Source organism: Monodelphis domestica, chromosome 4, assembly GCF_027887165.1.
Source record: "Monodelphis domestica isolate mMonDom1 chromosome 4, mMonDom1.pri, whole genome shotgun sequence".
Classification (NCBI taxonomy): domain Eukaryota; kingdom Metazoa; phylum Chordata; class Mammalia; order Didelphimorphia; family Didelphidae; genus Monodelphis; species Monodelphis domestica.
In genome coordinates this window covers 418506117-418784317 of record NC_077230.1, presented here as the reverse complement: position 1 = coordinate 418784317, position 278201 = coordinate 418506117, and the positions used below count along the sequence as shown (strand labels likewise).

The window sequence follows — 278201 nt, the reverse complement described above, 5'->3', positions numbered from 1 at the left end:
CAGACCTAGAGATGGGAGATCCTATGTTCATATCCAGCCTCAGATACTTCCCAGCTATGTGACCCTGGGCAAGCCACTTAACCCCCATTGTCTAGCCCTTACCTCTCTTCTGCCTTACACAATACACAGTATTGATTCCAAGATGGAAGGTAAGGGTTTAAAAAAAACTATGACATGGGGTGAGTGAAAAAGGCTGTCTCCTTTCCTGGATTTTCTGAAGGGACTAGCATCAGAAGAGACCTACCCTATTAAAAGAGGCTTCCTGCATCCCCAGGTCCATGGCTCAAGGCTGAGGCCCCTCCAGCTAAGGGCTAATTAGTCCTGAAAGAGTAGGCTGATTTTCTTACTTTCTTGGCTTTTCTTACTTTCACTCTTTCTATATTTTATAAATAAATTGTTAAAATAAATCTCTTTGGAATTTGACTAAATTCTTGGCAACCCTACTCCTAAATAATCTAGTCCAACCTTTTATATTAACCCCTTACATTTCTACTCTTTACAATTCTTTTTTTTTTTAAACCTTCCGTCTTGGAGTCAATACTGTGTATTGGTATCAAGGCAGAGAAGAGTGGTAAGGGCTAGGCAATGGGGATCAAGTGACTTGCCCAGGGTCACACAGCTGGGAAGTGTCTGAGGCCAGATTTGAACCTAGGACCTCCTGTCTCTAGGTTTGGCTCTCAATCCACTGAGCTACCCAGCTGACCCCCTCCTTATAATTCTAACAGTTTTCATAAATTCTTTTATCATCTTATTTGGTTCATTGAAAAATCTAGGTGTCCTACACTTGATTGCATACAATTCTGCAGGAGAAAATTGTGAGATTTTAGATGTAAAATCCAGTAAGACGAAATAAATGGCATATCCCTTAATGGAAACAAGGTAGCAAGATTTTTATCTAATGCCTCTGTTTCCCTTTCCAGCCTATTTGGAACTTTAGCTTTTACATCACTTCCCTCTCCATTTGCACCACCAAGCATATTCACATTCTTGAAATCAACACCATTATTTTTATCATTCATAAGATTTTCATTAAAACACTTTTCCATGAGATATAGTTTTGTCAGCATCAACACCATCATTTGCTTTAGCTCTAAATCTCTAAATATCCACTTAACAACACCTTTGACTTTATACAGTCACACTAACCGACCATCTATATTTGTACACAATAGCAAAACCCATACACATAATCGGTAAATTTCATGAACAGTTTTTAAAAGTCACAATAACCAAGCATTGCATAACAATACTCCAGAATCACATTAAATATCAGACATGGCATGCGCGTTAACCCATTATATAACATCTCCATTATTCCCTGTATCCTGTTGTCAATCATACAGGAATAACGCGTAAATAGTATAATATATAAAATTGGTTGAGTGAAATTAGCTGCTACTTTGAAAAACAAGCTTCAATCAAAGATTTTCACTTAGTTCAGGACTAGGTAATGGACAGAAGTGCTACCCTTTAACAGCCAGGTGTCAATCAGACTCACAGGTAGAGTTTCAGCACTTGGACAGATCCACTCTCCAGCAGATGAGTGCTCACTTGACTGACAGTTCTCCAAAATTCTATCAGACTGTCAGTTCCTCCTCCCAACTGTCTATAAAACCCACTGACACCTAAGCTTGAAAGTCAAGGAATCAGCCTCATCCCAAAACTAATTAAGGTTCAAACCCACTCGCTAAACCAACTGAAATAATGATAGGGTTTTGGGGATGGGATAGCATGTTACAATGTAGGGCCAATATCAGAAGAATAAACTTTGGGAAGCTATCTGTGGCTGACAGGCCCAGTCCAGGATGATCCTGTCCTGAGATAATAAACACAGACCTCTATATAACAGGGACAGTTTGTTGTATTTAATAAACAAGGGAAGGTGAAAAGGGGATTCGGGATAATCTAAACTAAGGTCAATCTACTTAAACCCACCAGATCTAAATATCTCTCCACAGAGATTTCTTCTGAGTGAACTTCCTACTCTAATTCTCCCTAACTCCCTAAATCTCCAGTCCCTGATCTTAATTAAAAACTTCAACTAACCCCCCACCCCTTAGTTGGATTTAAGGAAAGGGTCTGTGTTAGGTTTTTCTGGGGCCAGGGAAGGTCTTAGATCTAAAAAGGATCCAGACTCAATCTCACAATCACTGCAGATGAATCAGGTTCACCAGAAACTGCCTTGATGAAATACAGCAAGCAAAACAGCAAGCAGGAAAGGACAGGATTAGCCACCAAGGAAATTTGCAGCCAACACCTCCAGAAATTCTCCAGAGAGCCCACTAAGTGCCTTGGTCCTAGCCTAACCCTCCTTCAAAATTCAAGAATTTTCCTGCTGGTCTCATGCCACTTTTCTCTGCAGACTTCCACACTTTCCTTATAGTTCCCCCCTTTGCACAAAGTCAAAATAGTGTTGAAAGCAGTATTTTGGCATTTGTGCACTAACAAACATATCCTATCTAAACTAAAATTCTTACCCAAAACAATAAACAGTCTATACTCACTAATCTTATCCTATCTAATCCTACCTTACTCTAGGGATTTAAATCACTTTCCTTATAACACCCTTTAACTCCAGTGGCTCCCTAGTGTTCCTAGGAACAAATACAAAATGCTATTTCTTTCTTCTTGTCCAAATCCTCCACATATGCTCTTTCATCCAGTGACGAACAAGACCCTTTGCCTCTGGACTTTGGCCCTTCTCTCTGGCTGTCCCTGTGCTTGGAAGGCTCTCCCTCCTTTGCTCCAACTGCTGGCGTCTGAGAAGTCCCAACTAAAAACCCATCTGCTACAGGAGTTCTTCTCCAGCCTCTCTTCATTCCAAGGGGCCTCCCTCTGCCAGTCAATTCCTATTTATCCTAGCTTTGAATGTATTTGTTTCCTTGCTGTGTCCTCCTTTAGATGGTGAACTACTGGAGAGTCTTTTGTTTTTCTTCATATCTTCACTGCTTCGTAGAATGCCTGGCATAGGGAAGTGCTTACCTCCTGCCTTAGAATCAGTGCTGTGTATTGGTTCTGGGGTGGAACAAGAGGGGGTAAGGGCTGGATAGTGGGGGTTAAGTAACTTATCTAGGGTCACCCAGGTAGGAAGTTTCTGAGACCAGATTCGAATCCAAGACTTCTCGTCTCTAAGGACTAAGTCTCTAGTTCTCAAGCCACTGAGCCACCTAAATGTTTCTTGACTGACTATCCTAGCTGCTTCTAAACAGGATTTCCTTCTGTGAGAAGAAATTGGTGGCAGGGACAGCAGCTCTCCTACTCCCCCCAACTTCTTCCCCAATAATCTAAGTATCCCTCACCCAGGAAGCAAGGAATCAAATAGCACTCGGGTGTCATTTGCTGTTCTCTAAGCTTTTTTGCCTCTCCTCCTGTGAGAAATGGACTGAGGAAGCTGGGTGGCTCAGTGGATAAAAAGCCAGGCCTGTAGACTGGAGTAGCAGTTGTGGGGTTAAGACGCTTGGTTTTTGTGTGATTTTGTTGGACTAGCAAGCCCATTTCCCCTCCGGCCCATGGAGACCTACCCTTTCTCTGTGACTTAGTGTGTAAGAGTTGCACGCCCAGTAGATGTCTGAATCAGAACTTGAACTCAGGTCTTCCAGAGGCCAGCCATGGATTCTCTACTCCAAGTTGCCTTTTGCTAAACAACCCAATGCTATCTTTCTGGGAACTTCTGGGTTCCAGTTGTGCTTGAAGAGTAGATATGGGAATGAGGCCGAGGGTAGCTTGGGTGGGAGAAGCTCTAGCATGGGCACATTTGGGAGCTGGCCCATTGGGGGGACTTGATTTGTGATTTTGTTGGCCCAAGAGGCTCAGTGAAGAAACCCTCTACCCGGGGAGGTCGGCTTGTGCCCTGCTGCTTCGTGTTGTCTCGGAGAGTTTGTTTGGACACTGAGAAATTATGGGAACTCGTGTGGGGTCACTCACACACGAGTGCCTGGCATTGGGTGCTTAGACCCTGCCGGCAGCCTCCTGCGTATTCTGAACGATCCGGAGATGGCCTCTCCCTCCACAAAAAGGAGAATGTAATCATGTAGGCAGCTATTCTGGTAGGTGTGCAGGGGGCCTTCGTGTAGTAGCGTGGTCTTAGGGGGAATGGAGGAGAAAGGAGGCCGAGGAGACACACCGCTGTCCTCATCAGGAATGAGATGGGCTTTATTGGGGACCAGAGAGGGGACAGGGAGGGCTGGGGAAGTGGGGGGCTCAGGACCCAGCACTAGGCCGCCTCTCCCCCCAGGCAGCACCCAGAGGCTTGAAGCCAGTGTCCACAGTGGGTACTGGGGGGGAGAGGCGGATGTAGGGGTGACCCTGCCGTGCTGGCACCCCAGAGTCTGAGTCAACGCTTAGTCTTGGGGTCCTGGGAGGGGGTAAAGATAGGGGGCAGCCCGGTAGAATGACAAGAGGGGTCAGAAAGAATTGCGCTCTTCCAGGCCAGCTCCAAGTTCCCATAGTGAGTACTGCCTGCTGGAAGAACTGTGTGGACTTGGTTCTGCCCAGGCAGGGGCAGGACCATCTGGAAATTGCTTGGTTGGGCTGGGGCTCGGTGAGCCCCGCAGTACACATGGTAAAGGAGGCGCTCCCCAAGCACCTCGTCATGGGCCTCGAGGGCCTGCTCGTATACCACGTCCAGCGGCAAGTGTTTCTTTTCCTGCAGGAGTTTCTCCAACAGCTCGTGGACCCGAGTGGACCTGAGATGGTACAAGTCCAGAATCTGGTGGAACTGGGCCCTCCAGGAGGGCTTGTCATACCGCTCCCGTAGGACCACGAGGACGTGGTACAGGGCAACAAAGGTCTCCCAGGGCAGCATCTTCTCTGGTGGCATCGGTGGGGCTTCCTTCGCTGGCTTCGCCCGAAGTTTCTTCATCTTCTTCTCCCAAGCTCTGAGATCCCTTTTCAGCTGCCAGATCATGGATGACGTTTCTAGATATTCAGAGGCATCATGGGATGTTTTTTTCAAGGATAACAGGGGTCCAAGCTCCTTGTCCCTGAGCACCACAGCAAACTGCTCTGCCCAGTCCCTGGCATCCACAGCGGCTGGGCCTTTCTTAGCGGGGACCCCAGGAACGGAAGTGGCAGCCGGGAGGACAGTTGATGGCTCTGCTGTGGTTGCGAGCGGAGGCTTGTCCCCCTCTCTCTTGATGGGAGGGATGACCTTCAGGCGGCCGGGCCCTAGGGTGATCGTCTTCCTTTCGGCCTTTGAGAGCTTGGGAATCACGGCCACCATCTCCCTCCGGGGCAGGGTGATGGCCTGAAGCCCCGCCACGTGCAGCCACTCCTTTTGTTTCTCTGATTGGACCTTGGCTAGCAGCTGGCACAGGTGCTCGTAGTTATCCTGGGAGATCTTCTTCTTGCTCTGGAGCTCCTTCATGATGTCTTTCAGCCAGTCCTGATCCACCTGGCTGAGCTCCAACATGCTGTCAGAGATGCCCAGCTCAGCCATCCCCACCGGGGTTTCCCCCAGCATGAGCTGTTGCAGTAGCCTAAACCACTTCCACTCCTCTTCTGCTGACTTGATCTTCTGTTGCTTGAGCCTCTGAATGGGAATCCTGAGCTTCTTGGGCTTGAGGAATTTCAGGGGAAGCTTTTCTCTGACTTTGGCCATAGCTTCCGGGGCTTCTGGGGCCTCTGGTTTCCCAGGTTGCCTGGGTTCCCCAAGTTCTCCAAGTTCCCCAAGTTCCCCAAATCCCCCAAGTTCCCCAGGTTTTTGAAGTTTATGTTTAGATCGGGCTAGAAAGAGTTCCCTTTGAATCTCTTCCCATGAAATGGTGGCCATTTGTTCCTTTTGCCATGGAGTTATGACTTCCAGTTTCTCTAAAGTCTTCCGGTACTCCTCTTCCTTCTCCTTCATGAGCTCCTGTGAGGCTGGTTCTAGGACTTCTAGCTTCCTGACTTCCTTGGGACGCTTCTCAACTGCCCTGTCTTTAATGGTCTCTTCTGTGGTGAATAGACTCTTTCCTGCAGGCATTTGAATGATTTTTTCCCTCCTCCCCCTCTTCCTCCTCTTTTTCCCCTCCTCCCCCTCTTCCTCCTCCTCCTCCTCCTCTTCCTCCTCCTCTTCTTCCTCTTCTTCCTCCTCCTCTTCTTCCTCCTCCTCTTCTTCCTCCTCTTCCTCCTCCTCTTCTTCCTCTTTTCCTTTTATTTCCTCCTCTTCTACTTTCCTTTTTCCTTTTACTTCCTCTTCTTTCTTTTTTGCTCCTACTTTCTTCCCTTTTTTCTTTTTTTCTTCTATGACTTCCTCCTCCTCCTCTTCTTTTTTTGCTCTTATTTTCTTCCCTCCCTTTTTCTTTTTTTCTTCTATGACTTCCTCCTCCTCCTCTTCTTTTTTTGCTCTTATTTTCTTCCCTCCCTTTTTCTTTTTTTCTTCTATGACTTCCTCTTTTTCTTTTTCTTTTTTCTTTTTTGTTCCTATTTTCTCTTTCCCCTTTTTCTTTTTTTCTTTTATGATTTCCTCTTCCTCTTCCTCCTCTTCTTTCTTTTTTGCTCCTACTTTCTCCTTCTCTTTTTTCTTTTTTTCTTCTATGACTTCCTCCTCTTCCTCCTCCTCCTCTTTCTTTTTTGTTCCTATTTTCTCTTTCCATTTTTTCTTTTTTTCTTCTTTTTCTCCCTCCTCCTCTTCTTTCTTTTTTGCTCTTACTTTCTCCTTCCCTTTTTTCTTTTTTGCTTCTATGACTTCTTCCTCCTCCTCCTCCTCTTCCTCCTCCTCTTTCTTTTTTGTTCCTATTTTCTCTTTCCATTTTTTCTTTTTTTCTTCTATTTCTCCCTCCTCCTCTTCTTTCTTTTTTGCTCTTACTTTCTCCTTCCCTTTTTTCTTTTTTGCTTCTATTACTTCCTCCTCCTCCTCCTCCTCCTCCTCCTCTTTCTTTTTTGTTCCTATTTTCTCTTTCCATTTTTTCTTTTTTTCTTCTATTTCTCCCTCCTCCTCTTTCTTTTTTGCTCTTATTTTCTCCTTCCCTTTTTTCTTTTTTGCTTCTATGATTTCTTCCTCTTCCTCCTCCTCCTCCTCCTCCTCCTCCTCCTCTTTCTTTTTTGTTCCTATTTTCTCTTTCCATTTTTTCTTTTTTTCTTCTTTTTCTCCCTCCTCCTCTTCTTTCTTTTTTGCTCTTACTTTCTCCTTCCCTTTTTTCTTTTTTTCTTCTATGACTTCTTCCTCCTCCTCCTCCTCTTCTTCCTCCTCCTCTTCCTCCTCCTCCTCCTCTTTCTTTTTTGTTCCTATTTTCTCTTTCCTTTTTTTCTTTTTTTCTTCTATTTCTCCCTCCTCCTCTTCTTTCTTTTTTGCTCTTACTTTCTCCTTCCCTTTTTTCTTTTTTGCTTCTATGACTTCTTCCTCTTCCTCCTCCTCCTCCTCCTCCTCCTCCTCCTCCTCTTTCTTTTTTGTTCCTATTTTCTCTTTCCATTTTTTCTTTTTTTCTTCTATTTCTCCCTCCTCCTCTTCTTTCTTTTTTGCTCTTACTTTCTCCTTCCCTTTTTTCTTTTTTGCTTCTATGACTTCTTCCTCTTCCTCCTCCTCCTCCTCCTCCTCTTCCTCCTCCTCCTCCTCTTTCTTTTTTGTTCCTATTTTCTCTTTCCATTTTTTCTTTTTTTCTTCTATTTCTCCCTCCTCCTCTTCTTTCTTTTTTGCTCTTACTTTCTCCTTCCCTTTTTTCTTTTTTGCTTCTATGACTTCTTCCTCTTCCTCCTCCTCCTCCTCCTCCTCTTCCTCCTCCTCCTCCTCTTTCTTTTTTGTTCCTATTTTCTCTTTCCTTTTTTTCTTTTTTTCTTCTATTTCTCCCTCCTCCTCTTCTTTCTTTTTTGCTCTTACTTTCTCCTTCCCTTTTTTCTTTTTTGCTTCTATGACTTCTTCCTCTTCCTCCTCCTCCTCCTCCTCCTCCTCCTCTTTCTTTTTTGTTCCTATTTTCTCTTTCCATTTTTTCTTTTTTTCTTCTATTTCTCCCTCCTCCTCTTCTTTCTTTTTTGCTCTTACTTTCTCCTTCCCTTTTTTCTTTTTTGCTTCTATGACTTCTTCCTCTTCCTCCTCCTCCTCCTCCTCCTCTTCTTCCTCTTCCTCCTCCTCCTCCTCTTCTTCCTCCTCCTCTTCCTCCTCCTCCTCCTCCTCCTCTTCTTCCTCTTCCTCCTCCTCCTCCTCTTCTTCCTCCTCCTCTTCCTCCTCTTCCTCCTCCTCCTCCTCTTCTTCCTCCTCCTCTTCTTCCTCCTCTTCTTTCTTTTTTGCTCCTTTCTCTTTTTTCTTTTTTTCTTCTATGACTTCCTCCTCTTCTTTCTTTTTTGCTCCTACTTTCTTCCTTTTTTTCTTTTCTTCTATGACTTCCTCTTCCTCCTCTTCTTCCTTCTTTCTTACTCCAACTTTCTTCTTCCTTTTTTTCTTTTTTCCTTCCATGACTTCTTCCTCCTCCTCTTCTTTCTTTTTTGCTCCTACTTTTTCATCCTTTTTCTTTTTTTCTTTTATGACTTCCTCCACTTCTTTTTTCTTTTTTGCTCCTACTTTCTCTTTCCCTTTTTTCTTTTTTTCTTCTATGACTTCCTCTTCCTCCTCCTCCTCTTCCTCCTCTTCTTCTCTTTCTTTCTTTTTTTCTCCTACTTTCTCCTTCCTTTTTCTCTTTTTTTCTTCTATGACTTCCTCTTCCTCCTCTTCTCCTTTTTTCTTTTTTGCTTCTACTTTCTCCTTCCATTTTTTCTTTTTTTCTTCTATGACTTCCTCCTCTTCTTCCTTCTTTTTTGCTCTTCCTTTCTTCTCTTCCTTTTTCTTTTTTTCTTCTATGACTTCCTTTTCTTCCTCTTCTTTTTTCTTTTTTGCTTCTACTTTCTCCTTCCCTTTTTTCTTTTTTTCTTCTATGACTTCCTCCTCCTCCTCTTCCTTCTTTTTTGCTCTTACTTCCTTCTCTTTTTTCTTTTTTTCTTCTATGACTTCCTCCTCCTCCTCCTCCTCTTCCTTCTTTATTGCTCCTGCTTTCTCTTTTTCTCTTTTCTTTTTTTCTTCTATGACTTCCTCTTCCTCCTCCTCTTCTCCTTTTTTCTTTTTAACTCCTACTTTCTCCTTCCTTTTTTTCTTTTTTTCTTCTATGACTTCCTCCTCTTCTTCCTTCTTTTTTGCTCTTACTTTCTTCTCTTCCTTTTTCTTTTTTTCTTCTATGACTTCCTTTTCTTCCTCTTCTCCTTTTTTCTTTTTTGCTTCTACTTTCTCCTTCCCTTTTTTCTTTTTTTCTTCTATGACTTCCTCCTCCTCCTCCTCTTCCTTCTTTTTTGCTCTTACTTCCTTCTCCTTTTTCTTTTTTTCTTCTATGACTTCCTCTTCTTCCTCCTCTTCTTTTTTCTTTTTCACTCCTACTTTCTCCTTCCTTTTTTTCTTTTTTTCTTCTATGACTTCCTCCTCCTCCTCCTCCTCTTCCTTCTTTATTGCTCCTACTTTCTCTTTTTCTCTTTTCTTTTTTTCTTCTATGACTTCCTCTTCCTCCTCCTCTTCTCCTTTTTTCTTTTTAACTCCTACTTTCTCCTTCCCTTTTTTCTTTTTTTCTTCTATGACTTCCTCCTCCTCCTCCTCTTCCTTCTTTTTTGCTCTTACTTCCTTCTCCTTTTTCTTTTTTTCTTCTATGACTTCCTCCTCTTCCTCCTCTTCTTTTTTCTTTTTTGCTCCTACTTTCTCTTTTTCTCTTTTCTTTTTTTCTTCTATGACTTCCTCTTCCTCCTCCTCTTCTCCTTTTTTCTTTTTAACTCCTACTTTCTCCTTCCCTTTTTTCTTTTTTTCTTCTATGACTTCCTCCTCCTCCTCTTCCTTCTTTTTTGCTCTTACTTCCTTCTCCTTTTTCTTTTTTTCTTCTATGACTTCCTCTTCTTCCTCCTCTTCTTTTTTCTTTTTTGCTTCTACTTTCTCCTTCCTTTTTTTCTTTTTTTCTTCTATGACTTCCTCCTCCTCCTCCTCTTCCTTCTTTATTGCTCCTACTTTCTTCTCCCCCTTTTTCCTTTTTTCTTCTATGATTTCCTCTTCTTCCTCCTCTTCTTCTTTTTTCTTTTTGACTCCTACTTTCTCCTTCCCTTTTTTCTTTTTTTCTTCTATGACTTCCTCCTCCTCCTTTTCCTCTTCTTTCTTTTTCACTCCTACTTTCTTCTCCCCCTTTTTCTTTTTTTCTTCTATGACTTCCTCTTCCTCCTCCTTTTCCTCCTCTTCTTTCTTTTTTGCTCCTACTTTCTTCTCCCCCTTTTTCCTTTTTTCTTCTATGATTTCCTCTTCTTCCTCCTCTTCTTCTTCTTTTTTCTTTTTGACTCCTACTTTCTCCTTCCCTTTTTTCTTTTTTTCTTTTATGAATTCCTCCTCCTCCTCCTTTTCCTCTTCTTCTTTCTTTTTTGCTCCTACTTTTTCCTTTCCTTTTTTCTTTTTTTCTTCTATGAATTCCTCCTCTTCCTCCTTTTCCTCTTCTTTCTTTTTTGCTCCTACTTTCTTTCTTTTTTCTTCTATGACTTCCTCTTCCTCTTTTTCTCCTTTTTTCTTTTTGACTCCTACTTTCTCCTTCCCTTTTTTCTTTTTTTCTTCTATGAATTCCTCCTCCTCTTTTTCCTCTTCTTCTTTCATTTTTGCTCCTACTTTCTCCTTCCCTTTTTTCTTTTTTTCTTCTATGAATTCCTCCTCCTCCTTTTCCTCTTCTTCTTTCATTTTTGCTCCTACTTTCTCCTTCCCTTTTTTCTTTTTTTCTTCTATGACTTCCTCCTCCTCCTCTTCTCCTTTTTTCTTTTTAACTCCTACTTTCTCCTTCCCTTTTTTCTTTTTTTCTTCTATGAATTCCTCCTCCTCCTCCATTTCCTCTTCTTTCTTTTTTGCTCCTACTTTCTTCTCCCCCTTTTTCTTTTTTTCTTCTATGAATTCCTCCTCCTCCTTTTCCTCTTCTTCTTTCATTTTTGCTCCTACTTTCTCCTTCCCTTTTTTCTTTTTTTCTTCTATGACTTCCTCCTCCTCCTCTTCTTCTCCTTTTTTCTTTTTAACTCCTACTTTCTCCTTCCCTTTTTTCTTTTTTTCTTCTATGACTTCCTCCTCCTCCATTTCCTCTTCTTTCTTTTTTGCTAGTACTTTCTTCTCCCCCTTTTTCTTTTTTTCTTCTATGACTTCCTCTTCCTCCTCCTTTTCCTCCTCTTCTTTCTTTTTTGCTCCTACTTTCTTCTCCCCCTTTTTCCTTTTTTCTTCTATGATTTCCTCTTCTTCCTCCTCTTCTTCTTCTTTTTTCTTTTTGACTCCTACTTTCTCCTTCCCTTTTTTCTTTTTTTCTTTTATGAATTCCTCCTCCTCCTCCATTTCCTCTTCTTTCTTTTTTGCTAGTACTTTCTTCTCCCCCTTTTTCTTTTTTTCTTCTATGACTTCCTCTTCCTCCCCCTTTTCCTCTTCTTTCTTTTTTGCTCCTACTTTTTCCTTTCCTTTTTTCTTTTTTTCTTCTATGAATTCCTCCTCTTCCTCCTTTTCCTCTTCTTTCTTTTTTGCTCCTACTTTCTTCCTTTTTTCTTCTATGACTTCCTCCTCCTCCTTTTCCTCTTCTTTCATTTTTGCTCCTACTTTCTCCTTCCCTTTTTTCTTTTTTTCTTCTATGACTTCCTCCTCCTCCTCCTTTTCCTCTTCTTTCTTTTTCACTCCTACTTTCTTCTCCCCCTTTTTCTTTTTTTCTTCTATGACTTCCTCTTCCTCCTCCTTTTCCTCCTCTTCTTTCTTTTTTGCTCCTACTTTCTTCTCCCCCTTTTTCCTTTTTTCTTCTATGATTTCCTCTTCTTCCTCCTCTTCTTCTTCTTTTTTCTTTTTGACTCCTACTTTCTCCTTCCCTTTTTTCTTTTTTTCTTTTATGAATTCCTCCTCCTCCTCCATTTCCTCTTCTTTCTTTTTTGCTAGTACTTTCTTCTCCCCCTTTTTCTTTTTTTCTTCTATGACTTCCTCTTCCTCCCCCTTTTCCTCTTCTTTCTTTTTTGCTCCTACTTTTTCCTTTCCTTTTTTCTTTTTTTCTTCTATGAATTCCTCCTCTTCCTCCTTTTCCTCTTCTTTCTTTTTTGCTCCTACTTTCTTCCTTTTTTCTTCTATGACTTCCTCCTCCTCCTTTTCCTCTTCTTTCATTTTTGCTCCTACTTTCTCCTTCCCTTTTTTCTTTTTTTCTTCTATGACTTCCTCCTCCTCCTCCTTTTCCTCTTCTTTCTTTTTCACTCCTACTTTCTTCTCCCCCTTTTTCTTTTTTTCTTCTATGACTTCCTCTTCCTCCTCCTTTTCCTCCTCTTCTTTCTTTTTTGCTCCTACTTTCTTCTCCCCCTTTTTCCTTTTTTCTTCTATGAATTCCTCTTCTTCCTCCTCTTCTTCTTCTTTTTTCTTTTTGACTCCTACTTTCTCCTTCCCTTTTTTCTTTTTTTCTTCTATGACTTCCTCCTCCTCCTTTTCCTCTTCTTTCTTTTTTGCTCCTACTTTCTTCCTTTTTTCTTCTATGACTTCCTCCTCCTCCTTTTCCTCTTCTTCTTTCATTTTTGCTCCTACTTTCTCCTTCCCTTTTTTCTTTTTTTCTTCTATGACTTCCTCCTCCTCCTCCTTTTCCTCTTCTTTCTTTTTCACTCCTACTTTCTTCTCCCCCTTTTTCTTTTTTTCTTCTATGACTTCCTCTTCCTCCTCTTCTTCTCCTTTTTTCTTTTTAACTTCTACTTTCTCCTTCCCTTTTTTCTTTTTTTCTTCTATGACTTCCTCCTCCTCCTTTTCCTCTTCTTCTTTCATTTTTGCTCCTACTTTCTCCTTCCCTTTTTTCTTTTTTTCTTCTATGACTTCCTCCTCCTCCTCCTTTTCCTCTTCTTTCTTTTTCACTCCTACTTTCTTCTCCCCCTTTTTCTCTTTTTCTTCTATGACTTCCTCTTCCTCCTCTTCTTCTCCTTTTTTCTTTTTAACTTCTACTTTCTCCTTCCCTTTTTTCTTTTTTTCTTCTATGACTTCCTCCTCCTCCTTTTCCTCTTCTTCTTTCATTTTTGCTCCTACTTTCTCCTTCCCCTTTTTCTTTTTTTCTTCTATGAATTCCTCCTCCTCCTTTTCCTCTTCTCCTTTCATTTTTGCTCCTACTTTCTCCTTCCCCTTTTTCTTTTTTTCTTCTATGAATTCCTCCTCCTCCTTTTCCTCTTCTTCTTTCATTTTTGCTCCTACTTTCTCCTTCCCCTTTTTCTTTTTTTCTTCTATGAATTCCTCCTCCTCCTTTTCCTCTTCTTCTTTCATTTTTGCTCCTACTTTCTCCTTCCCCTTTTTCTTTTTTTCTTCTATGAATTCCTCCTCCTCCTTTTCCTCTTCTTCTTTCATTTTTGCTCCTACTTTCTTCTCCTCCTTTTTCTTTTTTTCTTCTATGAATTCCTCCTCCTCTTCCTCCTCCTTTTCTTCTTCTTCTTTCTTTTTTGCTCCTACTTTCTCCTCCCCCTTTTTCTTTTTTTCTTCTATGAATTCCTCCTCCTCCTCCTTTTCCTCTTCTTTCTTTTTTGCTCCTACTTTCTTCTCCCCCCTTTTCTTTTTTTCTTCTATGACTTCCTCTTCCTCCTCTTCCTCTTCTCCTTTTTTCTTTTTGACTCCTACTTTCTCTTTCCCTTTTTTCTTTTTTTCTTCTATGACTTCCTCCTCCTCCTCCCCCTTCTCCTCTTCCTCCTCCTCCTCCTTTTCCTCTTCTTTCTTTTTTGCTCCTACTTTCTTCTCCCTCTTTTTCTTTTTTTCTTCTATGACTTCCTCCTCCTCCTCCTCCTCTTCTCCTTTTTTCTTTTTGACTCCTACTTTCTCTTTCCCTTTTTTCTTTTTTTCTTCTATGACTTCCTCCTCCTCTTCCTCCTCTTCCTCTTCCTCCTCCTTCTCCTCCTCCTTCTTCTTTTTCTCTTTCTTTTTTGCTCCTACTTCCTCCTCTGACAGTGATGCCTCTGAAGATGTCTTCTCTGATACCTTCTCCTCTAATATCTCCTCTGAGGTGAGATCCTCTGGTTTTCTGGTCCTCTTTGCCCTCTCTTCAGGCTCAATGTTGTCAAGCTTCAAGTGAAGCCACTTCAGCCATTCCCCCAGTTCCTGAATCTCCTCTATCTCCTCCTGGGTCAAGGTGGGTGCCACCATTTCCTGGGCCTGTTGTAATCTCTTTGCCAGCTCCCATCGCTTCTTGGCCAGTTTCTTCTCCTTCCTGTAGATTTTCTTTTCTGCACGGGCTAGCATTTTCTCCTCCTTGGCTAGCTTCTTCTCCTCCTCAACCAGTTTTCCCCTTTCATAATTCATCATTTCTTCTTTCTGGACCAATATGCTCATCTTCTCAGTGAATTTATTCAACTCCTCAGAGAGGGCCTCCATCTTTTTCTTTATCTCTGATAGCTTTTCCTTATTTCTATCATCCTCTTTCTTCTTCCACTCTTTCTTTTCCTTGCCCAAGCCTTTCTTTAGCTTGGCCAGCTCTTTCTTGTACTCAATCAGCTCTCTTTTTTTCCGGAGATATCTCCTCATTACCCGTATCTCTCGCCTTACTGATGCCCTCTTCTCTTCAGACCTCTCTAGTTTCTTCTTTGCCCTTTTCATTGCTCTGATCAATTTCTTCTTATCCCAAGGTAGTTTCTGCTGTTCAATGCCCAGCTCATCCCCAGTCTCCAGTTCTTCCCTTTCTGTTTTCTTTTTCTTCTCTTTCTCTTTCTTCTCTTCCCCCGAGACTTTACGCTGCTCTCTCTCCTCTCCATCATGCTTTCTCTTCTTCCATACCCATTTTCTCTCATCAGCACTCAGCTTACCCTTTATCCTTAGTTCTTCCCTTTTCTTTTCTTTCTCTTCCTTCTCTGCAACTTCCTCCTCCTCCTCCTCCTCCTCCTCCTCCTCCTCCCAATATTCACTTTTCTTCTTTTGAGACTTTCTCTTCTCCCATGACCATCTCCCCTTTTCAGCAACCAGCTCACCCTTTATCTTTAGTTCCCCCTTTTCCCCCTTCTCTTCCTTCTTCTCTTGAGGAGACTTTTTCTTCCCAAATAGCCATTTCCTTATTTCATCACCCCGCTCAGCCCTTTTTTTCTCTAGTTCTTTCCTTTTCTTGTCCTTCTCTTCATCCCCCTGCTCCTCCTCTCGACTCTGCTGTCTCTTCTCCCAGCGCTGTCTCTCTTGTTCGGTGCCTAGCTTATCCTCTGTCTCTAGTTCTTCCCTTTTCTTTTCCTTCTCTTCATCCTCCTCCTTCTCCTCCAGATGCTGCCATTTCTTCTCCTCAAACCATGTCCTCTTTTCAACACCCAGTCCCTCCTTTATCCCCAGTTCTTCCCCTTTCTTTTCCTTCTCTTCTTCCTCTTCTTCTTTACTCTCTTCTTCCTCTTCCTCCTTTCCCTCCTTTTCCTCCTCCCCCTCATCTTCCTCCTCCTCTTCCTCTTCCTCCTCCTCTTCTTCCTCTTCTTCTTCCTTCTCTTCCTCACTCAATTCTTCACTTTCTTCTAAGTGTTTCATTTCCTTCTCCAAGCCTTTCTTTATTTCCTCTTCAGAGGATCCCCTCTCTTCCTCCTCTCTGTGAGAATATATCACTTCTTTAGGCTTCTCCAGTACCTTCTTTTCTTCATATATCCTCTTCTTCTGTTGTTCAATCTCTTTCTTCCTTTTATCCAGCAACCTTTCCTCTTCAATGAGCTCCATTTTTTCCAAGGCTGCTTCTTTCTCTTCCTTAGCTAGCTTCTCCTTCCTTTCTTGGAGAATCCTTCTCTTCTCTCTTTTGGCCTCAAGTTTCTCTTTTTCCATGGACTCCTCATCAGAGCTCAGCTCCATCTCCTCTTTCAACAACTCCCACTTCTTTTGAACCCTCTCCCTCTCTTCCTGAATCATTGATGCCTTCTCCTGGACAATCTCCTTCTCTTCTTCCAACAGCCTTTTCTCTTTGAGAGGTAGCATAATTTCCTCCTGTATTAGTTCAATCTTTTTCTGAACTACTTTCCTTGCCTCCTCCATTAATCTGATCTCCTCAATAGTCTGCTCTTGAAGGCTTTCCTTTTCCTCCTGCGAGGGCCCCTGTTGTTCCCTAAGCAGTTCCTCAGGCAGCTTCTCTGCCTCACTTGTTTCCAGGACCTTGGCTAACATGCTCTCCTCAGTCAGCCGTCTTGGCTTCTGAAGCAAATCCAGTTTTTCCTCTAAGAGCATCCTGTCCTCCACCCAGAGCACCTCATCAGGCAGCTCCTTGGACAGATCTGCTTCCAATTCTTCAGAGCCTCTGCCCTCCTCTACACGTCTCCTTTCTTCCTGTAGGAGACGATCCTCTTCTTCCTCTTTTTGTAACCTTCTTATTCCCTCTAGAAGCCGTTCCCTTTCTTCCAGTAGAAACTGTCTCCTTTCTTCCTCTAGAAGCCGTTTGTTCTTTTCCTCTAGAAGCCGCATCCTATCTTCTAGACGCTCTTTGCTTTCCTCCCTTTCTTCCTTCCCTGGAAGCTGTTTTCCTCTTTCCAGAGGCTTTGGTTTCAGCCCCCGGAGCCCTAATGCTTCCTCCACACTCTTTTTCATCTTCTCCGCCCTCTTTTTCCTGCTCAGTTTTTTGTCCAGTTCCTCCTCCTGGGAGAAGGCATCTCTGAGACCTTTCTCCTTTGCTGTGTCAAGGGCGGTCTTCCTTTGTGCCCTAGGCTTTGGTTTCTCTATCCCGACCACTTCCTCCCTGAACATCTTAAAACTTTTGGGGGGCTTTAACATTTGTTCTAATTCCTCCATCTCTACAGGCTCCTCCAAGTGCTTAGTGTAGTCCTCTATGATTTTTTCCGCTTCCTTGCGCAGATCTTCCTGTAAATGGACCAGCTCTTTCTCTTTCCTGATCAGCTCTTCTTCTCTCTGGACCAGCTCTTCCTTTGTTTTAGTCAGATCATTTTCTTCCTTGGCAAGTTTCTTCTCCATGATGGCCAGTTTCTTCTCCAACTGCACCAGTTTTTCCCTCTTACGCCTGAGTTTATCTTCTTGCATGGTAAGACCTCCAGCGTGGGAGGTAAAGACTTTCCTTTTCCTTTTCTGGCCCTTCTCAGTTTGTAAATCCTCTGCCTCCTCCTTGACCAACTTTTGCTCCTCTTCCCCTTCTGACTCTTCTTCTAAGGCCACACCCAACTCCACTTCCTCCTTGGCTTCAATGGCCTTCCCTTCACTCTTTTTCTTCACTTCCTCATATTGCCTTGACTTCCTTTTCTTCCCCTTTCTCTCTTCTTTCCCTTCCCTCACTTCTCGCGATTCCTTCCTTTCCCTCACTTTTCTCTCTTCTTTCCGTTCCCTCACTTCTTCTGCTTCCTTCCCTTCCCCTACTTCTGCTTCCTTCTCTTCCCCTACTTCTGCTTCCTTCTCTTCCCCCACTTCTTCCGCTTCCTTCCCTTCTTCCGCTTCCTTCCCTTCTTCCGCTTCCTTCCCTTCTCCCGCTTGCCTGGCTGCCTTCACTTTCCCAGCTTCCATCTCCTTTCTGCCTTCCCTGTCTTCCTCAGCTGCCTCCCATTCCTCTAACTCTTCCAAAGACTCGAGTGATGAGGGAGGGCTGATGACTTGGAAGATGTCCCAGCTAGGGGACTCTGTCGCCAACGCCTGCTGGGCCAAGGCCACTATCTCTTGGCCCAGACACTTAGTCAAGGTGGCTTGTGAGGTTGAAATTCGCATGTTCATAAGGCGGCAGATGCTCTCCCTCCAGGCGTCACCCTGATCAAGTTGCTCAGCCATCTTCTGCCTCTCTTCCTCAGGCTCCACAGTGATAGCTTCACCTTCACTCATCCTGTCTCTGGCCTGCTCTGACACGCTTTCCCTTGCTTTGAATCCTTCCTCTTCCTCTCCTTCCTTTCCCCACCTCACCTTTGTAGCTTTAAGCTTCCTTTTCGGGCCCTTGACTTGCTTCCCCTTGGCCCCCTTCCTGTGCTTCTTCATATGGACTTGCCTCACAACCTTCAGTCTCATATCTCCATATTCCTGTGGGGTTACTTGGAGTGGTAATTCGGGTGGTGACAACTTCTGGACTCCCCGACTCTCCTCCATGCCTTCTTCTAGTGCCTCCTCATGGATAGAGGTAGCAGCTTCCAACTCTTCTAGGGAACTAACCTCGAAGCCTTCGGCTGGAGTCTTGGAGACATCTACCTTACTAGATGAGCTTTCCCGTCCTTCTTCCTGCAGTTCTTGTATGGTCTGGAGGGCCTCTGAAAACTTGGGGATGAGTTTCACTGAAGGAAACACACACACACACACACACACACACACACGATGTGAGGAAGGAAAGAAAGGGCAGTCTAGAACCCGTTCCAGAGTCTAGGGTAGGCTGGGCAAAGCTGCTAAAAGGACAAAGAGGGTCAAAGGCACAGCCCATCTCCAGGGTTTATTCCAAGCCCCAAGCCAGGGAAACAGAGGCATCTTCCCTTGTTCCTCCATTCAACACTTATCAATAAGCCCCTATTGCACTGGAAAGTACGGAAGCAAACTATTTAAGAGTGTTGGAACCCATGCCATCCTGAACTCTCCCCTTTCCATTATACTCCAGTCTATCATTTGTCCAGGCTAATCAGTTCTGTCAGCCAAATAGCCCGGTGGATAGAATGTTGGACCTGGAGTTTAGGAGATCTGAATTCAGATCCGAACTCAGATACTTACTGGCTGTGTGGCCCTGGGCAAGTCACTTCACCCTATTTGCCTCAGTTTCCTCATCTGTCAAATGAGCTGGAGAAGGAAATGGCAAACCACTCGAGGATCTTTGCCAAGAAAACCTCAAGAGGGATTATGAAGAGTTGGATGAGACTGAAAAATGACTGAACAGAAATGACATGTCACAACTCCTGCCTCTTTGTCTCTTCTGTGGTCACCCCCTGGTGAATGTCTCCTCTAGCTTGGCTTCCCATTCTCCTTACCAGCATCTAGACCAGAGGCCACGGCCCAGTGAACTTAACTCTTTCAGTTCTGGGACACTTACCCTGGGAGTGTCCTTCTCCTGAGTGGTACCCATGGTGATTTCCCAGTCTCAATATCTATCCTCCATCCTCCATCCTCTGACCTTTTGTGCAGGCCATCCTCCATGTCTGGATTGCAGACCTTCTTAAATCCTTAGAGGCTCATCTCAAACTCTCTCAGCTACAAGTGCTTCCTTTCCCACCATTCCCAATCCCTCCCAGTTACCTGCTATTTTCTTATCTATATTCTTTCTGTTGGGAGGACTATTTCTTTGGATAAGCTAAATCTAGCCCAGTATCTAGCCCAGTGTGGTGAGGGCTTAATAAATAAATAATAAAGAAATAAATACTACTCCAGCTCTAGAAAAGGTTTGATTAACTAACCTTTTGCAATAAAAATTTCTAGTGGGGGCAGCTGGGTGGCTCAGTGGATGGAGAGCCAGGCCTAGAGACGGGAGGTCCTGGGTTCAAATCTGACCTCAGATACTTCCTAACTGTGTGACCCTGGGCAAGTCACTTGACCCCCATTGTCCAGCCCTTAGCGCTCTTCTGCCTTGTAGCCAATACACAGACTCCAAGACAAAAAGTAAGGGTTTATTTTTAAAAAGCTAAAAAAAATAATTAGTGTCTGGATTATTATTTGGTTTGGTTTAGTTTAAAAAAATATTCTGAAGAGTCTACTGTACATTTTCCCAGAGTGTGACTAGGTTTCTGTAAGACAAAAAAAGCGAAGAAGAGCTGATTTAAACTAAGCGTGAAAAGTAACTAGAGAGAAGAAAATAATGACAGCTTTCAAGTATGTTCTGATACATTGGAACCCGTAGATATGTCTAAGGATTTTCTTTCCAAAGATGAGGAACAGAGGTTAGATTGAACTGTGGCAAAGAAGGGAAACTTCAAGGAGGAACAATGATGCTCCCTCGTTCTACTAGCATACTGACTCCAGTTTTATTTTGTTATCTTCCCAGTTGTTCGTTCGTTCATTCGTTCGTTCGTTCGTTCGTTCGTTCGTTCGTTCCTTCCTTCCTTCCTTCCTTCCTTCCTTCCTTCCTTCCTTCCTTCTCTCTTGTTGTTCCAGAATGAGTACTTTTTTTAAAAAAACCCTTACCCTCCATCTTGGAATTAATACTCTGTATTGGTTCTAAGACAGAAGAGTGGGAAGGGGTATTCAATGGGGGTTAAGGTACTTGTCCAGGGTTACACAGCTAGGAAGTGTCTGAGGTCAGATTTGAACCCAGGACCTCCCATTTCCATGCCTGAATCTCTATCCACTGAGCCAACCAGCTACCCCTCGTGCACTTCTTTCTCTTGTCCACTCTGCCCTTGGTTTACTCTTTAGTGGATAGCATCCAATAGAAGATGCTGGTACTTCTTTCCCTTGAACATTCTTACCATTTCCACCCCATTAAACAGTTCTCCCCTGTTGGTGTTAATAATCAGAGCTAAAATAGAATTTCTCCTTCCCTCATTCTTCTGTCCTTTGAAGGATGAAGTTATCATCAAGGCAGACCAAAAATATATAAGCTGCTTTGCTTCTGGGCTGAAAGAGTTCCAGCTGAGGGCACCTGGATAACTGAAGACCCTCATTATTGTTCTCTTAACTCTTGGCAAGGCTTGTGATGCTTTCTTGAACTTTATATCAATTTCTTCTTTCTGGCCAGGTGGTCTGTAGTATAGCTTGATGAAAATATTGATTGTTTCTATTAATCATCATCCCAATTCTCACTTCTATGCTTCTTACATTTGGTTCCTGGATTTCCTCTCATGAGTATGTCTTCTTAATATACAATCATGTTATTCTTTTGAATAAGATATAGCCTTCCAAAGTGGTAAGTCTTAAATCCCCTCAATTTTAAATGATATCTATATAACAGGGCCCCCAAACTTCTACCTCAAGAATCTTTCTGGCTTCAGGTTCAAAACCACTCAGGATCATGCTTTTGAGTTCGCATCCACTGACTGCATTTCCCCTTTTAGAAAAGGTGGAATCTGTCAGATAACTTCATATTGGTATGAGAACAAAAGTATATTTGAAATAGAAAGCCTTGTGAAGTCAAGGAGACAGCAAATAGCCTCTAATTTAGAAAACACAGCCACCATTCTCAAGCACTTCCTTCAGCACTCCCAAAGCCCAGGTCTTGGTTTAGCTAACAAGATGAACCCTGAATCTTTCCTCAAGTGGTTACACTAGAATTACTCTTGACCAATGTCCCATTGAATGAATTCAAAAGGAGTGACATCTCAATGCCTTTGTTGGGTTGCTGGTATCTCTTGTTACTGGGCAGTTGAGCATCCGTGGGTGTTGCTACTCTAAAATCCCAGTGCTAGGGGACTGCATCAAATCTCTTGTGTTTGGAGAATTTTTGTCACTTTTATTTTGTTTTGTTCAGCCTTTTTAAAAAAAACCCTTACCTTCCTTCTTAGAATCCATACTAAGTATCGGTTCCAAGCAGAAGAGTGGTAAGGGCTAGGCAATGATAGTTAAGTGTCTTGCCTGGGGGTCACAGAACCAGGAAGTATCTGAGATCAGATTTGAACCCAAGACCTCTTGTCTCTAGGTCTGGTTCTCAGCTGTATTCTAGATGGATGAGGTTGTCAGGTAACTGAATTTCTGTTACTACATAGGAAAAAATGTCTTCCATGGGATCACGAGAAATCGGTCACTACTGAACAAATGAACATCAACAACATCCCTTTTATTCTGTTAGCCTTCTGTGGGGATTTCTTGTGATTAAAACTAGACCATTCAGGGGCAGCTAGGTGACTCAGTGAATTTTTGTGGCCCATTTTTGTGGCAGGTGGAATGAGCAGGAGACAGTGGTTCCGAAGTGGGCGTACTTACCTTAGCCCTCTGGGCTTGACCTTAGCAGCTGCCGCTCTTGGTGGTTATTCATCCCCTGGACATTTCTGTCCCCAACACTGTAGGTTTTCTTATTGGCTCCTTCCTTGGGGTCTCTCTCCTGCGACCCTCCAAATGTCTCTGTCACTCATCTTCTTGCACTGTCCTTAGAGGGGCTCGCTCCTAGCTTGGGACTTTTCTTCCCCCTGCTGCCTTCTTTTTTTAAAAAGCAACTTACAGTCCTTTCGGTCAGATTGGCAGGTTGTCAAGCCGATAGCTACAGTACGTTTGTTATCAAGAAAAACCACCCAAATTCACAAGAATAGTGTGGTAGGAGAAGTCAGGCTAGGGGGTCCTCGGTTCTTCATTTCCTGATCTCTAAAATGAAGGGCTTGGACATGATGGCCTCTGCCCTGGCAGAAATAATGAAGTCAAAGGGAAAAGTAGGCTTAGAGAGAAAGATAAGAAGTTTAGTTTAAGGGTCTAGTTGGAAAAGACTTGACCGGAAATCCACTCTAAACCCCTCATTTTACAGAAGAGAAAAACAAGCTTCAAAAAAAGAGAAATGATTTGGCTGAAACCAAAGAGATGTGGGAGAAGGGAATACGCATTTATATAGTACCTACTGTGTGCCACATACTGCACTAAACACTTTCCAAATATTAGCTCATTTAATCATTAATTCATAACAACCCTGGGAGGGAGCTGTGTCCCCCCTGGCTACCTGGCAGAGCTAGGATCAAACTTGGGTTATAAAATCCTGGATCTACAGCTAGAAGGGCTCTTAGAGGATATCTGCCCAGTCCTTCCTTCCCCCCATTTTATAGATGAGGAATGTTGAGGTTCAAATAATTGACTTATCTAAGGACACAGAGGTGGTGAGTGGCATAGCTGAGATCTGAGTCCCAGTCTCTGGCTCCAAACCTAGCTCTTTCCATGGCCCTATGTTGCTTACAAGACCCTTCAAGGTCCCTGATAGCTCTAATCTGTGGTCAAATAAATGACAACCTTCCATTCCACAGATGAGGAAACTGAGGGGATTTGTCCAAAGTCAGAAACAGAGTAAGAGGCAAGGCTAGAATTTGAACCCACTTCCTCTAGCTTCCCATGGAGACCTGACTCTGAGTTTGGGGTGCTGGCAGGACATCCAGGCCAAAGTGTCCTCTAGGCTGATGGGAATGGAGCAGGCCTAGAATTCAGGGGAGAAGCTAGATCTGAAGACATAAACTTGGGAATCTTCCCTTATCTATGTGAAAGTGGAGTCTACAGAGGGAAAAAATGAGTCAAGTCCAGAGCCCTCTGGAGAAAGCAATGGCCAACTACTCCATTATCCCTGCCAAGGAAACCCCAACAGGGTCATGACAACACAACTGCACACTGAGTTTTGGGGGACCCTGAGAAGAGGGTGAAGTACCAAGCAGGGAGAGGAGGGGAGCAGGGAGGGGCAAGAGAACTGGGAAGACCTCTGAGGCTGAGGGAGTTCAGGATTTGTTAATAATAATAACAAGAATCATAATAGGAGCTAACATGTGTAAAGCATGGGCTCTTGTTTGATCCTCACAATGCCCTTGGGAAGTAGGTGCCCATTTTACTGATGAGAAAACTGATTTCACAGTAGGAGGAGTTAGTGAACAGAGTCTAAAGCTTTTGTTGTAGAGATGACCCATTCTTGAATGTTTCTTTCTCTCCTCTTACCTTCTCTCTTAGGATCAATTCTAAGACAGAAGAAAGGCAAAGACTAGGCAGTGAGAGTTAAATAACTTGCTTGGTGTCACACAGCTAGGAAGCATCTGAGGCTAGATTTGAACCCTGGACCTCCCAGGTTCTCCAGGCTTGGTACCTAGCTGCCCCAGATCCTCCCCTTTCCATAGGAAGTTCCTTCCCCTTCTCTCTGTTCTCATAGGCAATCCCTCCTTCCATTTCAGCTCCAGAGAATGCCCTGGACGTTCCCCAGATGCTTACCTGACTTTTGGCTGAGCCCAGGCTTGGAAAGCTTCCCTTCTGGGCCTCGTTCTTTCTTAACAGCCTCGGATTTGCTGGGGATTCTCCTGAAGGCTGGGTGCTGCTGCTGAGTGGCATGATGGGATAACCAATCTACGGAGAAGACTTTGGTTTCGATAATGCTTAGGTTGTCATTGAGTTTGTGTTCCACTGTATCTAGTAGGTTCTGAAGGTCTTGCATCCGCATCCCCAGCAGCTGGTCTAAGGACTCATCCCCTATCCTTTCCTTCCTAGGGAGAGCAAAGTGAAGGAAGTGGCGCCTCGGGGCCAAGAGCTGTGCAGAGTGTTCTGGGCCTGGAGCAAGCACCAGTGGATAAGGAGAGGGGACCAGAAAAGGAGAGAGGATGGGGGAGAGCCCCAGGAAGGGTCACTCACAGCAGAGAAGGGGACTATGGAGAGGGCAGATGGGCCAGGGAAGGAAAGAACATGAGGGAAGGACTGAAGGAGGGATAGAACACTCAGAAGCTTGAGGAAAAGGAGACATGCCAGGCAGGGGACCAGTTTGGAATTGATTGGGAATCTAGGGGGCAAATGAGGAGAGGATAGATACTTCCTCATTGGGAATGTTGATTGGAGACTATCCCAGAATCATTAATCATCAATTAGAAGGGTTCTCAGAAGACCTGCTAGTCCAACTCCATTAGTTTGTTGTTTTTTTTTTAACCCTTATCTTCTGTCTTGGACTCAATACTGTGTATTGGGTCCAAGGCAGAAGAGTGGTAAGGACCAGGCAATGGGGATTAAGTGACTTGCCCAGGGTCACACAGCTGGGAAGTGTCTGAGGCCATATTTGAACCCAAGTATTCCCATCTCTAGACCTGGTTCTCAATCCACTGAGCCACCCAGCTGTCCCCATCCATTAGTTTTAATTATTAAAGAAACTGCGGCCAGTGAAATGAACTGACTTGGCCAAAGTCTTATGGGTAGTGTCGCAGGTAGGACAGGTTTAATGTTCTTTCTCCCCTATTCTATTGTCTCTCACAGAGGATGGACTTAAGTTACCAGGTCTCTTCCTCGGGAAAGAGGTAAACAAATCAGATGAAAGAAAGCCAGTCGTTGGACCTGGGCCATCACTTACTGTAGCCCTCGAAACGTCTCCTGATTCTGGAGCAGATCAATCAAGTCGGCCTTGCTGTGGATGCCGGTGAAGGTCCCCATGAGCTCCATGGCCTTGGTCTGCACACCCTTATCACTATCCAACAACCCATGGACCAAGGGGATGGCGAAAAGATGACTGATGAGGCCGAGCCGCTCCAGGCCCCCCCAGGCAAATAACCGGATTTCAGAACTATGGTGGGTGGTATCACTCAGCAGTTGCCTTGCTGTTTCGGTGCGCAGCCCTGGTGCCACCTGGTAGCCAGCAAAAATATGTGACAGTATGTTGGTGCACTCCCTGTATTTCCACGAATCAGCGCTGGACATCATTTGGAGCACCGTAGTGATGGCTTTGTTGACCGTTATGTCATTCATCTTCTGTTGCATATATTGAAGGTTCATGAAGATTTCCTGTTGGCCCAATATTCCAGGCGCAGCTTTTTCCTTGACATCCCACAATTTCACTTTTTCTTCCTCCTCGTCGCTTAAGTGTTTTAAACCGGTGAACCTCAGATTGGTCCCGTCCCAATGGAGGTCTTGCCAAACGTCCTGTAGACCGCACTGCAGGAAGACTGGTGTTCCCTCGGGCCACAGGAGGGCCCTCACCACTGAGTTAGGGATATAGCCATCCGGGGCGATGATCCACTTCCGTCCTTGGCCAAAGAAACGCTGCAGCAACTGGAAAGGTTGCAGCCCGTTCCAGAGTGCGAACTCTTTCTGGCTGAGGATGAATTGGGATTCTTTTTGACCAATTAACATTTTGTCCTTTGCAGAGAAAATCTTTTTCTTCTTCTTCTTCTTCAGATCCATGTTCTTAAAGACCTCTTGGCGGTCAATCTCTTCTACCACGTGGGGGACTGTGTGGTCGAAGGCAATGGTCCGCAGGTTGGGCAGGGCTTGGAATCCCTGAAGCTTCCATTTCCCTTGTTCTGTGTATTGGTAGTCAGGAATAAATATGGTCGTAAGGGACGAGAAGAAGCTGGGCATGAATGGTATGGGCGTTGACTTCTCCTCATCCTGAAGGCTGGGGCCACTCAAGCGGGCAAGTCGGGAGAAAGAGAACATATGCGTGCAGTTCACCACATAGATACAACTGTTGAAGCTGAGGAGTAGATCTCCTCGATCGTTGGCAAAGCAAATTGGGCCAAATTGTATGGTGGAGTTGAATCTAACCAAGGATTTGCCTTGCATGTCCCAGATAACCACGGTGCAATCACTGGCACCCGTGACAAAGATCTCCAAGCTCATGCAGATATCAAAGAAGACAATAGGGAAGTCATGCAGGGGTTTGGTCTCTTGGAAAGATAGTCCTTTGCCCAGGTCGGGGGACTTCAGGAAGTCCTGGTACTTCCAGAGCAGAAAGCACTGGTCACTGGTGATGGTGGCCAAAAACTTGGGGGTCAGAATCATATGATAGAGGATATGGTTGCTTCGAACCATGGCGATTGTAGTCAGTTTCACGCTCTTGCTCTTGAGGTTAGCCTCTGACAAACATATATATTCGTCAGAGCCATAAGAACATAACAAGGTTTTCTCCCAGGAGTTGGTGGATGAGCCAGGCAGGGTGGAGAGAGCCAGGACAGCTCCAAAATGCAAATATTTCCTGACACGGGAACAGTTGCGTTGGAACAACACGCTCACATAGCCACTGCTGTGGCCGCAGTATATCAGCCCGTCAATGCCTGAGCCTAGCTGAGGATGCCCGTAGGCCAGACAGAGCACTTTATCTTCAGGATCAGTAGAGATCTCCAGGATATATTTGGGCAAAGATGGGCACTTGGTGGCATCAAAGATGATCACATCGGTGTTGCCCAATGCCACAACCAGCTCCTGTTGTTCCTGGTCATAGACCCAGGCAATAGATGAGTCCAGGGCCTGAAAGGGCCATGTGAGGAGCAGCATCTTTCCAGTTATGGGGCACAGGAAGCGTAGGATGCCGTCGTCCGTGTAGCAGAGGATGTGGGACTGGTTTTCCCCATAGTGGACCCGTTTCAGGAAGCAAGGGTTGGACCCACAGTTGTTAAAGAGAGTATAGAAATGGAAAATTTGGTGCAAGGAGAAGTCATATTCAGTCTGGCAGAAGAAGGTGGTGTCATTGATGAACTCTAGGTGAAGGAGCTTGTCCTGAGAGATCCGGATTATGCGTAAGAGCTTAGCTGAGGTGAGGTGCCACTCCTTGATCATGCCCTCACTCCCTGCGGTCAGCAGGGTGTGCATTTTGAACTGACTACGGATCAGCACCACAGAGCCTTTGTGGGCCTGGAAGCTGATGAAGGAATGCTTCACAGAAGGGTTGGCCAGATTCCAGATCAGAATATGCCCCTCCGTATTGCCCCCGAAGAGGTAGTTCTCTGAGGGACACACAGAGCAGCAGGTCAAGGGCTGCCCAAGGGTTGGGGAGAAGAAGGTCCTGGTCTCTTCCAGTTCATTCTTCTTCTTCCAGACGAAGAGGCGCAGGAAGTTTTCGCACAGGACCATTAGGGAATTCCAGGGCCCATCCAGGAGGATGCTCTGTACCATCTCATTGCCGGACGTGGGGGTGACATGCAGGATGTGCAGACCCTTCCCTCCTGGCTCGATGGTCCAGGTGACCACAGCCCCACTAATGCCTGAGAGCAGCAGCTCCATCTTGGGATCAAAGGTGAGGCAGTTGATGGAGAAGCGACAAGGAATCATGTGGTAAGGCTTGAAGTGGGTAGAGTGGTCCCCAAAGATCCGCAGAAACAAGTCACCGCAGTAAGCAATCAGTACACCGTAGGTTTTCACGTGGACCAGATTCTGGACTGGGGGCAGCCGATTCTTCATAGGTACCAGTTTCTTCTCCACTGGCCTGTTGCCTTCTTTTGCATACTTCCACACCACTGCCTGGGAGGGAACAAAGGAAGGAGAGGAAGGAAGGAAATAAGCCTTTATTACAATAATATATCACGTGTTCCTTATGACAACCTGGGGACATCGATGCTCTTATTAGTCCAGTTTATTTGATTGGTCAATTTTTTTAATTCAAAGAGATTTTATTATCCCAATTATATGTCATACTAGTTTTCAACATACATTTTCCCAAATTATAAGGTCCAAACTATCTCCCTCCCCACCCCCTACTCAGAGATGGTAAGCAATGTGATCTGGGTAATATGTGTGTTCTATTAGCCCCATTTTACAGATAAAGAAACTACTGAGGCAAACAGAAGTGAAGTGACTTGATGGGGTAAATTCCCACATTTGAAAAAGAGGAAAATGACATGCCTAGAAGGGAAGTAGTAGATATAATGCTGAACGTAGGAGTCAGGAAGACCTCAGTTCAAATTCCACTTGTGGAACCAATGAAGCTCTTAGCAGCCCTGTAGTCTAGTTTTCTTATTTTATAGATTGGGAAACTGAGGCTCACACAGAGATTAAATGATTTCCTCAAGGTCACACATGGAGCCAACCAGTCAGTCAATAAGAATTTCTTAAGGATCTACCCTGTGTCAGATACCTTGCTAAATGCTGGGGATTGTAGATTTTAAAATTAATATCCATACTCCAAGTATTATATTTAATAAGATTTATTAATAATACCTTGAAGCAAAAAGGAAAACAAAGGCTAGAGAAATGGGGAGAGCTCACCCAGCCTTGTACATGGAGAAAAAAGAGAGAGTGAGAGGGAGGAATTACAAAAATTTATATACAACAAGGCAAGAACACACGTAAACAGAAAGGGAAAAGGATTCTTGGGATGAGGAGAGAATTCTGGGAGATGGGAGTCCAAATTTTCTAATTCTACAGGATACAAAGAAAAAGCAAAAGATAGTCCCTGCCCTCAAGGAGCTCACAATCTAACAGGGAGATGAGAAACAAAGAAAAATGTACAAATGAGCTATAGGCTGGATCCCACTGGATACTGACACTACAATTAAGGGGCATTGAGAAAGGCTTTCTGTAGAAGGTAGGATTTTCACTGGGACTAGAAGAAAGCCAAGAGTCAGAGATGAGAAGGGAGAGAATTTCAAGGCAGAATTTGACCATAAGAAAATAGTGGGATTTCCTTGGTCCTCGGTTTTCCTCTCTGTAACCTGAGGGTCTCTGAAGTACCTTCCCAGGTCTTGATCTATGATTGTCAGAGGTAGAATTTGAACTCAAGTCCTTCATGAAAGGTTACAAATATGTTATGGTAAATAGTTGGACCTGAACTTGAACCCACGTATTCTTGATCCCAGCCCAGAGTTCTCTCTGCAAATCCTCCTCCCTCCCCATGCCTAGGGCTACCTCAACAATCTACTGATTGGTCCTCCCACCTTCTGTCTTTCCCCATTTCCAATTCATCTTTCATAGGCTGCTGGCTCAACCTTTCAAGGCTCAGCATGGCTCATGTCTGGGTCAGTGGGTCATGGACAAGGCCAGGGTGGTATCGAATATAGCCCTGAATTGGGAGATAGAGAGGGGAACAGTCTTTCTTGGTGGGTGCCTGAGGACAGAAAGTCTGGTGAATGTGGTACAGGAGAAAAGGAATAGACTGAGAAGCAGGTCATAGAACGTGTAACTAGAACCATTGGTGCCCCGTGCAAGTAGCAATGGTGGGACTGTGCATGTGTGTGTGCCCATGTGATGACCCCAGTGAGGAAGAAGTATACCCCAAGACACAAGGTTTCTAAGCAGCTGAAGGGAGAAAGAGCTCTCAGAATGAAGCCACCTTGGGTTGGAGCCAACAGGGGAGGAAGTTCTTGTCCAGGGAATAATGATGTGAATGCCCTCTAAATTTTCCACCCTGGATCAAAGCCCTATTGTCCCACCCTTACCCAGGAGTCTAGTGGGCAGAAAATCAGAGTAGACTTACATTCACCTCCTTCTTGCCCATCCGCACCCAGGAGAGGGAGACGAAGTAGAAAGCTTCGGTGCTATAAAAGCAGATGGTTGGCATATCTTGGGGATAGAAGCTCTCTTCATATACAACCTGGGGGGAGTCATTTAGGATAACCTCGGGCTCTTTTACTCTTATATCTTTCTTCTGGAAGATCTGGGGAGAGGAGAGAGAAGGAGATGACAACCTGGGCCAACATGTCCCCACTTTCCATGCTAGACTCATGAAAATATGGCACCTAGACTTCATTCCTCTCAAGATGTGCTCTACCATGCCATGGAAGCCTCCACACCCTGGAAACTCACTCTACTACCCCTGAACTCCTTCTCACACTGGAAGTACCTCCTGCCTTTGTTGTCTTTCTCTCTGATTGGCTAGCTCCTCCCAGAAACCTCATTTGAAGGAGGATACCCAGGCCAGCCATGTCTTCATTCCTCTCCAGGCTGCTTTTCCAATTCTCGACTTTCTCTGCTAGCTCCTTGTGGGCAGGGACAGTCTTTCTTGTATTTGTATTCTTGATTCTTAGCTCAGTGCTTGCTACCCAGAAAGTGTTTAAATAAATGCTCATTGAATTGACTTGATACAGATCATAAAACTTGATGTGGAAGAGAGCTTGAAAATCATCATCCAACCTTTTTATTTTCTAGAGGAGGAAACTGGCTCAAAAGATCAAGTGTGTAGCTCAAGGTTACAGCTACGTAGTAAGGGATGGAGCCAGGATCGAAAACCCAGATCATCTCACCCCAAATCCAACCCTAATAGTACTCGTGCTTCAAAATGGAATGACAGCCCAGTCATGACAATGGAAAATGATTTCCTCATGCTCATGCGCAAATGTGTTAGGTGGCCGCAAGCACACACACAGAGTTGGATAAATGATGGGGTATAAAGAAAGGCTACTGAGCTTGTGTTCTATACCACTCTGGTAATGGGATTGTCTAACATCATATTATTGGTCAATGAGTGGAAGAGGCAGGAATTGATCTTGGGTCCTCCAGCTTCTAATCAGTCTTTCTTGGGAAGATGATGTAGTCATCTCCATCTGTGTACCTCCTGTCTCTGAACCCCAGTTTCCTGCTCTATGAAAATGGGAGAACTGAGCTTCCCACATTACACAGGAGACATCTAGGTGGTTCGGTGGATTAAGAGCCAGTCCCAGAAATGGGAAGTACTGGGTTCATATCTGGCCTCAGATATTTCCTAGCTATGTGATCCTGGGCAAGTCACGTAACCCCCATTGCTTAGCCCTTACTGCTATTCTGCCTTGGGATTGAAACTTAGTATTGATTTTTAGGCAGAGGGTGAGAGAAGAAAGAAAGAAAGGAAGGAGGAAGGGAGGGGGGGAGGAAGGAAGGAAGGAAAGAAAGAAAGACAGAAAAAAGAAAGAGAGAGAAGGAAAGGAAGGAAGGAAGGAAGGAAGGAAGAAAGAAAGAAAGAAAGAAAGAAAGAAAGAAAGAAAGAAAGAAAGAAAGAAAGAAAGAAAGAAAGAAAGAAAGAAAGAAAGAAAGAAAGAAAGAAAGAAAGAAAGAAAGAAAGAAAGAAAGAAAGAGAGAGAGAGAGGGAGAGAGAGAGAGGGAGGGAGGGAAGGAGGGAGAGAGGGAGGGAAGAAGGAAGGAAGGAAGGAAGGAAGGAAGGAAGGAAGGAAGGAAGGAAGGAAAGCAAGACATTTTATAATTGGCTGTAGTAAGAAAAGTGAACTAGAATTCAGGTGAGGCTAATCACTGCCCTTTCTGACAGTTATGGAATCTGAACTGTCCGTGGGACCCATCTATATCTTGTAATTTCTGTTAGGGGATCAAAACTACCAGATTTGCTATCTTCTTGGAAGAGATAAAAATCTCCTCTAATTGCATAAGGACAGACAAGAGATCTTTTAGAAATGGTGCCGAGTTAATTTGTGGGGCTTAAAGGTCAACAGATGTCCTGGAAGTATTCCAGGGGCTAATGGTATGAAAGATAACAAATTTTCTTTTCGTTATAACTGTAACCCAGAGGGAAATCTGAATTCCTGAGCTTACCTCAAGGACCTCAAAAGTGGCTTTAGGCAGATGCAAGCTCAGTTATAAAAATCAATACAGCATAAAAATCTATTACATTGTAGAATCAATGTAGTAGAAACTTGAGGTAATATTAATTTTGATCTCATCTTGTATAAATTGTTGTTCTTGTGCAGTTCATTTTACTCTGCTTCAGTTCGTATGACCTAGGATACTCTGAAATAATCTCTCTCATAATTTCTTATGTTGCAATAATATTCCATTGTATTCATGCACCCTAATTTGTTAAGACAGTCCCTAGGTGTTTAAGAGATAATCTAAGGCACCCTCTTAGCATTATAGCCTTTTCTCCTCCTCTTTTTTAGTTACCCTGAGAAGTTTTGGAAGATTGTTTTTGCTTGTGACTTATTTTTCTCCTTTACGTTCAGCCCCTAGTATGGTTTATTTTCCCGTTGAATTTTATGTATAGTGTATATGTTTTCAACTCTCCTTTGTCCATTTTGTCTTGGAGTGAGACCCATCTGATGCCCAAGTGGTGGTGGGAACTGAGTGAACCACTCTGACTTCATCTTGTGACTCAGTTCCCTTTATTCAATTATAGCTCTAGTGCAACTTCTGTCTTATGAGAAAACTTTTTTCAATTGTGGGGAACAGGGAGAAAACTTTACTGCATTGTTTGAACCCAGGCCTGGGTGGTTGGGAAGCTAGACCCTCTCTGCTTGATGCTTAGAGACCCTCAACTAAGGACCTAGGTTATGCTGACCAGAAATCCAGTCAGATTTGAAGACTGATGCAAGTTTTCTAACAATTCTACATCTCAAGTGCCCCTTGTATCTTATCTGAAAACTGGCCTAATACCACGTAATCAGCTATGCTTTCCAGGTTCTTGTGATTGTTTCTAGCCACTTGTGGGGAGTAGGTACCCCTTTTCTGATGTTAGGAAATTGCACCTGTTTGCTTTCATTCTCTTACTTTGGAAAGTTCCTAATCTTTTCTCAAAGTAGAAATCAGATTACTTAAGTTTGTATTCTACTTAATGGTTTTCTTTTAAATAGTTGGTCTTATTTGATTGTTTTTAATGTATAAAAGTCTGTCTTCCTTTGTATTTGTGGTCAAGTGCCAAAACTGAGGAAGGCACCATTCCTGTTTTATTGGGCAATTGCTATGCATTACTTAATAAATCAATATGCTCAGAAACTCAAAACTTTGTTTACTTAGTCATTTTATCCACTACAACCTCTTATTTAGAATATTAGTATTATATTATTACACAATTCCTTCTAGTTACTCAAATACATTTATCTTTCCAGATTCCTCTGGATAATTGTATTTGTATTTCAAAGTCCCTCGTTAGTATTGGTCTTTTTGTCAGGGATACTCAAAAGATTCTATTCCATTAAAAATTTATTTTCCCTCTTCTAGGATAATACTCAACTTTTCAGGACATATTATTCTTCATTACAAGCCTATATCTTTTGCCTTTTGGAATATTGTATTCCAAAATCTCCTCTTATAAAATCATCACTGTGGCTCTTTGGTACTTGAACTACTTCTTTTTGGACACCAACTATATTTTTTAATTTGGATATTGTATTGCTGAGACTGGTTAAGTCTTTCACATTTGATCGTTTCACAATATTGCCTTTACTGTGTTTTCCTGGTTCTGCTCATTTCACTCTGCATCAGTTCATGTAGGTTTTTCCAGCTTTTTCTGAAATCATCTTGTTCACTTCTTATAGCACAATAGTATTCCATCACTATCATATACCACAATTTGTTCAGCCATTCCCAAATTTTTTGGCATCTCTTTGGTTTCTAATTCTTTGCCACCATAAAAAAGAGCAGCTATAAATATTTTTGTACAAGTAAGTTCTTTCCCATTTAAAAAAAAAATTTCTTTGGGATACAGACCTAGTACTGGTATTACTGGATCAGAAGGTATGCATTGTTTTATAGTCTTCCAGAATGGTTGGATCAGTTTACAACTCCACCAACAATGCATTAGTGTCCCAATTTTGCCACATCCCCTCCAACATTTATCATTTTTCCTTTACTGTCATAATTGGTCAATCTGATAGGTATGAGGTGGTACCTCAGAGTTGTCTTAATTTGCATTTCTCCAAACAAGAGGGGCTTAGAACATATTTTATATGATTATTAATAGCTTTGATTTCTTCTTCAGAAAATGACATTCATATTCTTTGACCATTTAACAATTGGGGAATGACTTTTATTGCTATAAATTTGACTTAGTTCTTTTTATATTTGAGAAATGAGATCTTTATTAGAGAAATTTGTTATGAATCTCCCTCCCCCCCCATCCCATTTGTTGTTTCTCTCCTTATCTTGGTCACATTGGTTTTGTTTGTATCAAAACTTTTTAATATGATCAAAATTATTCATTTTACATCTTGTAATGTTCTCTATCTTCTGTTTGGTCATAAATTCTTCCCTTCTTCATAGATGTGATAGATAAACTATTCCATGTTCCCCTAATTTGCTTATAATACCACCCTTTATGTCTAAATCATAGACCCATTTTGACCTTATCTTGATATAGTGTGTGAGAAACTGATCTAAACCTAATTTCTGCCATACTGTTTTCCAATTTTCCCAGTAATTTTTTGTCAAATAGTGAGTTCTTATCCCCAAAGTTGGGATCTTTGGGTTTTTCAAACACTAAATTGCTGAAGTCTTTTACCTCTACCATATTCCATGGATCTACCTTTCTATTTCTTAATCAGTACCAGATTGTTTAAATAACTGCTTTAAAATACAGTTGAAGATCTGGCACTGCTAGGTCACCATCCCTCACATATTTCTTCACTAATTTCCTTGGTATTCTTGACATTTTGTCCTTCCAGATGAATTTTGTAGTAATTTCTTTCTAGTTCCATAAAATAGTTTTTTGGTAATTTGATTGGTATGGCACTGAATAGGTTAATTCATTTGGGTAGGATGGTCATTTTTATTATATTAGCTCAGCCTACCCATGAGCAATTAATGTTTTTACAATTGTTTAGCTCTAATTTTACTTGTTTGAAGTGCTTTTTAATTGTAATCATATAATTCCCATGTTTGTCTTGGCAACTAGATTCCCATGTATTTTATATGATCTAGAGTGATTTTAAATGGAATTTTTTTTTCTAACTCTTGTTGCTGGACTTTTTTTTTTAATATATAGAAATGCTGATGATTCATGTGGTTTTATTTTGTGTCCTGACCTTCGCTAAAGTTATTTATTATTTCAACTAGTTTTTTAGTTGATTCTCTAGGATTCTCTATCATCTGCAAAGAGTGGTAGTTTTGTTTCCTCATTGCCTATTTTAATTACTTCAATTTTTTTTCTTCTCTTCTTGCTAAAGCTAACATTTCTAGTACAATATTAAATAAAAATGGTGGAAATGGGCGTCCTTGCTTTACCCCTGATCTTGTTCAGAACACTTCTAACTTATCCCCATTGCAGATGATGCTTGCTGATGGTTTTAGATACATGTTACTTATTATTTTAAGGAAATACCCTTTTGTTCCTGTGCTTTCTGGTGTTTTTCCTCAACACATTTTGCTTGCCTGACTTATCAGACAAGTGATGTATAAAATTGACCTCAGGCAATTAGTTTCCCCTCTTTGGCTTACTTTTCCTCCTTTGTCAAAGGAAGCCTTGGAACCAGTATATAGTTGTGATTCTAAGACAGAAGGTAAGTGTTTAAAAAGAAATGCTACATTTTAATGGTAGGGTTACTAGACCCAGGTTTGAATCCTTTCTCTGACACTTAGTAGCTGGGTGACTTGAACAAGCCCAAGCCTCTCTGAGGCTTGGTTTCTGAAAACTAGAGTAAAACAGAGAGTAATAACAAGAGCACTTTTTATCACAGACTTTTTGTCTGCAAACCTTTAGGTGCTATGGGAATTCCATTTCTTATTTGGGCCTCTACTTCCCCAATGCTGCCCCTGCCCAGAATTCCCTTATCATATGGCAACCCAGGCCACACCTTAGGGATATGGACTTTTGAAAGGCTGTTTCTTTCTCACTGACTTGATATTTTAGGTTCAGTGCTCAAAGTGACTTCAGAGGCCAACTAGTCTAAACTCCTCATTTTATAGATGGGGAAACCAAGGCCAAGAAAAGTTAAATGACTTTCCCAAGCTCACCTCAGTGATCTAAAGTGGTAGAGCTGGGATTCAAACCCATCTTCAGACTCCTCATCCCTTCCTTCCAAGGCTGTAAGGGCTGCTGAGTGCCTGCCCTAAAGCTATTCTCCAATAACGTTGTCATCTGAACTGTTTCCTAACCACTACTCTTCCATCTTTAAGTGCACAGTTCATGTTTTTGACAGCAAATTGATTTATCCTTATTAGATTTAATTATGTTGGATTTTCTGTTACCTCTTCTGTGTTCCGTCTTGCAATGATAAGGCTTTTCAGAGTTTTCACATCGGTTACGACTCTTTCGGGATCCATGGTATCTTCTTTGTCTTCTCTGGATGCCTCTGCCTACAGCACCTACAGGAGATTTAGGGGAATCTCAGAAGGAAAGAGTAAACCACTCCAGCTTCTCTCTTTGTCAAGAAAACCCCATGGACAGTATTAAAGTGATAAAGTCTAGGCCACCGGAAGATGAGCCCCCCTGGTCAGGAGGTGTCCAATATGCTACTGGGGAAGAGTGAAGGATAACTATGCGTAGTGCCAGTAGTAATGAAGAAGCTGGGCCAACGCCAAAAAGGAGCTCCTCTGAAGAAGTGTCTGCTGATGAAAACAGAGTCTAATGGTGTAGGGACCAATATGGCACAAGAACTTGGGACGTTAAATCTATGAACCACGGCAAGCCAGAGGGAGACAGACAGGAGATGGGAATATTGACCATGGGCATCTTGGGTGTCATTGAATTTAAATGGATGGGAATGGGTGGATTTCATTGAGGTGATCTCTTAGAAGAAGAGGAGAAGCCTCAGACTCAATAAAAGGGTGACTCGGGCTATGATCTAAAAAGTGACACACAGAACGCTACTTGTTCAAATCCAAGGCAAACCATTCGACGTCACAACAATACAAGTCTCTGCTCCAACCAGGGTGACTGAGCTCTAGGAAGATCTACAACATCTTCTACAAATAACACCAAAAAAAAGACATCTGCAATGCTGAAGTCGGAAATCAAAAGATAATTGAAATAACAGGAAAGTGCGACCTTGGAGCACAAAGTGAAGACGAATGGCGTTCTGTCAAAGTAAGTTGATGATCATTGCAAATATTCTTTTTCAGCAACTCAAAAAGTCACTCAACAGTGGAGGGGCAACTAGGTGGCACAGTAGATAGAGAACCAGGCTTGCAAACAGGGTTCAAATCTGGCCTCAGACACTTGCTAGCTGTGTGACCCTGGGCAGGTAACTTAACTTTCATTACTTATCTCTTTCTGCTCTTCCACCTTGGAACCAATACTTAGTATTGATTCTAAGATAGAAGGTAAGAATTTTTTAAAAATTGGAAAAGGGATACGAGAAGGCTGAGTATTGTGGCCCTACTTATTTAGTGTATTGCAGAGTGTATTATGTAAAATGCCAGGTTGGATGAATCAAAAGCTGGAATTACAGAGATTGTCAGGAGAAATATCAACCATCTCAGATATGCAGAAGGTGAAAGAGAATTAAGATGAGGTGAAAGAGAAGAGTGTAAAAGCTGGCTTGAAGCACGACATCAAAAAGTACTAAGATCCCAGCAATTGGTTCCATCACTTCCTGGCAAATAGAGGGAGAAAAAATGAAGCGGTGTGTAGGTGACACCATGGATGACGTACCCATGAGTAAGCTAAAATTGTGGCCCTGAGACTATTGCAAAAAGCAAGGATCCAGGAAAAAAATGAGATATTCTTTTAAAAGCATTTTCTTGTTGCAACAATTTCAGGAAAAAACAAACCCTCATATGAATGAACGATTCCATTAATCAATTCCTAGAGAAACCACAGGTCAAAGATTTTATGAGGATCTTTGCCATGCGGGCAACCCAATAAACAAAAAGATGTCCTGCCTCTAAGCTTTGGAAGTGTTTAACGTTAGTTTTAAGATAAAGTTCTTAGCACAAGAGGAAACCTCCCATTTTGCATCCCAACCATCCATAGATCCCTCTTATTTGCATCTCCAACATCATTAGGCTTCACAAGATAGATAACTTGCCCACCTTTATGATCAGGATGTCATAAACGAGCCTCAAAGGCACCTCACTCTGTCCCCTGGATTTTGCCTCTGTTTGTCTTTATTGGTCATCCCCCTCCGTATCTAATCTTTCCTCAGTCACGGAGCCATGAATTTATTCGTAAGCTTTACCTGGAAGGAGAATTTGGCCGACCCTTGTTTAATCTGGACTTTGTTGCTATCCCACAGGAACCCCCTTGAAGTAGCCATCTGTATTACTTCCCCTTGTCTGGCTTCCTGTATCTATGTGTCCTGATTTTCCTAATAAATGCTTCAGCTAGAGCAGCAGCCTGCTCAAACCATCAATCTGCTCTCTGCCTCATCTTTGCATTATTTGTTGCGCCTTCCTTGCCGAGCTGTTCCTCTCCGGTACCCTGTCCTGTTTCCTTCCATCTGCACTGGACGCAATAGCACTGCTAGAGTTTATATTCCTGGGCTCAAACATCACTGCGGTCTGCGATCGCCGCCATGAAATTAAGAGATGCTCCTTGGAAGGAGAGCTGCGGCACATCTGGACAGCGTTTGCTAGACAGCAGAGACGTCACCCTGCGGACAGAGTAGTCAAAGCAAGGGTTTTCCAGGAGTAATGAATGGCTGGCTGTGAGAGCTGGACTATAAGAAAGCTGAGTGCCCACAGAATGGACGCTTTCCAACTATGATGCTGGAGAAGACTTTGGAGAGTCCCTTGGTCATCAAGGAGAATAATTCAGTCGGTACCTGCAAAATTAATTCAGACTATTCCCTAGAAGGTCAGATAGTGAAGCTGAAGTTTGACCACTTTGGCCACCTCAATGGAAAAGATACTGATATTGGGAAAGACTCAAGCCAGAAGGAGAAGGGGATGGCAGAGAATGGGATAGACAGATAGTGCCATGGAAGCAATAAACATGATCATGGCCAGACTTCGAGAGATAGTGCAGAATGGAAGGGCCTGGAGGACTAGGGTTCTTGGGGTCACAAAGAGTTGGACAAGACTCAACAACAACTGAGTTCCCTGAGTCTGATCCTCTTGTTGGACAGGCAGGGAAACTGAGAAGAAAGAAATGAAGTGACTCTCCCAGGGCCACACAAAAGTAAAGTCTAAAGGGTAGATTTGAACTCAGGTCTTTCAGACTCCAAGTTTCGGGCTCTAGGGTACTACATAGCTGCCTTGAGATAGAGTTGAGCTTCAAATCCAGGTCCTCTGACCTCCAAGTCCAATGCTTTCCCCTCTGTGCCACCTTGCTTCTCTCAAAGGGAACTCAAAGTTTGCTCTATAGTAAAAATGAATATCGAAATAGGTATCAAGTGACAACAAGTGGAATTGCCCGTTGGCTCTGGGAAAGGGGAGGGAAGAGGGTAGGGAAAGAAAATGAATCATGTGAACATGGAAAATATTTTTAAAATTAAAAAATCAAAGGGATATGATGGAGGGAATTTGGGGAAGTACCAGGAATGGACCATCCCTCAGGGCCATGTTAGGAGGTTGGTTCTCTATGGGATGCAGGAAAGAAAGGGGATCTTGGATGAACAGAGTGGGGTTTTGTTGGTCCAGGACTCACAGTGAACAGCCAAGAACTCTTGTGATGGAAGGCGATGGGGCCGTAACCAATGGTCTTTAGGATGATCCACAGTTTTAAAAGGCTGTGATTCTACATTAACAGCTTTGTGACCCAGACATCTGGGTTCCCAGCCTTTGTTAGCCCCTGGTCTTTGATCTCTGTGAGCTCACAGGCCTAGAACCACTCTAGGTCACAGATGAGACCTTGTGACCTCCAGCTTCTAGCCAGACTGTGCAGAGGTTGGCACCTCCAGGCCAGTCCAGGAAGCTATCCTTGTCTCAATTACAGGATGGCATCATAGAGTCATAGAAAGCTCTGGCCTCCCAGTTCTTTTTGCTTTCTAACCCCAGTGACTCCTCTACAAATTGTCCTATTCCTTTCCCCTAGTTTCATAGCCTTGATTTCCTTCTCTGTAAGATGGGAATAATGATCCCTGGGACTACCTCCTAGGATTGATGTCTGAAAGACCTGAGTTCAAATCTACCCTTTAGACATTACTACTTGTGTGACCCTGGGAGAGTCACTTCATTTCTTTCATTTCTCTGGCAGTAGTTGTGGCTGGTGATGTTCATGGTATCCCCGCTGGAAGTTCATTCATGAGCAAATCAAATGGAAATAAAGTTTCAGGCAGTTGTATACTGATCCCCAGAATATCCACCTTTTTCTTTTTTTTGAACCCTTACCTTCTGTCTTAGAATTCATATTAAGTTACAGTTCCATGGCAGAAGAATGGTATGGACTAGGTAATTGGGTTAAATGTCTTCTCTGGGGTCACACAACTAAGAAGTATCCTTCCAACTACACATCTTGGCTCTCTATCCACCTAGCTGCCCCTTTTATTTTATTTTATTTTTTTAAGTTTATGTATTTAATTACTTAATATTTTTCCATGGTTACAAGAATCATATTCTTTCCCTCTTCTTTTCCAACCCCCCTCCCATTGTTGATGCACAATTCCACTGGGTTTTACATGTGTCATTGACCAAGACCTAGTTCCATATTATTAATATTTGTACCAGGGTGACTGTCTAGAGTCTTTATCCCTAATCCTATCCCATTGACCCATGTGATCCAGCAGTTGTTTTTCTTCTGTGTTTCTACTCCCACAGTTCTTCCTCTGAATGTGGATAGTGTTCTTTCTCGTAAATTGCTCCAAGTTGTTCAGATTACTGCATTGCCTCTAATGTAATGGAGAAGTCCATTACATTGGATTGTACCACAGTGTATCAGTCTCTGTGTACAGTGTTTTCCTGGTTCTGCTCCTCTCACTCTGCATCAATTCCTGGAGGTTGTTCCAGTCCCCATGGAATCCCTCCAAATCATTAATCCTTTTTGCACAATAGTATTCCATCACCAACATATACCACAATGTGTTCAGCCATTCCCCAATTGAAGGGCATCCCCTCATTTTCCAATTATTTTTGCCACCACAAAGAGTGCAGCTATGAATATTCTTGTACAGGTATTTTTCCTTATTATCTTTTTGGGGTACAAACCCAGCAGTGCAATGGCTGGATCAAAGGGCAGACAGTCTTTTAGTGTCCTTTGGGCATAGTTCCAAATTGCCATCCAGAATGGTTGGATCAATTCACAACTCCACCAGCTATGCATTCATGTCCCAATTTTGCCACATCCCCTCCAGCATTCATTACTTTCCTTTGTTGTCATATTAGCCAATCTCTAGCTGCCCCTTTTAAAAAACACTTAGCTTCTGTCTTAAACAAAAGGGCAAAGTCTAGGTAATCAGAGTTAAATGACTTACCCAGGGTCACACAGCTGGGAAGTATCTGGGTTAAGATTTGAACCCAAAGGGGGCAGATGGGTAGCTCAGTGGATTGAGAGCCAGGCCTAGAGACTGGGAGGTCCTAGGTTCAAATCCGGCCTCAGCCACTTCCTAGCTGTGTGACCCTGGGCAAGTCACTTGACTCCCATTGCCTGGCCCTTATCACTCTTCTGCCTTGGAGCCAATATACAGTATTGACTCCAAGATGGAAGGTAAGTGTTTAAAAAAAAAAAGATTTGAACCCAAGTCCTCCAGACTCCAGGCCTGGCGCCTTATCCAATGAACCACCTAGCCACCCTGCTCACCTTCCTTCTTCACCGAGTTCAATGTCTGGCTCATGCCTTTTCTTTCCCTTCATCTTTAGTCCTCAGACTAGAGGATTTCAATGTAGATATTGGGATGCCCTAACTTCTCAATTCTTCCCTTACTCACAATGATCCACTCCTCCATTCTACTTGAGCTTCACACATCAATTGTCCCACCCCCGACCTTGCTGTGAGGGTTTTTTGTTCATTAACTCAAGTTCCTTTTTCTCATCATGATCTTTTCTTATTCCATCTCTCCTTCTGCTTGATGACCCCTAACCCTTGCCATGACCTCCAATCCTTTGCCCATCAGCTCTTCCCCAGGTTGCCATCCATGCACTAGCTACCATGTCCTGCCTTCTCCATCATGATTCCCCCAGTGGACCAATTCAACTCTACATTATCTTCTACTCTCAAGTTCTTTGTGACTATCCTATTGGAAGTTCTCAGGGGCAGACCCAACATCAGAATCCTGGCTTGCCCACCCATTCATCCATCCACCTCTCAAGATTTTTCCATGTAGGGTCATGCCACCCAAGACACTCTGGCCCATCTCTTTTACTCAAGGTAGTTTAGGAAGGAGAGAGGATTCCTGTTGTTGACAAGGGTCTGTCTCATCTGATTCTATGCCTATCCTCATCTCTACCCGGTTGGTGTTCAGTCATTTCAGTCATGTCCGTCTCTTCATGACTCCTTTTGGGTTTTTGGGGGGGACAGAGATACTGGAGTGGTTGGCCATTTCCTTCTCCAGCTCATTTGACAGAAGAGGAAATGGAGGCAAACCAGTTGTGTCTGACTCTCCATGACTCCATTTGGAGTTTGCTTGGCAGAGATACTGTAGCAGCCCAGGGGCAAGGGGAACAGTCAGTCTTGGGCATGCTCAGTAGTGCTCATGGCTGGGAAGGCCCCTGACCCTTGACCCCAGCTTCTCCCAGGTTAGGCGGGAAAACAAGTTTCTTTGTTCTCACTTGGTCAAGAGAAACCACACCTATGCCTTGTCATTGACCAATGAGGGTCATCCCTATGTACTACGTAGCAAATGGTATTTATGGCCCAGCAAGCTCCGCCTCGCTCTCTCTCCTCTCTCTCCCTTTCAGGCTAGCTGATGGCTGTCCTTGCAGGAGCTTGGCCTCTGGCCAAGCTCCATCTTTAATCTCTCTCTCTCCCCCTTTCCTTTATATACCATGCTTTTGCCTCAATAAACGACTCCTCTTTGCATACTATGTGAAAGCTGTCCGTACCTTCTTTGTCGCTTCCCCTTTCCTTCTCTCTCTCCCCCTCCCCTCTCAGGGGTCGTAAGGGGCTGGTCCCCGACAAGATACTGGAGTGGTTGGCCATTTCCTTCTCTAGCTCATTTGACAGAAGAGGAAATGGAGGCAAACCAGTTGTGTCTGACTCTCCATGACTCCATTTGGGGTTTGCTTGGCAGAGATACTGGAGTGGTTGGCCATTTCCTTCTCCAGCTCATTTGACAGAAGAGGAAATGGAGGCAAACCAGTTGTGTCTGACTCTCCATGACTCCATTTGGAGTTTGCTTGGCAGAGATACTGGAGTGGTTGGCCATTTCCTTCTCCAGCTCATTTGACAGAAGAGGAAATGGAGGCAAACCAGTTGTGTCTGACTCTCCATGACTCCATTTGGGGTTTGCTTGGCAGAGATACTGGAGTGGTTGGCCATTTCCTTCTCCAGCTCATTCAATAGTGAGGAAACGGAGGCCAACAGTAACCTAGTTATGTGTCTGAGACTGTATTTGAACTCAGATCTTCTTGCCTCCATGCCCAGCATCCTGTCCACTGTGCCACCTAGGTGTAACTCTAGTTCTCATCAAAATTTTGCCTCTCCCCAGTCCCCATAAGCACAGGACATTCATTTCACCAATGTCCATTGAGACGACGAAGGAAGGTTTTCCATGGCTGTCTTAGCCCCACTCCTTAGGCAAGGGAAACTCCCATGTTCAGCCTGTCATAGCTGGCCCTCCAAATCTAAGGAGCTGTCCCTCTAAGCTCTGGATGACCGGTAGCTGGCTTGGTCCATTCTCCTTCCCAAGGAGGTTTATAGTTTAAAAGTTTGGTGACTTTTAATTAAAAATCTCAAGGAATGACTCTACTAGAAGAACTGAGGCCGGGGGGGAGACAAGGGCTTCCTAGTGTTCTTTAGTCTACACCAAAGGGAAGAGAGAATTCCTGGCTTCTTCATGCCCTGCGCCTTCCATCTCAGTGGTAGAGGGTGGAGTTGGAGCTCTGCCCCATAGTTTTCTCAATGACACCAGCATAAGAGCATAGATTCAAAGCTAGAAGGAACCTCGGAGGTCAACAAGTTCAACAGCCTTATTTTACAGGTGAGAAAAATGGAATCACAAAGAGGTAGTAAACCTCTGAAGCAGGACTCAAACCCAGATCTTCCTGCCCCCCAATCCCCAGTACCCTTCCTATTTGTTGTAGTCTGTGTTTGTTGTGGGAAAAACCCACTCAAGTTTGTAGCAAGGTCTCACCCCAAGATGGGAGGCTCAAACTCCATTCAATCCAGAAGTCAGAACGAATTTTATTTGAAGAGGTTTTTAAGATAGTCTAATAATAGTCAGACAGCTGATGGAATGGCTGAGGGCCAGTTGGATAGCCTGGGGGCTAATAGTGTAGCCTAAGGGCTGATGGCAGAACTCTGGAGCTGCTGGAGTAGCCCAGGGGGTGATGGAGCAGTTCTCCAGGTGTGGAGTGGCAACTCCCTAGGTGGAATGAGGTTTGCCTATTTATTGAGGGTCTGGGCTTGTGGCCTCCCATTCTAGGAATAGTTCTCCCCTGGGCATTAGTGGGTGTTATAGGCTGAGGAGCCTGGAAGACAAGCCTAGAGGAGGAAGGTGCAAATTCAGGTGGAGCTTGGATTTGACTGGTCCTGGATGAACCTAGGGATACCAGAAAGGGGCTAAGGAGCATGTGCACGTTTGGGGGATTCCCCTGGACTGCCAGAGCCCTTGGCGTGCATCCCATGCTCCCCCCAGTGTCCCCTTGTCGGCTTTTGACAGTGTAGGGGAGGTCTCACTGCTCTTCCGGAATGCTTTCATCAAAGATGGGAACATGGGGGGAGATACCGTACAGCAGGCGACCACTGAAGGTAATTAATAATGCCCGACAGTTCAGAACTAAGGCTACAATAGGAGCAGTTAATAATACCAAAGAGCATGAAGCTGGTGACGGTCCAGAACAAGTCCAGGTGATCAACATTACAGACTGCCTCACTCATTGATCATAGGGATTCTGCAATTTTTGCTTGACTAATGCTGAAACCACAGTTTTTGCCATTTATGCTTAACTTGTGTTAATGGGTAATACAAGATTTCAGAACATGAGGGTCCTGCCCATCGCCCACCTCTATCATTCCAGGACCTTAGAATGGAAGGGCTGAAAGGAGCCTCAGAGGCCACGGAATCAAAACCTCTCATTTCATTTGTTTTTAACCTTTACCTTCTATCTTAGAATAAATGCTAAGTACCAGTTCCAAGGCAGAAAAGCATAAAGACTAGCCAATGGGGGTCAAGTGACTTGCCCAAGGTCATGCAAGTAGGAAGTATCTGATGCTGAATTTGAACCTGGTGTGCTATCTGCTGAGCCACTTAGCTGCCCCATTTCATTAAAAAAAAAAAACTTTCAAATCTGGCCTCAGACACTTCCCAACTGGGCAAGTCATTTGACCCCCATTACTCAGCCCTTACCACTCTTCTGCCTTGAAGTCAATACACAGTATTGACTCCAAGATGAAGGTAAGGGTCTAAAAAACAACAACTAAACAAAGGGGGTGGCAGCTGGGTAGCTCAGTGGATTGAGAACAAGACCCAGAGATGGGAGGTCCTTGGTTCAAATCTGGCCTCAGATATTTCCTAGCTAAGTGACCCTGGGCAAGTCACTTAACCCCCATTGCCTAGCCCTTACCACTCTTCTGCCTTGGAACCAAAACACAGTATGGATTCTAAGGTAAGAGTTTTGTTTTGTTTTAAATATGGACCCTTATTGCTTAGCCTTACCACTCTTCTGCCTTAGAAACAATACACAGTATTGAGTCTAGGATGGAAGGGTTTGAAAAAAACACTTTAAACTCATTTCTTAAATTAATAAAAATCTGGATTAAATTTTGTGGCGAGGGCTATCTCCTCAGTGTAGTGTGGGGGTGTCATTGTGTGACTTGAAGAGAGACAGAATAGACATCTAGTTTCTTCTCCCTCCACCCTTCTTCAAGGGAGCTTTTAATTACTACTAGGAGCGGAAGCAAGAGGTTGGGGGTGGAAGTAACTTTGCTCTCCCCAGATAGAGGAGGGAAACCAGACATCTCTCTGCTCCCTTAAGTATTACTTATCTAGGGGATGTGGTTTTCAGATTCAAGCTAACTTCTGATCTCAGGATTCCAAGACTTAAACTAGAGCCCAAAGGAGCAGGAGGAGCCTTCATCTCTCTGTTTCCTGCTCTCTTAAACCCTGCGCCGAGATGCTGATGTCCATCAGTGAGGAGAGAGCTCCCTGCTAATGGACTTTGGGGACCACAAACCCCTCTACAGAAATCAAGGAAGATAAAAAGCAGAAGAGCTGTGTCTCCTGGTTCAGCTGGTTAAAAATGATGCTATTGCCTAAATTAATATGGTTTTAGAGCCCGTCTCATCAAATGGCCAAGAATTTGCTCTTTGGATCTAGACAATAATAACAAAATTTGTCTGGAAGAACAAAAGATCTTGTGAGAACATAATGATGCTAAGTACAAAAGTAAATATTTTAAAAATTAAAAAAGAAACAAATATTCTCTATTAGATCAAAACTGCTGGGGAAACTGGAAAGACAGATAACAGAAGTTAGATTTAGATCAACCTCTTATAAGAAGCTTCAAAAGAACTAAATATGAAAGGAAGCATCATTGAAATAAAATGAGAGGTTAAGAAGAGGAGATGCCTTTTACAACTATGGCAAAGGGGACATTTTTTTTTCTAAACAGGGAGCAGAAAGGATCACAGGATGCGGTTTTGATTACATCAAATTAAAAAACTTTTGCAAGATAATTATTTGAAGGGAAGCAATTGAGAAAAGCTTCTTTTTCTGATAAGGGTCTACTACCTGGATCTATCTGCCCCTTTCCATTGTATCCTCTGGAATTTCTGCTCCATATTTAAAACAAAACAAAACTCTTACCTTAGAATCCATACTGTGTTTTGGTTCCAAGGCAGAAGAGTGGTAAGGCTAAGCAATAAGGGTGCTCCTCCTTTCTCCTTGTAGATGCTGCTCCTGTGTCCTTCAAGGCTTCCCCCAGGTGCCACCACCTCCAGGAAGCCTTTCCTCACTCCCCTCCCTAGTGAAAGTGCTTCTCCCCTTTCTCAAATTCTCAAAAACCATTTAAGATTTCTCCTTTGCCAAAGTCCCGCTCTCAGTTGTGTCCCTGTACATTCCAACCCAGTCCCCAATCTTGGTAGCCCTAGAAATCTTTATTTTTTTTAAAAATCCTGACCTTCTGTCTTAGAATCAATACTGTGTATTGGTTCCAAGGCAGAAGAGTGGTCAGGGCTAGGCAATGGGGGTGAAGTGACTTGATCAGGGTCTCACAAGATCTCGAAGTGTCTGAGGTCAAATTTGAACCCAGGACCTCCTGTCTCTAGGCTTGGCTCTCCATCCATTGAGCCACCCAGCTGCCCCGACTAGAAATCTTTATTGCCAAATTTTCTGGAGCTGGAGTAGTACAAGGAGCCGACTCTAGAGGGCACCATGTCTCTGGGTTCCAGGAGCTGTTGGCTCATCGGTCTCCCATTTGGCTTTCTGCTCCAGAGAAGGATGAAGGGAGGGAGCGGGGAGGAAGGGCAGTCAGTGCATTCTGACGGTTTTCTGGGGTGCTTCCTCTCTCTCCTTCTGGATTTTGAGAAGCAACATTCTGGATCTGAAGGCTCTAGAGCGTATGCTCATAGGCTGAAGGGTCTTTGCAAACCATCGGACGCAATCTCCTCAGTTTAAAGATGAGAAATCTGATGCTCAGTCCAGTGACTTGCCCACAGTCACATAGCTAGTGTGACCCAGAGGCAGGATTGGAACCCAGGTCTTCCTGGGAATCCAAGTCCAGCGTTCTGCACTGTATTATCTATTTGAACTCTATGGGCAGTTAAGGGCAGGGAGGAACGATCATAGGGTCATAGGCTGAGGGCTGGAGGACTTGTCTCCATTCCCCCATGGTTAGCATGCCACTTCATCACTGTTGTTTGTTTTGTGAGGGATACATCCAGTGTCTAAAAGTCAGTGCATTTTAAATTGTTGTTGCTCCGTTGTTTTGGGTTGTGTCTGTCTCTTGGTGACCCCTTTTGGGGGGTTTTCCTGCATTTCCTTCTCTGGCTCATTTTACAGATAAGGAAACTGAGGCAAACCAGGTCAAGTGACATGTCTAGAGTCACACAGCTAATAAGTGTCTGAGGCCAGATTTGAACTCATAAAGTTGAGTTCCTGACCCCATTCTAATGCACCACCAAGCTGCCCCCAGTGCATTTTAAAGACTAAGATGTTTGGAACATCCTGTATTTATCTATGAATACATTGTATTTGCTTCCCCCACCTTACACCTACGCATACCATAATGAAAGCTTTTCAAAGGCAGGGACTAGCTCACTTTCAGCTTTGTATTCCCAAAACCAGGCACAGTGCTTGTCACACAGTAGGTGCTTAATAAATCTTTCTTGATGGATCGACCTCAGAGATTATTTTGGGGATGAAGACCTGAGACCCAGGAAAGGGAGGTGACTTGTCTAAGGTCACTCACACAGTAAATGACAGAGCTTAGAGGGAAGAATCTGGCTGCCAAATGGTGCGGGGGAAGAGTTTCTGAGATTTTGTGCCCTGATCCCAGTCCCTCCCCAGAAGACTCCAGGATGACAAGAGAGTATTCCCAGATTCTAGATGGTCCTGAGGAGATCTGAGCATGCCTGGACTCAGATCAGGAGTACATTAAACAATCAGATATTCGCAGAGCTAGAAGGGACCTTAGAGGTCACTGTGACCAGCTCAGACCAGAGTAATCCAGCCTCTGTCCAGAGTAGGAGGGAATTTGCTGCTTCAGAGAAAGCAGCCCCTTCCGCTGTTGGACAGCTATTCCTGACTTTCCACCTAAGGCTGCCTTGCTATCTCCTCACATGCCTCAGTTCCCCTCTGGGGCCAAGCAAAAGAAATCTTATTTTCTCCAATTCAAGCAGTTCTTCAAATACTTGAAAACAGTGATTGTATGGAAGAGGGAATGTGGAGTAGAGCGCTGCTGAGTTTGAATCCACTGGCTGTTTGGTGTCTCTCTTTTTTCCTTCCTTCATTTCTTATTTCTTTCTTGATTGCTTTCTCTCTCTATCTTGTTTCTTTCTCCTTTCTTTTTCTCTTTCTTTCTTTCTGTTTTCTTCTTTCCTTTTTCTCCGCTCACTATCTTTTTTATTTCTCCTTTCCTTCCTTCCTTCCCTTTTTTCCCTTTTTCTCTTTCTCTTTTTCTCCTTCTTTCTTTCTTTCCCCCTTTCTTTCTTCTTTCCTTTTTCTCTCTCTTGCTATTTTTCTTTCTCCTTTCCTCTTTTTTCCTTTTTCTCTTTCTTGCTCTATCTTTTTTCTTCCTTTCATTCATTCATTCTTTCTCTCTATCTTTTTTCTCCTTTCTCCTTTCTTTTTTCTTCTTTCCTTTTTCTCTTTCTCTCACTATCTTTTTTCTTTCTCCTTTCCCCTTCCTTCCTTTCTTTTTCTTCCTTCCTTCCTTTTTTTCTTTCTTTCTTCCTTCCCTCCTTCCTTCCTTCCCTCCCTCCCTCCCTCCCTCTCTCCCTCCCTTCCTCCTTCCTTCCTTCCTTCCTTCCTTCCTTCCTTCCTTCCTTCCTTCCTTCCTTCCTTCCTTCCTTCCTTCCTTCTCTCTCTCTCTCTCTCTCTCTCTCTCTCTCCTTCCTTCCTTCCTTCCTTCCTTCTTTCTTTTCTTTCTTTCTTTCTTTATCTTTCTTTCTTTCTTTCTTTCTTTCTTTCTTTCTTTCTTTCTTTCTTTTCCTTCTTTCTTTCCTTCTTTCTTTCTTTCCTTCTTTCTTTCCTTTCTTTCTTTCTTTCTTTCTTTCTTTCTTTCTTTCTTTCTTTCTTTCTTTCTTTCTTTCTTTCTTTCTTTCTTTCTTTCTTTCTTTCTTTCTTTCCTTCTTTCTTTCTTTCGTTCTTTCTTTCTTTCTTTCTTTTCTTTCTTTCTTTCTTTCTTTCTTTCTTTCTTTTCCTTCTTTCTTTCTTTCTTTCTTTCTTTCTTTCTTTCTTTCTTTCTTTCTTTCTTTCTTTCTTTCTTTCTTTCTTTCTTTCTTTCTTTCTTTCTTTCTTTCTTTCTTTCTTTCTTTCTTTCTTTCTTTCTTTCTTTCTTTCTTTCTTTCTTTCTTTCCTTCTTTCTTTCTTTCCTTCTTTCTTTCTTTCCTTCTCTCCCTTCTTCCCTCCCCCATCTGTCTTTGTATCAGTTCTAAGACAGAAGAGTAGTAAGGGCTGGACAATGGGGTTAAGTGACTTGTCCAGGGTCACATAGATAAAATGAGTGTCCAAGGCCAGATTTGAGCCCAGGTCCTCCCATCTTTAGGCCTGTGTTGTACATATACATTCCTTTGCAACCTGGACCCAACTCATCTTTCTAGCCTAGATGGACTCCCCCTGTGGAACTCTTCCATTTGACAATGTGGTCTCCCTCCCAATCCTCCCATGGTCCTGTTTCTGCCCTGTGTCCCTCGTGCATGAAATGCTGGCCCTCCTCACTGCCTTCTATCTGAAGTCTTTAATGACCCCTCCAGATGCCAGCGCTCTCCCTAATCCAGGCTGCCTTGCATTGAACCGTCCTGTGCAAACACATTTGTGTTTATTTTCCGTAAATATTTATATGTGAGCTTCCCCCATAGAAAGGTAAACTTACCAGTCGGGGATGGCTTCATTCAGTGTCTTTGCACCAGCAGTCCCTCCCATAGTAAGCACTTCAGAAACATTTGCTTATTGATAGATTGGTTGATTAGTCCAGCTGTTGACATGCTCTCCCCAGCCCTCAGCTGCCTTGTCATCTTGCTCTAGCCTCCTTCTAGGCTTTGTTACTTGCTGTTTGGTTGTTTTTCAGTCATATCCAACTCTTTGTGGTGCCATTTGGGGGAGGGGGCAAAGATACTTGAATGGATTGCCATTTCCTTCTTCTTTTGCAGATGAGGAAACTGAGGCCCCAAACAGGGTGAAGTGACTTGTCCAGGGTCACACAGAGAGGAAATGTATAAGGCTGGATTTGAACTTGGATCTTCCTGATTCCAGGCTGATGCTCTACACATTGTGTCACTAAAACATGGCTGCTGGAAATAAAAACAATATTACATAAGTAGTTTCACTAGAAGAAAAGACATAATGCTGGACAATTCACTCTGTCTGGACTCCTGCTCTCACATGTCTAAAATGAGGATGATAATAATAATAGTATTGGAGCAGTAGGTGGTGCAGTGGATAGAGCACCAGGCCTAGAGATAGGAGGTACTGAGTTCAAATCTAGCTGTGTAACCCTGAGCAAGTCACTTAACCCTAATTACCTAGCCCTTACTGCTCTTCTGTCTTAGAATTGATAATAAGGGGGGCAGCTGGGTGGCTCAGTGCATTAAGAGCCAGGTCTAGAGACGGGAGGTCCTGGGTTCAAATCTGGCCTCAGCCACTTCCTAGCTGTGTGACCCTGGGCAAGTCACTTGACCCCCATTGCCTAGCCCTTACCACTCTTCTGCCTTGGAGCCAATACACAGTATTGACTCCAAGATGGAAGGTGAGGGTTTAAAAAAAAAAAAGAATTGATAATAAGACAGAAAGTAAGAGTTAAAAAAGAAAAAAAAAGACATGAATTGAGTGGCTGAGGGTCATGGGCAGTGTGTGTTAGCCATAAAACTTGAACTCAGACAATGGAATGCTGGGAAATATTTGCCAACCGTCTCTCTGTGGGGGAATGTACCTACGATATGCTTTTAAGTTTAATTTGCATTCTTTCCATTTTCTCCATTATTTTCTAAAGTCTAAACATCAAGAAAATTGTAAATCAAGCCCCAGTTCTTAGCTAGATCCAGTTCCCAAGGTGTTCACACTCACCCTGAAAATGCAACAATCCCCTCCGTGACACCCCCAGCCCAGACCTTTCCTCCTCACAGTGACCAGATGGCTGCCTCTTAATATGTGAGCATCTGCTTGCCATCTTCTTAATCCTTAGCCTCTCTGTACCTCTGTCCAGCATTTAAAGCCCCTGACTGCCTGGATTGTCAGCCTTTCCAGTCTTGCTCAGCTTTATTCACCTTCATGCACTCATTCCATGATCAGCCAGACCAGCCTTCTCTCTGTCTCTTGTAGAGGACAAGTCAATTTCTTCCTCCAATTTTAACCCTTACCTTCAAATAAGCAATGGAGGTAAAGTGACTTGTCTAAGGTCATAGTGTTTGAAGTCACGTTTGAACCCAAGACCTCCTGTCTCTACCCAACTGCCCCATCACACTTTTCTACGCGTCTGAATGCATGTCTTCTCCACCTCCTCTTGTTTTCTTTAAGGTTCAGAAGTAGAAAGCCTGATGGGTAGAGCCTTAGCTGACTGAGCAATCCTGATAAGCTACTCAGAAAAGGCTGGCCAGGAGAATGGATGCTGCCTCCCCCCCTTAACCCACACCAAGGGAAGAGAGCCAGAGATGACCCAGCCAGATCTCACCTTTGCTGCCAAGGTAAATGCCCAGCACACAACAGAAGCTTAATCTAGGCCAGTGGGGCTGCCCTCAGGTAAATTTGGGGTGTATTTTTCATAGTTAGTTATGTGTTAAATCCTTCCATAGAATGTAAATTCGTCGAGGGTAGAGATTGCATTCCCCCAGCATCAGGACTGGCAGTTATTCAGTATTTTTAAAAAATTTAGTCTATTTTACTTTTCTTTTTTTTAAACCCTTTCATTTTATTTATTATTAATTTATTTATTTGAGACTATTTTTCCATGGTTACGTGATTTGTGATCTTTCCACCCCTCTTCTCTCCCTCCTCCTAGAGATGACAAGTAATTCCACTGGGTTAACCATGTATCATTGTTCAAAACTTATTACCATGTTATTCATATTTGCAGTAGAAGAATCCCTTAAAAGCAAAACCCCAATTATATCCCCCTTGACCCATGTATTCAAGCATTTGTTTTTCTTCTGTGTTTCCGATCCCACAGTTCCTTCTCTGGATGTGGATAGCTTCTTTCTCATAAGTCCCTCAGAATTGTCCTGGATCACTGCATTGCTGCTAGTAGAGAAGTCTATTACGTTCAATTGTACCACAGTGTGTCAGTCTCTGTGTATAATGTTCTCCTGGTTCTGCTCCTCTCACTCTGCGTCAATTCCTGGAGGTTCTTCCAGTTCACATGGAATCCCTCCAGTTCATCATTCCTTTGAGCACAATAGTATTCCATCACCATCAGATGCCACAATTTGTTCAGTCATTCCCCAATCAAAGGGCATCTCCTTGTTTCCAATTTTTTTGCTACCATATAAAGTGTGGCTATGAATATTTTTGTACAAGTCTTTTTCCTTATTATCTCTTTGGGGTATAAACCCAGCCAGTGGTATGGCTGGGCCAAAGGGCAGACAGTCTTTTAGTGCCCTTTGGGCATAGTTCCAAATTGCTTTCTAAAATGGTTAGATCAATCTGCAATTCCACCAGCTGTGTATTAGTGTCCCAATTTTGCCACATCCCCTCCAACTTTGATGATTTTCCTTTGCTGCCATATTGGCCAATCTGCTAGGTGTGAGGTGGTACCTCAGAGTTGTTTTTATTTGCATTTCTTTAATCAAGAAGGATCTAGAACACTTTTTCTTTAATCTATTTTAAAATTAAATTTTATTTAAAATTAATTTTATTTTTTTACTTCTCTTTATTAATTAAGCATTTGCTGTGTGCCAGACACTGGGGATCTGTTGAGGGCAAACACATGATTTCTATTCTCAAAGGGCTGGCATTTCAATGCATGAGACAACAAACAGGTGAATCACTTGGTACTTTGACAACAGAGAGCTGGTAGGTGCAAGGTCATCTTAGAGGGGAAGGCACACATTAGGTGCTTCATCAATGGATCATTGATTGATATAGACCTGGCTTTGAATCCTGCCTCTGGACAATAAGAAGCCTTTCTTGAAATCTCTTAATATTATTGCCTTCGATACATAAATCTTTAGGCTACTAAGAAGAGGCAGGGGTTAAAAGGGAGGTCTGAGCCCAAAGGCTCAGAGAAATCTGAAGCATCTTCTTTACCCACTGGGTTCTGGGTTCACATCCTCTGTCTCAGGGACCTCCCACTGGTTCTCTGCCCAGCTACAAAAGGTCTCCTAAGCAGGAAGAGGACCAAGCTATCTATGCCAGGCCTGGAGACAGGAGATGCGGGGTCAAATTTGCCTTCAAACACTACCTACCTAGGTAACCCTGGGCAAGTCCCTTAACCCCCATTGCCTAGTCCTTACTGCTCGTATTGATTCTAAGATGGAAGGTATGGGTTTAAAAAGAAATCAGTGCCTTCCCTTTGGTATTTTTCTTTCTTTCTTTTAAACCTTTACCTTCTTTCTGTCTTAGTAGGTATTGATTGGTTCCAAGGCAGAAGAGTGAGAACTGCTAGGCAAGTGATATTATGTTTCCGGCCTGGCTGTCTATTCCCTGAGCCACTTAGCCCCCCCTCTTTGGCATTAATTTCCAATTTATTCTGTCTATAGCTCTTTTGTACAGTTATTTGGATGTGATCTCCCCCACTTGATTGTGAGCTCCTTGACAGCTAGAGCCGCCTTTTGCCTTTCTTAGAATTCCTAGAGCTTAGCCCAGTGCCTGGCACACAGTAGGGGCTTAATCACTGCTTATGAACTGCCTGATTTTACCTGTGTGGGCAGGTTACCCCAGGGAACCTGTTTTATCAGAATCTTCACTGTGATGGATGAATGTGAGCTCTTATTATTATAGGTGTGTGGGGGAGAGCAGGGAGGAGACCAGAATCCAATCTCACTAGTGCTTAGAATGGCCTTGTGGGCTGGGCTTCACTGGGGGGGTGGTCCATTGGTGAGAAGGGGCTCCGGGGCTTCTGGCCTTTCCTGCTGACCGCTCCCTTTCTCCCCAGCCCTGCACCGGACTGCTTGGCCCTCCTACTGTCTAAGAGACCTTGCACAGCTGTCCAGAAAGCCAGTGGGAGGCCCCTGGGGCAGAGGATGTGAACCCAGAACCCAGTGGGTAGAGAGGCGATGCTTTGGATTTCTCTGAGCCTCTCCCTAGTCACCTACAGATTTAGGTAAGGAGAAGCCTTTGCTTCTCTCTTCCCACAACCAGAGGGCAGGGGCTAGGTGGCATTTGTCTCTGCATTTCTTGCTTCCAGCTGGAGTCTCCATAAATATTGGTTCAGGTAAAGGCTTGGACGTGCCCTCTGAGGGGGCTTTGACTCAACTCAACAACAAATATTTGGCTATTAACATTTTAATAGATTTGTTTTTTTTTTAATATATTTCCAGTTACATCCCTTTTCCCTCTCCTCTACCCAGATAGCCATCCCTTTAGCAAAGACTAAAATAGAGAGAAAACCAGTTCACCGCCTGAGCCTGATGCATGGAACAGTGTTCCCTACACATAGTCCCATGCCATGCCAAGGGAGAGGAGGAGGTGTTTTCTTCTCTCTACTTGGGGTCGAAACCTAAATACTTCTTATGCTTTTACTTTGCATGAGGCACTGGGGAGCCGAAGATGAAAATAAAGTCCAGTTCCTGTTCGTGGGGAGTTTAGGCTCGTCTGGGTGGGTGGGTGGGTGGGGGATGTGCAAGGCCATCACTGAGGGGGAAACCTTGACAAAGATTTTTTTTAGGCAATTGTTAAGAGACTAGCCCAGCAAGGAAGTTTTGTAGGTCTGATTTGAACCCAGGGCTTCCTGACTACCAGCCAGGAGCTCTATCCACTTAATTGCTTGGCTGCCCCAAAGGAAAGACTTTAAATGTTTTTTGAGAATTTGAGGAAGGGGAGAATACTTTCAGAGGGGGAGGAGGGGAGGTAAGACTTTTTGGGAGAGGTGGCCCTGGGGTAATCCTGGAAGGAAGATTTCATCTGTCAGCAGGAGATAGGAAGAGGCAGGAAAAAAGAAGTCCAGGGCTGTCAGTGGTCTGACTTGGCTGGGAGTTCAGGCTGGAAACACTGGGTTTAGGACTGGGTAGTTTATCCTAGAGGTAATGGTGAGCCATGGAAGGCTTCAAAGCTGGGGGAGTAACCAGAGACTGGGAGGTGATCTAGTGTCTTCTTTCCCCGGGGGAAGGATTCCCAGGTTCACAGTGTTCTTGACTTGTCCTCCCTGGCCAAGAACACGTGCTGGGAAGTGGGTTCCTATCTCAGCTTTGTTACTAAAGAGCTGTGACCTTGGGTAAATTCCGGTTTCCTCTCTTGTCTGAGGAGGGGAGGAGAAGTCATATTTCAGTCAGGGCAGGTCACTGGACTTCTCTGGGCCTCAGTTTCCTCCTCTGTTAATGGGTTGCTAAAGCTGGGATCCCGTGGGCTGGCTGTTCTCCAGCAGCTCTTTGCAGAGATGGCATCCCAGGGCTTGCCTTGCTGGGCCGGTCTCTGGAGCCAGCTGTGGGACCCGTGGGACCCAAGCCACCCCCAGAAAACATCTTCCTGCCTGGCCTGTTATTATCATCAACAATAACAAGGCTAATGACCCCCCTGCAGGGCTTCCCTGGCCCCTCCTAGCCTGGTGCATCACTGAGGCCAAACTCTCCCACCAGGTGCTCGGGCTGAGAACTGAGCCCAGCCAGCGGACCGGCACCTTCTCCCAGGAGAGCCAGGTGGGTCGTGTTCTCCTTCCCAAAGCCCAGGGCTCAGTGGCACTGGCTTCGACTCCCTCAGGGTAGGGAGAGGCTGGGTCACCCTGATCCCCTAGGCTGAGGACAAAGGACCCTCGAAGCCAGGGGATTGGTGGCCTTGAATGGAGCTGGGGGGAGGGGGCCTTCTCCGGAGGTGGTAGGCTCCTCTTCTTTTAAGGGGGAGGGTCTCTGAGTGGCGTCCTGGGACAGGAGGGTGGGTCCTGGACCCGGGGTGGTGGTGGGTGAGCGTTGGTACCGGGGTGGGGTGGGGGGAGGGGAAGGGCCAGAAGGCGTGAGAAGATTGCTGGGCTAGATCTTGTAAAATGGCAGCATGGCCATTGGCAGTTTGTGTGTGTGTGTGTGTGGGGGGGGCTCTGCAGAACCTGGAGCCTTGCCTGATCGATTAGCGTTTAAGTGCCTCCTGTTCCTGAAAGTGGCACATTCCTGGCATTGTTGAGGGGATGCTGGGGGGCCACTAGCTTCCTCCCTCTCACGGACTCAGCATCCCCGGCCCTGGCACACAGGGGCTCCCTAGGTTAGAGTGTAAGCTGCAAGAAGGCAGGGCCAGCTGGGTACAGCGTCTATGCGCCATAGGGGCAGATCGAGGGGGCTGCGTGCGCCCAGGGAGCGAGGCTAACAATCCTTCCCACCCCAGAATCGGGTTCTAGAAACGTATTCGCGCCCTGGGGTTCGTGGCTGGGTAAGGGTCTCCCCACCGCGGACCCCGGGACTGGCCCTTTAAGGCTGGAGCCTCGCCTCGCCCGCGGTTGCCGGTTCCCCGGAGTAGCCACCACGAGGGAGCGCGCGCACTCGCCCCCGCTGCCGCGCCGCAAGCAAGTCGCCCAGCCCCGCCCCGTTCCAAGCACGCGCCCGCCGCTACTGGGGACTTGGCCAGTCTGCTCGCGCTCGCGCGTGCGTGAACGTGCGTCCGGGGGCGCGCACTACCGCCCCCGCCCCCTCCCGCCAGCGGCGCGTCCCGTCCCGGCGCGCGCGCGTTCGAAAGTCCTCGCGGGCGGCCCCGCCGCCCCAAGTTAGCCGGAGTTGCTCGTGGCTGCGCGGTGCACTCGGCTGGGCTCGGCTCGACTCGGCTCGGCTCCGTTCGGTTCCAGGTAAGTGCCTTGCTCTCCGAGCCCCGCACCCGGAGCCCGCGCGCCCCCTCGCGCTCCGGAGGTGGGCGGCCAGCGCAGCGGCCCTCGACGGCCCAGGGAGTCTCTCCGCATCCCTGGGGGATGGCGGTGCCGGCCAACCGGCCGGCTAGCCGTACTCCCGGAGCGCCTCTTCCTTCTCTCCCCTCCCTGGCCCGCGGCGGGCGGCGGTGGCGCCTGCTGGGACTTGTAGTGTCCCGGGGCTCCGTCCCACTCCCCGGGTGGGCGGTCGCCGGACTACAGCTCCCGGCAGACCCCGCGGCGCAGGCGGGGGCGGGGGGCCGAGGGGGCTAGCGAGCCCTCCCTACCGCGCATGCGCGGGGGAATTTTGCTGCCGCTTTTCTTCCCTGGGATTTTGGAGTCGTAGGTTCGGCGCACTGGCTCCCGGAATCCCCCTCGGTGAGGGGCAGATCCAAGGGAAAGCGCGAAACGAGCTCCGGCACGGGAAGGGACCTTATTCAGCGCCACCCAGGAAATCCGTGGCAGAGACTGGGTTTGAACCCAGGGCTCCCTACTTCAAATTCAATTTCCGCTTTATACTGCGTCCGTTTTGTTTGTCCGGAGTTGTTTGCGTGTCCCCATTAGACCACCCTGGAAAGCAGGGCTTGCCTTAAGCTTTTCCTAGCACAGGACTCGACGTTGAGTCAATGCTCACTGATGGACAAAACCTCAGTGGCCTAAGAGTGCATAGATCTTGGCTATGCAAAAGTTAATGTATGGAGGCAGCTAGGTGGTATAGAGCAACAGGCCAGGAGTCCGGAGGTCCTGGCTCAAATCGGACACCACCTAGTTGGGTGACCCTGGACAAGTCACTTCACCCCCATTGCCTGGCCCTTAACACTCTTCTGTTTTAGGATTGTGACCAGCACAGAAAGGAGTTTTTAAATAAAAAAAGCAAAACTTAATGCTTGTGTACTGAGGCACCAGAGACTCCCCCCACTATGGAAGGGAGGATTCCATTGAGTACCGGCCCCTCATTGTTCCCTTTTCTCTTTGTTTACATCACTATCCCGTCTCTGTGATTACTTCCCGGTCCTGGTACAAACAGAAAATCAACACATTGGCCACACCTGAACACTGTCTGCCTAAAGAGGGAGGGGGGCTTCTCCGGGCTCTGAAGGCAGTCCAGGTTGAAGCCTTGCGGTGGTCCTGGCTCTTCTGACTTGGCTAGACCAATTCCTAGAAGCCCTCCCAAATTTCTCCGAATTCTGAATTTCCCATTAGGGGTGGGATGTTACTGTTTGTGGGGCTTCTAGGAAGTCACTTCCTCCTTCCCAGGCTTAGTTTTCCTCATCTGTAAAATGAGAGAGTTGACTGGGTCGGTCAGAGGTGTCAAAACTAATGTTGGGGGATCCAGATTAAAATGGAATTGGGAAATGTGTTACAAAATAGAAACAAATACAGTGAAACATAATGTGAATTTGTGGTTTTTATAAATCAGTGGGCCACCAGCTGAGCTGTATCTATGTGAGAAAGAAAAAAAATTGGGTTTAGATGGTCATTGGTTGCCATCCCTTGGAGTTGTAATACTATGCATTGTGTGTGTGTGTATTGGCCATTTTCTTTTTTTCTAGCTCAAACCTTTACATTCCTGTGTAATCCTTTGTTTGACCATCCCCCTCATCATTGGGGACCCTCCATTTCCTTTTGGGTTTTTGCTGCTGCCAAAAGTGCTGCTATAGACATTTATACATTGGACTGTTCTTTCTCCCTCACCTCCTCTCCTTGGTGTATTCACAATACTGAGTAATAAACTACTGGATCCAAGAATATGTGAGGCCTAATGATTCTTGGTATGATTCCAGAACACTTGGACCAGTTCTCACTTGGAGGGCATTAGTGTGCAATCAGGGGCTACAGCTTCTCTAACAGGAATCATTTTTCTCTGCTGTCATTTTTGCCCATTTGGGGCCTTTTGAATTATTTAAATGTTCATTTCTCTTATTATTAGTGATTAGGAACCTTTCAATTGGTTCTTGATAAATTGCATTTCTTTTGAAAATTGAGAGTTCATTTATCTATTGGGGAATGACTCTTGATATCTTTGTATTGAATCCTTCTATAGTTTGGATAGGAGGCTTAGTTTTTTTTTTTTGGAATGACTTTTTCAGTTTTTTATAATGAAACTTGTCCACTCAATCTTCTCCTTTTTGAAATGAATTCTCTCCTTAGCTATAATTACGCAAAGTTACCATCCTACTTTATAACATTTTTTTACGATGTGATTTTTAATTTTTAAGTCATGTATACATTTGGTCTTTATTGTGAAATATGGCATCCTATGTTGGCATGAACCCAATTTCTGCCGAATTGCTTTCCAGTTTTCCTAGGAATTTTACTAAAATATAGATAGGCTTCACCTCAGGAATTGGGAGCCTTGGATTCATTGAAGCAGCCCAGGATGTGTGTGTGTGTGTGTGTGTGTGTGTGTAGAGGGAGGAGAGAGAAGAAAGAGAAAGGGAGGGAGGGGAGGGAGATAGTTCCTGCTGGCCTTCCCACTTAAGTTCTTGAGGGCTACAGAGAAGCCACTGGGAATGGGGGCTCATGAATTGACAGAATTTGACAATTGGAAAGAATCTCTGTGAATGAATGTCAAGCCCAAGGGGTCTTAATCTGGGGAGAGTGGAGATGAGAGTCTGTAAACTTGTTTATTAAAAAAGTGTGGATATTTGTACTTTAGTGGAATTGGTTCTTTTGGAAATCCTCTATTTTATGCTTTTAATGATATTCTTTTGAAAAGGGATCACTGGGCTTCCCTAGGTGGTCCAAGAGGTCCAGAAAACACAAAAGTAAAGAACCCTTGCTTTTGCCCAGTCCATCCCTGGAGAAGTATCCCCACTCCTGACCACCTCTCCAGAGGGGGGCCATCTGTCCTTCAGATGCCCCATCCTGCTCCCCTCCCTGCCCCTTCTTCACGATCTTTTCTTTCCCAGAATAGGCGTCTTCCTCAGCCCTCTTTGAGCTCCGTCCTCATGGGATGTGGGCTCCAGGCCCTTCCCTCTCCTGGTGGCTGGTCTCTGGATGCTCTCCAGCTGTGCTGACCAGGGCAGATGCTCTTCCCCCTTCTCCTCTCTGGCCGGATCCCAGTCGCTTTCTTGGGCTGTGTTCCACCTTGCTGGCTCCTGTGGCCCTGGGGTCACAGACAGGCTGCTGCTGGACCAGCTCACCCCTGTGCGTCCCCCCAGAGCCCTGGATGTTTTGGACCCAAGCGTGAGATGTCCCTCTGATGCAGACTCGGCGCTGGCTCGTCAAGCCCTCTCTGCGTTTTTCCTCTCCCTACCCCGTCTCGTGAGCCTCTCACCCGCTGGGTTCATGTGTGGCCCCCTCCAGGTCGCCGAGGCAGCTCCGGGCCAAACACTATGAACTTTTCTTCTGCCCAATCAGCTGGCTCCAGGCTCATCTCCTGGGAGCATTGTTGAGGCCTTGCTCTTCCCAGGGCCTCTGACGTGCGTACTTGATCAGAGACTTGGCCAAAACAGAGATGGGCGGCTCAGTGGATGGAGAGCCAGGCCTAGAGACAGGCCCTGGGTTCAAAGGTGGCCTCAGACACCTCCCAGCTGGGTGACCCTGGGCCAGTCACTTCACCCCGTGGCCTCGCCCTGACCGCTCTTCTGCCTGGGAACCTGTCCACAGGATTGGTCCAAGATGGAAGGCGAGCGTTATCTATAAAATGGAGATGAATCCTATCCAGAGCCTTCCCCGACTGACCAGTTTAGTAACTGTCAGCAGAGGAAACGAGGTTCGTCTGGAAAGACCTGTTCTCTGTGCCGTGCTCAGTCAGGCAGCCGGCACTTATCGGGGCCCCTGGTGCCAGCCTGGGTCCTGGGGATTGGGAGGCTCTGAGGACGCAGAAGCCCTCGCCTGCTTTCTTGGAGCCGGGGCCGCGCTCATGTCTGACCTGGCCAGTCGGCACCCCCTTGGGCGGGCAGCCCGCCGGGCCCTTGGCCCCGCTCACCTCGGGGAGGCCTGAGCCCGCTGCAGCTGGCCGCCCGCCGGCCTCTGCCTCCTGGGCGCCCCCATGGCGGGGGAGCGGACGTGCTGGCCGTCCTGTTTGCCCACCAGGGCTTTGACGTTCCGTCCTAGCGGCCTGCTCCGTGGCACGATTGGTTTCCTTCCTTTTGTCTCGACCTGGCCGGCGGCCCTCCTCCTGCACGGGGGCCCTCGCCTTCCTCCTGGCCTGCGGGTCCTTCATTCCCTGCCGACTCCACATGCAAGGACGGCAGAGCGGGCCAGGCCTAGGCAGGAAGGAGGTCCCTGGGCCGCTGCAGACGGCACGGAGCTGCCATGGTTAGACCTGCACTTTAGGGGAACTGGAGGCCGGGCCGGCCGGGGAGAGCCTGGAAGTGGCCGGAACGAGCGGGCACTTGTGACGCCCACCACGTCCTGGGCCACCCGTGGATAGGACCGGCCTGGCACCTCATGGGCACAGTGGAGGGAGGCTGACACGTGCCCGCTGCGTGACCCTGGGGAAGTCACTTCCCTCCTGCCTGCCTCCGCTTCTTCAGCTGTAAAATGGGGATAACAAGGGCACCTTCTTGCCATGGTGGTTGTGAGAATCCAACGAAAGCCAATCCACAAGGTCCTCACGTAGCGCAGCGCCTGGCACGTGGTGCTCTGCGGCGCCTTAGTCCCCCTCCTCCGGGTCTGGGCCTCAGGCGGCCAGGAGGGGCCACAGCGTGGCGCGGCTCCGTGCAGGCTGGCTGCAGAGGTGTTGTGCCCGCAAAGCCCCTTTGACGCCATTTCTGATTTGGGAAGGAGCCGGAGCCGGAATCCCGCTGCCCCGTGCATGACCCCGTCGGCCAAGCCCTCGCTTTCTTCCGGACGGACCAGGCCCCGGAGACCTCGAGGATCCCCGCAGAGGAGTCAGTTGGGAGAAGCCCCTGAAGCGCCTGCTGCGTGCAGGCCCTGGAGAGTCCAGGAAGAGCTACGGGGACGTCGTATTGGGGCAAACAACAGGTGCGGCATAAGTCAATGGAAAGGAATGAACGGGTGGGAGGGCAGAAGCCAGGGCAGCCAGCTGGCAGGGCGGCGCGCGCACCGGGTCTGGAGTCAGGAGTGCATGGTGCTGCCGCCGCCTCCTGTACACACTGTGAGCCTCTCCCGTCGGGCTTCAGGCACTCTAACCTGCCGACCTCCTCCACTTCCGGGCTGGTGGGGCCCCTGCTCTCTTCAGTCAAGTCTGGATCTGCGCCACAGTCGTCTCCGGCTCTCGTTTGGCCACCCCAATCATCCTGGTGTGTCGAGCCCCCGACAAGGCCGTGCGCCGCTTCCTCGGGCTCCGTGCTCTCCCTCCCCCTGCTCCACTCACCTTTTGATTTCCTGCTCCAGCATCGCGGGCGCCTTTTGTTTGGCGTTATTCCTGGAAGCTGTTGCAGGCTCTTCGCGGTCACCCTGCCCACAGTGGAATAGATGACGATCCCCTCAGTGAAACCCACCCGTTCCCGTCCACTGAAATTCAGTGACAGCCGCCATGGCCAGGGTCACCATTCCCATCTGGCTTGCCTTGGGAGCAGGTTTTTAAAGAATGTTTTGATAATTGTATTTCAGTCTCTTTGTCATTCTCTGGATTTAATTTTATTTAGTTAGACCGTGGTTCTGATTGGGGTCCCTGCCTCCCGAAGGGGCCCAGCAGCCAAAGAAGGTGGCGCTCCCCTTCTCTCCCTCTGTCTCTAACCCTGGGACCTGGATTCATTGAGTTGGAGACACTGGACTCGGTGAGAGCCAGTGGGCCAAGGAGGGGCAGCCCAGAACGCCCAGGAACTCGAGTGGGAGTCCAGAGACCTTCCCTGGAAGGCTCAGCTTCCCCCTGTGCCCTTTAGGGCTTCCCAGGGCCCGGGGGCCGGCCTCCCTTCTTGGTTGGCAGGCCCAAGAGCCCGCGTCCAGTTCCCGTGGAGTGCTTAGATGGAGGATGATGGCAGGCCCTGCCTTTGGGGAGGAGGAAGTGCCATTTCTGAGGCTGACACGCTGTTTGGCCTGTCCCCTGGCTAAGGGCCCCAGCCCGGATGGGAGTCACTCCCGACACTGCCCCTGCCCCAGCACAGACGGGCATTAGAAGGGCAGGCGGCCCCATCCTGTCAGCAGGCTTCAGGCCTGCGTTCCCGTGCGGGTTCCCCTGGCTCGGCTCACACGGCTTCGCGAGAACTCGGGGGCTCCGTAACATCCGGTTTCCTGGGAACCGTGTTAAGGCGTTCAGGTAGGCCGGGCCTCGGGCTGGAGGAGGGTTAGAAAGCGGCCAGGCCGTGACCCTGTGCAGCGAGAGGCGGCCCCGCGCCCGAGAAGATGGGGGAGCCTGGCGGCCGGTGCTGACCCCTCGCCCTCTCCTACGGGGCTGACACGTGCCTCCTTTAAGCCGGCGCCTTCGGCCTTCGGCCCCGGTCTAAGTCAAGAGAGCAGGAAGCGCGAGGCGTTGGGGTTCAGTGGCTTGCTCGGGGCACTCCGCCAGGGCCCCATGGGAAGCCAGGTCCTCCGCTGGGGTGCCCGGCCGCCCTGGCTTGTCGAGCTGAGAAGGGAGAGCCACGACTCGTTTAGGAGCGTGAGAGGCGGGAGCCCGAGCCAGGCCGCAGCGCGGCGCACCACTCCCTCTGCCCGTGAAGGGACTGACGCGTGGCGCGACCCGGGAGACATGGGTGGCCGCTAGGGAGGGGCCTGTGCCTTGGGCAGCACGGTGCCCGCCGCCTGTGGTCAGGCTCCCTCCTGCTGTGCCAGCGAGGCGGCTTCCAGCAGCCCTGTGCTTGGCCCCCCAGGAGCACAGCAGAAAGCCGGGCTCTCCCTCTTGGGCCCTCTCCCTCCGTGGCATCGGCAGGAGCAGACTCCCGGGCTTCGTGCCATGCGTAGAAGCCCCATTTTCGGGACAGAAGAAGAGCGTCAGCGCCTCATTGAACGGGCTGCCTGGGCCCCGGGCATCCAGGCGGGGGCCTGGGCTGTGCGAAGAACCGGAGCAGACTCGGAAGGAGAGCTCTCGAGGAGCGCTCCCTGGCCTGTGGCCGTTTGCCGTTTTCCTGGGCCGCAGACTGGAGCGTGCCGAGTTAGGCACGTGGCCCACGCCGGGCTCCGCGGTCCCCAGAGCTGCTTCTTTAGCCCTCCCTTCCGTCAGAGACGCAGGACAGGTTCCAAGGCAGACGAGAGCCCGGCAGTGAGTGACTTGCCCAGGATCACCCAGCGAGGGAGCGTCTGAGGCCGGATTAGAACCCAGGACCTCCGGGCCTGGCTCTCCATCCACTGGGCCACCCAGCTGCCCCCGATGGTCCCCGGAGATCTTGGCAGGCTCCAATGGAGACTGAGTAAAAGGAGAGGAAACGGAGGAGGCCCGACTTTGGACTCAGCTTTTCAGTGACTTCCCCGATCCATCCGCGTGGGCGGTGGGTCGGCCTGGCTGCCGGCCTCAGTGCTCCTTGTGCAGGGAGGATGACCAGGATGAGGAAGGACTGGACGCTTCTCTGAAGACCGTTGAAGGAAATGGGAGTGTTTGGAAGGAAGTGGGAATGTTTAGCTTACAGAAGAGGCTTGGGGAGGGCAGAATCTCTGTCCTGCCGTGGACGGCGGATCAGCCTGGTCTGTTCAGGGGGGCAGCTGTGGGGGGGGGCCCTCGCCTGTGCCCAGGGAGCCGCTCTGCTCAGCTGCTGCTTGGGGCAGACGACCCGAGGCATCTCCTGCCGCCCGCTCAGAGCGTGAAATCAGGGCGGTGCATCCCAGGTCAGCAGGGCCAGCATTTCCCCCAAGCAGCACCTTTTGTTGGCTGGGGGGGTGCCTGTGTGGGTGCCTGAGTGTCTGGGCAGGGGGGTCTGGGAAGGTTGTTGAGCCTAAAGGAGCTGCTGAAGCCCAGGCTGCAGCTCAGAGCTGGGGGGGGGGCCGCTCGGGGAGCTGAGGGGCAGCTCAGAGTGCCGAGGGGCAGCTCAGAGAGCCGGGGAGTTGGGGGGTGCTACGAGGGGTGGCTCTACTTTTTTTTTTAAATATATTTTATTTGATCATTTCCAAGCATTATTCGTTAAAGACATAGATCATTTTCTTTTCCTCCTCCCCACCCCCATAGCCGACATGTGATTCCACTGGGCATTAGATGTTTTCTTGATTTGAACCCATTGCCTTGTTGATAGTATTTGCACTAGAGTGTTCATTTAGAGTCTCTCCTCTGTCATGTCCCCTCAACCTCTGTATTCAGGCAGTTGCTTTTTCTCGGTGTTTCCACTCCCATAGTTTATCCTTTGCTTATGAATGGTGCTTTTTTCTCCCTGAACAACTCCTGCAAGTGGTTCAGGGACATTACACCGCCACTAATGGAGAAGTCCATTACGTTCGATTATACCACAGTGTATTAGTCTCTGTGTACAATGTTCTCCTGGTTCTGCTCCTCTCGCTCTGCATCACTTCCTGGAGGTTGTTCCAGTCTCCATGGAACTTCTCCACTTTATTATTCCTTTTAGCACAATAGTACTCCATCACCAACATATACCACAGTTTGTTCAGCCATTCCCCAATTGATGGGCATCCCCTCGTTTTCCAGTTTTGGGCCACCACAAAGAGCGCAGCTATGAATATTCTTGTACAAGTCTTTGTGTCCATTATCTCTTTGGGGTACAGACCCAGCAGTGCTATGGCTGGGTCAAAGGGCAGACAGTCTTTTATCGCCCTTTGGGCATAGTTCCAAATTGCCCTCCAGAATGGTTGGATCAGTTCACAGCTCCACCAGCAATGAATTAATGTCCCTGCTTTGCCACATCGAGGGGTGGCTCTACTTGAAGGCATCTCAGAAGGAGTTAGAAGTGGGGTGGGGGTAGAGGCCTGCCTTTGAAGGACCGAACCATTTGCTTTGGTTCCATTCTTTTTTTTTTTAAACCCTCACCTTCTGTCTTGGAGCCAATACTGTGTGGTATTGGGAAGTCTGGGGTCAGATTTGAACCCAGGCTCTCCCATCTCTAGGCCTGGCTCTCCATCCACTGAGCCACCCAGCTGCCCCCGGTTCCATTCTTGAATGACAGCTAAAGCAGCTTCTCTTGTGGGGGCTGAGAGCCAGGCGGAGGTCTGCTCAGGTTCAGGCTGGGAACACCAGAAGGCCATATTCCATCCAGGTAGCCTTATTTTACAGATGGGGAAACTGAGGGCAGACAGAGGGTCCTGCCTGCAGGCACATGATGAGGCTTAGGCAGATTTGTAGGGAGTTTGGCCTCTTAGTGAGATTTCCCCTTTTTCCTGAAAAAGCCCTTTGGGCAATGGGTGGTAGGGGGCACCCCCACTCCTGGGAGCTGCCCCGTGGGCCGGGGAAGCTGGGGTGGGTGTCCCTCCCCCAGGGGCCAGCACCAGCCGCTGCCTCCCATTCCGGAGTCAGAACCTCTACCTTCAACCGAAGGCTGCCCTCCCCAAGGCTGGTAACTGCCCGTGTGTGCGGAGGGCTTCGGCAGCGGGTCAGGTAGGTGGAGGCATCTCCCTGGAGCTTTCAGGGCTTGGCCCCCCTTGCTCCTTGTCCCGGCCTCTCCCGCCTCCGGGCCTTTGCTGGCGGGTCTGGAGCCTCCGAGGGGGCTGTGCTGTGCCGCGCTGCGTGGCACCCTGGGACGAGCTCCCTCCTCTCCTGGAAAGGCCCCCTCCCGCGGGTGCCGAGACCCCAAACAGGCTCGGAGCTGAGCGTTGGGCTCGCTCCTGTGGCTGGCAGGGCCAGGCGTCCTCCCCGCTCCTTAGCGCCAGTCTCCAGAGGAAGCCCCTGCTGCCCATCTCGGCCCCCCGGGCTCTTTGGGGGATTCTCGCTTGGGACTACCCGGGGTCCCTCCCTGCCTTTGGACGTGGAGGCTGAGGCCCGGCTCTTCAGTCCAGAGCTCGGTTGGGCCGAATGTGGATTCATTTGCCCGGGAGCGACAGGGGACACCTGCCTCCCCTCAGCCCCCCAAGCTTGCTCTTTCTGAGGAGAGGCCGGCCCGGAGACCCCCTTTGTTTCCTAGCAGCCTCTTGGGGCTGCTGAAAATGTGTGCGGGGTCCCCCTCGGCTCCTTAGAGCCCCCCAAAGGAAGGTTCCCCCCCAGAAAGCCCTTGCTTTGAGCCCGAGTCCAAACCTGCAGAACTTCCCTGGCCCGGGAGGGGGCCCTGGAGGGGAGCAGGGTCCACCAGCCTGAGCTTCTCTGCCCCGGCCGGGGTTCAGGAGAGCTGGCTTTTAGGCCGGGCTCCGAGCCCTTGGTCCAGTCCCCTCCTTCCTTCCCAAGCCCACAGCCGGGCAGCTTGGGAGAACTGCGGTGACAGAAGGGCAGAGGCCCGGGCCTCCAAAGACGCCTTCTCTCCTGGCCCTTGGCACCTCGTGCCTCGCTTCATGGAGGGAGGACGTGCCGGTGCCCGCGTCGCCTGAGCCCTCTGCGATGGTGGCCACAGGCCCGTCCGGGGCCTCTGCCTTCCGGCCCCGGCCCTCGCTGCATCCCCACACGGACAGGCTTTTCCTTTAGACTCGGTAGGGAGTCTCTGCTTTCATGGGGGAGATCCATCCCGTGGCATCTTTGGCCCGGTCGGGCCTCGTGGAGGATTGTGGGCCGTTGTGGGCGCCGCTGGCCGGAGAGCCTTCTGTGCAGGGCGGGCCTTCGCGGCTGGCCTCCAGGGTGCAGAGGCCCTAGAAGCGAGGGCAGCCGCGTTCTGCTCGGCCCACCGAGTGCATCTGGCAGCTGCTGGAGCTGGGGGAAGCGGTCGGAAAAACTTCCTCTCCCCACCCCCGTGGGCTGGCTGCTTTGAGAGGATCAGGTGGTGAGCTCCCTGTGGATGGAGGTCTTCGAGTAGAGTGGAGGGCCGCTTGGGGGTATTAAAGAAGCCATTCACGACCGTCCCCGTCTGGACGTGCGGCCAGGAGGGCCCTGAGCTCTGCCCGACCCTGGAACCTTGGGCCTTCTCTGAGGCTCCCCCATAAAGCGGGCAGCCCGAGCACTGCTGTGACGTCCAGGCCTGCCCCGGAGGCCCTCGGGCGGTGGGGGTGGGAGTGTTTCTGGGGAAAAGGTAGGAGGGCGACGGGGAGATCCTGGCCCCAAACTGGAGTTTCAGAAGAGGGCCAACGGCCTGCCAGCCTGGGCGAAGGCCTGAGCCCGGCCCCAGCTCCGGGCCTTTGTGTCCCCCGTGCCAGCCGGCATGGAGCGCGCCTGCGAGCAGGGAGCCGTGGGTGGGGCCCGGATGCCCGGGCACCTGAAACCTGCCTGCTCGCTCCGGGGCGGAGCAAAGCCCAGCTTTGTCCTGGTCAGCCGCCCAGCTGGGGCCCGGAGTTAGTCTGCCGGATTTCCTGTCCCTGGAAGGAGAGAGCCAGGAGCAGCCGGCTGGGGGCATCGGGCCTTCTTGCCCCCTCGAGGCTATCTCGGAAGAGCCTCTGTGCTGGGGGACCAGGAAGCAGAGGCCCAGCCCAGCGGCACCGGCACCCCCGGACGTCCCGCGAGACAGCCCTCGAGCCCTGGCTCTGGGGCCGGCCTGGGGCCTAGCCTCGACCTCCTCCGGGACCCCGGGCAGCCCAGGCCCAGCAAGGTGAGCGGCAGAGGGCGCTGGGTCGGGGCCTGGCCCGGATCTGGGGCTGCTATTTTAAGAAGCTCCTCAGGTGTTGGAGGAGACACACCTCTGGGCTCGGCCGGCACTCCCTTCCCTCCGTGTCCTGGGCCTGGCGCCAGAGCGCAGCGGCCCTGCTGGGGGGAGGCCATCTACTGGGTGTCGCTTTTAGTCACGAGAAAGTGAATGGTCTGAGGGACTGCTCGGCTGTGTTGGGCCCGGGCTGGGCTCTCCGTTTCCCCGTGGTTTCTTCGGAGCGGGCACGCACGCGCGTCTGACGAGGCCGCTGCCCGCACAGTAGGGCAGCCCCTTGGCTTTGCCAGGGCTGCCCCGGCCTTATCTGCCTGCCCGGGGCCTCCACTTGCATACTTTGGTCTCTGCCCTGCCCCGCCGTCGTCGTCTTTTTTTATGCCGACACCCTCCCACCGTGGGCATCTGCTCCTCTCTGAAGAGGAAAAGTCGAGCCCTCTGTCTAGCCTGGTGGGGTGTTGGGCAGGGCGGCGGGCCTCTGGGTCTCCCCTGTCAGCCGGGCCCCTGGTGTGCTATGGCTAGCTTGAGAGCAGCCCAATTCCCTGCTTGGAAACCTCTAAAAACAGGTCCTTCCCCAGGTGCCCAGGGCTGTACAGGGACCCCCGGGGCATTGCTGGGAGCAGGCCCGGGGCCAGGGAGCGCAGCGTCTTCCAGGGCCCCTTCCTGCTTTTGACCAGGGCCTCCGTGCCGCCACGTTTCTCTCCGTTGCAAAGGGCTAAACCAGGGATCTTGGACACCCAGAATGCTTGCTTGTTTTCTTCTCTTTTCCCTGTGAGCAAGTTTCAGGGAATCCGTTTGCAGGGCATTTTGTCTCCAGAAGGCCCGCCCTGAGCAGGTGGTGCCGGAGGACGGCCCCTCTGTGGGCCTAAAGTAGGGAGCCGCCCTCCTGCGTCCGAAGTTGTGCCGTCCTGGGAAAGGCCCAGCAGCTCCTTGGAGCCGACCCAGCCTCTCCCTCTCAGCCCCGGGCTCTCCGATCCCCCGCCAGGCTGCCCTCCGTCCGGCTTCCTGGAGCTGGGCCGGGGCTGGCGGCTTTTCTCCCTTTCAGGCAGAGCGGGGGGTTTCGGAGGGTCCCGCCGTGGGAGTCGCGGGGTCTTGGTCGGGGCCGATGGCTGCCCTCCCCGGCGTTCAGCTTGCTTTGCCTCCTGCCCCTTGCAGCGCGCCTTCAGGCCTGCAGCGTGCTCCCCGTTGCCCCGTGGGACCGCCGTTCCCGGAGGCCCGGGCTGGCTGGCCTGAGTCTCCCTTCTCAAGGTGTGTGGCCTGGAAAAGCAAAGGCCATCCCGCGTTTCCCGCGGCGGGTCGCTGGTGCCGCCCGCCGGCCTGGGCTGCGGAGTGTGGTGTCATCTGCCCGCACAGCCAGGAGGACAATCCTCGAGACGGACGGAGGGTCTGGGCCCTGCCCTCCTAGCCTGGTGCCTCCCCCGCCTGCCCAGGCCTGCCCTGGAAACCCTTCTCCACTCCCTGGGCCGTCGGAGGTGGGCACCGAAGCAATGGCGTCCTCTGGGGTTTGGGCTGCTTTTAGGCTAGTGATACGTGGGCTCCGCCTCGGGCTTGGCCTTTGGCGTCGATGCATCTGTGGGGGGGCACCGAGAGCACCACTGACTCAGCCCCCCGCCGGGGGTCCCAGAGGGCCGAGGTGGCGCTGCTGTGCGCCAGGCACCGTGCTCGGCGCGGGGAGGAAGGCCCGAAGCAGTCCCTGCTCTCAAGGAGCAGCAGCCTGCTGCGGAGGCAGACTGGGGACCAGCGGGGAAGCCCAGGAACCAAGGGGGATCGCGAAAGGGATTTTGGCCGGACTTGGGGCTGGAGGTGAGGGGAGAGAGAGCATGCCAGGCCCGGGAGACAGCCGGGGAAACGCCGAGGGTGCAGACGGAGGCCAGTGCCGGACGTGAGGTGTGCGAAGCCTGGATGGGCCGGAGGGGGCCGGCGCGAGGACGCCAAACAGAGGATTGTGTATTGCTGAGGGAGCCCCTTTATTGAGCGGAGGAGCGACATCGGCATCTCCCCTTGGGCGGCTGGATGGGGAGAGGCTGGAGGCTACGGCCGGGGGGATGGCGGGCTCGGGGGAGGTCTCGTCCCCGCTCTCGCCTGCCTTCCTGGTTTCACTGGGTGGTGGGAGCCCGAGGCTGCCCCCTCTCTGGGCTGGGGCTGGGCGCTGCCCTCGGAGCTGAGGGCGCGGGGCTGCGGGGCAGGCGGGCGGGCTTCATCTTGCAGGGGCCGGGGCCTGCTCACGCTCATAATGAGCAAAGCTGGCGCTGGAAACAAGGGCCCCCGATCCAGGCCTGGGCCCGGGCAGGTGGGAGATGGGGTGGGGGGCCCTTCAGGGCGGGACCGAGCCGCCTCTCCCCCCGTCCCGCGCTCCAGGGATGATGGAGGCGCTTTTCTTGGTGGCTCCGGTTGTCCCGTCGGTTAGACAGGACACCTTCGGGGGCGCTTGTGATAACGTCGTCGCCATTGACTTGGTTCGGTTGGGCTGGCTCTGCGACCCCGCTTGGGGTTTTCTTGGCAGAAATCCTGGCGTGCTTGGCCATTTCCTTCTCCAGCTCACTTGACAGATGAGGCAAAGAAGGGGCAGTGATTTGCCCAGGGTCACTCAGCTAAGAAGGGTCTGAGGTTGGACTTGAACCTGGGTCTTCCTGCCCCCAGGCCTGGGGCTTTGCCCCCTGCACCTCCTCGCTGACCCTCCAGATATCGCTTGACCCTGTTTTTGCCTTTCTTGGTACGCTCGGTGCGTGGCTGTTGGCTGACGGTCACCACCGGGGGCCCGAGAGACTGGCTGGAACTAAGGCCGGGTCGTGTCTGTTGGGAAGCCTCCTGGGCCTCGTGGTGGTTATTGAGGCTTCTTGGAGAAAGAAACAAAGTTGTGCAGGGCCCGGGCCTGGTCTGGCCGCCTGGCGCTCGCCGCTCCGTCTCTCCCCGCTTCTTTGCCCAGGATCCGGAGGGCCTGGCCGTGGGGACTCCCGCGGGCAGGCGGCGTGGCCGGGCTCGGGGCAGGCTGAGGAGGAGGGGTGGTCGGTGGGGAGACTGCTGTAGCCAGCGCATGTCCTGCGTCAGCACCTTCTCCAATGGGGTGGGCCAGCGAGCGGGCTCTCTGCTCCTGCGCGGGGCCCAGTGATGGTGCCACCTCAGGCGGGCTGCTCCTGGCCCTTCGGGGGCCCCGTGAGTGCCGGTGCCCAGCGGGCGTCGGGGCTCAGGATGGCCTCACGGAAGCGAGACGCCCTGCGAGCCCCCTGCCCCGGCCAGTGGCCCTTTGCCAGGGCCCGGAGGAGCTGGGTGTGCTTTCACTTTTGGAAGCCGCATCTCCGTACAATTGGTTTCCTCTGTCAGCGCAGGCCTTTTCTGTAGGCTAGAGAGAGGCTCCACAGGCTTCATGTGATGGTCAGCGCCGCGGCCCCAGGTTTGGGCCTCGTGGAGCCCGTGGCCTTGCGAGCTTGGGGTCTGGGTGGCCTGGGGAGATCCCTTCTTCATGGGGCGTCAGGGAACTTGGGGCTCAAGTGCCGATAAGTGGATTTTCCCCTGGGGCTTCCTTTGTAGTCCTGTGTTTCACGCCCCTCACGCCCAGTTCTGGGAGGGGCGCCACAGGGAGGCTTCCTAGCCTGCCCAAAGTGGGTGGACCCCTCAGGGACTAAGCCTCCTTTCTCCTGGGGGAGGAATGAGGCTCCTCCTACCCTGGTGGTCCTCACTGCAGTCTTCCCAGGCCGATTGCTGCAGAGCTCCCAGGGCCCTCAGAACCAGAACCTGGACTCGGATCTGGACTCTGACGCTTCGTCCCTGTGAGGGGCTGGATCGCCTCCCTCTCTGGGCCTCGGGGTCAGAAGAGTGAAGAGCCGACCATGGCACGGCCCTCTCCGCCGACCTGCAGTCTCCCGTCTCCAGTTGCCTTTCAGACGTCTAGGACTAGGTGTCCAAAAGGGACCTCAGGGTCTTCCCCAAACCCGTTCCCTCTTACTGACCCGGGCAGCCCCCTCCTGCCGTCCCACTATCTCCCACCCCCAAGCCCAGACCATTGTAAGGCCTGTGGCTCCCTATCACTGCCAGGAGCAGATACACAATCCTGTGCTGGCATTCAGGGCCTTTTGAAACTGCCCACCCTCCCTCCTTGCTGTTTCTTGAACCGGACACTCCATCCCTTTGCTCTGGCCGCCCTCCAAGCCTGGAGTCCTCTCCCTTCTCTTCGCCCCCCCCCCCCCCCCCGGGTCTTTCCTTACACAGACGTTTGCCCGTTGTGCCCCGCGTTGGTTTGGGAGCTTCTCGAGGGCACTGTCTGTCCTTTGTATCCTCAGGACGTGGCACAGAGTCTGGCCCACCGGAGGTGCTTACTAAATGCTTGTTGTCCAAGCAGGAGGCAGGGCAGGTTCCAGGGTCAGCCGGGCTCGCTAGACAGGTCCCCGTCCTCCCTGGAGCCTCAGGACTGACCCAGTTGGCCTCTCAGGCATGGCCCCAAATGTGCCTGGGCTCTTCGGCTGCGTCTGTTCTTGGAGAGGGCAGAGATGGAAGGGGGTCCAGGGGAAAGCATGCTGGCTCCCTAGAGGTCCACACGCCCGCTGGAACGTCTTGGGCCTTCCCGGGCCTCTGCTTCTTCATCTCTGAGTGCCTCCCGCCTCGCCTCTGGAGACTTATTGGGTGTCCCCTGCCTGGGGAGGGGGCTCCCACAGACCTTCCCTTGTAAACATGGTGCCATGGCCTGTGACTCCTGGAGAGCCCTCCAGAGGCGGAGAGGGGAAACTGAGGTCCAGTCCTGGCCGCTTAGTGGTTGTGTCAGGACTGGAACCCAGGTGCCGGGCTTTCTGAGATCCGCTTTGAGTGCAGAGCCCACCTCTGCGGGGACCCAGGGTGCCTGGCTTGGTCCCTGGGCCACCCCGAGCAGCTCCCACTGGGGGCAGCCACAGGCTCTCCTTTCTCTGGGGCCCCGAGCCCTGAGCGGGTCTCTGCTCGCCTAGCTAGGAAGCGTCTGAGGCCAGGTTTAAACTGGGGGCTTCTTGTCTCTGGGCCCTGCGCTCGCTCCGTTCACTCCTCCACCTGGCCTGGCCGCCTTCACGGGAGGGGCTCCTCCGGGGACGGCCTCACAGCCCCGCCAGCGCCCCGAGCTGGGGTGACGAGGCTCGGCTGCCCTTAGCCGCTTGCTGTGGGCGTGCTGTGCCCAGGACTTCTGCGAGCGTCCCCGCTCTCAGCCTGGCTTCCTTTCCTTTTTTAAACCCGCCCCTTCCTTAGAATCAGAACTCTGCACTGGGTCAGGGCTAGGCCGGGGGGTTAAGTACTTGCCCAGGGTCACACCGCTAGGACGCGTGAGGCGTGAGTGGGATCCAGGACCTCCCCTCTCCAGGCCTGACTGCACTGAGCCTCCCACGTTCTGGGGAGCTCAGGCCCTGCCGGTTCTCCTCGCATCACGTGGTGTCTCCCCCCAGAATTCAGCCGTGGGGCCCTCTGTGGTCCCGCTGCTTTCGGTGCCACAGAGGCTCCCCGACGGGCTTGCCTGGCACTCTGGGCCCGTCGCCTCCTGGCAGGGTGCTGTGTGGCGCTGGGCTAGACCGGGCTGCTCGGGCCCTGGCAGGCTTGCGGGTGGGGGGAGTTCCCTGGCTCCTGGAGACACCATAGAGTGGAGCCGGACTCCTGACCAGCGGCTCTGCCCCTCCCCCCGCGGGCCCCTCTGGGGCTGTCTGCGCTCCCCCATCAGCCTGGGGAAAGGCAGAGGCCGAGCGGTTCCGGGCCAGGAGTCTGTGGCTGGGAGAATGCTGTGATCCGTCCCCACCCTCCTCTGTTCTTTCTGTTACTTAAAATATCGCTCTCAGTGTAGCGCCTGAAGAGAAGGCCACGGTGTTCCCAGGCCTCCCATTCATCCCGAGAGGCCCAGCTGTTCGCTCTCTCCCGGCGGGGACACCAGCCGGCAGGGAGGAAGAGTCGTGCTCTGGGACAGATGTGGCAGGCTCAGCGGGGGCAAAGCCGGCCCCCAGGCCCTCGGGGCCGCGCCTGGCCATCGCAGTGCCTCTTGCCCCCGAGCAGAGCTGCCGGGCTCCCTCTTGGCCTGATGGTGCCACGGAGTGAGGTGGGAGTCCGGCCTTCAGCACCGCAGTGGACACCCAGCATGCCCAGTGACCTTCCTTTGGAAGTCTGGGGCCAAGTGGGATGGAGAGCAGGGAGTGCACACATGCTGCCAGAACGGCTGGCTGGCCAGAGCCCCGCACCCTCCCCTCAGGAGCTCCTCCAGGCCGCCCCAGTCACGCTGGAAGGGCCAAGGGAGCCATATGGGAAGTGACAGAGGCCAGGTCTGCGGACTCCAGGGCCAATGGTCCTTCCTTCCCTTGTGGTCCTGCCAAGCGCCTCATTTTGTTCTCATCACTTCCCCTGACTCTTCTCTCCTTACTAACTATGGGCGACAGCCAAACCTCACTAATTGTACCCATTCCATGCCCATCCTCCCCTCCATTCCCCTTTGCCCCTGCTCCTCCCTCGGCCTGGACTAGGCTGTTCCCCCTCCCAGCACCTTCCCCAGCCTTTCCTCCAAGGCTAGGCATTCTGTTTCTTTTTATTGCCCTGGGGCCTTGCCAGGGTAGGGCCTGCCTCATTTTGGGGTTCTGGCTCCAGGTAATGCCTGGTGCATTTCCTTGTCCTGAAAAGAAGCTGAGCATACTTGCACTGTTACCCCCAGGAACGAGAGGGAAGACCGGACTGGGCCTGGCGTTTGGGCCCTCCACCTTTGGGCCCCTCCTCCCTTGCCAGGTTTCTCCATCCCTTCAGCCTCTGCTGGAGGCTGACTATATACTTCATGCCAGCCTGTTTGCTTTTGGATCTTCTGGGGCCAGGATTTTCTCAGGAACCTGGTTGGTGTACAGTTAGACTTGTTTGCTGCCTTCCCTGGGCTTCGAGTTCTTTGTCTATTCTCTTTTTTAAATGAGGCGTTTGGAGCCTTGCGGACTCCTCTGGTGCTAGGTTCAGGCCTGCCCTAGGCTTCAGTTTCCTGCCCAGTCTCACTCCCAGGACTCTCTCAGGTGCAAGCTTTGGCCATGGCGCTAGAATAGTCTCTCAGCTTGGGTTAGAGAGTCTGAAACTTTCTCCTAGCCCCTGCCCACTGCCCAGTGGGAGCTTGAGGCTTCTTCATGACAGGCACAAAGCAGCTTACCATTGCTGCTGTGCTCCAGGAAAAGGAAGAAAGTTACCAATACCAATGGTTGAGCTTCCAGCTCTCTACAATGGGGACATTGTGCATGAGGGGAAGTTGGATGTGTCTCTAGCTTGGAGGGGGACCAGCAGCTTGCCTCAGCGGCCTCTTCCCCCCCCCCCGCCCCCCCAAGATCCTTCTGTGAGGTTGCTCCCCTCCTGGCACTTGAATACCCTTGGGCGCACAAGCCCATGGGCTCCTGTCCATCTCAGTTTTCCTATTGGGTTGTCGTGGAGTGAACTGTCTTTTAGGTAGACTCTTTTCTGTCACAATTGTGGAAGAAAGCAGACCTACCCTGGGCCTGATGGATTCACAGCCTTTCCCTTTCATTTGCTCTTGGGCTTAGCTGGCCAGCCAGCCAGGAGCCCAGCTAGGATATCTGAGGACAGGGACCATGGAGGTCAATGAGTCTAGCTTCCTAAGGACCTCGAGGCCCAGAGAGGGGGAAGGAAGTGCCTAAATCCAAGAGCTATTGAGTATCTCCTCCACTCATTTGGGGATTTATTGCAAAAGGTGATCTGTGCATTTTTTCAATTTCTAATTTACCCTCTTGTTCAAGACTCTCAGGGCAGTTTTCTTTGATAATTTCTTGTAATATGATGTCTAGGCCTTTTTTTTTTGACATATTTTTCAGGTAATCCAATAATTCTCAAATTGTCTCTTCTGGACCTATTTTCTAAGTTAATTGTTTTTTCAATGAGTTAGTTCATATTTTCTACTTTTTCATTCTTTTGGTTTTGTTTTGTTTCTTGATGTCTCATGAAGTCATTAGCTTCTATTTGCCCAATTCTAATTTTTAAAGAATGAGTTTCTTCCATGAACTTTTGATCTTCGTTTTCCATTTGGTCCATTCTAGTTTTCATGGAACTCTTCTTCATTGAATTTTTATGCCTCTTTTTCCAGGTGACCAATTTTGCTTTTGAAACTGTCATTTTCTTTTTGCATTACTTTCATTTCTTTTTTCCATTTTTCTTCAACTTATCTTATTTGATTTTTGAGTTCTTTCAGTGCTTGGGGCCAATTTCCATTTTTCTTTGAATTTGCTTGTGGTTGCTTAGATTTCACCATCTCCTGTTGAGTTTATGCTTCAGTCTTTGTTGCCATAGAAATGTTCTAGAGTTAGGTATCTTTTGCTTGCTTGCTCTTTTTCCCAGACTTATTTTTTGCCTATGGACTGGGAATTCTGAAAACTGTTGATTCCTTCTCCTTTGCTGATGGCTTGCAAGGCTCAGCACTGTGAGCTATTTTGCCCTGGGGCTAGGTCTTCACCATGGTGCACCTCAGACTTGGAAGGACTAGGTGCTGTGGACTTCTGGGCCTTACTGAGGGTTATGACAGGGCCTGGGACTTCACAGGGTGGGTCTGAGGTGTGGGATGCTCTGTTGCTATATAGCTAGAGGCCTGGGATCCCGAAGTTGGCCTTTGTCCAGGCTTGGAACCTGGCCCTGTAGGTGGGGGGAGTGGTTGGCCAGCATACCTTTGTGCCCCCTTTTCCTGTGAAAATCGATTCTCTCTGCTTACCTTTCAAGTTGTGTTTGTTGGGAGAGCTCCCTCACTCTGTCTTGCTGTTTGTTTTTGACTGCTCTCATTTTGAGACTGTTAAAATTAAATTAGTTTTTTCTGCTAAAAGTATTATATTTTATGAGGCTTATTAAAGATTATTAGAATTAAAAAATAAAGAGAATACAGAATAAGAAAAGCATGTGTAACCTACTCATAACATCCTGCCTGTTAGGTAGAGACGCGTGTGCTTAGAAGCAGAAGCAGAGAAAGAGAGTAGGCTGTACAGTCAGTTTAAATACCCATTTTGTTCTCAGCCCAGGTGAGGACCTCAGGTGAGATTTTAGGGAATTCTGGGAACTACCAAGGACTTTTGGGAATTGAATCCTGGGGTTCAAATTTCCATTTTTACATTCCTCCATTTGATTCTTTGGGAAAAGTTTCCCCAAAAGGATCGTGAAAATATAATCAACTTAAAGATTACAATAATTTGAGGATAAGAGGAAAAGAACAAAACCAATAATTGCTAGACGCATTGACAAAAAAAAAACCCAAACAGTTAGGGGGCAGTCCCCTTTGGCATGAAAGTATACATGCAAATAAATGTTCAATCAACCACACCCAAAGTTCATTCTTGATCTTCTCGTGTAGCTTGTGGTCTGGAAGCATCTTCATGGTGTCTTCTCCAAACAGTTCAGTTTCTGGATTCGGAGAGGTAGCATGTTTCTTAACCTAAAATTCTTCTCAAAAGGAATTTAAACTTTGCGATTTAAAATAATAACATTTTTACATTTTTTTCTACTAGAAGTATTATATTTTATGAGATTTATTAAAGATTATTAGAATTAAAAAATAAAGAGAATACAGAATAAGAAAAGCACGTGTAACCTACTCACAACATCCTGCCTGTTAGGTAGAGACGTGTGTGCTTAGAAGCCGAAGCAGAGAGAGAGAGTAGGCGGTACAGTCAGTTTAAATACCCATTTTGTTCTCGGCCCAGGTGAGGACCTCAGGTGAGATTTTAGGGGAATTCTGGGGAATTACCAAGGACTTCTGGGAATTGAATCCTGGGGTTCAAATCTCCATTTTTACAAGGCTCTTTTTAAAGGTTGGTTTGGAAGGTTTCAACTTTCGCTGCTACTAAGTTGCCATCTTGGTTCTTCCCCTCTCTCCTGTGCTCCAGGCCCTGTGCTAGGCACTGGGGACACAGATACTAGAAAGAAACCCTCCAGCCCACAGGAGAGAGAATAGTGAATCCAGAGAGTGTCAGGAGAGGCTACCCCAGAGGGTGAAGCCTCAGATCAGCTTTGAAGGGTATGGTTAGGCCAGAGGCACAGAGGGCCAGCTTGGTCATGGAGGCTGGAGAGAGTAATGTGAAGAGCCTTAAAAACTAAGGGAGTTATAGCCAATTCTTCAGGCATTATTGAAGCTCCAGAGAGCTCTGAAGATGAGTGACAGGGTTGGGGTCACTGTGTAGAAGATCCAGTTTGGATGGATCCTGTGGCAGTCATTTTGGTGGGAAGTGATGAGGTCTGGGCCATTGTATGAGTGATATGTGTGACAAGGAAATCACTTTAAAAGACTGATATATATTAATTTAAGGTCGCCAAGGAATTCAGCTATGTAATTCCTAAATGAAAACTCAAGTCAGCAGTCAACCTTTTATGGAGTTTAATTACAAACAGGATGAAGAAAGGTATTAGAGATAGAGAGAGAGAGGGAGAGAGAAAGGGGAGAGAAGGGAATAGGGCTTAAATACCCCTTCTGTTTAGGCTGGGCCAAAAGGCCCAAGCCCTTAGATAGCTGGCGCAAAGAAAGGAGATCAGTCCCTATTACTCACGTGACCAAAATGGAGAAACAGTCTCAGGGGCCTCCACCTCCAGCTTCCTTCAGAGCAAGCTTCTCAGAGCACCTCTCCAACCACTCAGAGCCAAAACTCTCCAACCAACCCCCCTCTAGTCCTCAGACCCCTCTCTCTTTAAGCAAACCATCCAAGTTCCCTCCCCTCAGTTCTCACATCTACCAATCACTGTCCATGTGTTCCCTGTGCCAATGGTGGCTCTAGCTTAACCCAGGACCGTCCAGAGGTCTGTGGCTTTGCACATGTCTGTTGAAGGTCATATTCTCAAATAATTAAATCTTAATCCTTTGCTACAGCTCTTCCTAAATCCTGTTACCCTGAGTAGGGTAGAGATTGGAATAATTAAATTTTGATCTATGCTGCAGCCCTTCCTAAATCCTGTTAGGACTGAGTAGGGTGGAGATTGTAATTTCCAAGACCTGGTTCTGTCATTCCAAGTATCTCTATTGTATCAATTCTAAAATCAATCATGACTCAAAGAAATTCCTGTTCTATGCTTAAGCATAGGTCAAAGCCCTTTCCATTTTTCAGCAAAAGGTTTCTGTCCTAAAGTAATCTTAAGAAGGGAGGAGGAGGAACCTCCCATGACAATGGGGTTCACATTCCAATAGACTATCAGTAAGAAATTTTTCAAGTATGAAATTTCCCAATGGTGAAATTTCCAACATTTATAAGTCTAAGAAATTTTAAGGTTTACATATGGGAGAGGGATGGTTTATGGGGCCAGGAAGGCAACGCGTTCTACATATCTCTGGGATGTCCTGTTTGAAATGTCCAGTGGGCAGTCAGTGGATGATGAAGGATTGAAGTCCAGGGGAGAGGCTGGGGCTGGTAGATAGATCCTGAGAGTTGTCAGCATAGGGATGGTGAGAGAACATCTCAAAGCTGCAGATGGCCGCTTCTCCCCTTTCCCATTTTGAAGATGGAGAAACTGAGGCCTGGAAAAGCCCAGTGGCTTGCTCAAAGCGGACCTGGCTTCCTGAATCTGAGTCCAGGGCTACAGCCAATGGGCCAAACTGCCATCTGAGGTTGTTCCCAACTCTCATCTAGTGCCAGCGAGCCAGGCATGTCTAAACTGGTTGGTCTCTGAGGGTCCTAGAGAACCAAGCTCCTTGAGTCTTTGATTCTCTCTCTTCTTCAGCAGGGCTTCACCTTTTTGCCTGTGGCCCTGGCAGGTTGGTGCCAATCTGCCAGCCCTCCTTTAACACTCTGGTGGTGGAGGCCATTGATGCCCAGCTGGCTCAGGAAGTGCCACTAGGGCTCAACGGATGTGGCCGGCAGAGTCCTGGGCATGCCCAAGGGTGACTTGTGGTCTCTGTGGAGGTTCGGGGGAAGCACATGAGAGAATGAGTCGAGACCACAGTTATTTATGAAGAGCTGCTATTTTAGCAAATGCCAATGGAATTAATAATTTTACAAGCCCCTCAGCCAAGATTTGCTGCAAACTCCTGAGAGCTGTGCTGACTGCCTTGTTCCCCCACGCCACCCCACTCATCTCATGTGTGCGTAGGTTTGCTGGCTGTTCAGAGCAGGAAGGGACAGAAGCTCCTGGTGGCGGGATGGGGGCGGGGGGAGGGCCATTCAGCTGCTCTGCTGCCCAGGCTTTGCCATGGACTCGGGTGACCCCAGGCCAGGGCTGCCCCTTTCTGGGAGGGACCCTGTCAGAAGTCTTATTCTGCAGCACTGGGATGGGAGCTGAGCTTGGGAAAGGAGGCTCACCAGCCCTTTGCCTTTGACGTTGGCAGGGTATTTTTGGGGGAGGGGAATGCTAGGAACCTCTCTTGCTTTGACTTATCTCTGACTTAGTGGGTCTATAGCTTGTTTGCACCTACTGGCATGTCATCTCGCCCCCATTAGTCTGAGAGCTCCTTGAGGGCAGGGACTGCCATTTACGTTTTTTAGTATTCCTAGCACTTGCCACAATGCCTGGCACGTAGCAGCCACTTAATCAGTGTTTATTTTTAAAGTATTTTATTTTATTTTTTATTATAAAAATATTTTATTTTATCAATTACACATAACAAATTTCCACATAAGTTTTTTGAAGCTATATGATCCAAATTGCCTCCCTCTCTCCCTTCCCTCCCCACTCCTGGAACTGGCAAGCAATCTGAACTGGCTTATACATATATTATCCTGCAAAACATATTTCCATATTGTTCATTTTTGTAAGAGAACCATAATATAAAACCAAAACTCCCAAACAAAAACTCAAATAAACTAAAGTGAAAAGTGGCATCCTTTCATCTGCATTCTGACTCCAACAGTTCTTTTTCTGGAGCTGGATCATATTCTTTGTCATTAATCTCTCAGAATTGTCCTGGATTGCTGTATTGCTGAGGGTAGCTAAGTCCTTCACTGCTGATCATTGTATAATATTGTTGTTACTAGGTACCATGTTCTTCTGGTTCTGCTTATTTCACTTTTATCAATTCACGTAGATCTTCTTCCCACATTTTTCTGAAATCATCCTGGTCTTCATTCCTTACAACACAATAGTATTCCATTACCCTCATAGACCACAATTTGTTCAGCCATTCCCCAAATGAGGGACAACCCTTTGGTTTCTAATTCTTTGCCGCCATAAAAAAAAAAAAAAAGCTATAAATATTTTTATACAAGTAGGTCCTTTCCCATTTTAAAAAAATCTCTTTGAGATAAGAGACCTGGTACTGATTATTACTGGACTATGCATAATTTTATAGCCCTTTGGGCATAATTCCAAATTACCCTCCTGAATGGTTGGATCAGTTCACAACTCCACCAACAATGCATTAGTGCCCCAATTAGTCTCCTGCAACCCCTCCCACATTTATCACTTTACTGTCATATTGGCCAATCTGATAGGTGTGAGGTGGTACCTCTGAGTTGTTTTGATTTGCATTTCTCCGATCAAGAGGGACTTAACATTTTTTCATGTAATCATTGATAGCTATGATTTCTTCATCTGAAAATTGCTAATTCATATCCTTTGATCATTTATCACTTGGGGAATGATTTGTATTCTTTTAAATTTGACTTAGTTCTCTATAGATTTGAGAAACAAGACCTTTTTCAGAGAAATTTGCTATAAAATTTTTTTCCAGTTGGTTGTTTCCCTCCTAATCTTGGTTACATTGGTTTTGTTTGTACAAAAACAATTTAATATAGTCAAAGTTACTCATTTTACATCTTGTAATGTTCTCTATCTCTTGTTTGGTCATAAACTCTTCCCTTTTCCATAGATCTAATGGGTAAACTATTCTACGTTCCCCTGATTTACTTATAGAATCACCCTTTATGTCTCAATCATATCCCCATTTTGACCTTCTCTTGGTATAGGGTGTCAGAGATTGGTCTATGCCTAGTTTCTGCCATGTTGTTTTCCAATTTTCCCAGCAGTTTTTGTCATATAGTGAGTTCTTGTCCCACAAGCTGGGCTCTTTGTTTATGGACCACCAGCTTGCTGAGGTCATTTACCCCTAGTCTATTCCATTGATCCACCCTTCTATCCCTTAGCCAGTACCAGATTGTTTCGATGTTAATCAGAGTTTATTGACTGCTGGTTCCCTTGTTCTGTGGATAAGCACCCCATCATCATTCCCAAGTCTGGTGTTGACTCTGGCCCAGGAGGGACCCCCCCTTCCATCTCCCAAGAATATGGAGCTCACGGGACCCTGCACAGCATCAAGTCCCATTCCGGCAACGCCGTCTGGTTGAAGGAATTAACGCACACAGCATCATCTTCGGACTCTTGGCTGGATGGCTCAGGGGCATCAGGGCCACCAGAGATTTCTCTTTGCCCAGCAGGTGACTAGTAAAGTTCGCAGGGCTTTCTGAGGTCTTCTCGCTTTGACAGTGACCCCAAAATACTACACTGGGGGGGCTCCAACAGGAGCCCGACTTCCCCTTTGATCGCGTGCCGGAGCTGGGGCCACTAACCTCTGCCAGAGAGGGCCCAGTGAGGAGGGAGGAGCAGCCCCGATCCGGCCTCGTCCAGTCGGAGGAAGAGACGTTTTCCACAGTCTGAACTGGAGCTTGGCTCTTGGGCACCTTTTCCCTTTGCGTGGGAGGTTGCCTGTGTTGTCGAGATAGACGGGACTGTTCCTTGTGCCAGGCTTTCAAGTCCTCCGAGACAGAGAACTCTGGGACACAGGGAAGTCCCGGATCGAATCCCGCTTCTAGAGTGGCTTGCCATCCTGGGGCTCCCATGTGGACGGAGGTCCTCAGGCCCCTTTTCTTCTCGGGGAGCAGCGGCCCCGAGCCCCCCCTGCCATAGTCCCTGTCCGAGGCTTCCCCGTTGCAGGCCCTCTGCCACACCTGGAAGAGTCTGTCCCCAAAGGTGGCTCTGAGAGCTGCCGACAGTTCTCCGGAGCTCGAGTGAATGCCTGAGTACGTTTTGGGAGTTCTCTCTGTCCCCTGGCTCATGGTGAGCGTCCCTTTTCCCGCTGTCAGTGGCCCTTGCTAATTGGCTGTCTCTTGGCTGACTCGGCCCGCCACCAGGCTGGTTCGCATGGTCTCAGACCGCTTCCGCCAGGGCCCCTCACTTGGGATCGTTCATGGCTCGGCCGCTCTTCCCCCAGCTGTCTCTGCTCTGGCCGCTGTTCTGGAGAGCCGGCCTGATGGGCTTTCCTGCCTTCTGATGGCATCGGCAGTGTGATGCCACCACTTCCTTTGTGACAAGCCTGGGCCCTCAGTGGGGTGCCTGCTTGCCTGGAGACTGCAGGCCTCACCCTGCCCCCGGGGCCCTGGGGGGTGTGGGAGTCCCGCCCCGGGTTGTCAGGGCACGGCCTGCCCGGTGTTTACCAACCTGGCCTCTGCGACACGCCTGGGAACCTGCAGGGCCGGGGGAGGGGAGCAGGAGGAAGCTGGAAAGCCAGTGCCAGAGTGCTGGCCTCCCACCCCGCCAGGGCCCTTCCTCCCTTGGAGTCCAGTCAGGACCAACCCAGGCGGGCCCCAGGGTGGGGAGGCCTCCGCTCCCCAGCGAAGCGGGGCCCCCAGGAGCTCCGGGAGGCGGGGCCCGAGAACTTGGCTGGGGAGGCCGCAGAACGAGTTTCCCCGCTCCTCTGGGGGCTGCTGGGGTTGTTTGTTCTCCTTATCTGAAGTGGAGCCAACCGTGGGGATGGCTTCCAGCGGCCCGAGGCCCCTCCCAGCCCCCGTGCGCAGTGCTCAGGACTCATCCAGGGGCAGGCGAGGGGCAGGATTCGAGCCTTCCACACGCATCTCGTCATCCTGGTTCTGCCCTCGGGGCCGGCCGACCCAGTCTGATCCCTCCTCTGTACCACAAGCGCCTCGAAGTGCCCTTTGTCCTCTCCTGACCCGCCGGGCTCCCGATCCTTGGGCCCTGCCCCCCTTAGGGCGGGGCGTCTCACCTCCCCGAGCCTCGGTTTCTCCATCTGTAAAATGGGGGTGATGATGACAGCTTTGTGCCGTGTGAGCGTGCAGGTTCTGACCACCGTCGGCGCCCCCGGAGACGCTGGAAGATCCTTGTTCTGGCTTCCCGTCGGGCGCTCGGTCACCTCCCTCCCAGTCACGGCGCGTGTGCTGTCTGTCCGGCCCCACGGCTCCCGGCTCGCCTGGGTCTGGACTTGGCTCCGCTCCCTCACTGTCGTGCCCAGGCCTCCTTTGATGCGGACCCTGCCGTGGCTCGCCGGTGCTGACAGAATCCAGGGTGAGCCTGCCCGGGGACGTGGCGGCTCCCTCTCCTGGGGCGGGCCTGGCTCTCCAGGAAGCGCGAGGGACGGGACCGGGAAGGGCCTGTCGGAGCCCCCCGGCTTCCCGGCTCCCACGTCCCCCTTATGAGAGGAGGTCTGTCTGCTCGGCCCGCATCCCGGGGCTGAGCCAGGAGCCTCTGCCTTGGGCGGTGGGCCGGGGAGCCGCTAGTGAGCGGGCGTCTGCACTGAAGCTGGCACCAGGGACCCCCAGCACTGCCTCCGGCTCGGTCTGACCCTTCCCAGCGCCTCGCCTTCCTGCTGCTGTTGCTGCCGCCCCTGTCCCCACGGGCACACACGGGTGGCACCAGCCTAGACCTCAGCCTGCCCGCTGCCCTGCTCCTCTTTGGCAGCCTGGGCCCTTGGGAGGGGGGCTTTGAAGCCCGGCACCCCCTCCCCAGCAGCCCAGAAAGGCTCGCCCGTTCTGGAAGCGGCCCCGGGGACTGCGGGGGGCTGCGGGGGTGTCTCAGGGGCGTCTCCCTCATCTTTATCCCGCTTTCCCAGTGGGACTGCAGGGGGAGGGCAGAGAGCGAGAGTCAGACCGGCTCCCCTTTCCTGGCCTGGGATGAGCTCGGTGGGTCAGCCCCACAGAAGGGGGCCCTGGGAGGAGAGCAGAGATCCCTGGGCCCTGGGCGGCCTGCAGCCTGGGAAGCATCCCCTGGGGCAGGACTCCCAGAGATGACTCGGAAAGACTGATGCCCGGTGAGGGCAGCGCAGGGGCGGCTTCCAGCCCGGGACAGCTGCACAGCTCAGGGGTACAGAGCCAGGAGGTCCTGGGTTCAAATGTGACCCCAGACACTTCGTGGCCGGGTGACCCTGGGCAAGTCCCTTCACCCCCTGGCCTAGTCCTTGCGCTCGTGTGCCTGGGAAGGGTACACAGGATTGGTTCTGGCACAGAAGGTGAGGCGTGGAGAAAAGAACAAGAACTGGAGCGTTTCCTTTGGTTCTTTTACAGTGTGCTTCTGAGAGGGGCCCGGCTTTACAGACGACTGACCGGACACAGAGAGGTTTAAGACTCCTGGCCTAGAGGCCTCGGACATCTGTCTAAAGCATCTGTGCTCCACTCTGTTGGCAAGAGAGGGGCCAGGGAGGGACCCAGTGAGATCGCGCTGTGGGGAGGCCACTTTGCCGAGGCTGGGAAGGCGCTCTGGTCAGTCATCCAGGCCAACGGCCTCATTTTGCAAATGGAGAGACTGAGGCCAGAGAAATGAATTGACTTACCCTGGGCCGCACAGCTAAGGAAAGCCATTGATTGGCCCGTCGTGCGCCAGGCCCTCCCTGGGCAGAGCAGCTGCACCCTGGGGGGATGGGAAAGAATAGAGAGCGGAGGCCCAGAAGGTGGGTTCACTTGGCATTTACAGGAAGCCAAGGCTCATCAGGCTGCCGGAGGGACAGGGCTCCAGGCCTGGGGGGTGTGAGGGAGGAACGGCCTCTGGGCCATCAGATCCAGGGGAGTCTGGACAGGCAGGAGGGGGCAGGTTAGGGAGGGGCTTTGAATGGCAGAGAAAAACACCTATTTGGTCCTGGAGGTGATAGGGAGCCCTTGGAGGCTATTGAGTGAGTGGTGACCCGGGGGATCTCAGCCCAATGGAGGCTGGCGGGTAGCAGTCCTGGTAGGGGGATGAGGGGGCCTGTACCAGGGGTGGGCGATTCCCCATGTGCCCCATAGGTGTGCCCGCAGTGTTTTCTGGGAATTGCTGCCCCCCCCCCATAACAATCTTTACTCAAATCTCATTTTCACGTGTAATTGAAATTCACAGTTAATTTTCACTCTCCCCCGTACAGCCCGGGGCTGCTCAGAGAGAAGGGAGCCTCCGGAGGCCCCGGAGGCTCTGGCTGGACCGCCCCGCCTGTGCTTGGGCTCTGGGGCAGCAGGGTGACTTCCCTCATTGGGTCCACCGGCTGGGCACGGGATGCAGAGAGGAGGAGGGAACCATCCCTGGCCCCGCTCTCACAGGGCTTCCTGTCCAGAGACCAAGCGTGCCCTGGCATCTACCGAAAAAATAGAAGGCCGTTTTAGGGCCGGCCTCGCCTGGGCGGGCTAGTCCTCTGGGAAGGCCCTTGGCTGGAGTGGCTGAGCCTTGTCGCTCCTAGATGTCACCGCCCGGCCTCCCCGAGAATGGTCTCCGGTGGGGCCACCAGCCCTTAGCCGTGGCCCCCGTGTGCCAGGCCTGGGCTAAGCACCTGACTCCCATGACAGCTGTCATGGCTAGGGAGGGACTTGGCCCAGGCTAAAGGTCTTGGGAAAGAAAGTGAATGAGAGGCGGGCCTGCCTGCTGGCCCCCAGGCCGCGGAGCTCCCCCGGGCTGGGGAGAGTGAATCCGATGGAGATCCTGGGAAGCAGGTGGGGCCGCTGGACCCCGGGACCAACCGTCTCAAAGGGGCTTTTATTACTAGCTGCAAAGAGCCCCTTCCAGGGTGCCGGGGACTTGGGTTTCCCGAGGGGGTTAGTTTAGCCAGGGGGAACAAAGGCCGCCTGCTGAATGGTCCATCCTGATGAGTATCTAGAAAGGAAGCCTCCTCTGCCGAGATGGGGCAGACAAAGGCTGAAAGGGAGAGGCGAGAGTCCGGAAGCCGGGAGGGGAGCTTAAGGGCCCACTGCACTATGGGACATGAAGGGGAGGGGGCTGCCTGCTTCCCCAGGTAGGCGAGGAGCTCCTGCAGAGCAGACACGCTTTGGATGCTTTCTTGGTGAGGGATGCCAGGGGCTGCCCCTTGTCTCTCTCTCCTAACAGAATGTCTCCCTCCAAACCCTTTTCTGGGGGCAGCTGGGTGGCTCAGTGGATAGAAAGCCGGGTCTGGAGACAGGAGGTCCTGGGTTCAAATTTGGCCTCAGACATCTCCTCGCTGTGGGCACCTAACCCCCACTGCCTAGCCCTTACCGCTCTTCTGCCTTGGACCAATCCACAGTACTGATTCTAAGACAAGGCAAGGCTTAAAAAACCCAACCCCTGTCTGACCCTACTCTCCTGCACCCCACTGTGTGGCCCATTGGGCCACATCTTCCTAATGGAAAGCCCTGCTTTCGCCTCTCTCACACCCTGTCCCTTCCCCCTGCTCCTGCACCTAGTGGCACAGGCCTCCTTCCTCCATCTCTTAACCCTGGCCTTTCCCCGGCTGCCCTCTAGGCCTGGGATGTCACTGCTGCACCCGGGACCTTCATGCCCCTCCCCGCGGGTTTCTGACCACGCCGGCTACTTGCTTAGCTGCCCTGGCTCCTTTTCCTCTTAGGGGAGCCTCTGATGGGCCTTCCTTCTCTGTCCCCTCATGTTCTGGAGCATCAAAAGTCACTGTCCACGTTTTCTTATTGGATTTCTGCCTCCTCATTGAGCTGGGGGCGCTTCTTAGGGTTTTGCCAAGTAGACGTGAGGGAGCTGGGTGGTCCCGCCCCCCGCTTTCCCAGAAGCCTTCTCCCATCAAGCCGGGTCCCCGGTGGTCCCCGTGGGGCCCTGGGAGCTGCTCAGGTTTCCGCTCGTAGGATGGCCAGCCCTTTTTCCTCCAGGGTTTGCTTCCTCGGGTTCTCTCACAGACCCCACTTCCTCCCTCCTACGAGTGGCTGCGACTCCCAGATCCAGGAGCCCTTCCACGATTGCTCCTCCGAATGAAAGCTGGCCGGTCCTCTCTCACAGGTCATTTGTCACACGTATTTCCTGGTCAAGATCTGTCAGCTAGAATCAAGGCCCGGCCAGCCCGTGGGGCCATCAGAGGCCCTCGCTGCGCCAGACAGAGGGAGCAGTGCGGGGAGGGTTCTGGACTTTTCCTTTCTGGCTGGATGAGCACCTGCCTCCAGAGGGGAGCTGGGGCAGGAGCCTCCCATCTGGGCTCTCCAGTTCCGGCCTCTTTCCATTCCCGTGTGCCCTGCGCATGGTGCTGGATTCACTTTCTGAAATCTCTGAGCGGAGGCCTCAGTGTCCTTCCCACTGCTTGCTATAAGCTAGATTCTAATTTTAGCCTGGCATTCAAGGCTCTCCCCGATGCTCCTGCCTTTCCCGTCCAAAGTACTTTGCTTGTTAAGAGGAACAGCTCTCCTTCCAGGACACAGGAGCATTGGTAGAGTGCCTGCTGTGTGCAGAGTGCTTTTCTGGGTGCTCAAATACAAAGACAAATTGCAAACCTTTCCAGCCACCTGCTGTCCTAGAACCTGGAGTATTTAGAGGACTAGGGGCAGCTAGGAAGTGTCAGAGGTCAGATTTGAACCCAGGACCTCCCATCTCTAGGCCTGGATATCTACAATGGACCAAGCAAGCTCCATACAGGAGAATCAGGGGATAAGTCATCGAGGGAAGTCCTCATCACTTGGGTTCTCCCCAGGCCCTGCCCCAGCTCCACTTTACTCCCCATAAATCTTGGACTGTGGAGCATGGAGGAGTAGGGAATGCCTTTGGGGGGAGACTCATGCAATCTAGACTTGTGAACTGACCTAGCCCTGAAAGGAGTGGAAGCTCCCATTGGGGAGCCCCAGGGCCAGGGGGGACTTAGCCTGAGGGTCTGGGGTGGCCTGGAAGTCAGCTGCAGCCCAGCAGGCCTCTCTTCCACAAGAAAGATCATCAGTGAAATGTGCATGTTGGAAATGGGTGCTTTGGGATCTTTGGTCCCACTAGGCCAGGTGCAGGCTCTACAAGTGTCCGGTCAGGCCTTGCTCTCAAGGAGCTGCCTTCCATTGGCAGACACCATTGTGCACCCACGTAGAAGCATACAGAAACGCATGATGAGTTAATTTGGGGGAGCCCTCCCTTCCTTCTTGCTTTGCTTTTGGCTGGGAGCCTCAGCGCTGGCACAGGCCACTCTCGCCCCTTCCTCTCGTGCAGATGTTGGTGGCGAGACTCGTGGGGTTTGTGGGGCTCCGTCCACTCTGTGAGCTCTCTGTGGGAGATCTGCCCAGAGACTGACCCTTCTGTCCAGAAGGATCCTCGTTTAGGGATGTTCCCAGCCACACCCCAGGCCTCCTGGCCCACGAGTGAGCTGCAGCTGCGTCATTCTGGAACTTCACTCAGACTAGATTCCAGGCACTTCTCATTTCCTCCAGGAAGTGGAGTGGGCCGTGAGAATGGTGAATAACACCATGACGAACCTTTCCCTGGCCCTGGCCTGTTGTGGGGTCCCTCCTGTAAGACTCAGCACCCCGTAACTGGTGGGGCTCTGCTTTTCCATCTGTGAAATGGAAATTCTTCAGATCCCTGAAGGAGCGAGGAGGTCATGTCCTCCCTGAGGCTTCTCTCGCCCAGGCTAGACATCCCCAGCTTCTTCAGCTTGTCCTCCTATGGGCATAGATTCGTGGCTGTTCACCGTCCTGGTTGCATAGGACCTGGTCAGACTCCTGCCTGAATGGGCACCTGAAGCTGGACACAAGACCTGAGCTGTCTGGCCAAGCACAATAGGCGCCCCATCACTTGGGTTTCTTGGCTGCTCCATTTTTCACACAATTGGCACCTCTTGAGCTTATAGTCCCCTACAGCTCCCAGATCTTTTTCAGACAAGTTGCTGTCTCACCAGACCTCCCCTTTCTATATTTGAAAAGGTTTTTTTTTTTGCTGGCCTTGCAGGACCTTTCTTGTTGCGCCCTCCGTGCACAGACCTTGTCGGGTCTTACTGACGTCTGGTTGAATCCCTTCTTCCTGCTCAGCCCCATCCTTCCTATGAAGCCCCCCCAACCGAAGAGCCACATGCTGAACGCCTGCTCTGTCTGAAGGAAGGCTCTGGGGCCTCGTATCGCCCCAGCTCCTGGCCCCCATAGCACCTGGGAGGCTGGGGGAGCTGGGCCCCACGGCCTGGCTTTTCCACCTGCCTGTCCCGCGTGGAGGCCCTTCAGTCTGTAACATAGGGATAATCCTCATGCTCCTGAGATGTTAAAGACCCCGTGGGCCTTGCCTTCAGGGAACTTCCATTCTGTAGGTCATTGTGGGAAACAGGTTTGGCAAACTGGAGCTGGCCCCCTGAGAATGTGAGCTCTTCTTCTGGGATCCTAGTGACCCTGAGATCCCAGGATAGATCCTGGGTGCGTATTTAAGGCATGGCCATGTGCAAAACCCTCGGAGGCCCAGAGCTGCTGAGTGACCCACCCCTCCGTGAGTGGCGGACCTCCCAAGTCCAAATCGAGCTTCCTTCATGAGAAGGCTCGCTGGCTCGATTGACGCCACTGGAAAAGATGAAGAAGATTGCTGTTTGACTCCGTTTTCAGGGGCCCCCGAAATCACTGCCTGGAGAAGCGGAAATTCAAGAGCATTCGGTTGCCATGGAAGTGCCTGTTGTGGTTATCTCCCATCAAAATGGTGGACTCTTCCTCACTGAGGGTCTATTCCTGGATTTCCTGGGGAGGTTGGGGTGGTTCTGATGATCTGGAGTAAAGACAGATGGACGAGAGCTCTGTAGTGAATCCTGCCCTCAGTCTGTCTCATTGGAGAAGTCAGGGTCAGGATGACAGGCCGAGGAGAGATGATGAATGTGTTTGGAATTCGACCCTGGAGCCACTGGAGCGAGCGAGCGAGCGAGTGAGGGAGTCCTGCCTGCCCCATCTTGGGTTTCCCCTCCGTTCCAGCTTTCTTTTGTTCTGCCTGCACGGCCACTGCTGCCCATTGGGAAATGTTGGACCCTGAGATGGGGAGCTGAGAGCCGTGGTCCATTTTACCTTGGCTCTCGCTGGAGTTAGAGCCAGGCCTTGGCCATTCTGACCCTGCTGATCGGTATTTCAGGACAATCAGACAGGACTCAGGTTTGTGGAATTCTGGAATGGTCTTTCTTGTTTGTCACTCTGCCCTTCTAGTCGTCAGACTTTTGTTCCTGGCCCTCCATGCCTCCCTTTGGCCTCCTGAATTCCGGCCCTCCAGCCTCTGATGCTTCTGTCAAAGTGCTGTTCACTCTTCCTCCCAGACTTGCTTAGCATCTTCCAGCCCTGGGCTTGTTCTCATCTTTCCTTGCATCCTTCCTGCTGGAGCCTTCCAGGCCCACTGAGATTTCCCCTTTCAGGCTGGCCCGATCCCTCTGGCCAGGCCCCTCTCCCTGTTCTGAGCTCAGCAGTGGATTCGGACCTTTCCAGTGCACTGACGTCACTTGGTAGACGGAAGTTGTCTGCTCCTAGACTCTGAGCTCTGTTAGGGCGGCCACCATGTTTGACCCAAACTCTGTATCTCCTCTTGTGAGCCTTGTTTGGGCCTCCGGAGGTGTTGAATGCACATTAAATGAATAAGAATGAATGAATGGAAGGATGGAATGTGGCAGGCTTAGTTGGAGCTGTTTGCTGAATGGTGTGGAATGGCCACCTGTTGTTGGTGGGATGGACTTCAGGGGCAGCCTGGCCTGAGAGGGGGTGCCCACCCAAGGGGTCTGGAGTCAGGGAGAGTCAGCTATCACCACAGCGTCCTGAGAAAGCACTCTGCCTCTGACATGGCTGAGTCACTTAGCCTTTCATTTTCCTCATCTGTGAAATGGGACCCATCAGACCTGTAGCTTCTTCAGAGAGCTCTCGTGAGGCCTAAAAGAGGAACATTGTAGTGTTCTGGAAAGTCAGCTGTTATTGCCTACTGGCTATTAATTATTTTCAATCCTTGGCAGGGTTTCCTCTGTAGCAAGAGGAAGGCAAGGATCTGTTCTTGGTCAGAGCAGGTTCTGGACTGTCCTTCCCACCATGGCTTTTTCCCTCCTGATTTATGACAGCATCATGCATCATTTATGCTAATACCTCCCCCCAAACCATCTGTTGCTCCCTTTTTATCTGGAATGAGTGGTACTTATTCTGAGTAATAATTCTTCTGTAAACACCATTCTTGTTCTCTCTCTCCCTCTCTCCCTCTCTTTCTCTCTCTCTCTCTCAATGGAAAGAAGAGGGTCAAATTTCCTTTGGTCATTAAGGATCTGCTTTTGGCTGTTCCCAAGCAGCTGTAGTGGGAGAGCAGATGTTTTCATAGCTGATGTGCAGAGCATAAATCACATTTCTAGGCAGTGAAAGGTAGGGTGCTTGAGGGGCCACTGTCTGGGCCAAAAGATCCCCAATTACCTCTTCTGCAGGCTGTTATAACTGTTTCCTATCTGACCTCCAATCCTTCCTGCTCAGTCCTTCGTTTACATCCTTCCTAAATAATACCTTCATACTTAGGGCGGACATTGTTACTCCTCCCCTTAAAAACCATCAGGGTCTCCCTATCACCTACTGGGTGAAATACAGCCTCCGTGGCCTGGCACTGATGGTCTTCTGGGGTGTGATTCCAGGACACGGCCGCATTATTTCTCTTCCTATTGGCCTCCCCTGTTCTCTGTGGCAGCTGCCTAGATGATGAGCCATCCCCAGATTTTGGCCTGCCCTGCATTTGTTGTTTTAAGTTTTATTACTGTTGTGTTTTGACATTACAAACATTTACAGATTAACCCCACACAAGAGGTGTCTTAGAGCAACATCAGACAATTAAGCAAAACCAACCATGCAGAAAGTGCCAACAATGTTCTAGATCTCCAGCACCACACCCCATTTCTATTAAAAAAATAAATGAAGCTAAAGTTATTTTCTTCCCTTCTATCCTCCACCCCACCAAAAAGAGAGAGAGAGAGAGAGACAGAGACAGAGAGAGACAGAGACAGAGAGAGAGAGAGAGAGAGAGAGAGAGAGAGAGAGAGAGAGAGAAGAAAAATAAAACTCTTGGAACAAAAGTGTGTAGAGAGCAAAATGGATTCCCTCATTGTCTATAGACAGAAATCTCTGGCTCCTTCTGCATTCCTTGCATCTCCAGTGTCATGGATGGGCTTTGTATCCATCTGAATTCTCGGAGCTTTCAAAATTGTTTGTCTTGATGGGGTCACTTTCAGAGGTAGAAATTGTTCTTCTGCCTAGCTGGGGGACCCTGGGCAAGTCCCTTAACCCCAGTTGCCTAGCCCTTGCCACTCTTGTGCCTTGGAACGGATACTTAGTATTGATTCTAAGACAGAAGGGAAGGGTTAAAAAAAATTATTCTCTTGGTTCTCTCCATTTCCTTCTCCATGGGCAAGTCATGTCATTTCTCTAATCCTAGTTTTTTCATCTGTAAAACAGCAGACATTTATGAAACCCTTATTAGAGGATGGAAGAGACATTCCTAGAGCACCCACAGTGTGCCAAACATCGTGCCGGTTCCTCTGTTCTCTCATTTGATTCTCCCCATCATGAGATGCCCTCCCCTCTGCCTTCTAGAATATCTAGTTTCCTTCAGAGTCCAGCTCAAGCTTTGTTTCCTACTTTAAGTCTTCCTTTCTGGCTTCCCCTGGCTATTGGGGCTACCCCCCCCCCCATTACTTTGTATTTATCTTTTTGTATGTTGGATATGTTTCTATATGGTGTCCTCTCCTCCTGTGTAATGTAACTCCCCGAGGGCAGGGGGAAGCCCTTCTGGTTTTCTCCCTAGCCCAGAGCACAGTTCCTGGCAACAAAAAGTAGATATTTGCTCACTGAATAATTGATAACCTCAGTTCCTACTAGACCTGATTTAGGGGGAGGGGGAGGGGGAGAAAGAAAAGGAAGGGAAAGAGGGAGGAAGGAAGGAGGGAAAGAGAGGGAGGGAAGAAGCGAGGAGAGGAGAGGAGAGGAGAGGAGATGTTTGGTCACTGGCACATGGATAAAGCTATGTGAGCCACAGCCCCTCTTCTGCTTTAACAGGTGAATGCTGAGCCTTCACAGGGGTACAAGGCTCTGGCTCCACTAGCACACTCTTGGTGGCCTCTCAGTGGCCCAGGGAGGGAGGCAGGCTATTAGTATTCAGATTTTTTCTCTTCCTTGGGGAGAGCCATCGGTCTCCACTTCTCCGCAGCAGTCTGGTGCCCAGCCTCCTCAGTTCACCCACCTTGAGCTCTCTCAAGCTCCCAATGATCTGTTCATTGCCCTTCCCCAACCCCCTTTCTCCAGTGCTCTGCAGAATGGGCCATGGCGGCCTGTCTCCTCGTGGCCACTCCAGATGTCTGTTCTCTCCCGTTTCTTGCCCGTTCTCTGTAACTGCGCCTCCTCCATCCACCTCCGTGTTTGGTGAGCCCACTGCTCTCCCTGTCGCGCTCCTGACTTGGCTCACCTTTTACTCCTTTCCCTCTCTGTCCTCACTCGGTGGCCTCATCCGCTCTTGGGGGTTCACTGATCTCTATGCAGGTGATTCCCACATGGATTCGTCCAACCCGGGCCTCTCCTGAACATTACTGTCACGAGTCACCAGATGCGTCTCGGACACCCCGAACTCTGCTGTCTCACAAGAACCTCCACCAAAACAGAACGCGTCGTTTCCCCCCTTGCAGCGTCTGGAGAACCACCATTCTCCCCATTATTCAGGCCTGCCAACCTTGGTGTCTGTCACCCTCAGGTGCCCCCTCTCCTCATATCCAGCCCATCGCCCGACCTTATTGATTCCATCTTCATAGTAGCTCTGGCAAAGGATCCCGTCTGTCCACTCACAGACCACCCTAGTGGGGGCCACCCTGGTCACCTGGCCTCGGACTCATCTCTTTGCCTCCATCGCCTAGCCCTTACTGCTCTTCTGCCTTGGAACCAAGACGCAATATTGATTCTAAGGCGGAAGGCGAGGGTTTGAAAAAGCCCCAAGTGCAGGGATCGCTTTCTGCAGGAGGCTCCCCCGTCAGGGCCTTCATCTCTCAGATAAACTCTTCTCCATGTACCTCCTCATGCTGACTTTTTGTCTTGCCACCGAACTTTGATCATTCAGGAAGAGAGAAAGGCTGACACCTGCAAGGCGGCCTCCCTCACGTCTCATTCAGGAGCCAGGCAAGTCCAGGCACCCCCCACCATGTCCCTGGTCGCCTTCAAAAACAAAGGCCCAACAGCCACCAGCACAGCCCTTGTGTGGGCTCGGGTACCCAGCACACTCCTATAGGGCGGGGGTCCGGCCTGGCGTGCTCTGGAGCAAAGCCAAAGTGCTGTGGGCCATCCCCATCCCACACCCTGGGACCCTGATCCCGGCACGGTGACGCCATTCCTCCAGGCTGGCCAGCTGTCCCGGGAGAGCCTGGCTTCCCGTGATGGGGAGCATCCAATGAGAGAACAGAGGACCCAGCACGATGCTTGGCACACTGTAGGCGTCCAGGGAGGTCTCTGCTCTCCTCTAATAAGGGTTTCCTAAATGGCTGCTGTTTTACAGATGAAAAAACCGAGGATTAAAGAAGCAATGTGACTTGCCCGTGGAGAAGGAAATGGAGAGAACCAAGAGAATACTTTTGTTAACCCTTCCCTTCTGTCTTAGAATCAACCCCAAGTCTCCATTCCAGGGCACAGGAGTGGCAGGGGCGAGGCTTGGGGGTTAAGGGGCTTGGGCAGGGTCCCCTCTCTGCCCTGACACCTTTGAAAGTTCTGAGAATTGGGATGGAGAGGATGTCTCTATGGGGCCAGTAGTAGCGTGGCCGGATTACAGCGTATGTGAGAAGAGGAGAGGAAAGTCTGCCTTTGATCCTGGGGCAACAGGGAGCCACTGGACCTTGTTGAACAAGGGAGTGCCCTGGTCAGAGAGAGGAGTCCAGCACCAGCCATGGCCCCGTCGCCCCACTTGTTAAGTGACTCGCTGAGGTCTGGGACTGGGGGGGGCCAGGAAACCTGGGTTCTCACTGGACTTGGGGCTGTCCTGCCCTTGGGGAGGCTGGGACGGGAGAGGGCATCCCTAGGATGCTTCCAGCTCGGTCCCCCTGGAGCCGACCACCGCGCTCAGCCTCAGCCTCTGCTGGATGGGCGCTGATGCCAGGGGCTTCCCAGGAGGGGCTGACAGCAGCCCCCACGTGCCCAGCAGAGGCAACTTCAGCGTGGGAGGGGAGGGCCTCCTCCCAGCCCCCTCCTCCGTGCGGAGTAAGAGAGCCCCAAGTTCGTGCCTCAGCCGCAGCTGCCGTTACATGTGAGATGTTCTTTGGGTGTCGTGTGTGTGTGTCGTGGGGGGGCAGCCCTGGGCTCGCCTGTCTATGTGGGGGACAGCAGGCCGTTGGCTGCTGGTGTTGGGGTGACGGGATGCAGGTTGTAGCGTGTCTTCCCTGCTGTCTAGTGAGAATGGCCAGTCACAGCCTCCCCTCCCGCCCCCTGGGTGCCCAGACATTCCTTAGCAGCTTTGGGGCTTCAGCCAGATGTGGGGAGATGGAGAGGCGCCCCCCCTCCCCTGGGGGCTCTTTGTTCCTTATTCTCGGGGGCTCCGGGGCCACTCGGCGGTCCGGCAGCATCTTCGGCTGCCCAGCTTCTCCTTCTGGCTCTCCCTTCCTGGCCCTCCCCGGCCGGATGTGCTTCTGGATGTCAGAGTTGGGGGAGGCAGCGGGCGGCGCTGGCCTGCAGCTCTGCTGGGGGGTGCATTTACACACACACACACACCGCGGCACATCGCAGCAGCACATGACTGCTGAGCGGGGCTGGGCCCCAGGAATGCAGCTCTGCTCTGAAGTTGTCCTGGGCAGACGTGCTCATTCCCAGGCTGCCGCTGCAGTGAGCTGCTCCCTCTGGCTCCATCCTCCGCTCGCTCCTCCTTCGCTCTCTCCCTTCCTCCATCTCGCCCGTTCCCTCCCCCTTCCCTCTCCCCTCGCTCGGGCTCTCTCTGGCGCCTCTGCTGCTGAATGGCCTCACGTGGCCCGGGAACCTTTCCGGAGGCTTCTGATTTGATGACCGGGAGCTGAATGGAAGAGGGCTTTGTGGGGCTCCCCCAGGTAAGCTTTGCAGCAGCTTTCCGTGGGCCCCGGGAGGTGGGAGAGCCGGTGCCTCAGGGAACCCCTCGGCCAGAAGCCGAGCCCCTTCTCCGATGGCTCTCGTCCGGGAGATTGCTGGGGCTCGGGGAGGTCCGATCCCAACAGGAGTGGGTGGCCGTCATGACATGTGTCTGTGTGTGAGATCTCGCCCCTCTCCGCCCCTCGGGAGGTCGTGCTGCTGTTGCACGTGGGATGCTTCGGGGCCCTTCCGCTCCGCCTGCCCACCTGCTTGATTCCTCCTCTCCCCAAACCCACCCCTCTTTCTCTGTCTGTGATTTTCAAGGTCTGGCAGCCTCTGTGGAGGGGTGGGGGGTAGCCTGCCAAACTGGTCCGTCCTGCTGGGTGAGCTGGGGGGAGAAGGGTGCCCATGGCAGCCCCTTGCCCTTTGGGATCCTCCTCCAGGCCCCCCCCCCGGCGGCTCCTGCCAGTGTCGCACATGGAGTGGGAAATGGGCAGAGGTGGTCTCCGCTCCGGTGCTGCCCCTGGTGGTCCTGACAGACAGAACGTGTGCGTGAGACCTTGTTATCTCGCTGGGTCTCTTCTTCAGTATTGTTCCAGAACAGACAGTTGTCAAAAGAAGGGGGTGTAGAGGGACAGACGCTCCACGGCTTAGCTGGGAAAGCGCTAAAACCAGCGAGGGGGACGGCAGGATCCTGGCCCCATGTGCCAGTGGGTCCGGCTTCTTGGGGGACCCCTCTGCCCACCAGCCTCCCCATTGCCCATACAAGGCTCGCGCTACCTGTCACTCCCGCCTCCTCCGCTGGGGCCCTTGCCGACCTGCCTGAGCGTATCTTACTTTTTAATGAGGCACAGAGGTTTTGTGTTCGACCTAGAGGCGGGGGCCTGGGGTCCACGTCTGCCTCTGATGCCCAAGAGCCACGTGGGCCGGGCCAGTCACTTAACCCTTGAGATCTGTTTGTGCATCAGTACAAATGGCAATGGTCACACGGGCACGGCCCACCGCACCGACTCGGTAGGAGGAGGCGACTTTGTAGATGGTGAAACCAGCAGTGCTGATACGGACTGGCCGGCGTACCCGCCGGCTCCCCTCCGGCTCTGAAATTCCGCGATGCTTTGAGTTAATTAGATCAAACCAGTCCAGTATCTTTGCCAAGAAAACCTCAAGTGGGGCCATGAAGAGTCAGACACGACTGAAAAAGGACTGAACAACCACCGCTGACCCTTCTGACTGGACTGATTGTGAATAAGAAGTTATTCCACACACTGAACCGGGTCCTGCTGTCGTGTCCAAAACCCCCACCCCCTCGGGGCCGCAAAGATGGGACTGAGCATGGGTCCCGCCTGCCTTTCTCTGTTGTTCCATCCGATGGCCTTTGGCCCTTCCTGCCTCGTTTAACCCGCCCTGGAGAGCCCCCCTTGTCTGGGCCTCTCTTGGCTCTCCCCCCACCTGTCCGATGCACCTTCTTGGTCTTTGGTGGTTCTCTGCCCTCCTTAGATTCCCCAAGTCCAGGGAACATTTCAGCGTTCATCCTAGAGCTTCCTTTGCCTCTACGGAGGTGACTTCCAAGAGTCCGTGGCAGCCTTAAGCACCTTCCCCGTGTCCCACCAGCACCTCGTGCCCCAGCTCCCTGTCTGTGTCCTTTCTTCCACCTCCCCTCCTCCTCCTCTCTTGTGTTCACATGCATTCCAAAGTACGCACCATCATCATCTTCACGTATGTTTTCTGAGATTATGAATCGACATTGTCTTCCCCTCCTCCCCCCAGATGGTAAGCCATTTGATCTGGATTATACATGTGTTAAGCCTGCAAAACACACTTCCATATTGGCCATTGCTGTATTTTTTTAACTCGTACCTTCTGCCTTAGAATCCATACTAAGGATGGCTCTAAGGCAGAAGAGCGCCGAGGTCTAGGCAAGTAGGCTTAAGTGACTTGTCCAGGGTCGCACCACCAGGAAGTGTCTGAGGCCAGATCGGAACCTAAGGCATTCCCCGAGCCACCTGTCCTCTTCTGCTGAGCTCCAGTGCCCCGGTTGTGACTTTGGAGGGACCCTGGCCTCTTCCTGGCCCCCATGCTCCATATGTTGATTCTGTCTCCACATGCGTCCATCGCTCCCCTTACTCTGCCCTGGCTCAGGCTCCAACTCCCCTGCTTTCCTTCTCTGACCTTTCTGAAAAGGTATTTGATAAGGAGATGGGCCTTGTGATTTCATTGGTTTGGGGAACTCCTGGGGGCAGAGCAGCTGCTCTGTGGGAGCAGCCTGTCCTCCGCACGGGTGCCCCAGATGTTGCTGGCAGGCCGTGCCCTTCTCCTCCTCAAATATCTTCCAGGATTGTCTTGGCCGAGTACCAGCTCCCCAGCCTGGCATTTCGGGCCTGCTTTATGCCCCCCCCCCCACCCCGTATCTTTCTCGTCCGATTTCCTGTTTCTCTCTCTAAAGCACTGTTGTCTGTGTTCCAGTTAGCCTGGCTTGTTCCCAGCAGCCCGTGTGCAGTGTGGCCTGGCCAGGTGCCTCAGGGGGGTTCCATCTGTCTGGAATGCTCCTGCACAGCCCAGCTTCAGGGCTAACCTGGCACATCAGATTTGACCTGGTGGGTTTTGCCCGGGCCCGGCACATAGTAGGTCAGTAGAGACGCAGGGACTGTTTGTGGAGCTGAATTTCTTGTCCCTGCTTCTGGCCACGTAAGTGGCCCCGATCTGGTTCGGGCCGGCTGCTTAATAAACCCGTGGCAGCGTTGGGGCATCTGACTTCCATTCTAGAACTCTGCCTGCGTGTGAGTGAGGCCCAGTGGAAGGAGCTAGGTCTGGAGGCAGGGAGTTTGGAGTTCGAATCTTGCCTCGGATACTTCTCTCTCGGAGCTCAGTCTTCTCATCCCGGGAGGAAATCGTCCCAGAGTACCTAGGATGTTCTGGCAATCCTTTGGCAACCAGGAGGCACTTTCTGAGTGTGAGCTGTTATTGTTATTATTGTGGTTGTGATGATTGCATCTGACTGCCGGCGTGTAAAGTCTCTATGCAGAGGCTAAGTGACCTGCCTCTCTAGGCTCATTTCCCGCTGTTCCAGGACAAACTAGGCCAGCAGCGGTTGGGTGCTGGGCTGGGGCTGCTGCGGCTGCTGCTTTGTGCCCTCATTCATTCATTCCCCTTCCCTCCCCATGCCATGCGCTGGCCTCCTTCTTGGAGTCAGGTTCTGCGTCTTCCAGGCTCAGTTCAGGGGCTCCCTCCTCCATGAAGCCTTTTCGGATTCTCCCAGGCAGATCTGGGTCTTTTTTTACTAGTGTACTTTCTCTACTTCTCATCTCTAGTCAGTGAGCCTTTAGTTAAAAGCTTTCTATGGCCAGGCAGCGTACTACCGAGTACTAGAACTACCAAGAAAGGCAGGCGACCGTTTCTGCCCTTACGGAGCTCGCCGTCCAGTGGGGCAGACAAGCTGCAACAGGCTATATACAAAGAGGGCAAAGGGAACACGGGAAAGGCTCTAGAATCTAGTCTTATTCAGGGAATGTCCAGGAGGCCAGCGTCGCTGGATTGAACACTCTTTGTTGGGAAGTAAGGTGTAAGGAGACAGGGAGGCTAGGAGGGGGCCGGTTGATGAAGGGCTTTGAAGGCCAAACAGAGCATTTCGTATTTGATCTTGAGGGCAGTGGGGAGCCACTGGAGTTTGTTGAGTAGAGGGGTGCCATCTCCCTCTACTGGGCTGTATGCTTCCCTCCGGGTGGGTTGTAGTCCCCCTCCACAGGGCCCCTGAAACTGCGCCTGTAGATGAAGTATTCTTCACTTGGGCGCCATGATCTTGGGATACCTGTATTGATTTCCTTTGTTGTTGCACATATTTTATATATGTTAAGATATAATTCTGAGCAGAGGTCATCCTCTGTAAGCCCAGAGACCCTTCATACACACTTTACTTACCCTGTTGTAGTGTAGACATGTACTGTGAATGGCAAAAGCTTGCTGAGCTTTTTAATCCACCTATCTGGCTTTGATGCCTGGTGTGGTCATTGCAGAATGACTGGAGAAACCACGTCACCACTCTTGGACCTGAGCCTCCTTGTCTGTAAAAATGGGAAGGTGATTGGTCGTAGGTAGGCATTGGCCAAGGCAGTGGAAGAAAGGGACTGACCCTCCAGGTCTTAGGGGAGTTGAGATTATTGATCCCAACCTGAAAGCTCTGCCCCTCTGTCTGTTCTCTGCTGGGTGATTTTCAACCTTGGGAAGCACGATGATGGATGTCTAGGGCTCTGCCACTGATGGTGGTGATGGGAGGAGGAGGAGAAAGGCTCTAGCCACGGAGCCACCCAGCTGCTGCTGCTGCTCTCTGTTCATTTTTGAGAGGCAGTGTGGGTCAGTGGATTATCACATTGGATTTTAGAGGTGGCATCACCTGGGTTTTGGCCCTATTTCAGGCATTCACGATGAGACTGAAGGCTAATCTTTCTTCTCAGCCTCAGTTTCTTCTATAAAACAGTATCTTCCGCTCGAGCTCTTCTGTCTAGCCCAAAGGAGAGAATGAATATACAAGTACTTTGTAAACCTTAAAGAACTATGGCAATATCAACGCTTCTTATTCTAAGCAGCCACTTCCCAGAAGCAGCTGGGGATGCTGTTTGTGCAGGAGGGGAGAGCTTCAGGGAGAGGCGGGGCTTCATGCCTTCTCCCTGGGGGGCTTACCCTGGGGCCATCTTCCTCTCCCTTTTCTCAAGTGACCAGCCTGAGCGATGGATGGCCAGGAAGAGCCTCGGTGGTCTGTGGGTTGTTACCTCTGCTTCTGTCGCCCTTCCTTGCTCCCGAGAGCCCGTGAAGTGGGCTGTGCTTAAGGGAGGAAATGGCGCTTCTGTTGAAGGAATGGAGAACTGTGGATGGACCATGTGGCAAACCCACGAGACAGTCACTGTGTTGGTTGCTTTTGTTACATGGGATGTCTCGCTGGGCCTTGGGTCGGAGCGATGATGGACTTGGAGGAATGGTGGTGGTCTTGAGTAATGATTAATGTGAAAAACAAAGGGCTCCAATTAAACTTCTAAAATGAACTTATTTAATTAGAAACAAGGTCCCCATCTAGTCGGGCCCTGGAGATGGGGAGCCTCTCCCCAGGGGGGCCTCCGGAGCTGACCTCAGTGCAGAGATGATGCCAAGCGATTTCTCAGCCCTTCCCTCTGCCTGGCCTGGTTGTGCAGAGGGGTGTGATTAATAGTGACCACAGAGGAAATGACTGGGTCTTACTCTGCTGGCAGTGGCCCAGCCTGTGGGGGAGGGCCGGCTCTGGCTGTGATCACGGAATGTAGGCCTGAGTGGCCCAAGATCCCTGGGGGTTGGGGGCTGTGATGCTCTGGGGCTGGTTACTGCTGTGATTCAGTGACTCAGTGACTGCTTTGATTCAGCTTCCTTCCTGAATGGACCACTGGGTCTGAGACGGCCGTTCTTGGATGAGAAAGGATCCCATGGAAGGAGAGAGCCCCAGGGCCAGCCTGTCTCTGACCCCCGGCTCCCCTTTGGCCTCATCCTCGGTGGAGGGGGTGCCTTCCCATCAGGGCAGGGGGGAGAGGGCGCCCTTGGGTAGTGCAGGGGGCCCGGGGGGGAGCCGGGGGCCTTCGTCTTCTCGTGTAGGAGGAAGGGATTGGCCGGGGTCATTCGCAGCCTTTTCCAGCTCCTCAGTCCCGTGCTCTTAGGCCACCCTGCTCCTTTGCAGTGATTCATCAAAATGGGAAGCAGCAGAACCAAAGCTGTGCGTGTCCTGAAGGGCCCTCCTCCTGGCTCTGGGACCCCTCTGAGGGCCCTGTCACATCCTGCAGTCTCCCATTGATCAGCCCCCTCCGTGACCGGCCCATGAGCTGCCCTCCCATCTAGCGGCTCTTCCTGGCTGTGCCTGGGCTGAGCCATGGCTTTGGGGAGCAGAGGGGATCTCGTGTGCCTCAACATACCTCGCTTTGCCCCTGTGTGCTGGGTGATTGAACCCAGCAGGATCTGTCTCCTGCCCGCCCTGGTGTCCTGGGGCGTGCTGGCCGGGTTGTTCCTGAGCAGCTTGGCCCGTGGAAGGACTCTGGCACCAGGGCTGTGAGAGACTGGAAGCTCCCTCAGGGCAGGGACGCTCTTTGGGCTCTTCAAGTGTTCCTGGAAGTGGATTCCACCCGTCCCTCCGTGCCTCCTAACAGCTTCAGCTTCGGAGCAGCTGGGTGGCTCTGTGGATAGAGAGCCAGGCTAGAAATGGGAGCCGACGTGGCCTCGGACACTTCCTAGCAGAGTGACCCCAGGCACGTCACCGAACCCCCGTTGGCGCTCCTCTGCCTCAGACTCAGTGCTCAGAAGGGCGTCAAAACCAACCAACAGCTACCCCAGGGCGGTGTGTGTCAGGCAGAGGACCTCGGGGGCTCCCCCACTGTCCTGGCCCTTCCCTGCTCCTGGGAATGGAGCAGACAGAGAGGGGGCCCGAGGAGCCATCCTCAGGAGTCCAGCTCCGGCCTGGCGCTGCCGAGGCTTCCAGCTCGGAGCCTCATCCCGGCTCTCTCTGCCCACAGAGGAGCAGCGGGCTCCCTTCCAGTTGGCGTTGCTAGACTTCGAACAGCTGCGAACCCTTGGTGTCCCAGGGTTTGTCTGGGAGGTTTCTTCCATATGGAAACAGCTTAAAATTCCGTTTTTTTAAGGTCAGTGCATGGATGTAACCCCCAGCAGATGGAGCAGCTGAAGATTCTGTTCCCAGGGCTAGCCAGGAAGGCCTGGCTGGGGGCTCGGGTGCCTGGCTTCCCTCCCCAGAGCCGCTTCTGCCTCCCCGGGTATCCCTGGGCCAGGCCCTTCTCTCTCTGGACCCCCCCTGTCCTCTGTCAAGTGAGATGGTACAACCAGAATTTGAACCCACATCTCTGAGTGCACTCAGGATGAACGTCCCGGATCACGCGTTCCTCCTCTGTCTATTTCCCCCGCTCGCTGGTGTGGCGTTTGGGAGAAAGGGGCTCCCTTTCTCCGTTCTCCATCAGGAATTGGGGTCAGGAGGCCAGGGCCAGGGGGTCTGCCAGGAGAGCCTTCTGCATTCCAGGTGTGCGGCAAAGGCCAGCCCCAGGCATGGAGGGTCCCGCGGATGGGGCAGGGGGGCGGCGTTCTTGAGGCTTGGCACCTGTGCCCGAGATTTCTGAGAATCAGTGCGGCATTCACTTGAGCGTACTCGCCCGGCACCTGCCAGGTGCATTATTCTGGGGCGGCGCTCGCTCAGGATCTCCTGGCCACCCTGGGAGACAGCCGTGGCAGGCATCCTGTCCCCATCCTACAGATTAGGGAACTGAGGCCGCCCCCAAAGAACGTGGCGGCATGTGGGGGGGCAGGGCTTGGGCTCCCTCTTTCAGAAGAACACAGAGTCGTTTTGGATCGAGCATCTGCTCCTTCAAACGGGTGTAACAAATTACTTTCTTGTACTTCCAACGGTTTGAGCCATTTGGGTAGAACTGAGCTGCCTTAGCAAAGGCAGCCTGGGCTTTGGGGGGCTCTCCAGGAGCCAGGCTGCACAGGCAGGGACCCCTGCAGGACTCTGGCAGAGGAGGCTGATGGCTAGGGCTGCCACCAGCCCCGCATCAGATCCAGGGCAGACTTTCCCCTCCTTCCCAGAAAGCCCAGCTCATTCCAGAGAATGGCAGCCCCTGGGATTAGCAAATGCGTACAGTTCAGCGATTCATTCACACGGGAAACAGACAGACCTGCCTTATCTGCCATAATGAGTAGTGATGGGCCTCTCCCGGGCCCTGCCGCCGGCCAAAGTCCGGGGCTTCTGGGCACAATGAGCCAGCTCAGCAGTCAGAGGACAAGGCCGGCACGGGGCTGGCTTTCTTGCTGATGTTGGCCGAATGGCCACCTTCCCCAATGCCCCGGTGTCTTTGGCGGCCTCCGAAGGGGCCCAAGAGAGGCAGCCCGCCGCCTGGGAGCTGTGTGACCTTGGGCAAGTCCTCTGTGCAGCGGCCCTGAGCTTCCCTGTCCCCGCGTCGTCGAGGACGTTGAACTGAACCATCTGTGAGCTCCCTTTTCTTGTCTGGGGTCCAGTTTGCTCCTCTCTAGTGACCTCAGAGGATTGGTTGAGGAAAGATGGGGGAAGGAGGGGAGAAAGGAAGAAAAGAGGGAGGGAAGGAAGGAAAGAAGGAAGGGGGCAGAGAAGAGGACAGAAGGAAGAAAGGAGGGAGAGAAGGACAGAAGGGGGGAAGGAGGAAGAAACATGTTAGCTGGTTCTATGAAGCTTCCATTCTAATAGGGAAAGAGGCCCCCCAAGGGGAGCTGAAGAGAGCGTTGGGGAGGGGGCTGAGAGCAGGGTACCCAGGCCAGGGAAATGATCTTGAAGGCTGGAAGCCAGGCACCTGGCACGAGGCTGGCCCAGGCTGCTCCCCAGATGGAGGTCCCAGAAGTCACTCCCCACTGGGAGAAGCTGGAGGTGAGGAGGGAGGGCATGAGAGCAGGCTTTGAGGGTTGGGAAGGGGGAAGAAGAGTCCTTTTGGCCTCAGAATAGGGAATTGTGGGTGAAGGTTCCGGAGGGGCATTTGGAAAAACCGGGTACTACTTGGAGCTCTCTGAAAGTGGATTGGGATCCCCTTCCTGGGGTCTTCAAGGCTCTGGGACCCTTTGGGGGGTGGGCTGGGCTCGCCTTGCCCTGTGGGCTCCATTCTCAGGCCTCCATAGTAGCAGTCTGCTCAACCTCGTGGCCTCTCTTTGGAGAAATGAGTTTGTGGGCCGTCTTACCTGCTTCCTCCTAGTTATTCCTTTTAACTTAATTGGCAGCACAGCGTCATTGGGAGAGCCCCCGAGTCTGAGGCGGCCCTCTCCTCCCTCCTCCCTCCTGGGTCTTGGATGTTCACAATCCCTCGATTGTTCTCCTGGCCTTGGGACGACCAGCACACACATGTATCTCCCCTTCCCCCAGAGCCCGGGCTCTTAGGATCACATCCCCTTTTCCCTCCCTCCACAAGGGGGGCTTTCTGCCTTTGCCCCCTACCCCTGCTGCTTGCTTCATGGGCAGCTCTCGGGGCCTCCCACGGCCTCCTCTGCCCCCCAGATTCATGCCCCCCATGGTCAGTGAAGACTTCTCTGAGGAGCTCAGCTTTCTCCTTCCATGACAGATCACAACCCCTCCCCTCCAGCCTCACTTCTCTCTCTGCATCAGTGAGGTCATAGCCAAAGGCAGTGCCCTGATTTTTGCTGCATGGGCTGAAAATGGGGCCAGCTTCCCTTGTCTGTGCAGTTTGGGTGCCAGTGTTCAGGGTAGCACCGGAGCAGCTGCAGAGCAGAATCCTGCCAGCCAGAACTCTGGAGGGATGAGGGGGTCCTCCTCCCCTTCGTGAAGCCCTATGGGGGCCAAGGTGGAGTGGTAATAGGGAAGCACTTTTTAGCTCAACACAGAGAGAAAATTCCCAATCTTTCGAGCTAGCCTAAAGTGTGTAGTGAGCTGCAAGAAGCTCTCCATCATGGAAGATGGCTGGGGGACTGGTGAGGGTGGGGGGCTTCCAGGTCTGGGACAGGGAACAGTAGATGTCCTCTGACCCCTTCTAGCTCTGAGATCTCTGGGTGCCATGGTACCTTCTGGAGGATTCCTAGAGGCTAACTCATTTTTCCATGAGAGAGAGACTGGTTAAGGGATGGATGGAAGGAAGGAAGGAAGGAAGGAAGGAAGGAAGGAAGGAAGGAAGGAAGGAAGGAAGGAAGGAAGGAAGGAAGGAAGGAAGGAAGGAAGGAAGGAAGGAAGGAAGGAAGGAAGGAAGGAAGGAAGGAAGGAGGAAGGGAGGGAGGGAAGGAAGGAGGGATGTGGGAATGTGACTTAGAGGGTGGGTCAGTAGACTGAAGTCTGAGAAAGCGTCCCTGCCCTCAAGAAGCTTGCTATTGAGTTGGGGGACGTAAGACGTTGAACACCAGGGCTTCAGTCGATCTGGGCTTTCATTGATGCTGTTAATCCTTCCCCTGGTACAGATGGTAACTCCTCCATGGCATCTTTTGTCCCTCTTCTTCCAGAGCTCTTTATGTCATAATAGAAAATGTAGAGCTAGAAAGACCTGAGACCCGCTGGATGCACCCATAGTGTGGGAGGCCTTCCTCCCACCTTGTTTTTGCACTTTGTGGGTAGCGTGCCCAGTCATGCCCTTCTCCGAGGATGCCCCTTGTCCCCTCTGGGCACACAGATCAGTCATCTGAAACAGGCTTCGTTTTGCTTGTGCTGGCCCAGATCTCTCCACCTCCAGCAGTGATTGCCTACAACTTGGCTTCCTTGGAGATTTTGGTGCTCCAAGACACACCAGCCCACAAGGATGCTCGGAGGAGATGTGTGCCAAACAGACAGGTCTTCGCCATGGCAGGCTCCTTGGGGACCATGAAGAGCACTCCAGATCTGGTCACTTTCAGGCCAGCTTGCTGTCTTCCTCCCATTCTGCACTCCTTGTCCATGTGCTCCATGCGGATTTGTCCCCTCGTCTGAGAGTCCATCCAGCTGCTTGTCACAGTCTCACCTCTGCATGTTTTCTCTCTGGTTAGCTTTCCTGAATGCAGTCTTTTTTGAGGAGTCATGGATTTTGTTTACAAAGGTCCTTTAGGCCAACATCATCCTCCATGAGGAATTTCTTTGCCAATGGGAGAAGCCTGGGGAGGAAGGAAGAGAGGGCAGGTTGAGAAAAGCCTCAAATGCCCAAACAAGCATTCTAGTTGATCTTGGAGGCCATTGGGAACTCCTGGAGTCTGTTGAGCAAGAGAATGCTGTGGTCACACCTTCACTTCAAAAATATTATCTTGGAACTAGAATTTAAACTTCATTTGCCATTTTTAAACTAAAACACCCATTCTGTTTTGCCACATGTTAGATCTTTCTTTTTAATATCTTGATCAAGTATTCTAATAAATCCATCTTTAGAAAACTTAAAAGAAATGTTATCTTGGCAGCTAGGTAGAGGCTGTTAGGAATGAGGAGAGACTTGAGACCTGGTGGGAGATCCTTTGGAGTGGTCCAGGGGAGAGGTGACAATGGCTGTGCGAGTGAGATTGGGGAGACTGGATTCTCTTCCAGGCAGAGTGGTTTGGGCCACGCTTCTTGTTCCCTTCTACTTTTTTTTTTATCAAGTAACCCTTTGACAAGCAACACGGTCATTCTTTTTCTTTCTTTTTTTAAACATTATTTTATTTGGTCATTTCCGAGCATTATTCATTGGAGACAAAGATCATTTTCTCCCCCCCCCCCCAACCCCCCACGTATCCCATAGCCCATACGCGATTCCACTGGGTATCACATGTGTTCTTGATTCAAACCCATTTCCATGTTGTTGGTGTTTGCATTAGTGTTCATTTAGCGTCTCTCCTCAGTCATATCCCCTCAACCCCTGTAGTCAAGCAGTTGTCTTTCCTCGGTGTTTTTACTCCCACAGTTTGTCCTCTGCTTGTGGATAGTGTTTTTCTCCTGGATCCCTGCAGATTGTTCAGGGACATTACAACACTACTAATGGAGAAGTCCATTACGTTCGATTGTACCACAGTGTGTCAGTCTCTGTGTACAATGTTTTCCTGGTTCTGCTCCTTTCACTCTGCATCACTTCCTGGAGGTCCTTCCAGTTCACATGGAATCCCTCCAGTTCATTGTTCCTTTGAGCACAACAGTATGCCATCACCATCATATACCACAATTTGTTCAGCCATTCCCCAATTGAAGGGCATCCCCTCATTTTCCAGTTTTTGGCCAAACACGGTCATTCTTTCAGAGTCTGGGAAGCTGAGAAAGCAGGCATATATATGGATGAGTGGTTATTGGTGCTTTTCCCCTCTTCTTTTGATGTGCCATGTTTTGTTCAAGTTTTTTGTTTTATTCTGAACTTAATAAACCACAATTAAAACGAGCATTTCCATATTTGTCGTACATTGTGGATCTCTGTTATGATCACCTGACTTTTAGGCATTCAGCATGGAACTTTCAAAGGTGTCCTGCTAGTCTGTTATCTTTTTGTGACCCTTCATCTCCCTTCTGTGCATTTAAAAATTAGGAGCACCAAGCCTGGGGACAGGAAGGCCTGAATTCAAATTTGTCTTCAGAGTGCAGATTGAAGCGTGCCGTTCTTACTTCTCTAGTGTAAGCAATATGTGTCTTCTTTCATACCCTGGTGAATGTGGAAATATGTATTGCATAATAAATAGCACATGGACAACCTAATATCATATCACCTGCTGTCTTGGGGATGGGGGAAGAGTAGGAGGAAGGAGAGAACATAGACTGCAAAATGTCAAAAAACGATTATTAAAAATTGTACCGACATGTAATCTGGTGACGGGGAGGGGGGGAGTGAGTCTTAAAAACAAATTTGTCTTCAGCCACTTACAAGCTTTGTGACTCTGGGCAAGACACTTGACCTCAGTCTGCCCAAGATTCTTCACCTGTAAAATGGGGATAATAAATAGCACTTTGGGGGCAGCTGGGTAGCTCAGTGGATTGAGAACCAGGCCTAGAGACGGGAGGTCCTAGGTTCAAATCCGGCCTCAGCCACTTCCTAGCTGTGTGACCCTGGGCAAGTCACTTGACCCCCATTGCCTAGCCCTTACCACTCTTCTGCCTTGGAGCCAATACACAGTATTGACTCCAAGACGGAAGGTAAGGGTTTAATTAAAAAAAAATAAATAAATAGCACCTCCCGCACAGGGTTATTATGAAAATCAAATGAGAGAATATATATAAAGCCCTAAGCACAGTGCCTGGCACATAGTAGGAACTTAATAAATATTTGCTCCCTCCCTCTCCTCCTTACTTCCCAGGGTTGTTGCAAGGATCAGATATTTGCAGAGTGCTTTGGCAACCTCAATGACACTATAAAAATGCTGGCAATAATTAACTATTTTTTAAAAGATATTTCAGTGACCTTCTTTCTTTTTTCTTCCTCCTCCTCTCCCACCCTAATCCCTAGCACACTCAAGTACAAATACACCCTAACTACTGGGGTGGGGGGAGGCAGTATAGTGAATATGCAGTTAGGACCTCAAGACAATTTGTAAAGAGTCTGTTTCTGGAGATGTAGGTCTTACTGTGTATCTTGGTTCTGTCTCCTTTCAATCAGGAGGTAATAGTATCTCTTTCCTTCCTCCTCTGAAATCATGATTGGTCATTGCTTTTAAGATAGATTTTCTGGGTCGACAGGGTGATTCAGTGGATTGAGAGCCAGCCCCAGAGATGAGAGGTCTTGGGTTCAAATGTGGTCTCAGACACTTCCTAGCAAGGTGACCCTGGGCAAGTCACTTCATCCCCATTGCCCACCTCTTACTTATCTTCTGCCTTAGAACCAATACACAGTATTAATTCTAAGACAGAAGGTGAGGGTGAGTTCCTAAGTCTTCCAAGGTTGTCTTGAGTTAGATGAGTCAATTAATAAACATTTATTAAGTATGTGTACTGTGTGGCAAAGTGCTAAAGCACCAAGCTTGCTCCCTCCCTCTCCATCTCTCCGTCTCTTTCTCTTAGTCTCATGTTATTGTATGAATCGTTCTCCTAGGTCTGTTTACTTCTTTTTACATCTGTTCATAGAAGTCTCCCCAGTTTCCTCTGAAAATGTTGATTTCACAATTTCTCATCACAGTAATATTCCATTGCATTAATATACCATAATTTGTTAACCATTCCCTAAAAGATGGATAACCCCTTAGTTGTGATTTTTTTTGTCAGCTCAGTATTTTTTACATTTGGGTCCTTTTCTTCTTTCTTTGGTGTCTTTGGAGTACAGTTATATCACTAGGTTGAAGAGTATGCATAATTTATACAGTGACTTATGGGACATATTTCCAGAATGGCCAGGCCAGTTCATGAGGATGGGGATATACACATTTATATATTGTCTACAGTGTACCAAGAAATATCTTATTTAATCAATTCATAGCTCCACCAACAATGTATTAGTGTTCCTGCTTTCTGGCAGCCCCTCCTGCAACTGTCATTTCCCTTTTTTTTGTTCTCTTTGCCAATCTAATGGATTAGAAGGAAACTTTAGACTTGATTTGCAGTTTTCTAATGATTAGTGATTTAGAACTTTTTTTTTTTCACATGGCTTTTGGGTAGTCTGGATTTCTTCCTCTGAAAACATGTCCCTTGATCATTTATATCTGTAGGAGAAAGGCTCTTATTCTTATAAATTATATTCAGTTCTTTATATATACTTTTATGAGATTATTATCAGAGCAACTTGTTGCAAAAAAAAATTTTCCTCTGATTATCAGTTTCCATTCTAATTTTAGCTGCGTTGGCTTTGTTTATACAAAACTTTTCTAATTTTATGTGATCAAACTTGCCCATATTATTCTTCTGCAAACCTCATTTCCCTTGTTTGGTCATAAATTGTCCCTCCCTCCCTAGAACTGAAAGATAATGCCTTACTTGCTCATCTGATTTATTTATGATGTCATCCTTTATGTCTGTCATGTATCCATTTTGAAACTTACCTTGGTGTTTGGTGGGAGATGTTGTTCTACACCTCATTTCTGTCATACTACTTTCTAGTTTTCCCAGCAGCCTTAGTTGATTAGTATAAAAATAATAATTATTAATAATAATAATGATTATTATTTCATCCATATAATAGTGAGTATATCCTCACCCTCAGTAGCTTCATTCCAGGGAGTTTTCCAAACACTACCTTGCTATGTTTGTGGGGGCTTTTTTAAGCCCCCACATTAAGCCCCCCTTTATATTTTGCCTTAAGCTCAATACTGTATATTGGTTCTAAGGCAGAAGAGTGGTATTGGCTAGGCGGGTGAGGGTTAAGTGACTTATCCAGGATCACACAGCTAGGAAGTGTCTGAGGTCAAATTTGAACCCAGAACCTTCTAACTCCAGGCCATGTTCTCCATCCACTGAGCCATCTAGGTGTCCCATGACTAAACTTTTGCATTTACCTCCCAATAGATCTTCCTACCTCATGAGTCTGCCTACTCCATTCCAGCTTTCCCCCCCAAATTAGCTGTTTTTTGGGGGGGGGTGTTAGGAGAGATAGCCAATATCTATGAAGGTTTAAAAACTATTTAGTTTCCAGTGACCTAAAAATCTATTTTCTTATTGAAAAGAAAAACAAAAATTCTGGGTGACAAATCTGCCTGGTCAAGCAAAACAAATCCCCCCATTGGCCTTGTCCAAAATAATGTGTCTCGCCGTCCTCCCTGAGGCCACCCCTACCTGTGAGGAGACAGGTTCTCGGGAATCCTGGCCCGGCATCGTGTTGGGTTTTGAAGTCTTTCCAAGCTGTTTTTACCACGTTGTCTTCACCTTATAAGTCTTCCTAGGGGCAGTGAATGGAGAGCCAGGCCTGGAGATGGCAAGTCCCGAGTTCCAATGTGACTGTGTGTCCACTAGGGAAATGGACCATCAAGGCCACCAGTGGCTGCCCTTCCCCCATGTTAGATACCAAGTGCTGCTGGAGGACACCTTGGGCTCTCCAGACCGGCCAGCGCCGGGAGAGCTGGGTGGGAATCCGTGAAACTGGAATAGTGAAAGGGGCAGCTGGTGGAGCAGGCTTTGGGGCAGAAAAGGTGGACGTTCGGGCAGCCCTCGGGAGCAGGGGCTGCTGGAGGCATGTTTGAGGACAAGGGCAGTGCCTTTGAGGAGGGCAGAAGGGAGCCTGGCTTCTCTTGGCGAGGTGTGCCTCAGTTTTCTTCTCTGTCAAATGGGCCTAGTCCAGCATCGTCCTTTACCCATCTTGCAGCACTGGTCAGGATCACAGATGGGAGGGAGGGAGGGAGGGAGGCCGTATTTCTGGGGGAGGAGCAGGGGCCCCTCTTGGGTCCAGAAGAGGTGATTTTGTCCTTGCTGCCGACCGAGCGGGCATCTCTCTGCTGGCTGCCCCCGTCTCCAGTGTCTTTGCCTACTCCGGTGCACCAGAGGTGTATAAAGCTCTGGGAGGGAGCAGAGCAGACATTTTATGGGCAGTGGGGACCCCGAGATCCTTACCTGGGGGCGCCCCGCTCATGAGGAGGGAGTTAGCAGTGGAATCCGAATCTCCTCGTCGATGTGCTCTTTGTGCTCTGGGAGAGCGGGGCCCCGCTGGGGTTGGGGGTGTCCGCCTCCCCTCCCAGGTTTCCCAGGGCCCCCCACCCCAGGGCAGGGGCCAGCTCCTCTGTCTGGGGTTTGTCACAGCTGCAGGAAGCTGGTTCCCAAAACAGAGAAGCTAAGTCTGCTGGTCTGTTTTTAAACATCCATGTGCATCTTTGGGGGGAAAAGAAAGCAATTGAGTGGCGGAAAAGCAATTTCCGTGCAGATTTTGAAGGCAGCTATTAAAACTTTACAAGAGTCTGATTGTGGCTGCTTTATGGCAGGAATTTATAGCGTTCGTTAATAGAAAGCATGGTATTAAGATGAAACTATCCTTCCTGCTCTGCTATAATTAGGGCTCATGGAGAAAAAAATCTGAAGAGTCCTCAGAATCTCAGAGTGGGGGGCTCCCTGCCTGTGTGCCCCCTCAGCCCCCCGGGGGGCTCGGGGCCCTTGTCCATGGGCGCCCCATTCCCCCATCTCAGTTAAGTGGGATGGCATGAAGAGAGCCTGGCCTGACGTCCGATCCAGAGTTCCGATTCAGGCCGGTCCTCCTCCCAGCCTTGGGCCAGTGAGAGGCTAAAAAGTCCAGAGTACTTTGCCAGCCTTCAGTCAAGGCTAGAAATGAGCTTTGTGCTTCGAGGTTATCTGTGGGAGAGGCAGCGGCCCCCCTGGGGCAGCCTCCTGGGCCCCACCAAGGAGTGACCTCTCCTTTCTTCTCTCCACAGGCCTGCCTCCTCTGACCTTGGATCCTTTGGAATCCTGAGGCCTCCATGGAGGTACGCTGGGCCTTTGGGATCCTGGGGAGGACAGTGAGGGGTGCGAGGCAGGGAGGTGAGGGTTGGCGAGAGCCCCCCCTCCCAGTTGGGCCGAAGGGTCCCTGCCTCTTCCCTTTGGGGTGTCCCCACGGTTACAGGGCTGCTCATGGAGTCAGTGAGCATCTATTCAGTGTGCTAGGAGCACCCATGGGAGAGAGAGAACAGACGGTTCCTGTCCTCAGGGAGCCTATACTCCCGGGGGAGACCACCCCCAAACAAAAATGCACAGAGGAAGCTAGACCCAGGGTAAATGGGAATGGCTGGCAGAGGGAAGGCCGTGGGCCAAAGAGGAGAAAACTGCCAGGAAGCTGGGGAGCCCAGAGAGGCCGTCTGATCCAGCCCCTCATTTTGTGGATGGCAGCAAGGAGACCCCAAGAGAGAAGGGGCCTGTCCAGGGCGGAAGCCGAGCGCCCTGGCGCCTGTGTGACTTTGTTTCCCCCGGAGTTTGTGAGGCCCATCTTCCCCTCATCCTTGAGGATAAAACCAGCCGTCCTCCATGGTAGGCGCAGCCTCTCCTGAGGTCCCTCCGTTTCCCTGTCTCAAGGCTTACTGGGTCTGAGGCCCCCGGAGTCCAGAGAGAGAGCACAGGGAGCCGGGGCTCTGCAGGCTCACCAGGTGCTGCCTTGTCTGGGCCCCCTACCCGAGGAAAATGGAGAGGAAGGGGCCAAGGCGATGGGCCTGGCCTGATCCTGCCCCTGCCCAGAATCCTCTTCCTGCTGGTGTTAAGGAAACCTCCTTTTATATGGCTAGGGCAGCCTGTCAGAAGTGGTGCCTTGGATCCAAAACACAGCATTAATTTGATTATGTAAGAGTAAAAACAATGGAAAGAAAAAGAGCCGAAGGCCCCAAGGGGCTGTGTGGTTGGGAGGGGCAGTGGAGCCTTGTCAGTGCCTGGGGCAGGGCTGGAGGGGGGCTCTGGGCCCCGAAGGACCAGCTGCCTTGGTATATTCCTGGGGAGGCAGAAGAGCATCCCTATCAGTGTAGGCATTTATGGAGCACCCACCGGGTGCAAATACTACATACTCCTTGGCCTGGGAGGGAGGAGTTCCTGCCGAGCAGGGATGCGAAGAGGGTTGGCATAGGGAGTAGTCTCTGCAAGGGCACGGCGGGAGATGGGCAGCATCGCGGACCAGGGAGGGCCGGTGGTGGGCAGTGGTCAGGGAGGGCTTCTGCAGCGTGAAGCTGCCACAGGCGTGGGGGTGGGGGCAGCCAGGGGGCCAGGGTGGGGGCAGCCAGAGTGGATGGGCCTCAGGGAGCCCTCAGTGGGATCGCATTCGGTCTGGGTGGGCCTTCCCGCCATGCTTGCCTCCTCGGAGATGGCTAGAGACAGCTGTCGGGCCTCCCCGAGGGCCCGGCCTGGCTCTCCATCTGCCCCTCGGTCCTTGGCCTCGTCTGCCCGTCTGGGCCGGGCACGTGTGTCCCTGAGCTCATCCCCAGGAGCATGTGATGCGCCATTGGCTTTCTTCAGACGGAGCAAACAGGCCGGAGTATTGTCGACTGATTCTCCGTGAAGTTGTCATCCCGAATTCCCCGGAAGCCTCCCAGTGCTTCAGTGTCATCCGGGCTTCCAGGGGCTGCTTGGGATGAAGCCAGCCCAGAGCTAGGGTTCAGCAGAAACTGTTTGATGTGGAGAGGCCTGGGGGCCGGGGAGGGAGCAGCTGCCCCCTTTCCTGACCCGCGTTCCCTGGGGCTGCCTCCTTCAGCAGGCCCGGAGGGCCTCTCTCTCACTTCCACCTTGGGAGGCGCCCTCTGGGGTGGCTGCTGGGCTCTTCCTAGCCGGGCTGGGTCCCCCCTTTATCCAGCAAACAGTGATCGGGGCTGCCTGTGGCTGTCCCCGGGGAGAGGCCCCGAGGCTGGCACTTGGTCACTGTGGGCAGCCTCGGCCCAGCTTGGTCTCTGTGACCGGCTTGGGAGTGAGTGTCCACGCTAGCTGGGCTGCTAGCTGGATGGCAGACCCTCTGTCATTCCCTGGACCACCCTCGGGGACTTCCCTGCAAGACTAGTGGCTGAGCCTAGGAGAGTCCAGGCTCCCCTCCACTGATGGTCCAGGAAAGAATTGATGCAGGCCTCAAGTGGAGGGAAGAGCTGGGGCCCGAGGGGAAGGGTAAGAGCAGGGAATTGGCTAGTGCTAGCCCTAAGGAGCCCTTAAACTTCTCTTGGATTCTGCCTCCACCGCGGCCTCCTCCCTGCAGGAAATCTTCCCCTTCAAAGGTTAGCGACTTCATGCCCTTTTGGTGGCAGAATGAGACCAGGTTGGCTCGCCAGCTGGAAGAGATTGGGCTCCCCCCCCATCTCGGGGGGGCCTTTAATGCTGAAGTACTAACATTTTGGCATCCTGGGGCTGGGGAAGGGGAGGGCGAATGACACATCTGACCTCTCTGTGCCTCCGGAGCTGAGGTCCTATGTGCTGGGGCCGATGAGGCCGAGTCTTCCGTGAAGGACAGGCTCATTGTGGGTGGTGACTGGCCCATGGGTCAAGCCTGTCTTGCTGGGAGGCTTCCTCTCTGTCAGCCCAAGTTCCCAAGACCCCTGGCCAAAGCAGGCCTGGAACAAGTCGTCGTGATGCCTCCTATTTGTAGTGTCGCATGTCACAACACACCTGCCATCCTCAGTTTGTAGATAGGAAAAGGGAGGTTCACCGTTGGGCCCCATGTGCGGCTTCTTGGCTGGTAGCAGAGACTCAAACGTGCCTCTTGACTCCATCCAGGTTCTTCCTTCCTCCTTTCCCTTTTGTCCTCTTTTCCCCTCCCCCCTCCCCCCTCTCTTCTAGAAAACTACCACCAAACACGAACATTTCAGAAGGCCAGAAAATGGGGATTGTGCATGGAACCCCGAATCTGTGCCCTGTATTGAATTTTACTTGGTAGTGCCAACGTGGCTGTGCTTGCCTGTGTCCCTCTGAGGAGCTGCCCTGTTTCTCCTTGTCATTAAAGCTCTTTTCTTCCCTTTTTTGCATCATTGTCACTAACCCCCGACTCTTCCCACTCCCTAGGAAAAGCCCTCCCTTGTAACAAAAGTATAGTTAGAAAAACCGATCTGTGGTGATGAGAGTCGCCGGCAGCACCCACAATCTCGGGATGGCACGCTCCCTCCTCGGGGTGCTTAAGAATTTTGAAATCGTTTTCCTTGACTGTGCTGTGGTCATTGTAGCCGTCTCCTGGGTCTGCCCCCTTCCTTCTGCCTCAGTTCATCCCAGTCCTCCAAGGCCTTTCTGAATCCTTCCCTTTCCTCGTTTCTTACAGCGCACAAATACTGCATTATGATCACGCACCGTGATTTGTTCCGGTGACCGGGGTCCCCTTAGTTTGCCACACAAAAGGCTACTCCCAGTGTTGGGGTACCCAGGGGTCCTGTCCTCCCACGGCTACATTAAAAGAGCCTGCCCGCGGCTCAGGGGTCTTCCTGTGGCGCCATACGGCCTCTGCTCTGCCCTAGGTTAGAAATCCAGGAGCACTTGGGCGAAGAGAAAATGGGGTGGGGAGGCAGACTTGGGCTCCATGAGGAAGAACCGAGTTGTCCCAGATTGGAATGGTGGGAGGCCTTCCCAGAGGCAGGATGACCAGGTATTCCGTAGAGAGGATTCCTGGGCAGCCTTGCTTGGACTAGAAGGACTTCCTCGGAAGCCTTTACTCAATGGGGACAAAAAATGAAAAGCCCTGAGTGGGCAGGAGCCAGTCCCACAGGCCCGGAGTTCTTTCTCTGGGCTCCCGAGTCCCATTTGGGGAAGGCACATGCGGAGTGTCTTCTCATTGGCCATTGGGTTACCTGCCTCGGCTTGTGGCCCAGGATCTCGCTTGTCCTACTTTCTCCCCAGCTCAGGCAGAGGGTCGGTGCCAGGACAGATGAACCCACCCCGCTGCCATCTGAGCTGCTAGCTCTCCAGAACGTGCAGTTTGCCGGGCCAGGTCGCAATGAAAAGAGTTTTGTGTGAAGACAAGGTGCCCTGCCTTGTGTCTCATCAATCACTGGGAAATAAATAGGTCCCTGATGAACCCCAAAGCAGGCCACCGCGGCCTCTGCCGCTTCCCCGGGGCCCGCCCGCCACGCTGACTCGCTCGCAGGCATGCCCAGGCTGCTGGCCGGTGGCATCCCCTCTGGGCCGAGGCGGTGGAGCCCGTGTGAGCTCTCACTTCCTTCTTCTTGCCACCAAAGCCAGAAGGAAACCTCGAGATAGCGGGGGACTTTCCAGGGCGGGCTCAGCCCCAGCATGGTCCGTGCCCGCGGCACGTGTGCCCCTCGGAGGGCTGCCTCTCTGCCCCCGCTTGGATCTTGGGGCGGAATGCTGGCTTTCTGGTTTGGAAGGGTGTCGGATTCCTGGCATGGGCCTGCTGCAGGTATTTTTAGCAACCTCCGAGCTCTGTGGTTTAGAGGCATTCCTCACGAGTTCCTGCCCCAACCCAGCCCATTGTGTATTAGAGTCAGCCATAGCTGGAGTTCCCCGCCAGCACCCTCATTCCCAGCTGGTGGCTGCCATCTACCCACTGGCCACCAAGTCGGTAGAGAGACTCTAGGCCTGGAGTCTAAAAGGTCTGAGTTCAAGTCTAGCCTCAGACACTTTCTAGCTGCGGGATCCTAGGCAAGTCCCTTAACCCTGTGTGCTTCCAGTTCCTCATTTATCCAATGAACTGAAGAAGGAAATGGCAAACCCTTCTGGTATCTTTGCCAAGAAGACTCCAAATGAAGTCACAAAGTCCGACATGCCCCCAATGACTCAACAACAGAAATTCAGTTCATTCCTTCCTCTCAGACTGTTGCCGCGTGGGGTGCTTTCCTGCTTCTTTTGCCCTCTCTCGGCTCCCATTCTGTCTTCCCAGGCTTCCCGGAATGCTTCCTCGCCATCATTAATTTTCCGTGACCTTGTGGACCCCAGGCCTGGAGCATCTTCTTTGTTCTCGGTGTTCTCTGCCATGCAGAGTCCTGGCTGCGAGGCCTTTCTTCCTGCCCTGTGCCGATGGTGGGGTCGCGGAGTGGAAGGGGTAGACCTTCTAGCCCCTCGCTTCCTTCACGTGGCTAACCTGGACTCTCCGTCTCCTCCGGCTTTGTCCTTGGCTTTCCGCTAAGTGGCCAGCGGCTTAGGGAGAGGACCAGGAAGTTGTTCCTTCATCTCGGCCTGCCCTCGCTTCTCCTCTCAGGGCGCCCTGAGCACCAGGGCTCGGCCGCTCTACGGCAGAGCCATCTTCCCAAGCCGACGACGATGCCCTCCGGCTCCCCAAAGGCTGGGCCATCGGCCCGGGACCTCCGGGAGGTCTTGCTAGACTTGGAGCGTTCCCCCAGGGGGCCCAGCTTCAGCCGGTGCATCTTTGTGATGCCCGTTGCTCAGCCTGTGCCGGAGCCAGAGCCGTGTCTGCTCCCCGTGTTGTCAGCTATGTTCACGCACACTTGCGGGCCAGCCGTGGATCTTGCTCCTGCCCTGGTGGCCCAGAGCTTTGACTGGCTATCCCTGGGCCCTTGAAAAGGGAGTTCTGCTTTCAGTTTATCCGATTTTCGCTTGAGTTCTTTGAAAAGGGGCAGGCGAGGCAGCAAGGTGACTCAGTGGAGAGGGAGCCAGTCCTGGAAATGAGAGGTCCTGGGTTCAAATGCGGGCTCAGATACGCCCTAGCTGTGGGACCCTGGGCAAGTCACTTCACTTCAGTGGCCCATCCCGATCCTTTCTCAGCCGTTTGGCTAAGACCAAATACAAATGCCTAACCCGTACCGCTTTTCTGTCTTGGAACCAGTTCTTAACTGGAGAGAGAGACAGAGACACGCACAGAGGCAGAAAGAAAGAAGAGGGGGGAGAGAGAGGGGAGAGGAAGAGGGAGGGAGACAGAGATGCCCCCTGGGATGGCTGTAGGCCAGGGCTTGGAAAACCAGGGAGGTGTCCCAGAGGACAGCTGGAGCCTGGATGGGAGCTCTGCTCCTTGTGAGGGAACCCGTCCGTGTTCGCGTCTGTTCTTGTAACGTGGAAAGACAGGCTGTTGCCCAGGGCCCTCTCGGCACACGTGTGATCAGCCCAGCCGCCCGGGCTGGGGCGGCCCTGTGGCTAACAGCCTCCTCCCTCTCTGCCTTGAAGAACGGTCCCTGATGTTCTTTTGGTCAGGACGCGCCCTGGCCGGGAGAGCTGGGAGCAGTCCCCCCTCCCTCGGGGGTCCGAGGACAAGGACCCTGGAGCGCCTCCTGGGGCCAGCCTCCCACCGCCTCAGTGGCGTCCTTACCCTCTTGAGCAATCTGGTGGTGCTCAGCATACTCCCATCAGGAGTGAGCTTGAGGCTCCCCCTCTGGCTTGGCCTGGGCTGTGGGGGTGCTCAGCACTGCTCCATAGGAGAGCCTCCCCAGGTTTGGCTTTGGCTTCCTTCCTGGGCCTCGTGGGGCCCCTGGATTTCTGGACTTGGGGCCTGGAACTTGAGTGCTTTGGACATTCCAGGCCTAAAGCTGTCCTTGGGGGTCTTTGTATTGTGGGGCTCTGCTGGCCCCAGTTAGGGAGCAGCCCCGTCGGGGAGGAAGAGACTCCATGATCCCAGGGAAAGCCATTCCTTCTCTGTCCTCTCCGTTGGGCTTGAATTAGCGGGTGGGTCAGGGCCCTTCCAGCTCTCAGCACTCTAATTAGGTCTTCTTTTTCTTTCTTTTCTTCTCTCTGCGTTGGCAATGCTCCGTGTACTTGTCATAAAGGCAGAATGTGGCCGGGGACAAACACGTCTGCCCTCTGGGTCTGACTGGACAAAGCAATGAGTGGTGAGCCGGCAAAGGCTGGAGGCCGCCATCCCTGGCCTTCTCCCACAGAACGGCAGAGCAGGGGAAGACAAGCGTATCTTGGCCTTTCTTCCCCCCGGTGCTCCTGCTCCTTGTGTCCCCCTTCCGCTTCTAGCAGTCAAGGGGAGGCTGAGCCCCCTCTTTTGTGGGAGGGTGGCTTAAACTCGTGGAAGCAGGACCACGTCTTTGAAAGAGGGGCCTGAGCAGGCAAAAGCCCCCGTCGGTTTGTCCGCGATCCCTTTTGGAAGACCACGCGCGTGATATGGAACGTCAGGCACCTGAAGCGACTTGGTCTGCCGTCTGGGGGTTCTCTTGGCCCTTCCTCAGATGACAGGCTGCTGGAGGGCAGGCCGGGGGCTTATTTTTCATCACTGTATCCGCAGTGCCTGGCCTATGCTAGGCCCTTCAGTGCTTTGCAGAGCTCTGGACCACCCCCGAGTGGGAGGAGGAAATTGGGGCAAGACCCTGTCCCTGCCCTCCCAGAGCTCCGAGTTTAATGGAGAGACACTATGCAAGCACCAAAAGTGGAGAAAAGCTCTGAGGAAAAGGCCTCGCCATTAAAAGGGTTCTTGTATTTGTGGTTGAGATGTTGCACTTGTGTCTGACTCATCGTGACCCCGTTTGGGCTTTTCTTTTCTTTCTTTGAAACCCTTACTTCCACCTCAGAATCGATACTGTGCATTGGGTCTAAGGCAAAGAGTGGCCAGGGCTAGTCAGTGGGGGTGAAGTGACTTGTCCAGGGTCACACAGCTGGGAAGTGTCTGAGGCCATAGTGGAACTCAGATCTTCCTGGCACTCTATCCACTGGGCCACATAGTATAGGGGCAGTTGACCAGGAGGCCCCCCTCTTAGCACAGATGTGACCATCCCAGCTGCCCAGTAGCTTCTGAATCCCCCAGCTGCCCCTACACGCCTCCTTTCAGCGTAGCCGTAGTGCTCCAGAACATTTGTACCATAATTGGTTTGGTTCTTCCCTAATCTGTGGGCATTGAGATCCCTTCCAGTTCTTTGCCAGCAAGACCTCCCAGAACTGTTCAGACAGATCTTTGATCTGGGCCAAGAGAATATAATCAAAACCACTGCACTGAGCCGCTGCCTGGGACGTGCCCGGAACTAAAGCTCGGAGACCCCCCCTGAACCACAGAAAGGGGGGTGCTCGTGTGGATTGTAGGGAAAGGGGGAGCAGCAATCTGAGGATATACGAGATCTCTGAAGCTGGGAAGAAGGGGTCGCCGACGCTAAGGTGATGGGTACTTCAGACTCAATTGCCCCGTTGGTTAGGTGGCTCCATGGATAGAGTGCCAGCCCTGCAGTTGGGGGGTCCTGGGTTCAAATTTGGCCTCAAATTTCATAGTTGTATAGCCCTGGGCTTGCCACTCCTCTGCTTAGAGCTGACACTAAGAGGGAAGGGAAGGGGTTTTTGTTTCCAAAGGAAGGAAGGAAAAAAGGGAAAAAAACTTCTAGGTTGTCTTGATTTCCATTTCCTCTATTAGTAGTGCTTTGAAGTGCTCTCTCTCTTTCCTTCCCTCCCTCTCTCCCTCTCTTTAACTCTTACCTTCCACCTTAGAATCTATAAGGTGTATTGGTTCCAAGGCAGAAGAGGAATGGGGGTGAAGTGACTTGTCCAAGGTCACCCAGCTGGGAAGTGTTGGAGCTCTCCTAATGGTTGTTCATAGCCGGAGAATGACCAGTTGCCTGAATTTTGGATTCTAGACTAAAGGCTTGCTTTCTGCTTTTCTCTCTCTGCTTGCTGCTCCTTCACTCTCTGCTGCTCTGCCTGAGATGTCCCTCCAGGCCGAGTGCTCTGGGGGCCTCCTGGCTCAGCCTTAGGGCAGGATTAAGCCCTGTTCTGAGGCCGGAAGCTCTCAGGCTTGTTCCCCCCCAAGCTGGCCTTTCCTTTGTTTCTCACTGGAATGTGGAGGGCCTGAAATGGGAGGCCTGAGTCCCAGGCGGGCCTGGCGGGTGGGACAGGCCGTTCCAGGGCCCTGGGCTCCTGTGGTTTGGTCTCTGCCACCAGAGAAAGCTGGAAGGGCCTCCTTTGATGCTGCAGCTGTGGTTGCTCTGAGCCCCATTTTTCTCTTCTCCTCTCCTCGCCAGCTTAGAGCCAGCTGGGTGTCGAACAATACCCTTGTTAAGAGAAGTTTTAAAATGGGAATCTGAGCACAGACATGCACATTCTTTCCCTGAGGAGAGTGACTGGAGGATCTGAAGGGTTTCATTCTAGAAAGAAAAGAGCTCTGAGGTGCAGGGCACTGGCCCTTTCTAGGACAGATCCAAGCCTCAGTGTCCTTGTCTGTAAAAGGGGGAGAATCCCACTTGCGCCGCTTACCTCCCAGGGCCATTGGCCTACAAGTCATTCTGACTGTTCTCCCCTCCACCCCCAAGCTGGAAGTGCTTTCTGTGTCCCTCACCTGTTCAGGATGTGATGAGCAGAGTTCCAGACGCAGTCCCACCTCTCTGCCTAGAGCACCCACACACGGCCTCCTCCACTCTCCCAGTGACGGCCGCTTGAGCTGCCTCTGTTTGCCTGCTGTGCAGAGACACAAGCCAGCCAGCCCCTTTCATCACTGGACTGGTCACTGTGGCCCGTGACCTGAGTGAGGCCAAATGGACAGTTCTGCCCTCCAGGCTAAGCAAAACAAGTCTGTTGCCTGTTCTTTCTCTAGGGTTCCTCCCATCTCTTTAAGAGTCTGTGTTTTAGGGACAGCCAGTCAGGGGCCTCAGTGGATGGAGAGCGAGGCCCAAAGACAGGAGATCCTGGGTTCCAGTGTGGCCTCAGATACTTGATAGTTGTGTGACCCTGGGCAAGTCATTTCACTCCCATGCCTAGCCCTTATCGCTCTCTAAGACAGCAAGTAAGGGTTTAAAAAAAAGTATAAACTTGATGGGTGAGAAAATAAAAAGCATTCGAAACAAGGGACAAAAATCTCTCCAAGCAAACCGTGTGTAATTTCCTCCAGGAGAGCTTCCAGGCTGGGCACTGCAGAGCCAGATTTTGCTCTGTAAAGGAGGGGGTGGGATGGCCAAATGCCGCTCATCTTTATGGCCTTCACCGCCTGTTCTCTGTCCCTCATGAAGGCTTGGCTTGTAAATAAACATTCAGGCTCTTAAAGCCCTTTCACCCATGACCTCACTGCTAGTCACACCTGGGTGAGTCAGGGTGACCAGGTGACGGGCCAAAGGTCATCGATGAAGGCTCAGGTTTTCCTAGGTGCCTCTGCACTAATGATCATGAGTAAGCTTGAGTCGGCCCCATTTGGGGGTGACCAGTGTTGTTCCCTGGCCTGGGCCTCAGTCCTCAAGGAGGGAGAGCCCCCGACTCCCTTTCACCTGGGACAGCTCTCCATTGCTCCTGCTTGGGCCCCCTTTCCACACGCTAGACCTTGCTAGGCTGGCTTGGTTGGCCCGTCCCCCCTTTCCCACGCAGCCACCCCGCCACCCCCCAGGCTTCATTTCTGGAGAGAACACAGACTTCCCCATTTATGGGGCTCATCCTTTAAGTCCTTGGTGCCCTGCCACTCGGGCCCACTGACCTGGAATCCGCTTTGATGTTTGTTTTTTAAGGACACGGGCCTCAGGCTACTGACTCAGTTGGGGAATCTGAAGGCCAGGCTGCTAGCGACTTGTTCCAGGCCCCCCGGATGTTCTCAAGTCTCTGGGGCCAGTTGGGAGTTGCAGGTGCTGTAGTGAAAGACGGGGCAGGACCTGGATTCTGAAAAGGGTTCTATCATCCTCTGCCTACAACCAACTAACAAACGTTTATTAAGCACCTCCTGTGTGCCAGAGGATCCCCAAAGAAGCAGGACAGGCCCTGCCCTCCAGGAGCTTACCATCTAATGGAAGAGAAGCAAAGCTAGAGACAGGATAAATGGGAACTAATAAGGGGAGGCACTAGAATATAGTCGCGGCGCAGTGCACGTTAATCCGTCATAGAGGTAGGTCTGGAAACCCAGGCCACCGAGCCCAGCCTCTGTTTTGTACAGGTAGTAAATGACAGAAGCAGGCTGTGAGCCCATGTGCTCCCGATGGGCGACTGCTGACATGCTGCCTGCCCCCCCCCCCCCCCCCCCGGCCTTGAAGCATCGCTTCTGATTGGGTGTGCGTCGGTCAGGCTCCCGGGGCCCACGTGGGGCTCCCGAGCAGTGTTTTGGACCATGGATGCTGAGGTCCAGTGGGCCACCTGCTGATCTTGGAAACAAGGTGCTCTGTTCCCTCTCTTGGCCTCTGTTCTCTAAGTGGGGCTGAGTTTTAGGCCCCTGTGACTCCCTTTTCTGGGCCATTCTAAGTTTTACCGCGTGTTTTCCCGATGACAGTTCTATGGGGCTCGTTGGGCCGGGGTTCTTTCTCTCATCTGACACCTGAGCAAGCTGAGGTGGAGGAGCTGACACTCCCTCAGTGTCATGGTGTCAAAACTCGCCCTGGAGCCCAGATTTCCTGACTCTGACCCAATCCTTTCCCCCCGCCCTCCCAAGCGGCTTCCACGAGAGCTGGGTCTCTGTCTCTAGCGAGCCTGCAGCCGCGGCAGGATGTGGCAGGAAGGGCACCCACGGGGCTTGGTCTGGAGCCTCTTGTGTCCAGTGTGACCTTGGGCAAGTCTCTCCTCTCTCCGTTCCATACATTCTTGACCCGACAGTTGTGGGGAGGAAAACACCACTGAGTGGAGCTCCATTTCCCCTTCTTCATGTTGCTGGACACTGGCGTGGCGTGTGCATGACGCTTGGGGGGTCACCGTCTTACTCCGCTTGGACTCGAACGTTCATCACCAAGATGGCACTTAATACTGCCTTAGGCTGGCCACCAGAACCCGATTCCTCCCCTTCCCTAAGGCGAAGTTCAGTGCTCCAGATGTCCTTGCTGCAATGTTTGCTTGGGCTTAGCTCAAGTGGCCTAGCTGGTTCTGAGTGCTCCTGGTCCGGACCTTTGGGGAACCCTTTAGAGACAAGGGAGAGTGAGCTGTAATCGGGGCATTATCGATGGGGTTCAAGAACACTCTTAACTTCGCGTACTCCAGAAGTATAATTAATGACACTTCTAGCTAACCAAGACTGAGGCCACCTCCGGAGGCCACCTCCGGGGCCCTCCTCGTCCCCCAGCTGCCTTCTCTTCATTTGCCAGTTTGCATTCCCATTCGATGTTGGCGGTGATTATTTTGTGATTGCCTATTGTACAGGCCAGGAGCTCGGCTCTTTGTAGGGCTGCCATACCATACTTTGATTCTTTTTCTGAACACTTGGGGACTTTGGGAAGGTGGAGTCTAGGCAGGCTGTTGTCAAAAGAACCCAACTGCCTTTGGTTGGCCTATGATGACTCCTCCAGGGCTATTATGTTGCGATCTGAGTCATGGTTAAAAAATGTGTTCTGATGGTCTCCCATCTCAGCTCTGACTTTCTGACGGGGAGTTAACAGGAGTCAAAGCGCCACAGGGATTTCGGTGGAATCGTGCCATAATCTGCAGCGCCATCCTAGCCCCTCAAGCTCTAGTCACGTGGACCCAGTAGGGATGGGGACTAGACCCAAAGGGCTCTCCATGCCCGCCCCCATAGTTCCTCTGGGAAGTCTTCCAGTAGAGTTGGTGTCTAGCTTCCCACAAATGGGGGCTTTCGTACAAGCACTCAAGGTAACAAATACATGCTAGATAGAGGACAGCTTTTATTCTGCCCTCTACCACCCCCACCTCCCGCCATGCATGAAGAACAAAAGACTTTCATAGTTTGAAGCTCCTAATAGCTCCCTCATAAACATCCTTCCAAATGTTTGCCGGTAGGGAGAGAGTACCCTGGCTTTCTGCTTGCATCTTTCTTCTTCAGAATCCTGCGGTCTTCAAGACGCCTGGTGCCACCCTGTGGTTTGTACTTCTCCCAGAAGGTAAACACTTGCTGGGGTTGCTCGATGGGGGCAGCTGGGTCCCAATTTCTTTGTCCCCCTTCCCCCCATGCCTGAACAGCAGAGGCCTTGTGGGTGACTCTTCCTTGCCAAGAGATGGGTTGCCCAGGAGCTCCCTTTCTCTCTCCAGTTTCCCAAGTTCCCAAACCCTTAAATTCAGGTTAACCTGCGAGGCCATGCTCCTCCCCCCTCCCCAGGGCTGATGCTGTGGCATTTCCCGTTTCCGTCTTGGATCACGGTGTCGAGGGAAACAAGATATTTGAGTACGTGTGCTCCCTTCCCCACCATGATCCTTATCTCCATCAGTCTTCAGAAACATTGTCCCTGACCCCCTCTGCCTGCCTCTGCTCCGGGCACCTGCAGGAGTTCCCGAGGCTTCATCGTAGCCCTGGCTGTTGCCATGGGCCGGCTCTGGGGCTCTGCAAGTCCTCTCTCAGGTCCCTGATCTTTGCTCAGGAAGGGCTAAGCACTTGTGGCACCTTCCCTGCGACTGCTGAAAGGGCTGAAAGCTCAGCCACTAGCAGCTCCAGCCATGCTTCTCTCTTTTCTTTCTTTTAGTTTTCAAAGAAATACTTATTGAAAAGAGCCAGAGCAGGGGCATTCTTCTCGCTCCTCCCTTAATCCCTGGGGAAAGTGGGCTCACACTTAGAGTGGTGGCTGCCAGCCCCCCAGCCCCCTCTGCAGTTGAGCTCTGATTGTGGCAGAGCCAGTGAACGGGTTCTCTCTTCCATGTAAGGAAGAAGGGAATGAGCATTTATTCTGCCCTGGGATGCAAACACAAGCACCGGGGATGCCAGCCCCTGGCCTCAAGGAGCTTCTGCCTCAGGGGAGAGACAGTGAACTAGGAGAGGTCTGCGGGGAGGAGACCACGCGCTGGCCGTCGCTTGAAAATCCAGAAGGAGGAAGAGGGGCAAGAGAGGAGCGAAGGCAGGCCAACCTGGGCCCTTCCACAACATGGGGGGCCCAGGACAAACTCAGCAGACCTCAGGCCCAGGGGGCCGCAGGGGCCCTGGCTCGCTGTTCAGGCCCAGGGGGCCGCAGGGGCCCTGGCTCTCTGCTCAGGCCGAGGGGGCCGCAGGGGCCCAGGACAAACTCAGCAGACCTCAGGCCGAGGGGGCCGCAGGGGCCCTGGCTCGCTGCTCAGGCCCAGGGGGCCGCAGGGGCCCTGGCTTGCTGCTCAGGCCGCGGGGGCCCTGGCTCGCTGTTCAGGCTGCTCAGGCCAAGGGGGCCGCAGGGGCCCTGGCTCGCTGCTCAGGCTGAGCCCTGGCTAATGAGGGAAGGGCACAGTCCTCCAGTCTGGGCTGCCAGGTCTCTGGTGGCTCTCCCCCCTTCCACAGGAGCCAAGGTGCAGCGCAGACCTTTCTGGGCAAGCTTAGTTCCAGTTAAAAGGCCCCAGAAGGCGGCCCCAGAGAAGGCAGGCAGGTGGGCGGGCAGGGGGAGCTTGAGGCTTGCTGAGGGAATGTTGTAAGCCGGGCCGGGGCTGGGAAGTGGAGAGCAGAGCAAAGCTGAGGAGGCGAGGAGGCCGGGGGAGTTGGGACGCAGAGGGCCCAGGGACTGGGGATATCTGAGCAGGGGAGTCGCGTGGGAGAGCCTTGTGAGGCCACTCGAGGTCGAGGGAGAGAGAAGAGGGGTTTCGGGACAGTCTGCTTAGGGTGCTGCTGCCTGTGAGGAGCTTCTCTTCTACGCACGTGCCAGCAGGCTAGAGACAGCATTGATCAGGGCGGTGCTCGTGGGAGGGAGGAAAGGCCCAGGAAAGCTGGGGAGACGGATGAAGAGGAGCCCCGGGATGGGTGTGAACTTCTGCGGAGAGAAGTGGACAGACCCAAGAGAAGGAGCGAGCCGCCAAGAGTCGGCCAATACTGTGACCCACCACGCTGCTGCTAGGTGGTGCCCCAGGACAGAGCAGAGTCAGATCTGGCCTCCGACACGTCCTGCCTGTGTGGGCCTCTGTTCGCCTCGGTTTCCTCAGCTGTAAAATGGGGATAATAGTTTCCGCGCCCCTCACAGGGTTAGTGTAGGGTGAAATGAGGTGGCGAGAGGCTCAGCCCGGGGCCTGCACAGGGTCTCTGCGTGATAAATGCTGGGGTGATGACGACGATGGTGGGAGTGCAGACGGAGGCCCGTCTCTTCTCTGGGGCTTTTCGGGGCCATGGCGAATGCAGAAATTCGTTTTGCATGACTGCCCCTCTGTGTCATGGGCTCTCATTGGAGGGGAGGGAGAGAACTTGGAACTGAAAATCAGATTGAATATAGAAACGGGAAGGGTTGCCAGTGTTGATGACTCCGTTGGGGTGGGCCCATGGGGTGGAGGGAGCCTGCTGGAGCTTGTCACGGCTGGGGCAGGTTTTTTGGTTTGGATCCGGACCTGGGATTTCCTAGACAGGAGGAACTCCCGCTGCAGCTACTCCCTCCAGTCCAGCCCATCAGCAGCTGGGCCGAGAGGTGGGACTTGCCCAGGGTCACTCAGCTGGAAGGTGTCCGAGGCAGGACCAGACCTTGTCTCTTCCTGGCCCCAGGCCGTCTCTCCCTCCACTCTAGGTTGATGCCTTTCCTGCTGGGTCACAGCTCATGAAGAATTCTCTTTCCAGAGCTGGGGGAGATAAGCGAGGGGAGAGGACCTGGGAGGCCTGGACAGGGGCAGGCGCCTGACCTGAGAGGCCCCTGGGCCAGGACATGGGGATATATTTGAGGTGTGCGTCACTGAGGGGAGCAGAAGGAGCCTTGAGAGAGCAGGGTCTGGGCTGGGGAGAAGGCTAGAACTCGGGGCCTCCGTTCTGCAGCAAAGCAAGACCTAGGGCGAGGAGGGGACTTGTTTGAGGGCCCCAGAGTGCCCCCCGGCACCTCCTTCCTCTGTAGCCTTGGAGTTGAGGGAGGACTCCAGGGGACCATGGGCTCAGGAATTGTCCTGCCGGACACTGGGCTGTCTGCCCGAGAGTCAGCACTGGCCAGGGCCCGCCGGGTGTCCACCGCCCCTGCACTCACCCATGCTGTTGTTGTCAGCATCCTTGCCCAACAAAGTCAGCAAATGCTAGTCCAACGCCTGCTCTGGGCCAGCCACACTTTCTCCTTTCTTTGTCACAAAGTGTGGAAGAGATGCTATGTAGCCTTGGTTTCTTCTTCTATAAAATAGGGGTGATAAGAGCTCCTGCCCCCCTGGGTTGTTGGGGGGATCAGGGCTTTCTTTGCACACTCTCAGTCCCTCTGGCATTACAACTGTTGCTGCTGCTACTAGTATCTGGGTCCATTTTACAGATGAGGAAACCGAGGCCCAGAAACTTTGCTAGAGATGACTATGTGGGAGTAAAGCTAGATTAGGAACAAGGCCTCGTTCTGGCCTCTCTTGGATGGGTCCCTTAACTTCTCCAGGGGAGCGTGGATTAGGTGTCCTCTCAGAGCCCTTCTGTTCCTTGGCTGGATGCCTTGCCCAGATTCTCACTCCTGGGCCCTTGCCTAGCCTGGGCCTCTCCAGACTCCAGCATACCAATAGCTACCACCTTTTATTTGGGGCCATTTGCTGACAAAGGGCAGCCAGCCCAGCAGAATGGACTGGCCTGCCCTGCCTGTGCCACAGTAGCCCCCAATGATAAGGCTCCTTCCTTCATTACAGAGGGGCTTTCCCAGAGGGGCCCCTGCCTTTGCTGTGGACTCCTGGGTGGGTGGGCAGGGCCAAGAAGGAAGGAAGTGGTGGTGGTGGGGAGACAGAGAGAGAGGGAGAGACAGACAGAGAGTAGAGGGGAGGAGAGAGACAGACAGACAGAGAGTAGAGGAGAAAGAGAGAGATGGGGAGACAGAAAGAGAGAGGGAGAGAGACAGAATAGAGAAGGGAGAGATACAGAGAGAGGGAGGGAGACAGAGACAGAATAAAGAAGAGAGGGAGAGAGAAAGGGAGAGACAGAGTAGAGGAGGTTGAGAGACAGAATAGAGGAGGGAGAGAGACAGAGAACAGAGGAGGGAGAGAGACAGAGAACAGAGGAGGGAGAGAGACAGAACAGAGGAGGGAGAGAGACAGAATAGAGGAGGGAGAGAGACAGAATAGAGGAGGGAGAGAGACAGAACAGAGGAGGGAGAGAGACAGAATAGAGGAGGGAGAGAGACAAAGACAGAGAATAGAGGGAGAGACAGAGTAGAGGAGGGAGAGAGACAGAGAATAGAGGAGGGAGAGAGACAAAGAGACAGAGAATAGAGGGAGAGACAGTAGAGGAGGCAGGGAGACAGAGTATAGAAGGGAGAGAGGAGAGAGGGAGACAGACAGAATAGAGGAGGGAGAGACAGCGACACTGGGGAGGAGAGGGGAGGAGGAAGCTGTTGTTTCTTGTGTGAGAGCTGGGGGGGGATGGGGGCTCCCCAGATGTTCTTTTATTAGGCTTTCATGTCTCATATTTAATCAAGATTGTCAAATATTGATTTAATCTCTTCTCTCAGCAGATGTGATCTTAGCGGGTTTCTGTGGTAATTAGCTGGGATTAGTTTGTACTGGGGGCTTCTTGCTGGTAGGACCAGGCTGCTGAAAGCCTCTCAGTGGGCCAGGGAAGGGATGAGGCCCCGAATGGCTCTGCTCCAGGGCTGGGCCTTTGGTTTCAGTAAAGAATGGCCCGAGCCTTGTGCCCTTAAGTAGTGCCCACCAGCCTCTGTCCCTGAGCATCCCGTGGCAGGCAGCTCCAGGGCTTCCTGAGCTTCTGCCTGGCTTCGCCTTCTTGCTTTGCCCTTTGCTTAGGCCGGGGCTGCAGCGGACCGTGTGCCTTGAGGGGGCTGGGGAAGGGTGGGCAGGGGGGTACCGTAGGAAGCCCCAAATCAGAGCTCGGGGATGCTTGTGCCTGACTCATAAACTTGCCTGTTGCCGACTCTGGGCCTGCGTGGCCTCGGTTGTAGCCTGGTGGGTGGGGTGAGCCCCAGCACCTGCTTGGGGTGAAGGCTTGTTTACCTGTGAGTTCCCCCCTCCAGCAGGGACCCCCCACACTTTCCCAGATTCCTCAGCGGCCTTGAAATCCACAGTGCTCTTTGGGCAGCTGGAACCCATCTGTCAGGAGCAGCTTGTGCAAACAAGGGTCTCTCATCCAGGTGCCTCTTTTTCTTAACCAAACAAAATCTAGCTTGGAAGAGGGGGTAAGCCTCCCATTATCCTAAAGCGGAGGACAGGTGAGCTCAGGCCGGAGAGCATTCTGCCTCTGGCAGGGCCCATCAGCACCCCAGGTGGCAGCCTTCATTCTGGCATGAAGCATCACAGCTGAGCACAGACTGTCCTGCTTTGGGCGTGGTCCTGCACTGCCCCAAGGGCTGCTGGGAATGATCCGTGATGTTCTCAGAGCGGGTGGCTGGGAACCCCAGGGCTCTGCGGGCATTTTGGAGGCAGGGTGGGAGACGGCTGGAGCCCCAATCCTGCACTGCCTTTGGGGAAGTCAGTACTCTGAGCCTCAGGTTCCTCCTCTATAAAAGGAGAGCAGTGATCTTTATCCTGCCTGTCTCACAAGGATGCTCGTGAGGAAGAAGGTAGCTGTAAAGGGAATTTGGAAATGGCAAAGTGCCGTCCAGCTGTCAGCTGGGACAGGGGTAGGAGTGATATTGGGAAAGTGTCCGAGGAGAGGGCTGCAGGGATCATCCCCCCCAGATGAAAGGCCGGAGCTTTCCAGGGCCAGCACTGGCCCTTCCCTGTCATCCCTCGGTCCCCGGGAGCTGGAGGGCTCCAGACTCGGTACCTGGAGCCTCCCCTACCTGAGAGGGAGGGGAAGGGTTCCCCACTCTCTCTGGAGCCTGGGGGCAGGCGCATGGACCAAATGGTCACCTTTTTCAGTCCACTAGGCAGAGAGAATGGCTGAGCAGGACTTCCCTGTACAAACATAGCCCCAGACACATGGTGGATGCCCTTCCTGAACAGACTATGGGACCTGAGTGTTACTGACAGTGCCTGGCACATAAGAAACGCGGGAAGGGTGGGAAGACCTCGGTGATGCCAGGGGAAGCTGGGGCAACCAGACGACAAGAGACACAATGGCTGCAAGAATGGAGGAGGCAGTCTGGGCCACCTGGGCCCTGTGGCACTCCTCCTAGGGACTGAGAGCCCGGCCCTGCAGGGGAGAGGGGACGGGGCCTTCCCCTTCTTGGCAGAGGTGGGGGTGGTCACGCTTCCCTCAACTGTGGAGTTTCTGAACTCCTTTGTTCCATTTCTTCTTTCCTATAAGGGATAGCCTTATAGGGTAGGGACCGTGGGGAGATCTGTTGGGGAATGAAAGTGATGTGGAAACAAAAGCTATCTGTACAAAACCTATTTAAGCCAGGCAGAGAGGGATGTCCCTGGTCCCACCCCACCAAAGCTAGAAGCTGACCAGGAGCTCGAATGAATGGGTGGGCCTTCTAGATCAAGGGCTCTGCCTGGTTTATGCTGTGGACTCCTTGGGCAGTTGGTCTGGGGAAGCCCAGACATGGCCCCCTTCTCCAAACCATATTCTTAAATGCCCCAAATGAAATATATAGGATCCCAGAGGATGCCCAAAGTGGGTGACAATGAAGGTGCCATTTTTGGCCTGGCAGAGGCTACTGATCCCCTGAAATCTGTCCCCTTGGATACACAGAGCTCCTGTTCCGTAGCTAAGTTCAGAAGGATTCACCCAGAGACTTTGCCACCACGTTCACAGCTGACCCCTGTGGCCGAGTGACCGGGCAAAGAAAACCCACTGAGGTTCCCCTGTGGGGTTGGGGAGAGGGAATACCTTTTGGTTTTGCCTAATCTTCTCCTTCTCTCTCGATAGGTTGGCTCAGGACATGTTTCTGCCTCCAGAGAGCATCCTCACCTCTGACCAGCTGGAATAAGAGGGGCCGGTCAGCGCTCTGGGCCCCGGGGGAGTGAGCCTGCCGCCGGCCTGCCGGGATGTGTTACGGTCAAGCCCTCCACAGCAATGTCGCTGAGCTGGGCCACCAAGGCACCCCGTCTTCCCCCTGGCTCTCGCGAGAACTTTGCCTTCCTCGCTGGCCCCAGGGCTCTGAACAGTGGCTAGGCTTCTCCTGGCTGGCTCCTCAGAGATGCGCGGTGCCTTTAGGGGGACTCTAGGACGCAGCACTCCTTTTGGACTATGACGACATATCGACCCATTCAGAATGAAGGTGTGGACATGGGAGGTGGCGGAGGGGGGAAGGGAAGTGACCCTCTCTCAGGCCCCCTTGTTGGAGGAGATTATTTCCCTTCCGGATTCTGGACGCAGAACGGCAGCTCGCCACAGCCTGCCCCCCCTGCCAGCGAGAATGCAGCGGCCTCACGCTCCAGTGCCACAACCCCTGCGGTGCCCAAGATGGGAGTGCGTGCCAGGGTGGCTGACTGGCCCCCGAAGCGAGAGGCTCTGAAGGACCAGGCTAACTCCAGCCCTTCCCAGGAGATGGACAGTGGCAAAGCTGGGAGGGAGGGCCTCCTCCCCAGGTCCTCTCAGAACGGCCAGCTCCCCCCCAGCAGCTCTGGGCCTCGAGCCTTCCACCGCTTATCCCGCAGGAGATCCAAGGACGTTGAGTTCCAGGACGGGTGGCCGCGGTCTCCAGGCCGAGGGTTCATTCCTCTCCGGAACCGGAGCAGCAGTGAGATCACGCTCAGTGAGTGTGACGTGGAGGAGCCCTTTGAGCCCAGGGGGTCCCGGTACGTGGGGGGGCTGCCTCTCTTCCGAGAGTACGGCAGCACCTCCTCCATCGACGTCCAGGGGGTCTCCGAGCAGAGCTTTTTGGACATTCTCAATGAGTTTCGCAGCGAGAAGCCGGAGCCGGGTGGGACGGGTTCTGAAAAGTGGAAGGAGCTGCTCGGGGCCGGCTCGGCCATGGCCTCCCACCTGCATCTCTCCGGAAGCTCGAGGACGGCCTTCCGCAATGGCCAGTCCCACAAGGACGACTTCCTGCTGCTGCAGCCGAAGGAGAAGGACAAGCTCCGGAAGAAGGCGGCCAAAGGTGGGGACGCGGGCGACTCCTCCATCTTCCGGAAGCTGCGGAGCGCCAGGGGGGACCTGGAGGCACCCGGGAAGGCGTTTGTGGAGGCCGACGACGGCGGGGGCCGGCTGCCAGAGGGCAGCAAGCCCTGGATTTGCCAGAAGAGCTTCGCCCACTTCGATGTGCAGAGTATGCTGTTTGACCTGAATGACGTCGCCGCCAACCGGCTGTCCTCTGTGGCCCAGCGGCGGAACACGACAACCGGGGCGTCGGCGGCGTCGGCCGGGGCCCCAGGGGGCCCGGACCCCTCCTTCCCGAGCACGGAGGACTTGAACTACAAGGAGAACTTGGAGCAGGACCCCGGAGACAGCAACAGTAATGACCTGCTGCTCAGCTGCCCGCACTTCCGCAATGAGATCGGGGGCATGTGCGAGCGCAATGTCAGCTTCTCCCGGGCCTCTGCTGGCTCGCCGGGTGGCGGTGGCGAGGGCCGGGCGCCGGAGCCTACCCTGGGCACCTGCTGCACCAACGCCAGCATCTCCGTGCTAGAGGTCCCCAGGGAGGGGCAGAGGGGTCACAGCAGGCCCAAACTCTACAACATCGAGCACGTGGACCTTGGGGCGCGCTACTACCGGGACTACTTTGTTGGCAAAGGTAAGAGCCTGAGACTTGGCCGTCCTCTGACTCGGTGGTCTTGGCCTCTCTCCATCCATTTTTGAGAGGGTGGGCTGGAGTTGGGCGAGGGTCATGGCCTTGGGCCTTACGCCCGCTGGGAAAAAAAAAAGAAATCCCTGGTGCTTCCCCTTAGAGAAAATGGAAAACCAAATAAGGATGAAAATATAATAATAAAAAATAAGGAAGGATTAGCCCCAGAGGTGGACCCCCTCCCCTTTGTCCCCGGCACGTTTCGCATCTCTGTCTGAGGGCAGGCGTTGATTGTAATGAGACATCAAGTCGCCTGCTGGGTGCCCAGCTCAGGGTGCCAGTCCCCGCCCTCGGGGGTTTACATTCGCTCAGAGGCATGGCCACTCCTTAGACCTTGTGATTCTGCGTCATCGTGAGAGCCACCCTGGCGGTTCTTTTCCCCGGCGTCCCCACGTCCAGGATGGAGCTGGCACCTCCCCATCTCGGGCCTGCCCTGGGTTTGCTCTAGGTTCTTGCAGGGTACCTGAGGACGCTTGCTCTCCTCCCTTAGAACACGTCAACTACTTTGGGGTGGACGAGAAGCTGGGGCCTGTTGCCGTGAGTGTCAAGCGGGAGAAGCTGGAGGACCACAAGGACCACGGCCCTCAGTATCAGTACCGCATCATCTTCCGGACCAGCGAGGTACGTGTCCTGAGAGGCCCGGGAAACTCGGGGCTCAAGATCCTTCCCATCACCGGCCCAGAGTAAGAATTTAGAGCTGGGGGAGGCCCGAGCGAGGATGCTCTCGGCCCGGAGGAGGTCCTAGGACCCTGGGACCATTCTGTTTGCAGATCTCCACTGAGGGGGACCTCAGCCCTTCACAGGGCCAGTACAGGAGAGGGGTCTGATGGGCGCAAAAGGCAGCAAAGCAACATCGGGAGTCCCGTCAGCTATAGCCCACAGGCCCGATCTGGCCTGCGGCCTGTTTTTGTGCAGCCCGTGACACTTTTTGCATTTTAAAAATACAATAATGCTTTATTTAAAAATGTGAAAATCGTCCTTCGCTCACGGGCCGTGCAAGCAGAGGCCATAGGCAGGATTTGGCTCATGGGGCATTCTCTGCCAGGCCTGGCCATTGGGCCCCAGCTTTCCCTGTATCGTTGGGGGTCAGACGATGGATTCTCCAGCTGGTCCTTTTGTCCATCGACTCCCGGCTCCTCACGGGGTTGCCATGCAGCAGGCTGTTTGCTGCCGTGGGAAGAGGGAAGCGGTGCTCGGGCACCCTGGGCAGGTGAATCAGCCCCTGAGCACTTCTCTTTGGGCCTCTGTAAAGTGAATAGGGTCTGGCTGCCTGATGTTGGGGATAAAGCCCTGAAGAAGCGGGTGTGATGAGGGCGATGCCAATAACCATGCCTGTTAACACGGCCCCTTAAGCTGTGCAGAGGGAGGGCATGAAAGTATTCTTAGACCCATTTTACAGATGAGGAAAGAGAAGCCCTGTGAGCTTAGCAATGTCCGCAGGCCCTGAGGGTCAGCGCACACGTGAGGTCAGGATCCTCAAAGGCACTCGGAGGCCTGCCTCAAGGAGCCCTGAATAGCCCGGTGCCTCTCGGCTCCTCTAAGCACCGAGGCTGAACCTTCCACTAAACAGGAATTCCATTTGTCCCTCGTGCTCTGCTCCACAGGGAGCAGGTTCCCTGTTTCTGCAGGGAAACACCTGCTCCCAGCTCCTGTGCCTTCTCTAGGTCCCAAGTGGTTCTGGAGCCTCCCAGGGGGCCTTCGCTTGGCTGGGGTGATGAAAGCCTCCACCTCAGGCCTGGGAGAGCCCATCTGGCTCTCGGGGGCCCAGGGAGACAGAGCCTTTGAACAAATTTGAACCGAAAGAGCTGGGAACAGCACTTGGAAATTGAGGAGAACCTTCGGGTTTGATGGGGAAGGAAAGAGAAGGGAACAGCCATTCATTAAGTGCCTGGCACAGTTCTAAGCACATTGCCAGTATTATCTCATTTTAAGCGTCAGCATAATCTATATTAGATGATTTATACACTGGGGTGGGGGTGGGGTGCATGTCTAAATTGTAAAATCTCAGGAAACAGTGATCAAAAATTACTTCTGTATGTAAAAGGAAAATGGAAAACAAATACCTCATTTTATCCTCACAACTACACTGGGAGATAGGTGATATTATCATCCCCATTTTACAGATGAGGAAACAGAGGCTGACAGGCAAATTGACTCACCCAGAATTACATGGCTAGGAAGTGTCTGAGGGCAGATTTGAACTCAGGTCTTCCTGACTGCAGTCCCAGTGCTCTATCTGCTGTGCCACCCAACTGCCTTGATGTGAATTAAAAACAAAACCAAAAACAAAACCCTAGGGCAACCATCTAATGGTGCGATGGACAAGTGGCCTTGGGAGGCCTCTATTCCAGAAGGTCATTTGTCAGGGGTGATGCCCACACAGAGCCTTCTGGGTCACTCAGTCCCTTCCTCCTCACAGTCAGCTGTCCTGTCCCCTTGTGCCATTAGCATCCAGAACTCCTGCCAGGTCTGGCCCTCCCTCTCTCCCCCACCTTTAATGCAGCCCCAGGAGGTCTGGCCATCTGGGGCAGCCCTCGCTCACTGACAGCCGTCCCTGGAGCCTTCCATCCCTGCAGTGTCTCACGCCACGCCAGGGATCAGAGGTTGTCTTTGTGGGACCGTCCCTCCGACGGTGCGGATCGCAGCCCATCCGTCCTGTGCACCTCGTGTCCCCTCGTTGCATCCCTCTCCATTGCCCTGTGCACGGCGGTCACTTTTACTTTTTAAGAGACTGTAGTGTTAGGGTGTTGCGTTATCCCCACCACGTGCCATTGCTTTACCTCCGTATTGTAGCCTGGCAGGAATTTTTTCCCTTCCACTACCCAACACAGGAGCTCTTCTTCCCAACTTTGGGACTTCTGCCAATTGGATGAGCCCGGGGAGCGATGGAGCAGTTCACTCTCAGAGGAGGAGGCGCAGGTCGTAGAGAGCCCATCAGGAGCCTTTGTCCCAGGCATTGAGAGGCAGAGGGCTGCGCCTAGGGAACCCCGGGGAACTTCCCTCCGCGGGGACACCGAGCTGTTAATGACCCCCTTTGTACCGGCCCAGTCAGCCCTCGCTTCTGAACCCACCAAACGGGACTCCTGACTCGCCCACATCTCTCTGTTCTCTTCACAAGAACAGCATGAGAGACTCGTCGAATGCTTTGATAAAATCCAGATAAACTCTGTCTAAAGAATTCCCCTGACCCCCTCCCTCCAGTCTAGCAAAGCTCTCCCAAAAGGAAATGAAAAAAATGAGGTTAGTTAGGCAGCCTTGTGCCCAACAACCATCTTTATGACCTCGTCTAAATGATCACTAATCATCCTTTTAAAATATATTTAATCCCCCCAGTTACCTGTAAGAATAATTTTTAACATTAAAAAAAAAATAAGTTCCAAATTCTCTCCATCTCTCCTTTCTCCCCCCCTTTCCTGAGACAGTAAACAGTTTAATATAGGTTATATATGTGCTGTCAGGCAAAACATATTTCCATATTAGTCATTTTGTGAACGAAAAAAGACCCCAAAAAGAAAGTAAAAATGATCTACTTCAATCTGCCTTCAGTTCTTCTGGTAATGGAGAACATTTTTCATCAGGAGTCCTCCAGAATTGTCTTGGATCGTTGTATTGTGGAGAGTAGCCATGCCGTTGTAAGGGGAAATTTTAGGGTTGTGACTTAATCTAAATTTAATTGGCTGCCAGGAAAGGAATCCCAAATGAAATACTCAAGTCAGTTTGGAAATTTTATGGTGGTTTAATTAAACGTGCATCATACATTATTGCTTTTACTGTGTGCACCGGTTCAGTTCTGCTCATTTCACTTCGCATCTGTTCATATAAGTCTTTCCAGGTTTTTCTGAAATCATCCTGCTCATCATTTCTTCTAGCACAAAAGTATTTCATTACCACCGTATACCACAAGTTGTTGATGGGCATCTCCTCAATTTCCAATCTATTGCCGCAATAAAAAGTACTGCTATACATATTTTGGGACATATTGGTCCTTTTCCTTTATTTATAATCTCCTTGGAATATAGACCTACTAGCAGTATTGCTGGGTCAAAGACTATATACAGTTTTATATTTAATTTTCCAAATTGTTCTCCAGTTCACAATTCCACCAATAATGTATTAGTATTGGGGCAGCTAGGTGGCTCAGTGGATAAGAGAGCTAAGACTGGAGACAGGATATCCTGGGTTCAAATTCAACCTTAGACATTTCCTAGCTGTGTGATCTTGGGCAAGTCACTAAACCCCAATTGCTTAGCCCTGATGCTCTTCTGCCTTGGAACCAATACTTAATATCATATCTAAGATCAGATGGTAAGGGTTTAAAAAGTATAGTTCAATCGTGTCCCAGTTTTTCCCCACTTCCCCTCCAGACATTTGTCATTTTCCTTTTCTGCCATATTAGCCAATCTGATAAAATCTTAGATCTCAATCTGAGAGGTTCTCAGAGTTGTCATTTACATTTCTCTCATTCAGAGCATTTACAGGTAACTTTGATTTCATCTGTTCATATTCCTTGACCATTTATCAACTAGAGAAAGACTTGTATTCTTTTAAATTTGGCCCAGTTCTCTTTGTATTTGTGAAATGAGGCCTTTATCAGAGAAATTGGCTGTAAAATGTTTTTCCAATTTTCTATTTTCCTTCTAATCCTGACTGCACTGATTTGGTTTGTGCAAAACCTTTTAAATTTAATGTAATCAGAATTTTCCATTTTCCATCTTGTTTAGCCACAAATTCTTTCATTACCCATAGATCTGACAGGTAAACTCTTTCATGCTCCCCTCATTTGCCTATGATAATGTACCCATTTTGACCACATCTTAGTATGAGATATTGGTTTATACTCAGGAAGGTCATTATTTATTTATTTGTTTGTTTGTTTATTTTTATGAGCCCTCACCTTCTGTCTTGGAGCCAATACTGTGTATTGGCTCCAAGACAGAAGAGTGGTAAGGGTTTAGGCAATGGGGGTTAAGTGACTTGCCCAGGGTCACACAGCTGGGAAGTCTGAGGCCAGATTTGAACCCAGGACTTCTGGTCTTTAGGCCTGGCTCTCCATCCACTGAGCTACCCAGCTGCCCCCCAGAAAGTCATTTTTAATACTTTCCGTTAGTTTCCAATATGAATATTTGACACTGATTTTCCTAACTAAGCCCACAAAAGCTTAGCCTGATAGACCTAGAGATGTCCTTGCATTCCTTGCCCAGAAGCATCTTCTAAAATTGGGATCAAGAATGAGTTCTGTTTCCCTCTGTAAACAAGAATTGACCTGAACCAGCTATTTCCCTGAGCTTGGGGGGTTGTGGGGGGGTTGTAGATAGTGGGTGGAGATGGGGGCGAGTAGAGCATTTGGTTCATAGAGGTGAAAGCTTAACAACATCAAAGTGAATCTTTTCATCTAGATTTTGTCTTTGATCAAGGAGAGAGATCAACTTCCATTTATTCATTATTACCAGTCTAGTCTCTTTCGTTGTTTTATTCACCAAAATACCTAGTTTCTGCCAAACTGCTTTCCAGTTTTCCCAGTAGATTTTGTCAAAATAGTGAGTTCTTATCCCAAAAGCTGGGATCTTTGGGATTTATCAAACACTAGATTACTATGATCACTTACTGCTATGTATTGTCTACCTGATCTATTCCACTCGTGTATTACTTTATTTCTTAACCAGTACCAGATTGTTTTCATGATTAGTGCTTTCTAATACAAATTGTGATCTGGTGTGTCTGGGCCACCTTCCTTCATATTTTTTCCCATTGATTCTCTTGATATTCTTGACCGTTTGTTCTTCCAAATTTTGTTACTATTTTTTTCTAGCTCTATAAAATATTTGTTGGTAGTTTGATCAGTATGGCACTGAATAATTAAATTAATTTAGATAGAGTTGTCATTTTTATTATATTGGTTTGACCTACCCATAAGCAGTTAATATTTTTCCAATTGTTCATATCTGATTTTATTTGTGTGGAAAGTATTTTTTAATTGTATTCATATCATTCCTGAGTTTGTCTTGGCAGATAGACTCCTGGGTATTTTATATTGTTATTTACTTTAAAAGGGATTTCTCTATCTCTTGCTATTCACAAATCATCTTTTTGATGATATATTCAGTATTTTTGCCAGAATCTTAATCAGACGTGGTGATTTTGAGATCAAAATTCACTGATTGAATTATAAGTCAGACTGACTGATAATTGGAAGGTTCCATAGATTCTCCTCTTTGGAGCATTTATCCTTCTGTGTTGCCCTCCTGCCCACAAGATCTCCCAGAGGTCCCTGATGATGGCTCAGTATTCGTGTCATCAATGCGGTCAGTATTTGGCTATTAGCCTTTACCACTTGACCTCCTTAGCTTTCTCCTGTATCCACTTGTTGTCTGTTTCTGTTTTGTTCCATCTATTGAGACAATTCCCCTTATAGAGAAAAGCAAAACAAGAGCTGAGTACCAGTGCCTTCCTTCTGCACTCCCTTCCTCTCTAAGCATCGGCTCTTCTATTCCTTCTTTGAGCCCTTTCTTTTTCTCAAATATCACTTTTTAAAAACTCTCCAGAGCTTCATTTTAGCTCTTCATGTTGCCATTATTCATCTTTTGGTGGCCTCAAACCCTCATGTCTGATCTCTTTTGATCTTCCATTCCTTGCCTTTTCACCTTTTAAAAAAAGTTTTATTTTTGGCTTTTTTTTAGACCATTTAAATTTTTATATCATTTCCTAGTATTCTGTGTGTGTGTGTCTGTCTGTCTATTTCTCTCAGTCTCACTCTGTCTCTGTCTCACTCTCTGTCTCTGTCTGTCTCTCTGTCTCTCCTCTCTCTGTCTCAGCTGAAGGGAGGAAGGAACGTATTCCTTGTCTGGTCCCTGGAACTAAGATCGGCTACTGTACACTGAAGTCTAGCAGGATTTTAGAGTTTTCATTTGTTATCATTAGTTACTGTGTACATTGTTCCCTTCCTTCCTTCTCAATTGCCATTTTCACCATTCCTTCCAGTTATCAGTAAGCATCCATCACATTCCTTTAGCACTTTTTCTCCTGCCTTTCTCTGGGAGATGGTTGCCCACTTTGGTGCTACAAATATGGATGGAATTTTTGCTTTTTTCCTTCTGCCTCTCTGAAATATGTTCAGAGCAGTTGTTTGGTCAAAGGGTAGGAACCTCTTGGTCCTTTTTCTAATGTAATTACAAACCATTTTCTAGAATGGTTGAAGCACAGAGGATCGTGTCTGCCTTTCCACTCTGTCTATCCTTTATCATCTTTGTCAGGCTTCCATTTCTCTTTAAAATCTGGTTTCTGGCTCTCTTTGCTCTCTAGATGTCTTCAGCCTTGATCCTTGCAGGGGTCCTCCCTTCAGCTTCCCAGCCCCGCCTGTTGTGTCTTTCCCTTCGAATGTAAACTTCTTGGGTGGAGGGGCTAGATTTTTGCTTCTCGTTATATCCCCAGCACTTAACACAGAACCTGGCACATAGTAGGTACTTCATAGATATTTTATCTAATGGATGAATTCCCTGAACTTCCACATTTGTCTCTTTTGAAATGACTCCCTTTCCTCCTTTTTTCCCCTCAGACTCATTTTTCTTGTGTCTAGAATTTTAGTCCATAGGATCCTACCTATTTTTTCTCCAAACCCTTTGAAATGGGTAATTCCAACATGTAGGTCACACATCAATCTATTCTTCACTTTCCCCTCCCATCATCAGTTTTAAAATGAAATGGTCGATTCTGGAGAGCAATTTGGAACTATGCCCAAAGGGCGATAAAAGACTGTCTGCCCTTTGGCCCAGCCATACCACTGGCTGGGTCTATACCCCAAAGAGATAATAAGGGAAAAGACATGTATAAGAATATTCATAGCTGTGCTCTTTGTGGTGGCCAAAAATTGGAAAATGAAGGGATACCCTTCAATTGGGGAATGACTGAACAAATTGTGGTACATGTTGGTGGTGGAATACTATTGTGCTCAAAGGAATAATGAACTGGAGGGATTCCACGTGAACTGGAAGGACCTCCAGGAAGTGATGCAGAGCGAGAGGAGCAGAACCATGAAAACATTGTACACATAGACCTATACACTGTGGTACAATCGAACGTAATGGACTTCTCCATTAGTGGTAATGCAATGATCCAGAACAACTCAGAGGGATCTAGGAGAAAGAACACTATCCACACCCAGAGGAAAAACTGTGGGAGTAGAAACACAGAAGAAAAACAACTGCTTGATTACATGGGTTGAAGGGGATATGACTGGGGATGTAGACCCTAAAGGAACATCCTAGTGCAAATACCAACAACATGGAAATAGGTTCTGATCAAGGACACAAGTAATACCCAATAGACTTGTGCGTTGGCTACGGGAAGGGCAGGGGGAGGGGAGGGAGGAATAGAATATGATTCTTGTAACCAAGGAATAATGTTCTAAATTGACTAAATAAAATTAAAACAAAAAACAAAAAAATGAAATGGTCACCTCCCTTTGAGGTCTCCATCATTCCCCAGGTTCATCCTTGTGTTGCGAATCAGATCCTCCACTCTTGGGAGGTTAGATTTATCGAGAAGGCAAGTTAACTGATTAGCTCTCCTGTTTTTGGCAGGAAGACATCCTGATAACTAAGACCCCATCCACCCATTCCTGTGATGGTGTCTTTCCCCTTCCCCAATCTCCCCATATCCAGCTTGTGACCTGTTCCAGAAATCATCTAACTCCTCTTTAAAAAACAAACCAACCAAAACCCTTTACTTTCTTAGTATCAAATCTTATAAAGAAAAGTGGCAAGGGCTAGGCAGCCAAGGTTAAGTGACTTGCTTAAGATCACACCGCTTGAAAGTATCTGAGGCCATATTTGAACCCAGGTCCTTCTGACTGACTCCAAGCCTGGCGCTCTATCCCCCGTACCACCTAGCTGCCCCATATTTCTTCTTTCTGACCATGGGGTCCATAGTGCATTACATCATGGCTGTCTCCGCCTCTGGCATTCTTCACTCCAGCCCATCTCAACACCCCCCTCCCACCTTGGATTTTTTTTTTTTAAACCCTCACCTTCCATCTTGGAGTCAATACTGTGTATTGGCTCCAAGGCAGAAGAGTGGTAAGGGCTAGGCAATGGGGGTCAAGTGACTTGCCCAGGGTCACACAGCTGGCAAGTATCTGAGACCAGATTTGAACCTAGGACCTCCCATCTCTAGGCCTGGCTCTCAATCCACTGAGCTACCCAGATGCCCCCCCCCCCCCCTTGGATTTCTTAACATGACTAGATCCTGGATCTCTTCACCTTTCATAGTTTTGTGTTCTTACTGTGGTTGAAATTTGACTCATGCCCTCTCGCCCCATCCCCAGGGGGGACACATCGTCCTGGCCCCCTTTCCAGAGCTCTGCGTTCCTTTTCTCATGTTCCTGGAAGCCCCAGAGGCACACAGGAGAAGGAGGCTCACTGCTTGCTCCCTCTTTTCCCACCTGGACCTTTATCACCGTGACTTAGTAGCCTCCCTCCTTGGTGGGTCATTCTTTCTTCATTCTGTCCTTCTGGCATGCATAGGGCTTCCCACTGTCTTGGGGTGGGATTGGGGAAGGAGGTGGGGTCCTAGAGCCTCAGCCCACAGTCAGGGCCATGGCTTCACATTGGACTCTCCCCAGCCACGCTTGGTAAAGTATGACAGACCGTAATAATGGTGTTTACTTTGGGTTTGGACAGCCCTTTATCCTGAACCACAGGATTTTGTTTGGCTCGTGGGCTCAGAATGTTAGAAGGGGAAAGGCTCTTTGTCCCTCTGTTCCTGGCTGGGTAAACTGAGGCCCAGAGAGCAGGAAAGTGCCTGAGATGGTACAGTGAGTGGAGGTAACAGCAGCCATCCACATGGTGAGGCCTTTACTGTGGTGTAGGCCGGGCACAGGAGATGGACCCTGCTTCACAGACACAACAAGGGTCAAGGTCTGGGAAGTTCATCCGGGAAACATGAGACCCAGCCATGAGTGAGAGCCTGCTCAGACCCTCATTGATGTAGGGAGGATCCCCTCAGGATATCCCAGCTGAGCCAGACCCAAGGCCTCTGAGACCTCCCATCCCGAGCCCAGGGTTCGGGTGATGGATGTGAGAGGGAGGCCATAGGGAGGGGGCAGAGTAGAACAGCCAGCGCCAGAGCAGTGACGGAGTCCTAGATGGGACCCCCAGGCAGGGGGCTGGTTCAGATGGGAGGGTTCCACTGTGCTGCTTGTTTGTAAACCAGCTCTTTGGAGATCTCATCCCCACTCCCAGCCCAGGCAGGGCGGGTGGGCTATACCCAGGAGTCCCCCTGGAGACAAGGCCTTCTTCCCTCTTCCCTCCCCTCCCCTTTCCCTCTCCACCTTCTCTCCTCTTCTCCCCCCTCACTGTCCCCCTGGCTCCATCCCTTCTCCTCCTCCCCCCTCAGCCGAGCACAGAAGCTGTTCGTATGTTTTTCACAGCCGCCTTCTAAGTTGGACCCTTGTGCTCTGGGTAATGGATGCTTGGGGCGTGATTTGGGCACTTGCAGTCTGATTTCTTCTCTTCTGCCCATCTTGCAGCCCTTGCCCTTCAGAAGGAGCTTGCGCTCTGGGGGATTCTGTGTGCTCACCAGCCACACTAGGGCAGTTTGGGAGGTAGGGTGGTCCAGTGATAGGAACAGAGGATCTGAATCCGAATCCCCTTTGGGGGCCTCAGTTTCCCCAACTGTAAAGTGAATAGGCTAGTGTAAAGGACTTGGGAGGTCCCATCCAGCTCCCCACTTCTGATTCTCTAAGTGAAATCAGAGTCTGTAGGCATGTTTGAGAGTGTTTTCAGGGGTGTTCAGGAAAAGCTTCGTTGAGGAACCAGCACTTGAGTTGAGCTTTAAAGGAAGATGACAAGAAGCCAGAGAGGGGGACTGTCTCCTTAAAGGGGTCATGGGAAAGGCAGCCAAAGTCAGCGGTCTCCCTGAGCTCTCTGGAAGCAGGCGCACCAGTGGGATTGTTGTCTCAAAGGAAATATGGCGCCAGGCCTGTTCTCCTCTACCTTGTTATCCCAATGGCCGTTCGGCCCACGATCAGGAGGTTGGTAACATGGCGTGGTCCTGTCCTCACATTCTCCGCTATCCCTTCCCCTCCACCTTATTTCCCCAAGGGTGGCTGGGCCTGTGCCCAGGGGCCTGACTCTGCTAGCCCTGGCTGACTTAGCTAAGCATTTCCCTTCTTTGCAAGAGGAGGTGAGTCTGATATATCTGCTCATGTATCTCAGTGACTGCTGACTCCATGCTGTTCTACTGGGAGACCATGGAGCCCTCTAGGATCATAGATATGAGGGCCACCAGGGCCCTCGAGTCATCCAGGTCATGGCTTGAGAGAAAGCTGCCAATGTCTGGAGGCCTTTAGAGCTGTCCTCAACTTGATGCATCTTGGGATCCCAGCCAGGGATTCCCAACATGGGGCACTCCAGGGATGGCAAATTCTCTAGCGAGGAGGTAGTCCTTTGGAACAGCTCTCACTGATGGAAAAGTTTTCCTTCATTCAGGCTGAAATATGACCTTTAACTCCTCTCACTGCTTCTGACTTGCCCTCTTGGGCAGAGCAGACGAGGCTCTTCAGCCCTCTTCCCAAGGACAGTCCTTCAAAAACTGGAAGATGTGGGGACAGCTGGGTGTCTCAGTGGATGGAGAGTCAGGCCTAGAGACGGGAGGTCCTGGGTTCAAATCTGGCCTCAGACACTTCTCAGCTGTGTGACCCTGGGCAAGTCACTTGACCCCCATTGCCTAGCCCTGACCACTCTTCTGCCTTGGAGCCAATACACAGTATTGACTCCAAGACGGAAGGTGAGGGTTTTTAAAAAACCCAAAAAACCTGGAAGATGTGATCTGTATCTCTAGGAGAAGTACTCCCCAGTTGGCCTCCTTGACTGATGTAACAAGGGAATCACTTTAAAAGACTGATATATATTAATTTAAGGTCGCCAAGGAATCAGCTATGTAATTCCTAAATGAAAAACTCAAGTCAGCCGTCAGCCTTTTTTGGAGTTTAATTACAATAGGAGTAAGAAAGGAATTAGAGATAGAGAGAGAGAAAAAGGGAGAGAAGGGAATAGGGCTTAAATACCCTCTCTGTTTAGGCTGGGCCAAAAGGCCCAAGCCCTTAGATAGCTGGGGCAAAGAAAGGAGATCAGTCCCTATTACTCACGTGACCAAAATGGAGAAACAGTCTCAGAGGCCCCACCTTCAGCTTCCTTCAGAGCAAGCCTTCTCAGAGCCCACACGAGCCACACCGACCAACTCTCCACCCTCCTTCTGTCTCCAGACCCTCCTATCTTTAAGGAAACCATCCAAGTTCCTCCCCTCAGTTCTCCCATCTACCAATCTCTCTTCATCAATTTCCCTGTGCCAATGGAGGCTCTAGCTTAACCCAGGACCGCCCAGAGGTCTCTGGCTTTGCACATGTCTGTTGAAGGTCATATTTTCAAATGATTAAATCTTTGATCTAGGCTGCAGCCCTTCCTCAATCCTGTTAGGACTGAATAGGGTGGAGATTTATTCCAAGTATCTCCATTGTATCAATTCTAAAATCAATCAAGACTCAAAGAAATTCCTGTTCTATGCTTAAGCATAGGTCAAAGTCCTTTCCATTGTTCAGCAAAGGGTCTCTGTCCTAAAGTAATCTTAAGAAGGGAAGAGAAAGAACCTCCCATGCCAATGGGGTTCCCATTCCAATAGACTATCAGTAAGAAATTTTCCAAGTATGAAATATCCCAATGGTGAAATTTCCAACATTTATAAGTCTAAGGAAATTTGAGGTTTACACTGAACGTAGATCAAGTACTGTGTCAACCCCAGAGTTCTCTAGAAAAGTAGCCATTATAGGGACAGCGAGGTGGCTCAGTGGATTGAAAGCCTAGCCTAAACATGGGAGGTCCTGGGTTCAGATGTGGCCTCTGATACTTCTTAGCTCAGTAACCTTAAGCAAGTCACTTAAGTCCCATAGTCTAGCCCTTACCACTCTTCTGCCTTGGAATCAGTACACGGAAGGTAAGGGTTAAAAAAAAAAGTATCCATTATTGTTAGATGCCACTGCAATTTCTGAGTCCGTTTCCTGGGAAATAAGACTTTGAACCCTTTTTTTCCTCTCTCCATGGGCAGCTCATCACTCTTCGGGGCTCCATCCTGGAGGATGCCACCCCTACGGCCACCAAACATGGGACGGGCCGAGGCCTGCCCTTGAAGGATGCGCTGGAGTACGTTATCCCCGAGCTCAACATCCATTGCCTCCGATTGGCCATAAACACTCCCAAAGTGACCGAGCAGCTGCTGATGCTGGACGAACAGGGGGTGAGTGTGTGAGAACGGGGTTGGTGCCATGCAGAGAAGATTAGGAATGGTGAGGGGGAAGATGTGCTGGTCACGGCTGCCTCCGGGCTTCCAGAGTCTGGCTGGGAGAGATCCTGGCTCTGCTCAGTTATCTCCATTACTCACTCGTTTGCCGCCTCCTTGGGAAATAGGGACACATTTTTAGGAGGTGGCGGATTCTGACTTGGGAAAGCAAGGGCCTCCCCCTAGTTATTTGCCTTGGGAGCCAGTTGGTCTAGGAAGCCCCTTGCAAAGCTGCTCCACCATTCTCCTGCGATGGTGGGCATACAGGGTCCTCTCCCTACAGAGCGGGGATCTCGCACTGCCTTTCCAGAGTGGCCCCTCGCTCCGTCTAGGAGTCCTTAGCAGAGCTCCTGGCCTAATTTAACCCTGTTCCCCGTTCTCATTTCTGAGGGTCAGTCAGTCTGAGGCGAGCTGGGGCCGGGCCAGGGCCCTGAGGGCCAGATCTTCATGCTCTGCCCTCCTTGGGCTCGAAGGAAGAAGGAGTGTCGAGATTCATGCTGCTCCTGTCTTCCTGGGCCCCTGGGCTCCTTGTCCACTTCACCCTGCACGCCAACGCCCAGGTCCCTCCTGTGCAGTTCTAAGCCAGCCCTCCTTTTTCTCCAGCTGTGTCGGAAACACAAGGTGGGCATCCTGTACTGTAAGGCGGGCCAGAGCTCAGAGGAAGAGATGTACAATAATGAGGAGGCGGGCCCAGCCTTTGAGGAATTCCTCTCGGTGCTTGGCGACAAGGTCTGTCTCAAGGGCTTCAACCGCTATGCTGCCCAGCTGGATGTGAAAAGTAAGCAGTGGGTCCCCTCCAGGAATCGGTCTTACCCCAGGCCTGGCCAGGGAGCGGTGGTCAGGCCCCGTCTGGTGCCCTGTGGGGCAGGTGAGGGTCCTGGGGCCGCCTAGATGGGAGACGCTGAAGGGCGCTGCCAGGTAACCTGCTCTGAGGCCGTTTTCTTGTGGCCAGCTGGACACATCTTCAGAGGGGCTTAGCTTCTGAGAGAAGCAAGCTGGAAGAGTAGAGGACCAGGAGCTAGACTTGGGAACCTTAGATCCAGCCCTGGCCCTCCCAAGGCCACTTGGGGGGACTTTGGAGACGTCACCATCATCCATCCCTTCGTTATCTCCCTGAATGCAGGGAGGCCTCCTCCTGGGCCCCCATCCCCTCCGTCCTTAACAGAGTCGGGGGAGGATGACTAAGAGGGGCTCTCAGAGATGTAGGGGGTCTGGCCTCAGCCTGGCTCCGCCTCTGACTCTGCTCAGGGTGGGTGGGTGTTCGGGGAGGGTTACTGGAGCCTCCCCGTCCAGTGAGACTCTGGTCGGCCCCTGCAGGTTTGCCCCTAGAGGAGCTCCTGCTGACGAATGTGCCAAGATTGCTGCCAGAGCTGCTCTGGCTGTGCTGGCAGCAGGCGGGCGCCTCCCCCAGGTTCTCCACAGTGGACAGGACGGAGTAAGGGCAGTGTGGTGCAGGTCTGAGGGCCAAGCCGGAGGCTTATTTTCACATCAGGCTGCTCACCTCTGACTCCAGCCCACCTTTCCAGGCTTAATATACACATTTCTTTCCTTCGTGTACACTGGGGCCAGACCAGCTTTCTCAAGACCACTAGCACGCCCTGCCTCTTCCTCACCTCTGCCTCTTGGCTCCCAGGGCCTCCCCTCCACCATGGCCTGCCTCGGCTGCCCTAGAACAGAACTCTGCGTGTGAGAGTGAAAGGGGGGGAGAGAGAGACAGAGAGACTGTGTGTGTGTCTGTCTGTCTGTCTGTCTGAGCACCCTGGACAGTGCCTGGCCCCTAGGAATGCTTGGTATCTGACCGCGGGTCTTTGTTTCTTTTTGGCCTTTCAGCCGATTCCACTGGAACACACTCTTTGTACACAACGTATCAGGAGTACGAGCTCATGTTTCACGTGTCCACCATGCTTCCCTACACCCCCAACAATCGGCAGCAGGTTAGTGTCTGGCAGGACTGCTGGGGGCCAGAGAGTGTATGGGGTGCCCTACTGAGAAGCCGCTGCCTCTGCCACTCTCTTTGGCTCTGAAATGAAAGAATTTGGACTCCATTTTTAAAGCCCCTTTCAGGTCTACTCTGTGATCGTGACAAGTAGAGGAGACCGGGGGAGACCCACAACTCCCCTCGGTCCCCTACCTCATCTTGTTGGGCCTCCGCGGCCACGCACCGCTCTGTTTTCAGTAGGAACTTATGGCTGAATTGACTTGGCCAGTACTGAACACTGGACTACCTGGTCTGCAATGAGAGATGGTGCTCCGTGAACTCCTGTATTTGGGCCTTGGGAGTGCATGAGATAGGCTCCATATACATATCCAGAGACAGAGCATGGCTGTCGGCCTGTCACACAGGAAGTAGGTCCCAAGTTAGAGGCAGGGCCAGCTTCCGTTTCTGGAGGTTGTGGTATATTGGCGCTCAGGATCCAGATTGTGGGGACCCCAAGGAGAGGGACACACATCCAAGCAGCCTAGCTTTTTGTTTGGGGAGAGAAATCCTTAGCATTTAATAGAATTTGATCATTCAGAATATCCTTATTATACAAGCTCCTTTTCTAGGGTGCCGTGCTTTGCATTGGAGGAGAAACTGAGGAGAGGCTTATAGAATGTTAGATTGCTAGAGAAGGTTATCGACTCTGATCTAGCTCTTCAATTTCCTTGTCTGAGGAAACTGAGCCTTTGGGGTGGTGGCCCAACGGAGGTGTTGACATTTGCCCAAAGTCACACAGGTGATCAGGGCAGAGCCAGTCTTCAAACTCGGGTCCTTTGGCTCTAATTCCATCATCCAGTGTGTGGTCCATTTGTGGGCCCATTCTCCTGACACCTAGAAAAGACATGAGCTGCCTTCTTCCCTGGAGACCAGTGTTGTACTGACCATTAGAGGCTGCCATGAGTTTCCTTTGTATGTCATGGAAATTGGAATGGTCTCTCCCAAGTGAGTGATTCCCTAACTACTTCCTTCTCTGTTTTCCTCTTAGTTACTAAGGAAGAGACACATAGGAAATGACATTGTGACCATCATCTTCCAAGAGCCTGGAGCCCTACCCTTCACCCCCCAGAATATCCGTTCACATTTCCAGCATGTCTTTATCATTGTCCGAGTTCACAACCCTTGCACTGATGCTGTTTGTTACAGGTAAGCCCACCCGTGTCTTCCCGCCACCTCCTTTCTCATTGGACAGGAGCACCGTGTCTGGCTCAGGAAGGTGGATGAATAATTCACCTTCTTCCTCTTTGTCCTGAATTATAGAACAAGCTGCCTACCCTATTTCAGGCCAGAGAGAGAGAGAGTTCTTAGCAGAGATCCTCTCCCTGGGTAGGATGTAATTCTTCTTGGCTTTCCACAGAAGAGTAACTGGTGCCATGTAGCATGAATCTCCTAGCTTCTTCTTGAAAAGATTTGGCTGGCGTTGAAACCGTGTCCAGGAGGTTTGCTCGAGCTTTTAAGGTTCTCTTTAATGCTATTGAGCAAACACCTGTTATGTACAGATCCCTGCCTTTCCCTGCACACACCACCATCACACAGTCAAGGGTGGATCAGTGAGGTACGTAGAGATGGGGGCTGCCTGAATGACCTGCAGTAGCTATAAGCCAGCTTTGGATGAGGGGATGTCAATTAGTGCCCCCGTGTCCCTCGGGGCTTTAGCTGCCTGCTGCCTCATGACATTCTTGGCCGTGGGAATGAATGCCACAGCATCAGATTCACTAGACTGGAAGAGACCTTTGAAAGAGCCTTCATCCTTCTGCCCCTGGGCAAAGTGAACTATCCCTGGCTGTCCTGAACAAATGCAAATCTATCCTAATTTTTTACCCCTTGAAGAAAAATTTCACCTGCTCTAAGAAGAGACTTGCCATCCAGAAATTGTCTTTGTCCTTGTCTGACCTCCATCAATCTCCTTTTGGTCTGTCCCCTGGAGATGGAGAGCAGCTGTTGGCCATCTTTCTGATAACTGTATGCTTTGCCATTATTAGGTTATATTTCTTTTCTTTTATAGATATGATTATTTTCAATGAACAAAAACCCATTTGTTCTTTCTCCCGTCCATTAAAAAAACAAACTAGCTTTATAACAGATGTGCTTAGTCAGGCAAAACAAATTCCCGCATCGGCTGTGTCCAAAGCACATGTCTCTCTCTCTCTGCCCCGAGTCTATCAGCTCTCAGTCAGGAGGTAGAGAGCATGCTTCATTAGGTCTCTGCAGTCATGGCTGGTGATGGCTTGGTTCAGCGGTGTTCATCCTCGATGTTGTTGATTATAAGAATTGTTGTCTTGGATCCGCTAACATCATTCTGCATCAGTTCACACAGTTCTTCCCAGGTTTCTTTAAAATGATCCCATTGTTATTTCCTGTAAAACAATATGAGAAGGGGTAGGTAGTGGCTCAGTGGACTGAGAGGCAGGCCTAGTAATGGTCCTGGGTTTAAATCTGACTTCAGATACTTCCTCGTTGTGTGATCCTGGGCAAGTCATTTAACCCCCATTGCCTAACCCGTACCATTCTGGTTCTGCCTCGGAACCAATACCCACTATTGATTCCAAGATGGAAGGGAAGGATTTTTATTTTAAGAATTAAAAAAAAATACTATTCTGTTACGCTGACCTACTCTGCCTCGTTAAGCTGAACTTCCCTAGTTTCTAATTTTAATCTATTTTCCAAAGATCCAGTTTATTTCTCAGTGAAGAAGTGAGGTTCAGTGTTCTCTCTCTCTCTCTCTCTCTCTCCTGTCAGTGTGGCTGTGAGTCGATCCAAAGATGCCCCTCCATTTGGCCCTCCCATCCCAAATGGAGTCACATTCCGTAAATCAGATGTTTTCCGAGACTTCCTATTGGCCAAGGTGATAAACGCCGAGCACGCTGCCCACAAGTCTGATAAGTTCCACACGATGGCCACTCGGACAAGGCAGGAGTACCTCAAGGACCTGGCCGAAAACTGTGTGACCAACACTGCCATTGACTCCACGGGGAAGTTTAACTTAATCTCTCTGACCTCTAAGAAGAAGGAGAAGACAAAAGCTCGGGCGGGCGCCGAGCAGCACAGCACGGGGGCCATCGCGTGGAGGGTGGCTGCCCAGGATTTTGCACAAGGGGTGGAGATCGAGTGTATATTGGGGATTTCGAACGAGTTCATCATCCTCCTGGACCTACGCACCAAGGAGGTGGTATTCAACTGCTTTTGTGGGGACGTCATCGGCTGGACCCCAGACTCCTCCATGCTCAAGATCTTCTATGGGCGAGGGGACCACATCTCCATACGTGCCTCAGAAGGGTTCCCTGAGGACATTAGGGAAATTGTCCAGAGACTCAAGGTAAGGGGCCCGAGAGCCTCGCCTCACATGGGGCTGCTTCCTTGTTGCAGGGGCTGCCCATGAAGGTCTCGGGCCCTCTGACCGGACCTAGCCAGCCTGTCTGAGTCTGCAGGCCGCTGGACACTGCTGGAGCACTGGAGAGCTTCATCCAGTTTGTCCTCGAGTGACCGCTTGTAGGTTCACGGCCAGCTGCACCCCCGTCTGGGTTCATCCTGTCCTCACCTTTTGGGAGTTTTCATTGGGGCATCGTGGGGGGAGGGGTGCGCACATGCACATGAGCACTTGGACCGGGTGGGAGATCGGGTCCATTTCCTTCATCGCTTCTCTCATGAGTGCAGCCTCTTGACCGGCCCTGAGGGAGGGTTAGAGGGCCGTTGCCCCTTGCACACACGCCGGCCACCACTCTGCATCAGCCCTTTTGGAGTTTACTCTGAGTAAAGCAGGGACCAGGAGGCCGTGTCCACACACCCAAGCCAGTCAGCAGTGTCGGGAGAAGGGAAGTGTCCCCCCCCTCTTCGTTTCGTGCCTCACACTGGGAAAGTCCACCCGAGCTGTGGCCTGGCCAGATGAGCAGCCCCAGTGGAGTGGGTAGTGCTGCTCCCCAGATGGGCCAAGCTAGGTCCGGCGGCTCCTTGTAAAGAGCTCTGGTAGCGGCCCTTTACCTGGGTCTTCCAGTCCGCAGCTGGAAGGTGTGCCAGAGCGAGTTGTCCGGGCTAATGGGGCCAGGGGGCCATTCCCTTAAAGAGGGGGGTCCCTGAATTTTGATTCCTATTTCTGGGGCGCCCGTGGTTGTGTTTCCATGGAAATGGGGCAGACCGCAGGTTCCGGACGGGCAAAAGCCCCAAAGTCAGCCCTGTGCCCCTGTGCCGCTGCCATCTGGGAGTTCAGATCCTGGGCGTGTTTCCGCCTCTCCTCCCAGGTGATGAGAAGTTCCCCGGATTTACAGCCCCCCCTTCCGTGCACACAGGCTCAAGCACTTTCCCCGATGTTCCCACCAGGTTATGACCAGTGGCTGTGAAACAGTGGACATGACCCTGAGGCGGAACGGGCTGGGCCAGCTGGGCTTCCATGTCAAGTACGACGGCACCGTCGCCGAGGTGGAGGACTACGGCTTCGCCTGGCAGGCGGGCCTCCGACAGGGCAGCCGGCTGGTGGAGATCTGCAAGGTGGCTGTGGTCACCCTCACCCACGACCAGATGATTGACCTGCTACGGACCTCAGTCACTGTGAAGGTGGTCATCATCCCTCCCTTCGAGGATGGGACTCCTCGGAGGTGAGGCCCCGGGCAGGTGGGGAGGCTGGTGTTGGGGCCCACGGTGGCCCCCCTTCTTTAGGTTTTGCTCGGAGCAGCTCTGGCATCCCAAGATGTCTCCTGGCCTCTGGCTGACAAACCCTGGCCTAGTGTTTTATGGGTAAAACACTTCTCGTTTGTCCCATGGGCTGAGCAGCATGTGAGCCCTGGTGAAGTGACAGGGTGTTGAATCAGGAGACTTCAGGAGAACCAGAGGTGAAGGGGTGCCATAGAGAAAACATCTGGGTTCAAATTCCATCCTAGACACTTAGTAGTAGCTTGACCTAGGCAAACCCCTTAATGTCCCCTGGCCTCAGTTTCCTTATCTGTAAAATGAAGTGGTTGGACTCGAGGGTCTCTGAGGTCCCTGTGAGCTCTTCCGTTCACGTTTCCTAGGGTCTCCCTTCCCCCATCCAGATGGGGCATGATAGAGACCCAGCCTGTCGTCTCTCTGGCCCTCGTGGACTTGAGATGAGAAGGGACAGGAGCCCAGCTCAGGCCCTGGCAGGGTGACTGTGCACAAGCCCTTTCTCCTTCCTGCCCCATCAAGTGGAGACAGTGCTCGTCTCGCCAGGCTCACAGAGCAGTCCAGGGGAAGAGCCTTGCAAAGCTGGGAGGCCTGTGGGGCTTGGGCCAAGGTGGCTCCCAGCACCGAGGCCCTGGGGTGCCCATATCACATGGGGCTGAGGGAGTGGATCCTGGCGGTAGGACTCGAGCACGGGGTCCAAACGGCACAAAACATACACGTGTTGCCAGCAGGCACAAGTGAGGACCAAAGACCCCGACTCCGGAAGGCACAGACGCCACGCACGGCCTTCTGGTTGCAGCCAAGTACTTAAGAGTGCTAAAAAAGGTATCCTCAAGGTAGAGCCGACTTCCTCCTGGAAGAGAAGGCCAGAGGACTCAGAGTCCATTCTCCGCCGCCCAGGCTGTCAGGAAGAGGGGAGAAGAACACAGGGGACAGCCTCAAGAGAGCAGCAAAGCAGATCAGGGCCCAGAAGAGGCAGGGACAGGCACTGGCCCAAGTCAAGAGGCTGGGTGTAGAAGCGCGTGACCCAGAGGGCGACGATGAGGCGGGACCCCCGAGCCCAGGGAGCTGAGCACCAGGTTCTGAGAAGGAAGTGGCAGCTCGCCTCCCCTCTCGTGATAGTATCAACCTCAGGTAGGGGCGTCCCTAAGGGGTGAGAGGAAGAGTAAAGGAGGGCGGCAGCTTGTGAGCCCCCACTCCAGAGGAGGACTGACGGCTGTCTTCCCAGACCAGCTGTCACGGACGTGGCCAGGAACCTCCCGGGCCTTGTCAGGACTCCTGCCCGCTTGAGGTGACTCATAAGCGATACCGCCAGAAGGAATCTTGGAGAGCACGTTGCTAAGGGGGTGAAGTCTTCACCGAGAGGAAGAAGACCTTCAGGGGAAAGGAGGCAGCTGCCGTGGGAAGGCAAAGTCGGGAAGGAAACCGTTTCTAGAAAAGATGAGGTCTGAGAATAGCCCATCCCAGCATCAGAGGTGGCAGGCTTCAGACCACGGATGATGGTTTCAAGGCAGAAGAGCCGGCGGTAAGGGCTAGCCAAGTGGGGTTCAATTAACCCTTGGCCAGTATCACAAAGCTAGGAGTGTCTGAGGCCAGAATCGAACCCAGGACCTTCCTCGTCCAGGCTGGGCCATCCACCCCAACCAACAAGCCTTATAAAGCGGTGTCTGCCGTGTGCCAAGAATTGTGCTGTGTCTGTGGGGCACAGAGGCCAAAGTGAGCCAGTCCCTGACCTCTGGGGGCACAGAGAGCCCGAAGCAAAGGGCAGAACGAGGATGCCCAGCGGTGGAGAACCTTCCTCGGACTCACACTGCTTGTCCTGAGGTGACACTTGGGGCCGTGGGCCCGGAGGAGGGGGGCTGCAGGCAGGGCCCTCTCTTGGCTCTGCCCCCCTCGTGATGCCCAGCCTGGACGTCCCCGGGTCTGGCTGCCACGGGTCCTTGCTGTGTGAGGTCACGCCTGCTGGGCCTGGCCCTGAGGCACCCAAAGACGTGTGTGTGGTGATGTGCTACTTCTGTTCAACTCTGAAAACAGGCACAGACACGCGTGGGCCCTGCTTGGCTCTCCTCCGCAAAGGGACAGCCTGAGCCCCCGCTCTGGCCGCGCCGGCTCGCCTTGGCAAGGCTGCGGAGAGGAAGCAGTCCTGGGCCCGGCCCTGAGCACCGGCCCAGCCCGTGTCTAGAGAAAGGCTGCTTTGTGCTCCCGTCGAGGGGAGGCGGCTCAGTGCTGCCCGGGCTGGCGGGGCGGTTGGGGTTTCGCTCGGCCTTTGGGGGTTTGAGCCTCACCGGGCAGCACGCAGTGGCCCTCCTTTGCAGAGCCGATAACAGAGCTCTCGGTGTCTCGGGCCCTTCCCTGTGACTTTTGTCCCCTGGTTCACGTGTCCGATAAGACCGGACGGGGAACAAAGAGGGATTCTCTCTGGGCCCCTCCTCCACTTCCTTGGGTCACCGGGGCCAGATCCTCTCACTTGCCCAAGGCAGGTCACCCAGGCAGTGAAAGGCAGAGCTGGGGTTCGAAGCGAGCCCTTCCAACTTCAGACCAGGAGAATGATGGTAGCAGGAACAGCAGGGATCATAATAGCTGGCAGGAACTAGGCTGGGACCAACAGTGCAGAGAGGAGCCTGGGCTCGGGATGATCTGAATTCAGATCTTGCCTCAGACGCTCACCTGCTATGTGAGCCTGGCCTCAGTTTACCCATCTGTAGATGGCAAGCCTTTGTACCTTTGCCAAGAAAACCCCACGTGGGGTCATAAAAAATCAGACACGACAGAAAAGCCCCAGACCCACAAGGAGGAAGACCCCATCACAGCCCCTACTCCACAGGGTGGTGGAACAGATAAAATGAGGAAATCTATGTAAAAGGCTTTGCCTGCCTTAAAGAACTCCACAAAGTGGGCAGCCGGGTGCCTCAGGGGATAGAGAGCCCCGTCTGGAGTTGGGAGGTCCTGGGTTCAAATGTGGCCTCAGGCACTGTCAGTGACCGTGGGCCAGTCACTTAACCTCCATTGCTAGGCCTTACGCACTGATACCGACGGAGCCCTGCCCTTGGACAGTTGTCTGAGCAGCCCTTCTCCTGTGAGGATGCCACCCGAGCAGCCCGCTGCCTGGCACAGAGTGGGTGCTACGGAGGGCCGGCCGCTGGGATCATCTCCGCCCCTGCCCTGCACGAAGGCTGCTGGTGTCCTTGTTACAGCGTCTTGTTGTGCCGGGCCCTCCCTTGCTCTATTTTTAGTTCTCTGCCGGTGGTGTTACCACCTGCAAACTAGGTCACCCGCGCCACCAGAGCCTCCTTGCTAAGAGCCGGGCTGGGCCTGGGCTGCAGGGGTCCCCGTTCCCCCGGGCCCAGCCCTGAGCCAGCCAGGGCTTCTGGAGTTGGCTCGGGGCCTCGTTCAGCCATATCGGACTCATCCCAGAGAGGGAAGGATGGCTGGGCCAGGCCCAGTGGCTCACCCGCAGGCCTCCCTGGGCAGGAAACGACCCATTTCTCTTTGCAGGGGATGGCCAGAGACCTGTGACATGAATACCTCGGAGCCTAAGGCCGAGCCGGAGAGCACGGCGGCCCGGCCCCCGTATCGGAGCAGCTCTGCCTGGCAGTGGAGCGGGCCTGCTTCCCACAACTCCTTGCAGGCCTCCAAGTGGGCGGCCCCTGGCACCACGGGCCATGCCCAGTCACTCAATCGGCCGCCGAAGCCCACCCCGGGGGTCCCATACCGGGAAACCCAGCCGCTGCACGGCAAACGGTGAGTGGTCCCTGAGCCCCGGGCAGATGGCAGAGGCCAGACCCTGCCCACGTAGGGCAGCCTTGGGGGCAGCTTCCCGCCGTTCCTGCAGCAGAGTGACCCAGGAGCCCAGGGCGGCCGCTCTTCTTGCCTGGGGCCTCGCTTGCCCCTTGGTCACCGTTCCTCCACTTGTGAGCCTTGCAGAGCCTGGCAGTGGGCCTCTCTTCCATAAAGCAGCTGTGCCCGCCAGGAGCTGGACCCAGTCACTGGTCTCTCGTTCTCGGAGCCCCAGGCTTGCTTTAGGATGAGGAGGAGCATGCCCCAGCCATCCCGGGGGGTCATCCCAGCTTTAGAGCAGATGCTGCCAGATGGCAGAGCCTTGTCTTCACCCTCCTGGGGTTTGCATAGTGTTGCCCTCTGTGCCCCCCACCATACGCACGTTCTGCCACTAAGCCTTGGAGCAGCCTCAGGAAGTGGGCAGGCACGTGCTGTTTTCCCATCTGACAGATGTGGAAACTGAGGTCCAAGAGGCTAAATGAGGTGGAACAGGGCTGGAAACCCAGGGCTCCTGACCCGGCCCATGTGCTGCCCCCTGAGCTCCCCTGCCTCCTTCTCAACTTCTCCTGCCTTGTTCCAGGCCCGTCAGCTTTCCAGAAACTCCCTATGCAGCCTCACCAGCAGGGGTGGACAGAGTCCAGCCTTACCGACAACCTTCGGGGAGCTTCTCCGCTCCAGGCTCGGGGGGAGCCTCCGCCTACTGCCGCTACAAGCCATCCCCAGAGAGGTAGGAGCTAGCTTCGGTTCTGTCATCAAGCAGCAGCGGCCTTTCGGTCCTTCCCACTCGGTAACCCGCTCCTAGACTCCTGGCCTGCCCAAGGCAGACAGGAGCACCGGTGTCTGTCTGTCCGTCCCCCCTTGCTCGTGATTTGTCCCTCGGCTTCGCTCCAGATCCCGGAGCCTGGTTGAGGTTGGAGAAGTGTCAGAGACATCATCTCTCCCGTCTGTGGAAGCCAGACGCAAGGGAGCAAATCCATCGTCTGGAGCAATGGGCCCCGTCAGTCTTTCCTTAGCCCTCCTGGCCCTTGAGAACTCCATGGCGGGCAGAGTTAGGAGGGTCTGGTCCCCCCGTCTGCAGAGGGAGAGAGCGAGGCCCACGCTGGCACGTGGGCCGCTCTAAAGTCTGTGAGACCCCCTGCTCGTCCTGCCTACTTTGCCCCCTGAGCCGCTTCCCAAAAGGCGCAGACTCCAGGACAGCCTGGTCTCTTGAGGCTCCGATAGGCATGGCTAGGATTTGGGCTGAGTCTTGAAAGAAGCCGGAAGGGACACGTGAGGAGGGAGAGAACTCTGGGCACGGGAGCCCGCCACGCAGAGGCCGCTTTTGTGCAGGGAACGGCCTGTAAACCACACAGCCGGATGGGAAAGGCTTGGGTGCCAGAGGATTTATGTTTAGTCCTCGAGGCAGTCGGGAGCTACTAGAGTTTAGCAGGCAGGGGAGGAGTTGCTGGCAGCTGAGTGGAGGCTGAACTGCAGACAGGCAAGCATCAGGGCAAGAGGGAGCAGAAGCAGTGCCCAGGGATGGAGAAGACCATCCACCAGGCACGGCCACCCTCCAGCTGTGCAAGTAGGGATTGGAGACCCTGGAGCTTCTTTCCTCCAAGTTACCTAGAAAGTAGCTTCAGCTGCCCTCCGAGGGACCCAGCTCTGAAGAGCCTTCTGAGGACTCGGCACTTGGGGTGAATGCTGGGGGAGATACAGAATGGACACGCTTGATCCCTGCCTTGGGGAGCAACCACAGCAGCAGCTGGCCTATCTAGAGGGCCGCCTGTGTGCTAGGTGCTATCCTGCACGCTACCTACCCGGGGAGGGAGGTACTGCTGTTATCCCCACTTTATGGTTGGGGAAACTCAGGCACACGCCAGTGAAGTGACTTGCCCAGGGTCACACAACAAGGAGGAACCTGAGAGTAGATTTGAACTTGGGGCTTCCTGACTCCAGCCCAGCGCTCTATCCACTGCACCACCCAGCTGCCATGCTAGGATGTTTGCCCCCTGAATAACTCCTCACCCATTTCCATATCTCTTTGGTTTTTTACTTTCCATAGACATAGAATAAAGTCAGAGAGATGGTATAGGAAACTGGGGGATCTTAAGTGTAACTTCTAAATGTAACTTTCTAAAACTGTTCTGTTTGGGCTTCCTTTTTGAACTTCTATGGATTTCCCCCCAAAAAGTTTTGTGTTTTGATGCCCTTCTTTTTTTCCATGTCCTTCTTGCCAAGCCCCCATCTTGTCCCCCCATTAAAAACTGAAAGGAGAGAAGGAAGAAAAGCCCCTGTTGGGAACAGCAGCCTTGCTATGCTGAGTATCCTGGCATATGCCATCCTCAAACCCAACAAAGGCACACAGCTGCCATGTCTAAAAATGAATGTCCCGGTGCCCTGAGAGGCCATCATCAACCTCTAAGGAGATCGTGCTGTGCTTCCTCCGACAGCCACAGGAAACACGGCTTCCACTGTGTCAGTCCTGCTTCTGGAGGCTTCAGAGGCTACTTTCCTGGTCAGATCATCCTTGTATAAACTGCTCGGATTCTGGTTGCTTTACCCTGCGTTACTTCATCCTTCCCAGGACACTCTTTCATCATTTTTCATGGCAAAATTCTGTCCTGTCCCATTGCTTCAGTACCACGTGTTCTGTGGTTCCCACACTGGTGGGCAGCCCCTTACATGTGCAGGCTTTTCTTTGTCTTTTCGATGCCCTTTCCTGATTAGGAAGGTTGCTTTCTTGCATCCCTCTCCCCGGTATTGTGTTCCCCTTAACACCCCACCTTCCTGTCTATTTGCCTGTTAACCCTGTATATCTCTATGCCAAGATGTAGATGTTCACCTGCCTTTTATCTGCTTCAGAAGAGAACGAGGCTCATCAGATGCCCTCTTCTGTCTCCCTTTTCTTCCTGTTTGTGTCCTTTTACCCACTCCAGCTATGGCAAAGAACAAGTTTCTCCCCCTTGTTCCTCATTAGCACGGTCCTTTCCTTGCTGTCTCTTTCCTCTCCTAGGACTCAGAACAGAATCAGTTTGTCCCTCCCTTAGGTCCTCTTGCTTTTCACATTTAACTCTCTCAGTCCTCTTTGTAGACATCAAAGTTCTGAAGGGACCCTTTTTAGAAGGAAAGCCCTGCATCATCCTAAAGCACCTTCCAATAACTCTGGCACCTTTCCCTTTCTAGCTTTTTGGGGCCTCTTGGGTTTGCAATTCAGAATTCCTGCTCAGCTCTGGTCTATTCATTGGGGAAAATTGCAAGTCCTCTACTCTATTAACAATCCGTTTTTTCCTCTGGTGGTTATTCTTGGTCAGAAGCTGATGGGTATCTTGCAGTCCGTGGTTATGGAAATTGCCTTGGTGTCTATGGTCTGGTACTTGCAGCTCTTGTCTCTGGCAGTTCAAAGTCATCTTTCTTTAATATAAAAGCTCTGGATTTGGGCTCTGACGTGCCTGGGATTATTCTTTTGGAAGATCCTATCCCATGGAGCTGGGTCCATTCTTTCTGTCTTCCCATTTCCCTTTGGTTTTGGCTTCTTGAAATAAGAGTGTCCAAGGGCAGCTAAGGGTCATAGAGATAGAGCACCAGGCCCGGAGATCAGAGGTCTTGGGTTCAAATGGGACCTCAGACACTTCCTAGCTGTGGGAACCCCAGCAAATCACTTAACCTCGATTGCCTAGCCCTTGCCCTTCTGACTTAGAACTGAAGAGAGAAGGTGAGCATTTTAAATAGATGTGTGTACACATATACACACCTGTAATATGGGTCAATGTTTAGGCTTTTTAAAAAGACATTTTCATGGATACCTTTTGGTTTTTTTAATCACCATAATTTCTTTTCATATTCCTTCTCCCCCTCCCAGAAAGCCATCCTATATAACAAATAGTATTGTTTAAAATACAAACAAGGAAAAGATGGGGAGATCAGCATAACTGATCAATGCATTGAAAAAATCTGAAAATAGGAACTGTGTGCATCACTCGTGGACCTCCTGCCCCTGCCAAGGGGGTGGGGTGGAGAGGCTTCTCATACCCCCTTTTGCAAACCAGGCTTGCTTGTTTTCCATAATTTGACATAATTTTTGACTTGAGGTGGAGCTCTTTCAGAGAGTGGTACCACATAGGATGGGGGCCTAGAATCAAGAGGACCTGAGTTCGAATCCCACCTCTGACACGTCCTTCCTGGGCAACTTTGAGCTAACTCGTTCTCAGTCTTTGAGTCTCAGATTTTTCTCTCAGCTGCTGACTTCCTCACCAGGCTGCTCGGATGGGTCTTCCCGTTGGGTTTGAGGCCCCTGGTCAGGGCCTCCTCAGGGCCAGGCTCGGGAGTTTGTGTTCCACTCGGGGAAATTACATGTCGACAGAGAAGTGGGGCAGAGCCTTCGGAGAGTGCCATGTCAGAGCTGGAGGCCCCAGAGGCGTCGGTGGTAGGCTGCTGCTGCTGCTGCCACCCGAGAAGGGAGGGAAGGGAACAAGCCTTTATATAGCGTGCTGGGCTCAGGGCGACACACTTTGCGAAGATGACCTCATTCGATCCTCACTGTGACCCCGGGAGCTGCGTTCTGTCGTTAGCCCCATTTCACAGTTCAGGGGTTTGCCTTAAAAGAGAGGCTTTCCCAGGGTCACACATAAGATTATGAAGGAAGTCAATGAATATTGTGAATGAATACAATGAAATACATTTATAAACATATTTGTTGTTCAACTCCTATCAGGAGCATCTAAGTTATTCATTGGAGAGAGCCAGGCCCAAAGACGGGAGGTCCTGGGTTCAAATGTGGCCTCAGACACTTCCCAGCTGGGTGACCCTGGGCAAGCCACTTCACCCCCATTGCCTAGCCCTGACCGCTCTTCTGCCTGGGAGCCAATACCCAGTAGTGAGTCTTAAGACGGAAGGGAAGGGTTAAAAAACCCCAAAGCCCCTCACCCATTGGGCAGCTAGAGTGGCTCAGCCCTGGAGTCAGGAGCACCAGTGGGCACGTGAGCCCAGAGGCCCAGCAGAGAAGGTGCCTCCACCCCTTGCCCAGGTGTGGCCTTGCCAGTGAGGGAGCTCCCTCAGGGCAGCGGCTCCGGCCCTTTGTACCCCCTTTAGGCCGCTCCTTCACGCACATCCTCTTGTAGCCTTCAGCTTAGGCCTTGGGGGCCGGACAGGATCTCAGCGGCCTTCTGGAGCCTCCTGTCCAGGGAAGAAATCCCCCCTCGGACCCCGGGGTCCTCTGACCTTTTGGAGAGAGGCAGCTGTCCTGGTGATGCTTGGGCCTCTCCCCAGTGGCTGTGGCCCCACTGTCCCTCCAGCCTGCCCTGGGCAGCCGACGGTGTCGGGGTGGGGTTGGGAGGGGGGGTCATCTCCTCCGACCCTCCCCACATGGCGGGCTGCCCTCTGGACCGCCTCTCGAGGGCGGGAGGACCAGGGAAGGCCGCTCGCTCTCCCCGCGGCCCGGCTCCGCTCAGGGATCAGGCTTGGCTTCCTGGCAAGCAGCTAACAGTGCATCTCACATCTTACTCATCGGCCCTCGCCAGCAGCTCTCCTCCCCCTCCCCGAGTCTGAACCCTGTATATTTAAAGCCTGCTAATGAGCATAGCGGGCCGCGCGGTGCCGGGGGTGGCTCTCTCCTGGGCTCTGCCTGGCCTCCCAGCGAGCCGCTCTCCGTTCTCTCCCCAGATATGCAGCCTCTCAGCATCCTCTGCTGCCGCTGGAACCCCACTACGGCCACGAGGGGCTGTCCAGCGGCGACTCCTCCTCAGGCGGCCTGACCAGCCAGGAGAGCACCATGGAGCGGCAGAAGCCAGGTGAGATGCCCCGCGGCACCGGCCGGGGCCCTGCTCCTCCCCCGGGCTGCCTGCCCTACAGGGGCTGGCAGAGGACGGGACATCCTAGGGAGGCTGCTATCGGGAGGGGGGGGACAGACAGACAGAGACAGAGATCGGGGACCACCTGGAGCCCGGGTGCCCGTCCTTTGGAAGAAGGGCTGCCCCCGCTGGTGGGAGGGGACGGCTCTTCCTGCCTTGCCCCACCGCTGACGTCTTGGGCTGCTCGCGCTCCCTGGCTGCAGGGAGCTGCCTGTGCTTGTCCCCCAGGGCTTGGAGCCCAAACGGGTTCTGGGCCCTGCTGCTCGGGTTCTGTCCCCGCCCCTCCCCTTACGCTGTCGGGCTTGGCACGTGAGAGTCTCGAGCGGGCTCTTCACGGGCCGGCTGCAGCCCCCGCGTGTGTGGCCCCTGCCTGCCCTCCCGGCCCTCCTGCTCTCCCTCTGGCGGGTGGGCCGTGCCGTCGTGCACCCCTCCGCCCCCGTCAGTGCCGACCTTGTCCTGCACCCTGCCGCGGGGGCCTCGACCTCGCTGCTGTCCTGGGCAGGCGAGGGCAGCCGAGGGGCCCTTCTCGGTCGGGTTTGTAAGGGCGTAAATAGAATTCGTAAAAGCAGCCCCTGGACCTGAGGCTAGCAGCCCAGGCCGGCAGGGTCCCAGACTGCTCAGGGGCCTTCCTCCGGCTCTGTCCCCATCTCCCAGGCACAGGGACGGTCTGGCTGCGTCCGCTCCCCGCTGGCCTTGCCTTCCCGCCTGGGTCATCTGCCCTGAGCCTGCAATCTCTGACTGGAGTGCTTGGCCCTCATTTCACATCCCATCAGGCAGGCTGGCAGGGAGGGGGACGCGACGTGTGCCCCTGGGGGAGAGCCGCGGGCCGTGTGGCCAGTGTGGCCGGTGATGAGAAGGCTCTCGGGGCTCTGCCCAGCCTTCACCCGCTGGTGCTGCAGACGGGCACACTTCTCATGCTCAGAGCCTGGTCCTGGGCCCAGCTGAGCTCGCGGGTCTGAGCTTGAGATGGGCTCCTGCCCCTCCCATCCTGGCAGTCACCCAGAAGAGTTAGGGAAGGGCTTGAAAGAGGCTCAAGGCCTCCTGATGCAGCGGTCACCCAGAGCGGGCCCCGCTGTCTCAGCCGATGATGGCATCAAAGTCCTGGGCTCACTGGGCCTGGCATCTCCAGGGGGTTGCCTGCCTGTGGCCAGGTCCCTGCAGGGACATGACTGTGGGCATGGATGCTACAGCCTTGCCACGGTTCTTATTTTACAGCAAGAGACAATACGTGTCTGGTCCAGTCCATCTCCCTGTGTCGTCCCCCACAGGGTGCAGGGCCGCTCCCGGCCTTGCCATTGTATTGCCCTTCTCTGATTCTAAAAGCTGTGTGAGTCCATGGGTGGGTCCTTCTGGGCACCCATCAGCTCTTGGTCATCCCAGCCACTGTTCTCCGCCCAGCCTTCCTCTAGACTCTAGGGGACCTCGTGCAGCCCTCGGGCCATCCTCGCCGCCTCCGCCATGGTCCTGATAAGAGCTGCTCCAGCGCCAGTTGTCCTGGGACATGGCTCGGCCCCCTTGCTCTTGGGGTCATCTTCTGAGATCATGGCGTCACCAGGAAAACGTGGGTCTGAAGTGATGGAGGTGGGGAGCACCAAGGCAGGCAGCGGCCTCAGGGCCTGTCCCAGACGTGTGAGTCTGGGCCGTCCGTCCTCATCTGCTTATCTCAGGCTACCCCCTTTGTAGAGACCTTGAACCCATTCTTTCCCTTGGCATGTTTGTGAGTGGAAGTGCTCATCTTCATTTTAGTAAATACCAGACTGATGAGAGCCTGGGAGTCTGTATCTGCTGGGAGAACCAGGCCAGGACTGCTGGGATCCCCCAGAATTGCCCTCAGCCTCCCTATCTTGTGTTCTCTTGGGGGCTCTTTGGATAATAATAAAACAATAATCATCAGCACTAGAATTAACTAGCATTTTAAAATTTGATCCACATGACAGCCCTGGGAAATGGATGCTAGTATTATTATTATTATCTCCATTTTACAGAGCAGGGAGCCGAGGTTATCACTCAGGAATCAGAATCTAGAACTCTGGGCCTGTGGGGTGGCCTTTGGATCACTGTTTGCTCCTGCTGTGTTCTGTAACTGGCTGTGGGGGGTGAAAGGAGGGCCATCTCCCTCCTCTACTCCATTCCTTCGCTGGATGGTCCTTCTGCTTCCCCTTTCCATCCCATGACTGAGGGCAAGGGAGTCTAGTCCTCTTCTCCCACTTAAGCCATTGATGCTGGCGTGAGGCCATGCGGGGTCATCTTGTGCCTAACAGTGTACCCTCAGAGCTTTGTCCTCCTGGTTTTTATCGAGGGTCCTGCTTCCAAGAGTCAAGCGAGTCATGGGCTGCAGAAGTGCCTGCGGAACCACTGTCTCCTTCTGTCTTGGGGACCCATTGATTAGTCCCCCTTGCAAGCCCCCCCCCAACTTTTTCCAATCTCAGTTTCTCATCCTTGCTCTTCACAAAGGCTTCATTTAACTACAGATGGCAAGCCCAGGTAGTCCTGCCAAGTTTACTCTGGGCCTGGTCTGCTTCTTTTAGCCCCATGTCCATGCTGCTTCCTCAACCATGTAAGCAGCCATTGGATGGGCCTTTGCTCTATCCTCCATGCTGCTCCCTCCGAGACGAGCCGCCATGTAAGCAGCCATTGGATGGGCCTTTGCTCTATCCTCCATGCTGCTCCCTCCAAGACGAGCCGCCATGTAAGCAGCCATTGGATGGGCCTTTGCTCTATCCTCCATGCTGCTCCCTCCAAGACGAGCCGCCATGTAAGCAGCCATTGGATGGACCTTTGCTCTATCCTCCATGCTGCTCCCTCCAAGATGAGCCGCCATGTAAGCAGCCATTGGATGGGCCTTTGCTCTATCCTCCATGCTGCTCCCTCCGAGATGAGCTGCCATGTAAGCAGCCATTGGATGGGCCTTTGCTCTATCCTCCATGCTGCTCCCTCCAAGACGAGCCGCCATGTAAGCAGCCATTGGATGGGCCTTTGCTCTATCCTCCATGCTGCTCCCTCCGAGACGAGCCGCCATGTAAGCAGCCATTGGATGGGCCTTTGCTCTACCCTAGAAGGACCATATGTGATTGCTGTTGACTCACAGGCTTCATGAGGCCCAGCCAGGGTGCCCGGCCCTAAAGGCAGACTCACTGAGCTATTTTTTAATGTTCATTCCTCTCTACCCAGCCCTCCTGATGCTGCTTCTAGGAAGAGGTCCACGGGCTCGTCTGAGCAGACCAGTTAGTTATACTTCCTAATGTCTCCCCTCTGCTGGTGGAAGGCAACAGAGGAGAAATATGGAACCTCTCTAGTCTTACCAAGAAGGATCAAAGCGACTGTTTCTAAAGAACAGATGGGATAGGATTCAGGCAGCCTCTCTGACCTGGCCGTGCCCGTGAAATGTTAGCCCAAGATATCAGCTGGGTTCCTGAGCTGGAAAGGACCACCAGAGGAGGTCATTCAGCCCTTTGTTTTACAGATGAACAAACTGAGGCATCCTTCGCCTCCATAAGGTTGATGGGTAATGGTTATGGTTAATAGCAGAGGCAGAATTTTAATCCTCTCATTTTCGATTCTACTGCAATATTCTGCCTCGTCAGGCCATTTCATTTGAATGAGTCCTAGCTCCAGAGAGCTATGCTCTTGGCTAATAATTTTCCCGAGAGCCAAGCCCCTTCCAAAGCAGGAAGCAGGTGTCCTCTGGTGCTGAGTCTTCCCAGCTGTTTAACCTGAGCCCTCCCTGGCTGTTGCCTGGCATCTTCTGTGCAGTGGCTGTAGATAGACACATTCCCAGGATGAGGAGGACATTTTTCTTCTACAATCGTGGAATTCTCAGCATGCTAGGGAAGGGAATGGTTCCAAGACTGGACAAGGGCCAGCGTGCTGCCCACTTTGGTGCCTAACCCAGATGGAAGAGGGCAAAAAGAATCAGGTCTGGCACCCCGAGCCCTGGTTTCAAATGCTGCTTCTGAGACTTGAATGCCAGTCATTAAAACCTCTCCAAGCCTTAGCATTTTTATCTGCAAAACCAGGATGATAGTGCTTGGCCTTCTTGGTATCAGGTACTGTACTGATTGAGAAGAAACATGAGTGTTCTGCCTCCCCCCCCAAAGGCGGGGACACATACACAGAGGTGGGAGGGGGCAGGAAGTGGCTCCCGTCTGCAGGACTTTAAGCTTTTGTCTCTACATCACCATCATGGCCTCCAAGTCCAAAGATCCAAGGTCAGATCTCAGCCTTATCTAGCACTGACTTGTTCCATGACGAACCCCACCTGAATTTGAGTGTCCTCGCATGTAAAATGGGGGTCCTAAGAACACCTGTCTCCCAGGACCCTTGTGAGGCTCCATTGAGACCCTTTTTATAATGTCAGGATTCCTACGCCAGGCTAGTCTCGGGCAAATGCCAGGAGACTGGCCAGGTCTGACCATTCATAAGGCTGGTGTGACATTCACTCATCAAGGCGAGACAGAAGTGGCCAAGAATGGGGGGCTCCTGGTGCTCACTGTAAGGTCTGCCCCTTGGGACATTCAAGGCCTCTCACATGGGTGGTGGCAAGTCAGAGCGGGGGCTCCTTAGAGTTAGAAGGGACCCTCGACACCATAGCAATGGAAGAGTGCTGGGCTTGGAGCCAAGAACCCAAGGGGCAGTGCCGCTGGCCTCTCTTCTCTCTCCCTTTTCCCTCTTTCTTCTGCCTTCCCCCTTCTCTTTTCCTCCTCTTGTCCCTCCACACACACACACACACAGAGGCTTTGTGTGAGCCCAGACTAGTCACTTGCCCTCCCAATGCCCCGGGCAACCTTAAGGTTCTGAGGAGCCTCAAAGGTTTAGTGCTGAGCTCATTTCCTATAACTGATAAAATCACAGGCCCGGTTCAGGGGAAAAACATTTCCTCTGTAGCCTCGGCCCAACGCTTTACCCTGTTTTCAGTGTGAAGAAGGAGGGGTTTGGGTGGATGGAGCACCAGTCCCCTCTTCCTGCTCCCCCAATTCAATATGAAGGGACATAAATTGGGAGTAGAGTTTTTTATGTGCTTTTTGTTTTGCAGAACTTTCTTTTCTTTTTCTCTTCCTCGAGCTCCCTTGGAAAGAACAGCTCTTGGGGCAGAGGGAGGTGGAGGAATAGGGGAGAAGAGGAGCTGATGGCAGAACTAAAGGGAACACTAAAAATGTGTTTTTAAAGGGCAGCAAACTCTAGTGTGCCGCAGAAGAAACAGGATTGATTTTGTAGGCGAAGAGTCATTTCCCAAATGTTGCCTGCATCCCTCGGGGCTCTGGAGGCCTTTCGCTTCATAGTCTTGTTCAAACAGATGAACACGGGGTTCCCCCCCACCCGTGGCAGCTGATGGGCCTCTGAACCGTGAAAGCGATTAGGGAAAACTTGGAAGGGGCCCAGAGAGGACTCTCAGAGCCGAAGAGAATCGGGGACCCTGGGAGGGGGCGTGGCACCAGAGTCTCCTCCTCCAGGTGGGCCATTGGGGCAGGGACCCCGGTAACACAAAGTTCTCCTTGTTTCAGAGCCCCTGTGGCACGTGCCGTCCCAGTCCCGCCTCTCGGCCATGGGTGGAAACAGCGGGAGCCGACACGTCAGCAGACAAGACATGGCAGGCAAAGATTCCCCCAACAGGCATTCCAGAGTGAGTCAGCGCCATCCCTCCCTGCCCGCCTGCGTGGGACCCCTTGTGTGTGCGCCTTTGTGTTCGCCCTCACCTTGTGTCCCGTGGGGAAGAGGGTTGGCTGCGGAGTCGGAGGGCCCGAGTTCCAATCCTGTGCCCCGTGGGCACACACCCCTTCCTCAGTTTCCTCAGGTGAAAAATGAAGAGCCCAGGCTCGAACCCCTGGAGTCCCTTCAGCCCCGTGCTCTGGAGAGGGGCAGGAGGGGCCCCGGGGGACTTGGGCCTCTTGGTGGTCCTCCGGTTTCACCCAAAGCTAAGCCCCTCTGAGCAGGCGCGGATCCATCGCCGAGAGTCCTGCGGAGAGTCGATGGGGAGCTGGGCTGGGAAGGGGCCCCTGGGGGCTTTCTCTCCTAGACCGGGGACCCGCGCTTGTGGGCGGAGGGGCCCCCTCGGCCTTCCTGAAGCTGGTCATCTGGTGCTGCCCGCGCTCGTGCAGGACGCGGCTCCCAGCACGTAGAGGGCCCTCGTCCGTCGGCCGCCCGTGCTGGGCCGCCAAGGAGGCCCCGCGCTCAGGGACGCGGGGCCCGTGGCCGTGCCTGGCTCCCCGGCCCTCGTGGTCAGCCGGGAGAGGCCGGCCACCCGGGGAGGGGCACCCCGCAGCCTCCAGCCACAGTAGCGTTGTTCTTTCCATCACAGTTCCTGAGCGGCCCAAGCGTTAGATCTCCTTGGGGGACTACGCGGGGGCGACCCCCTGCGGAGGAAATGAAAGGAGCATGAAATGAGTCAGACCTGGGTTCTAGTCCCAGCTCTCGGGGTGGGACTTTGGCTGCCTCCCTCCTCCTCTCGGCCTCAGTTTCCTCCTCTGTAAAAGGGGCTCCCAGGCCTGACCACGTGGCGGGGCTTCCAGGAGATCTGCTAAGATACTGGCTGAGCAAGGACCCAGGAGATGGCAAAGCTATACACAGACACGTATTGGTAACCTCTGGTAATCATCAAGAACCCATTACCTGGCCAGGAACACTGAGGCATCTTATGGTCCCTATGATCTTGGCTTGAAAGAGCTGCTCTGTGGCTCAGTAGACTGAGAGCCAGACTTGGAAACGAGTCCTGAGTTCAAATTTGGACTCAGACACTTTCTAGCTGCGTGACCCAGGACAAGTCACTTACCCCCATTGCCTGGCCCTTTTTGCTCTTCGCCTTAGTACTAATACACAGCATTGATTCTAAGGTGGAAGGTAAAGGGAGATGGGGGGGGAGGGGGCAGACAGACAGACAGACAGATAGGCAGAGAAGAGGGCGGGGGAGAGGAAGAGCTGCCCTCACGGGGCTCTCGTGTTTGGGGTTTATCGTGGCTTGTAGTCCCCATTCTGCAGATGGGAAGACAGAGGTGGGAGGCCCAAGGCCGCCCCATTCCACACCCAGGACTCCCCCTCCTTGAGCCAGCTGGATTTCAGTCCAGTAGAGGCTCCTCCAGGACCTGGCCAAGGCCACGACGGGGCACAGTGAGCAGAGCACTGTGCTTGGAGGCAGGAAGACCCGAGTTCAAATCCTGCCTCTGGTGCTTGTTCGCTGGATGGGCAAGCTTCTACCTCAGTTGCTTTGTGTGTAACACGGGGTTCCTTTGGCACGGATGTCGCTGGTTTCTTGTGAGCGTCAAGGGAGCCGAGGTCCCGTGGGCAGCGCTTGGCAAATGTCCGCCGTCGCATCCTTTGGGGAACCTCCCCGACGGTCCCGCTTGGGGTCGCTCGTGCTGGAGCTGCCCCACCTTCCTTTGGGGGGTCCCGTCCCCGGCGTGCGGTGGGAGATGCTCTCTCCTGCTCCGGGCTCGGGGGGCGGTTGGAGGGGAGTCCCCAAGGGCAGGGGATGAAAGGCGTCCAGCGGGGCCCGCCCACGTGGGCGCTCGTCACGGGGTTGGTGGGAAGGAGGGGCGACCTCGGCCAGTTTGGGGCCAGAACGGCGTCGCGCGCTCCTCCCCGGGAGCCTCTGCAGGTGCAGCGCCGGTGTGGGCGCCGCAGGGCCCCGAAGGGGGGGCGCGGCCTGAGCCCTCCACGCGTGGGCCCTTGTGCCTCCCGCTAACGAGGACCAGCCAGAGTCCGCGGACGGAACCCGGCGGGAGAAGGCCGGAAAGAAGGGGGGGCCACGAGGGCCAAACAGGGTTTGGGGGATTCTGCAGGCAGTGGGCAGTTGAATGAATGGCGGGGTGCTACAGACCCCCCCCGCCGGGGGATGGGCCAGAGGGGGAAGGCAGGCACACCCCCATTACCGAGAAGATGCGGGTCTGCTCCTGGGGTGCCAGCGTCGGGGCGCTTACAAGGGACGGTACAAAAGGTCAGATCAGCCCATCCAACAGACTGGCTCTGGAGGGCGGGAGAGGGCGACACCAGGAAGCCCCCCGCCCGGGTTAGGGGCTGGCAGGATGGCATTGCCCTCTCCGGGGGTGGGGAGGGTGCAGGGAAAGCTCGCGAGCTCTGGGACAGGATGGGTGTCGGGGGGTGGCCCTGGACACCCCGCGTGACCCTCGGGGCCGGAGGTTAGGGCCGGCGACGTCTGAGGCCTGGCCTGAACTGTGGGAGCTGGTGAGGTCACGGCGTGAAGCGGGATGGGGGGAGAAGAGGCCCGGGACGGGGGACCGAAGCAGCGGTCAGAGGGAGGGGGAGGGAGAGAGCCGCTGGGCCGGAGGGAGGAGGCTGCTGGAGGCCGGGATGCGAGACGGGGGTGAAGGAGGGTGACTTCAGGGGGAGGAGGGAGCTCCCGGGACACGGCCTGGTCAGCTCCCACAGACGGGGAGACTGAGGCCGGCCCAGAGGGGTCAGGGGTCGCCCTGGCCACACCAGGAGGAGGCGCCTGAGGCACGGACGGCGCCCCGGGTGGGTGGATGTGGTCCAGTGCCGGGAGGAGGATGCTGGTCTTGGGAAAACCCAGCGTTGAGCGTCCCGGCGAGCTCTTGGTGACTCCTGAGCCCAGGGCCCGGGCTGGCTCCGGCCGGGGAGAGCCATGCCTCGGCGCAGCCCTGTGACCCGCTTTTGTGTTCCCAGGGCGAGCCTCAGTACTCGAGCCATTCCAGCAGCAACACGCTGTCCAGCAACGCGTCCAGCAGCCACAGCGACGAGCGCTGGTTTGACGGCCTGGACGCCCTGGAGGCCGAGCAGGACCCCCTGTCCAAGGGCGGCTCGAGCGACAGCGGCATCGAGACCACCGTCTGCACCGCCAGCCCCGGCGGCCTGCCCCCGGCCAAGACGTCGCGGCCTCCCAAACTGCAGAAGCCCGCCTACGGCGGCCACGAGGCCGGGGGGCGGCTCGGGGACAAGCGCCGGGAGGCTCCGCCGGCCGGAGGTCAGGCCAAAGGCTACCGGCCCAAACTGTACTCGGCCAGCTCGGGCACCCCCTCAGGGCCCACCGGGAGCAGCCACGAGCTGCTGAAGCAGCCCAGGTGCGGGAGTCAGGCGGGACCCTCGGGACACCCCGGGCGCTGGGGGGGTCGGGGGCTCCGGGCCCGGTCAATGGGAGCATCCCCTGCCTCCTGCCTGGCAGTCCTGCTGCCCTTCCCAGAAAAGGAGCCTCCGCTGGGGCCTGACCAGCCTGGTTCTCCCCGAGGCCTGAGGGGGCAGGGGAAGCCGCAGAGCAGGGAGGGGAGGGGCGGCCCGTGACCCCCAGGGCTTGCTCCCCTTCTCTAGCCCTGAGCTCCCCCGCTACTGTGACCCGATTGTCTGGGAACCAGAGACGGGGCACGGGCGCCACCTAGCGGCAGCCTCCTCCCGCTGCTGAGCCAGGCCTGCCCCTTCCTTAGCCCTTCTGGGTGGGGGGAAAGTAAGGAAGACCCCTTCCCTGAGGGCTGCCTCTGACCTGGCTGACTGAGTCAGGCTGGCCGGGCTGAAGAGTGCCCTGCCCGGGGGTGCCAGGCTGAGGGGTGACGTGGGGGGCTGGGCAAGAAGCAGCCCAGATGAGTCGGGGGTCCGGGGAGCAGGCACACAGCCAGGTCCAAGGACAGAGAGTTTCAAAGCCAGGGAGTGGCACAGTCAGATCTCGCCTGGCATTGCCAGGGCACGCCCCACAGATGGGTTCCTCAGGGGCTAATGGCAGCCCCAGGAGGGAGGCACCACCGTTGTCCCACTTTACGAGGCAGATGGGGAGGGGCTTGCCTCGGAGAGCCGCCTCTGCCCACCTCTGGCATCCTGTGGCGAGTGCCCTTTCCTAGCAGGAGCAAAGTGGCCTGTGCTCCCTGACTGATGCCCACTCCCTTCCCCCAGCAGCCGACACTCGGGCCCTGCTCTGCCCTGGCCTCCGGGGGCTCCTTCTCTCTCTCTCTGCCCCTCTCCCACCCTCTCCAGCCCCCTGGTATTTGCCCAGGTCACACGCCTGTGCCTGGAGCTCCTCTCTGTCGGCCATAATTCCGGGCAGTCCTTGGGCCACGTCAGGTCCCCTGGACAAGGCCTCCACGTGGCCTGCTTGTGTCAGAGAAGTGCCAGTGTGCCTGTCGCCAGCTGGACCCGTGCTCTGGTGAACCCTCCCAGAGGCCGGCGTGGCCCCAGCTACCTCGGAGGCTTCGAGGCCGCTGGCCCCCGGGACTGAGGCTCCCCCCATCCTTGCCCACCGTGGCAGCCGCCGCCAGCCTCCCCCAGAGAAGCCTGGAGCAGGTCAGTGTGAGAGCAGGCAGCGAGCTACGGCTTCTTTCTCCTCTGATGCCAAGGCTGCACGGGCCCAGGAGGTGCGCCGCCAGCTGCCGGTGGGGGCAGGCCAGAGGGCCCAGGTTAGTGCCTCAGCGGCAGGGTCCCACAGCCACGGCACCGTCTCTTGGAGAGCCCGTGACGTGGCGAAGACCCCAGACTCGCAGAGCCGAGGCCTGCCCAGCTCAGCCAAGGTCAGACTCCTCCTGGGCCAGGGGTGAGGCCGCGAGCCGTGGGGTCAGCGCCTGTGCCAGGGAAGCACCGAGTACAATGGGGTGCTCTCTGAGGGCCCCGGAAAACCCGTCCCTGCGAAGCAACCCTTTGGTTCCAGATCCGAGTGAGGCCTCACAGCAGCGGGGTGAGGAGCCCCTGCCGGCGGCCGCCACGTGGCCGCACACCGTGGACCAGACCAGCGTCAGAAGAATAAACGCTACGGGTGTCCCGCCAGACGCGTGCGGGAGGAGCGAACAGGACGAGAGGGAGGGTCGGCACGGGCCGGCCGAGCAGCTGCTCTGGCCTCCCCAGAGACGCCCAGCGTGCTGGTGGGGACCCGCCGCGGTGGGCAGCCTTGCTCTAGTCTGTGCCCATTGAGTGGGCATCTGCCTGGAAGCAGGTCTGTGCCTCTGCCCCTCTCCCAGGCCGTGCCCTGTGCCTGTGGCCTCAACTGTGCTCTGTAGACTTCTGAAGCCCGGAGGCGGCGGCGGCGGCTGTGCCCGCCGGCGAGCTCGCTCTCTGCGCCTGGCCAGGCCTCCGGCCCCGGCACAAGAATGAAGACGCCGAGCTGAAGGCGTTGTGAGGGCTCTGTGGGGCTTGGCCGAGGGCCTGGGAATGTCTTGGTGGCAGGAGCCTTTCTCCACTGATTCGGAAGCCGAGGACACGCTCCCTTTTGGGGGTTTGCTGCCTCCACTGGGGATTCTCCCGCTGCAGAGAAAGGAGGTGAATGGCCCCCACTCGGGGTCCCAGGAGAGCTCGAGGAGGTTTGCGGCCCACCTCCTACCCTCTGGGGTCTCCGAGCCCGTGGTCGGAGCCAGGAGGCCTGGGCTCCCTGCCTGGCCAATGGAGACTGTTTTGGGGGGCTGTGGGAGCCCACCCTCAGAAGGAGCCCGGGACCAGTCTCCAGGCACTGGGGCTCCGAAGGCCACATCCAGAGGCCTGATGGAAGACAGGCTGGGCCCTCTGGGGGACCGTAGGGAGCTCCTTCTCTTTCACACTGGCAGGTTGAGGCGGAGCAGAGAGGGGAGGCCACAGGAATGGGGTTGGGCTAGTGTTAGGGAGGCCTCATGTAGATGGTCTCTGGAAGGGAGGCGCGATGGTTATCCCCATTTTGGAGATGCAGGAACTGAGGGGAAGTGACTGCCCGAGGCCCCACGGCCAGTGATTGTGGGGGTGAGGACGGATCTCGGGTCTTCCTTCCTGGGGCTGGCGCCGTGGCGCCACGAAGCCGCCCGGGCAGACGTAGTCCCTGGCGTCCCTTCAGTGATGGGGGCAGCCCTGGAACAAGGAAACGCTTTGGGGCTGCCCTGGAAATGGGCGGAGGGCACCGGCTCGAGCTTCGCGGGGAATGTGGCTTGTCGAGTTTGATTCCAATTTGTGTCCTTTGTTTTCAGTAACGTGAGCTCCCGAGCCGCCTACCCCGCTCAGGTTTACAGAACGCCAGCCTTGGAGAACCCCAGGGCCCCCCAGCTGTCTGCCTCGGTCCCCAAGTCCTTCTTCTCCAAACAGCCTGTCCGGAACAAGTACCCCACGGGATGGAAGAGAGCGGAGGAGCCCCCCCCACCCAGGCCGCTGGCCTTCTCTGACCCCAAGAAGTAAGCCTCCGACCTTCGGGTCTCTTTCTTTTTTCCTTTTAAAGCCTCGCCGTCCTCTCAGAATCGGTACTGTGGATTGTGTGCAAGCAGAGAGCGGTAAGCGCTAGGCGGCGGGGTGAAGTGACTTGGCCAGGGCCACCCAGCTAGGAAGGGTCTGAGGCCAGATTTGAACCCAGGACCTCCCGTCTTCAGGCCTGGCCCTCCATCCACCGAGCCACCTCGCTGGCCCCTTTCCAGGTTTCTTTGGTGGCCTCTTGGATGTGTGTGCCTTTCCCCCTGCTTTGCTGATGGAGGTCTGGTTGGGGCTGGCAGGAGAGGCCAGTGGCTGGGCTGGAGCCGGGCACAGCTGGCTCTACGAAGGCAAAGAGGGGGGCAGGTGGACAGGCTTGGGGGGGGACATTTCCGGTGGAGCTGACCACCACGACAATGTCGGTTGTCCCATCGTTTTCTGGTCTCCAAAGCCCTTTCACAGCGTCCTCACAGTTCCCTCCACAAAGATGAGGCAGGCAGGGCAAGGGTCTTCGTTCTACAGACGGCGAAACCTCAGCCTAGAGAGAAAAGGGCTCTCCTGAGGCCGCGCGTGCCGCTCCAGCCTCTGCTTGGTTCGGGCCCGGCAGTGGCATCCCACAGCAGCCCCCACGGGGTCTCGCTCCTCCCCAGCCACGCAGACGCCGCCCTCACAGAGTCGTGGCCTCGCAGGAGGGAGGAGGCAGGGGAAGCAGGAGAGCTCTATGTGTGGCGGCAAGGCAGACCCCGCACGCGCTCATTAGGCCCCTAGCGCGTGCCAGGCGGGGCGCTCGGTCCTGGGAATTCCAACAAGGCCCGTCCTTGCTCACGGGGGGCTCACGTTGTCCGGGGGGACCCACAAGGCCGGCCGTAGCTGAGGAGACCCCGTAGAAAGAGCAAATGGTAGAGCAGGAAAGCCTTGCGGGGAAGGGATGCCTTGCGCTGGGTGCTGAAGGAAGAGAGGTTCTCAGAGGCCCGGGAGAGAAGGGATGGCGCCCAGGCAAGGGTGTGCTGGCAGAATCTCGCCTCGCCCCGGGGCCTCAGAGGGCAGAGCCTGGAAGAGCCCGCGCCAGGCTGAAGGAACTCGGGATTGAAGGAGGAAAATCCGCAGGCCCAGCAGCAGGCCCACAAGCCGCTCCTGAGCCTGGGGCGTGAACACGAGCCCAACGCGAGAAGCAGCTAGCTCGGGCCAAGCGTACGTAGAAGAGACGTAACGAAGGTGCTGAGAGGCCGGGCTCGTCGGAGGATTGGCTTCCCAAGGACCGTGAAATGCCAACGGCCACGTCAACAGCTACCTTCTGTCAGTGTCTGCCTTCTAGATAGAGAGCCAGGCCTGGCGTCCCGAGGCCCTGGGTTCAAATGTGGCCTCAGACACTTCCCAGCTGTGTGACCCTGGGCAAGTCACCTCACCCCCTGCTGTCTTCGATTTGTTATCGGGACAGAAAATAAGGGTTAAAAAGATGTCTACCTGCCTGTCTCCTTCAGGTGTTTGAGTGTTGTCCACTCACGTATTGCAGGCAGGAAGTTATTTGTAGGGATAATCCGGAGCAAAGCGCGTGTTTGCCTTCACATCCTTGACTGGGCGATGGACAGCGTCCCAGGATTCCACAGTATTCGTCGTATGCGGATTATTTAAAAAAGCAAGTTTGTGTTTGTGCACAATGTCAGCTTCGGGTCTCCTCCCAAGCGTCCCGTCCAGAGCCCCCAGTGGCCGGATCGTCTTGGAAGAGCTGATCGTAGGGGTGAGGGAAGGCAGAGAGCGAGAAGCAGCCCTCAAAGATGGGAAGTCTCACCCCCGGCGTCCCCGGCGAAGTGATTCGCTGTTTGGAGGCTTTGGTTCATGCACAAAATGGCGCTTTTTCTCCTAAAGCTTCGGGAGTTCAGTCTGGCCTCTTGCTGTGATGGAGCAAGTCCCTTACTCACTGTCTGCCTCAGTTTCCTCATTTGTGAGATGAGCCGGAGAAGGAAATGGCCAACCACTCCAGTGTCTGCCCAGAAAACCCCAAATGGAGTCAGTCACAAAGAGTCGGACGCCACCGAACCACAGCCATCTTTGGCAGATGAGACAGAGGGCCGACGGGCCCCGAGGATTCCACCTGAGCACCCCCAGGGGCAGGCTCTTCAGCCTGTGGCCCAGCACCGGGAAGCGGGGTGAGAAACAAGAAACCGGCGGCCCCCCGGCTGGCCTCGTGATGTCAGGAAAAGGAGCTCCGGGGCACACCGTCAGAGGATGTGGGCAGGGCTTGCTGGAGGTTAGCGCGGGGTCCCATTGGAGGGAAGGGCCACATCGGGGAGACCCCAACTCCACGGCGGGGTTAGCTGCACGGAACAGCCACTGCAGGAATTGTCCAGGATGAGAAGGAGCCGCCCCCCCCCCCCCGGGGTCCCAGGCCGGCAGCCCCTCTGGGCTCGGTGTTTCAGTCCTTGCCCCGTGTCTGGGTCATTTCTGTGCCTCGGCCATGGTGCAGCCCGCCGGTCTGCGGGCTCTCAGATCCTTTTCCGTGCCTGCTGCTGGTGCGCGGAAGCCCCGCAGAGCCGGCTGGGGCCTGGAACAGAAAGCCCAGATCGCTTCACGTTGCCTCGGGTTGGAGCGGGGGAAAGGGGCGTCCTGTGAAGCTTGACTTGTGATCTGAAAACCCTGCGCCCCTGCCCTGGAGAATCTGCCCCCATGCCCCGTGTCCGAAGCCTCATTTGTTCCTGGAGAAGGCTGAATCGGGGCCTTGTCAGCGCAGCTGGCCAGCCCGACGGAGGCTGCTGCAAGGACGGATTGCAGGCAGAAACCTGGAAAGGCCGGGGAGAAGGGACCGCCGAGCCCCCTCCCCTTATTCCTGGAGCGCTCCCGTCCCGGAGAGGCCGCAGGAGCCCTGGTCTTGGATGACTGGATTAGGCAGGCTCCAACAGCGCTGGCCAGCAGCGGGGCTCAGTGGATGGAGAGCCAGGCCCGGAGACAGACTGGGTTTAAGCCTGGCCTCGGACACTTCCCCCTGTGTGTCCGGCCCCGGGCAGGTCACCCAACTTCCCTTGCCTGGCCCTTGGCGCTCTTCTGCCTTGGGAGCAGCACGCCGGGTGGCTCTGCGATGGAAGGGAAGGGCTTTGAAAACGGAAAAGAAGGCAGCAAGCTCTCCCCCCAGCCAGCCCCCGAGCTCCCGCCAGAAGCTGCCTCACGGCCCAGGCCTTGCCGCAGGGGCCCCTGGGGGAGCAGAGGGCCAGGCCACCGGAGAAGGCCGAGGGTGGGAGCAGGTCCCCCACTTCTCCCCAAGAGCCTCGGGAAGGAATCCCGCTCCGGGAGGCTGAGGGGTCCGTCCTCTCCCGGCGTTCCAGGCGCCTCCGCCAGCCTTCTCTTCTCGTGGCCCTCTCTGCCCGGCTTGCCTCCTGCGTGCCTGCCCACCGTGCCCCCCTGCACCCGCCCGAAGTGCGTCTCGTCATTCGTTCCTCCGCCCCGCCTCTGGGCTCCCCGACCCCAGGGCCCCCTGCCCCTGCCCCCGGGATGGCGGAGATCGCCAGTCGCATTAGGTAGTGCCGTGAAGTTGGCAAAGCAACTATGAATCCGATTTTAGCTCCACATCCACCCCGGGAGGAAGGGGCTAGTGTGACCCCGTTGTGCAGTTGAGGAAACTGAGGCAGACAAGTATAGTGGCTTGCTCCCAGGGTCCAAACCATCTCGAGACAGACGGCCGTTCTGTAGCTGCTTCCACGGCGGGGGCCTTTGGATCGGGCTTGGGTTAGCGCCTTCCGTGTGCTCAGCCCCCCGAAAGGAGGGGGAGGGGCTCCCCATGGGGCCCCCATTCCAGGGAGCAGCCCTGACCCTCCCGGAACCATTCCAGGCAAATCGACATGAACACGAAGAATGTGTTTGGGCAGCCCCGGCTCAGAGCGTCCCTGCGGGACCTCCGCTCGCCCCGGAAGAACTACAAGTCGACCATCGAGGACGACCTCAAGAAGCTCATCATCATGGACCCCCTGACCCCGGAGCAGGAGCGGGACTCCTCGGTGAGTCGGGCCAGGGCCTGGGGTGCCTCTGGGCCGATCCGGGGGGCGTTGTAGCTCCATTTGAGACGTGAGGAGAGAGACTGCGAGTCGGTGTCAGAGGCCAGATTTGAACCCGAGGCCTGACCCTCGGCCCGGTGGGAGGAGCATGTGGCTTATGGGAAGGCTCAGACCAGCCACGTCAGCCGGGGGGCAAGCCTGGCAGGGGAGCGGCGGGCCCACCCCGCGGGAGGTCTCGCTCGGTCCTCACGCCTCTGGAAGGAGGGTGGGTGCTGGGCGCTGCCCGCGGGGTCTGACCGGGCCGCCCTCGGTGCACACAGTCCCCTCAGAAGGCCCTGCAGAGGACCCTGTCCGACGAAAGCCTGTGCAGCGGCCGGCGGGAGGCCGCGTACGCCAGCCCGGCCTGCTTTGAGCCCGGCCTGCCCAGCGACGTCCTCTTCACGAGCACCTACCCTTCGAGCACCCTGCCCTCCCGCCGACAGCACCAGCACCCGCACCCGGCCGGCGGCAACGGCTTCCCCGAGAAGAAAGGTGAGCACGTCGGGCCTGGCCGGGGGGAGCGGGGTGACGGGGCCCCGAGGGCTCAGCTTCGGCCCGATTCCGTCCTCCCTTCCCCGGCTTTGCGGCCCCTCGGGGCGTCCCCGGGTGGGAGGGCTCCGGTGGCCCTGGCTTTGACATGACCCCTAGGTCTCCGGCCCCAGGAGTTTGCTCTGAATCTCAGCCGCGACGGCCTCAGCCGAGGGCCTCCGTGTCCTCGGCGTCGTTCCTTCTCTCGGTCGTCCTCTCATCCGAGGGGGCCGTGATCAGACGGGCCAGTGGGGATGGGGGGAGGGCTCCCCTGGGGCATCCCCTCCGCTCGTACCAGCCAGGACCGCCCGTAGCTGGGCTGGCCTTTGGGGTGCTGCCGGCGAGGAGGCCCCTGGCAGAGCAGGAGCTCAGTCCGGTGGGGCCGCTCGCAGGGGATCCCTGCCTGGGGCTCACTATTGGCCTCTAGTGAGGGCCCCGAGGAGGTCAAGGCGGGGCCGGCTGCTCCCCGTGAGGACGTGCCTGGGGCCCCCGGGCGGCACCTTCACGCACACTGCCCCGCTCTGCCTCGTCCAGCCACCATCTCCGCCTCGGAGCTCTCCTTAACGGACGTGCGGGACCGACCGATGAGGCGCCTGGACCCCGGGATGATGCCCCTGCCCGACACCGCCGCCGGCCTCGAGTGGTCCAGCCTGGTCAATGCCGCCAAGGCCTACGAAGGTGAGTGGGTCCCTTCCTTCCTCCGGCCTCTGGGGGGAGGCTGCCCGGAGCCCCTAGGTGGGAGAAACATCTCTGGTGGCGATGGCCGGCGCAGCACAGGGTCCACTCTCACGAGAAGCTGGTTTTCTGGAGCTTTTCCAGGCTCCTCCTGCCAGCAGGCCGGCGAGAAGCGGATGTGGTGATCATGCCAGGGCGGATGTCCTGAGGGCCGCGGAAGTGGGCCTCCCTTTCCGGCCTCTCTGCCCTCCCCTTTTCTGCCCTGGAAACTGCCCTTTCAGGTCTGGCAGAGCAGCCAGGCCCCAGGAGGAATGTGCCCCGACCTGTCCGCCGCTGCATGCACCCTCCTCTCCCAGGGAGAGGCAGAGACGCCGCGCTGCACCCCAGGGAGGCGGGCGGGCGGGCAGGGCCTCTCGGTCCGGGCCAGGGGCAGGTAGGAGCCCGGATCCCTGCTGCTCCCCACCGTGCTGCTGGGGCTCTGGCCTGCCCTTGCCTGTCTCCATCCTCCAGAAGGGGGACGGAATCGTGGGGCGGTGGCCCCCCAGCATCTCCCCTGAGAGTTTGGCAGGGGCCAGAGAACCCCCAGAGGAGGGGGCTGGAAGGAGCGGCTCCTCCTGGGCCTGGGCCTCCCCTCGGACACGCTGACTCGCTCTTCTCGCCCTTACAGTGCAGCGAGCCGTCTCCCTCTTCTCTCTCAATGACCCGGCCCTGAGCCCCAGCATTGCACCAGCACACAGCCCCGGCCATTCGAGCCTGGAGCGGCCACCCGCCACCCCCCGGACCACCCCCACCATGAGGTGAGGCGCCACCGACTCCTGGGAGGGCTCATGGACGGGCCCCGAGAGTGTGAGGGGAGCCAGGCGTCCATGGGCTGTGCCGGTCCTCTGTGGGGGGAAGCGGGGGGCCGGCGCGAGCCTGAGCAGAGGATGCGACGCCTCCTCTCTCCTCAAGGAGCCGGATTCCGGCCTCCGTATACAGGCAGGGGTGGTGGGCGTGGGGCAGAAGGAGGGAGGCCCGGCCTCCACATCGCTGAGATGGTGGAACCAGCAGCTCCGAGAAAGGGGGAGCTGTGGACAGAGCCTCCAGGGACCCCCCACCCAAGGGAGATCGAAGGAAGGACATGGGGGGGGGGGGAGCAAGAGGCTTCTCTGAAGAAGAGAACGGAAACATGGGCCCAGAGCCGTTTGGGGCAGGGCTGAGAGGAGGTGCAGGTCGCTGGGAAGGTGGCGGAGCTCTCAGGGCAGTGAGGGCCCCCCAAGCCCTCCAGACAGACCCAGAAACACCAGGGACTGACTCATGGCGGCGAGATCCAGGAGAAAGTCAGAACTCCTGTCTAGGCCCACTTGTTTCTCCTGGCCTGCTCTCGCCAGGCCTGCTGACACCCATTGTTCTCCGCCCTGTTCCCGGGCCTCCTTGCCGCAGGCCCAGCCACTCTCCCCGTGTGCTGCCCCATAGTGCACCTAGAGATGACTCATGGAAGCCAGGGGCTGGGCCCAGTGCGGGTTGGCCCACCTGCCAGCCCAGAGCCTTCAGGAAAGCCAGTGAGCAGAGAGGAATTGCCTCCAGCTCCCCCCACGGGCCATGGACCACGTGCTGCAGGCTCCAGCTCATGTCCTCCCTTCCCCTGGGCTGTCCCTCCCGTTTCTCTTCTCCCTGCTCTCTCTCGGTTCTTGGCTCTCGCCCAGCCCTCTGCACCCGGCTCATCTCTGACTCGGGCAGAGAAGAATCTGTTGTCTGCAACCCGAGTCCTAGGCAGCTGGCACAGGCTTTTCCCTGTCGCCTTCAAGGCCATAGAGCTCGCAGGCCGAGGGCCTTCTGCCTCCCATCGCCCCTTCCTTCTGGGATCTGGACTTGCAGGGTGTCGGGTCTCCCAAGGAGCTCCTGGACACCTTGTCCCAAGGCCTGGGCGATGGCAACCTTACGGGGGCACGTGCCCGATTCCAGGCCCCTCTGGACACCGGGATAGGTCCGGGGCCAGGAGCCACGGGCCTCCGTAGCCGTCGCTGGCCAGCACGGGTCCCCCTCCCCGGACTGGACCAGTCAGATCCCTCCGTCCTCAGGAGGCCTGCTGGGTCGGAGTGACCTGGTGGGAAGTCATACAATCCTGGCAGAAAGCGACATCTTGGTCCCTTCCAGCTGGCTAGTCTGGACTGACCCCTTCCATAGGAGAGACAGGACAAAACTGCCCCTGCCCTCGCTCCAGCAGACATCCACACGGGGGACTGGGGGACGGGGGCTGCTCTATGCTTTGGTCAAGACTCCGCACACCCCTGGGGAGCAAGCGGTCCTCCTCAGGGGCAGGAGAGGCCTGGTGAGGCCCCTTGTCTGTCACCCACCCTACGGCTGACTGGCCTGTCTCTGGAGCTGTGTTCCCCCTGCACACCGACCCAGACCCTCTGCAGGGCCCAGAACCCAAAGGACTGTTCATGGTCTTCTGGGAAAAGTAGAAGCAGCAGGTGGTGCTGGCCATCCAGGCCCCTCAGAGCCACAGGCTGACCCAGCCAGAGCTGACAAAAACCTGCTGGGAGGTTGCCCATGAGAGGAGAGGCTTGGGTAAACCAGATACCCCTGCCCAGTCCTCCATGGGCTCCAGAGCTCTGTCTGTCTCTCTCTGTCTCTCCTCTCTCTCTCTCTCTCTCTCTCTCTCTCTCTGTCTCTGTCTCTGTCTCTGTCTCTCTCTCTCTCTCTCTCTCTCCCCCCCCCCCTCTCTCTCTCTCTCTCTCTCTCTCTCTCTCTCTCTCTCTCTCTCTCTCTCTCTCTCTCTCTCTCTCTCTCTCCTCTCCCTCCCTCCCTCCCTCCTTCCCTCCCTCCCTCCCTCCCTCCCTCTCCTCTCTCTCTCTGATTCTCTCTCTGTCTCTGTCAGCTTGGGGTGTAACAAGGAAGATTCTATTTCCTCAGAGACACCACCTGTCAGTAGAGGCAGGGAGCACCTGCCTGGGGGTGGGAGAGTCCCATAATGCCCCCTCAGGGGTGCTAAGCCTTAACAGTGCCCAGAGAAACTCTGGACAAGGAGACCCGAGTTCAAATGTTGCCCTAGACGATTTGCCATGGCCTGGAGTATGTCTGTCACTTCAGGCCTCGGCTCCCTCCTCTGTGAAAGGGGACCAGATGAGTGCATGTGTTTTGAGTGCTTAGCACGCCTCTGAAGGCCCTGAACATTCTTCCACGAGAAGGCAGGAGCCCAGACTCCCATTAGGAGGGTTGGGGGGCCGGGGGGAGCTGCTGCCCCCAGGGGTGTCTCTCGGCCCGTGACTGAGCGTGCTGTCTCCCCCCTTTAGTGAGGAGCCCCCCGTGGACCTGCCTGGCAAGGTGTACCAGCTAGAAGTGATGCTGAGGCAGCTGCACAGTGACCTTCAGAAGGTGAGGAAGCCGCCCCGGGCAGGGCCCTGGCGGTCGGGGCTCCGGCCTCGCCCTCGGGTCCCGTGCTGCCCCTCGGTCCCCCCATGGCGCCATGGCCCTTGGCCAGCCTGTGGCCTCCGGGGTCTCCTTGGGCCGCTGGCCCCAGGCCCCCGCCAGCCCCTCACGGCTTCGTCCTCCGCAGGAGAAACAGGACAAGGCGGTCCTGCAGACCGAGGTGGCCACCTTAAGGCAGAACAACCAGCGGCTGCAGGAGGAGTCGCAGGCGGCCAACGAGCAGCTGCGAAGGTTCGCCGAGATCTTCTCCAGCACGGTGGAGAAGAAGGAGCCCTGACGGCCCCGACACTCCCTTCCCGCCCCCTGCCCCCTCGGCCGGGCTGCTCCAGCCATAGCCGGCTCGCCGTGGCCAGGTACGCCGGAGGCCGGCGGGTGCCCAGGGCCGCCTCCGAGCCCCCTCCCAGGCCTCCCCCGGCCGGCCTGCGCAGGGCCGCTTTGGGTGCTCAGGGAGCAGCCGCCCCTCGGCCGAGCCTGCCCCTGCAGGGCACGGTGCCCGCGCCAGTGTCTCCTCGCCCTCGTGACACCTTGACCCGCCGGCCGGCCCCTGGGGTGGGGAGCTCCAATGCAATACAGAAAGCCTCGGAGCACTTTTTTCAAGCGAAAGTACTTTCTAGTAAACCCAAGATGGAGAAATGCCGATGTTCAGAGTGTAAATGTTCTTTATTGAGACAGAGAGAAACACTATATTTGTATAAATAGGACGGTTTGTAACCTTTTTCTACGAGACTCGTCCGGCCGCTGCGGGCGGCTTCCTGGGCCCGGCGGTCCTGGAGCCAGAGCGGCCGCCCCGGGCCCTCGGGCTCTGCCAAACTACTGAATCCAGAGCCTGCCCCCGCCCCGCCTCCTCGCCCTCCCTCGCCACTTGTTTTGGTGGGGGGGCGCTTTCGGGGGCTTTTCCTTTCCTCCATCTTTTTCCTTTGAAAGACCCCCAGCCTCGCTGGGCTCTGGTCGAGGCTTCAGGCCTGCTCACGTAGGACACACTGTGGAGGAAGCGCCCTCGGCGCGGCCGCCTGCAGCTTCTCTAAGGCAATAAGGAACGGTGGGCCTGGCGGCCTGCTTGCCCACCCAGCCCTGCAGCTACACGCGGTACTATGCTGGGAGCTTAGGGAAAGAGCAGCTGTTTTTTCTTTAAAAAAAAGTATAAATATAATATATATTTATTTTTTCATGCAAAGCCACCACAGAACAAGTCACTATTAATCCTCTGTGGCTCTATCTCCAGCCTCGCGCCCAGGACACACACTAGAAGCCCAAGTTTGCTCCCCCCCCCCCCGGGCCCCCCGGGCCCCCTAGCCTGCCCCGGACCCCCGAGGCCCGAGGAAGACCGCAGAGCGGGGCGGCCACACTTCATGTCTTCCACAGCCCAGAGTCAAAGAAAGGCACCCTGGGGGCTGCACTCGGGCCGCTGCCAGGCTGGGATTTGTCCAAAGAATCCTCCGCTCCCCTCCGGAATGCCGGAATGGGGCTGGGAGCGGGGTGCAGGGGAGGGGCCCCCCTTTGTGGGGCAGGAGGGGAAGGAGAAAGGGTGTTCCCTAATGGCATCTTCCTCCCACGTAACGAGGCCCCTTCACTTTCAGTGCCAGCTCAGTCCTGATATTTAGGGGATAAAATGTTTGAGATGGGGACCGGATCCATAAATCTACCTGCTGCCCTGGCCTCGGTGGGTGCCGCAGCTGCCCGGGGAGGGGTGGCCTTACTGTGATGTCCCCTCCGGGGTCTCCCGCCCTCCCTGTGCTTTGTCTCCTCCTCTTCCTCCTGTCTAGGGATCATTCCGATCATTCTGGGGCGATTGTGTATGTGGACCAAGTGTACATGACGGCCGCTGCCGCTTTTTGTTCTCGTTTTGTAAGCATCTCTGCAGATCAAATCTGTCTATTTAATTTTGACCCAGCATTCTTAGCACCTTTCCCTGTGTCGTCTTTTCGGTTTGGGGGGGCGGGTACACCCTTTTTTGTCACTGTTCCCCCCCCATCTTGAGATTAGGGGTCTTATTTCTGGAAGTTTCAGAGGAAATAAACGTTTCATAGAAATGGCTCGTCCTTCCTGCGCGGGTGACTGGGATGTGAATCGAGGCCACCCCTGGTGGCCCCTCTGCCAGCCTGTGCCCACACGGGCTGCTCCGTCAGAGAAGTCCAGCAAGGGCACGGGCTGCCGGGGAAGAGGGGGAGCCCCCACCTCCCGGGCTGTCCAGCGGAGGCTGGCCGACGGGCCCTCCATCGCCTTCCCAGCGCCCCGGTCCCGGCCCAGGCCCCCTCCAGGAAGGCGTCATTCCACGGCTGCCCGTGGGCTCTTCACGCCACCGTCCCAGATTGGAGGTACCCTGACCACCGTGCCAGGCCGAGCGTCACCCACCCCAGAGCCTGGCCTCGGCAGTGGGGAGGGCCGATGGGCCCCCTCCCCCATGCTCCGCCCCTCTGCCAGGCTTTCTGGGGGTCCCCTTCCGCCCGGCCCGCCCTCTAACACCGTGGCCCTGCCCGCAGGAAGGAGCCCGTGGGGGGATCCCGTCAGGGGAAGAGCTCCCTGCGCTCCCTGCCCCCCCTCCTGCTTCCCGCCCGGCTGTCTCTTGTGCAGCAGCTGCCCGTTGCCAGGGCGACCACAGCTGGTGGGGGGGGGCTGCCTCTACCACCCCATCCCCCTTCCCTGCTCTTCCAGCTAGGCGGGAGGGGTGGGGGAGGGAGATGGGGAGATGAGGAGAGCGGCGGAGGGAGGAAGAGGGGGGAGGCCTTGGCCTCCCCCTCCCCCGCAGGGCGCCGACAGAAGGAGGCAGCGGCGGGCACAGCAGGGCCAGGCCCGATTTAATACATAGAACAGGGTGATCCACAGTAGAGGCAGGCAAGGGGGAGTCGGGCCGGACAGGGAGCTGGGGGGATGGGGCCATGGTGCCAGGAAGCCAGGGCCAGCCCATGGCGCCCTGGCCCCCCAGGACCCCCCTCTCCCTGGCCTTGCCCACTTGCCCGGGAACCCCAGTGTCTTCTGGATACCCCAACAATTAAACACACACGACCACAAGAAACAGCTGCCCCCCTCGCCAACCGCCCTTGAGATGGGCATCGGGGTTCAAGGGACCCCCCCTTGCCAAGGGGCCTGGTCCTTGCCTGGCGAGGGGATAAGGATGGGGAGAAAATAAAACCAGTCCGGGTGCAAACTCTGTGCTTCTCATTCTGGCGAGCGCCGGGGCCCGCCTTGCCCGGCCCCTGCCCACAGTTTGCAGTGGGCATGGGGGAGCGGGCACAAGGAGGGGGGCAAGGGGAACAGGACTTTAAAAACCATGGTTCACATCATGCAACGCCCACGGCGGGCACCACGGGAAGGGGCAGGGGCAGGCTGAAGAGGAGCGAGCGTGGTGCCCGCCCGCCCAGAGCGTGAGGTGGGAAACGGTGCCTGCTGCGGGGGCGGGCCCCCAGCTTCCCCAGGACAAGGAAGTCAGCACAGGCCCGTGCCCAGTGGGAGCTCGGGGAGTGCCCACCATCCAGGCCCACCAAATCCTATAGGTCTCTGTATATATTACTTTGTCTTTTTTTAAACTTTTTCTTTTTCTCTAGAAAAAGGCTCCCTCTGTGCCCCTACCACTCCCTAGCCGGTGCCCGCCCCCTAGTGCCCGCCCAGAGGCGGGTTATGGCTTTGAGGAGAGCAGCACCCCTAGCACCCACTACCCAGGAGCGGAGGCAGGGCTGGCTTCCCCCACCCGGGGGAGGGAGGCCACAGCTGGCACAAACTCCCCTCTGTGGGGGAAGGGAAGCCCCCGGCCCATTGTGGGCCCCGTCCCGGGGAGGGGGGCACAGGGTCCGGGAGGACGGGTGGCCGAGGGCCAGGCCTAGGTCAGGGTGATGTAGGCCGACGCCTTTTCCTTCAGGTGCCGAAGACACAGGTGGCAGCTCCAGCTTCCTGCGGGGAGGCCAGAGGTGGGTTTGGTGGGGTGAAGAGGAAGGGACCCTGTTGTGCAGGCATCCCCCCGGTGCCCCTCCCCAGCTCACCTTCCGGGGGCTCGGCCATGGGGGGGCTCAGGCAGTACATGTGGTAGCCACGGTCACAGTCATCACAGAAAAGCAGCTGGTCCTGGAGGGCAAGACCCATGCGGCTGGCACCCGGCGGCAGGGGCACCCGGGAGGGGGGGCGCCGGAGGCCCTGGGGGGCGGGGGGAGAGAGAGCCCAGGGACCTCAGACAAGCCCTACCCAGCCCCTCCAGGCCTCAGTTTCCCCCTCTGCTCGGGGACCCGGTGACCTAAGGGCTCTCTGCCTGCCGTTCTCTCCATCCCACCAGGGAGGGCAAGAAGCACCGGGTCACGGGGAGGGGGCACCGAAGGCACTGCTAGGCAGGGTGGGCACTCACATCGTTCTCCGAAGTGCCACACAAGCTGCAGGATTTGCATTCAATACATTGCCAGCGGTATGTCCTCACGGCTGCTGTCATGTTCACGGTGAATTGTAAACAGGAAGGGTGACCTGGAGGGGGGGGGCACTGATCATGTCCTGGTTGGACCCAGCTTCCTTTCCTGAGCAGAAACCCCTCCCCCTCCCGCCTCCGCCTCCTCCTTCTCTAGAGCCCTACCTGGATACCTCCAGTGTGGGGAGCTCACTCCCCTTCCCTGAGTTTTCCATTTCCATTATTGCAGAGTTGCCTTCCCTACATTAAACCAAATCAGTCTGTAGTCTTCCTGTATTGCTGCTAGTTTTGCCCTCAGTGGTCAGAACATTTCTGTGCCTTCTTAGGAAAAAGTGGTGGAGTCAAAGGTCCCGAGTTCAAATCTCTACCTCTGAACCGATCTCTACCTAAACAACCTCAGGCAAATCACTGGACTTCCCTGGGACTCAGTTTCTTCATTTATGGAGTTAAAAAAGGACAAACCAGAGGGCCTTTGAGGTCCCCCCACAGGCTCTCTCACCCTCTGGTTGGTTAAAGGTTCCCCATTTGAATCCTGCCTCAATCACTTACTGGCTGGGTGTGTGACTGGGCCCTTGCCTGGCGAGGGGATGAGGATGGGGAGAAAATAAAACCAGTCCGGGTGCACACTCTGTGCTTCGCATTCTGGCGAGCGTTGGGGCCCGCCTTGCCCGGCCCCTGCCCACAGTTTGCAGTGGGCATGGGGGAGCGGGCACAAGGAGGGGGCAAGGGGAGCAGGACTTTAAAAACGCCCCCAGCGGGCACGGCGGGAAGGGGAGCAAGAGAAAGATGGCTGGATGGAGAGACAGATGAATAAAAAGAAGGATGGATGGATGAATAGATGAATAGATAGGTGGATAAAGAAGGATGGCTATATAGATGATAGATGGACAGATAGATGGAAGAATGGATGGGTGGATATATAGATGATAGAAGGATGGATGGACAGATGAGTGGATAGATAATAGATGGACAGACGGATGATGGAAGGATGGGCAGAAAGGGATGGATGGTTGGATGGGTAAATAAATGGACACAAGTGGGTGGATGGATGGATAGATAGACATGGATAGACATAGATGGAGAGAAATAGAAGCATGGATGGATAGATGGATAAGTACCCTTTTTCCTCCCTGGGCCTCAGTTTCCTCATTTGTAAAATGAGAGGGTCAGACTACATGTCCTCTGAACTCCCTTCAAGGCTCTGATGCTGATTCCCCGCTTCCCAGTGACAATTCCTTCACATGTCTGAGGACAGTTCATATCTGTGCCTCTCTTCCTTCTCCCTGCTAAATCTCTTCTTGAGGGCAATGTGGTATAATCAAACCTCATAAGACCTGGGTTCGAATCCCACCTCTACCACTTACCCCAAGGTCACAGAGGACTTTGGGGCAAATTACTTCTGCTTCCTCATTTGTAAGATGAGCAGGATGGCTTCAAAAATCCCTTCTGATTCTAAATTATATAATTCTCTGGCTTTATCTATAGAAACAGCAAACATGAAGAGCCCGGAGGGCCCCTACATGCCATCTAGAGGCAGCTGGTGGTGTAGGGGATAGATGGCTGGGCCTAGCATCAGAAAGACCCGAGTTCAAATCCAGCTTCAAAAACTAGCTGTGTGATCCTGGGCAAGTCACTTCACCTCTGCCTCTGTTCTCCCATCTGTAAAATGAGGGAAATAATAGTACCTACTTCCCAGAGTGGTTGTGAGGATTAACTAAGAGAAGATCTGTAGGTGCTAAGTGGATGCCTCATGGAAGGGCCCCCTCAGGAGGGGGCGGGACTTGCTCAAGCCCCCTCCCCAGGGGTAACCAGTGTCCTGTAGCCCAGTGTTTCCCCCTGGGGCTGGCAGACCCTTTGGGGAGGAGAGAAACTGATGTTGGCATCCGGGTCAGAATGGGAGTGCCTTGAGGGCACACATCGATTCAGCCAGGCTGATGGAGCAGTCAATGGGTGTGAGTCCAGGCCTGGCTTACCAGCTGGGTGACCTTGGTCAAGTCCCCTCCTCTCCTTGGGCTTGAGCCGAATACATTGGGGGGTTCCTTTCAGGTCTAGGCTATGGCCCAGTGGGTATCCCAGAATGCCCCGGGGCCAAACTCGAGATCACGTGGGCCCCCAGGGGAGTCAGCTGTGTGCCCCTGCCGCTTACCCGATCGGCCACAGTCGGCACAGGAAATGAGGTCCTCGGGACACCCCGTCTTTTTGGAGCCGCCCAGACAGAAGTCGCAGTAGCCATTGGGAATGACTGTGCCATCTGGAGCCTTCTTGGCTGAAAGACAACAGGAGGCTTGGGAGGTCCGGCAGCGGTTCCGGCCTTCGGCTGCCTCTCTGGCCCGCGCCTCCCTCCCTCTCCGGCCTGGGGGCCTGCCTTTCTGCAGGGCTTCTCTGCCTCCGGCGCTGCCCCTGCCTGGCCAGGGAAGGCGGAGAGCGGGAGTGGGCCGGTTACCTGTGTGCTTTCTTTGGGCTTCGGGAATCCAAGCCAGTTCTTTGTAAAACTCTGGGGAGGCAGAGAGAGGGCTTGGCACCGGAGACCCGGGGACGGAGTGCGGGAAAGCGGGGCTCACACAAAGGGGATCCTGACCCCTGGGAGGGGCTTCCCCAGGTGCCCCCAGGCCCAAGAGGAGGGAGGGAAGGAGGCTGAAGTCGAGTGCGGGGAAATCATCCATCACCCCCCCCCCCCCCCGCTGGCATCTCCCCGCCCCCTCCCCATCTCTAATTGAAGCAATAAATCAGCCCCAGAAATCTTCCGCCCGGGCCAGGGAGAGGGCTGGTTGCCATGGCAACCCCAACGACGGCGCCGGCGACCACGGGGATGTGCCAGGCTCCCAAACTTGGGGAGCCCGGCCCGGCCCGGCCCCCTGGGCTTCTCCTCCTGCCCCCCGGGCCCTGCCCCCGGCTCAGGCTCACGCTTGTGGTTGTTTTTCCGGTGGAAGGGCAGGGCGTGCCGTTCCGCGTTCTCCTCGCCCTCCTCTTCTGCCAGGTGGGTGTGGGTGTAGTGGTAGCTCAGACCTGGGCGGTTCTTATAGCGTTTTCCGCAGACTGGGGGATGGGGGATGGGGAAGGGAGGGGCTGAGCAGACTGGCCCCCCCAGCCCCGGACCTGCCCCCCCTCCAGCCTCCAGCGGGACGGGATGAGTGACGGGTCTTGGGGGGACTCGCGCCCCGCCCCTCCCAGCCGAACAAAGGGGCCAGCTCTGGGGGGACGTCAGCCCTGCCCCCCCCCCCGTGCCACTAGCCCTCCGCCCAAATGGGGGGGGCGGGACGGAGCCCTTCTCCCCCCTCCTCCCTGGTCCGATCCTCCCCACACCTCAAAGGGACTCACTATCGCAGACATACGGCTTGTCCCTGTCCTCCAGGGAGGTCGTGTCTTGGCGTTTCCGAAGCCCCCCGATGCCATACGCCTGCAAGAAACCCAGCGAGAACACTTGGAGCGAGCCTGGGGAAGAGGGGGCGAGGAAGCCCGAGGCCCGAGGGGAACACAGCACGGGCAGGGGTGGCAAGGGGAGGAAGGGAACAACTGGGGCACTGAAGGGGCCTGGGACTGGTCTTGGGTTCGAGTCGAGTCCTAGCTTTGTCACTTACTGACTATATGACTATGGACAAGTCCCTTTCTCTCTTGGCCTCAGTTTACCGATTTGCCAAATGTTGGGTTTGGGCTCTGGTGTCTGAGATCCCCTCCAACTCTGACATCCTATGTATGATCAGGTGCCTGAGGGGAAGATGCTAGGAGGGGCAGGACAGGAGACAGTCTGGCTACTCGGGAGGCCCCAAGAGAAGCCCCAGATGGGGGGGGGCAGGACCCCAGCTACCTTCCCCTTGGCTTTGTTCTTCCTGCGGGGAATGTCATCTTCCAAATCTTCCACCTCCAGCTCATGGGGAAATTCCAGCATCTGTTGCTTCTGGGCAGGAGGAAAGGCAGCTTTTCAGGGAAGGGAGGCTCACAGCAGCCACAGAGATGGTGGCCCCGGGCAGCCCAAGGGGGTATGGGGGCCCTAAATGGGCTCTGTTAGAGTAGAGGGGGCGGGTGAGAATCTTCTGTTCAAAACTCAGCGGGTGGACTAGGGGTGCTGGGTCCTCAGTGGTGCCTGGGAGTCAGAGGCGGTCCTGGAGCAGGCGAGGGATGTGAGGTGGCTTCCAAGGGTCATCTTAGGAAGACCCAAGCCAGAGGGGCTGGAGGGAGAAATATGGGGATCCCTAAACAAGCCTGGAGGAGTTTTTGCAGGTCGCCCTCTTTAAAGGGGGGGGCTCAGAAAGGGCAGAGTTGGAGGGAAGTCCCCACCCCCAGCCCCACCTGACAGTCCAGGATGGTTTCTTCTTCCTTCAGTTCTATCTTTTTTTCTCCTGTCTCTGCACATAGTAGGGCCTCTAGGACTGGCCCTTCGGGGAGACCCCCCTCCTTCTTCAGGGGTGTTTCACAGTCTAGGGGAAGGGTGGGAAACAGGGAGGGTCAAAGAAGAGTTGTTTGCCAGGGACCCCCTTCCCTCCCCACGTCTGTGTGTGTGTGTGTGTGTGTCTCACACACACACACCACTGAAGCTTCTGTCAACAATATAGCCTGAGTCCTGACCTCAAATACTTCGGTCCCTAAGAACACTCAGCTGCTCCCACTAGGCCAGCCCTAGGAATGTCCCTTTGGATACACACCTGGGCCCTTACTTCCGAGGTCTCCTACACTCCACTCACACACAAACACTGGCATGCAGTCCATGTTTGCTGAATGCTTTCTATGCATGCGGATTTTACCCTGTCAGACCAGCCCCCCAGACATAGAGCCATACAGACCCAATCACACCCAGACACACCATAGACACAACTCTAGACATACAACCACACAGATACAATCATACACAGACACAACCCTACAGATACACAAATACCCAGACACACAACCCTAAAGACACATAACCAGATACACAACCCTACAGACACAACTCTAGACATACAATCACACAGACATACAACCCTACAGACACATGCAGATGCACAACCACACACAAACACAACCCTACAGATACACAAACATCCAGATACAAAACCCTCCAGACACACCTCTAGACATACAACCACACACACAGACATACAACCCTACAGACACAACCACACCCAGATATACAACCCTATAGGCACAACCACACAGACACAAGCACACACAACCCTATAGATACACAACCAGACACAACCACACCCAGATACCCAACCCTACAGATACACAACCCTCCAGACACAACTCTAGACATACAACCACACAGACATATAATCCTACAGACATAGTCACACCCAGATACACAACCCAAGAAACATACAGACACAACCACACCCAGATATACAACCACAACCAGACACAACCACAACCAGCTACCCAACCCTACAGACAACCACACACAGACACAACCCTACAGATATATAAACACCCAGATACACAACACTACAGCCACACAACCACACAGATACACAACCCTCCAGACACAACTCTAGACATACAATCACACACAGACATGCAACCCTACTGACACAGTCACACCCAGATACACAACCCGAGAAACATACAGACACAACCACACCCAGATATACAACCACACAGACACAACCACACACACTCTCCACCACACTTTTATAGCAGCTGCCATAGCTCTTGGAGGTGTTTTACATACATTATCTCATTTGAGCCTGAAAATAACCCTCTGGGGTAGGTGCTATTCTTGTCACCATTTTACAGATGAAGAAATTGGCTTTGAGAGCTTGACTGGCCCAAGATCACACCACTATTGGCTGCTGCAGCATTTGAATCTAACATGATTAGGTCACTGATTCTCAGTTACAGCCAGACCTCTGTCTATCAGACACAAGCATAACCAAGCCCAAAGACCCCGAGTTCAAATCCTGATTTGCTGCTCTCCCCTCTCCTGACCTGGGGCCCAGATGGTCTCTGTCAGCTCTCTTTCTGATGTCTGGACAGTCTGTCACCCAGAGTCCCAGCAGCACCCCCCTCCCCTCTCCCACTTGATACCACCACCACAGGGCCCTGGGGGGCCGCCCACGCTCAGACATAGGCTCAGGTGCTCACGCTGGGCCACGCTCACACTGGGGGCAGGGGCTGGGCTGGGGGCCCCCCACGGACCGATCTTGTACTCGCAGGGCCGGAGCCTGGGGTCCTCCAAGATGTTGAGTCTCCGCTTCTTCCTCCAGCAGCGGGCCGGATAAGTGTAGATCTGTCCAGGGGCCAGACCTGGAGAGGAGGGGGCCCGAGGGGGGAAGGCTGTTGAAGGCCCTTCCCCCTCCCCTTTAGCCCCGCCCCCCGCTCGGGCCCCGCCCCTCCCTCACCAGGCCCGCGGTGGGTCTTCTCCATCCAGATGTAGCAGTTGTTCTGGGCCACCCCGGTCTGCGAGTCGAGGAAGGGCAGGCGCATGCTCCGCTCGGCGCACAGGCGCGCGTTGTAGCTGCGGCAGTGTTCGATGGCCTCGCGGTAGAATTCCTCGCCCAGGCTGCGGGGAGGCAGAGCACGCACGGTCAGCCCGGCAGCTGCCTGCCTCCGGGCTTTGGGGCACCCGGACCCCAGGGCGCCGCGCGAACGGCCGGAAGGCCCGAGGACGTAGCCCTAGGCCGGGCGCGAACGCTGGGGTGAATACTGGGACCCGGCTGGGCCGGGGTGCGGGAAAGCGCCGGGATATGACGGCCCGTCCCTGGAGGGTCTGGGAGCCAGCGTGTCCGGCGCAAGAATAGATGCGGCCCACTGGGCCTTGGGGACGGGGAGCGCCTATCTGGGAGGCGCTCGGACCCAGAACATCTGGATGGCGTCGGTGTGCGGGGACGGGGACCGTGTCCTGTAACGTCTTGGTGGCCTTGAAACTTTGGGCACTTGCTGCTGGCACATTTGGAAGGGAAACTGGGAGGAGCTGAAGTCTGGGATCCCGACTGGGCGGGCATTCAGTGGGCGGAGAGAGGGGTAGAGCCTTTCCCTCCCCTTGCCAGCCTCAGCCAGCTGACCCTCTCTCTCCCCCGCCGCTGAGCGCTAGGGGGTGCCCACGCCCGCAGGCATCCCCGGCAGCGCGAACGTCCCCGGGTGGGAGCACCAACACGGTCTGTCTCTGCCCTCCCCAACAGCCCCCTCCCCCCACCCGTCACACACGCATACAGACACCTCGGAGAGACTGCCCCGACACACAGGCGTGTCACCCGCGGAGGACACCAAGGTAGACCCGGTTAGCGCCCCCCCCCGCCTCCCCCCCTCCCCCAGGTATCCCCAGACCTCCGAAACGGAAGGAATTTTGGAGATGGCTTCGGCGATCCCATTGTTTCAGACACGCAACCACAAATACGGGTCAAGGGGTCACGAAATCACACACTGACACCGAGCAATTCCTCCGTCTCCTCTGGAACGGAGACCCGGAGCGGAGGAATTCGCATCCCCATTTGACAGATGAAGACACTGAGGCACCCCGAATGACAGCCACGCCGGAGGCCTGGCACACAGTAGGTGGTCGCTCGGCGGTCGCTGGACTGTTGTTGACTACACAGATTAACACAATGCCACTTGAAGATTCCCATAAGACCAAGCCACAAGATGAATGCCCAACCACACGAATCTCCATTACCCACAGGCACACGAGACAAGCACACAGACGACCACTACAAATACAGGAGACACAAGCACAATCCCCACCCCCGACACACACACACACACACACACACAATCCCACTCCGACACACACGCTCTGCAGCCCCCGCCCTGCAGGATGGGAAGGGGCGGAGGTGCCGGGCTCACCACCGGACGGGGCTGGGGTTGACCGTGGCCATCTTGCACCTGGCCCGACCCTGGCCCCGGTCACCTCAGAGCTCCAGGGTCTGCAGCGCCCTGGCCCTGGCGGCCACTCCATTCATTCTCAGGGTGGGGGTGGGGGCGGGGACATCAACCTATGGGGGGTGGGGGTGGAGAGGGACTCCCCGGGGCATGCTGGGAAATGTAGTGCGGGGGCGGCGGGGCGGAAGGTGGAGGAGGGGGTCGGTGCTGTCACTAGAGGCCAAATCTAGGTCTGGCCCTGGGAAGGAGAGGCCCCGCCAGCTCGTGGGAGGAAGGCGACAGGGTAGCGTGAGGCCCGGGCCAGCTGAAAATCCCGAGAGAGACGCTCATCTCGGCGCTAACGTGGGCATGGTGTGTGTTTAGTGGGGGAGTGTGTGAACCACAGCTACCTTTGCTGACCCCAGTCCCGCTGCCACACACACACCCCACAGTGACCCAACACGCAGCCACACAAACACAGGACAGGCATGTACAACATGGGTACACGGATAGAGCTACACGCTACACAATTACACACTGAACGAATAACACAACACAGACGTACACACAGAGCCAGGTGCCCCCCAAAACACATACACACGCACGCGGAAAAGCCTTCGCATCCACATGAACAGACACCCCCCCCCCCTTACACACACACACACACACACAATCACAGACACACACTGGAGCTTACGAGCAGCCGAGCGCGCATAAACCCGCAGAGCGCGCACACGGCCCACACGTGCTGGCGCGTGCACAATCGTTCCCCCCCTCCGCCCCCCCACCACTTTCAGGCTCTCGGTCCCCAGCCTCCAGCTCTCCCAGAAACAGAGAAGACAGAGATCAGAGACTTCCAGGAAGCCCAGCAACCCCCAGCTCTCCTGCTCATTGCCCTCGGGCTCACGCGGCCTCGCTCTGACCCTCGCACCCCTTCAACCCCAAGGTCAAGGCCAAGCGCACAGGGTGGGCCAGGGAGGGGGGCTGTCCCGTGGCCCCTTTGTGCGCCTCCGCGTCCTCGAGAACCCACGGGCACGCGCCATTCTCCAGCCTCCTCCCCCTTTGCCGGGCACGCGCCTGTCACTCCGGGGGGAGGAGCCTGTGGAGCAAGGGAAGGGGGCGCCCCCGCCCCGTTATACTGGAGGTTCAAAGTGGGGGGGGGACCCAGGCGGTTCCGGCTCCCAGTTCCTTTCCCCAGCCTTAGAGGCTGGCAGGATAACGCGTCCCAGAACCAATACTTAGGGATGGGGGCGGGTGGGGGTGCCTTCGTTCCTCGCCACCCCCACCCCCAGAAGATCTACTTCCCTTCCCGCCCCCAGCCAGGACTCGGGGATCTCCGAATTCCTGCACTGAGGGTGGCGACAATGGAGACGGCCTGGAAGGTGGCGGGGGGCCGGGTTCGGCTACCAATCGTGCCCATCCCCCCTCCCCTCCCAATAATCCCCCGCTCCTATCAATCCCTGGGAGGGGGGAGCGGGAGGCGGAGGGCGCCCAGGTGGCAGTGGCACCCATCAATCTCTCCGGACACGGAAAGGGGGTAGACACAAGGCTCCAAGGCTCCTGTCCCTGCTCTGCCCGGCGTGCCCAGTCCGGTGCCCGATGGGAGGAGGGAGAGAAGGAGGGAGGAAGATCGGCTGGGATGGAAGGGGGAGACTCACGACTTGAGGGGGTTCTGGATGGCGGTGGCCATGGCCCGCTCCCCGCCCCCGGCGCCGCAGCCGCTCGGCCCTCGGGACCCGGCTCCGGCCCCCCGGAGCCCCGCGCTCCTCTGGCCGTGCCCGACCCCCGCCGCCGCCGCCGCCGCCGCCGCCGCCGCTGCTGCCGCCGCCGCCGCCGCCGCCGCTGCCGCCGCCGCCGCCGCCGCCGCCGCCGCCGCCGCCTCCTCCTGCTCCTGCTCCTGCTCCGCCGCCCAGCGCGCTACAATTTCATTCATTCTTCGGCTGCGGTGAGGGGAGGGGCGGGGCCGGGGGGCGGGGCCGCGGCCAAGATTGGGGGGGGAGGGGATCGGGGACTGAAGGGGGGCGCGGGGGAGGGGGAAGAGGTGGGATGGGTCTGCCAATCCCCGCACCTCCTGGGGGACGTTGGGAGATGGAGTCCTGCCCAGCACCCGGGTGGGGAGGGGGCCAACCTGGGAGAACTCCAAATCCCGGCTGCCCTGCGGGCTGCCCACTCCCCCAGGGCGCCGATTGGGCAGCTGAGGTACCGGGCGGGGAGTGCCCAAAGAGGCCAGAGCATCCTTTCCCTGGAGCTCTCCGACAGACACAACGTCCCCCTTCCGGCCAAGTCAGGCTATGTGGGCTAGAGGGAATGTATGGGAATCCTGTGCCTCCCCCCAAAAAAAAACCCACCCCCAGGAGACCCAGCTCTATGGGAATCTCCACTCTGAGCCTATCACCCGCACCCAGACCTCCCAGCAGGCAGCGCCCCGGGGCCGAGAACAGTTCATCCCAGTGGAGTGGGGGGGAGTTCGAAGTCAGAAGTCCTGGCTTGCAATTCCAAGCCGCTTATTTACTCTCTGTGGGACCCGGGACACATTCCTTCCCTCTTCCTCCTCCTCAGTTCCCTCAACTGTGAAATGAAGGGGTTTGGTCAGATAATCTCCGTCTCTTACAATCCGGTGATTTCTTGGTCCACTTGGTCCTTCTCCCGCTCCCCTCTCCCTCCCGGGCCACTGCAGAACTCAGGACGAAATTGTGGGGCTCACACTGGAGGAAGCATGCCCCTGGGTCAGAATCCTCGCCTGTCTCAGCCTCCGAGGCTCGTAACCGAGCCGACTGCCGGCAGGGGGCGGCCCTGGGAGCTGTCCTCAGTACTGAACCGTCCCCGGAACATCTGAACTGGAAGGGATCCTTAAGGACCACCTTTTCCAACTCTCCCCACTCCCGGCGCACTTCTCCAAAGAGACAAGGGGAATCCAGGCCCAGGGTGGGAAAAGCCGTCCTGAATCCCCTGTGGGGCAAGTGTGGAGTCCCCAGCGGAGATTGGGGAAGAACTGACGTTTAAGTTGAGTTTAGAGGGACCTCTGAAGCTATAGAGCCCAAATCTCCTTGCACTGATGAGGAAACTGAAGCCACAGGGATCTTGGCCCAAAGCCATATGTGGAAGCAGGCCTCCCCAACTCTAATCCCTGGGCTCTTTGCTGTATCAGATTTTCCAGGTGAATTTCCATGTGCCTGTCTTTCCACCTCACCAACCCATATATGGGCTTTTCATCCTAATCTTGTTTTCTCCAGTTTCCCAGGAAATTTGTTCCCTCCTCTCCACTCCAAGAAAGCTCCTAGGCCTGCTCCAGTGCCCCAGAATCACTGACTTTCAGAGTCTCCTGATCTCTGAGTGAGTCCATCCTGATTCTGAGTCTTCTTGAATAAATCGCTTCTTTACTGCTCTAACCAGTGGTTATTTAGCTTTTGTCTGGAGACAGAATTCACATTTTGATTATTATTACTATCTATGTGGTTTTACGCAAGGGATTTCCTCCTTCCAGGCAGGAGAAATACACTCAGGCACTCTTGAAGCCACTCATTCCACTCTGGGTCAGCTCTCATTGCTAAAAAGTTTTTCTGAACCTCAAACCTCTTTCTCTTTGAAGCTTCTGTCCACTACTCTTACGTTTTATCCTCTGGGACCAAGCAGAACAAGGCTAATCCTTCTTTACTTCACTAACTTCTTATACTCTTAAAAAAAAAAAAAAACTCTTACTGTCAGTCTTGGAATGAATACTAAGTATTGGTCCCAAGGCAGAAGAGTGGTAAGGACTGGGAAATTGGGGATAAGTGACTGGTCCAGGGTCACACAGTTAGGAAGTGTTTGTCTGAGGCCAAATTTGAACCCAGGACTTCCCATCTGTAGGTTTGGCTCTCAATCCATGGGCTACCTGGCTGTCCCCTCTCATAGTCTTTGAGGTTTTTTTTTAATTTAAACACTCACCCTCTGTCTTAGAATTTATATAAGTTCCAAGGCAGATCAGTAAGGACTAGGCAAACAGGGCTAAGTGATTTGCCAGGGTCAAACAACTAGGAAGTGTCTGTGGCTAGATTTGACACCAGGACCACCTGGCTCTCTATCCACTAAGGCACCAGGTTGCACCCCCTTCTGAGTTCTTAAGCAATTCATAGGAAGCTAAGAACATCAGAGCTGGAAGGTTCCCCCCTGCCATGGGAGAACATTGGCCACACACTTGGCAGAGGATCCAGTGATCTAGGGCATAAGCTCCTAAATAGAAAAGAAAGCATTGGGAGATGGATAAGTGAGAATAATGGGGAAAAAGAAAATTTTAGGGACTTTTAGGGAATTTAGAGTTATAATCCACCCTTCCTTTCAGTTAGTCAACTAATATTTATTGAGTGCTGGGCACTGTACTGAGTTAGGAATCCAAAATAAAACAAAAGCCAATTAATCACTGAACTCAAAGTCTGCTAGGAAAACGTGCCAACAACAATATACTTGGGCTACAGTCTGAACCATTATTCCCAGGGTGAGCCCCGTACCAGTCTAGGAAGAGAAGAGGAGGAAGAAATGGGGTTTTGTGGTCAATGTGTTGATCCTGGCTCCTGGCCCCTCTTCAGTCCATCCTCCATATAGCAGCCAAATTGATAGTCCCAAAGACAAGGTCTCTCCATATCACTGACTTACTCAATATATATTATTTTTATATTTTAAAACTTTCCCCCCATGGTTACATGATTCTTATTGTCTCCCTCCCCTCTTCTCTCTCCCCTCCTGGAACTGAAAAAAAAAACCCAAACAATTCCACTGGGTTATACATATATTATCACTCAAATCCTATTTCTATATTATTCATTTTTGTAATAGTTGCTCAGTAAATTTCAGTGACATCCCCATTGCCTCTAGAACAAAATGTAAAGTCCTTTCTTTGGCTTTTAGATCCCTTTAAGCCTTACTCTAACCTGTATTTTCAAGCTTATTAGACACTATTTCTCTTCTCCAACTGGACAGTTTGGTCCATCCAACCTCATTGTTCACACACGGTGTTCTCCCTTCCTACAAGTTGTTTCTCCTGCCTGTGATGTCCTATCCCTTGAAAGCCCTAATTTTCTTCAGAGCTCAGTTCTCTTGCCACCTACACCAGAAATTACTTTTGTTTTTATCTTGTATCTTTTTTTTTTTAAGTATTATATCTCTGTAAGCCCTCCTTCATCCTCACATGTAAGCTCCTTTGAGGGCAGAGGCTGTCATAGCTTTTGCTTTGTAAATCCAGAACCTGCCCTGAGTTCTGGCACAAAATTGCCATTTGTTCATTGATCGGCTGAATGTGAAAGGGCAAAGAGACTACTCGGCAGGAATTTGGACAAGAAAGTCTAGAGCCAAGCACTAAAGTCATGGCTGAAGAAATTTGATAACTATCACTGTAGGGAGTGAAAAGGTGAGGTAAAAACCTGGGAAAGGGCACGAATAATCCCATCCTATCCTGGAACCCTGAGAACCCTACTTTGTCATCCTTCTGTGCCCTCCTTCAGCGGTCCTTTTCTCAACGAAAACTCAGTCTACATTCTTTGCTGAGAACTTATGGGGTCAGATTTGTTTTCTCTCTTCTCCCTCCTTTCTCTCTCTCTGTCTCTCTGCCTCCCTGCCTCTTTCTATCCTCCCACCTTACTCTCTCTGTCTCTCTCTGTCTCTGTCTCCCTGTCTCTCCTCCCTCCTTATTCTCACTGTCTGTCTCTGTCTCTCTGTCTCTTTCTCTCTGTCTGTCTCTGTCTCTGTCTGTCTGTCTCTCTCCTTTCTGTCTCTCCTTTGTAGTCAGCCTCTCAAGAATTTTAAAATAGAATGAACATCACTACCACTACTCAAAAAACAACCAAACAAAAAACCAAACCTTTCCCAGTGCCTCAGGTCTCCATGGTCACCAATGGAACATCCTTAGTCTCAGGTGGCTCCTTGTCCCCGCCCATAGTGCCCCGCTTTCCACTCCTCCTCCCCACCCTATTCCAGGGGAATATAGTATAACATCTCCCCCTTGTGGCCACTTTCTTACTCTGAAAGTCCCTTGAAATGAATGCTATGTTAACAACTTGCTTTATGACTGCCTCCCCTTTTGGGAGGCCCTTAGGGAGCTCCTCGTCCGGGCGCCACCTTGTGGCATCATCTTTCTCTCTAGGGAGCCAGGGAATACCTCCCCCTTGGGTTCAGGTTCAGGTTCAGGTTCAGGTTCAGGTTCAGGTTCAGGCTCAGGTTCAGGTTCAGGCTCAGGTTCAGGTTCAGAAGCCTGCTGCCTTGAATGGAGACAGGGAAGCTTCACAGTCTGGGGAGAATGGAGCCTGGGATCTTCTCTGGAATAAAGAAACTGACTGGACACTGTCTATGTCATAAATGTATTTGAGACTCTGTTGGAAGTGGAATGAGGGTTGGGAAGGGTGTGCATGCAGATTGCCAGGGACTAGCTGACCTTGAAACCTTGTGAAAATAATTATAGCTAGCATTTACAGAGGGTTTTAAGGCTTACAAAACTCTTTAAAAAGAGTACTGTATCTCATGTGATTCTTACAACAACCCTGGGAAGTAGGTACTATTATCCTCCTTTTACAAATAAGAAAACCGAGGCAGAGATGAAGTGACTTGTTCAGAGTCACAGAGCTAGTAAGTATCTGAGGACAAATTTGAACACAGGGTTTCCTGAATTTATTTAATCTTTGCAATATCTTTTGTCTCCTCTCTTCTGGGCTCTGGTATAGGCCCTCATCACCTTCTACCTGGACTATTGCAATAGCCTGCTGGTAGGTCTGTCTGCCTCCAGTTTCTTCCCACTCTAAACCACCCTCCATTTAGCCACCAATGTGATTTTACTACAGGGCTGGTTTTGTCATGTCACTCCCTAAAAGATAAACTCCAGTGGCTCCTTATCAGTGCCAGAATCAAACAGAAACTCCTCTTCTTGGTATTCTTAATAAGCTAGCTCCTATCTCTCTCTCCAATCTTCTATCCCTTCAGTCCAGTGACACTGGTCTCCTTTTTGTTGTACCAACAAGACCCTTCATCTCAGCTCTGGGCATTTTCTCTGGCTGTTCCCAATGCCTGGGATGTTCTCTTTCCTCATCTCCAATTCCTGGCTTCCTTCAAAGTCCAGCTAACATCTCATCTTCTAGAGGAAGCCTTTCCTAAGTGCCCTTAATTCCAGCGCCTTTCTTCCTTTCAAATCAACAGTTTTGTTTTAATGTTAGAACAGGCCCAAGGACAGCACCAGGCAGCCACCATCACTTGGAGATCTCCCTCCAGGTTGACATTCATTCATTTATTCAATAAATACTTTTTGCTTATCTGCTCTCTTCTGGGCCCTGGATTGGCCCCATGAAAGTTACAAAAATGGATGTCGATGTCACAGCTCCTGTCCTCATTTACAGTCTAGTCCCAGGGAACTCTAATATTTAATAGAAAGTGGTGTTTTGACTTAGGTTATTGAAGCAGCCATAGATCTCCTTAACTGTGGTATCATCTGATCAACAAAGCCCCAGTTTTACTGGGTCCTAATATGGGCATGCAGGAAAGGTATTACATTTATATACTATCTGGTCTCTTCCCTCTTGGAGTTCCCAGTCTAGTAGAGAGAAAAGGCCCCCTGCTCTTCAGATCTCAATCTTGTCCAGAAAAATTTCATGAGGGGGCAGCTGGGTAGCTCAGTGGATTGAGAGCCAGGTCTTGAGAAAGGAGATCCCAGGTTCAAATCTGGTCTCAGACATTTCCCAGCTGTGTGACCCTGGGCAAGTCATTTAACCCCCATTGCCTAGCCTTTACCTCTTTTCTGCCTTGGAACCAATATACAATATTGATTTTAAAATGGAAGGTAAGGGGTTAAAAAATAAGGGCTCAGATGATGGTTAGCATCTTTTAGCAATAAAGAATTTTTTAATTAAGGAATGTACAGTTGTGTTTTTCTTTACATCATACTACTGTACACTTAATAGACTAGAGCATAATGCAAACATAATGCATATGTGGTTGGAAACTAAACCTTTTGTGTGACTCTTTATTGCAATATTTACTTTATTGAGGTGGTCTGCAACCAAACCTGAAATATCTCTGAGGCATGTCTCTATATAATCATGCAAAACAAATTTCTGCATTAGCCATGTCCCCCCCCCCCAAAAAAAGGACAGAAAAGAAAATGTGCTTCAATTTGCTATCTGAGTCCATCAGCTCTCTATCTGGAGATGGGTAACATGCTTCATTATGAGTCCTTTGGAATTGTAGTTGGTTGTCTCATTCATCAAAGTTACTAAGTCTTTCAGAGTTAATGATAGTGTTACCTTTAGGGGGCAGTGGGGTAGCTCAGTGGATTGAGAGTCAGATCTAAAGACAGGAGGTCCTGGGTTCAAATATGGCCTTAGACACTTCCTAGCTGTGTGACCCTGAGCAAGTCACTTAACCCCCATTGCCTAATCCATACCACTTTCTTTTAAAAACCCTCACCTTCTGTTTTAGAATCAGTACTGTATATTGGTTCTAAGACAGAAGAGTGGTAAGGGCTAGGCAATAGGGGTTAAGTGACTTGCCCAGGGTCACACAGCTAGGAAGTGTCTGAGTTCATATTTGAACCCAAGATCTCCCATCTCTAGAACTGGCTTTCATTCCACTAAGCCACCTAGCTGCCAGCAGTTACTAATTATTAACAATAACAAAAAATCAGAAGCAACAAGTTATATAGTTCATAATTGGATAGTTTCTAAAAACAAGAGTCTTTCCTCTCACATGCTCTATGTTAAACGTTAACTTGTCAGCAGAACTTGAAGGGATTCTCCACCTAGATGTCACAAGCTCCAGTGGAAAATCCCATGATGAATTAGAAACCCTTCCACCCTGTTATCACTTCCCTCATGACCCATGTCAGGCAGGCTTGGCCACCTAGACAAGAGGCTTGATATAATACTGAATAATATCAGTGCAGGACCTGACACTGGACTACCCTGGACTGCCCCTGGATACATTGTTAAAGTGAGTGTCTTGGGGGCAGCTGGGTAGCTCAGTGGATTAAGAGTCAGCCCTAGAGATGGGAGGTCCTGGGTTCAAATCTGGCCTCAGCCACTTCCTAGCTGTGTGACCCTGGGCAAGTCACTTGACCCCCATTGCCTAGTCCTTACCACTCTTCTGCCTTGGAGCCAATACACAGTATTGACTCCAAGACGGAAGGTAAGGGTTTATTAAAAAAAAAAAAAGTGAGTGTCTTAAAGATGGGGTGGATGAGTCATTTCATCTATGTCCACCTTATTGTTTGGTAGCAACATGGCCAAGAGTCTGGAGTCCACCAATGAGATAATGCCCTGATACCTGGACTGGCTGGGCACTGAAGGGAATAAAGGCTGTGCTCTGGAGAGGGTGGGGGTCTCAGATCAAGAGGAAGGATTGGGATCCTGTTTATTGGAAAGGGCCAGGTCCTTCTACTAGACAGTTATTGGCTCAGATCTGTGCTTCTGCTGTCTTATTGTAGATTGGACACATTTCTGTCATTACAAGTCAGCAGTCATCATATGGAGGCAATATTCTCCACTGACAACAACAACAACAAAAATGAAGACTCACTGGGGGCAGCTAGGTGGCTTAGTAGATATAGCCCTAGCCCTGAAGTCGGCTGTTCTCAACTCCATTAAACAAGATGCCTCTTGAGGGCAGCTAAGTGGCTCAGTGGATAGAGAGCCAGGCCTGGAGACAGGAGTTCTTGGATAAAGTCTGGATTCAAGTTCATATATTTCCTAGCTATATGGCCCTGGGCAAGTCACTTAGCCACATTTTTAGCATCAACATTTAGTATCAGTTCTAAGAGGGAGTAGTAGTAGTAGTCTCTCAATAACTGAGGATGATGATTGTCTTTGTGCACTTTCATCTATGATAGATGAGTGTGCACAAAGACACTTGTGCGTGAAGGAGATTTAAGTGGAAAAGTCGATGCACAGAGACAGTCCCACTCTCTCGGCGTTGGAAGCCTGGGTCCAGTGGCACGAAAAGTCGTCACACCTGGAGACTTCCTCAGCTGCATTGGACGGCCATGTTGTCTTTTGTGCTCCAACACGCCCTAAGCACTCCACAGTGCTTTGCTGCGTTACCATCTCAGCCGTTGAACCTTCTTATTGGTTCCTTCCTAAGAGGGAAGGCAAAGGTAAACAAACAACCCAAGATGCCTCTTGCAGGATAAGATCAGCATTTCTAAGCTCATCACATTGTGACTAATTCCAGTGCTGAGTGCTGACTGACACCACCTCCTTCAGTCTCCTTTCCCCGCTGATTGGAGGGTTAATACCTTCCTTTATAGAGGTTAGAAACTAAACTCAACTCACTCCACTTTGCATCTGCTGCCCTGCCTAGTTTCAGCTCTATGGAACAAGATGCCACTGTACTGGACACCCACTGGTGTTCCACTTGCCTCTCTCCACCCCTTTCTTGCCTTTTTTGTGTGTTGTCACCCTTAGACTATAAGCTCCTTGAGGATGGATTGTGACTGACTTTCTTTTTATTACTTGCAACCCCATTGATTAACACAGTGCCTGGCACGTAGTAGGCACTTAAAAATGTTTACTAGATTGGATTGGAAGTGCTTTGCAAACTTTAAAGCTTCATACAAATATTGTTGAGTCAGGAAGATTTGACTTCAAATCTTGCCATAGGCTCTTAAAAAAAATTCACCTTTCACCTTAAAATCAACACTGTCTTTTGGTTCTAAGACAGAAGAGTTGTATGAGCTAGGGAATTTGGTGGGGGGGTAGTGACTTGCGCCGGGTCACACAGCCAGGAATCATCTGAGGCTAGATTTGAACCCAGAACAATTGTCCCTGGGCCTGGCTCTCAATCCATTGAGCCACCTAGCTGCCCTGCTTTGCCATGGACATTTACTAGTTGTATATCTGGGAAAATCACTTAACCTCTCTTTGCCTAAGTAAAATAGAGGAATTGGATTAGTTACTCTCTGAGGTCCCTTTTAGCTCTTAATCTATCATCTTGCTATCTTCATGGAATGTAAGTATATTATTTCTATAGCTTTCTTCTCATTTACCTGCCTGTCTCTAGTGGTCCTATGTAAGATAATTTTAGCATTGTGACTTGAAATCTAGATTTTAATGGTTGTCAGGGAAAATTCCCAAATAATAAAAGTCAGCTGGAATTTATGGTGATTTTTAATATAGAGAGAAGGAATTAAGGAAGAGAGAGAGAGAGAGAGAGAGAGAGAGAGAGAGAGAGAGAGAGAGAGAGAGAGAGAGAGAGAGAGAGAGAGAGAGAGAGAAGTTAATTTAAACTGCTCTGGCTCAGGCTGAGCCAGGCAGTAGTTAAAGGCCTTGGCCAAAGTGGCCTCCCTGAATCCAAGGTAAAGGGAATCAGTCTTATCACTTACCACGAGAGAATTCACTCAACTGCCTTTTCTAGCCTCCTTTTGAAGAAATTTTCTCTTGTGTCACATCCCCTAAATTTTTACGTCTACCAATCACAGAAGACGCTTTTTCCAGAACTGCCCATTCTTTAGTTCTCACCTTCTTTGATTTTATTTTTGATTAGATTTTCTCCAGGACTATCCACTCTTTAGTTCTCACCTTCTCTGGTTAGATTATATCTTCTAAAGTACTTCACACTTCTTTGTTGAGCTTACCTTTTGTGAGTTACTTGACCTTTTTGTGATTAATTTCACCTTTATAGGTACTTAACACCTTTTTGTATTAGATCTAAAAATAGATTTAGCTTAAAGTTCTAGCTTCACTATAAGGTATGAGTTAAGTACAATCATTTTTCAATCAGGAGTTTACAACTTTATCTTCCCCTAAAGTATATCTAATTAGGGTGGAGTAATTTTAAAATTCACACCTATTAAAAAAGAAGACAAGGTAAATCAGTCTTGGCTTATTTTAAGGGAACTCATATTGATTACAATTAATTACTGTTCCCCTTTCTAAATGCTCACACTTTCCCTTTAGTTGTCCATTTTGGAATTAGTTTCTGGGCATCAAAGTCAAGCTTATTGGCTTAGTTTGCAGAATCTACTATCTTTTCCTTTTTAACAATGGAGGTGGCGTTTCACCCAGCTCCCATCCTTGGGCATATCCCTCCATGCTTCCAGATTTCAAAATCACACCTGCAGTTTCATTCAGTAAGAAGCAATTCCCTCACTATCTCCCCTTCCACTTCTAGCTTCAATGTCTTCCACTCTTTAGCCTCCAGTCTTTCCTTTTGATCAATAAGAGAAGAGAATAAAATGGTTTTTAAGGCTGTTCTGTGCTCTGATGTTCTCAATTTCTGAGATTCAAGGCAGGACTCTTCTCACTATACCAGAAAGGATGGACAGGATTTCTCTCTTTCTCCCTCCCTCCTTCTTTCCCTTCTTCTTTCCTCCCTCCTTTTCCTTTCTACTTTCCTACCTTCCTTCCTTCCTCCTTCCTCTTTCTTCCCCCTTTCCTTCCTCCCTTCTTCCCCTTCTCTCTTTCTTTTTTCTTTCTCAATTGTTTTCTGACATTGTAAGGTTTAGCTTTTCTTCCTCTCTCCCTCCCCAACCTCAAGGCAGTTAATAGTCTGATATAGGTTATATAATACTTTCCTTATAATGTATATTTCTATATTGCTCATGTCATGATAGATATGTGTTGCATATACAATAAAACAAACTCATAGGAATAATATGGAAATAATGTGGAAGATGGCATACTTTGATCTATACTCAGACTCCAATAGTTCCTTCTTTGGCTGTAGATAGTATTTTCCTTCATGAATCCCTTGTAATTATATTGGAAACTTGCTTTGCTGATAATAGTTTCATCCTTCACAGCTGATCATCATATACTGTTTCTGTTACTCTATGTATTGTTCTCCTGGTTCTGCTCATTTCACTTTGCATCAGTTCATATAAGCCTTTCCAGGCTTTCCAGTTCATCATTCCTTATGTGAATAGTATTTCTATACAATTTGTTCATTCCTCAAGTGATGGACAATCCCTCAATTTCCAATTCTTTGCCACTAAAGAAAGAGCTGCTAAAAATATTTTGGTACAAGCAGACCTTTTCCCTTTATCTCTAATCTCTTTGAGCTACAGTCCCAATATTGGTATTGCTGGGTCAGAAGGTATGCATGGTTTTGTGGCTCTATAAGTGTAGTTCCAGATTGCTCTTCAGAATGGTTGTATTAGTTCACAGATAAGGGTGGATAGGATTTCAACAGGCCTGTGGGTGGAGGGCATAGTACCAGATAGGATGGGTGTGAACATTCCAGGTATAAGGAATACTAGGGAGGCAGAAAGATGGAGAATTTCTTTAGGCAATAACGAGGCATCAAATTGAGCTGAATCCCTGTGAACTTAGAGCAAATGTTCTGAGCCAAGAAGACCAACAAGGTAAGTTGGAGCTGGATTGTGCAGGACTTTGAAAGCCAGGTGAACAGAATTCTTTATCCAGTAGACCCCACTGAACAAAAGAGGAATATGATGCAAGCTTTGCATTAGACAGATTCATTTAACATACATCCTGTGCAGGATGCATTCAAGAGGAAAAGGCCACAGTGAAGGTTTGTGGCAACCTTGTACCAAGCAAGTCTACTGGTACCATTTTCCCAACAGTATGTGCTCACATTATGACGCTGTGACACATTTTGGTAATTCCAGCAATATTTCAAAATACTGGGTGTGGTGTGACTGTTTATTGCCTAATATTATCCAATGAGATGAGTTGCTCAGCACAGAGTAGACACTTAATAAAGGCTTCCTCCCTTCCTCCAGAGAATATTGTGAATTATCATTCACAATTGAAGATAAAAGGAAGTGGCTGAAATGGATAAAAATCAACCTGCCCCCTTTGTGCCTTTTTCATGCTGCCACCCTAACCTTCTGGGGTTCTCTCCTACCCCCAACCTGCCCTTCTCTGTCCATACTCCAAGGCCCAGTCCAACACCCTGCTCCAACAGCAACACTGCCAGCCACCCTGCAGTGGTTTTTCATAGTACTTGGTGCTTGGATGGGGCATAGTTCCAGGGCTGGAAGGGACCCCAGAGACCAGCAAGTATCCAAATGAGAGAGCTTGGGGCCTGATATCCTAGAAAGGAGGTGGAGAATGGAGAAAGAGGGTAGATATGAGAGATATTGCAGAGGCAGAGCTGAGAGTGCTACCCACATTGTATTGGAGGTGGTAGATGAAGAAAGGGGGGACATGATGAAGTTTCAAGAGCAAATTACTAGGAAGATGTTGGAGCCTTTGCCAAAGATGGGAAAATCAGGAAGAAGAGATTTTGGGGCATGACCTTGTGTTTGGTTCGGGGAACAATGACTACAAGAGACCAAATGGGGAAGGTAGTCAGCCAGCAGAAAGCCAGAGATGACTGTCTAGGGCTCAGCCTAGAGCTTCCGAGAGAGGTCTGGGCTAGATTAGTGTTTACCTCCTTTGGTTCAATTCACCTCAACAAACATTTCTCTGTGGTGACACAGAGAAAAGTGAAAATAGTCTATGACCTCAAGGAATTTCCTTTCTAATGTAGGGAAACAACATGGAACTAAGTCCATTCAAAAACATAGAAGCTAAATAAAGGCAAATTAATTTTGGTGTGTGCATGGAAGTGGGGTGTGTAGACTAACAGTCAAATAGGGGGTGCTATTTGAGCTAGAGCTTCTATGAAGCAGAGGTGAGGAGGGAGTACATATCAGGAAAAGGACACAGCCTGTGCAAAGGAATGGAGGTGGGAGACCTGTATTCTATATCAAGGACAGAAAGGAAAAAGTAGGTTGATTTGTCTGGAATATCCTCGGGGGCTGTATGTATAGCTTCCCCTGGAAAGGAACCCCGAATCGTCAGAGCTACCCTGATCTCTTGCCTCTCCAAACTCCTCACATGGCATGGAGGTGCCACCACCCTTAGCTCTGGATGGTTCCATGGGTCTAGGCTGGCCAAGTTCTGGGTAACTTCAGCCCAAAATGGTGTCAGTAGACCTGCTAGATGCAGGGTTGACAAAGAGAGCAGATGGATCAGACTTGTTTCATGTAATAAATTGAATGATGAAACTCACATAACAAGACACATGCCACACATGTAACAAGATGGAATATATAAGAATGAGAGAACATGGATTTCTCTAGTGCTTACACCATGTGCCAGGCCCTGGACTAAATGTTTTATAAACAGAATCTCATTTTACTGTCAAATCAATCCTATGAGGTAGGGGCTGTTATTCTTCCCATTTTACAGTTGAGGAAACTGAGGCCGGAAGGTTAAGTGATTTGCCTACCTAGAGTCATACAGCTTATAAGCATCTAAGGTCTTTTGGAATCTAGGTCACCTAGTTGTACTGAGAAACAGTATATGGGTAACCAGATATTATATCTGTTCTTCTATATCTTTTATACATTACAAGGTTATAACAAGATAACTATAACAAGACACTATGTATATATGACAAAGACCCATCAGGTGTAACCAAACGTATCCTGAATATTTGACAAGACCTACTGTGTACAGAGCAAGATGCATTAGATCTGTGGAGCAAATCATATAAATGTAACCACATTTCCTCTTCTCTCTCAGATTGAAAGCTCCCCCAGGACAGCACCAAGAACAGCTCCTTCTGACTTCCCCCTCAACGGCAACTTTGCAGCCTCTCAAAGGCGCAACAGTTAGAAAGCTTTTGCCTAAAAGGCTGAGCAAGAAGGAAGCTCCTGGACATTGAAGTCCCACGTGGCCCTAAAATTCTATTAGTCTAAGAGCTTCCGAGTTCCCACATCACTTACTGGAGATTAGGCTCTTGCCTCCAGTAGACTGTAAACTGGGCTGATTCTAGAGAAGGGAGGTTGAGCATTTCAGAAACAGCTTTGGACAGTTTGGAACTATGCTCCTAAGCCATTAAACCCTGCATACCTTTTGACCCAGAGATATTGCTACTAGGTCTATAGCAACCCTCTCACTTCCTCCAGGGATCAAAGAAAGAGGAAAAGAACCCAGATGCACAGATATATTTATAGGTGCTCTTTTTTTGGTGGCAAAGACCTGGAAACTGAGGTGATGCCCACCAACTGGGGAATGGATGATCACATTATGATACATGAATTCAATGGAATACTATTGTGCTGTAAGAAATGATGAAGGGGATGTGGACATTTGTCACTAAAATAAAACATAAATCCTAAAAAATAACAATAATAGTATAGAAATAATGAAGGGGGTGTTTTCAGAGAAACCTGGGGAAATTTATAGGAACTGATACAAAAGTGAGCAGAACCAGAACAATCTACATAGTAAAGGCAATATTATTATTTTTAAATTCTTACCTTCTGTCTTGGAATCAATACTTTGTATTGGTTCTAAGGCAGAAGGGGGGGCAGTTGGGTGGCTAAGTGGAGCAAGAGCCAGGCCTAGAGATGGAAGGTCCTGGGTTCAAATCTGACCTTAGACACTTCCTAGCTGAGTGACCCTGGGCAAGTCACTTAACCCCCATTGCCTAGCCCTTACTACTTTCTTTTAAAAACCCTTACCTTCTGTTTTAGAATCAATACTGTATATTGGTTCTAAGACAGAAAAGTGGTCTCTAGGTCTGACTCTCAATCCCCTGAGCTACCCCACTGCCCCCTAAAGGTAACACTATCATTAACTCTGAAAGACTTAGTAACTTTGATGAATGAGACAACCAACTACAATTCCAAAGGACTCATAATGAAGCATGTTACCCATCTCCGGATGAGAGCTGATGGACTCAGATAGCAAATTGAAGCACATTTTCTTTTCTGTCCTTTTTTTTTGGGGGGGGGGAGACATGGCTAATGCAGAAATTTGTTTTGCATGATTATATAGAGACATGCCTCAGAGATATTTCAGGTTTGATTGCAGACCACCTCAATAAAGTAAATATTGCAATAAAGAGTCACACAAAGGGTTTAGTTTCCTACCACATATGAATTATGTTTGCATTATGCTCTAGTCTATTAAGTGTGCAGTAGTATGATGTAAAGAAAAACACAACTGTACATTCCTTAATTAAAAAATTCTTTATTGCTAAAAGATGCTAACCATCATCTGAGCCTTCAGGGAGTCTTAATCTTTTGCTGGTCGAGGGTCTTGCCTCGATGGTGATGGCTACTCACTGATCAGGGAGATGGCTGCTAGATGGCTGTGGCAATTTCTTAAAATAAGCCAGCAATGAAGTTTGTCCCATTGATTAACTCTTCCTCCCACTTGAACACTCAGAGGCCAGTGGAGGGTTATTAATTGACCCAATTTCAATAGTGCTGTGTCTCAGGGAATAGGGAGGCCCATGGAGAGTGAGAAATATGGGAATGGCTGGTCCATGGAGGAGCCAGAACACACACACACACATACACACACACACACACTTGTTGATGAAGTTTGATCTTTTATATGGGCATGGTTGTGGCTCCCCCAAACAGTTACAACACTAGCATCAAATATTACCATCCCCACAGCACCACAACGGATATAATAATAGTGAAAAAGCTTGAAATATTGCTGGAATGACCCAACTATATCATAGAGACATGATGTGAACACGTGTTCTTGGGGAAATGGCACTAAGAGACTTGCTCGCTACAGGGTTGCCACAAACCTCAATAGGTTAAAAAAAATGCAGTATCTTCAAAGCAAAAGAAAATAGAGTGTGCTTGTATATTTGTTATGAGTTTCCTTTTTCTTGCCTTTTCAATGATTGAGGAATGAAGAGAGGGGGAGCGAATTTGGAACTGAAATAAAACTGAATTTTAAAAAAAGAATATATACATGTGTGTGTTAATATGTGGGTTTGTGTATATAATATATATGGGAGTATAGAAAATTGGGTCTTGAAATTTGAGCTGTAAATAGGATAGAGCCATGTTGGTGAACCTGTGGAACAGGTGCAGGAGGGGCTGTTTCCCTCCCCTTCTCTATGCATGCCTGAGGACATCTCTCTTGTCACCCACCCCTCTGTCCAGCAGCCCAATGGGAGTACTTCTTCCCTCCCAGTCTGGGATAAATGGAGGCACTCACATGTGGTTGATGGTTGTGGTTTGGGCACTCAGTCTCTAAAAGGTTCATCATCACTGGGACAGGGTTAGAGACTTTCTCATACTTGGCCCTGAAATAATCTTTAGAAGCAGACTATAGGCCTTTTAGGGTCCAGGTCTCCTTTTTCAGAGGTTGATCCCTCGAATGTCCAGAGGGGCAGATGTAAGTCTCAGGGTACAGGGGACATCTGGCCCAACCTCCCTACCAGTGGCACAATCCCTTTGGGAGCCTAACTGGGGTTGTGGGCCTTAGAAATCAGCTAGTTGTTTCTCAATCATTTTTCAGTCATGTCTGATTCATCCTGATCCCATTTAGAGTTTTCTTGGCAGGGAGACTGGAGTGATTTGCCATTTCCTTCTCAGAGCTGAAGAAACAGAGGCAAACAGGATGAACTACCCAGGGTCACGCAGCTGGTAGGTGTCTATTGGAGACTGGATTCAAACCCAGAAAAATAAGTCTCCTAACTCCAGGCCTGGTGTTCTATCCACTGAGCCACCTAGCTGTCCCAGAAATCAACTAGAATACCCTTTATGGGGAAGGGGAAACTGCAATCCAGAGAAGCAATAGTTTACATTTACAGGGTGCTTTGGGGTTTACAAAGTGCATTTCTCAAAATAATCCCACAATTATGCCCATTTTACCAAGGAGGAAACAGAGGCTCTGAGATTAAGGGACTCTCCCATACCTATTTGCAGAAGGATTAAAGAAGGGCTCTCCAGACCCCAAATCCTCAGCCCTAGAGCTCACCAGTCTGCCGGAAGACCAGGAGCCCCCCTTCTTTGGGAATTGAATCCAAACATCTTTCTGGGGTTTCCTCCCATTGATTATCTAACCACATCTTCTGCCCTAGGCAGATTGCCCGGCAGGGTTTCCAACCAGGAACTCCCTTGCAGCCAGTTAAGCAGCCAAACCAGGAAGGGCCCAAGGCACCCATCTTGGCACCTTTGGTCGCTGTGGTCCCCCGTGGGGCCAGGAGAACCAGCTCTGCCAGGGCTCCGCCTGGCAGTCTCATCTCCTTGTCTGACCTTCTCCTCCTTTCCTCCCTCGGGTCCTGGGCTCTGGTTTAGAGGAGCCTGCGCTTGCCCCCGGGCTTGGGCTCCCTTTAGCCCTGGGCAGTATGGAGGAACCCAGCCCGCAGGGAGATCTCAGAGGGCAACCTGGGCTCTCTAAGAAATGGAATCTTCTCTCGGCTTCCCCATAGCCTCTCTACACGAATTAGGCCAGCTCTGGTGGGGAGGGGGAGGATGCAAGAGGCCAGGGCACACCTGGCCAAGGAAGCCGGGAGCGGCTCGTGCCAGCAAGGACGACTGGGTTCTCCAACACACTTCCAGTGCCGATGAGGCCACAAGAGGGTGTTGTGAGCCTGCTTTGTATGGGACGGGCCCAGAGAAGACTGCCTTCGGGGCGTTTGGGACACTCAGGGGTACCGGGAGGGGAGGAGGAGGGATCGGGAGGTCTCCAGAGAACTGGACCCCCAATATGATGGGGGGGGGGAGGGTGCCTGCCTCTGATTGCTCTTGGCAGACATGCCCCGGGTTGGAGCCAGCTCACAGCTTGAGGCCGGGGAGGGGCTACTCGATGTTGGTTAAAGGCCAAGTCCTCCCCCTCCTTGTAAAATGTCAATAGAGGGGAGAGGGCCAGCCATCCCTCCAGCTCTCCAAGCTTGTCCTTTGGGGGGGGGGGTGGCTGTAAAATACCCAGGTGACCTTCCAGGTCACAGGATCCTCCCCAACCCAATCCCAAACTGGTTTCCCATTCCACATTTCCCACTTTCTCCCACACCCCTAAACCCCTCCTAGGGGTTTCTCTTCATCTCTAACCACACACCCCCAACCTGATTACTCCCTTCCACTTTCTGCCTCCCTCCCCCCACCTGCCCACCCCATCATAGATCTAGAACTAGGAGGGCAGTCAGAGGTCATTTAATCTAACCAGTTCATTTTACATATAAGGAAACTGAGGCTCATATAGGTGAGCCATCTTGTCCTTGGTCACCCAGCTAGCAAATGGCAGAGGCAGAGCCACAGTGCCTACTTTCCTAGCCTCTTTCTTCTCTGTCCATCACTGTATTGCCATGGGTGAAATCTCCCATGCTCGAGTACCTCCTGGATGTGTGGGTCCTAGTTCCCAACCTCTTCTCTGTCCCTGTTCTTTTCACTTGTCCCTGCTTTCTAGTCACCTCTGCATTCACTGTCCCACACTTCAGCACTCCAGTCCCCAAGTCTCTTCTCTGTAAGTATCCCCTTCTCAACCCCTGACCCTGATCCTTCAAGCCCCATCTCCTAGTTCCCCCTCCCTGCTCTATTCCTCAACCTCCAGTCTATCCCTGTCCCCAAATACACCATCAGTGGCTTCCACTTCCCCTCCCACCCTTGGCCTAGTCCTCTACAGTTCCCACCATCACCTACATCCCTCCTAGCCCCTCTCTCCCACATTCTTATCCTCCTCAGCTACCCAGCCTCTTCTCCATTCCTAGCCTCCCCCCCACCCCCCATCACTTCCCATTTAGTGGTCCTCAGTGACTTTTCTGCCCAGCCTTCACCCATCTAACACCAGAACTCCTCCTTCAGGCACCAACCTCCTCCAGGTTTACACTTACTTATTTTGGGGGGTCTGGGCCCCTCTTCCCCTCTAACTTTAGGAGCCAGGCTCTTACAGTGGAATAAGCCTGGATTCAGAGCCCACCTCTGAAATATATTTGGGTGCCCTTCACCAAGGCACTTCATTTCTCTAGGCTTCTTTCCATCTCTCTCTAAACCAAATGAAGGGGGAGAAGTTGTGCTGGATGGGAAGGATGCTAGCTAGTTCTCTGAAGTCCCTTCTAGTGCCAGATTCCATGATCTTTGGTCTGTCTCTCTGCCCTCTTATTTCCCCCACAGCATCTCTTATATCCAGTTGCCTATTGATTTCCTTTGCCCTCCTGTCCAACTCACTCCCACTCTTGAGGATTCTCAGCCAGTTTGAGAAGGATCCCAGCCAGCCTAGACCCAGCCCAGCCCCTCAAGAACATCCTTAGTTTGGGGGTGGCTCTTCTGCATTTGCTCAGAAGCAGCCCAGGGGGCTTCTGATGATGGCTAACCCACTGGAATGTAGGTCCATTATGTGTGTGCCCTGGACCTCCTGCTGGGGGGGACCTGTTCTCTGCCCCCCTACTGTACTTTCCTCCCACCCCCAGCTTGGGGTTCCCACCTCTGGCTTTCCAGTTTGGGCCCTGGCCTTCTGCTGAGTCCCTGCTAAGTGGCCTTGGGGACTGGAAGCAGAAACCAGACTCTTCTGGGTCTGAGACAGTTTCCTTAACAATTAAATAAACAAGAACGTTGGATGAAAAGACCTGTGAGGCTCTGCCCAACTCTCAGCCCTAGGATTCTCCACTAACTTGATGTACTTTCCAGCAGAGAAGGGAGGAGGTGGCTGACCAGGATACAGTTTGGCAAGGAGCTGGGAGATAGGGATGCCTGGGTCCCCAGGGATTCCAGCTGTGGTCTGTTCTCATACTCCCTTTTCCTGGGGGTGGGGGGGTAGGGGCTGGCTCAATTGATTTTCCATCTGTCTCCATTAGAGCAAGGACAGCTGGGGGAGGGGCTGGCAGGGGAAAAAAGCAGCCAGAGAGGGAGAATTGAGGGAAGGACAGAATGATCTCGGGGGAGTCAATGCCTGAACCACAAACACGTTTTTCCTTTTAAAACAACATAAAATACAATTTATAAACATAGTCCCAGGCAGAGGTGGGGTCCAGGGTGGCCCATATGGACACAGGAAGCCACCCTTTCTCCAGGGTATCAAAGGGAAAGGGGGCAGTCAGCGAGGGGCAGTTCTGGCTTGATCCTGGACTGGGCTCATGCCCCCCCCATCCGAATCATCTGAGGGACTGCCCCGGGGAACACCAGGCTGCTTGTGAAGCCCCCGGAGTTTCAGGAGCAGCTCCCTGGCAAAATCCTGGATGAAAGGGGGAAGGGAGGGAGGAGGAAGTAAGAGAAAAGACTAACCCCACCCCCACCTCCAACCCTCCAGTGATTGATGGGCTGGGGAAAGGCGGTGGAGAGAGAAAGGGGGAAAGGAGGACTAAGGGGCAAGCACACACAGAGGAGACAGACAGAGAGAGAGACAGAGAGAGACAGAGAGAGAGAGAGAGAGAGAGAGAGAGAGACAGAGACAGAGAGAGAGAGAGAGAGAGACAGAGAGAGACAGAGAGACAGAGAGAGAGAGACAGAGAGAGAGAGACAGAGACAGAGACAGAGAGACAGAGAGAGACAGAGGGAGACAGAGAGAGACAGAGAGGGGGGCAAGAAGAGGCAGGGGATGGGAAGAGGAGAGGACTAGGTCACCTAGGCAGTAGAGGGGGCTAGAAGAGAAGGGGAGGCAGGCCTGTGGAATGAAAAGAATAGGCTCTCTCCCACCTCCCCTCCACCTTCCCTGGATAGAACCCAGAACAAAAGGCAGGACTTACCTCTGTGGGGTTCCTGCAGGCCTTCAAGATTCCCTGGAATGCCCCCCCAAAAAGTACATGAAATACACAGATTGACCTTTCCCCCACCCATATGCCACTCCTCTGTAACCCCAGCTCCCATCATGATAGCAGGGTCTCAGAGAAATGAGAAGAGAAGTTTTTCTAGTAGTTTTCCAGAGCAGGGATAGAAGTGCTTCTCCCCAATCCCCAAGTGTGAGGGGAAACTTAAGAAGAATAGTTCCGAAGTCATCTAGCTTTTCAGCCTCTCTTTTGCCCTATTCTTAAGGTGCTTGTTCCCCAGGTCTCTCTTCTATCTTTCTCTTTTCCTCTTCCTTTCTCTTCCCCTCTCTCTCTCTCTCTCTCTCTCTCTCTCTCTCTCTCTCTCTCTCTCTCTCTCTCTCTCTCTCTCTCTCTCTCTCTCTCTCTCTCTCTGTCTCTCTCACACACACACACACATTCTTCTTCCCCTCTCCTCATCTCCCTCTCCCTCTCTCTTCCCCCCTTTCCTCTCATTTCCCTCTCCTCTCCCTTTCTCCCTTTCCCCCTCTTTCTTTCCTTCTCTTCCTTTGTCCCTTCCCCTTCCCCCCTCCATCTCTCTCCTCTGCCCATCCTCCAAGACCCCTTCCCATTCCTATGTGTCAGGCACTGTGCTAAGCACCAGGGATATTAAATGAGAGGAAAGATGGCCTCTGGCCTTAGGAAGCTTTCAGTCTAATGGGGAGAGCCACAAACCTGAATTTTTTTGCTTCTCTCCTCTTCACTCTCTAGTTCCAATAACTCATCAATGTTGACCTCATCAGGCATGTCTTCCTCCTGCAAGGTTAGGGATCAGTTGGGGCTTGGGGACCCCCAAATCTTTTATCTTCCTCTTCCTCTCTTCCCCCACTAAAACTCTTCCACTTCCTGCCCTCTGGGACTCAAGAGAATGCCAGAGCCCCTTCCTTCTTGGGGTGTCGAGGATGACCTGCTGACTCATCTCATGCCAGGCTGGGGCATGTGCTATGCAGAGATGGTACTACCAGGCATGACCATCTGGGCCAAGCACTAAGAGAAGGCACCCAGCCTGCCTGCTCCCCCCATGCAATACTGCCCCCTACCATCACCACTGAGGCCTTCCTATGCCTTGTGTGGTTCCCCTCCTTTCCAAACCTGGCCTTCCTAGTCAGGAAGCTCCTCTGGACCCCAGCTCTGCACACACCTCTGTCTCTGGCTGGTGGGTTTATGAGCAATTGCAGAGCTTTGCCCAAGTTGAAGTCGCACTCCTCACATCTGATCATATGTGTCCTGGAAGGGTCCTAGATTAAGGCCCAGACCATCTTGGGAACTTCCCACAAGGAGGAGTATGTGGGTGGGGAGACAAAGAAGGGTCCTCAGGGCAAGTGGGGGGGGGGCAGAGGAATTCAGTGTCCAAGCTGGAATCCCAGAGCCAGCCAGAAAGCAGGATCAGTCCTGCCTGGGAATGCCAGGGCCTGGATTTGAGGTTGAGGGATGGGGGTGGGGAGAGAGATAAGTCTCCTGGGTCCCCAGCCAGAGGCCCCTGACTCTGCCCTTTCATGGAAAAGTCTGAGCTGGGGAAGAAGGAGGGAGGCGGGGGAGGGGAGAGTGGAATGGAACTGGAGCCGTTCCTGTGGATCCCAGCTCCAGGATGCCTGGGTCCCCTTGGGGCTCTGGGGAGCAGGAATAGAAGACAAGGCACTTGGCCAAAGAATTCAAGACAGGGCCTGAGGTCATTTGGGGACCCCTCCACCACCCCAGGATGATGCTGTGTGTTCCCAGGAGAGGTCCCTGCTGTCTCTGATCACCCTACAGGGTGGGGAGGATTGGGGGGCACCTGGCAGTTCTTAGCACTGGGGTCTGGGCTATCTGCCCAGTCTCTCTTCTGGCTTCCAGCCAGCCTCTAGGGACAGGGCCCAGCTGTGCCCCAGGGAGAAGAGACAGGAGGCAGGGGAAAGCAGGGGGAGACTAGGGTACTGGCTGCCTTGGGGCTGTCTCCTGGCTCTACCTCCCCCCAATCCTCATGAGGGGAGGGGAGGAGGCTGGACCAGATTGGGAGATCAAGAGCTCTGGCTTCTGGAAATCTTCCAGCCCTTCCCCCAAACACCAAACATTCTCTTTTTGCTCCAGAAGGAAAGAAGTGTTGTTTACATGAGTTCCTGCTGGCTAGGGAGCCTGGCCCAGGACCCTGCAAATGGCTGGAACGTTCACTATGTCCAGAGATGGGGTCCTTTTGTTAGCTCCGGGGAGAGCCCCCCAAAGCTAGTCCCCTGTGCCGTCCTGGGTAGGGCTGTGGTCCTGGATAGCTACTTTCTGTGAGAGCGTCTCTGAGCTGTTTCTTTCTCTGTGTGTCCCTCCAGATGTGTTTAGGACTCACGTGTGTCCCAGCCCACCCAGAACCCACATTAGCTGCCACAAAGTTTGGCCCTGAGTCACCATCTCTGAGATGCTCCGGATAAAGCCGTTCTTCATCTCTCCTGCAGATCTTCCCAGGGACCTAGTCAAACCCGGGGCCTCTTGGGAGGGATGATAGAGGAACTATGGGGGCGGGGGCGGGTCCCTCTGCCGGACCCTAATGAGGAGAGGATCGTAGGTAGAAGCAAAGTGGAGGGAGGTTATGGGTGAGGGGAGAATGGACAGGGTAGAATAGGAAGACAGTGGGAGGGCAAAGGCAACCACCCAACATTTGGGGATAAGTTAAGCTTCTGAGCTTCAGTTTTCCTATCTGCCAAGTGGGGCGGGGGCGCTGCTAGATCTTCTCTAAGGCCCTTTTGGGGTCCAAGATTCGTACATTCTAACATTGCAAGACGAGAAGAACCACCCTGAAGGAAGCTGTGAACGACCCCTCCCCAGGCTTGGGTGCTCTGAATCCCCCTCCCCAGCCGTCCTTGGAACCCTCCTCCTCCCCAGCTCTCTGGCCTCACCCGGCCCTGGTACAGTTCCTCCAGGCGTCCGTCGATCCACTTTTCTACGTCCAGCCGCCTCTGTAGCTCCCGCCGGTCGTACTTGACCGTGACTCGGGCGTGTCGCTTCTGCAGACCCCCAGGGCTACCACCAGCACTGCCCCCGGCCCGGGAGGGTGACTGCAGCTTGCTCAGGACCCGCTTGCCGAGCCGCTGAGCTGCCATCCCCGGCAGTAGCCCCCCTGGGATGATGATAGACTGGAGAGGCAGCAGCCGGCTGCTCTTAAAAGGGGGGGTGGGGGTGGAGGGCGAGAGGAAGGGGGCGGGGCCCGGGAGGCGGGGGAGGAGATGGGAGAAAGGGCCTGGAGCAGGATCCAGGAACAGGAGGGCCCGCCCCCATCTTCCAACCCTGTTAACTCCCCTGCCACCCCCCCCCACCCCCTTCAGGGCCCTCTCTGCCTCTCAGTCCTCGCTGGGGACCCAAGAGACCCGAGCAACCCCAGTGGCGATGGGGGTTCCCAGGGTCTGCTCCCTATCCCACCTCCGCCCTGTGATCTGGCCCTCCCTCGGGGGAGCTGTTTGTTATGCTTCGGATGCACTGAACACAGCTGGAGCCAGCTGTTCACAGATGGGCAGGGCCCCGGGGGGGCGGGGTTGGCTTATCCCCAGTGGGGCTTCCCTGACCTATGGGGGAGAACCGGCGGAAGTTGTAGTTTTCTTTTACCTACTAAAGTACTCCGCCTTCAAGCAGACCCTTTGCGGTTTATCCATTCTTAATCCAGAGATCCCGAGCTCTCCCCTGCCCTGTCCCCTCCACTGACTGAAAGGGTGTGAATGTGTTTAGAGTCCTCATCCTGAGAGCTGCTCTCCAGATTCCCCTAGTATCCTCCTCCCCATTATTTGTAACTGGCATTTACTAATGCGGGATGTACTGTGGCCCTGTAAAGTACTACCTCGCTTTTGGTTTGGATGCTTGGTATTCTCTCTCTCTCTCTCTCTCTCTCTCTCTCTCTCTCTCTCTCTCTCTCTCTCTCTCTGTCCCTCTCTCTGTCCCTCTCTCTGTCCCTCTCTCTGTCTCTGTCTCTGTCTCTCTCTCCCTCCCCTCTCTTTTCCTCTCCGTCCCCCCCCCCCCCCTCTTCGTTCTTAGTATCAACTCTAAAACAGAAGAGCTGCAGGGGCTAGGCAAACGGGATTAAGTGACTTGCCCAGGATCACACAGCTAGAGTGAGTGCTTGACATTCTTAATACAAATCTTCGGGCCGTTTTAAGCCCTTCTAACTTAATAATTTAATGGTTTAAAATTGACCTAAGACACATGGGACACATTCTAAATGTATGTTGGTTGAAGAAGATTTATGTATTAAAGTAACTATCTCATTAGAGCCTTTATGCAACTCTGTGAGATGGAGGGGTAGCGTTATTCCCATTTCACAAATGGGAATATCTGAAGCAGAGTATCAGAGAGGACAAATTCCTTGCCCAGGATCACACAGTGAATAAGTAATAAGTAATATAGCCAGGATCAGAACCTGTCTCTTGCCTCTGGAACCCAGAACTGCTTCTTACTAGGCACAGGACTCTAATGAATAGAGAGCAGAGGAAATGGGTGACACTAAGCACTCTGCTCCCCAAGCCTAAAACTTGCACAGAAGGTAGCTATTTGCATTGGAAGAGGGAGTTCCCTTACTTGGAAGTTCCCTATATTAATGAAATTAGAGGTCCAGTCTGTCGACCAACAAGCATTTACTTTTTAATATATTTCGTTAAAGATTTCTCAATTACATAAAAAATACATTAATTGTTGAAAAAGTTGAGTTCCAAATTCTCTCTCACCCTTCCCCCACTCGATGAGGCAAGCAATAAATATTTTTTTAAACATTATTTTATTTGGTTATTTACAAACACTTCTCCCATAGCCGGAACACAATTCCACTGGGTTTCACATGTGTTCTTGGTTCGAACCCATTTCCATGTTGTTGGAGAGCACTAGAGTGTTCATTTAGAGTCTCTCCTCAGTCATTTCCTCTCAGCCCCTGTAGTCAAGCAGTTGCTTTTCCTCGGTGTTTTACTCCCACAGTTTATCCTCTGCTTGTGGATAGTGTTTTTTAGATCCCTGCAGATTGTTCAGAGACATTGCATTGTCCCTAGTGGAGGAGTCCATTACATTCCATTGTGCCACAGTGTATCAGTCTCTGTGTACAATGTTTTCCTGCTTCAGCTCCTTTCGCTCTGTATCACTTCTTGGAGGTTGTTCCAGTCTCCATGGAATTCCTCCACTTTATTATTCCTTTTAGCACAATAGTATTCCACCACCAACAGAGACCACAATTTGTTCAGCCATTCCTCAATTGAAGGGCATCCCCTCATTTTCCAATTTTTGGCCACCACAAAGAGCGCAGCTATGAATATTCTTGTACAAGTCTTTTTCCTTATTATCTCTTTGGGGTACAGATCCAGCAGAGCTATGGCTGGATTAAAGGGCAGACAGTCTTTTATTGCCCTTTGGGCATAGTTCCAAATTCCCTTCCAGAATGGCTGGATCAATTCACAACTCCACCAGCAATGAATTAGTGTCCCCACTTTGCCACATCCCCTCCAGCATTCATTACTTTCCATAGCTGTCATGTTAGTCAATCTGCTAGGTGTGAGGTGATACCTCAGAGTTGTTTTGATTTGCATCTCTCTGATTATAAGAGATGTAGAGCACTTTTTCATGTGCTTATTAATAGTTTTGATTTCTTTGGCTGAGAACTGCCTGTTCATGTCCCTTGCCCATTTATCAATTGGAGAATGGCTTGATTTTTTGTACAATTGATTTAGCTCTTTGTAAATTTGAGTAATTAAACCTTTGTCAGAGGTTTTTATGAAGATTGCTTCCCAATTTGTTGCTTTCCTTCTGATTTTAGTTATATTGGTTTTGTTTGTACAAAAGTTTTTTAATTTGATGTAGTCGAAATTATTTATTTTACATTTTGTGACTCTTTCTATGTCTTGCTTGGTTTTAAAGTCTTTCCCTTCCCAAAGGTCTGGCATGTATACTATTCTGTGTTTACCTAATTTACTTATAGTTTCCTTCTTTATGTTCATGTCAGTCACCCATTTTGAATTTATCTTGGTGTAGGGTGTGAGGTGTTGATCTAATCCTAATCTCTCCCACACTGTCTTCCAGTTTTCCAAGCAGTTTTTATCGAATAGTGGATTTTTGACCCAAAAGCTGGGATCTTTGGGTTTATCATATATTGTCTTGCTGAGGTCACTTGCCCCAAGTCTATTCCACTGATCCTCCTTTCTGTCTCTTAGCCAGTACCAAATTGTTCTGATGACTGCTGCTTTGTAATATAGTTTGAGATCTGGGACTGCAAGGCCCCCTTCCTTTGTATTTTTTTTTCATTATTTCACTGGATATCCTTAATCCTTTGTTATTCCAAATGAACTTTGTTATGTTTTTCTTCTAAATCAGTAAAGAAAGTTTTTTGGTAGTGCTATGGGTATGGCACTAAATAGATAAGTTTGGGTAGGATGGTCATTTTTACTATATTGGCGAGCAATAAATATTACATGGATCATACATTCAACAAGCATTTATTGAGTACATGCCAGACACTGTTTTGTTTTGTTTTCTTAACTCCATCTTGGAATCAATACTGTGTTACTGTGCATTAGTTCAAAGGTAGAAGAGTTGTAAAGGGTAGTCTATGGGGGTTAAAAGACTTGCCCAGCGTCACAAGGGTAGGAAGTGTCTGAGGTCGTCTTTGAACCCAGGCCCCCCCTAACTCTGACCACAAACAGCAAGTTTATCCTGTAAAGGCAGAGACAGGAATAGCTTAGTCCCCTCTCTACGTTATCTTTTTCAAGGACTAGGATCCCCCGAGACTAGAAAAGTTCCAATAGTGAGGGGACAGCCAGAAGAGGAAGAGTTAGGTCTTTCGCTGGAGGTTGGAGTTCTATGACGGAACCTCGGAAAGCTCGTGACACTCCCCTGAAGGCCGGACTCAGGTGCCTAAAGAAAGGAGATGTTCCAGGAGCAGACCGGGGGGACCGACTGCGCCTGCGCCAAGGTGTATGTATCATTTCCCCGCCTCTTCTTCCTCGTCCAGAGAAGAGGAGGACCTTAAGAGGGGTACTAGCCGCCTTTGGTGCGGAGAGCTACGAATTTAGCAGTCTGCGCATGCGCGGAGCTTCCGCCCTCTCCTAGGTGCTCGCGGCCCCGCCCTTTCCCCCTCACAGAGAGAGGGGGAAGGAGTGTAGAGAAGTATCCAGGTGCGAAAGACTGCGAGGTTAGCGGCATGCGCACGCGCAGCGCCTCCGTCCTCGCCTAGGTGCGCAAGACCACGCCCTTTTCTCCACCTCCCAGCAGCTCCGTTCGGCAACGCCTTGCGCACCGGAGCTCAGAAGGTGGGGCGCGCGCGCAGCGGCCGGACGGGTCTCGCAGCTGCAGTGAGCTCACTTTCTCGCTCTTGTGCACACCTAAGCCACAGCCGGAGCCCCCTCCGACGTCCTCGGCAGCCCACGCTACACTCAACTTCAGCATAAGGCGGCGGGCGACGCGAATTCCTTTCTTCGAATCTTCCCCGCACCCACCTGAGCGTGAGCCGCGAAGGCCGACCAATCGGCGGCGGCGGCGACCGGAGCCTCTCCGACCGCACCTCCCCCGCCCCCACCTGCGGAGACCGACCAATCAGCGGCGGCGGCAGCTGAATCCTCTCTGACCGAACTGCCCACGCCTCCCTCTCGGACCCTTTCCCTCAGCAACGGTCCTCGGCTGCGGCTCGCGCGGGACGGTCGGAGCACGGCCCGGGATGGGGCAGCAGCCGCACTTCCCGGCTCTGCTCCCCCTGCTGGGGGTCCTGCTCCTGGCCGGGGCAGCTTGGAGCTTCGACTACCACCCCGCCAGCCTTAGAGGCTCGGAGGAGCCAGCCGACCTTCAGGGTGAGGGAGGTGGGGGCAGGGCGACTTGGGAGCAGTCCTGGGGAGGAAGGGCCGCCCCTACTGCCCAAAGTCTGCAGGGGATGTTGTAGGGAAAGAGGGGAACAAGATGGGCCCGGAGGGGGCGCCCTGGAGGAAGCTGGAGCTTGAGAAGCGGAAGGGGAGGAGGGGCTTGGAGGCCGGATGGGGTGGGGGGCGCATAGCCGAGTCTGGTGCCAGAGACGGACAGCTTGGCATGAATTTGTAGCACTCTGCAAGGGTTGAACTCGGAGATAGGAAAACCTCAGGTGCTAGCCGTGGTGACCCTGGACAAGTCATTTAACCTCTCGGCCTCTGGTGTCCCTATCTGGAAAACAGGGAGAACCAATCACACTTACCTTACAGGGGTGGCGTGGAATTCAAATGAGAAAATATAGGATGTATATTTATTTGTAACTCCAAAAAGTGCTCCTATCCATATTAGCTGTGATCATAGGTGCCATGATGGATTGACCGTAGGTTTCCAGTTTCGGGCATTGGACACAAGTGCCGGTCTGTGTCCTTTGAGGGAGTCAAGTGTCCAAAAAGGAAGTAAATTTCTCAAGTACATTAGACCAGAAGAGGCCCGAGGAAATAGTAGCATTGACATAACATGGAGGAGCTGCAAAGATAGGGATGGGCTTTGGATGTAGCCTTGGACACTATGGGTTGGGCAAGAGAATTTTGGTTTTGACTATTGTTGATGGAAACAGCAGGAATATTAGCTGGGTTAGAAAGATTCCTGCGTAGCTCGAGCAGGGACCAGAAATGGGTCACAGAGAGCACAGACAAGTCAGTGGAGAAATGCTTTCTTCAGATGAGACATTGAGAAAGGGGTGTTTGATCGCCGGTGTTGTTCCTCTCCTGACTTCCTCTGTTACATAGTTTGATTCCATCTGCCAAAACTTCTGTAACTTATCAAATTTCCTTTGTGCCATTTGAGATAAGAGTAGCCAAAGATAGCCATCGACCATTTGGAAGCTTAGCCTACCTGCTTGGGCCTCTGGTTGAATTGATCAAGTCTAGCCAGCCATTTTTCAAGCCAGGAAGTAGCAAACAAGTCTGCGGCCCCCCCACCCCACCCCCCAGCCAACAAACTTAGGAATGGCCCCATATGACTTTGAAAAGTTGTACAATAGCAGATCATGTTTGCATACCTGCTTGACCTCTTTTTAAAAAAGTATTTCACAGTTGCACTGGTTGAAAGTAAGACTTTTCTTATCTAAGGTCAGGTTTATTTGGACAGTCCAGTTCAAAATAGCCTAAGGTAGTACGTAAGAAGATAGCTATTCACCAGGAGAGCAGAACTAAATTTTTCTGGATTTAAAGGAAAATAGATGTGCTTTCTATTTCTGAAATAGTAGGTTTGAAGAAGACTGTACTGGGATAGGTAGAAGAATTAGGCACCTGAGTCACTTTAGTGAAAAGAGGGGCTGAAAACATAAACATTTATAATGTGCTTATCATGATCACAGAGAAATTGGAAAGTGGACATTTTGTAGAAATGCCTAGTTATAATAAGCACAAGGCAATCTGGCCAAGAATTTGTCATTTTCCAAATAGGCTAAGAAACTCTTTACAGCAGTCAGTTAGGATAGTTAGCCTAAGGTTCCTGGGCCTTGTGGGTAGCTGTCCATCACCTTGTGAACAAGCTTGGGCTAATTAACACCAAAGATGTGGTTTTCCTTCTTGTCTGATTCTTTAGTGGACTGTGTCAGAACTTAAGGTTGAGTTAAGTTGATAGCGTCACTCCACATCAACCTTCAAAGTGGCCTGAAGTTTATAGGGAATTTCTTAAGAAGCTTAATTTCTCTTTGTTGATTTTATCCAGTAGAAATAAAGAAAAAAGCTCTTAAGGAGTCCCAGGTTATGGGAACAAGGGATTTGGAATTGTTTTGATTTTGTCTTTGTTGTCATTGACTTGACATGTCACTTCACTGATGTACCTCAGTTTCTTTGTCAACCAAAGAATTAGGACTAAACTTTTTTTAAGGGCTCTTTTAATTTTACAATCTGATTATTTAACTTTTAACTTTATCTCCTGAGCTTTGAGAGAGGGAACTTTTCGACAGATAGATAAGGGTAATAAAGAATAGATTCTTAGAATATTGAAACTTGAAGGCACCACACAGGACATCTAACCCTCTAATTTGATAGATGAAGAAGTTGAGTGACTTCCCCAACATCTGGCTTCAAGCTCATGGTGCCTTTTTCTGTATCACATGTCTGTATACCAATTTTCTGGTTGGTTATTGCGTATCCAATTTCTGCACTCAGAATTTAAACTGTTCTTTAACAGACGAACGTCTGGTGGTCTTTGGAACCAGTAGATAGTTTATATCATTAATTTGGCAATTTAGCTTTAATGTATTAAGGCAATCTGTTTGATGTAGAAGAAAGCTTAGCTACCATGTTTGAGGTCATAATGGAGTCCTTTCACAAATGAAACCGGACTTTCAGGTTGCTACGCCTGCCATTTTGAAATCCTTCTAGGTTGACTGCTGCTGATCATTGGGATTCAGAGGTGGGGGTGGTCTGTGGTGATGGGAAACACATAATTTAGAAACTTGACTGTGCAAAGTCCCTAGAAGGAAGAGTTAGTTCCTTTGCTTTGTTTTGGAGCTGCCCACCATGTCTGGATGGACACCTAGCTCCTTAGCGCCAGAAACATTCCTTTCTGACTTGTCAGGGCCTTTTTAGAGCAACCCTTAAGCTTGTGATGGTGAGAGCAGAGCTTTTCTCTTCCTACTCCCCTGACCTAAATCTTGTTTTCTTATCTGACTCTCAGGTCTGTAGTAAGCCCTAAACAATTGGTAGCCCTGGAATGGACTGGAGTGAAGGTACTTCTCTTTCCAGGGCTGTGGTAAGCAAGTAAGTTAGCCTTTGTTTGGCCTTGTCTCTGGCTGGATGTGAAGGAATGCTTAGCCAAATAAGGAATCGAATTGCTTATGATTCATGGGAGTTGGAGATTGCCTACTGTGTCTGACTTAAAATGACTTCATTAACTCCGTGCTGTTCCCTGAAAGCCATATCATCTTGGGGATATGGATGTCGACTCCCTGGTGACTGTCCTAGAGCCTCAGGAAATCTAGATTGTGAGTGGTGCTGCTTTTTAAGTCCAAAATAAGGATTGTATTTCACTCTGGGGGTGTTTGTTACCTTTCCCAACTTTGTGAATGCTTGCAGTGCTATCTACTTGAACTAAGGAAATGTTGAGTTTACTAGAATGACCATTTAAAATATCATAGTAATATATTTTTAATAATGCCAGTGTCCGTAGTGGGATTGAGAGCAGTTTAGCATGGTGGGGAAAACTCTGAATTAGGAGTCACTATTTTAAGTCACTAATCTGTGCCTTGGGAAGTTACCTTGGGGCCTCAGATAGAGTTTAGCATTGCCAGAATATGAGTCAAATGGAAAGTTTGTTTTTAAAAAACAAGGCCCATATTCTTGGCACATTGTTTAGTTTGTTGTTGGGACTGTGTCTGTAGAAGGTGAAAGAGAGGTTTTCCAGTTCTGTTTCAGAGCTGGTAGCTATATCATGGAAGGAGGGAGATTTTTCTGCCTTTGGTAAGATAGTTTACACACCTTCTGCTGAACATTGATGATCCTTATAATTCGCTTTTGGTTTGTCATCAGAGATGCTATTCTTATTCCCATAAAATCTGAGTTGTTGGGAAAGTTCTGACCTGCTGGCTTACCATGGTAATGATGACTACCAGACCTACAAGAGGAAGTGTAGCTAGTAGATTCCTGTAATGGAATTAGCTATTTGGGATCCAGGTTGATCAGCCATCCAGATAGGTGGAGTTAGAGTTCATCTTGAAACAGAATAGAAGACTTCAGCAAATAACTGCTTTGAAATTTGCAAAGAATTACTTTTATTGGAAATGAAGGCAGGCTTGTCTGATTGTCCAACTCCTAGCAGCTGGGAGCTTCAGGTATTGTAGACTGAGGTTTACAGAGAGAGGACTTCCTCCATGTAGGCTTTAAGGATCTTTTCCTCTTTAGTGAGGAAAAGAATATTTAAAATCTTAGTATGATTCTGTGGGCCTCTCATTCAGTACTGTTCCCAGCATCGCCTTTGTGCAGTGATAGATACCTAATGACCATATTCATTTATTTGTTGTTTTAAAAAAATGGATGAACTAAGTGCAGGGGGGGGAGTTTGTTTGAATAAAAAGTCTGATTGAGGGGTTAGAGTGGCCTTGGATTCTACCACATACTAGTCACTTAAGCCTCTTAATTTTCCTTCTGTCTCTCTTCTCCAATCTTCCTACTTGAAAGATTTCTTCCTAATTGGTATTCTCCCTACTTGCCACTGCCACTCCCTCCTCAGCTCTGCCTCTGAAAATTGCTGGCTTCTGCAGGAGGGCTTTCAAAGGGGTGTGCTGTCCCTGCTCCCCCTCCCCCTCAGTTTCCTGGAGGCTTCTTTAAGGTTACCTTCATCATTCATTCTGTATGTGTCTTTTTGAACTTATCTACATATTGTCTCTTCCCTCATTAGGAATAAGCTCTGTGGGGATAGGAACTAGTTTGCTTTTCATTGTCTCCCTAGCACTTAGCACTATGCTTGGCACAGAGTGATTGCCAAAAATTAAGGGCAGCTTTCCTATTACACCCCAGCTCAGAACCCTTCATTTACTCCCATCTCCCAGAGCCTCTCACCAGCTTCAGCCTAGCCTCTTCATGACCATATTCAGTTCCTAGACCTACCTCCTGCCTTCTCACTTCTCTTCTTGGCTCTCGCTTCCCTCAAAGAATTTCTACAGTGTTTGGAGGCACCCACACAATTTAGGACTTAATTATGTTGTCTCAGAGTGTGTGTTTGTTTGAAGTGTTTCTAGTTTTGCTTCCCCAACTGCTGGACCATTAAGTGTCTTGAGGCAAATAATGGCTCTTGCTAGCTTTGTGATAGCCCCTAGTTGTGGAGCACTTTCTTTGTATCAGTCTACAAATGCTTTCTCAGAGCCTCCCATGCCACTGAGGATATAAAAGCAAAAATTAAATAATCCCTGCCCTCGAAGAGCTGAAGTTTTACTGGGGAAGAGAACTTATAGACATAGAAATAATGCATACAAGGTATTTATCAAATAAGTAGGAGGTGATTTTTTTTTTAATGTGGAGAAGCCACTAGAAGCTAGAGGAGTCTAGAGAGGCTTCATGTAGATATTGACAGTTGAGCAGGATTTTGAAGGAAACAAGAAATTCTCTGAGACAAAAGTAAGAAAGGAGATTTCAGGCATGGAGAACAGCTTGTCCTGAGGAATGGAGATTGGGGAAGGGAAGGAGTAATATATTAAGTGTGTCCAGAAACCGAAAGATGGCCAGTCCAGGTGAATTGTAGAGTGCAAGAAGAGAAATGGAATGTGTCTATTAAAGGCTAGAAAGGTATATTGGAAACAGCTTGGGAAGGACCTGAAATGCCAAAGTGTAGTGTGTATTTGATCCTAGAGGCAAAGGAAAGCCAATGAGTTTTACTGACATAGTAAGATCCCCTAGGCTTTAGGAAAAGTAATTTGTCAGCAGTGAGCAATATGGACTGGAACGGGGAGAGATCTGAAGCCCAGAGACAGATCAGGTGGCTGGAGTTAGGTGGTCATGTGAGAGAAAGGGATGGATTCCAGCCAAGGTAAAAGGGACAGACAACTGCTTGGATGTGGAGAATAAGGCAGAGAGAAATGAAGGGTAACATCAAGGTTGTCAGCCCAGGTAGAGAAGTTGGGAAGCAGTCAGTCAATAAGTGCATTTATTAAGCACCTGGTATGTGCCAGGCATTGAGCTAAGCCCTGAGGATACAAAGGAAGGCAGAAGAAAAATATCTGCCCTGCTCTCAAGGAGCTCCCAATCTAATAATAGATGGCATGCACACAACTGTATGTACAAACAAGCTGTAGACAGAATAAGTAAGAAATAATTAATAGAGAGAAGTCACTAGACTGAAGAGGGATTAGAAAAGACTTTCTGTAGAAGGAGGGATTTTAGCCAAGTCTTGAAGGAGGTCAGGAAGTGAAGATGAACAGGGAGAGAGCATTCCAGGCCTGGAGTCAGCCAAAGAAAATCCCTGACCCCAGAATCTGGAGTGTCTTGTTTGTGGATCAACAAGGAGGCTAGTGTCACCTGATGATGATGAGGCAGAGGGAGGGAAGGGGGGGGTAAGGTGTAAGAGGATTGGGTAAGTAGGAGGGGCTGTTACAAGGACTTTGAACACTCAACAGAATATTTGATCCTGAAAGAGATAGTGAGCCTCTGGAGTTGGGGGGTGGGGATGGGGAGGGCTGGGTTGTATGTGTTAATATTTGTATGTGACATCTAGTTTGAAATGTCCATTCAGCAGGTGGCAATTCTGGACTGGAACTCAAAAGAGAGGCTAGATACATAAAGATCTGGGGGGGGGGGGCATCTGAACCCAGCTGAACCTATGGGGAGCTGATGAGGTTACCAGATGAGAAAGGGTATGAAGCAAAGAGGAGACAGAGTCAGGGCAGATGAATTGAATGTTAACCAGCTGAGTTCACAGCAACAGGACTAATTTGGGCAACTTCATCATTTTTTCAAGCCCATCACACTACATTTTAGTCTTTAGACTGACTCTCAAACTCTTTCTGAGCCTGATCTCATGCTGCTGCACCGACGTAATCTATTCTTCAGCCAAACTGGACTTCTCTCCTTTGTCCAGTAGCATCCTGCTGTTCACACTGGCTCCCTGGCTTGGAGACAACTGTATTTGTTTGTTGTTGCCTTTTGAAATCCTTCCCGCCCTTTAAATTGCCTTCTTCCTGTGCTTTTCACAAGTGATTGCTGCTGCCTAGAAACTCTCTTAGTACTTTGTACCCTGTGTTTGTTGTCAAGTCAGTCAAGAAAACCAATTTTTCCAGAGTTCTGACAACTTGCTAGCTGTGTGACCCTAGGCAAATCTCTTCACCCTGTTGACCTCAGTTTCCTCATCTGTAAAATGAACTGGAGAAGGAAATAGCAAACCACGCCAGTATCTTTGTCAAGAAACCTCAAATTGGGATCAAGACAGGATTAAAAACAACTGAACAAATTTGTTGTAATTTTGTGTTTGCCTCTCTCCCTTACTAGGCTGGAGGCACCTTCAAGGCAGGGGCCAAGTATTGATTTATTTATGTCTTTAATACTTAGAACAGTAGGTACTAAACACATTTTATTGGTAGAATTGTATTCTCTGGAAGAAAGTGCTTTGAGGATTCCACAAACATTCATTATAAATTTAATCTTCGAAAAGCACCGTGCAGTTCTCTGACTTGTCAAATCCCAAATTCATTGGGAGGCCTTTCTGGGTTCACCTTCTACTAGTGCTTTGCCCTTTCAGATTACCTTCTCTACTTAGTATTCACATATTATCTCCCCTTTAGAATTCGATCTCCTTAAAGGCTGGAGTGTTTTGGGCCCTCTTCTTATCTCCAGCTCTTAGGGCCGTGATCCTAGGTGAAATTAGGTTAAGGCTGGTTGTTTGCTCTGGCTTGGGAATAGAAATTCTAGGAAATTTTCTCATGGAATCCCACCTCGGGGTAGGGAGTGAGGCACAACCGTAGCCCAACATCATTCCTTCAGTTAGCATTTTTTAAGCACCTACCCCCAGCTGGGCCTGTTACCATTGCTAAGCATCTTGGAGATAAGTCAATAGAAAGGAAGTGGAGGATGTCTGAGTGAGAGAGCCCTGGCGATTAGGGGAATGGGGAGGAAATGAGGCCTCCAAGCATCCAGGCCTGCTGCCTTTCTGTGTAGACTTTGGGAGAGGGATTGAATTTGGGGAATTCTGGGCCCTTGGTGTGGACTGCCCTACCCCGCTCCCTAACCACCTGGCCAGGTGGTGCCTGCAGATGAATAGAAGGGAATGTTGTTGTGGAGATAGATTTAACCTGAATTGGATTGTGGGAGAGAGGGAGATGAGGAAGTGAACAGGAAATGATGGCCTAGTGTTCCCAGTACAGAAATAAGGAAGTCTGAGCCGAACTGAAGGGGAAGTTATAACGTAGCTTCCACACTGTGGGTAAATGCAAAGCACTTTGTTCTCTTGGTAATGGTTCTTCCACTGTGGAATGAACTCTTGGGTAAAATGAGTCGCTGCCTGGCTTGAGGCTATTGAAATGACCTCTGCCTTATGGCTTAGAAAAATAGGATCACCTGATTTCAAGCTATAGGGACTTCAGAGATTGACTTTCCTCTCCCCTCCTTAACAAGGTAGTACTAAAAGAAGTTTCAGTTAATGAATGTTAAGTGTGCATACAGCAACTCCAGAGAAAAAATTAGACCCAGAAAGCTCAAGTCCCAGTATTACATAGCAAATGGGGCGAATGGGTTTCTTGATTTTGGGCTGACTTGTCTTACTACAAGTCACTGGCATGAAGATGTGCTTGATTTAATACGCTGGCCCCCAAAAAGCTTGAAAAGACTGAAGTTGAGATACCTGAAGTCAACGTTATTCAGTGTGATGTGACGTCTATAAACATTTGGAACAGCTGCCACATTATAAGGGCAGTTCCCAGACTTGCCTTGCTGAGTTCACTTGGGAATACTTTGGAATGTCTTAGCCTCTTACCTGGAGGGATAATCGCACTTTTGTTTTAATTCTTACCTTTTGTCTTAGAATCAATACTGTGTATTGGTTCCAAGGCAGAAGAGTGTAAGGGCTCCATATTTGGAGTCAAATGAATTTCCCAGCGTCACATAGCCAGGAAGTATCTGAGGCCAGATTTGAACCTCCTGTCTCTAGGCCCAACTATCGGAGGAGCCAAGTAGCTGCCTGCACTTTTGAAAACATAAATACTCTAAGTGGAGGAAAGCAGCTAATAGTTACTTAACTGTTGTAAGATGAGCTGCAGGCATCAATCCCTTGCTTTTGTAAACATAGGCTTGAAGTTAGAATGCTCTCCAGTTTAGAGCACCCAGGGGAGGCAAAAGGAATATTTGAGGGCCAAGATCATGGCAGGATTCTGTTTTGCTAACTTGTTTAAAAAAGAAACTTATCCTGAAACTGAAGTTACAGCCACTAGCCAATTGACTCTAGACCTCTGCCTCCCCTCTGGGGCAGCTGGCTGGAGCTGCTTCAGTGCCTGGAGAGGACCCCTGGCAGGCCATTGCTGCTGTCTCAGGAATCAGAATTTGCCCAGTTTGAATTTATGCAACGTGAGAACTCCCCCTTTGTAGGTCTGGATTTTCCAGAGGAGATGGAAGCTGCCTCCATCAATGAATAATGCCCGAGTTTTAAGGTTATCTCCAGTCCTTCAGCAGTCACGGGCTGGTTTGCTTTATTAAAGCTCTCCAGTTTTCAGAACTTGTAGAACCTGTCTTGCGGGATGTAATCCACAGTGGCCAGTCTGTTTCAGAATTACTTAATCGTTTATGCTTAAAAAGCCTTGCCAGGGTTGTGTGCCTTGCATCCATCTACCCCCAGTGCAGTGGAAGACTGGTTTTTAAATGCTGGCTTTAAGCTGGTTGCTTCCTGAAGGTCAGCATTGAAGGGCTTCTCCAGTTCCCTCCCTGGCTTCCCTAGCTCCATGCTTCTGTCACCGTGGCGGACCACAAACCACCTCCTTGCTCAGACTTGGTTTCTTCATCTGGTTGAGATGCCTTCTAGCTTGTAGGCCTTTGATCCTTTGGTTCCTATTTCTCAGGGCTGTTAGAATCCAATTTGTTTGTCGTGGTAAGGGATTGGGTGCGTGTTGTAGGAGTCTGAAGGAGACTGGTTGGTGGCTTAGTTGATACTAAGAAGCCTTGCTTGCTTGAATTTTGGCCTTTTCAACTGAGTCATTCAAGAGGAAGAGTTAGTTTTGTTTAGAGAAATCCTAGTTTATAGTGGCTCTGAGTGAAATCTCTTGAGCTGGCTGCTGTCGCTCCTTTTCTCCTCTCGGCCAGCTATGCAGAGTTCGGTTCTGACATTATCAAAGCTTGCTTTGTCACATAGCATAGATCATAGGTGACGTTGAGGTGGATGTATAATGGAAAGCGAACTGAAGCTGGAGGGCCGCGGCTCCAAGTGTCAGTTCTTCCTTGCTATGCAACTCTAAGGATGTTATTCAACCTTTGAGCTTCTTTAGCTGTAAAATAGACAGTTCTCACCTTGTGTAAGCGGACCAGTACTAATTTGAATTTGCCCAGGGAGGAGGCAGGAATGGGGGCCGCACCTGCCTGGGGAAGGGAGAGGGCAGGCACAAGGTGTCAAGGACATGTTGGGGCCAGGGGCAGGGAAACCAGAGCAGGAGAGAAACAATGGACATAGGAGCTGGGCCAGGACCAAGAGGAAGAAGCAGGGGAGAGCAGACAGGAGAGAGAGTGGGGCCTGGAGGTCTCAGATGGAGGCATTCTTTTACTTTCTCTTGGGTTTTTTGGTGGGGCCCTGGGCTGTTAACTGGTGTGCTTTTGGCGTACTTTCCAAATCAAATTTGCTTAATGCAAATGGGCACAATGCTAGAAGTTTTGGTGTGGATACTACCGGCACTGTTATTTCAAGGTTATTGTCAACCTAGAGGGCTCTCTCTGTGAAGATGACGACACCAGTGTGGCCTGGTGTTACTGGCAAGGAGAGGAGTTGATCATTTTGGGGATTCAACACCATTTTTCTTCTTCTTCATCCCTTAATTGTAATAGTGACATTTTTCCTATGTCTGGCTCCACCATTCCCCCCAGTCACTTGGGCTACAAACCTCAGAATTGTCTTTAACTCTTTTATCCCTCACATCCTGGTAGTCTTTCCTAGTTCCAGCTTTCCTTCCCCTGTCCCCATCCTCCCAGGCCCGGTGGCAGGCAGACTTGGAGGAGGAGTGCCTGCAGCCTGGGCCTTTTTAAGTCTTCTAATCTCTTCCTTTTCAGTGGCAATGAGGATACCAATAGTGTTTCCCATCTCACAGAGCTGTTTGGAGACTCAAATGAAATCTATGTAGAGAAACCACTTTGCAAAACTTGAACGCATTCAAAATTGATGTAATACTCTGAAGATTTACAAAGAGCTTCTTTTCATAGTGATCTTGAGGTGTAAATTGTACAACATATATTTATGGTTTACAAATGATTTACAGTACAAATCACAACCAAGAGGTTATGATTTCTCCATAGTTGCACAGCAAGCAGAAGTTGAAACTTGAACTTCATTCCTTCAACTCCAAACCCAGTTCGGGCTCCTCCATGTCCTCTTTGTGTCAGCTGTGATTATTAACTATTATAATATCCTGTTGGGTTAGACTTGCCTTCTTCCTGCAGCCCTTCTTCAGTCTAATTTTCACACAGCTATCAAAATCTTCCCTAGGAGGCACTCGTCTGACCTTGTTTCTCCCCTGCTCAGACAACTGCATTGACTCCCTCCTGCCTCTGGGATCAAGTACAAACTGGAGTCTTGCTGTAAAGGCTTGCCTTTGCAGCCTTATTTCTCATTCAACCCCTTCACTCATTATGTCCCTCTCTCCAGCTACATTTCTGCCTTTCACTCACCTTCTCTTGCTTCCAGAATCATCTCGGGAATAGAAGGGGAGAACAGTGCAGCAGACTGGTTGGTGTTGCCACTTAGTCCAGGGATTGAGCCTTTCTTGGCCTCAGTTTCCTCTTCTGTAAAATGAAAGCATTGTCCTTGGCTGTGCTATAAGAGATGCTGAATCTGAGTCAAAGTTCTTTGCCCTCTGTTCCACTTGTCCTTTCATAGATATTTTATTCCATGTCCTTCCCTCCTCCCTCTCAATATAATGGGGGTAGGGAACAGATGCTTAGGATAGGACTTTGTCCATACTAGGAACTTAAACATTCATTGACTGACATACAAACATGGGCTGAAGTTGTAGTGTTATGTTGGCATTTTAATGTTCCTATTGCTTGTTTTCAAACCTTAGGATCTCAGGATTTAGAGGAATGCGGATCCTCGGCCGGACCTGAGCAGCCGAGGACGGTTCTTGTTGTTTTGATCTGTGTTTGTGACGAGGCACTGTTTAAAACCACTTGCTTCAAGTCACTAATTAGGGAGTTGGGTTCTTTCATTGTATTTGCTTAGACTACAATGAGAACGTTGGGAAGTCGGTGTTTTAGTTTCGGTTGTACATCAGACCTTCAGCATTTTGTTTAAATTCTAAAGTTGGATCTATGAAACACATCCAACAGTATTTGAGGTGCTCCTCCTCTGAACCTAGTAATTTTGTGCTTTGGAGGTGGAAGAGAAGAGCTGAGAATATAATCTCCAACTTGTATTTGTGTTTGTATTTATAGCCTAGTGGGTCAGACAAGAAGAATGCCCATGTAAAAATTGGGAGCAATGAATGACAAGGCCAATCGATCATATGTTCAGTGGTGTGAAACAAACTGTAGAGCAAGGAGAGGTGCTAGAAACCAAAGTAGAGGGGAAGGAAGGCTGGATGTGGGGAAGAAGCAGGCGTGTGGCCACTATGGATGACTGATGAGTTGACCAAACCTCCCAATATATTTAATACTGGAAAACAAGTAGAAGGTAAAGCTGTCGAGTTTGACTAGAGAAATAGAATAAGGTCAAATTCTGCTTCCCCCAAGACATGACAGAGCTTGACCCAGCAAGGACCTTGAAAGCCCGGTAGAGAACTTGACATTTGGGCCAGGGGCTATGGAGGTGGAGGTCCTTGGATAAGGGGTGCATAAGGATTGCTTTCTCTTAAAAGGAATACTGACTAAACTGCTCTCCGCAATGCTGGGTTCCAAGCTAACCCCAAGGGACTCATGATGAAAAAGGCCATCCACTGCCACAGAAAGGAACTATTGGAATCTGAATGCAGATCCAAACATACTATTCTTCACTTTATTTCCATCATGAGTCTTCTTGTATTTGCAGTATGTGTCTTCTTTCATGGTATGAGGAATATGGAAATATATATTTCATGACAGTGCAGGTAAAACCTATATTCAACAATTTACTGTCTGAGCAGGGAGGCAGAGAATCGATCGCACAATGTTGGAAAACAACTGTCGAAAGTTGTTTCTCCATGTAACTGCAAAATTGAAAAAAAGGAATCCTGTGGTGGAGTGAGTGAGTGAGTGAGTGGTGTGGGGAAAGCACAGTAAAAGCTAGGAGGGACTGTTGGAGTGATGCAGGCTAAAGGTTTGGCCTCGGCTAAGGACCCTGGAGACAGAAGATTCCTCCTGAGTCTACATCTCATGTCACAGTCTTCCAAGTAAAACTGTTATTCTTAGTCAGAGCTATGAGCTTCATTGTCATTGCTAACCTTTTGAGGCCTCTTAGAGGCTCTCATCTGAAACTGGGACAAAGGCTGGGCTTGTCCTGGTGCCATGCCCCTTGCCAGAAGTCTCTTGTACTTTCCGGACTACCTTTGAGACCCAAGGCAAAAGCATTGCCTTTATTTAGTGTTGTTAACAAAGTGAATATTTTCTAAAGTTGTACCTGGGTGGAGACCATTAACATTAGACTGTTACATTCTTGTTTTTAAAACAACAATGATAGCTCTCTTGGATACTGTGCTTGACCTCTATAAAGCAGTTTCCTCCCAGCAGCCTTGTTTGATGAGTCCAAAGAACCTGCTCCGTGCTGTTTGAAGGACCTTCATATTTAACCTTGAGAAAACAATCCTCTGGGGAGGAGCCATAATCACTGTCTTCCCAGTGGCAGAAGGTTGGTCGGTTGGGCTTGTGGGAGAGGGATCCGAGCTCTGCTTACCTCTGGAGGAGGGAGTGGACAAAAGCCTGGTTTGGGCTCAATAGAAAGGAACGTTTCACATCAGTCAAATGTCCCAAGTGTGTGTCTTGGGGATGGGGAAGGTGCCTTCCAGCACTGATATTCTTTGAGGCCAACATTGTCCCCACATATCCTGGGAGAGGTTGTGACTTGCCTACGGTCCAGGACTAGAACCCGCAGCCTCTGTTGTCATTTGCTGCCCACCTTACTGTTAACACTGAAGACTTTGGCCAGAAAAGAGGGGTTCTTCCTGTTAGCTATGGGGTGGGGGCGCCATTTATTGCTCTTTACCCAGTTAAGTAGGCTCACTTTTTCTGTATTTCAGACTTGTGCCATGCCCCCAGGGTGGTAGGTAGGTGCAGAGCCTCGATCCCAAGGTGGTGGTATAATGTCACAGATCAGGCTTGCCAAACATTTGTCTATGGAGGTTGTGGTGGAAATGAGAACAACTTCCTAACACGAAAAGAATGTCTCAGAGTGTGTGCTGGAGTTACAGGTAAGACAGTAGCAGGACTTATTCCCTCAAATCTCACTGTAGTAACGGGTCCCTCACCACAATCTGGAAGAAATGCTTGAAAGCAGAGGAAACTGAGGCACCTTCATCCACCAACCACTTAAGAAGTAATTTCTGTGTCATATCAATTAGAATATCAGCACCTTCCTGCCTGCCCAACCTTGGACAAACCACTTCTCTCTGGGTCTCAGTTTCCTCCTCTGTACAGTAGATGGTTTCCAGGGTCCTTTCCAGCCCTGCATATGTGCCCCATCCAAGTACCAAGTACAGTGAAAAAATGGGGGTGGAGGTGCTGTTAGACTGGGCCTTGGAGTATGGACCAAAGGGCAGGTTGGGGGGCTGGGGGTTGGGCAGCACACCAGCAGTTTAGGAGTTTAGGGTACAGCAGGACAGAGGTATGGGTTGATTTTTCTCAATTTAGGAACCTTCCAGCATTATCTTCATTAATGAATGACAGCTCTCCAACATTCTCAGGAGGGAGGGAAGAGGCCCTTGTTAAATACCTACTATGTGCTGGATTAGACAGTAACAGGCACATCCACACTCAGTTGTCTTATGCCTAGTGTGAGGTATTGTGTTAAGTGCCCCAGGATACAGAAAAAGGCCAAAAACATTCCCTTCCCTCAAGGGAATAAACAAGACCTATGCTGAGTAGGTGGAAGGAAATCTACCCAGGTTGGGCATTCGTTGCTTGGAGATCTTGGAAAGGGCTCCAGCAAAAGGTGGGATTGGAACCCAGAAAGTAAGCTAAGAGGTAGGGGGAGGAGGCAGCCAGTGCAAAGGACTGAGATTGGAGGGTCCTGTTTAGAGAACTGCCGGGAGGCTGCTGCTGCTCCAGGAGGGAATGTGGGCTTAGAAGGGCAGAGGAGTTTGTAGTGGATCCTGGAGAGAATATGGACCCACACTTCAGGAAAATCTCTTTGGTAGTTCTGGGGTGATGGATTGGATGGAGAAGAAACGAGACAGGAAAAGCAGATTAGAAAGGTGTTGGAATAATCTAGACAAAGGTGACAAGAGCCTAGACAAGGACTTGTGGTTGTATGAGTGGGGAAAAGGCAAAGTATTGGCCATGTAGGATGGGTGAGAGCATGGCATCAAGGATGATGCTGAAGTTTGGAGCCTAGGGGGCTCTGCTCACACATTAGATGGAGAGCACTGAGCCTGGAGTCAGGAGGACCCAAGTTCAAATCCAGCCTCAGACACTTCCTAGCTGTGTGACCCTGGGCAAGTCACTTAATCACCCCCATTGCCTAGCCCTTGCCACTCTTCTGTCTTAAATTTGATACTAAGACAGAAGGTAAAGCTTAAAAGAAAAACAAAAACACAGGTGAAAGAAGGAAGGAAACGCTTACTTTCCCCCTCAATGGAGCTATACTGAAGTCCCTACCCTGAAGTAGAGGTGGAATTCTGGGCATTGGGGCTCTAATGTCTCTCTAGGGTTTTTTTTGTTTGTTTGTGGTTTTGTTTTTTAAGGCTAAGAGGCCTGTGAGTCCTGGTTATCCATCACCTACAAAGTCCTCAGGCCTTTGTTTTCCTTCCCCTATTGCTAGGGAGAAAGACTTCCTCTGGACCTAGCTGTGGATACTAAGAGTCTTCATTTTATAAGTAGGAAGGAAATTGTAATAGTCTTGTGAAGTGATCTTGCAAAAATGTCACACAAGTCCTCTGTCTATAACTTACCCCTTTGGGTGACATGGTTATCATTTTGTACATTGTGACTGACTCTACTGGGCTAGGTCTGCTGTTTTCTCGTGGTTCCAGCTTTTTCTGCTTTTTGAGTTGTTAGCTTCTTTTATGAATGGTGTTTTGTTGCTGCCATAAATGGTCTTGCCTGTAATAACCTCTCCCATCCCCTTCTAATCTGCTGTGGGCTGGGGTAGATAACATACAGTTAGGCTTTGGTTTTTAGGCAGGGCAAATAGCTAAATTATTGGGCACAAGACAGGTGGGATAAGTAGACTTGCAGCGAAGAAGCCCTGGGTTTGAATTTCTACCTCTAATACTAGCTGTGTGACAAGAATGAGTAGATAAACCTTTCTGAGCTGTTATTTCCTTATCTGTAAAATGAGGATCATTGTAACCCCTCTCTAGTGCCTGCCTCTTAGGATGACTGGGAGACTTCAGACTTGAAAGCCCTCTAGAAAGGCCAGCTATGCTTGAGCACCCAGAATCTTTGCTCTTCCTTTTTCTTAACCTGCCTAATGTTTTACCCATTTAGTGCCACACTCCCACCAGGTGCTAAGCAGGGACGATAAGTTCAGAGCAGTCTATTTTTCCCATTGGGAAGGCCTCATCAGCTCTGGGTTTTATGCTTGTCTTTTGTGCTGTGGATGATGAAGCCAACTGCACTGAACATTTTCCCACTGATTCAAAAAAGTGTGGCCCACCCTGAGAGTGTTGAACAGGTCACAAAGCACTGTACTCCCAACACCATTGAGGCATGCAGCTCGTGTCTCCATTTTCTAGAAAAAGAAACAGGCCCAAACGAGTATTTGCCCACAGCCTCCCAGCAGTTGGTGCTCCTCCGAGCTCAGCCCCCTCAGACCAGCGCTCGCTCCTCATCGGACAGTTGTGCTCACCTGCCCAATCTGGCATTTTTTCAGAAAGCTTCAATTGGTCCATCTCCATCTTGGAGTCGAGTCCATTAATGTGAATGAGACAGTTGGTCTCCCTCCAGAGGGTGGGATTTGCCTTTTGCCCTGGGATAGGAGCAGATGACATACAGTATTCCTTAGAGTTAGGATAAGTTTAACTTCTTTTGGCTAAATTCCTTTGACTCTAATGGCAGCAAGTTTTTGTTCCCTTGTAGAGTACTCTGCTAACGAAGCCCCAGCCAGGAGGAGTGGAGCACATGAACCTGGCCCAAGTGGTAGGTTCTTAGGGAGAAGCTGGACTGGAAGGAGGACCAACCATCATCCAGATAGATAATTATTAAGACAATTGCCAGGTTGGGTGGAGAGGCCTGCCTGAGCCTATTTAGAAAAGGGGGGGAGATGGAGGACAGCGGAGGAAGATGTCACTCATGCTGTGTTTATTCACATATGTAGAGCCTGAGCTAAGTTCTGTGGAAAGTAATACCCCAGTGGGGTCAAGGTGCTCACCCTCAAGGCTCGGACAGCCTCCTGGACTCCAAAGTGGCATTTAAGGCCACGTCAGAAGAGAGTGAGTGTTGGGAGGAGAGCCAGGGAAGGGGCTGGTTTTTGACAGGGATGGTTCAGGGGAAGCTGCTTGGAGAAGGCAGCGGTGATGGGTAGGTAGGATTTCATGCTCAGTCCTAGATAGTGTGGTGTTTGCGACGCTTGCTTAGAAAGTGTCAGGACTAGATGGTCACCCTAAGACGTGAATGCTTACTTTGCCCCTCTTGTCTGTCACCCCCCTCCCCCCCAGCTCCTCAGTGCCCCTGCCCTACTTGATCTCAAGCTTTGTTTATGCTAGGTTGCTTTGTAGCCCTGACAGCAGCTGTCCTAGTCCTCTTTTATGCTTAAGGATACAGCGTCGGGAGCCTGGGGTGAGTGGTGCCTGGATGTGGGTTGTGAGACGAGCCATTTCTGTCATATGATGGGATGGAAATGCAATAAGGCTGCCCCCGACATATGGAGCCCCCTTGGGGAAGATCACCCCTCAGCTAGCCTTAGGTCTGGGAGGACTGATGAAGCGGCATCCAGTGTCCCTGCAGACCTGCGATTCTGCAGTTAACATCTTCGTGTGAAGGGATGGTATAGACTTGTCCTCTGATCCAGCAGCATTTTGCAATAATAATTTAACCAAACCCCACTGTTGTAATAGGGAAGAATCCGATGGTCCCATTGTTTGGGTTCTCCCCTGAGAGAGAATAGATCGCCTGGTTGCTGATAGCCCGAGATAGCACTTGAGCTCCAGCCGAGCTTTTCCTCCCAGAGATCAGGGGTGTGAAACTCCCCAGCTAGAGCCCCTCGGAAGGATCCCCGCCGTCCTCCTGGGGACTTCGTTTTAAGATGAAATGCTATCTATGCTTTATTGGAGATTTCTTTTGTTCGACACTTCCCAGTTACATTTCCGTCTGGCTCAGGACACTTGGGAATGTTGTGGCCCGTTTGCTACTCTACCATAGAGTGCCTTCTTCCTTTGGGACTAACTGCCCCTGCAATGTTGTTTAACCTAATATCGTGAATTTCTGGAAGTTATTAATAAGAAGAACTCACATTGACCGTGCTTTAAGGTTTACGGAGCACTCTTCCACAATACCTTTGGGGTCATGGGGCCAATATTCCTGGCTCTATTTTAGAGAAGAGTGGATAGGTAATTTACCCAGGCTAGTATGTATCAGCCACCAGAATTTGAACTCGTGCCTCTCCTGACTTCCAAGTATGGTATTCTTACACTGCAGAATTACCTTTCAGTGTTGGGTGGGATATGCCTGCATTGGGTTTCAGTTAGTTTTCATTGTCAGTTGATTAGAGATCTACCGTGCTACAACCCTCTTTCTGGACCCGTTTCCAACAAAGTTAGTATTGTGTAACTAGCTTTTCTTGCATCAGGATTTTGCAAGGATGGGCTCACCACAGTACTGTAAAGTCCTTACATTGGAGTGTCCAGTACAATCTTCAGGCAGGGAGTTTTCCCTGATGTAGGCCTGTACATGAACTTAAGTTAATTGTTGTGCCAGGTATTTTTCGAGGTGTTAAACCTGTGGATTGATTCCTTCCGGAGGCAGCAGACTTATTTAATCACTGCCTGCCCTATTGAAGAAGTATTTCCCTGTACCTCCTGTTGGGCACTAGGGGAAGGCCAAATATTAAACTTTGACTTACCCCTGCTCCTATTCTTTCCAAGATAGGATACACTCCTTGTGCTGGGGGGAGTGGGGCAGGGATGTGCAAGTTCTGACTATAGACTTCTGGCTGGAGGAGACCTTCCTGGAACTCCACCTCTAGCTTAAGAAGCCTGAGGTCATCCCAGAGGGGCGTGTTACTTCTGGAAGGGCATTGTGGGCTCCTCGGAGGGCCTTGGGGGGAATTCCTGGGAGCCTGCTTAACTTCTAAAGCAGTATCTTCATGATCCCAGCTTTGCTTCAACAGAAATGTTTTTGTTTCAGCTCCCAAAAAGCAAGATTCGGAAGCGTTTCCTGGCAATGATTTCAACTACGAAGGTAAGTCTTAGGATCAAACACGTAGTGAATTTTCATCTAGACGGTTCTCGATTTCTCTAAATTGGATGCCAGTGGCGGCTTCACCTGTGCTGAGGTCCACAAACGGTCCATTTACCTTAAGTGAGAAGTGGTTGCTTGAATGGGGATTGAGACATAACAGGATTTCCACTGATTTAATGTATACATCAAAAATATGCGTTGAATGCCTTCATTGTAGTTCACTGTGAGGCCCTTTTGTCAAGGAATAGAACTGTAATGAAAAGCTCTCTCTGTGGGCAAAGGGGGGATGTGGATCTGGACCACAGACACCATTCGAAGTAGATTTTCTTCATAGCCTTGTGGTTACCAAAATGGGATTTGAGAGGCAGCCCAACTGGACCTAACTTTCAAAGGAGAGACTCCTGTATTTCTTAGGATTTGGGGGCATCTCTTGCAAAGCCTAAACCAATTGAGGGCTTCTGTTGGGTGTTCCCAGACTACTGCGCAGCCAAAGCAGTGACCGGTCCCTGCCGGGCAGCCTTCCAACGATGGTTCTTTGATGCTGAGAAGAATACCTGTGCCCATTTCATCTATGGAGGATGTCGAGGCAATAAAAACAGCTACCTGACCCAAGAGGACTGCATGTCAAAATGTTTTGGTGAGTGGAAGATTCAGACGGATTCCTTTGCATGTGAGCATGAGGATTAAGCCTAGAGGCTGCCTCTTTCTGTCACTGGAGGGATAGATTGGCTCTGGGGACAAGAGGGGGCCCCAGCAGTGTGTAGGGGGCATCGTTTGGGTGATGGGCCCCGACGCCTTCCAGAGGCTCAGGAAATTCAGTGGAGAGGCCCCTCTGTTTGCCACTCCAGATTACTGAGCCCTTTCCAGCAGCAGATGCTCAGGGACACATTGGAGAAAAGCTGGGCAGCACCCAGCAGTCACTGGGTTTTCTCTTGTATATGATTGCTCAGCCTCTCCTTGTTCCTCCTTCAGGCAAGCGCACCTATAACTCATCTCATCCTGTCGTCCCCCACTCCACCAAAGGTAAGTGTCCTGATTGCATTCAGGAAAGTTGGGGCCCCCGTCGGTAGAGGCTCTTCTGTGCTCTGCTAACAGGGCAGATCCCGAGAGGGCTTGCTTTTGTTCTTTCTTCATGAAAGGGGCAGGTCAGCCCGGAGCCTGGATGAATCATGTTAGTGACCACCCCAAGGCAGTCTGCCATAGGGGCTTACAGGTGAGGGGGCCTGCAAGGACAGTAAGAAGCAGCTTGGTGCCTGGGCCAGCTGTGACCCGAGCAGGAAAGCCCCCACTCTGAAGGGTCTGCGTGTCCGAGGACACGGACTGTTCACACGAGGCAGCTCCTAATTGACTCAGAAGGAGCAGAGTGTGAGGTAGGAGCCCCTGCCGGGAGGCTGTTGAGCTCATCTAGATGGGCAGATGGCCCTGGCCAGGCCACATTCCACAGGAGCAGTGCCTGCTGGAAGTGCTCATTCTCCCTGGCTAGTGTGCTGGCTGCCCAGTACTCATTGCCGACTTTCTGGAGCCAGTTCAGTAGAGGAGGCTGTGCTTTCCAGCACCATGCAGGGTTTTGATGCCCCTTTTCTGCCTTGATCCCCTGCCAGCCTGGCAGGTAGCCCTTCTGCTCTTCACCAAGTCTGTGTGGCCATGTGCTCCCCTCTAGCCCTGGTTCCTGGTAGCGACAGGGTAGGTGCCTTTGAGTGGAGGGACTTTGGCCCCGAAAGCTTGTGTGGAAACTTGAGGCTCCCTTGGGGAGGATCCTAGAAGTTGCTGAGAACCCTGGCCATGGACTCTTTGCAAATAGAAGGTACAATTAGTGCCTCCTCTTCTCCAATATGTCCTGCTGGGAATACAAACCCTCAGAAAGGATGCTCCCCAGCAGGCTTTCAGAGCAGCTTCACTCTTTGGGGTTACAAACACTGCACCTGTCTGGCTTCTGTGGCTGTAGGGGAGCAACGGCCCAAGTGGACTTGTGCCTCAGGAGTTGCCCTTTCTGGATCCTTCTGCCTAGAACCTCTCTTATCTCCAGCCGTGGCCTTGGCGGTGCTGCTGGCAGTGATGGCGGCCGTCCTTCTGGGAGCCATGGTGGTCATCTTTATCAAGATGGCCCGGAAGAACCAGGCGAGTGCGTTCAGCACGGTGTGGAGTCCCATCGATGACAAGGAGTACCTGGTGAAGAGTGCCTACACCCTCTGAGGAGGCTGGGGATCCCCCCGCCTGTGAGCAGTGGCAGCAGCATCCCTTTGCTTCCATCTTAATATGCAAACTGCAACAGGGGCTCAAAATCTGATCAGTGTAAATATGAGAAATTGTTGGGTGAGGGGAAGAAGGGAAAGCAAATTGTAGAAAGGCTGCGTGTTGGGTATTTTTGTTTCCTCTTTAGTTTTTTAAGTGCGATTGATTTGTGTATGACCTATTTTTTATTCCAAGAGGCAAGCGAAGCACGCTTCCGAGTTTTGTTTGTTTAGGGGGGAGGGGGGCAGCTGGGAAGTGGCATTTTGGTTCAGAAATATTTCTAAAGAAACCAAAGCACGGATTCTTATTTTAGGATTCTGAAAGGGGGTAGAGGAAGAAATGTGAAAGATGAATGAATAAAAGTGCCTTCTCTTTGAAAAGACGTTCCAGCTGATGCCATCTTTCCTGAACACGTCTTGGGAACAAAGCCCTTTTGTATCTGTCCCTTCTGCCTGTTGCCACCTCGCCACTTAGGCAGGGATAGTAGCCAGCTTACATTTGGGTAGTTTTGTGGCTATTTGGGCATAATTATCCCTTTTTTAGGGCAGAGGAATCTGGAAATTACGATGCAGCCCTGTTAACGGGGTCAGGCCGAACAGGGCTCCCTGCCTCCTTGCCCGGCAGAGCTCCTTCCACTGCAGGAAAAGTTGGGCCCGAGAAGTATAGTTAGGGCGCGTGCGAGAAGGTCCCAGTGCTAACTTTTCCCCTCTGAGCCTTGGCACTTTGGACCTGATGACGAAGGGCCCTTCCACGGCCAAAAGAGAACAAGCCAAGAATGATTCAAATGTAGCCAAGCTGTCTTGGTCAAAGCCATGTCATGACTGAGGATTGTGGCTCCATTTCCCCGGCCCTCTTCCTTGGTTCAGCTTCTTTGTGCAGCCATCCCCACCCTAAAGGGGAGATGCTTGGACACGAGGTCCTGGGGCTCTCGCCCACGAAGCCAGGCTTGGAGCCAGCACTCAGCCTAGGCCAGGTTCTCCGGCTGCATCAGCCTCAGGACCCACCTCAAACAAACGGCCTGCCTGTGGGCCTGTTCCCTCAGAAATGACCACTGCTTGTCCCTGGCCTTTGGGCCGACCCTGCGCTCATGGGGTGTTCGTTTCCTGCTTCCTTATGGGCACTCGCTTGCTTCTTCTCCCTCCTCCCTCCCCAGAACAGGTTTGACCTGATAGCGAGATCTGCATGAACCATGAGAGCTGCCCCCCGCAGCTCGATGACTCACAGTCCCTGTGAGGAGCCGCTTGTTGGGGCAAGTCAAGCTGGCACTCTGGGGTCCCCCCTGGTCAGCGTCTTCCTGTATCAGTTGGGGCTCCAGAAGAGTGGGAGGCAGAAGGCCCAACTCCAGTCACTTGGGACTGTGTCACTGACCTGGGCCTCTGTCTTCATTTGGAAAGAGAATCCTTGCACTAGCAGCTCCACCGGCCTATTAGGAGACGGAAGGAGATAGGCAGCGGCATTAGGAAAGCCGGGCTCTGGGCCGGGTCTTCTGGATCCCAGCTCTGGCTGTCCTTAACCTCACCTAGAAAGTGGGGCTGGCCTGTGATCTCCAGCGTCCCTTTTAGGGCCCCCAGCCATGACCATTGTACTAAGTACAGGAGCCAAACAGAGTGGGCGCCTTTCCATGCTGAATCGAGTGAAGGGCTGGGAACCTAGCAGGAGAGGGGGGGCACGACAGGCCCCTTCCCCACCCTCACTGTGCTCCTGCTGGCAGGGACCAGATGTCACCCCAGGCCCCGGCCCCGATGTGTACATGGGGCAGGTTTCCTTGCCAGCACCAGGTACTGTCCTGCCCTCTGCAGCCTTGGAGCCTCAGGGTGCTACCAGCCCCGCCACAAACCCTGGGTGCCCCAGCTCTGCCCCGTGCATATTTGGCTCCAGGGCCCGGCTCTCCATCATGTGTGCCTCCTTCGGCAGCACCTGCTGAACCCAAAGCGGCCACCCTGCCCCTGGGCACCTCGGGGTGGTGTGGAAGTCAGTGCAAGCCGTTTTTGAAGCTCCTCCTGGGAGGGGGCACAATGCTTGGCACCAACTCAATTTCCCTCTTCTGGGTGCTGGTGCACAAACCGGAGCGTTCCAGCCCTCCCACTCCAACGCCTGGGTGTGATCCTGGCTCGGGCCAGGGGCTGCCCCCAGAGCAAGGCCCTTAGTGTTCACGTGAATCCGACCTCCCTCCACGGGACCCCAGAACCTCTGCAGAAGCTTCCGTGTTGGTGGCTGAGGTGTGCCAGAGCTGTGCCATCCCCTTTCCCCAGGCCTCATGGACCTTGGGGCAAGGCCGTGCTCCTGCCTAAGGGCTTCTAGTTGGGCCTCCCTCCTTGATCAGGAAATGGGCCTCCCGGAGGGAGTGAAGGGTACCCAGTAGCTCGGGCTCTAGTATCAGGGTGCCAGGGCAGGGCCCTGAGGGGGGAGGGGCAGCCTGGGAGCCAGCATCTCCCAGGGAGTGACTGCCGGAGGTGGCGCAAAGGCAGGTGGGGCTCCCAGGTCCAAGTCCTTCCTAGAGTCCATGGTCCAGCCTGGCAGTGTGTCCTCTGTCCATTCTCTCTCCTTGGCCTGAGGAAGAGCTGGGGCAGGTCGGCCAGGAAGTGAGACCCAGGAGCTCAGCCACTAAGCTTGTGGGGGGTGTCCAGTTATGGGGACTGGAGGCCTGAGCCCTATTCTGCACCCCCCCCCCCCAATGCTGGCCTTAGAACCAATAGGAAGGAGTGGTAAGGGCTAGGCAGGGGGTTCAGTCACAGAATCACACAGCTAGTGTCAGGTCACATTTGAACCCAAGACCTGTCTCCACAGAGTCACCAGCTGTCCCTCTGGGGAGCTGGGCATTTTTCAGCAGGGCCACCCCATTTTCCAACCTATCCCGGGCCATCTTTGAAGCCTGCCCCATTGAAAGGTTCAGGAAGCAGCAGCAGAGGGAGCTGGCCATCCCACTCCCACCCCCACCCAATATAGAATTCAAAGAGCAGTGGGTGGCCCAGGGCTGCAGGGAACCCCCTCCTCCCCTCAGGCCTCAGGGCAAAGCTGGGAGCTCCAGCTTCCTCCACTCTCCCAGGATCTCAGCCCCTCCTCCCTGGGGTGGGCAGGAGCAGGGAGGCAGGCCAGAGGCCCCTCCCAGGGTCCCAAGTTCAGCTCCCCCTCCCTTCCTGTCCACACACACACCCTGGGCAGCCATGGAGTGGGACCTCTCTGCAGGTACGTGTCCTCCCCCAGAGGGCCGGGCCAGGGTCTTGTTTCCTAACCTCCGTGCAGGTCCTTCTCCGTGCCCCTGATCCTTCGAGGGGCCGCAAGGACCTGCCCTCGGGGCACAGATTCAGTAGAGAAGCCCCCCAGCTGGACCAAGGAAGTGGCCAGCATCTCCCTACCCAGCCCACTCTGTGCCTGGACACCCCGGCCCCCTCCACGGGCTACGAGGGGGCAGCCAGGGCTGGGGACCCACCACTGTCCCTCGGCAGCTCTAGGTGCGGACCCCAAGAAGACCGCGAAGGGCGGCCCCCCCAAGCCTGCGGATCCCGGAGCCAGCAAAGCCAGGGTAAGCCAGGGGCTTCCTGTGCAGCCCGGCCTGAGGACTGGGCGGGGCAGGGAGGACCATGGCAGGGCCTCACAGGCTTCTCTCGCAGGCCGCATCCTCAGACTCCAGCAGCAGCAGCAGCAGCTGTGGCTCCTCCAACAACTCTGACGCGGAGGGGAAGGTGAGCTGGGTGTGGGGGCCTGAGAAGGGAGAAGGGGGCGCTACCGCGTGGCCAGGGGGCCCTTGGGGGCTGGGAGGGTCAAGCCACCAGAGCTGCCTCCCAGAGGCCCCTTTGTTTCTCCCTCCGTACTCTGACGCAGCCGCCTGGGCACCAGAAGGAGAAGAAGCTGCAGAAGATGAAGAAGCCCAAGGAGAAGAAGAAGGAAAAAGTGAAGGAGAAGAAGGGGGAGAAGGAGAAGAAGGGGGAGAAGGGGCACCCCTGAGAGAGCATTAAACAGCCCATGGAGACGAGGCGTGGGGCGTGGTGGTGCCGCCGGTCAGCTGGGGAAGGGGAGGGGCAGCGCCAAGAAGAGGCGGGCGGCTCAGCCAGCAGCACCCCAGGGGGTTTATTTCTCCCAGTAACAGACGCCCATGGGCAGCCCCAGCTTGGAGCATGCTGTGCAGTTACAGATGTCTAAGCACCTCAGGGGACGGGGATGGGGAGGAGATGGGGCGCGGCAGGCAGGGAGGAGATGAATGTAGGTTGGTGGCAGGGAGGCCCGTTCCAGTGGCTCAGTGCAGAGGGCGGCTCCCTCCTCCCGGCTGGGCTCCTCTCTTCTCCCATCCCTGCTCTGGGCCCTGAGCCTCAGGGGACAGGGGCAGCCGGGGCCCCTCATCTGACCAGGTGGAAGGTGAGCCAGTACATGAAGAGGGGCTGGGCCGCCGCGATGGCCATGGTGAGGTACATGCGCAGCTGGTTCCGCGCCCCCCGCACCAGGACGCCTTCGGCAGCCACTTCTGACAGGATTTTCAGCCGGAGGGTCCGGATCTGGGGACGGGCAAGAGGAGAGGAAGGGGCTGGAGTGCACCCCTGGGCCCCCAGGGCGAGGGACCCCCACGGACACCCCAGGGGCGCTCACCATGAAGACGAAGATGGCCACACAACACCAGCTGAGCACCACGTAGTAGCCCGTCTTCCCGAAGAGCAGGCCCGTCACCACTCCGCCAATCATCCTGGGGACAGAGCGGGTGCTGAGGGGGCCCCCGGGGCTGGAGTCCGCGGGGGACAGCACCGTGGGGCAGCTCGCAGGGGCCCGGGAGCGGGGTCACACTCACCCCACGTACTTATACCCCGAGAAGGCCAGCAGGTCGATGGTGGTGAGGTCCGTGTTGACGGTGACCAGGTAGAGGCTGAGCAGGATGGCCAGCACCTCCACGGTGAGCCAGGCCAGGGCCGAGCTAGCTTGCAGCCCCAGCAGGTCGGGGGAGAACCTGAGGGAAGGGGTGGCTGAGGGCCTGAACAGCCGCCTCGCGCCCTCCCTCCTCCAAGGCCGGCTCTCCCCTCCGCGCCTCCCCCAGCCCAGCCTCCTCTCACCTGTCCTGGGTCCCCAGGGCTAGGCCAGCAACCAGGATGTACGTGATGAAAGCCATGGCTGTGAATGGGCCAAGGGGGAGAGATGGAGAGAGAAGCCCTGAAACCCTGCGGGGGGATCCAACAGCCCAGACCCCCCCCCCCCAGGGGCCGGGGAGCTACCTGGAATGTAGAGATCGGGGGCGTTGATGTCGAACCTCGGGGCCACCGGCATGTCCTGCTGGTACTGGACCTCCCAATCCTGCAGACACCAAGGCAGTGATTCCGGGCCGGCGCCCCCTCGTGTGCTCCCCCCACCCCCTCCTGCCCCAGACGGGCCCCGTGGGAGCCCTGGCTCTGACCTGGTGCAGATAGGGGAACACCAGGAGCCCCAGCTTCTTCCCCACGTACACGGTGTCCACAGCGAAGTAATACTTGAGCTTGGTGACGGGAATGAAGCGGTCGATCTGGGGGGGAGGACAGACAGGCTGGAAGCGCTGGGGGCAGGCCCGGCCCCGCCCCACCGCGCCCCAAAGCCGGGCGCACTCACGTTCTTGTCCACCAGCTCCTTGCCATGAGCGGCCAGGCTGCTGCCATAGGCGACCGCCATGTTGGACATGGGGTCATCGAGGAAGCCTGGCTGCAAGGGGGAAGAGTAGCCCAGGCCCCCGGGCACCCGGTGGGCCACATAGCTCCCGGGCCCATGGGCAGAGCTCGTGTCATGGAAGAGCTGGTGCGGGTCTCCCAGGCTGGGCTCCGACAGGGGGACCCTTCTCTTCATGGCTGCCAGAGGGAAATGAGAGCATCACAGATCTAGAGCAGCAGACCGAAGCCTCCTGCCCCCGCAGGCTCCCCACTGAGGCCGGCGGCTGGAGACCCGAGTTCAAATTCAGCCTCAGACACGTCTAAACTGTGGGGCCCTGGGCCAGTCATTTCACCACCTTCACCTCAGCTTCCTCATCTGTAAAACTGACCATATAGCCCCTCCCTTACCGGTTACTGTAAGGATCAAATGAGTCATTCTACAGCTCTCAGCAGAAGCCAGGCTATTGTTAATACTAACATGGGGAAAGGATCTGATGATTCTAAAGGCCCAGCACGGTGCCAGGCACACAGAGGTGGGCTCTTGTTATCTTCTGCTAGGCCCTGCGGAGTGCCCCGCGGGCGCTCTAATATTGCTGTTATCATCACTGATGGGCACAATGCCTGGTTCTCTGAAGCCTCAGCGCGGTGCCAGCACACCTATGCCGGCCCCAGCTATGACATCAGATGCGCCCGCCTTCTGAAGGTACTTGGTCCCCTAGTTCTACCCCGTCTCTTTCGGGGCTGACCCCAATCTCCCCACTGGGGAGAGCGGGGGTGGAGCAGAGCAAGACAGGGCCTCCCGCCTACAGATGGAGAAACTGAGGCCAGGTCGGCCCCGAACTGGAAACCGGGTCAAACGCTCCGGAATCCATTGCCCAGGCGGGCAAGCTACGATCAGCCGGGAAGGGAAGCGCTCGCCCCCAGCCTCAGTTTCCCGCTACGTGCCGCCCAAGGGCCCCAGCGGGGCTGGGTTCTAGGTGTCCCATTCTAGGCGCCCGGGGTTCCAGGCCCCGCCCCCGCGCCCACCCGCCCCCAACGGCCACCGCCTCCCCGGCCTGGCCAGACCCGACGCCTGGCCCTCCCCGACGAGCCACGTACGCCACTTACGGTGCCGGGCGTTCCCCGCGGCTGCGCCGCCGCCGGGCCCCGGCTGCATCCCGTACCAGGAGAGCCGAGCCGGCCCCGGTGGACGCCGAAAAGGACCGCGCGGCCCCCGTACCGCGCCTGTCCGCAGCGATGCGGGCCAATGGGAGGCCGGCGCTCTAGCTGATGACCAATAGGAAGCCCGAATCTCCTCGCGGGCCTGCCCCCTCCCGCGAAGACCCAGGGCAGGAGGGGGAAACGTGGCTACTAGAGGGCGGTGGAGAAGCAGGCAGAAGCGGCAGAAGCGGCAGATGAAGAGGATTCTGGGCGATGTTGGGCGCGGGGAACGCTGGGAGTTGTAGTTTTTCTCGTGGTTCACCCTGTTGTCATTTATTCCGTCTTTCAACAAAAGAGTGCAGAGAGAGCGGGTAAGCCTTGTCTCGGACCCAGACCGTCTGTGTGACTCTCGGCAGCGTATTTAACTTCTCGAATCCTCAGGAAACTGAACTGCAGTAGAGAACCCGTGCATTGGTAGAGGGCATGTCTAGCCTGGGAGTGCCAAGAAAAGAGACAGGACTCAACCAAATGTAGGTGATGCCATGGTGGGGACACAAAACCCAACACTCCTGCCCTCCAGGAGCTTACTTTCTGTCTGCGGAAACAAGAACATATAAGCAGATTAATAATAAAATGATAGTGATAGCAACAACAATAGTAGTAGCTAGCATTTGTGTAGGGTTTTAAGATTAGCTTGGGGGCTGCTAGATGGCCCAGTGGACAGAGAGCCAGGCTCAGAGATGGGAAGTCCTGGGTTCAAATTTGGCCTCGGACACTTCCTAGCCGTGTGACCCTGGGCAAGTCACTTAACCCCCATTGCCCAGCCCTTACTGCTCTAGAAGGGAAGGGTTAAAAAAAAAAAGGTTAGCAAAGAATTTTACTTGGGTTAACTGATTTGATCAAAATAATTTGGAAGAACACTAGCAAGGAATCAGTCAGATGAAAGGGCAGAAGGGGTCAGCCTCTCCAATAACCATCACCCTACTTAAACTAAGTGCAAGATTCCAAGAAGCCTTCATACCCTAACAGTTATATATGACTGATTAATCTAGTAGGTCTGGAGGGGCTCTGCCAAGTGTCTGGAAATACAGAGAAAGCCCCCAAACCTTTCCTGCTCTCAGAGAGCTCAGGGTGCAAACAGCCATCTACAAACAGGCATCACACAGAATGGTAGATCTAGTCAATCATTTCAGTCCTGTCTGATTCTTCATGACCCTGTTTGGGGTTTTCTTAGCAAAGATACTAGACTACTTTGCCATTTCCTTCTCCATCTTATTTGACAGATGAGGAAACTGAGGCCAACAGAGTGAAGTGACTTGCCTAGGATCACCCAGCTAGAAAGTGTCAGGCTAGATTTGAACACAGGTCTCTTCCTGCCTCTAAACCCAGCACTCTTATCTGAGCCACCTAGCCACCCTTTCACAAAGGATGCAAAGAATAAAAATGATCCCTATAAGCAAGGAGTTTATATTCTAATGGGCAAGGCAACAAGTACCTATAAAAGTGTGTGTGTATAGGTATAGTGCTGTATATATTATAGTATATATATGAGAAGTACAAAGAATAAATAGAAATAAATACAGTGTAGTTAAATAGTATGTAGACTAAGAGTAGATGTAGAAAGGGTTCACCCAGAAGATGGTATTTGTGCTGTCTTGAAAATCTGTGAGACACAGGGAAGGAGGGAGCCTGTTCCAGACTTGGAGGATAGCCAGCATTAAGGCTCAGGGTCTAGATGTGATATGTGAGGTACGGAGAGAAAGTCATTTTGTTTGTAGCTCAGAATTGAGATAGAGAGTGATGTCCAAAGAGGCTAGAAAGGCAAGTTTGGTCCTGACTCTTTATAACCCCATGGACGTGTACTAGGGCTAGACTGAAATGCCTCTTGACTTTTTCCTCCTGGTAAAAACTTTTGAGGTTCCTGCACATTCCTTGTGCTACCTTGGTGAATTTATCCTGGGGTAGCTGAGTGGTGCAAGGGACAGAACACCACTCCTGAAGAGAGGAAGACCTGAGTTCAAATCTGGTCTCAGATTCTTACTAGCTATGTGTCCCTGAGCAAGTCTCTTAACTCCTATTAGTTTCAGTTCCTCATGTGTAAAATAGGGATATACTGGAGAAGGAAATGGCAAACTACTCCAGTGTCTTTGAGAAGAAAACTCCATGGACAAAGTCCTTGGGGTCATAATGAGATGGATGTGACTGAACAACAACAACCTCGGTGAATCTATACATGTCTATTATAAACATACATAAATAAGCATGTCACAGTCATAAGTGATTCTCCTACCACATATAAGAGTACAGGAACAGGAATTGTGCCTTTTCTATTAGGGTTGCATAGGGAAGCAGGAATACATGCAGAGACATTGCACAAGGCAATGCCCACATAGCACAAATGCACATGGAGGTCTCACGCAGTACATCAAACACCATCAGGGTTAAATGTAGTCACCAGATACACAGGCCATGTGCAGAAATGTGACTAGGCTTGTTTTTCCTGGGAGTATGGGGCTGGGGAGGGGTCATATGTATGGAGCTGAGTAAAGCAATTCCATGTCTCACTCCATGTATCAAAACAACAATTAGAGAAATGGCAGGTGCTTGGTGGTGATGTTTTAGGAGGGGGAACATTACAGATATTTCAGAGACAGAGAGGATGGACAGAAAGTTTGCAATAGGTTTGTAGGGAAAGGGAGGAAGGAGGGAAGGAGAGGGGGGAGGGAGAAAGAAAAAGAGAGAGAAAGTGAAACAAAGAGAGAAAGATGAAAGAAAGAAAAGAAGGAAGGGAGGGAGGAAAGGAGGAAGGAAGGAAGGGAGGGAAAGAGAAAAGGAGGGAGGAAAGGAAAGAGGAAGGGGAAAGGGAGAGGGAGGGATGGAGAGAGAAAGGGAGGAAAGACAGAAGGAGAAAAAAGAGGGAGAAAGAGGAATAGAGAAAGAAAAAGAAAATCAAAGGGAAAATATGGGGGAGGGAAGGTGAGAGGAAGAGAAAAAGAGAAGAGAGACAGAGGGAGAGAAAAAGGGAGAAAGAGAAAGAAACAGAAAGCAAAACAGAGGAGGGAAGGGAGGGAGGGAGAGGAGAGAGAGAAGGTGAAACAGAAAAAAAGGGGGAGGGAGGAAGAAAGGGAGAGAAGGAGAGACAGAGGAGAGAAAGAGCAAGGGAAAGAAACAGAAAGAAACAGAGAAAGAGAAAGGGAGGGAGGAAAGGAAGAAGGAAGGGGAAGAGGAGGAGAGGGGAAGGAATGGAGAGAGTAAAGGAGAACAAGGGAGAAAGGAATAGAGAAAGAAAAAGAAAAAACAAAGAGAAAGAGATGGGGAGGGAGAGAGGAAGAGAAAAGGGAGAAAGAAACAGAAGATGAAACAGGGGAGAGAAGGGAGGGAAGAAGAGATGAATGAAGAGAGAGAGAGAGTTGAGAAAACAAATATTAAAGGAGCAACTATAGCCTCCCAGGAAGTTAAAAATTTGGACCCTTTTAGGGGTATTCATCTACTTAGTTTGAATGCTTCATCTTTTACTTTCTATACATTTCAGTAAATGGCTCCTCATCTATAATGTGAGGGCATAGTCCTTTGGCGTCACTTATAGTTGGGGAGAATCTAAAAATCTCATGGAAGTAGGGGTATGAACCACCATGTTAATAAATTGTGAATTGTGGTTAGAAATGTTCATCTTTTCCTTCATAGACTAGACCAGACAGGCTGAGCTTTGTAATGCAGGAGGAGATAATAAAGGAGGAGATCAGGGGTTGGGGCAGGTAATATCAGAGGAGAGGCACCATCAGAAGTGTAGGGGAGAGGGTAGGAAAAGGCTCTTTGGGATTTGAGCCACGTCAAAGGAAGCCAAGGAAGCTAGGAATCAGGAGCAAGGATGGAGAACATTTCAGGTATGGGGGATACCTAATGCAAATGTATAACGTGCCCAAATGGTCAACATAGCTGGATCAGAGGGCGCTTGGAAGAGGTACTGGGAAGAGGAGGAAGGTCAAAGTTATGGAGGGTTTTTCGTGCTGAACAGAAGACTTTATATTTGAACCTAAAAGTAAGAGGGAATCTGAAGCTCATTGAGGAAGGGGGTCGGGGGCATGACATGGCTAGGACTGGGCTTTGGTAAGACTACCTGGGTTGTGGTTACACACAAAGCCCACATCACTGTACTCATGGACACCTTGAGGATTGTAAGCACACTCCATCACTAGCCAAAAGGGTCCCTACGCTTCTGCTGTGAATTACTAACAGCTGAGTACCCTTGATCTCTTCAGCTCAATAGAGCTGTCTCCACTCTTTCTCCTGAACTTGTAGGTGGCCCAGATTAGCCATCAACATCTGCAATCCTGGAGGGATGACTCAGCTTGGCTGTCAATGACTCCAAACTTTATGACCAGCCTTGGTGGCTTAGGGGGGTCCACAGGGAGTGTATTCAGTGATGGCTGGATCCAGTCATTTCTCCTTCTTCCTCTTCTCATCTGGATAGACTTCTCTCTTGGGTCATTAACCAGCCACTATAGACACTGATTAAGTGCCTCATAAACACTGGACATAAGGCTTATCATCTACTACTACAGGAACTCTGAAGTTAAAGAGTATCTGATCAGGACTTCAGAGGGTTACTCTGCTGGCAACTCAAGGTTTGTTCCCTCTTCAGGGGCTGCTAAATATTGAGATGGCCTTGATTCTAGAGAAGTTTAAGAGCCTTTTGGAAAGTTGGATGGAACTTAGGGGGAGAATTGAAATGACTATTTGAAAAGTCACTAGAAGCTTTTTAGATAGCTTGGACATTTGTTTTTGAGACCCAGGGAGTACTTTCTATTTTCTGCCCTTTCTATAGAGGTAAACAAAGGCCGTCCTACCCCTGGTAAACTCACTGCTTGCTAACTTGTTTATATGAGGACTGGGGATACCATTATCTCTAAAAAGCAATAGTTTGGAGTTATTCAGGAATTTCCCAGCCCAGTCTCTGAGTGGGGTCCTAATGAGCCAAAGAGCTAAGTAATTTGGTATATAACTGAAACATCTGTTACCCTAAAAAAGAACTACATTTCCCCGGGAGCCTACTGACTTCCTTTTATTAAGGAAGGTCTACTTCCTGTAGACAGGGGATATTAGGCAGGGTCATGGAGGGTTCCAGGCTCTTTGGCTTGATGACAGCGAGCTTGGTAGTGGTAAGGCGGGTGTCTGAACTGGCTGATCAGCCATGGGTCTTTATTTTGTATTCCTTTTATTCCTTCATTTTTATTCCTTTATTTCTAATTGATCATTAATAAATCTTTAAAATATAATATTTTATTGTTGAGATTTTATTTTAATTTTTACATTGGTGGATGGCTCTCCAGAATGAATCAATCAGTATTAGCCCAGGATTTGGAGGTGTTAGAGCACATTTTGAAATCTTTTCAGGAGTCAAGTTTATGGATTCCATTATCTTCCTTTATTTTTAAAAATCAGAACATCTGCCCTTCTGACCATCCTTGGTCCTTTAGTACTGCTTCTTTTCAGCAAGATTTTCCTTTACTTTATCATTGATAGGCTCAGCAATCCCTTTCCCTAGTTCTTCTTCCACCTAAGAATGGAGCTCATCCAGGCCAGCTGATTTAAGACCCAAGGCCAAACTAATTCTCCTGTTGTCCTGGGATAACACACCCAGGCTGATCTCTATCTCTTATTGACTGCTTTCTTATTTTCTTCCCCTCAAACAATCACCCTCAACATTCTACTCTTGATTTACCCACTCCCTTCTTCCCTCTGAAATGTTTGCTCCATAAGTAACATCTTAACTCTTTTCTTTTCCATCTTTTGGCTCTCATGGACTGCTGGGAACCATCATTCCTTGACAGAGTCACACGTGGTAGCAGGGAAGACCACAGAGTGGTCCTTGGCGAGATGTGACTGCCCACTCTATCCCCCTTGCATGACTTCTTTCATTATTGCCCCTTACCTATGAATTGACATGATTATCATTCCCCCTAGTCTCAAAAGAAATAATGCAAGAGCAAAACACCTGTACCCTAATTCTCCAAAACATCACCAAAAGATCAGACCCTCAAGCCCAATCCCAAAAGACTATCATGGGTTAACTTTTATTTAGGTGCATAATTCCCAGCAAAACTGCAGCTACAGGCCAAGCCCAAAACTTTGTCATGAAGCCAGCACACAAATCAATCATAGAGGCCCATACAATAGGTACAGGTACAGTACAGGTACACTAAGCTTCAGTATGCCTCAGTGACTCAATTACACAAATCAGTAACTCACACTCCCTAGTAAGCCACCTGTGTTGAAATCATTTATCTTGTGTGCAACCTTTATTCTGTCTGTAATCACAATACAACAATATAGAATGTTAATCAAGTGATTTGTTAAAAGTTAATGTATCACTTTTCCAATTACCTCTCTTTAATTTTGTGTATCTACATGCCAAGAATATGGATATAAAATAAATTCCAAGCCTGGGAATGTTGGAGCAGCTCCAAGATACAAAGCAGTCCCATGGCTGTAATGATTAAGCTGTCTTCTGTTTGTTATTTATTTTGACTGATTGTTCGCCACCAGTCGGGAACCCTGGAGGTACGAGTGGGGCTGGACCCTGACTGTGGCAATGGATCTGGCTCTTTCCTGATATATAGCCTCCCTGGCCACCCTCTCCATCACTGCTTGCCCTTTCACTCACAGACCTGACTTACTGGTTGAGGTGAAGGAATCGGCATACTTCAAGGCTCTCCCTCCCTCTAGCACCATCAATCAGTTCTTTGAAGTTCATACAATCTTTATTTACCACCATAATCAAGATTCTGTCAGCTGTTGTTCATTTACTTCCTGGTTTCAGATTCTTTCTTCTTAGTGAGTTCGGAGATCAGTAACTGTGTAATTTGAATCTGTTACCCTAAAAACTATGATCCCCAGCAAAACTACGATTCCCAGCACCTTTCTCTCTTCCTGTCATTACATGCTGATGTAGACAGGAGATAAATTTGGTGGAGTTCCGTCTCTCTGTCTCTTTTTCCTTCCTGTGGTGGCTTTGGTGGAGCAGGCTTTTTTGAGCAGGTAGAAAACTTAGTCACATGGCTCTATTTTGTCAGATAATAAACTTTATAAAAAATAATACTTGAAGCATTGGACATTAATTTAAATCCTACAGTACCTATCTGACAATCTTTCCTCCTCAACTCTTCCCACTAGGAGAATTTCAACATACACATTACTACTCCCTCAAACACCCTAATTTCCAATTCCTCAATTTACTCATTTCATATAATCTACTCCACCCCACTTCACCTCCAAGGATGGTCAGACACTTGATTTTGCCGTTGTCACCCACAAATATACCATGTCAGTATTCATGTGTCACCCTTGGCTCAAAAGTCCATTTGCAAAGTATTTTCCTCACTGTTGGAGACTGATTACTCTATGCTCTCTGCTGGTATGAGGGCTAGAGTTGAGGGAGGAGGGATCCTGGTCTTCTGGTTTCCAGCTTCTGAAATGCTCTTATCTTGGAATAATCTATTATAATTCCACTTCTTCTTCTGTTTGGAAAACCCCAAACCTTTCTTCGTCTACACCCTGCCCTCTGATTCCTTGCCCCTCCGTTATATTCTGGGTCTGCACTGGTTACACTCTTCTTTCTTCCCTATCTCAATTCCTGGGTGAACCAGTCCAATCCCACAATGCCCTCTTATCTCAAGTCCCCTGACCCCTTATCCTATCAAAAACCTTACTCTGCTAAACCTCAACCCTGGATTATTCCCATTATCTGCTGGCTTCACTCCTACTCACATGCCACTAAATGATGCTGGAGAAAATCACCCTTTGATGACAAATTCATGTTACACAACATCAACTGGGCTCTCAGGGTAGCAAAGCAATCCTTTTCAAACTCTCTGATTGACTCACTATCCCACTCTGGTCCGTGGCTCTTCTAAACTTTTTCATCCCTCCTCAAATCTTTCATGGATTTTCCCTCCCCAGCCTCAGCTGAGAACCTGGCCTCATAGTTCACCAAAAAGGTTGAGGTCATTTGCTGTGAGCTCCCATTTTCCCCCTTTTATCAGCAAGATGCCATCTTCCACTTTCTTCCCCTTCATTCAGTTTTGTATGTGGAGGTGGCCTTCCTCCTCTCTAAAGCTAACCCTCTTCCACATGCAAGTAATCTCATTCCATCCTATCTTCATCAGATAACTCCCTCTATCACCCCCATTCTCTTTCATTTATCTTCAGGGCCTCTCTACCTACTGCCTCCTTCCCAGTGTCCTACAACTACGTCTCCTCCATTCTCTATCGTCTTATATCTCTCCTATATTTTGTGGCTTCAACTCTTCAAGAAACCCAGCTACAATCAATACGTGGATTTCCTTTCCTCTCACTCCCTGCTTAACTCTCCACAGTCTGGCTTTTGATCTCATCACTCAACAGAAATATCTTCCTCCAAAATTACCAATGATCTCGTAATTGCCAAATCTAATGGTCTTTTCTCAGTCTTTGCCCTTCTTGACTTCCCTTATGACTTTGACACTGTCAAATCCCCCTCTTCTCCTTTATGCTCCACTCTACATTTTCATGGCACGTTTCTCTCCTTGTTTTCCTCTTTCCTGTCTGATTGCACTTTCTGTTTCTTACTAGATCTTTATCCAAGTCCATTGATTTCCCACAGGGCTGTCCTGGGTCCTCTTCTCTTCTCCCTCTATACTATTTTACTTCATAATCTCATCACACGCCATGGATCTGACTACTATCGTTTTACAAATAATTCTCAAATTTTCGTCCAGTTCTAATGTCTCTATTGACTTCGTCTCATGTTGCCAACTGCCTGTTGAACCTATGAAATTGGATGTCTTTTAGACATCCTAAATTCAACATATCTGAAACTAAACTCATTATCTCTCCCCCCAAAACCTTCCCTTCTTCCTAACTTCCCTATCAGGGCAGAGGGTCCCATCATCCTCCCTTTCACCCAGGCTTGCAGTTAGATTTTGGCCTCAATTCCTCACTCTCATTCACCCTCCTCCATGCAATCTATTGCCAAGTCTTGTCATTTCTTCCTTTTTAGCATCATTTATCCTTCTCTCTTCTGACATTGCCACTACCTTGATGCAAGCACTCATTATCACATACCTCTCCTATGCCAATGGTCTCTCCCTGTACAATCCCCCTTCCACTTAGCTCTTCCTTAAACATATTGTTCATGTCAACCACCCCCCCCCCCATTCATTCAACATCAGTGGCTCCCTATTGCCCATCATAGCTAACATAAAATCATCTATTTGGCTTTTACAGCCCTTCATAACCTTCCTGCCTTTCCAGTCTTCCACTGACCCCAATTGCTCTGTTTTCCAGTGTTACTGTTACCTTACTGTTCCAAAAGAAGGCATTATCTCCTGCCACTGTTGCCCCTTCTCCCCATTCCTAGACCTCTCTTCTTTCTCATTTTCACTTCCTACTCTGGCTTCCTTCAAGTATAAGCTAAAGTATTCTCCTTCTTAAAGAAGTCTTTCTTTATCCCCTTTAATGCTAGTGCCTTCCTTCTGTTGATTATCTCCAGTTGAGCCTGTCTATCTTGGCTGTTCATGGTTGTGTCCCCTACTGAACTCTGAACTCTGAAATGGGAGGGATTGTCTTTTACATTTCTTTGTTACCCCCCCCCAATCCTACCCCCTAATGATTAGCAGGTAGGAGGTGCTTGATAAATGCCGGTTGACCAACTGCCTCAGTGGCCACAGCCAAGCTTCACTTCACAAACTCAACTCACCAGATTTCTCTTGTCTCTAGCTGCTTTCCCATCCTGGAGATACCTCTGCCCTTTTACTCTACTTCTCTCCAGTTTCCCTCAGTAGAATGTAAGCTTCCCGAAGACAGGGACTTTCATTTTGCTCTTCTTTGTACCCCAGTCTCTTAGCACAGTGCCTGACACTTAATAAGTAATTCACCAATGCTCTGTCTATTTCCCTATCTCTCTAGGCTGGCTAAGTGCTTTCTTGTTAGCTGGGGTGTCTAATCCTTAGGAACCATTTTTGTTCGACCCTTTCCAGTCCAAGGGTCATTCTCCTTGGCAGAGAAAACAAAAGCTAAATGAAATCAAGAGCTTGGTTGCTTGTCTGTCTGTCTGTCTCTTTTTGTGTGTCTGTCTCTCTGTCTATCTCAGCCGTTCTCAACCTCTCAATTTGTAGCAATGAGAATACAGAATGCATAGCAGGTATTTACATTCCGAATCATAACTGTAGCAAAATGACAGTTTGGAAGTAGCCACCAAAATGATTTTTTGGTTTGGGGTCACCCCAACATGAGGAACTGCATTGCGGGGTCACGGCATTCGAAAGGGTGAGAACCACTGTTTATCATCTCATGCAGTCTTGGTAGGGCTCCTAATTCTTTGACCTGCTTTTTCATGAATAGAAGGTTTACAAACCCAGTCATTTTTCCATTTCATTTTCTTATCAACCTCAACTCATTTTAAGTTTAAATTCTCCTAACACTATTCCTCCAGGATCATGCCAGGATTGCTCCTATTCTTTCAACTTTTCCCTTGCATGATTCCTTCTAAACCTATTCTTCGGTTACTTCCTGGCACTCTACCATTACCCCCTGCTCTGGTCCTTTCCCTTTGGTCTTCTTTCACAAGTTTCATAAGTACTTGAATCCCTGCTCCCTTTGTCCTATCACACCACACAGGCTTTGCCAAACTCCAGGCCTGGTTATCCAGAGCATCCACCTGCCCTTCCTTTTTCAGATCCTTAACCCTCCGGAGAAGGTCATACAACTGCACTCACTATAATACATGCATAGCCTAGTGGTACTGCTTGTCAACTCTGGGAAAGGGGAGGAAGGAGGAGAGGGAGACAACGTAAAACATGTAACCTTGGAAAACTTATGTTTAAATTTGTTACTGGAATAAAATAAAGAACAACAACTGTACTCACTGGGTCTACTACAAATTGGCATTTTCTTCTTGTACCTGGGCACTTACTGCTTCTCAAAAATGAATAACTTGCCATAATCTCAACCTATTATCTTCTATCTCTTTTCCCTTTCACATTCAAAATCCTACACACACCGCCCACCAATATTTCCCCATATCAACCTGATTTAGAACCTCTTAACCTCTCACCTGTGTTGTTGCAATAACTCCACCCCCTCATCTCTCATCTCCAATCCATCCTTAGCCCAGCTGTCAAGCTGGTTTTTCCTAAAGCATAAATCTGACTAAATCACTCTGCTATGCAATCTGTTATCTCCATTTATTCTCTGTTTGGCATTTAAAAGCCTTTCATAACTAGGTGCCAACCTACTTTTCTAGCCTTATTGCATAATCCTCCATTCCACAAATATGGCAACTTGACCTTGTTGTTCCTCAACAGGACCCTCCATCTCCATGTTCTATGTCAGTGATGGTGAACCTTTTAGAGACTGAATGCCTAAACTGCAACCCTCATGTTGTATGTGAGCCTCCCACATGTGAGGAAGGAAATGCTCCCACTTGACTGATGGGAAAAGGTGAGATGAGAAATGTCTTCAGGTGTAGTGGAGAGGGGAAGGGGAATAGCCCCCTCCAGCACACATGCCATAGGTTTGCCAACACAGCTCTATGTCTTTATCCTGGCTATTCCCCATGCCTTGAATACACTTCTTCCTTATTTCTTTCTCCTGGAATCCCTAGCTTTGTTCAAGACTCCAGTCAAGGACTACCTTCTACTGAACATCTATAGCCCCACCTCACTGTTAGCTACAGCAATTACTCCCAGTTCTTTGGTATGTAACAGTTAAAATTTAGGGGAAACTGAGGCAAGGTAGAAATTAGTTTCTCTCTGCAAGGAGTATTATATTTTTAGAGGTTTATTGAAGATTAAAATATAAAGAAAATACAAGTAAGAGAGGCACGTGTCTAGGCCCAAAGAGCCTATCACATCTTGCCTGCTAGGTGGAGAGCCGTGTCTGCTCCCAAGTGGAAGTAGGAAAAAGGGCAGAGCCTTTTTACAACCAGGTTAAATACCCCATCTTGCTCTCAGCCCAGGTGAGGTTACAAGGCATTCTGGGGAAGTGGAGCAAGGACTTCTGGGGATTGAAGTCCTGGATTCAAGTCTCCATTTTTACAATACTATCAAATGGTTTAACATCTGAAATGTATATAGTAATATAATCATAATAGCTAGCATTAATAATATAATAATAACAGCTAGCACCTACCACATGCTAGCTATTATGCTAAGCACTTTGCACATATTATCTCTTATTTGATTCTCACAACCTTGGGAGGTAGGTACTGTTATTATTTCCATTTAACAGTTGAGGAAACTGAAACAAAGAGCAGTTAAGTGACTTGCCTAGGATCACACAGAGAAGTGTCTGAGGCAGGTTTTGAATTCAGATCTTTCTGACTCTAGCCTCAACATTTTATCCACAGCCTCAAATAGTCAATAAAAATTTATTGAACACTGTAGCAGGTAAAAATTTGTTTTTCTGCTAGAAGCATTATATTTTATGAGGTTTATTAAAGATTAAGAATTTAAGAAAACACAAACTAAGAAAGCACGTGCCTAGGAGGGCCAAAAGGCCCATTCAATTTCACTTACATCATGAGAGACATGTCTGCTTGGAAGCAGAAATAGGAAGAGAGCGAGCCGTAGGTGGAGACCCTTTAAATAGTCATTTGTTCTCGGCCCAGGTGGGAATTCAGGTGAGGTTACAAAGCATTCTGGGAAGTGGCCAAGGACTTCTGGGGATTGAAGTCCAAGGTTCAAATCTCCATTTTTACAACACCTACTATGTGCCAGACACTGTGCTAAGAACTAGGGATACAAAGAGGTGAAAAACAGTTCCTGTCCTCAATGGACTCATAATCTAGTGGGAAACACAGCGAGCAAACATGTACAAACAAGCTCCATTCAAGAAAAACAGGACATAATGAACAGAGGGAAGTCACTAAAATTAAAGGGGCTTGGGAAGGGCTTCTTGTAGGAGGAGGGATTTGAGCTGGACCTTGAAGGAATCCAGGGTGTCATGATGAACAGGGAGAACAGAAATGGAATGCTGTCAGAGGGATCAAAGATGAAGGGGATAGGCTTCAGGAGGGCAGACCCACCAGCAGCCCGTTGTAGTAATCAAGAAATGAGGAGATGGAAGGTCTGCACTAGGGTTGGGGCAGTGTCAGGAGAGAAGGGGATGTATTCCAGGAGATCAAGATCTCATGGAGAGGGTTTGGGAGAAAAGATAATGGAGTCAGTTGTAGACATTTTGAAGTTAAGACATCTACTGGCCATCCAATTTGAGATGTCTGAAAGATAGTAAGAGATGTGATATTTGAGATTGAGACAGGGGTAAGTAGATTTGAGCATAATCAACACAGGGATGGGAATGAAATTCAGGGGAACAGACATAGCAAAGTAGTCCTATGCCACTCCAATAGAGAGAGATGGAAGAGAAGCAATAGTGTCACCTCTAGCTCCCAACACTACCATGCTAGGAAACTGCTAAATCCAAATGCCTTTCTCTCCGGCAGGATCACATGAAGTGGTGAAAGATGCATGAATTTTGTAGTTAAGAGAGAACTAGCTTCAAATTTACTGTGTGACCTTGGATAAGTCATCTGGCATTAATGTACCCTTGGCAATTCCCAAATGCTCTTCTACTAAACTGTTATTTTTAGAGAGTGAAAATTCTCTATACTGATCATGTCACAGGCTGGATTTCTGTAGACTAAAGAAATCACAAATTCTCTTGGGTGAATAAAATGGGAATAAAAAAGCACCCACCTCCATAGGCTTGTTGTGAGGATAAAATGAGATCCATATCTATATAGCCATAGCTATCTATCTATACCTATTTAGAGTGGAAAATTAATGTTGAACGGTCATAATTTGCATATAAAACCTTTCCTAAACCTTGAATTTGGAAGGTCAGCCAGCTTCCAAGTTACGGTGATTTACTCCCAGTCCTCCAGGGGCATCTCACTGGGCTGGCTCTAGTTATAGAGCAGAGTGGAGATCGGGCCGTTGTTTATGAACAAGAACTCTCTCAAGTAAGGGAAATCAGCAAACTCTAGCTGCCATGCCATGCCATGCCGCCCCAGCCACATGGCAGGGAGTGGAGGGCTTCCTGGCATCCTGAAGACTCACCTCTTCCTATGATGAAGTAATGAGGGAGGAGTTGGAGGCTCCAAGTCCCCCTCCTCAATGGCTATTTACCTCTTGGGATGTCCAGGACGACATCACAAAGGGATACATATTGGCCTGCTCTAGAAGAAGTCCTTCTCTTCTCTCTGTCAATGTAGGCTCACTTGGCCCAGCTGCTTTTGGACCTCTGCTCTTTGGCCCTGCTTGCATTCATTGCATGCATCTGTTTGGATTACAGATGGAATAAACGAATTTAAAAATGAAGAAATGCTGCTTCTCGAGAATTTAATCATTTATGGATATATATGGAAAGAGAGAGAAACAGAGAGAGCTAGGTAGCACATTGGACAGAGTGCTTGGGCCCAAAGTCAAGAAGATCTGAGTTCAAATGTACCCTCAGACACTCACCAGCTGTGGGACCCTGGGCAAGTCACTTCAAGCTATTTACCTCCATTTCATCATCTGTAACATGAGTTGGAAAAGGACATGGCAAAATACTCCAATATCTTAGTTGTGACCAAGAAAATCCCCAAATTGGGTCACAAAGAATTGGAGACAATTGAATAACAACAATAACACACACACACACACACATATATACAAATATGCTGTTTTGTGAAACATTCAAGTGCTATATACATGGCGGCTCTTGTTATTGCTTTTCCTTCCCCCAGGTTTTGACAATGCTCATCACCCCACTCCTCTTTCCCTGCCCTCTGTGCTAAAGCTCTCCCTCTGTTCTCTTCCTGCCTGTCAGATGGCAACCTGAATCAAATAAAACTAACAAAGCAGTTTGTTAGCAAAGCAAAAATAACAAACTGTAATTGGGATCAAAAGACTGCAGCCTGCATTCTTCCATAGCACCATGTGCTATGGCACTGGGATTCTCCAATGAGATAGAGAGAAAGAGATGGTTAGCGACAGCCTGGTTTTCTAAGTCCACAGAAACTTGGACAAGATGCTAACAGCCATAGGCCAGCAGGGGTAGGGAATGGGATTTCTTATTCTTTGGGATTTCTGGAAATGAGGCAAGGCTAATTAATAGTCAATTCATAGTCATCAGTTGCCTTGTGATTTAATCTGGGAAAGTGGCAGCCAGAAAATTGCCTGCAGCAAAAATTCACATTTCCCCCCTTTGGTTGAAATGAATTTCATCAAAAGTGGCACTAAAGGTCTGAAGTGCTGTAAAACCAAGTCAGTCATCTTAGTCCAAGTTTTGCAGAAAATGCAAGGAATAAAGAGGTTGCCCTGGAGGATCTGGGCTACTATTGGAAGGAGGGAACCCAGGCCAGCAGAGAGCCAGCAAAAAAAAAAAAATAGATTATCTTTCCACTAAGAGTGGGGCAAGAGACAGAAACTGCTATATTGACAAGGGGGTAGTTGGGGGCAAGCAAGCAGGCCTTACAAAAGACAACTGTTCGAGGGTGGAACCAATATGTCAGAGAAGGTGCAGGGATCCATCTGATTTCTATCTACTCTCCAAAAAAGTAATAATCTAATTCCTCAAAACAATTCTGGAGCAGCAGCATAACCCACAGAGACAAGGTGAAGTAATTTTTCAGCCTAAAACAATTTAGAAGTGTGTAATTAGAATTTTGTTCCCCAGGACTCCATTTCCCTGAATCCCACTTTTGTTCTCACCTTACCTCTTTATGTTTTAGAGATAAAGTTTCTATAACCCCACCTCTCCCTCTTCTCCCTCTAGGGCAGTTGGGGAAAAAATGCTCTTTACTTAGTCTTTACTTTTGCTTTTGTTTCCTCTACTTAAAGTGATTATGAATAAATCTTAAAAAATATAATACTTGAAGTTATTGGATATTAATTTTAATCTTACATTTTTGGCAGCCAATGTGGAAAAGGTATCCTTAATATTTTTTTAAATTAAAAAAATTTTTTTTAAACCTTTACCTTCCATCTTGGAATCAATACTGTGTATTGGCTCCAAGGCAGAAGAGTAGTAAGGGCTAGTCAATGGGGGTCAAGTGACTTGCCTAGGGTCACACAGCTGGGAAGTGTCTGAGATCAGATTTGAACCTAGGACCTCCCATCTCTAATCCTGGCTCTCAATCCACTGAGCTACTCAGCTGCACCCCTTAATATTTTTTAAAGATAGCTTTGAGTAAAGATAGTGAGTTTTCCCAGTGGTGGGGAGCCACTCACCATGAAAGCAGGGTAGAGGCATCTCTTCCTGCCCTGCACTCTCACTGTGAGCTGCTCCTGGCTGCTGCTTCCCACAACTGATTTCCCAAGTCTCCAAGGTTCCTGCAGCAGGTGAGAAGCTAAGCAGCTGGACCTCTGCCTCCCAGTGTGGTGACAGCCCTCCCCATTATGTGGGTCTCAAGCACCATAACTTAAACTTCCAAGCACTTAAACTTCCAACTTGCAGGTGAAGTGGCTCTTAGTGCTACTCAGAGTAGCACTTTCCATGCTGACCAGCCAACTCCAGAAGGATTTTTTTTTACCTTGAAGTAAGTGTCATTTGTTTTCCCTATAATCAAAAGCCATAGAACTTATCTGAGTAATGATGTTACCAAGCATGGTTGAAACTATAAGGGAATAGTTTTTGTTCCCAGGGAATTTTACTAAGTTGGAAATCTAACAAGTTCAGATTGGCTCTGTTTAGTTCTGTTCCCGGGGGTTCTTGTATTGAGAGGATACCTTGAAGTTGGTAGCTTGAGTAATCTTGAGATTTAAGGGGGAGATTCATCTCCCTACACCCCCTTGCCATTTTGGCCCGCCCAGTCTCTGCAACACATCCAATATGGGGTTCATCCACACTATGACCAATGTGAGTATGGGGAACCCCAAAAGCGTGACTAAAGGAATCTAGATGGATGATGATACTTGGGAGGGGAAAGAACCTTAATGAGTCTGGAGGTGAATTTTAAGCATTTCAGACCCCATTGCCTGTTTGAGTTTGTTCCCCTCGAAATAGTGAAAAAGTCTCTGTAACATGGCTGTTGGAATTTGTAGCATATCAGGCATATTAGCATCTTGAAAGTATTATTGGTGTATTGATATTGTATCTTATGTGTTCATATACCAAACTCATGGTCATATTACTTATTGATTATTGTATTCCCAAATCTTCAGTCCAAAGGACAAAAGAATTCCTGAGCAGGACAATATTTGCCACTGGGTCCTAGCTCCCACTTTGTTAGACCACATTCCTTACCAAGTCACATGTTTAATTAACCTCCTCCTCTATGATTACCTGATTGTCAATTGAGCCAATGTTAAGTCCTATGCAATGGCACCTGTTCATTAGCTACCTCCCACTCCACATTCCTAAACTCTCCAATAAAAGCTTGAGGGCACATGTAGAGCCCTCTCCCAATTCCATCAGAGGGGCAAGAACAATGGAACCCATATTTTTTAACCCCTTGTCTCTGAGTCTTTATTCCTTTGTCTCTCTCTCTCTCTCTCTCTCTCTCTCTCTCTCTCTCTCTCTCTCTCTCTCAATCTCTCTTTCCTCTATCCATTTTCCCTCAATTTCCAATCTCCTCAGTGTCCACCCATGAAAATATTAGTATGTAACTGCAGGAGGTTATAGAATTGGGGAAAAGGACTCTTGAATTCAGTGCCTGTATCCTGCCACATAGATTGTATTTGCTGATTGTGGGTTTTAAGATTTAATTTTGTTTTTTAAGTTCACACATTAATCTAATCTAATATTTTCTGTTACACTAAGTTATTTTCAGCCTCTGTGTTTTGCCCATTAGCTATATTTTCAGTTAGGAGAAAATACCATTGTAAAAGTCCATAGTCAACTTGCACAACCCTTTTCTGTTGCAAAGCCATAGGTCCTTATGGATGCTGGGTTTGTCACCAGATCCATCAAGGTCACATGTTGGCTAAATGGCTTTTTGTTCCTTTTTGCCTTTGTTAATTGTCACATAGATAATGATGGATGGACTCCATCAAATAGGTTACAACCTATATACAACCTTTGGAGAATTTAATGAGCTAAAAATCTCAATTGATTTTAAGGGGTCTTCAGAAGTGATTTTCAGATATCTAGGAGCACCACTATCTCTGACTGATCATTTGCCTACCTTTGAGTTATTTGTAACAAGAGGTAGTAGTAGTTTAGTAGTTTAAGTGAAGTGCAATAGCATTATTGTATTCCCCACCTTCACATTAAAAATGTAACAGATGAGACATCTGAAGTGATTTTCACTATTGTAGTCCTCACCTCCACATTGCAATGGATGGGACATATGAAGACATGCCTTTTATGCTGTTACAGTCTCATACCAGAGGAGGGAGGTTTCCCAAGGGGTTTGGTTACCTGGAGATCAGCTTCAACTTAGATTCTGACTCCTGGACTACTTTGTTGGGTGAGTGAAAGGCTGACTCCTTTCCTAGTTTCCTAAGAAACTAGCTTCCATCTTGGAGGAAAACACATGGTTACTCACCACCAGCCTTCCTGGTTGAGAACTAATTAATCTCTGCCTGGATTAAGCAGACCTTGAGTAAACATTTAGGTTGATAGGATAGATAACCTCTCTAACCTCTTCACATTTCTCTGCTTTATTGTTTCTTCTCCATTTTGTAAATATTTGTAATTAAATTTCTGACTCAAGATCTAATAAATATTGGTGACCACATAATTTCATAAAATTATTGTCCAACCATTAAATTTAACCCTTACACAACAAAGCAGAAACTAATAGATACTGTTTCCAAAATATACTTAACATGGTTTTAAGGATTCTCTTCAACATTTCCCTGGGGAAGATTCGAAGAAGCTGCCAACCACTATCCAAACTTTCAAAGATAGTGTGGTTTTCATATGCACCCTAAGAAATTAAGTTCCTTTAAAACTTCTGCCAAAATTCCAGGTAAAGGAGATCTAAGATGAGGATTTCTCCAATAACTGCTTTTATGGCTTGTAGATCCTTACTAATCACATACTGTGATGGAGTTATTAAGTATTTTATTTCATCTTTTGTTAATCTGGATAGTTTATAGTTTTGTAAATATCTATTTCACTTTTATTGTCAGATTTATTGGTGTATAGATGGACAAAATAACTTCTATTTATTGCTTTAATTTCTTCTTCATTAATTGTCATTTCACCTTTTTCATTTTTGATACTGGTAATATCATTTTCTTCTATTTTAAAAAATCAAATTAATTAATGGTTTATCTATTTTTTTAAATAAAACCAACTGTTTGCCTTATTTATTAGACCAATGGTTTACTTTCAAATGTATTAATTTCTTCTTTGATTATCAGGATTTCTAACTTGGTGTTTAATTGGAGATTTTTTTTGTTCTAGTTTTTAGGCAGTTTTAATTTTTCCTTTTTTTTTTTAGTTGCACACCCAATTCATTGATCTGTTCTTTCTCTATTTTATTTATGTAAGCATTTAGAGATATAAGTTTCCTCTTAAGTACAACTTTGGCTACATTGCATGAATTTTGGTATGTTCTTTCCTCATTGTCATTTTCTTTAATGAAATTGTTGCTTGTTTCTGAGTTTTTTCTTTGATCCATTCATTCTTTAGTATAAGATTATGTCGTTTCCAAAGAATTTTTAGTCTTTTTCCCCCACTGCACTTTGTTGAATGTAATTCAACCTGAATCTGAAAAAGATGCCTTTAATATTTCTGTCTTTCTACATTTGGTTGTAAGGTTTTTGTGGCCTATTTACATGGTCAGTTTTTATAAGGCTCCATGTACTGCTGAGAAAAAGGTGTATTCCTTTTTATTCCCATTCAGTTCTCTCCAGTTCTATAATAGCAAACTTTTCTAAAGTTCTATTTGTCTCTTTATCTTCTTTTTAATTTATTATTTTTTGTTTGGATTTATCTATTTCTGAGATGTGAAGGTTGAAGTCCCCCATTAGTAACATTTTACTGTTTCCTCCCGTAACGAATGTAACTTCTTTTTTTTTTCTTGCTTAACTTTCTTTTTAAAATTTATTTATTTATTTAATTTAGAATATTTTTCCATGATTACATTATTTATGTTCTTTCCCTCCCCTCCTCCCACCCTCCTCCCATAGCCAACAAGTAATTCAACAGGGTGGTGAAGACCTATTTCCATATTAATATTTGCAATAGAGTAATCATTTAGAGTCTACGTCCCCAGTCATATCCCCATCGACCCATGTGATAAAGCAGTTGTTTTTCTTCTGTGTTTCCGCTCCCACAGTTCTTTCTCTGAATGTGGATAGCATTCTTTCTCATAAGTCCCTCATAATTGTCCTGGATCATTAGAGAAGTCCATTATGTTTGATTGTGCCACAGGGTATATAATGTTCTTCTGGTTCTCTTCCTTTTGCTCCGCATCAATTCCTGGAGGTCGTTCCAGTTCAACTCCTGTAACTTCTCTTTACTATAACATTTGCTGCACATGTGTTTAGTACTGATATTGTTTCATTGTCTATGGTGCCTTTCATCAAAATTTATTTTTTCCTTATCTCCTTTGATTAGACCAATTTTTACTCCTAGTTCCTTTTGCTTTCCATTGTCTTGAAGTGATTTCTTTTCATGTGTTTGCGTGTGTGCGCATGCACGCACATAGAATTCAAGAGGACATCTTTTATTTCACCATCTTAGTTCTTGGAAGGAAAATCCTGAGGTAAGATTCTCTTGACCAGAGGTTTCCCCATTCCGATGTCTTTTTTTTTTTTTTTAAATAAACAGGAATGCTTCCCACCTGATTAAATCCTGAGTCTGGCCTTGGCAACCTCAACATGGAAGTGGGACTTGGTATGGAACTTAATTATCACTCTTACCTGAAGTCAACAAACCTAATGATACTTTATCTTGGCATACGTGTGTTGAGTCATTTTGAACTCTTAGGCTTAGGCCTGAAGGACCAGTTTTGATGCTTTTTTAATCATGTCCCTGCTTGTTCCTCTCCTAGCAAATTTCTATAATCAGAGCAGGTGATGGGTGAAATATATAGTCTTTATCTAATAAACTAAGGCTAAGTAATATCTAAGCGACTAGTTTCTAAGATCAAGGCTATTCAACCTGAAATTATAATTCTTTTAATGCCCTTGGACATAATTAAATAGATGAGCATTTAGCTTTGTTATCCATCATTAATTATTTAGAGCCCTTCAATTATCTCAGTGTGGTATAGGAATAGTCAGACAATTAGACAATGATCTGGGAGCATGTAAAACCAGGATATAACTCCATTGTTTAATAATGTCACATCAGACACTTTCTGTCTTGTGTTAGAAGAATTTTATGTGATTACTTATCTTAGAGACTAATGATGTCTATCTTTTGTATTTCTAAGTGACATCTAATTCTATTTGGGATTTGTTATTTATTGTTAAGACCAACACTTGTATATGGGATATATTCTGTAATGCAAGCAGATTACACAAGACTTTGGAAAAAGGGGGGAAACTGGGTAGCTCAGGGGATTGAGACCTAGGCCTAGACATGGGAGG

General features: G+C 51.2%; 7 protein-coding genes across 37 annotated transcripts; 3 read left to right on the top strand and 4 right to left on the bottom strand.

The window, feature by feature from the left end:
- Positions 1-4126: 4126 nt before the first annotated feature.
- LOC103098056 (golgin subfamily B member 1) lies at positions 4127-39472 on the bottom strand. 2 transcript variants are annotated; one of them, XM_007491763.3, is made up of 6 exons: positions 39336-39472; positions 35996-36112; positions 29589-29768; positions 24756-27637; positions 23639-23907; positions 4127-18120 (listed from the first exon to the last, which is right to left on the bottom strand). In XM_007491763.3, exons 2-6 carry the CDS (start codon positions 36068-36070, stop codon positions 4334-4336), a joined length of 17193 nt encoding a protein of 5730 aa, XP_007491825.2. In that variant the 5' UTR covers positions 36071-36112; positions 39336-39472; the 3' UTR covers positions 4127-4333. The 2 variants fall into 2 exon arrangements, with proteins under 2 accessions (XP_007491825.2, XP_056652166.1); XM_056796188.1 differs by lacking the exons at positions 35996-36112; positions 39336-39472 and having other exon boundaries at positions 24756-27633; positions 29589-29724.
- Positions 39473-55839: 16367 nt separating this feature from the next.
- Positions 55840-188052, top strand: SIPA1L3 (signal induced proliferation associated 1 like 3). Of its 5 annotated transcripts, none has more exons than XM_056796172.1 (22): positions 55840-56225; positions 114456-114506; positions 133901-135707; positions 136249-136379; positions 148854-149042; positions 149688-149862; positions 150915-151018; positions 152051-152208; positions 153802-154378; positions 155377-155651; positions 159193-159438; positions 160055-160201; positions 165115-165242; positions 170804-170922; positions 173937-174331; positions 177173-177373; positions 181204-181369; positions 181687-181897; positions 182468-182611; positions 183276-183405; positions 185887-185968; positions 186150-188052. In XM_056796172.1, the coding sequence occupies exons 3-22, from the start codon at positions 134222-134224 to the stop codon at positions 186297-186299; spliced, it is 5214 nt and encodes a 1737-aa protein (XP_056652150.1). In that variant the 5' UTR covers positions 55840-56225; positions 114456-114506; positions 133901-134221; the 3' UTR covers positions 186300-188052. The 5 variants fall into 5 exon arrangements, with proteins under 5 accessions (XP_056652150.1, XP_016277687.1, XP_001366781.1 ...); XM_016422201.2 differs by lacking the exon at positions 55840-56225 and adding an exon at positions 57175-57352; XM_016422202.2 differs by lacking the exon at positions 55840-56225 and adding an exon at positions 66698-66791.
- Positions 188053-188796: 744 nt separating this feature from the next.
- On the bottom strand, positions 188797-199971 carry DPF1 (double PHD fingers 1). 14 transcript variants are annotated; one of them, XM_056796173.1, is made up of 12 exons: positions 199838-199971; positions 196724-196884; positions 196467-196628; positions 194694-194821; positions 194212-194301; positions 193725-193803; positions 193311-193442; positions 192850-192900; positions 192553-192672; positions 190353-190465; positions 189997-190147; positions 188797-189907 (listed from the first exon to the last, which is right to left on the bottom strand). In XM_056796173.1, exons 1-12 carry the CDS (start codon positions 199867-199869, stop codon positions 189837-189839), a joined length of 1290 nt encoding a protein of 429 aa, XP_056652151.1. In that variant the 5' UTR covers positions 199870-199971; the 3' UTR covers positions 188797-189836. The 14 variants fall into 14 exon arrangements, with proteins under 14 accessions (XP_056652151.1, XP_056652153.1, XP_056652163.1 ...); XM_056796175.1 differs by having other exon boundaries at positions 196521-196628; positions 199838-199969; XM_056796185.1 differs by having other exon boundaries at positions 189997-190078; positions 196521-196628; positions 199838-199962.
- A 19826-nt stretch (positions 199972-219797) lies between these two features.
- On the bottom strand, positions 219798-224063 carry PPP1R14A (protein phosphatase 1 regulatory inhibitor subunit 14A). Its single transcript, XM_056796171.1, has 4 exons — positions 223493-224063; positions 221307-221387; positions 220575-220607; positions 219798-220063 (listed from the first exon to the last, which is right to left on the bottom strand). Exons 1-4 carry the CDS (start codon positions 223694-223696, stop codon positions 219926-219928), a joined length of 456 nt encoding a protein of 151 aa, XP_056652149.1. The 5' UTR covers positions 223697-224063; the 3' UTR covers positions 219798-219925.
- A 3504-nt stretch (positions 224064-227567) lies between these two features.
- Positions 227568-250332, top strand: SPINT2 (serine peptidase inhibitor, Kunitz type 2). 9 transcript variants are annotated; one of them, XM_056796165.1, is made up of 7 exons: positions 227671-228400; positions 242404-242574; positions 245402-245461; positions 247667-247720; positions 248196-248357; positions 248693-248743; positions 249747-250332. In XM_056796165.1, the coding sequence occupies exons 1-7, from the start codon at positions 228271-228273 to the stop codon at positions 249911-249913; spliced, it is 795 nt and encodes a 264-aa protein (XP_056652143.1). In that variant the 5' UTR covers positions 227671-228270; the 3' UTR covers positions 249914-250332. The 9 variants fall into 9 exon arrangements, with proteins under 9 accessions (XP_056652146.1, XP_056652147.1, XP_056652148.1 ...); XM_007491885.3 differs by having other exon boundaries at positions 227672-228400; positions 249666-250332; XM_056796164.1 differs by having other exon boundaries at positions 227676-228400; positions 249729-250332.
- Positions 250333-253040: 2708 nt separating this feature from the next.
- Positions 253041-253925, top strand: LOC103099011 (ADP-ribosylation factor-like protein 6-interacting protein 4). The gene is made up of 4 exons (XM_007491767.2): positions 253041-253138; positions 253399-253475; positions 253564-253635; positions 253775-253925. Exons 1-4 carry the CDS (start codon positions 253117-253119, stop codon positions 253895-253897), a joined length of 294 nt encoding a protein of 97 aa, XP_007491829.1. The 5' UTR covers positions 253041-253116; the 3' UTR covers positions 253898-253925.
- Positions 253926-253996: 71 nt separating this feature from the next.
- YIF1B (Yip1 interacting factor homolog B, membrane trafficking protein) lies at positions 253997-256968 on the bottom strand. 5 transcript variants are annotated; one of them, XM_001367087.5, is made up of 8 exons: positions 256657-256968; positions 255515-255747; positions 255327-255431; positions 255148-255226; positions 254989-255046; positions 254730-254885; positions 254534-254627; positions 253997-254442 (listed from the first exon to the last, which is right to left on the bottom strand). In XM_001367087.5, the coding sequence occupies exons 1-8, from the start codon at positions 256703-256705 to the stop codon at positions 254287-254289; spliced, it is 930 nt and encodes a 309-aa protein (XP_001367124.3). In that variant the 5' UTR covers positions 256706-256968; the 3' UTR covers positions 253997-254286. The 5 variants fall into 5 exon arrangements, with proteins under 5 accessions (XP_001367124.3, XP_016277693.1, XP_016277694.1 ...); XM_016422207.2 differs by having other exon boundaries at positions 256648-256898; XM_016422208.2 differs by having other exon boundaries at positions 254739-254885; positions 256648-256852.
- Between the last annotated feature and the right edge of the window lie 21233 nt (positions 256969-278201).

Excerpts from the sequence above, each read along its gene's own strand:
- LOC103098056 (XM_007491763.3), bottom strand. The coding sequence starts at position 36,070 with ATGGATCCCGAAAGAGTCGTAACCGATGTGAAAACTCTGAAAAGCCTT. Across the intron at positions 29,769-35,995 it reads CAAGACGGAACACAGAAGAG|ATCTTCCAGAAGAAAGATAT; the intron begins GTAACAGAAAAT and ends TCCTCTCCCCAG. Across the intron at positions 18,121-23,638 it reads TGGGCTCAGCCAAAAGTCAG|TGAAACTCATCCCCAAGTTT; the intron begins GTAAGCATCTGG and ends TGTTTCCTTCAG.
- SIPA1L3 (XM_056796172.1), top strand. The coding sequence starts at position 134,222 with ATGACGACATATCGACCCATTCAGAATGAAGGTGTGGACATGGGAGGT. Across the intron at positions 152,209-153,801 it reads ACTGATGCTGTTTGTTACAG|TGTGGCTGTGAGTCGATCCA; the intron begins GTAAGCCCACCC and ends CTCTCCTGTCAG. Across the intron at positions 177,374-181,203 it reads GCCTTCTCTGACCCCAAGAA|GCAAATCGACATGAACACGA; the intron begins GTAAGCCTCCGA and ends GAACCATTCCAG.
- DPF1 (XM_056796173.1), bottom strand. The coding sequence starts at position 199,869 with ATGGCCACCGCCATCCAGAACCCCCTCAAGTC. Across the intron at positions 196,629-196,723 it reads GAAGACCCACCGCGGGCCTG|GTCTGGCCCCTGGACAGATC; the intron begins GTGAGGGAGGGG and ends CCTCCTCTCCAG. Across the intron at positions 192,901-193,310 it reads CCGGAAAAACAACCACAAGC|AGTTTTACAAAGAACTGGCT; the intron begins GTGAGCCTGAGC and ends CTGCCTCCCCAG.
- PPP1R14A (XM_056796171.1), bottom strand. The coding sequence starts at position 223,696 with ATGGCAGCTCAGCGGCTCGGCAAGCGGGTCCTGAGCAAGCTGCAGTCA. Across the intron at positions 221,388-223,492 it reads AGGAACTGTACCAGGGCCGG|GAGGAAGACATGCCTGATGA; the intron begins GTGAGGCCAGAG and ends CTAACCTTGCAG. Across the intron at positions 220,608-221,306 it reads AGAGAAGCAAAAAAATTCAG|GGAATCTTGAAGGCCTGCAG; the intron begins GTTTGTGGCTCT and ends GGGGCATTCCAG.
- SPINT2 (XM_007491885.3), top strand. The coding sequence starts at position 228,271 with ATGGGGCAGCAGCCGCACTTCCCGGCTCTGCTCCCCCTGCTGGGGGTC. Across the intron at positions 247,721-248,195 it reads CAATGATTTCAACTACGAAG|ACTACTGCGCAGCCAAAGCA; the intron begins GTAAGTCTTAGG and ends GGGTGTTCCCAG. Across the intron at positions 248,744-249,665 it reads CGTCCCCCACTCCACCAAAG|GGGAGCAACGGCCCAAGTGG; the intron begins GTAAGTGTCCTG and ends CTGTGGCTGTAG.
- LOC103099011 (XM_007491767.2), top strand. The coding sequence starts at position 253,117 with ATGGAGTGGGACCTCTCTGCAG. Across the intron at positions 253,476-253,563 it reads CCGGAGCCAGCAAAGCCAGG|GCCGCATCCTCAGACTCCAG; the intron begins GTAAGCCAGGGG and ends CTTCTCTCGCAG. Across the intron at positions 253,636-253,774 it reads ACTCTGACGCGGAGGGGAAG|CCGCCTGGGCACCAGAAGGA; the intron begins GTGAGCTGGGTG and ends ACTCTGACGCAG.
- YIF1B (XM_056796160.1), bottom strand. The coding sequence starts at position 256,705 with ATGCAGCCGGGGCCCGGCGGCGGCGCAGCCGCGGGGAACGCCCGGCAC. Across the intron at positions 255,227-255,326 it reads TGTTCCCCTATCTGCACCAG|GATTGGGAGGTCCAGTACCA; the intron begins GTCAGAGCCAGG and ends TGGTGTCTGCAG. Across the intron at positions 255,047-255,147 it reads CCCCGATCTCTACATTCCAG|CCATGGCTTTCATCACGTAC; the intron begins GTAGCTCCCCGG and ends GCCCATTCACAG.